General features: G+C 42.4%; 3 protein-coding genes across 6 annotated transcripts; 1 reads left to right on the top strand and 2 right to left on the bottom strand.

The window, feature by feature from the left end:
* Nucleotides 1-10,296: 10,296 nt before the first annotated feature.
* On the bottom strand, nucleotides 10,297-67,877 carry DCBLD1 (discoidin, CUB and LCCL domain containing 1). 2 transcript variants are annotated; one of them, XM_006262521.4, is made up of 15 exons: nucleotides 67,750-67,877; nucleotides 45,439-45,651; nucleotides 34,248-34,385; nucleotides 33,441-33,492; nucleotides 32,560-32,632; nucleotides 29,159-29,292; nucleotides 24,187-24,227; nucleotides 22,565-22,780; nucleotides 21,611-21,735; nucleotides 19,248-19,395; nucleotides 19,026-19,142; nucleotides 15,913-16,000; nucleotides 14,853-14,902; nucleotides 13,146-13,265; nucleotides 10,297-12,693 (listed from the first exon to the last, which is right to left on the bottom strand). In XM_006262521.4, the coding sequence occupies exons 1-15, from the start codon at nucleotides 67,856-67,858 to the stop codon at nucleotides 12,173-12,175; spliced, it is 2,145 nt and encodes a 714-aa protein (XP_006262583.2). In that variant the 5' UTR covers nucleotides 67,859-67,877; the 3' UTR covers nucleotides 10,297-12,172. The 2 variants fall into 2 exon arrangements, with proteins under 2 accessions (XP_006262583.2, XP_019335183.1); XM_019479638.2 differs by lacking the exons at nucleotides 45,439-45,651; nucleotides 67,750-67,877 and adding an exon at nucleotides 44,227-44,331.
* A 5,168-nt stretch (nucleotides 67,878-73,045) lies between these two features.
* On the top strand, nucleotides 73,046-213,036 carry ROS1 (ROS proto-oncogene 1, receptor tyrosine kinase). Of its 3 annotated transcripts, none has more exons than XM_059733183.1 (44): nucleotides 73,046-73,594; nucleotides 97,501-97,554; nucleotides 99,608-99,667; nucleotides 100,565-100,591; nucleotides 104,236-104,296; nucleotides 105,459-105,607; nucleotides 106,561-106,699; nucleotides 109,565-109,766; nucleotides 110,533-110,609; nucleotides 112,273-112,395; nucleotides 113,288-113,472; nucleotides 114,865-114,962; nucleotides 115,957-116,468; nucleotides 117,186-117,398; nucleotides 118,301-118,411; nucleotides 119,427-119,608; nucleotides 120,599-120,790; nucleotides 123,661-123,761; nucleotides 126,753-126,967; nucleotides 127,329-127,492; nucleotides 127,880-128,042; nucleotides 131,731-131,993; nucleotides 132,817-132,880; nucleotides 135,627-135,826; nucleotides 136,672-136,883; nucleotides 138,805-139,091; nucleotides 140,889-141,065; nucleotides 143,880-144,085; nucleotides 145,650-145,794; nucleotides 151,498-151,730; nucleotides 151,856-152,032; nucleotides 154,730-154,904; nucleotides 155,340-155,454; nucleotides 160,076-160,263; nucleotides 161,585-161,677; nucleotides 162,673-162,808; nucleotides 163,320-163,482; nucleotides 164,680-164,744; nucleotides 170,159-170,288; nucleotides 171,389-171,486; nucleotides 171,618-171,821; nucleotides 173,248-173,382; nucleotides 186,381-186,544; nucleotides 204,717-208,392. In XM_059733183.1, exons 1-44 carry the CDS (start codon nucleotides 73,556-73,558, stop codon nucleotides 204,791-204,793), a joined length of 6,774 nt encoding a protein of 2,257 aa, XP_059589166.1. In that variant the 5' UTR covers nucleotides 73,046-73,555; the 3' UTR covers nucleotides 204,794-208,392. The 3 variants fall into 3 exon arrangements, with proteins under 3 accessions (XP_059589166.1, XP_059589171.1, XP_019335205.1); XM_059733188.1 differs by lacking the exon at nucleotides 204,717-208,392 and adding an exon at nucleotides 208,415-213,036 and having other exon boundaries at nucleotides 73,047-73,594; XM_019479660.2 differs by lacking the exon at nucleotides 204,717-208,392 and adding an exon at nucleotides 198,587-200,622 and having other exon boundaries at nucleotides 73,048-73,594.
* Nucleotides 212,907-220,467, bottom strand: VGLL2 (vestigial like family member 2). Its single transcript, XM_059733190.1, has 4 exons — nucleotides 220,298-220,467; nucleotides 217,513-217,816; nucleotides 215,200-215,697; nucleotides 212,907-214,127 (listed from the first exon to the last, which is right to left on the bottom strand). Exons 1-4 carry the CDS (start codon nucleotides 220,376-220,378, stop codon nucleotides 214,087-214,089), a joined length of 924 nt encoding a protein of 307 aa, XP_059589173.1. The 5' UTR covers nucleotides 220,379-220,467; the 3' UTR covers nucleotides 212,907-214,086.
* Nucleotides 220,468-235,170: the final 14,703 nt, after the last annotated feature.

Genomic DNA, 235,170 nt, shown 5'->3' with positions numbered 1-235,170 from the left:
TATGTGCACGTCTGTAGAAGAAAAATAAAACGAGCTGTTCATATTGATTCACAGCTAAGTATGGCTTTCACATTTCCATAATACAGGACACATTATCCAGGTCACCTTATTCAAATTTTGTAAAACTGTCTGTCAGAACAGATGGTGTCACTTAAGGATAATAAGCTTAGCCATAGATGTGAAGAAAAGCTGCTTCTATAAGTAAGATCTGCGATTGTTTGTAGGCATCTTGTGCATCTTATCACCCACATCTCCATTCTCTGCAAGAAACAGTATGTCACCCAGGGTTTATTTTTTATAAGATTTTTTTTTTTTTTTGTGGTGAACTAGATTGCTTTAAGCAACCCTGGATAAGCGATGCTGTGCCTGTCTCACTTTATAAAATGGGACTTCTACTTGATACAAGGTTAATTACTGTTTGCAAATTCCTTTAGTTTCTTTAGTGAATAATGCTAAACTTAACATGCAAGCTTATGTTAAGTGACTCAGATTCACAGCTCAGGTTCCTGTGGCTGTCATCTAACATGATCAATCCTCCTAAAGCCTCTTCCTTTCTCTAGGGGCAACACTAACACCATCCTTTGCAATGTCATACCCTCCAGGATTAGTCTATCTAGAGCAGCTTCCTGTAACCCACCTACCCTTAGATGCAATAAAATCTAGTTCTACCACTCTATGGATATGTCTATTTTGTCTCGTACTGACTTGACTTTGGTGATTCCTTTAAACTTGGGGGGAGGGGGGGGCGTTGCACAGTTTCTCGACTTTGCCACAGCCTATGCATTTTTTAAAGTTCATCATTGCCAGTGGTGACCTAGTGTGAGTTGAGCTACCCCAGAATACTGGAATACTTCGTGACACTAGTCCACTTTCTCATTCCATTTATTAGTATGCAGTCAGGGTGAGGAATATTAGATATTCAACAATGCTGGTCCTCTTCAATGGACTGCTCACTAAGGCTCATAAGAGAACCTTTTTCAGTGAGGCCTGCTGAAATTTTGGTCATTACCCATAAAAACAGTGGGTACCTGAGTCCAGCCCACCTTGGTTTCAGGGAACAAAAGCATTCGAATTGATATTTGTGCACTGTAGGGGCAGGCATTATGGTGAAGAGTGAAATAATTTAACTATGACAAATTTGCCATCTGCAACAAGTAGTGATAACTTGGCTAGGACAAATCACTTGCATCCTTCATGGATTTTTCTTTTCAATAAACACAATTGTTTATAGCAAGAAAATCATTGGAAATCTCCAAGGCAATTAATTATCTGTGCCAGTAGTTGGTAAATATACAAATGTTTTAACATTGGTCAAGGAAAGCTACTGAAGACAGGATACTGGACAACCCTCTGTAGCACATTTGTTTATAAAAAAAATGTGGGTGAAAGTTTCAGCTGTGACAGCGACTTCCAGGTAAAGAAACACAAAGCATCGTGTTTAGACAAAACAGCGAGATAAACACAGAGCCAGATATTTGGCTTTCTTCCTTGTTGTGTGTAGTGTAATGTCCCCAAACTGCCCTCCCCCCCATTTCCTTATCTGGGTTAGAGGCAGCTTATCTGAACTCTTTCTGTGTAGCCTTCGCAGTCCTGAACTAGGGGCTTGAATAGGATAAAATCACCAGATTTTTTTGTTTGTTTTAAAATTGATTGCTTGGAAGCAGCACCTTCCCCCTAAATAGATGTGTCATTGTGCTTATTCAGAATCAACCGCTGAGTTCAGCAACTAAAATACATTGCTAAGTCTCCTTTTTAACCCTATTAGTTTTGCAGAGCCAACACAGCTATGGGAGAGGTAGGCTCTAGTTTAGTGTGTGCCAGCCACGCTAGCAACTGTTTCAATTAAAAGGGATACAAATCTACCATCATTTACATTTCCACAACCTGATTATAAGGGGTGTCAGAGGGCAGATTCATAGATCCTAGGGTCAGAAGGGACCTCAGTAGATCATCAAGTCCAACCCCCTGCCCTGGGCAGGAAAGAGCGCTGGGGTCAGATGTTCCCAGTTAGGTGCTTGTCCAAAAGAACAGCTACCAGGAGTAGGGTTCAAACCCATGTAAACATACATCCATTGGATCTTAAATCCAATGCCTTAACCACTTGGCCATCCTGGTGATTTGCTTTTGAGTGAAGGTACTAGAGATTCCCTTAGTCATTAAGATAGAAAAAATACTGACTGATGGAAATTTTATTATTAGCAGTGATAAACCACAATAACAAAAATCTAGCTCAGTTCTTAGACTCTAGGCTAAGTCTGCAGTGAGCAGTTAGAAGAGCCACTGCTAAACTAACCTGATCTGAACTGTCTATATGAGACATTTATTGTGCAGTTGACTAATTAACTGTGCAGTAAATATCTCAGTGCCTACACATGCACCCCTTTTAGGCTAGAATAAACTAATTTACTCTGCAGCAGGACAGCACTAGTAAAAAACTCTGCAGTAGCACATGTGTAGATGCTTCTCCAGCTGGCTGGAGCATGAGGGTGCTTTGGTGCAGGGGCTGCCTGCCTGCTAGCCCTGTACTGAAATACCCTCATGCCCTATACAGCGCCTCTGTAGTATGTTGAGCCAAAGGGAGCAGCTCCAGGCTAGCAGGCTGCCCTTCTGGATATCCTGCCAAACAGGGCTGCTCCACCCTGGTTCAACATGCTGTGATCCTAAGTGCATGTGCAGAAATACCTGGCAGCAATAAGCTCTAGAGCGACGAACTCCAAAGCTTATCTTTGTGTATTAATAGGCATAGATTCATAGATTCATAGATGTTAGGGTCGGAAGGGATCTCAGTAGATCGAGTCCGACCCCCTGCATAGGCAGGAAAGAGTGCTGGGTCTAGATGACCCCAGCTAGATGCATATCCAACCTCCTCTTGAAGACCCCAGGGTAGGGGAGAGCACCACCTCCCTTGGGAGCCCGTTCCAGACCTTGGCCATTCTAACTGTGAAGAAGTTCTTCCTAATGTCCAATCTAAATCTGCTCTCTGCTAGCTTGTGGCCATTACTTTTTGTAACCCCCGGGGGCGCCTTGGTAAATAAAACCTCACCAATTCCCTTCTGTGCCCCCGTGAGGAACTTATAGGCAGCCACAAGGTCGCCTCGCAACCTTCTCTTGCAGAGGCTGAAAAGGTCCAGGTGCCCTAGTCTCTCCTCATAGGGCTTGGCCTGCAAGCCCTTAACCATATGAGTGGCCCTTCTCTGGACCCTCTCCAGGTTATCCGCATCCCTCTTGAAGTGCGGCCCCCCAGAATTGCACGCAGTACTCCAACTGCGGTCTGACCAGCGCCCGATAGAGGGGAAGTATCATCTCTTTGGATCTATTCGTCATGCATCTGCTGATGCATGATAAAGTGCCATTAGCTTTTCTGATGGCTTCGTCACACTGCCGACTCATGTTCATCTTGGAGTCCACTAGGACTCCAAGATCCCTTTTCACTTCCGTGCCACCCAGCAGGTCATTCCCTAGGCTGTAGGTGTGCTGGACATTTTTCCTCCCTAGGTGCAGCACTTTGCATTTCTCCTTGTTGAAAATGTTCAGCACACCTACAGCCTAGGGAATGACCTGCTGGGTGGCACAGAGGTGGAAAGGGATCTTGGAGTCCTAGTGGACTCCAAGATGAACATGAGCTGGCAGTGTGATGAAGCCATCAGAAAAGCCAATGGCACTTTATCGTGCATCAGCAGATGCATGACGAATAGGTCCAGGGAGGTGATACTTCCCCTCTATCGAGCGCTGGTCAGACCGCAGTTGGAGTACTGCATGCAATTCTGGGCGCCACACTTCAAGAAGGATGCAGATAACCTGGAGAGGGTACAGCGAAGGGCAACTCGTATGGTCAAGGGCCTGCAGACCAAGCCCTACGAGGAGAGACTAGAGAAACTGGACCTTTTCAGCCTCCGCAAGAGAAGGTTGAGAGGCAACCTTGTGGCTGCCTTTAAGTTCATCACGGGGGCACAGAAGGGAATTGGTGAGTATTTATTCACCAAGGCGCCCCCAGGGGTTACAAGAAACAATGGCCACAAGCTAGCAGAGAGCAGATTTAGATTGGACATTAGGAAGAACTTCTTCACAGTTTGAGTGGCCAATGTCTGGAACGGGCTCCCAAGGGAGGTGGTGCTCTCCCTTACCCTGGGGGTCTTCAAGAGGAGGTTAGATGAGTATCTAGCTGGGGTCATCTAGACCCAGCACTCTTTCCTGCTTATGCAGGGGGTTGGACTCGATGATCTATTGAGGTCCCTTCCGACCCTAACATCTATGAATCTATGAATCTATGAACTGCATTCTGTTGTTTTCTGCCCACTTGTCCAACCTGTCCAGGTCTGCTAGCAGCTGTTCCCTGCCCTCTGGCATGTCCACTTCTCCCCATAGCTTTGTGTCATCCGCAAACTTGGACAGAGTACACTTCGCTCCCTCATCCAAGTCGCTGATGAAGACATTAAAGCGTATCGGTCCAAGGACCGAGCCCTGGGGGACCCCGCTGCCCACACCCTTCCAGGTCGAAACCGACCCATCCACCATGACTCTCTGGGTGCAACCCTCTAGCCAATTCGCCATCCACTGGACTGTGTAGTCATCCAAGTCACAGCCTCTTAACTTGTTCACCAGTATGGGGTGGGATACCGTATCGAAGGCTTTCCTGAAGTCTAAGTATACGACATCCACCCCTACTCCTGCGTCCAGGCGTTTTGTAACCTGGTCATAAAAAGAGACTAGATTAGTCAGGCACGATCTGCCTGCTACGAACCCGTGCTGGTTTCCCCTCAGCATAGTTTGTCCTGCCGGGCTCTTGCAAATGTGAGCCTTGATAATTTTTTCAAAGACTTTGCCTAGGATGGAGGTGAGACTGACTGGCCTATAGTTGCCCTGGTCCTCCTTCCTCCTCTTCTTGAAAATGGGGACCACGTTGGCCCTTTTCCAGTCCTCCGGGACTTGGCCTGTGTGCCACGAGTGTTCAAATATTCCTGCCAGTGGCTGTGCAATGATGTTGGCCAGTGCCTTCAGTGCCCTCGGTTGGAGCTCATCCAGGCCTGCCGACTTAAAGGCGTCCAGTTCCTCCAAGTGACTCTGCACCATCTCAGGGTCTACGCATGGTAGTCTGGTGCCTTGCTGCTGCCTCTCTACAACCCCAGTGAGATACTTGTCTTCTCCCTGTCTTTGGAACACTGAGGCAAAGAACTCGTTGAGGAGTTCAGCCTTGTCTCCCCTGTCCGTCACCAATTGCTTCTGCCCATTTAGTAGGGGTCCTATTCCTCCCTGGGCCTTCCTTTTACTCCCTATATATCTAAAAAACAGTTTCTTGTTATCCTTTACTTGGGTTGCCATCCTCAGCTCCATGGTAGCTTTGGCCCGTCTAACTGCCTCCCTACAAGCACGAGCAGAGGAGGTATACTGCTCTTTGGTGATCTCTCCCTGTTTCCACTTTTTATGTGCCTCCCTTTTGGCCCGTAGGCTGCCCTGGATTTCTCTGGTCAGCCAGGGAAGCCTCCTGGCCCCTTTCCCTCTTTTTCCTCGCATCGGGATTGTCTCCCTTTGTGCCCGAAGGATCATTTCCTTAAGGCACAGCCACCCTTCTTGGGCTCCCATCACTTCAAAACTCCTACTCTGCAGCGCGTCCTTGACTAATCGCCTGAGTTCATTGAAATCAGCTTTCCTAAAGTCTAGCACTTTCACCCTACTAGTTACCTTACCCACTTGACGTCTTATGAAGAATTCTATTATTAGGTGATCTCTGTCCCCCAGATGGCCACTGATCTGTAGGTCCCCTACCATATCATCCCCCGTTGCCAATACCAGATCCAGTAAGGCATTCCCCCCCAGATCCAGTAAGGCATGTGTAAATGTGCCCACAAACTGTGATTCTTATACCATTCATACACTTTTCTGACCTAGAACTGCATTATAATGATGCAGATGTCTATCTCCTCTGTAGACATGACCTGAGAACAAGTCATTTCATGTTCAGTACAAAACTGCTCCCTGTAGATAACTACTATTGGTCATTGTTACCTTCTACTAATTCCCCGTAGGTAAAAAGCTATGTATTATTTTACTTTTTTGATAGCCTATCCCTTCCCCCCACCTCAAAGTCATAATCCAAAATGCTCCATTTAAAAAAAAAATGTGACCACAATGATCTTTACTGTAATTTTGTCTGTTCCTTTTTGGAGGCATATCTAATTGAGCTGGAAGGACTTGACTAATTGAGCTGGAAAGACTTAGCAAAGAAAGGAAAGACAAGACAAGCGTATTGCTTTAGTGAGTAGCAAATAATTGAAGTTGTAACTGCTATCTCACCACCCTATTGTGGTTCTCAAACTCCAATTCCTTCTGGGCAATGAATGAAGCTTCAAAAACGCCTTCTAGTTTATAGATTGGAAACCAAAGCATAGGGAAGTTAAGCTTCGGCTCTTATTTGGCTGTTGGTTTTAATACTTTTCCCATCCACCCACAAAATCTTCTCACCTGAGTCTGGAGGTGCTTTCCAACCAGAATAATTGGTTAAGCTTCTTGATTTGCATTAAAGCTCAGATGCCTTTTTCACTGAGGCCAGTAATGCCTCCTAGGCAACAGGGGTACTAGCAAAATCACTCAAGTGCCAGAAGGTCTGAAGTGACTTCTTCATGTCCTCCCTGTGTGCCTGGGACAGGCCATGCAAGTGTTTCCACAATTTACTTGGAAAGGATTATGGAGTGGCTCAGCTTCCAGCAGCACAAAGACGTAGGATATCTCATAGAAGTTGTCATGACATACAGGTATGTGTGCAGCACCAGAGGACCCCTCATTCAAATAGGACTTTGTAGTGTGTCTCCTCATATCTGGGCTAGGCTAGTTTGGGTCTTAATCATTTAAACCAGGGGTGCTCAACCTCTGGCCCACAGGTCAAATCTGGCCTGTGAGGCTCTTTATAGGCTTGGAAATTTGGAAGCAGGAGAGCAGTGGCACTGTTTCCCCACTGTCAAATCTCTAGACACATGGGAAGCCCCAGGTCCTGTACGCTGAATCCTGTACCTAACCCTAGTACACAGGGCCAGGCAGGAATGGTGCTGGGCCTCAGGGCCCAATCTCAGTGGGGAGGGAGATGGGAGAGGGCAGTGCCAGGACCCTGGGACCCTAGCCCAGTGTGCAAAGCAGGGAGAGGGTGGTGCCCCAGGGCCCAATCTGGCCCAGATAGCCCGGTCCTGCCTGCAGACAGGCTCCATGCCACTCGTCTGGCCTAAAAAGCCAAAAGTTTGGGCACCACTGATTTAAGATATGCACTGGACCCACCCACCCATTGTAGCCAAATGAGGATGAAGGTCTTTACACCTTATGTATGTTATGAGAAATAGAGTTTCATGAAGCTCAGGCCAGAGAGCTATTTCTGAGCTGTCGTTTTGACTTCACAGCTGTAGGTAAGGTAGAAGTATCTTACTTTGGGGGCTTTTCTCTCTCAAGAGAATCTCAGTTGCTTACAAGCTCACAGGGGCAGTGGCAGTCTCTGCTCCTGTTCCCAGGCAAGTCAGAGTTTTCCTACTGACTTCTTCAAGGGCACAATTAGCCCCTTAGGGATGTGGTTCACTTATTATTTAACCTTGTGAACTCTGACTTGGGTTAACTGTTCCATGCTATTGGAAGTGACTGTTGTATACTAGCAGCTCAGGACTCAAATTCTATTGCAATGGCTCACACTCAAGTGTAGGAGCAGTCTCTTATCTTGGAGGCAAAGTTCTAAGGAATTGCAAATTCAATTAAATTCTACCTTAACTCTAGAAATAAGAAAAGGCAGAATCAGAGTAAAATTGGCCCTTGTTTAACTGACTCAACACAAAGCACGACAACTTGGCAAAGGCTAGTTTACAAGCCAGTGATGCTGAATCCTGGGAAGAATTTTTAAATGCACAGTGTTCAAAGTGGTGTTAACTATGCTGTGATTGTACCCAGATCCATTGATACAATGCAGGTCTATGCAGATAGGCTACAACTTGATTTACCACATTCTTCTTGCTTGAGGCAGATTGCTGTCATGAGTGACAGAAGAATGCCGGCTCAACTATGATCAAGGCACAGAGACCACACAGGATGTGTGCTCTGCTTTGCTTTCCCTGGAGCTTTTAAACACAGAAGTGTAGTGGTTGTTGTGAGACAACTAGTAGCCTAACCTTTGGGCTGTGCATGGGAAGTGGAGATGGAGCCACAGATGGTCCATTTGCAGTAAGAAACCTTAGAGTCCTATTATTTCATCTGGATGCTCCCTGCCATTCAGGTAATTTTTAAAACCCTTTTTCCTGTGACTTCTTAGGGAAACAAAAATTAACTGGGCTAAAAGAACATGTACATTGTAGTGTGTTTGAATGCCAGAAGGAATATAAGAGAACAAGCAAATCTGACCGTGAACTGTACCCCGGACTCCAATATAGAGCAGCATTTTGCAGATGTAGGAAGCATGACTGAGACATGCCAAAAGCCAGACCATTTATTGTCTAACAGCCTGGGTTTGATAACTACATTACCAAAAGCATCTTAGACTGGCAATAAACTAAGGGCAGATCAAAGAAGGATTTAGGTGACCTCAACAGGGCATTCAATCACCTCCTCCTAAGTCCAAAACAGTGATCCCCCAAGATCTCTGCCTAACAGCTGCCTAACTTTGGAGGTGCCTACAGTTGTTAGGTTCTCCCTTCTTGGTCTGAAACTTCCCTGAGCATATGTGTATACCTAGACCTGCTTGGCTCTCAGCTACCAGATGTCTAGCTCTTGGCTAAGCCCCATTTGGATCCTGAAATTCAGGAGGGATGCCTGCAGGCCCTGATCCATCAAACAATGCCTAAATATCCACAAACATTACTGAGTTGAGCAGAATACACAGCAGCTGCACCTCATTTATTCAAAAGCATTGCCAGAGAGAGAGAGAGAGAGAGAAGGTCCCGGATGTTACTATTATTTCTGTTTTTCATTCAATGACTCTTTAATGTATAATAAATTAAACAATCCTGAGAGTAGGCATTGGAGTCCAGGACTTCCATGTGTCCCAGTCACTAGGCTATAGTCATGCTCCCTTTTCTTACTACTCCTCTCTCCCCATGATTTTGATAGCTCAGCTTTAGCAGGATGCAAAGAGAATAATCACTCACCCAGGCCTGAACTATGGTGGTCAGGGTACTGTCCTGGGAAGTAGGAAGCAAGTTTAAATCTCCTCAAACTGAGGAGGGCCTGAAACCAGGCCTCACACTTCTTCAGTGAGTGTTCTCACCACCGGTCTATTATATATAAGATGGGCATCTCCTCCTCCTCCACTTCCTGCTCCTCCTCTTATGGCTGCTCAAGAATGAGCCCCCAGTTCTTTGAAAGGATACTTCTAGATGCTCACCTTTAGGGAAGGGCTTTGGATCTTATCTATATGGGTTGTCTTCCTTGCAGCCTAGGCTCAACGCTCCCTGTTTGAGCATGGCAGTGTTTCCTGTAGGTTAGCTCTAGGTAGCTGAATCAGTGAGGATGTCTTTGGTTCATCCCTCAGAGGTGCCCAGCTCTCCCCACATACCATATGGGAAGCCTGGGCACTTAACTATGGGTTTTGAAGTCAGCTCCAGGGGCTAGGAACCTAAAAGTTAGGTAGTGTGGCAGCCACCTTGAAGATGCCCATTATCCTTAATTGGAGCTGGCCTGATTAATGAATTGTGCTTGTTTATGGAGTATCAAGCCGGACTAATTATCCATCTAGGCAGAGTGCCAATACCACACACTGAGAGCATCTACACATGCGCTTTACTGCAGAGTTGATTAATTAGTTCCGCAGTAAAGCATCACCATCTATATGTACTAATTAACTCTGCCATAGGATAGTACTGCCTGACACAAGTACTATCCTACGATGCAGTTGTTTACTCTGCTGCAATACACACGTAGATTGTGACCGGGGCTGGATACAGCATGAGGGTGCTACAGTGTGGGGGCTGTCTGCTGGCTAGCTCTGCTCTGTAGCACCCTTGTGCCCCAGCCAGCTCCCTCCAGAGCCAAGGCAGAGCAGCTCTGGGCCTGCAGGCTGACCTCTGGGGCCCCTGCCAGCTGGGGATGCGCTGCCCTGCCTCAGCATGCTGGGGTCTTGGGCACATGTAAATGTCACACCTGGGAGCGATAAACTCTGATGCAAATTGCACTGGAGTTTATTCAGCCCCAATAACTGCACACACAGATGTGCCCACTGGTGGGGTGCATGTGTGTGGCAGGGACAGTCTTCTCTCTTATTCATTTACACAAGGCCAGCCTGGAAGTTAGCCTTTGTTTCTTCCTTTCAAATAAAAAAAACCCAGACTAAATGGAACATAGTGATAAGCTTTTTTTTTAGCATGGCCTTTTAAATCACATTTGAAAAGTAAATAACAGCAGCACAGCTGTCACTTTTGCACATCATAAGGAACACTGCTTTCTGGCTGATTGTCCAATTTCACATCCTGCAGGATATGTAATAGAGTGGGCATGCGGTGTCGATAAAGCCGAGCTAGTCCATGACTTAGTTACCGAATGCCAGTGTCCTTTATTTACACCTGCATGTAAACAGCCAGAAGTAAACAATACCACCCAGAGTAGTCTAGCACATAGGCTGCTGCAGCTTCACTTCAGTGCCTGAGGTGTTTCATACATTTCACAGAAACTATATTACAGTAACACAAGAGGTGACATAATCACATTGACTTTTTTCTTTTTGCACAGCACTGAGATCAGTTACAGAAAATAAATGTGCAGTCTTTACTGATAATAATTCCCTTGCTGTAGAGAGGGATTGCCAGCGTACTCTTGTCTTCAAATGTCTGTACATATGGAATTGCAATATTATGTGCACAGGAGTCACACACACAATTACCTCCACATTTCTAAATTCAGCACCAGGAGAAGATAAGTGCACTCATACAGTTTGCAAAACATGCACAGAGTGAAACAAGCACAAAATCCTTTTAAGTCTGTTTTAAGACCATATATAACCAGAATTAACAGTATACATCTACTCTGTACTTCTACAGCACCTTCCAGCAAACAACCTCAAGATGCTTTACAAGGCTCTTATAATTTATCCTCATTATGAGGCTTGGAAATATTCCCCTTTTACTCAGTTTCCCCTTCTGTAACTCTATAGGATAAATGACTTGCCCACAGAGCTGTTAAGAGAAATCAGATTTAGTGGCCTGGTTTTGCCTTAATAAGAGAGTATTTTTCCTTCCCCTGAAGCCTAGAACTTCTTGGCCTTTTACCATATAATTCTGATATAAAACAAAGCTGCATGGCCATAGGGAGAAACACTCAATTTACAAAAAATACTTGCAAGTGCAATGAAACATTCTGAATTTACATTACCTATTATGGAGAAATTTGTTCTCTAACAACAGTATAATAATATTGCCAGCTACAGACTGATCTGAAGGCAGTCTTCTGCCATAATTCACATTTTGGCTCCACTGAAAAAAAAAGATGAATAAACCATTCTGTATATTTCAACAGATTAGCAATCATGACAACAAGACACACAATGCTTGAACCAAGCCCAGTCTTTTCCACTGTTCTTTACCATAACCAGCTCAAATCACATCCTAGCATGAAACCAAATTCAAACGATTGCTGTAAAAAAGGTAGCTGATAAATTTGGTTGAACATCATATGTAATTGCTCAGCTATTCTCTTGTGAGTATTCTATGCTTCGAGTAGTTTTATTTCTTTCACCCTTCCCAGAAGTATAAAATGCCTTACTTGCAGCTACCACAATCAGGAAAATAAACCACCCAAACAAGAGAACAACATAGTTTTAAAAACTGTTAACACAACGGCAGATAAAAGAAAGTTCTGGTGAGCATTTTTTTTACAGAAATTTCTGTAACAGATATTTCTTCTATTTGAATTCCACACAAAAAGAACATATTAAAGAAAACTTAAGTTATTCTTCTTAAATAAAAACTATTTACAAATTGCACATATTGCACCTGGATCACATTCTGGGATCCATCACAGAAGATAAATGTGAGTCTTCACTGATATTAAACAGTGATTATCAGTGTACTTTTGTCTTCAAAATTATGTGCACGAGTTCAGTCTCTCTTCTAGTTTCCACTGGAGAATCCTTTAAAACAATGATGTACATCTTTTCATTCTGGAATCTGTACAGTAGTAGCACTCTCTTCACTAGTACAGCAAATAGCTCTTGCTCAGTAGATCACAAGAGAGCCGTCATGGCTGTCTGGTTTATTGGCTTTAGAGAGTCTCTGGGTGTTGAGTAACCCTCATTCACTGGTGAATTAGTTTGTGGCTTCTGATAGTCAGTGCTATAGCTCACAGAGGTCAAGATGCTGTTAGCTTTAGGCTTATCATAGTTTGTTAGATTCTGTGGGGTTTGATAATCCCCATTCCTGGTGTCAGACCTACATGGGTTAGAGAAGCTGCCAGCAGAAAGGGAACGTTTATGAGCTGAAGAGATGACAGGCACGTTGTAGCCATTCTCAGAGGGAAAAGCCTTTTCTCTTCCAGCATGCCGTTCTATAATAGGAGTGGCGTATTCAGGCTCCTGACTGGTCAGGGGCAGGGCATATTCATGGCGGCTAGCTCTGTGAGGGCAGCTATAGTGGTTTACAATCTCTGCGCTACCTCTCTTCTCCTCATCCTCTGTGTCCATTGGTCTAAAAGTGGATCCTTTTCGTGTTACCATCCCAGTTCCAATCATGAGAGGCTGCTGATAATCTGAGAGGGAAACATTAAAAATTCAATAATAATCTACATACAAGTAGTGGTTTGAGTCAACTGTGAATTCATTAAGAGGAGTCTGAGATTAAAAACCTCAAGTGACTGATTTCTATTTGGAGTATACCATCATGAGGAATGAAAGAAATGTCCAACCTCAGTTCCAGGCAACCACTTTTGCTCAGCCAACCCCTGTCCTAAACACTGACTTTTTTACAAGGAGAAATGTCCTTAAAGGAAATTGTTAACAAATACCTCAAAAAATTAAAAAATCTCCTGGGTGGTTTGCTGTCTCACTCATTCAATGGCATGGGGGTATTTAAATCAGCTCCTGTGTCCCACTGTGTGCGCTTTGCTAGAGCTTTGCTTTAACAGGTTTACCTGCCCCTCTTGCCATTACATGCTACACACCCAGAACAAAATAAATGCACCAAAAAGGACACAGTGGTTACCTGCCATATCACTTGTGACCAGATCCAGCTTTTGCGGTGTCTCTTTTTCATTGTTATAGCTGATAGTAAATTCAGTTGACTGATGTCTAGTAAAAGGCTGTTTGATCTGTTTCCAACAACCTTGAATAAAGAAATAAAAGTAGAAGACATTAAATTTAGAGTGATTCGACTTTAAAATATGTTGATTGGAACTTATCAGAAAGTCCAGTTCTTTTTGTGGATGCTGTTAGTATTTTGAGGTAGTAACAGTAAACTGCAAAAACCACACTGCTTGTAAATCATTGGGAAATATCAAATCAACAGCTGTTTTAAGGTAAAAAATAAATATTACTAAAAATGTTTTTCCTCTCTGCATTTCTTGACAAGAAGGACTCAAACTGTGTAGTTGCTGGCAACAGGGTGTTTGTGTTTGACAGTTAATTTGCAGAGAAATGACAGGTTTTGTTAAGCTAACTAACCAACCAACCATTATTTCTATGGTAAAAAAAAGATGCTTATAACCCTTCAGAACAGCCTTCTGTTTTGGTTTCCAAGTAGGGTCCCCCATTATCACAGAATCAGAATGCCTAAGACATATCAGTTAATTTGCCGTCACAACTCTCTGGTGAGGCAGGAAATCTGTAAGTGGGAAAACAATCACTGTTTAAATGACCTGTCTGAATGTCCCAGGGAGTTTGTAGCTGAACTGGAAACTGTACTCAGATCTCCTACATCTCAGCCATGTTCTTTCATTATGGAACTAAGCTTTCTCCTGGCATTTAGGAGGTGGATTTATGGAATGTGGAAGGGAGAGCAAACTGGCTTAAGCAAGCAGATCTCTGGTTTCATATGTCTTGTCTTCATTAGAAATGGAAGTTGTTTTAGGACTCAGGCTTGTTAATCTGACTTGACAAACATGCTGTCAAATGAAAATTTGTAAGGAAGACAAGCTCAGTGACTGTGCCTTCCCTCTATTAGCAAGTATAAACTTTAGGACCTGTTGAGAAAAACATATTCTGCATTGGTCCGTTTTCAAGATTCCTTCAGACAACTGAGTCTTTCCTTTCTTAAACAGAGTTATACTTCAGAGGGATGTTCCTCCATATAACTGACAGGAGTGTATGCCCCACTAGAAAAAAGGGCTAAACAGCAGCTGGATCCAGATTGCCAAGCCTAGCCCCACTCTAGAAAGCCTAATCAACTGAGCGAAAGGAGTGTGAAATGTTAAATGTTTCTGCAAACGACCTCCAGAGCAAAATCTCCCAGCCAGTGTTCAGTTCAGATTTGATGAACAAAGTACAGTTCAGTATTGAGCTTTGTAAATCACATTGAGGGGCAGGAGGAGGAAACACAAAGACACATCAAAACCTCCATCTCAGGGCTTCTTTGGAGAGTGACTGTTCCCCATACTACGGGGAAGAGGCTGGGAAGGAGCAATCTGTTTCAGTGTGGTTAATTTCTTTGATAAAAAACACTAAGGTAAAATAACTTAAGACATAATTTCTCACTTGTTAAGTACATTTCTAACATTTTAACTCTGCAGGTGCTGTCTTGAGGTAAGACTAGCAGTGGTCTCATTTGACCTATTCTTTGGTGAACAGGGCAAATTTAATATAAAAAAAAATTAAATGAGGAGGAATTAAAACACAATGCAGTTAGTATTTAATTGCTCAATCCTTTCTATTGCTTCCCCCAAAGGAGAGAATAGAAGTATGATTTTCCACTAACCTGGTTTCTGAGCATCAGATAAGCCATAAGCAACTCCTTTTATTTCTCTCCTGTAAGGAAAAGAATGTTTTTGTAAGTGTCTGTCACTCACAGCATTTCATCTTCATGCCTTAGCTTTGGTGGAGAGAACTATCATATTTGCCAGCTGAGAACTGTCATGCTCTTTTAATTTGTGGATGATGTGGTTTATTGAATGTAGGGCTTATAAACTGGAATGGTTAAACTAAGTTTCTTTCCATGTCCATTCAAGACATTAGGCACTGCAATTGAAACTCCTGTGATATATGTTGGCAAATTATGCTGGAGAATGGCATGCCAGTCCACACATTATCCTCTTGGCTGTATGCTCAGATTATTATTATACAATTTTGCATAGTTTTTAGAGTTTGTAGTAGATGCTCTGGGGAGACCTGAGCCCTTGTTAGGGTGAACTGATATCACTTCCCCCAAATTTCCATCTGGCGATGCGAACATTTCTATCCCCTGGTCTAAGTTGTTTGACAAGTTCAAATGAAAATTGTGGAAAGGGAGTCAAAGTTGATCAAATTCACCTCCTTTCAACTTTCTCAACAAAAGGTGGGATAGTGGCTCAGATTTACTCACTCACCAACATATGCTTTAAATTTGGCCCACCAATTCTCAGCTGCTGTAACTTCTTTGTAAAAGGATTAGTAGAAACAAGCAGAGGATGAGGAACAACAGGGGTATGGGATAACATGGCTAAAATTGTCCCCACCCCCTCTGACTCCGTGTGGATCTTATACCAGAGTTTAGATTCATTTATATCCCAGTAGGTGGAGGCAGAGAGGCTGAGGAATCTAAATTAGCATAAGAAATTCCATCCTACATCACTTCTGGATGCGACTGACTGAGAAACATGGTTTACATGACACCAAAGGACAGTTTCTGTTTAAAGGAAAAGTTTTCAAACAATGTTAAGCTCCAGCCTCAAGGAAGTACTGCTGGCATATGGGAGTGAATGAGGAGTGTGCAAACAGCAGTGTGATTTACACAACTACAACTATCCTGCTTTATATAAGAAAAAAGTAAAGTCTCTTACTTGCGTATGGTCATATAGATGCACATTCCAAATAGGAACAAACACAGCACTACCAGGACTGGGACAATGATAGCTGTAAGTTTTAAACCTGCAGGGAAAGAAAGTTACAAGGTGCAGTTATCCAAAGTTGGAAATGTTTTTACTATGGTCAGCACGCTAAAAATGAGCATAGGCCAAAAACTCTGTAAAAGTGCACAAGAAAGAAAAAAAATGCAATATTGCAACAGGGTTTGAGCTAAACACATGCAGCAGTGTTGATGCCAAAGGAGTTAAACCCATTTTCTCTAGGCTGTGCTTGACTCAAAATCTGTACACATCCTTCTTTAGAATTCTTTCTTATTGGAGATGAGGCTGGCAGTGCTGCCTATTGTTTAGGTTACCCGACACCTTCACAGTTAAAAACTGCAGGTCATGCATAATCAGAGATTAGATTTTAGCAGCTAAATCCCCAGATTTCACCCTCACTGAACATGCTTGAGCCTCTCACAGCTTTTAATGTTGACCAGACAGAGCATATGCCATCTCTACAGAGAGAGTAAGAATGATCCAGCCAAGAGCCATGAAGACTCACAAGGTTTGTTTTTGTAAGCGCTGGTCTATGCTGGTCCTGCATTATTATCAGTTATTGTTAGTTCAAATGGCTTGGCCAGACTTGAGTGGTATTTCCTAGGGATGGCAAAAGGTTCCAACCTTGTGTGTAAACCACATGTTGGTCAACTGTATGCCTTATCTGAAGCAGGCACAGACCTGCTCAAGAGATGAATCAGGATTGTGCACTGAAAGGTGATTATGTATATGGCTTTTAATTTGCTGCAGAAGGTGAAAAGTGTGAAGGAAATTAAAGGTCTGTTTCTACCACAGAGTTCCTATGCAACGCTGAGCCAGTCACTTAAACCAGGCTTCACAAATAGTTACTAATTTTTGGATGCCCAATTTGAGAATCTGGCATCCAAAATGCAGAAGTGTTGAATACACAACTACAACTGAAGTCAATAAGAGTTGTGCTTTGAACATATGAAGTGTTATAGAATGTTAAAGTACTCTAAAAACAAAAGCATCTCATATGGGTACTCCAAATTAATATATGTATTTGGCCTTAATCACTCTGCACCTCAGACTGTAAAACAGAGATGTTGCCTCTTCATCTTACAGAGTTTTGTGATGATAGATTCATGTTTGATGCACTTGGATACTATTGCAATGAGAATGATAGTAAAATCTGTGGAGGAATAAGGTCTGGGGAGAGCCACTGAACAGCAAGGATAAAAACAGAATTATGAATATCTGCTCATTCAGTGATTCATAGATGTTAGGGTCAGAAGGGACCTCAATAGATCATCGAGTCTGACCCCCTGCATAGGCAGGCAATAGTGCTGGGTTCAAATGATCCCAGCCAGATGCCCATCTAACCTCTTGAAGACCCCCAGGGTAGGGGAGAGCACCACCTCCCTTGGGAGCCCGTTCCAGACCTTGGCCACTCTAACTGTGAAGAAGTTCCTCCTAATGTCCAGTCTAAATCTGCTCTCTGCTAGCTTATGGCCATTATTTCTTGTGACCCCCAGGAGCGCCTTGGTGAGTAGAGCCTCACCAATTCCCTTCTGTGCCCCCATGATGAATTTATAGGCAGCCACAAGGTCACCTCTCAGCCTTCTCTTGCGGAGGCTGAAGAGGTCCAGGTGCCTTAGTCTCTCCTCATAGGGCTTGGCCTGCAAGCCCTTAACCATACAAGTGGCCCTTCTCTGGACCCTCTCCAGGTTATCCACATCCCTCTTGAAGTGTGGTGCCCAAAACTGCATGCAGTATTTCAACTGCAGTCTGACTAGTGCCCGATAGAGGGGAAGTATCACCTCCTTGGCTCTGTTTGTCATGCATCTGCTGATGCATGATAAAGTGCAGTTAGCTTTGCTGATGACTTTTCGTCACACTGCCGACTCATGTTCATCTTGGAGTCTGCTAGGACTCTGAGATCCCTTTCTGCTTCCGTGCTACCGAGCAGGTCATTCCCTAGGCTGTAGGTGTGCTGGACATTTTTCCTCCCTAGGTGCAGCACTTTGCATTTCTCCTTGTTAAATTGCATTCTATCATTTTCTGCCCTGAGTGAGTACCATCACTCCTTTTCACTGGATAAGGATGTGGGAGTTGATCTTCTGCAAAGATACCATTAGAACAGTGGTTATCAAACTTGTTAGACTCAAGGCACCCTTTGGAAGATGCTAGCACTTAGCTGTCACTTATGGCGCAGACAGAAGAGGCAACTCCCTGTTGCAACTCATAATGCTTTATAGGAAGTGCTATGAGTTGAAACAATCCCCTGGATCCAACAAAAGTTCGCTGTTGCGTCTGGGAGTTAGGCTTTCCAGCTGCTTGCTGGAGCCTGCAGCCTAGTCTCCATAGCAATGCCACCCTCCACTCCCAGCTGGGACACTTTTCAGAATGGGAGGGGGGAAAATGAAGCACAGGGAGCTTGCTCTTGGGGTTCCCCAGCCAGCACTGGAGAGTGGGGCGAGTGAATTGGAGCCTACCTAGGCCTTATTCCCATGGTGGAGGACTCCAATACACCTGCCCCACCCTCCAGAGCTGGCTGAAAAGACCCCAAACCTCTGCTCCCTTTCCCCTCTCCCATCTGGAAAACAGCAACATACTGGGAGCACCACAGACACTAGTTACAAAATGCACTCCATTATGAAGTGTGTTCATCTGAATCCCCATGCAATAATGATTCAGATTTTTGCAGGATTGGGCCCTTTTAAACTAGTTTAAGAGCCTAAGTCTCAATATAAATATTAAACTGGAAAACATTTGACATGAAACATGTCTGAAAATAAACTGCACCTCTTTAACAACAGGCTAAAATACATTTCCAATTTACTTTTGAGCATGCCAAGGATCACAAAACACAAAAATTATCAGATATGCCTCCCCTGAGGCAGTCAAATAAAATTAAAGCTTTTGAGCCACTATGCTTTATAAAGAAGTGAAGGGCACTTGTGCCCCACCTGACTTTGTGGAAAGTAATGAGAAGGTAACGGCTTGTTTTTGGGAAGTGTTGAACAAGGAGTGGACATGACAAGGTGATGGCATATTTTAGAGGGATTATACCATTATACTATTACCTAAGTTAGTTTCTTCTGACGGGACGGGTTCTGTGACGGTTCTATCTTCTTTTCCAATTGATGCATCTGTATTTTGACTTGGTCTTTGCCACATTGAATGAGTAAATGAGCTGTTCACTGTGAAAATAAAAGTGAAAACTGTTGAACTATGGCATCATCATGGAATTTGGGGGTCCACTGCCTCAGCAGGCTCAGATGCCAGAAGTACTGCTTACCCCATACCTTGCATTATTCGACAACCAATCAGCTCCACCTTCAGGGCTATTCTTTGGTGCCAGGTCTGTGGAACCACCCGTACATAACGGGCTACTATAGGAGGGATAAAATTATTACGTACAATGTCTCCAAAATTGGAGTTACCATGGAATACCTACAATACATAAAAAATAAATAAGTAAGCACAATAAGTCTTACTAGCTGTATTTTAAAAGTTTGATTTCCCCTTGTTTCCCCCAATCTTCCAAATTTAAAGAGTGAGACTTGTCAACTCAAAAGTCATTTACAAATATGTCTAAAACCCGTGTCATAATCTTAGGATTTTACAATAAGAATTTCAAAAGAAATACACGTTTTACTACTTATGTTCACATTTTTCACTTAAATTCAGCATAAGGAAAGAAATAAGACTTTTCAGCTTCACTTTTGTTTCAGTTTGGATTTAACTTTCTAGCTAGTTCCCAGAGTGCAGCAGTTACGTTACAAATATTCATACCCAAATGCTTCTCCAGTCAAAAAAAAAAAATAAAATTGGTTTTACTGACAGCAAATAATGAAAATATTTTATATTTTGCAAAATAATTTTTCTTTAAAAAGACTTGAAGGAGTTTGACTGTCCCTTTCTCTATACTTCCAATAAGTGATGATCTTTTGAGCCATTCTCAAAATGAAAATGAAAAACGCTTATTAGCTTAAATGAAAATCACATAAGGCAGCAATCCTCATAGTGTTAGTTCGTTTGGCTTATGATTCATGGGCTCAGATCAAGTATAGCTTCTTTTAAGGGGTTTTTTGTTTTTTTAATTACAAGCCATGTGGATCAGTTGTAAACTGAGACTTTGCTTCATGTGGAATAAAAAAAAGCAAATCCCAAATACATTCAATCAACTCTTTAAATTGTGAAGAGCTACCATGGTAGAAGAATGCAAAGCAGATCATTTTAAATATCTTAGTTTCATAATTCAGCCACTACTGTATTCATTTTTCAGTCTGCTGGCAAAAACCCTTTAGCTCTAAGATATTAAATCCACATTGTGCAGTGAAGTAGAGAAAGATTGGGATTGTAAGTAGTGTCTTCAAAATCAGCTCTGCTAGTCTTTAGAGAAAGTTTTTGGTTATATTGAAGATCAAAGACCACTTAGAACCTGATCCCTGAGACATGTTTCATAATTCCCTTTCAAAGTAATGGTCATAGTAACTATTAAGCCCTGGAGGATTGTCAAGGAAACTCAGTGTTGTTATACCAGTGCAATCTTCTAACTCAGGCCGTCTTCATGAGAAACTGTCACTAATTTGTCTATCAAAGCAATTTAAACCAAATATATTGAAAGCCACTGTAAAAACTCTTATTTTGCTTTACGAGTATTTATTTCATTTTAGTTAAATCAATTCCTGATACTTATGCTACAGACTCCCAACATGCTTATTGTGGAGTAAACTGACTTTACTCTGTAGCACAAATGAAGCAGACACATGGTGACATAGCCTTACACCAGCATCCATTGATCCTGTACATGTTAAAATTATACCTCAGGAAGTGGGGCATAACTTAACATAGGTGTAAATTATCCAGATGTCTTAATTAGTGGAATAGACACATGACCAATGTCATCCCTGGATAGCCCCTTTCCTCAGTACAAACCAGTTCCTCCAGTTTGTTCAGTCTCTGTGGTGCCTACTGTGGGAGGGCATTTTGGAAAAGCAGACCAAGTGTCTGCTCCCTACTACAGAGTACTTTTACTACCGAGTAAAGTGCAGGGTGATTGTTTTTCTTTAGTAACTGTGTTGTGTATATATACCCTTAGATTTGTGATGGCAGAATTATCATGGTCAGGTAGATGAAGGGGCATAATCCTTTTCTGACATGGCTGTGTCAACAGAAGGACATACTGTAGACAGGTCATGTTAGCAAACATGCACTTTTATCCTCATGACTTGGTTTGTGTATATTTCTAGTTTAGTACAAAGTGTATTTTATGAATATACTACACCAACATTGCTATACTAATGAAGTACTCCTTTTGTAGGCATGGCATTAAGTTAAACTTTAACAGAGTGTGTCTAAGTAGTTTTCTGCACCAATTCAGTTTAGCTAAATGAGCTCCAAAGAAAAAAAAAGAAAAGAAAAGAAAGAAATCACACCTTTAGTTTACCTGGTGTGACTGTTTAGACAAGCCAAGTAGATTAGTGGTAGAGGCTTGTATAGATTTGGTTAATCTTCAGCAGTGAAACTGCACTAATGTACTCTGCTGATGTAGTGGATTTTTTTTGACAGTGAAAATCTGTCCCTGAATGTCAAGTCATTTAAAGACATTTTTTCAAAAATTCCCTTTCTTTTGTGTTTTTGCTCCCCACACATCTCCTTTTACCTTTTCTTCATTGCTCAGTATTCCCTTGTAAATTCTCCATTTTGAGTTGCTATTTTTATAATTCATTGTAAATGTCTTTACATAAAAGTCAGAATTCAGCAGAGTGGTTCCTGTAGTCCTAATCCCTTGAAACAGAAAAACAAAGTGTTCATGTATGAGCTTTTTTTCTAAAGGAACATTTCAAATGCAAATTCACATGTAAATACATTAAAAACAAATGAATGTTTCCATCTACAACAGCTATTTATTTTTCAGAGCAAATCTGGAGTTCTACACAGGTTAAGACGTGGAAGGGAGAAGTCAGATTCATAAGTCAGTTTGAAATTCACAGTATAATTCTCTTTATATAAATAGATGCTACAGAATTTTAAAGGTAACCACATCAATGACTCCAAAATGACAATAGCTTTTAGAGATTATGGTCCATCATGGCAGTCTTTAAAACTTTCCAAGTAACAGTAATTTACATTTTAAGACTATATGAATTGGCAACTGAAGTCCCTTTCATCCATATCATCATTTCAATTGCTCTGCCTTAGGTAATTCTTTTATGGATAAAATGAAGTGCATCATAAATAGTACCCAAGATGACATTTACAGTTTAATGGACACAATAGCTCAACTAATTACTGATTTTGCAAAATATTTTGCACAAAGGCACAGCATACTGTTTGTAGCTCACTGATATGATGCAGCATGAGGCAGGATAGCCCAGCCCAATCCAGTACTCCATGTACATCAAATACCTCATCATTGGCAAGTTGGGGGTCTTAATATCTAAACCACCAAACTGTGATAAAAGTATAGGATGCTTGATTGATTTTAATAAGCAAAGGAATAGACATGCTACATTTTGACATCATGCCATTTCCACTAACTAACATACATGTCAGATGTACTTAATTTATAGCCGCAGCAGAAGAGCCACCCAGTGTTACTAAGTACACAACATACCTGTTATTCTCTTTTTTTCTCCCAGGTCTATTTCTAACCACTCCTGTTGGCTGCTGTGATTAGAAGCCCAAGACAACCCTCGCACTTGGAACCAAGCCTTGTCAGGAGACCAGTGAACAACTTCCCCAAATTCATTGATTTCTTCCCAGGAGGAGGACGCAGTAATATGGGTCTGGAAGAGGAATCCGTCTTCCAGACTCAGGGATTTATTGCAGCCTAAGAATTCCATTACAGAGAGAAACAGAAGCATCAACTGACATTTTCCCAGCATATTCTATTTTAGGTCAATAATCCACCCAATTCTGTGCCCCTGCTCCCTACAATAATCAGCGCACATTATTCTTCTATCTATTCTACTCTTTCTGTCTCTCCTGCTACCATTCACTAGTCACTGTTTGCCAGTAAATTCAGAGCAAGCAATCTAATATCAGATAATTATAGTCACCTTCCTGGCTTCTCACATAGACATGCACACACAATCACCTCTGACACTGGGCTTGTTTGCTATAATTTGTCTTTACCATTTTGCATTTGGCTTGTCGTTTCTCCAAAACTATAACACTTGTGTTCCAATGTATACTGATTTGTATCAGACCTACATTTTCAAGCTATTCCTTTGAAATCATGTTTTGACGTTTGCATTTGTCCGCTGTAAAGAATGATCTTTGGGAAACAGAAACATGCTCTCTGTGTGAGGGGGAGACGTTGTACTATAAATATCTCATTGTTCATACCAACAGTTAAAGTTTATTCAAATTAGCTGGGTTGAAGAGGGTTCTTGAGACTAGTTAAAAGAGGTGATACCACGGTGATAAATAGGTGCAAGTGAGCATTAATCTACTAGGGAACCAACAGAATTTCTACACATGCATATTCTCCATGAATACAAGCCAATGTATTGTAGTTTCAGTACTAGCAAACAGTGTAATATATGAAGTTAAAAGTAATTCCACAGCATTTCATGGGACTCATTATGTTTTACAGTTTTCATACACGTATAATGACTTCACCTAAAGAGATTAAAATATAATTCAGTAGTGGACCAAGATTTTTCCCTTGCTTTCATCATGTTCAAATGCAAATTTAAAACAAACAAAAAACAAAGAAAAACAAAAAAATCTTTAAAAGAAAGTTCTTCTATATAAATATAAAAGCAGAATTAAATATTATTTTATATTAGGGAAGGTAATAAAAAAGCTTGTTTTCTATAATAGTGTGATATGAACCATTTTTATTTACTTATACACATACTTTCTCTTGTTGAAGCAATGAAGACAAAATACATTTAAGCATGCCTTGAAAAAAAATGCTTTCATATTTTGTCATCTTAAGGACAATGATAACAAAAGCATTACTCCCCTGTCTTCCCCTAGCAGCACCAGAAATGTAGTATCACAATTTCATTGTTGTTGCTTCTCAACCACATGGATTTGTCCTATTCCTGGCTTTTTCTTTTCCACAATCACAAGCTTTAGATCCACTTTGACAACAGTCAGGCAGGAAGCTACTATCTTAAAAGTGTCTACATTATATGTAGTATGACATTTTTTAGGTTATTTTAGAATCTTTTACAAGAAAACAACTGTAAACTTGAATAGGTAAAATAAAGTAATTTTTCTTACCATTTGAGGTAAACAAAAATCGTTTGTCTGACAGTGAGCCACTGTAAGAAAAAAAAGAGGAAAAGATATAGTTGTTGAGCATTTCAGGAGCTCCTTATAACTAGCACAGGAAACATAGATTCATTGTGGGATTAAATATTTTTGTTATACAACAAATCTTAATTTAAATGATAGCTAATATCTTTTGTTTGACAGCCTCCTTCTGTCAAAGAAACTTTTGTTTCTGCCATCTGACAAAATTCAGGTCTGGCCACACTGCTTGTGTTTTAAAATTATGGCCCGTCCCCCCAGACTGTTATCCTCATCATATATTCCTTCCCTCATCTGTTACCCAAAATCTTTATAGCTGATGGGCAATTTCTTGCAAATCCCATTCTCCATCCACTCCTCACAACTACGAAAGAAGTGCACATTTCTAAAGGCCACCCATCATACAGCCCCAAAATGCTTTGCTGCAATAAACAAGAGTTCTGTATCTAACAACGTGGCACCGTTCTAAATGTGAGAATGTTTCTTCTTTCACTTTCACCAACATAAATCAAGAAAACTCAGTAAAGTCACAATAGTTATTGTAATGTAAATCAAATCCCACCCAGTGAGTTAAACAACTGCTGCGACTAAATCATGCTTTGTTCTCATTTCTAGAACTATGGCCAAACTGTATGCTCATAAAGTGAAAAAACTGTGCTCTATCAAGGCTAAAAGCAAGGTGTATATAATAAGATTATAACATAGTTCTGCTATAACCAACTCTGAGGAACATCAATAGAAGCACCTGTTTGACTTTGAAGTCAGAGACAAGTTTGCTATCTTTCAGTCCTACTTCCTCTAACCTGAGATATTATAATATAAAACACAGACCAAAAGTTAACTTTGCTCAACTCCACAAAGATATACATCATACACAGCAAGTGGAAAATAGCCAAGATGTTCAAAAGTGCCTACTAATTTTGATTGCTCAACCAAATCCTCTGAAAATTGGTTTCATTTAAAATGGAAGAGCAGTTTGTAGTTCCTGAAAATCTGTTCCCTTCACTATGTCTCAAGTTATATACCCCAAATCAATAGTCCTATCTGAAAAATCATGGTTAGTGTGTTATGCTTTTGAAATAACTTTTGCACTAATGGGACAACCCCTAGTGGTTGTTATAAAATTGCAGAACAATATTTCCTTATTTCTATTCTCTAGACTAGTAGCAACCTATAGATTAATTTGTTTGAGAACAAAGCTGTAGAAAATTAGGGAGAGAAAGGGAAACTGACCCCAGATAAGGACCAATAAAAGCACTAGTTCTTTTGTCCACCTTCTAGATATGAGAAAGACCTAGAATTTCCAGAAAGTATTAAGATGGTTTAGCCATGATCAACTGTTGTTTGGTTAAAATTTTTTGTAGGTCATTAAAAGGCTAATTCGTAATAACTCATCTTTTTCATGATGCAATTGGTAGTATTTCTGCCATAACTTTGACCAAAATGAAATTTGTGCTTTTATGTAGATGTCCATTTCCTTATCAGCCTTAAGAAAGCTTTCTAGCAGACAGCAACTGCGATAAAGGTGTACGGAGGAATCCACTTTACAGATACTTGTACAAACATATTCTGTTTCACTGAGGAATTTTACATTAAAAATTAATATTAGAGTCAGATTCAAGGGAAGTTTTGTAAACAATGCAGTTTAAACCAAAATCTCAAACTTTCCAATTAATGAACAATTGTAATTTCTGTTTTCAGAGAATACTATTTTTGCATGTAAAGAGGTTCAGAGAGCCTCACAACCCAGCTCTGGTAGCAAATTTAAGCCCACATGTTTATACTTGAATATCAGAACTGCCCAATAAATCTGAATCCTGGCCACTATATCTTCACTTTATAGTACTTATGTCTAAGTCCAAAGATAGATCGTGGAAACTGCAAATCACAGATAACAGAAGCATAACAAATATACTAAAAAATGAAGCCAGAGAGGCCAAGGTCAGGTCTGGAATGCTGGTAAGTGAGCAATTCATAACTTAAATGTCTGTATAATAATGTGATAGTTAGGGGCTCAACGCACATAAGCAGCAGCATTTGATGAGGTCAATTTCAGATCAAGTCACTAAATGAAATATATATTTAATACAGAAATCCAGTATAAATGAGTTTTTATTCAAAGTATCGTTAGCTTTTATTTAAAGGGGATTTTTAAGTTAATAAAAATACTATTGTCTGTATGCCAAAAAGATTTTTCACAGGACTGACAGTTTCAAGGAATTTTATTCCAGTGCCCGTGTATTCCAAGGACAGAAAAGCTATTCAGAGCTACTAATGTGCATTATAAAACCTCTTTTAAAGGTTGAAATAGGCTGGTTGCTCACTAAATTATGCCCATTATCTTTTTCTTGGAAAACACTCAGTTTACTCATGCTTTGAAATACCTGTCTTAGATGGGAAGGGGCTCCCATGGTTTCTGACCTCAGTTCCAGCTCTCTGTGGAAGCTATTCCACTGCTCCCTAGCCATGTTATCCAATGAATGTTAAATGCAAGGTGCATAAAAGTCACAAAATCAGGTACCAGAAATAGGGGCATAAGTAGGGAGGGTTGGGGGGCTATAGCCACCCCAAAATTCACTGTAACGCATTTGTAGCCACCCCTCCCAGCACCATCCATGTCCAAGCACCCTGCACCTCCACCCTGGGCCACTGCTGCCTACCCAGTGCAGCTGAGTTCACCCTGCTGCTGCCTGCAGAGGGGTGGCACTCCTCACCCAGCCCATGGGGCCTGTGTCCCACCTTTGTCTGGGTAAGGAAGAAAGGACATACTGTGTGGATAACATCCTTTTATGGATAACATGGATAAAACACATGTTTAAAGTGTGTATTGTTAAACAACAAATGTTTGGCCAGAAAATGTATATTGCAGCACCCCACTCAATTTTCTGTCTAGCCCACTTCAGCCCCCCGCACCAGGAAGAAGCTGGTGCCACCTCTGACCAGAAATCAGGGCTCACTTCCTTATAGGTAGGGATTTACTCAATTTGCAATTTTGCGGAAATAGCAAAAACTGGGCATTGTCTGTGAAATCTGGCAATGTCCATGAAATCAGTGAATCCTGGGACATCATTCTCCCATTGTACTCGGCCTTGGTGAGACCGCAGCCGGAGTACTGCATCCAGTTTTGGGCTCTGCAATTCAAAAAGGATGTGGAAAAGCTTGAGAGGGTGCAGAGGAGAGCCATGTGCATGATCAGAGGTCAGGATAACAGACCTTATGACGAGAGGCTGAGAGCCATGGGACTCTTCAGCCTGGAAAAGCGCAGGCTCAGGGGTGATCTGGTGGCCACCTATAAGTTTATCGGGGTGACCACCTGGATCTGGGGGAACGTCTGTTCACCAGAGCGCCCCAAGGGATGACAAGATCGAACAGTCACAAACTCCTCTGCGACCATTTCAGGCTGGACATAAGGAAGAACTTCTTTACTGTCCCAGCCTCCAAGGTTTGGAATAGACTGCTGCTGGAGGTGGTTCAAGCACCTACTTTGAACGCCTTCAAGACACTTTTGGATGTTTATCTTGTTGGGATCCTATGATCCCAGCTGACTGGGGCAGGGGGCTGGACTCGATGATCCTCCAGGGTCCCTTCCAGCCCTAATGTCTATGAAATCTATGAAAGAGAAAAAAAAACTTACTAAAAATAAAACGCTGGTTCCCCAGAGGGAGCCAGCAGTCCTCATGGCTGCTGCGGTCCAGCTGCGTAGCCCATTGGGGGAAAGATGGGGGTTGGTGGGGAAGAGGGCTGTCAGCATGACAGGGAATTGGCAAGATGGTTGCCACCTCCACCCCTAGCTGCTGATTGGCTGAGAGGGCTGCCTGTTGTGTGGCCCCACCCCTCTCCATCAGTCAGTGGGGTGGGGCTGCATGATGGACAGCCTTCTTGGCCAATCAGCAGCTCAGGACAGGGCCACTGGAGCCCCTTGGCTAGAGGCATGGGGGGGGGGGAGGTGAGCGCCACGATAAGCCTGCAAAAATGGCAGCTGGCTCCACAATCTTCCTGCAAAATTGGCTGCTTGCTTCCAAGGTTTGAATAGGTCCCTACTTAGAGGGACCCATCTCAATGAACCATGCTCTCTTGGCTTGCTCTTCTGGCCCCACATTTCTTCTCCTTTTTGTTACCTAACATGTCCACTTCAAGAGAAGGGCTGGAGGGTGCCCTGGACAATACTGAGCCATGTCCTGGTGGGTACAGCATTTGCTGAGAAGTGGGAGACATAAATTTAAACCATCTTAAGTGAGAGAAGCCTAGAACCTGTGTCCTTCCACTTACTTGGCTAGTACGCTAACCACTGTACTTCTGGGTTAAAAGACAGGAGAGTTCTCTTCCTTCTCCATCCTATTCCAGTACAGGTGAATATAGAAAATATCATTTGGGTAAATGCAATCACTCCTCACCCCTCCAAAAAAACCTCCAAATACCCACAATCAAACACAGCACAGCTTGATGTAAATTGAAATTTGTAGTAATTAAAGCATGTAAGACATGAAACATTCTGCTTCAGTGTTTGGCTCAGAACTAAGGTCAATTGAATAACAGTATCAAAAATCCCACAACACTGTGTAGGGGTTTAGGTTGTAGCCGTGTTGGTCTAAGGATATAGGCAAACAAGGTTCCTTGGGTGAATTTGATATCTTTTATTAGACCAACCCAAATAGTTGGAGAATAGTTATTAAGCAAGCTTTCGGGTTCAAAAACCCTTCGTCAGGCTAAGGAAGTTTCAGCAGTTGGTATGTGCTCTTCCTGGATGGAATACAATACTGTGTATGCATCTTTTACATGTTAGCTATCAATACTGTGCTGAACACCAACACATTCAGAAAGGAGAACATTGGAAAGAATTGCTGAAGTGTTGTCCCATTAGTTTTGGGGTTTTTTTTCCAGATACAGCTGGATGATTATGTCATCAGCTCAACTTTCAGAGGCAAACCTCCATGAGACTTACTCTTGTGAAAGAATGCCGTTGGCTAGAATTCCTTCATATCGACTTATTCCCTTCTGCTGAATGACACTGATCTGGCCACCTAGCTCATCTGTAATAATTCCTGCATGTATGGCCGATTTGCACAACAAGGAGGTCTGAAATGCAGAAATCTGGGGTCAAACAAACTGCAAAATCTAGCAAGTTACTTATACTTTTTAATCACAAATGCATGAAAGCTAAAGATCATAAAATCCTGGAAAGGCAAAAAACATTAAGGATGGCTTAGAACTAAACACTTCCCAACAGCCAAATTCTTCAGGAGAAACAGGTGAACACTTTGTTCCTACAGAAGTTACTTCAGGATTATCTAACAAAGAAATATCCCAGTGGGAAGGATGGGCCAGTGGTAAACGTGCAAGCCTTCAACCTAGGAGACCTAGCTTCAATTCTCTACTCCAGTGGTTCTCAATTTTTGGTACCTTACGTACCCCCTGCCGATTGATGTGGCAAAAGTGAAATTGGAAGTCCCACCGTAGCACTTTCAGTTTCACCACTGTGAGCTCAGTCCCACTTTTTCCACCACGGGCCGGGGCAAAGCAGCCTGCGTGGGGCCTCCTTCCCTATCCCCTGGCACACAGACGCTGGGGAGTGAAAGCCCCGGTGCACTGGACATGGCAGGAAGGGTGGCGGATGGAACTTGTGGCCCAAGCAGGCAACGACCAAAATGCAACACCTGTGTACCCCCTGCCTGTGTCTCGGGTACACCCAGGGGTATGCCTACCATGGGTTGAGAAACACTGCTCTACTCTGCTGCCAACTCCTTCAAAATTTTAAGAGAGTCCCTTGCATCGGCACAGCTAGGATTTTGAAAAGGGGGTGCAGATGGTAAGGCACTTCATCACAAATGACCCAGCACATTTTCTCCAGTTGAAGAGAAACCAGATGCTTTACTAATATGCTAGGGGGCTAGTACTATACAAATACAGCTATTGGAATGTGCACTGATTTGCCACATGATATATAACATTTAAAAAAAACATAACAAACAAGGCAAAAAATAGTATAAAAGATTTTATAGTTAACTGTACAGTTGTCATTTAGATATATAAAACAAAATTCAGCATCCCTGAGCATCTTGACAGTGACTCCAATACTTCTCTGTCAGTCATTTCTACTCTTGGGTTAGTATTACCACACCTGAGTAAAGGTTTTTAGTTAGAACTAAAAAGAATCTTTAGGGCTATGAAATACAAGAGAGACTACCAGGAACGGCTAACAGACAGAAAAATTGCAAAAGAAAGGGCAAGTTGAAGAGTAGAACATCAAGACCATAAAAAGGATAGAGGGTTATTAACACATGTGGAATGGAGAGAGATTAGCAAGAATCCGGGCGATGGCAATGAGCTATGAAGTCAATCAACTTTGTCAGCACTGCCTAAACAGAAATGTGGCTGCCCCTCCCAGGCCATTGGTTTTAAAGCTTGGGTGGAGCAGGAATCAAAGGGGAGTGCAACTGCATCATTGTACCCAATTGGGGTCTGCCCCATGTCCCTTGGGGTGCCTGTACACAAGTGTGGAGGCTGCTCTGAAGCACTGCAATTACAGTGCACTGAGGCAGACTCAATTGAGTGGTAATTGCTGCATTCCAGCCAGCTTTCCTGTCCTGTGTATCAGCATCCTCCTGCTCCAAAATGGCAGCAGGGGCTCTTGAACTAAAGCTTGTTGAATGAGTTTTAGTTCGTACCCCCGCCACCATTTTGAAGTGTGGGGACGTTGATACGTAAGACACTGCAGTGCTTTAATTAGGGTGGCTCTTGCAGCCACCCTAATTAAGGTGCCATCTCCCACCCCCGGAGCATGTGTAAAAGTGCCCTTGGTTTCTCCCTCCGTAGGACCAATGTAGGAAGTGTGCTCAGTGCAACAAGTAACAGCAGGTTACTTGTACTCTGCAATTTGCTTAACACCCTTGATACCAACATTCTGTTGCTATGACAGAAACAACATGAATGAACAGTAAGAATTAATGCTCTACTCCTCCCACAGAAGGAAAAAAGAAAAGTTAATTTAACTGCTATAATTGGGGGGAGGAACAATCAAAAGTACTGCGTGGATTTGTTTTCACTGAATTTAGACATTCATATTATTTGTGTCTCAGTTTCTTACTCTGGACAATGTCTACAACAGGGACATCCAGCAGTTCAAGTCCATCATTGTTAACAATACTGGGAGCCCTGTTATACACTGGCTGCCACTGACAATTCAAGTACCATGTCAGTTATACCAGAATTAATGGGTACTGTACTTCATGCCAGCAACCCACTTGCACAAGAACTCCCAATGTTATTAACATCTGAAGACCTCAACCATTACTAGCAGCATTAGGAACAAAACCCTAGCACAGGCAAGATATGAGTGAGATCATGCTGTTGGCTACTTTTAGTTTCTCATCGCCAGGTGTGGGACCTTTTTCATGGGCTTCACTGCAACTTTGTTGTTGTTGTTCATGTAATTTCATCAGTCAATGTCATTTCAATTTTACAGTATAGAGCAATGCTTGAACAATTGCTGAGTAGCTTACACATATACTGCCTTTTCAAAAACTCAATTATTGATACATTTGTGAAGAGAAGTGATACTATGTATTATGTTCAGGCTTATCTGGATATAAAATGGAGGGATTAGAAAGATTTCACATGGAGAAGGTTCCAGTAACATGCGGCAGCTGGAAGGCAGGACAGGGTATGGCACAATATATAGCTAAATCTAATCACTCTTTCCATCATACTGAACTGAACTGATCAAACTCCCCTAAAGTCAATATGATGATGTAAGTTAACTGATTCAAGAAAGTAGTCAAGAGTGGCACAGGGTTAGGAAATGTGCCATATATATATAATTGATCTTAAAAGAACCTCTGTGACATTACAGTCAATGTTTCTTCAGAAAAGCAAAATTTTACTTTTTCCCCTAGAAGGAATGAACAGGGGGAAAGGGAAAGAGCTTTGATACACAAATATGGGACTCTGCAGGCACCAGTCTAAATTGGGAAATAAGGTACACAACAATTCTAGAAGGGAAAAAGTTGAGCTTATAGGAACAGTTTAGTACATCATCCAGCAATACTTAGAAAGGAAAAATAAACCACAGTTGTTAGAAGCCAGAAGTTATTATTCAATACACAGATGTTTGAATGATTATATGCATCTTGCTCATAAACACCTGGCTGGCCTGGTTGGAAATATAAAGCAGTACAGGTGCCAATACCCACTCAGATTTTTAATGCAGCTGAGAAAAAAGCAACAAAACAAACCAGATAGCAAAATGTTAAAAGTTCTGTATTATATTTAAGTTGTTTTAAGAAACCGTGGAATTGCTTTTACACTCCATCTTTCCAAAGTTTCTCTTTTATCTTTCATACTTACATCTCTGTATCCTTCCACTACATTTCCCGAAATATCACCTGCTATGTCTTTGCAACCAGCGGGACAATATTTGCTGTAGGAAAAAATAACAGAAGTTTGTTTAAAATATGGTCTGCAATATGATTTGCACATAAAATATGCCCACAGACTAAAAAATATTTTTAGAAGCATGTTCTAGCTGAGCATAAATTAGCATGCTTATAAAAGGTTAATTTGTTCTCAAGTTCAGGTTCATTAGTGTACTTCATGTAACAGCACACACCAACAGCCCCAGTAGCAAACATTTATGTTCTTTTTGTTTAATGCTGCTTGTTCTAGAAATACTATTACACAAGCTTTGCAGATAAGCAACCTGAATACTATGTTGGCCATGCACACAGCAACAACTAGCTTACACACTATTACTTTCGCAACCTACTACAAGGGTTGCTAAGGAACTAACCTAAGAACTATTTTAACTGGTCATCACAGATTATATTTATAACTGTTGGGTATGGTTTTGCAAGATGGATCATATTGCCAACTCCCACTGGCACTGCAGAAGTTTAAGGGCACTCAGTAGCACAAAGGTCAGCGTCTTTTTAAAATGTACCATGCCACTGATCAATTATACCAAAAACCAAGAGTTCTGTTACTGTATCCCCTTGCTTGTTCCAGAATATCTATCTTGGGAAGGTAAGTTTGTTGCCGCTCCAATAATTATAGTATTACAACTAAAAAGGCAACTGCTTTACTGGAGAATACATTCCTGTCATCGATATCAGAATTTTAAGCATGTTATGAGCTGCAAACAAGTTACTTTATCCAGAGGCAACAAATAAGTCAGTTAAACAAAAGACAGCCTGGTAAGCCCAACTGGATAGCACTAGGCCTACATTTACCTGTACTCATTCTTTGGGTAATGGTTTGCTCTCTCCAAACAGGTGATGAGATCTGTGAAAAGTACAAAGAAGAGGCAATCCTGACTGAAGAGCACAAGAATGAAGGAAGCCTCTCAAGATACTGTTTACACATATGCATCTTGACTGTTTACCTTTTGATTAGAGACAGAAAGCAAGCACGATTTTCTCATACTTTTCTCCCCCCCCCAAAAAAACCAGTTTTGCATCTCTATTAAAAGGAACGTTCACAGCAAGACCACCACTATGTCAGACTGTTAATTTTCATCAACCAGTCACCCCCATCATGGAGGCTGGAGGCCCTCAAGGTCTCAGAGGTTTTTAAGTTTTCCATGACACTAACCTATCATACCACAGGTAAAGCCAGTTGAGAGTGTGGTGGTAAATATTTGACATAATGGTACATATTTGAGTTAAGACCTCATTTAGTGGGACAGCAAGGAAAACATTTTTTTTTCTGTAGATCATTTATGTCTGACTTCAGAAGCTACTAGGCATGTGCACAATGCCATTATAATTGTCCCCTCTATACGCTGCAATAGAAAATGTTACAGTTCATGAAGATAAACTCCTTGGTAATAGCAGAGACACAAATATTAGGGTTTTGACATTACAATCTATTTAGCAGCAATTAGACATTACAATCTATTTATTCACCTCTGTCCTTCTGTTTTCTTTTCTGTAATAATAAATAATAAAATTTAATACTGTAGGTCCTAGAGGCCCTTGGCTGCCTCCACTATCTTCATCTGTAACGTAAGAAAATTTGTTTTGTGAGCTCTACTATACCTGGATGATCGGTACTAGCGTAGGACAACAGAAAGCCCCGTCCTGATACATGGGACCCACTCCTGAAGTGAATAGTTGCTTCATTAATATCCAAGGTGATTTCTTTGGGTACAGGCATCATGTTACCACAGTATCGGCCTACATACAAAACAAATAAAAATGTCAAAAGCTTCAAATGACTTTAATAAAATAGGGCATAGACAGTTTTGTGATAAACCAAGGAGTTTCACAATATATTCATCCTCCCTTTAGTACAATTACAGATGATGACTGCAGTTTTTTGGATTCTGCCCTTTGTGAGTATGAAGTCTGCAGTTGCCATGGCAAATGATTGGATTCCTGCCATTCTCTAAGCAGAGTAAAAATTTTGGCATTAACATTTCTCATCATTTTAGCCTCAAGTGGATGATTGGTGCTCTTTGGCTTTTGAAGTATAACATTCCTAAACATCCATTAGAGCGGAGTGGAATATTCAAAGGCAATCCAAGGCAGTCTGCAAAATAACCCTTCAAGATATACACAGGTCACTTTAGCAGTAACTGTTACAGGATAAGATCACAAAACGCATGCAGGAATTTAAAGGAAAGTATAGCATGACTGATGCAAGGAAACATACCCAAGCAACTTTCACTATCAGATATTCAGAAAACATAAATTTTGCTACCATTCACTGAATTATTTTTCCTCTTAAGTCTTAAAATGTGGTTTCTAGATGTTAAGTACATCTTGATATTAAGGTTTTCTTTAAAACTTAAAATAAAAAGGTGGCACTGAAACAAGTTTTGTGGCTTCCTTCTGCCATATCCTGGGACATTAGCTGGGGCACTATTTTTAGGCATAATCTGGGATTTCTGACAACCACTGCTTTTTCAGGATCCTCCCCTTTCTCTGACGGGGGTACAACCCTTGCTCTTTCCCACTGAAACTCAAACCAGAAAATACAGCTTGTGCATGGCCTTCCCTAAACCATAGACTGCCCACTAATATAGGAGTTAGTTTAGGCTTCTATTACTTTTCATGTACTTTTTGTAATAAATAGTAACAAATAGTATTTTTTGCAATAAATAGTAGCAGGAAGATGAACATAGTTTGGCAGAGACTTCCTTTCAGAGGGGAAGGGAGAAAAAAAAACAGAAGAAAGAAAAACACTGGTCCTGCAGACAGTTCATATAGCCAAATACATTGAAACCAGGGGTCTCCACCTCTTTGGCCTGTAGGAAACTAAATTCTCTATACCCTTGCTGGGAGCCCTAAGAATTCTCTCAGCACCTTAGAGCCATAGAGGAGGCTTAGACTGAATTTTTGTGTTCACCAAATCAATTTGTGTAAGGAGCCAGAAGGGAGTCACTACTTAACTGAACAAGGACATTTCAGGATCGTCACTTTTGGTTATATGGGAGATTAATTAAATCAGGGAAAGAAAAACTGATGAAAAAAAAATAACTAGTATATAAGCCAGGACTTTGTTGCCTACACAGCTGTGCTCTGATTTGGAAATTAAGGAAAAGGAAAGATTCATCTCAGGGCTATACATATCTTTAATAAAATGAATTTCAAGTGTTGTTCCCTGTGTCATAAGCTTTGGACACATAAATAGTTGTTAGGGATATAAGTCTACCACTTGGATATATCCCAAAGATCTCACAGGTGGCCTCCACATTATAGCCACAAAGGATTGACTTTGGGATCCATAACGGCATAGCCACAATGCAAGTCTGGTGACCTATACTTTTCTTCAAGTACCCCAAAGATCCCTTCCATCTAGTTTTATGTGCAGTACTGAATGGGTTGATTCATGTAAAACCTCAAACAAACATGGGGGATTTCTTACTGACTCAACAACATTCTAGCACCAGCCCTGTGTAAACTGGCGTGATCAGGGCAGACAGGAGGTATTCAGGAATGGATAGGATTTGCTCTAAGTTTAAACATTAAAACCAGGTATAAACAACAGTAACAGGAAAGAAAGAAGCAATTATGACATTTCCCATGAGTATTCCTGTGTGGAAAAATGACTCACTGTGTGACTGCAAACAATTTCTAAGAAAGGGTTAAGCAAGTTACTTGGGAAAAGAAATTCAATCAGAAAAAGATAGCATCTTACATGTTCTCATACCAGAATATAAAGCTGATCCTTGAAATGGTCACTGATGTCAGCTTGTCGGGAAGAAAGAGAAAATGCTAGCCTAAATATTTGTTGAGAGACAGTGTGAAGAGGAAACAAAATGGTATTTTTCCCTATTCAACATGGGGGGGAAAGCCGAGTACAAGGTTGGAGGGGGGGAGGGCGGTGGGCTGGCGCATGGGACAGGGCTAGAGTCAGAGCAGCAGCAGCTGCCTGCCCTCTTCCCCCACCTACTTACCATCAGGCACAGCTCTAGCTCTGTTCCCTCCCAGGCACGGAGCAGATACAAGCTCTGGCCTGTGCCCAGCCACACAGCAGCACCAGGGCCAGAGCTGCCATTGCTGCATGGCCGGGCAGAGACTAAAACTTGTGCATCTTCCATGCCCGGAAGGGCATGGAGCCAGAGCCACACCTGACAGTATGCAACAGGGGCACGAGCAGGAAGGAGTCATAAGCTGTGGGGAGCTGAGAAGGGACAGGGGCTGCAAGGGCACAGGAGCTGTGGGGAGCAAGTCACAGGGCAAAGGTCCTGTGGTGTGGGGTGGGAGCAGGCTAATGGGGAGATAAGTAATGGAGGCCACCTTCCCCCAGCTCCCTGCTCCCTTGCTACTGTTTTCCTCACTGCAGAGGTGGTGGTGGGGGACAAATTTAAGATGACCCTCCAATAATTAGATTCTACACATGGGAAGTAATAACAAGTTTATAATTTTCTATATACAGAATCTAATTATTGGGGGGTTACTTTATATTTAAAGTCATCTTGGATATGGGTAAAGATGGTAATTACCTGAGAAGGTTTCAATTCTTTCTGTGCCCCAATACTTGTCTCCACACATTTTCCCACAAATACTCTTTCCCTAACACCGCCCACCTCCATACCCCTCCAAACAAAAAAGGATGGGGCATAATTTGCATCATTAAACTGATAAGAGACTTGGAGAGGAGGGAATCAGAAGAAGTCAGCACTCTGAAAATTATTACATACATCATTTTAATGTTTATTTCCAAACTGATACAAGAAATAGTTACAGAAATACTCTTGTCATTAAACTTACAGCTTAATAACAAATTGACTTGCTTATAAAACTGGTTCCAACCCATGAACTGTAAACTTAGGGCGGTGTCCAACTGCTACAAAAACTAGTTACATTTTCTTGGCTGTAGATATTGGTACTGCAGAACTTAAACATCTTTTGCAAGCTGCTGAATCTCTGCAAACAGTCTGAGCACAGCCCCCCTGAATAACTGAACTGATCTCATAATGCTAAATGGTCTTAAACTTTCACCAAGTTTTATAACATTTGAATTCTGTCTTAACTTCAGGTATTAGTGGTTACATCAAAAGCCTTGAATTTTGTAAATTCTCACACGTGTATTGTGGTTATGTAATATTTTGGCTGGGAGGTGTTCTTTATGTAGGGAATTATAGGGTGCCTTCTTTTTCCCTATTCAACATTTATTATGGAATTTGGAGTTATCCAATACTTGCCTGACAATATTGTTTATTAAAAGCAACAGCAGTTACCCTTTTTTGCCAAAGTCTTTGCTGGGTGGCTTCTTGCACCTCCAACAGAATTAATATATCTTGGATTAACAACCGCAAAAAATCTGGGATGGTAATTGCTAGGCACAAGATTCTGTACTTTTCTCAATTTTCTAAATTTATTCTAATGTTCTTAAATCAGAAGGCTGAAATCAAAATGCCTGTGGATACAGCGTAAACTTTTTTTAAGGTTAGGCTCCACACCAAAATTTCACATGCTGAAACTTTGATGATCAAAGAAGCTGGCTACCTGCATGCCTAACCTTTATGATCCCTGTACTCCTTCTTAATCAAAGGTAAACCAGTGCAAGAGCGATAGGTAAAATTCTTTATGTTTACTTACAACCAAGACAACCCTGAATTTAAGATCACCCTCCCAATCATTTGATTCTATATATGGAAAATGTGTAAGTTTGTTATCATTTTCCAGGTACAGAGTCTAATTATCCGAGGGTTGAATTCATCCCCCCTGCAGGGAAATTCATCCCCCTACCCCCTTGCCCTGTGCCTCCTACTTCTTTCCCCTGCAGCTTTCCTGCCTCCCCTGCCACCTACACCCCTATTCCCACAATCTCTGCCTCTTCCCTCCCACTCCCCAGAGTCACTGCCTCCTCGTTACTGTCAGACACTCTATGCCCTCCCTGGAACACAGCACATGGAAGCACAGCCCCTACTGGGCCATACTTATAATATTATTTTCCTAGGGTAAAACTATAGGGAAAGAATGTAACTGCACAGTTCAACTCAGATGTTCATGACTTTCTCTGTATCAACCGTATATAGAAACTGCTCAATTGTATCTTCAATGAGAACTTGTCTGGACAATTTATGAGATTACCTGAAATACCAGAACAATACTGCAATCACAGCAAGTTTCCTGTAAAAGGAGGGATTGGGGGGGGGAGCGAAAACCTCTGGTCACACCCTTCTTCTAAGCATAACATTTAATTCAGCATACAATAATAATTAAAAAAAACCTAGCTGGGTGAATCCCCTTGAAACATGAGAGGTATGAGAACCTTTTAAGAGAGATTTAAAAAAATCTAGTTCTACTAAAACAGTCGTTGCAGTTATCAGAGGTTCTCACATATCAGAAAATGCTCACTTGGTCTGACAAGGGCATGGGGAACAAAAAATATTTTCACTGATTTTTCCTGCAGTCAGCTTCATGATATCAAATATAGCATTAACTATCCAAACCACTAGCAGTCATACAAGAAATACAATATCTACCCACCAAAGGCTACTCCTATTGACCTCAAAGACAGGAGACTGAACTAGAAGACACTTGCTAGTCTTCAGTCTACCTCTCTGAAGCAGGACTTAGAAGGATTTCCCAAAATTAGAAAAAAAAAAATACTAGGAAACTGGCAATGGTGCAAGAGAGAGAAGTGGACAATCCTGTTGGGGGAAAAGGGGTAGAATATACATGGAATCCAAAAGACTAAGACAAGACTTAGCCACATAAAGTGTGCCCAAGTCCAAAACTCTGACCAATAAAACCTTAGCTCAGTAGCTGCCCAGGGGTGCCTAAACTGGCTATATACGTCCCTTTTTGGTCTGAAAGTTCCTTAGGCACCTGCAGTTCAGCCCCTTGAGCAGGTCTGAGCAGTTACGTGACTAGCTCCTGCTTAAGCTCAAGTGTCATGCAGAAATTAGGTCCCAATCCCCCAGAGAAGCCTGATTAGGATGCATGCTCAGAACATGACAAATACATACCAACAGCACTGAGTTCAGTGCAGTACACAGCAGCCATGACCACTTTCATTTTAAAAATGCAATTGAAGAAGCTGGTGGTGGCACTGCTCTACCCTGCCCTTTCCCATGTAGCCTAACAATTTAGGTGCTGGTCCAGGAGATGGGAATCCTGGGTCCTACATTATCCTTACTCTGGGGGGCCTCAATCCTACATCTCCCACTTCTTAAAGCATACTCTAGACACCAGGCTACCAGCTAGGCTGGCTGGGGGTACCTTTAAAAATGAAAGGTTCAGGGAGCCAGAACAACAAGGCAGAGCCTCTGCAGCCTGGTCATTAGGGCAGTCAGCTAGAAAGGGGCTATCCAGTGCTTTGGACTTTGCTCCCCAGACTGTTCATGCATTTTGATGTAAAATGCTCATTTGATTAAAAACAAAAGTAATCTTGACAGAGAAGACTAGAACCCAGGACTCTGTGCTGCTCCCCCACACTTTCTCCTCTTCCTCCACCCAGGGTGACTTTCCAAAAGTTTCTTACAAAGTATAATTTGTGCAAGCAAGTCAGTGTAGTGATCACTGCTATCTGCTTGAGAAACTATATTAAGGAACCCTGGGGTTGCTTTTGGTTTTTACATCAGCACCTAACTACTGCGTAAGTCAGCAGCTATTGTGAAAAGCCACACTGTTCTTCACCAGGGGCCAGGACCACCTGCAATATGGCTCACAAGGGCACATGCAGAGTCCAAGGGAAAATAACAGATCCCTGCAGGAGCAGACCTTAATCTTCTTATTTTTTATTCCCTTTGTTCTTAAATATTACTTCTGATTTCAACGCATCTTAAAAGAAATGTATATTACGGTCTTGTTTCTTCAGCAAACAGAGTTGCTACAGCTATGTTAATAGTTAAATGAACAGCTGACAAAGGTAAGTTAGTTTCACCAAAACTGAAAGCTTTTGTCCTCTGAGGATTAATACACATATTAAAACCTAACTCTGAGCCCCACCTATTACATTAAAGGCAAAGTTTGGTTGGGGCTTTAATTTAATGAACACCATGAGTATCTTTGCAGAGTAATGAGCCAGGGAGCTCTCTGTATTCCTTGTAAGGTAGGCCTATGAAAAGCAGCTAGTATTCGATTTGGATTTGGCCGATTTGGAGGACAGCGATTCGATTCGGTGATTCAAATCACTGTCCTGAATCAATTTGGCCAAATCTGATTCGGAAATTCGGCTGCTGCCGAGTCAACCGAATCTCCAAATCAAATGGAACCTATCCCCTGCCTGCTCTCCCAGCCCATCGTTGGCTGCCCCGCCTGGCTCCAGTGTCCCAGCTCTTAAAAAAAACAAAGGCCCTGCACTCACCAGCTCCTGCCAGGCCGGGGGTGCGGGGTGATCCCTGCTGCACCCCACGGCCGCTGCAGCATCTGGCGAGCGTGGGGCTTTTAAGTTCATGGATGCTGGGGCCAGGAGGGGCAGCCAGCCATTGATGGGGCTGGGAGAGCAGATGGGGGATCATGGCAGAGCCCCCCATGCAGCGTGGGGCAGTGGGGACTGCTTCTCCCCCCCGGCCTGGCAAGAGCCAGTGAGAGTGGGACTTTTATTTATTTTATTAAAGAGCTGGAATGCTGGGGCCAGGCAGAGTAGCCATTGACAAGGCTGGGAGAGCGGGTGGGGGTCAGAGGGCACTCAGGGGGGCTGGGGCCTGGCAGGGGTCCCCCCATGGTCCCTTCCCCCCTCCTCCAGACCCCTCCCTCTGCTCCCTACTTACTGGCATGGAGCCTAGGTCTAGTTCCATGCTGTGGCGAGTGGGGACTGCCTGAATCTCCAAATCTCTCCAAATCTTTTCTGAATCAATTTGGAGAGCTTTGAATCGATTTGGAGCTTTTTATTGGTCTCCCAATACAATTCGGATTCAGAGATTCAGCCACCAAATTGACCTGGATCTCCCCCGAATCAAATCAGCACCCAAAGCTTCACAGAGTCCTACTGTAAGGGTCCAGTATCAGCAGTTTGTTTTACTTTGTTTCTTTTACCATTCAGCTTATTTTAAAATAAGATTGTAAAAGTCTAACTGGAGTAATTTCTAGTGCAGCAAAATTAAAATTGTACAGAAGTAGTGAGAAGAAGTAGTGAGAATAAAAAGCATTAAAGTGTTAGTTTCTTAATGGGTCTGAAAGCAAAGTTTAACAGTCTATCATAGTAATTTGAAAATTCTATGCACTCTTATAGAAAAGACTCATTGAAACCAAAGTGCTTTAAGTTGGTGTACAAAAATCTGTGGAAAGGTATATGTTCAAATATTATTCTTATTTAACATTTATCATTTATATTGTAGAGCTGGTCTTACTAAAGGGTAGAACTCAATCTGGTAATGTAAATTCTCAGATCCACTCATTTGTATCGAATGGTAGCTTCCCATTAGGGGATGGAATATCAGTAGTTCAAAAATAAAGTGAGATGCTCGCTGTTTTATTTCATTAGTTGCAATAAAAGGTTAAATTATGGAGAGTGAGTTACAGTTTACTTATAAGGGTTATGTACCAGGGTGCATATCTAAAGCAACCATCTCCGCCAGATGAAAATTAGAGTTATGCTAATGGTATTTCCACCTAAAAACTCGACGTATGCTTTGTAACACATTCTGGTTCTTACTAATTCTCTACAGTATTTTTACAGATACACTCACTCACTCACTCTTCCAACATCTGCAGCATCCATGTGCTATACTTGTAGTGATAATAGTCATAGTAGTACCAGAGAACAATTCTGTGAGTCTTGTTTTCTTTTTTTTATGATGTACAGAATAATAAGAACTAGCTTTGCTATCCAGAATAGGGAACTAAGTTTCAAACTTTGTCCCGGATCCTATTCTACCTCTGAGGTGTCTAAGAGGTACTTACATGGCTTTCAGACATCTAATTATTTTATGCACTTGAGGCCGACGTGGGGGAGGCTGGTGGGGGAGGAGTGGGCCTGGACCCAAGGCGGGGGGAGAAGGCCTGCCCCTCCCCTCCCTTTCCTTCCCCTCCCCTCCCCCTGCCGCAGCCACATTGGGCCAGGCCTGCTGTTCCCCCACCCCCCACCACTGCAGTGGGCCAGCTTCGCCCCCCCCATTGGGCCTGGTCCTCCCCTCCCCCCCACCACTGCCGTGTCTGCCCCAGCCCACTCTTCCACCCCCCACCACTACAGCACGCCCATGTCAGCCCTGCAGGCGGAAATGATGGAAGTGGGGAGGGGTGGACCAAGGTCAGTGCTGGTGGCCTCACCACGCTCCCACGGTGTCCTGACCCCGCTCTCCCCTCATGCTGCTGCTGCCACCTCCAAGGAGCAAGGGGGGCAGGGGCAAGGCCAGCTCCCTCCACTCCATCACTCCTGCCTACAGGGAGCAGGGTAGGGGGGGCAAGGCCAGCTGATTGGTTGTTTCATTCAGCCAATAATCAGCCAGACCCCCGAAATTATAATCAGCTAATCAGAGTGCAAATAAAGCATTACAGACAGACAGACAGTCAGATAGATTAAGGCTTTTATAATATTATATATATATATATATATATATATATATACACACACACATACACACACACACACATATACATACACATGCACACACACACACACAAGTGTTCAGAGATAAGAGTTGCACTGACTTAACTAAATACACAGAGAAAATTACACCTTACACTGTTAAAAAGTTGGAACTAAATTTTTAAATAGACCTAACTGTCCTGATTTCTCTGGATCTTTAAAAGTGCAAATGGAAAAAAAAACATATTTATATAAAACCCAAGACTACCATGAACTGCATGCACCAAAACATGTTGTCTTCAAAAGTCACTAAAATAACAATGTATCCATCTGGGCTAGAATAGGTGCTTAATCAGATATAGGAGTGAAATCGGCTAACTGTGCAGCTGGTTACTGAAAAAGCAAAGTATGTCAGTAATTATAGCTGATATGCATCAAACATTACCAAGCAGGACTGAAAAGGGTGTGGAATATTTAGGAAAAACAATAATTACATGGTATTTACACAGTGTTCAACTTTTTTTATATATATCTGTGGGCTGTGAAACTCTGTAGAACTGAAGTCTTCTGAAGATGTCTTTAGACTGATGTTTAGGAAAACACCAACCAAAGAATAAATCTAACATATAAACTTAATTCTCTACCTGGAACACAAATATATGGATTATATTAGTCTGTTCCCCCACTCCCACCCCCCAATTTCTCATTAAAATTGTTACATTATAAAAGTCAGGATGATACCAAGAAAATTATTCAATAATAAAATAATAAAAAATGCTAGATGTATATTGTTTCTAGGCAATTTGCAGGCAATGGCTCAAAAATGTGCATTTGAAACAGAACAATTACATTTGAATATGCAGGGGGTTGTCCCTCATTACAACATGCACACACCTACACACATGCACAGTAAAAAAAATTTCATGAGATTACACATGAAGATATCATTGCTCACATTTAGTAAAGACTTTATATCATAGTCTAACTCACACATGAAGGGCAATAATACCTTTATCTCCATTTGTGAGAAGGACCCTAATAACTCACTTAATCCTACCGCACTATATGAATTATAGGTTTACCACACACATGAATGAAAGGCAATCATCATCCTTTACTATGAAGATATCTTGAGCTTCAAAGATTCATACACTTCACTGAGACAAGCACGACGGTGAGGGTCATCTTGAAAACCAGAAAATCCTCTATGGAGCTCTTCCTCCTCCCCCAATCTATCAATGATTTCCAATACTGCAGATTCAGTTTCAGCTTTCACAGTTGACTGGAGGGCTACAGAGTACTTTGCAACAAACAGCCCTTGTTAAACTTAAAGTTTTATTATAATTCATGACTTTATGCACATAATATTATCTGCTCATTTTGTTTACATACCCCATTACCTGAATATAAAGTAATGACTTTTGTAAGTGGTCATACTGTCATGAAAAGTAATTTACCGCCTACAATATCAGCAGGGGGAAAGTTTTAACATTAATGTGGTTTGGCCAAGTTGGGGAATGCCTAGGGTTTTCCCCACAGAGGCTTCTAGCCCTATTGAATGCATGGTCTTAATGTATCTATTGGATGCAGAACAACTTGACATTGCAAGTATCTCTTCAGCTTAACCCCCTGTCTAGGTCTGTTGTGTAAGTTGCAAGTTGGCTCAGCATTTATCATCTCTGCTTTAAGGTCTGTGTGCACACAGCAGCTTTTGAGTTAGCAAAATAAAAAGTAAGATTGTTTCCAGACCACGTTCTATCCTTATTCCAGCTCTTTCCTACTAGCAGGTCCTCTCAGCATGCACCCTTTACTTCTGGCTTGCTTTTGCAACACAAAAGTTTCACTGCAACCTGCCCAGCAATTTATAATGATGATCATTTTCAATCTGGTTTTTCAATTCTGTCTTGTGAAGGAAGGAAGTGTTTTACTCTACTGCTGCCACACCAAGCAAAGGAATGGCACAAACATAGGTGTAAGGGACTCATGAGCGATCCAGTCTCATGTGTAAAATTTTCTGCTTGACATTCATGGTTGTTAAATTCCACAGAATTGAGGTCAAACCTCTTAGAGAAAGCACTGGCACTTGTTGAAAGTTCACACTGATTACGCAGTTTACAGTATGCACAGAACAACCATATTTCTTACAGGATGTGAGGAGTAACTTGACATGCTGAGGCCAGAAAAATAGGGAAGAAATAATTTCTCTAATGAAAACAGGTATTTTCCATACCTTTCTCAGATCACAATCAGTTAAAACCTGTACCTTCTACCAAAACTGTCTTTCCAAGTTTTATTACATACCGTACAATTTTGAAGAGTTAAGGATGGCAAGGTAGTCAGATTCACAGTTCTGGGATTCAATGTCCAAGTCACCAATTTTTAAGATCAGTCGTTTTCCCTGAGGCACTTGAATTTTCTTTTCACAAACGGTGTAATTGGGGTAAGTCCCAGGATAGTTCTTGGATGCCAGAGTACCGCTGTCTTGATATACCACCATATGGCCACATCCATCCCCTTTTTGAAGCGCAGGGAGTGACAGAGGAAAAGAAAGAAGGGGAAAGAAAAACACATACTACATGGTTATCAACTGTCATGTATGTTCACACCATTTTCAACAATATACCATCTTATTTTATGTTATTTCTCTTCAGCTTCTGTAAATATAAAGTTGATAAAACATCCACAAGTTTCTTGTAAAATAATAGAAAGGTGAGAGAAATGCTGTTGCTGTATACCAAGGTATCTAACAAGCTACACTTTCAAATGTGAATGAGTCATGAACAGGTGAATTTAACCTAATTTTCTACTTTGGGACCAAATCCTGTAAGCACAAATAGGCATGAGTTATCCAAAACTACTTTTCTCTCCATTATCGTTGCATGTTTCAATGAAAAACAATATAATAGTCTGGGGGGAGGTATACTGAACCACACATGAAAACATAAAGATAATTTAACAATCTACTGTCATCGTAATCAGACTCATTCTACTGTTGTGCTGCTTCTCTTTAAAAAACTTCACACACACACACACACACACACACACACACACACACACACACACACACACACACACACGGAAGAGGAATGGAGCAGAGGGCAGTACAGGAAGGTGCAGACCAGGGACAGACAAAACAACTGTATCTTGATACAAGCTGTTACAATGCAACTGTTAATTGCATGAGTCCATAGCCATACTAGGAAAACTATTCCAACCTTAACTGTTTCATTCTGGGTCAAGGTTAAGGGATTTAGCTCACTTTTACCACTACACGACTGTGCACTCCTAACAGCATAACAGTTACTACATGCTTCTAAGCAGCAGCTTCCCCACTTTAAAGCAACTAAAGTGCATGTTTGTCCATACCCTTAAAGATCATACCCCACATGTGCAGCACAAGATATAGCAACAAGAGAAGGCAGAGGAGCTTGAAGAGAAAAATGGAAAACACAAAGCATTGGTGGAAAGAACAGAAGCCCAGGCAGCATAAGGAAATCTAGGTTACTTAAGGAAGTCATGGGAGAATACAATTAATATGAAGCATACCAATAACTTGAAGTTTGTATTTCAAAAAGCCTAAGACTATTCCCCTTCCTTTAAGTTTTTGAGAGAAAAATCAGTGGCACTATAGGAGTCAGTAAGTGTGCAGGGGCTTGCAGCATAAGGGTGTTTGTGGGGTCTAGGTTTTTAGGTATACTTTTAACTTTTACAGAATTTTTTGTCCATTATTAGTAATAACAAAAACTACAGCTATCAATGTGAAGACACCAATTCAGAGAAATTGGAAATTTACAAGTTCGTTTTAATAACCCAACATTTTACTTTAGGCCGCATCAATCAAGACATTGTGCTCCTATTATTTTAACTGCCAGCAAAATCTCCTTCTACAACCACTAGGAAAAAACATATTTCACACTTAAAGATGAAACAACAACTGAAAATGAAGTGCTGATAAAGCAGTGCTTCATGCTGGGAACAGATAAAGTGACATGCTATGCCAAGACAAGCTCCAGGCTGTCAAACCTTTTCGCATTACTATATAATTACAATACCATTCCATGCATCTCTCATGTACTTTTCACAGAGTAGATGCACTTATTTTAAAGCTTTATCATTGTTGTTGGTCTATGTTGCTTACTATTTAGTTCAGTCACAAGTTAAAGCAATAGAAGTAAACCAAAAATATAGACTTAAGGGTCCCACCACTATTAAAAACAAATATCAATGTTCAGTCCATTTTTTACACAACTGTGAAAGAAAAACAACATAAAAACCTCCTGATACAGTGGCTCTAGTTACTTCGGCAGGAACAGACAAGTGATAAATTTCTGTTGAATTTACCTTTCTGAGTGTGTTGTTGCCTTTTACTGGAACTATTTCTGCCTAGCAATATAAATATAGCAATCCCTTCATAGCAACAGCTACACTAAAGTGTGTGTCAACACTCAGAAGTTGCACTATCAGTTTAGGGCAAACAAAAAAACTATTTTGGAAATGTGTGTTCACACAATATCCTTTATAATGCTCTATGACACAATACTTATGTTAAAAGACTGATGTACTAGTGGGAAGGTATGCCAGTATTGTCCATTATAATTTCAAAGATAAAATTCAGAATTGATTTCAGTGACACTCCATTCCTTTGGCAGAATCAGGACTTTGATATGCTGCTAGTCCTCAGTGGAAGGTATGGTCTTCACTAGATTTGGAAGAATTTAGTTTTAATTAGATTTATGGATAAAGCTGTCACTTCATATATAATTATCACATAGACTTCATATCTGTGCATGTAGAACATGTGTTTAGCATTATCTTGGTCTGCAATGCACATTCCCAGTACATCTCTACCAGAGCATGTGTTCCAGAGCTATGAAGTCAAACTTCCATTGGCTTAGTCAGCAGAGTTTAAGCTGACTGCCTCCCTTTCAAAAACAAGAGTGGGGGGGGGGGTGTGAAAAGTGAAGGAAGTTAAATTTTAAAAAGTTATGCAAACAAACAACTTTGATGTTGTGGAGTTTAAATTGAAAAACTCAAGAAATGGATGAAGTCCCAACGGCGTTGTTAAATAGCTCTTGTGGCTGCCCAGGGTCACATGTTGCCCTGTGTTACAGCAGTATGGCCCCAAGGGGTAGAAAGCTTACCTGGGGACCTATATGGGGTAAAATAAATAACATTTAAAAAAAATCACTACAATCACGGAAAGGCAGTGGCTACTACTTTTACCTTTGGGCCTAAAACCAACAGAGCCTGGGGAGATTCTGGCTTGGCTGGTTGTAAAATTGCAAAGCAATGAAGAGAACTAGACCAGGAATACTTGAAACGCCTTGCTGGTCTACCTGTCCCAACATAACATACCAGCAAGGCACTCCTCTTCACTTCCCTCTGTACCCACATGAGCTGTATTGACAAAAGTGCTTTGTTTGACAAAGCATTGTTGGTATAACATTGTCTTAACTAATGGCTTCTGCCAGCACAACTATGCCAGAGAACAGGCCTCATCACACCCTGTCTGATTTAGCTAGTTCAGAAAAAAATTACATTATAGATCTGGCCCCAGGGTCCCCTTTCAGCCAGATCATATGAGGTCATGTCCCCAGGTAGAACTCCATGGTCTAAGGCTTTGGACACCTGCCCAATAACAAATTAGCAAAAAAAAAAGTCTCCTTTGAGCTGAAGGAGTAAATGCCGTTTTATGGCCCCTGCTAGTTGAGTCTGATTTAGACATTATGTAAATACTGAAGCTGATGAGAAGAGTGGTTGAGATGAGACGTCAGGCTGGCACTTCTGTCTCTCTTTGCTACCTCTGATCCATCAGATCAGGACAGCAAACACATGAAAAAAGTAACTTTACCACAAAAGGTTAAATTAATCATTAAAAAGTTGTGCCTAGTTGTGACAGGGTGAAATAACAACCTGCAGGCATGATTTCTTCTTCAAGTTTTACTCTTTCAGCATTTATTCAAATAGTTTGATTGGAGAAAACACTACAATGAACATTGCTGGAAAATGCATTTTGGAGTTGCAATATTAGGGAGAAAAGAAACCAAACCTAAGTCCAAATCTCAGGATCATCAAAGTGTCTAACCTTCAGTTATGGAAAAAACTTGAAAACATAACTGTAGCTAGTTCACACTCCCTTAGGCAGACTCAGAAGCCAATTTCTTCATTAAAGTCAGTCCTTTTACTACAAATGCGGATAGCTTCTCATCACAGGAAACAAAACCAGTACAGGTGCAAATAACATACAAAGCAACACAAGCTGTGGCATGTACGCTCTCACGTTCTCTGCCCCAGTGTTCTTAAGCAGGTAGGCTATCATTATCCCCTAAACCCCTAAATCTGGGCATCAGCCCCTGAGTCATGCACCTCATTACAATAGCCCCAAATAAAAAGGTTTAGGTTATTTCCCACCCACATGCAACCACTGGGTGACCAAGTCAGACAACATATACTCAAGTGCAGATGATACATAGCTCTATCCATCCTTCTGCACATTTACGCATGCCACTACCATTCAGCTGGCCTATGGCTTGGATGAGATCACTTCATGGATGGAGAACAGCTGCCTGAAACTAAACCTGAGAAAGAAGGTGATACTATGGGCATTTTGCAGAATTCACAACCATGGGGCAGGCTCCTTTGGATGAAGGTACCTAATCCACAACTGGTCAATGTCATCTATAGCATTTTTTGCTAACATCAAGCTTTCACATAGCAGCATCCTTGAAATAATGCTTTTTGTTATCTCCATTTGGCAGACAGACTGTTCTGTCCTTGCAGATGATGCCTTAATTCACCCCTTGTTGGACTGCAGCAATACCATATACCCGGGCACTTACTAGCATTTCAGAAGTTCCAGCTAGTAAGGTTTGCTGCACTGCCTCCCTTCCTCATTAAAGGTTACTAGGAGCCCATCAAACTTGTCCTTCAAACTGGCTTCCCCAAATACTTTTAAAAGAAATTCAAGGTCTTAGTCCTTATCTTCAAGATGCTCCTTGGCTGGGGCTCATGCTACATAAGAGATCACCTAACCCTCAGGTATGATGATTGTAGTCATAAATTACAGTCTTCTGGCATGATGGAACTCTTTAAAGTCAGGGCTACATAGGTTCCTGTGGAAGGATCTCTCTGAGGAGCCAAAGGCCATCATTATGAGCTTCTGGTTTAAATGCAGTGTATATTTGCATAACTGCGTATATATTTAAAAATAAATCTAAAACAAAAGATGACACTGTACTATATATATTCCTCCCTCTTAGAGAGAGGATAAGAAAAGAAGAGACATATGACAGGCACATATAGGCACCTTGAGTAAGGCACTGATGGAAGTACTTAGATAACTGAATGAGAAGTGAGCATGCTAGAAAAAAAATCTACCTTAGCAAAAATTTCCAAGACAACTGGGTGTGGGTAAAATCTGAGTATTGGTTCTAGCTCTGATGCCATATGACACATTCCTAGGACCAGACCTCTTCTCTGAGGCTCCAACTTTCAGCGTCACTAAATCCTGAAACCAGTGTCTAAGACAGTGCTTCCCAACTAGGCTGAAGGTTGCTGCACAATGTTAACATTGCTAGATGTGCAAACATGGTTCACAAGATAAACCCAGAGATTTCAAATGGGAGTCCAGAGTGTTAAAAACATTTTGACCTGTTGTGGTCTTTCTGAGGCCTTTCCAACAGAAGAATTGCTCTATTATTTTTCTGTAGTCAAAAACAAGTGATAACCAAGAGCTGGCATTTTCCAAAGGGTGCCTTGAGTCTAAGGAGGGGTATCTTCAATCTAAAAAAGTTGAAAACTAGTGGTCTAAGACCCTGAGTTGTGTAGTCACTAGCACACTGCTCCCAAAGAGCTCTATTTAAGCAGTAGACATGATGGGCTTCTAGTTTAAGCCCTTTGAGAGTAACACAGCATAGAAGCAAGGAATATCACTTTAGTAAAGGCATTCCTTTAACCACAGTGATTTTACTCCTAAAGCATTCAAGTGACACAGATTACTGAAGCCCCAAACAGAAGCCACAAAAGTACATCTTCCCACGATCTAAGCTCACCTCTCCTTGTTTCTTTAATTCTTTTCATTCACACTCAAAAATCAGCTAGAAATGTATTTGGATTCAGTCCAGCACTAAATATAATTTGTCATAACTTGTATAGCAATATGAACATATACCTAGTTGGGATTGCATTCATCAGAGCTTCTGTCAGCGGAACCCTTCATAGATTATTAGGCCAGAAGGGACCTCACAAGATCATCGAGTCCAGCCCCCTGCACCAAGCAGGAAAGACAACTCGGGTCAGGTGACCCCAGCAAGGGGACTGTCTAGTCTCCTCTTGAAGATTTCCAGGGTAGGCGATTGCACCACATCTGGAGGGAGCTTATCCCACAGTCTGGACACACTAAATGTGAAGTTTTTCCTAGTGTTAAGCCTGAAATGGTCTTCCAGGAGTTTGTAGCCATTACCCCTGGTTTTCCACAAAGGTGCCCTGGTGAACAGCTGGTCACGGAGCCCTTGATGCATTTTCCAATGTAGTGGTAGGCTGCTACCAAGCTTAACAGTCAGGGTAAGCTTGAAGAAAGGGCTCAGCCTTCTCCTTTTTAGGCTGAATATGCTTACGTATGGCTTACCTTGATGGCTTGCCTTGCCCATCAAGGCTTCCCTTGATGCTCATCCATTCCCTTCCCCCAACTATTATTATTTGTCCTTGAGGGGAGTCAATCATGCTGTCAAAGGGCACATCTATACTTATCCTGAAACTACAATGCCCAACTATGAGAAAACATCCATATCTATATGCATCTGATAGCTTCATACAGTAGCTCTGTCACCATAGCATGAAGTATATCCCAGGAAAGCAACAGAACCTGAACAGACCATGGCAGCCCTTTGAACATGCGTCTTCTCCTGCCTTCAGCCAGCAGTAAAGCCTTACTTTATTTGGCAGAGAAAGTTTAACTCTCCTGTAGATAGCTGAAGAGATGTAATTTTGGTTTTCTTCACCATCAGTAGAGGCTTCAGACACTGCTGTAAAGCCTCTGAAATTCTGGAAATGACTGGATACAGCTTATTGAAGTTTATCACATCACAAAGAGTCATAAACAAATGCAGTCAAGCTATTTGTACCCCACAGGGTGCATTTACACAAGAAGTTTATTGTAGTTGCCTAATTAGCTCTGCAGTAAATGTCTCAGCATCTACACATGTACTAGTATTAGGATGGAGTAAACTTATTAACTCCGCTGTAGGTTATTACTTGTAAAGACAAGTACTATACTACAGTGGAGCTGTGCAACAATGCATGCGTAGGTGCTGATAGGGCTGGCTGGGGCGAGAGGGTGCTTCAGTGTGGGGGCTGCTTGCCGGCCCACCCCACACTGAAGCACTCTCGTGCCCCAGCCAGACCCTCCGCAGCACGCTGAAGCAGGTCAGAGCAGCCCCTGGCTGGCAGGCTAATCCCCCAGGCCTCCCTCAAACACAGCACCAGGGAGCAATAACCTCAGGCACAGTAAGCACTAGAGTTTATTGCTCTGCATTAATTATGTGTAGATGTGCCCACTGGCTCTGCCAGTAACTCCTCATGTTATATATAAAAATGAATTTTGGCCTCTTCATTGTTTCCCTTTGATTATGTAGACTTATTTAAATGTAAAGTCATTCTCGTCAGTGGTTGGGACCTACATACAAAATTTTTAAAGAAATATATTAATTAATGAGTAGTACATAAAACATTTAATTTTCCCATTGCCAAACTTGGACCCTTCCATGACCATATGTTGTGGGAGGAAAGGTCAGAGAGGAAAAGACAAATTTTCCAGCACAGTTTCAAAATCAAAAGTCAATTAGTTTGGTCTGTGCTTCAAAATTTTCAGCATAGTTATTACAGCCTCTATCACTGTGGTACCCGAGCACCTCGCCAAACCTGAATAAATGCATCTCACAAGGTAAGATGGCAAAGGAAATTCTGAAGTTGACCACTCCATTTCTGCCCTCTCCCAATTAAACTGGGAAAGAAGAGGAGCCGCTTGAACTCATCTCCATTGTCATATGGGGAAAAGAGGAACTGGGGACTGAAACGGTCTCAAGTTTTACAGAAATGTACCACATCCCAAATCACTTTAAACTGTTCCTGCTAAAAGTCTCAAATGAAAGGTAACAACGCAACACCGTGACACTGTTGGATTTTCTCACAATGACTGCCTCACGCCATGTGACACTAGACAACTGGAATCCCACAGAGAGCTTCCTCTGCAGGGAATTATGGGGAGGTCACACCTTGCAAAAAGGTACAATTTGGAAGAATCAGTCAAATGGTATCAGATCTTCAGTTCACGTGAATTTGCAAACTTTCACCAGCTTCAACACAGCGATGCCATTTCCACAAGCTGACGATAAGGCTTAGAACATCTAATAGTTTAAAAATCTATATAGATTCCATAAGTGCTCAGGTATCTGGCTCAACAGTACTGATGTGTTTGTGGCAGCGGCCTCCTTCACAACATCTTAGGGAGATCACAAAGACAAAAGAAAACAGTTTCACAGCTGACGGGATTTTTTTTTTTTTTTAATAAAAAATGTAATGAAATTAAATATGATGTTATTAGAAGGAAGAGAAGAGAAGTGACTCATAATCTCAAAATCTGTATTAACCTCATGGATTCCCGTAACGTGGGATTCAGCTGCTTTGTAAAATGCTTGCCCATGAGAGGACAAATAAATAGCCTCTGAAGTTTTTTCTTCGAGTTATATCCATACATAGTTGGCTGTATTAGGTTCTCAGGGAATATTTTAACCCACGCCACTACAACTGCTCTTCATAACATTCATTTAGCTGCTCAAGTTAAACAGGCAGCAGCGTGGTAGGGTTGTGGAAGGGAGAAGAGGAGGAGGAGAAACAAAGGAACATTGTAGTGTCTAGTTTTCCTAGGTTGAATTGTTTACTTACAACATCAAAGGGAAGTAATAGGAACAGGAGGTCAAACAAACTAGGAGGTATTTTTCCGTCCTCTTAGACATTGTTTATTGTAGCCTCCCTTTGGAGTACCAACGAGAAAGCAGCAAATGATCCTAAAAGATCTCTGCAGCAGCCCCATAAATCATGGATTCTTACTATGAGCCCTAGCACAGGGTTCTTCCCCAGCCACCCATGAGCTTGTTCAAACGGACCCCATATTGTACCACAACTTTCACATTATAGGCATCTCTTATCGGCCCATTTTTCCCTTCCATCCCATCCCTCAACCAGATCTCAAGAGATGCCATAATTACAGATTGTTGGAAGTCACTTATTTTTGGTGAGAGAATTTGATAAATTAAACTGGACCAATAGTAATGGTCTAAGACAGTGTTTCTCAATCTTTTAAGTAGCAAGTATCACCTAACTTCTGAAAATGTTAAATAAGTACCCCAACACTCAACTTTCCAGGGGATTTTACATTTACAGACTAATATGTGTCATATGTTGGAAGAAGGGCTGTGCATATAAGGCTGTGATATGATCTGGTGTGGGTAGGGTTGCCACCTTTTACACCAGGGGTGCACAACTCAAGTATGTACCTGGGCTAGAGGTGATGTTGGCCAAAGCTAGGAGGGCTGAACCCAGTGCTGCACAAAGTGCGGCACACCAAATTATCACTGGGGAATTTAAAGCACCACACAGTGCGTGGCACACCACATTTTTTGCCATAGTTTTGAGAGGAGGAAGGGGTGAGAGAGAGAGAGGAAAAGAGGATGAGAGAAAGAGTGCCTGTGTTTCACGTACCCCCAGGGGTATACGTACCACAGGTTGAGAAACTACAGTCTAAGAAAGGTACAGCTACTCATTTAAGGATTTTCATTAATCCAGTAGCATTTGACTGTCTCAAGGGTTCCTTGTTGCTCTCTCTAGATTATGTTAGACAGTATTTAAAAAAAAATTAAGCATGCATGCCAATATAAGTTTCTGAGTTCCTTAGGCCCCAGGTGACCTAAACAATGTTGTTGTTTGCTCGCCATGAACATCTGTGGAGCTTCCATCACGCCAAAAACCCTCTCTCGTGTGTAGAAGTTTGCAGAGGTAAAAACTAGTGAGATCAAAGCTTTTATTTATTTTGATTTTCCCTCATTAAAAACTTAAAAGGAAGGAGCATATTTTCTTCAGGACTAAGTTTTCTTACTAATAGCAAATCAAAATCACTCACGAGGAGAAGGAACAGAAAAAAGGGATTAATTTTACAGTTGGGTTCAGATTTTTTTAAGTCCTGTTTATATAAACTTGGATTTGAATCTGAAGTCTTTGAATTGAAACCCATGGGGATTGTACTCACAAAAGATTTGGAAGGCATGACCTTACTCACCTCTTTGGGCAGGGAGCTTTTTCTCCACATGCACAGCCCATCAACTTTCCACTCAGAGGCACAAGGAAGAGAAACAGGGAAGGAGAATATGTCCATCTGACTAGTCAGAAAGCTAGGAGCCACCCGAGATAACTTCTGTTCCTATGACTCCCCTGGGACCTACGATTGAGAGATCTCACACCAGCCCTCTGCATTCATTAAGGGATAACATATAAATGAAACTTGTAGGGACACCACAGACTTTCCTCACTCTTTCTTGAAGCCTCAGTTAGGAACAATCTTGGTCTGCCTTTGATTTGGACCACAATCTCCATTCAAAGAAACCACCAACAGAAAAAATGTACGTTTATTCATTGTAGCCAGATTTAAATACTGGGACTTCTATCAGTACAGCAGTAGAAGTTTGTGGGTGTGAGAAAAATTGCTGCATCTAAGACCAAGTGACCTTTTTTGATTGCTATAGCAGAAGAGATTTCATTTTCACATCTGTTCTTTATGTTGAGAAAGCTTATTTTTAACAGGACATTGCCTTTATGAATATAACATGCAACTGTGACAGATCTTTTTTGGATGCATTTGGAAATGCACATGACAACATATCCACATATACAAGAATATATGGAACGTCTAATAAAACTATGCCAATACTGGGTTTTCATTTTGCAAGACTGAAGCATTGTTTTAAGGGTCTTGTCTTTAGTGAATACAGGCTGCGTTGTATCAGAATTGGACATAGCAATAGATAGCAGAAGTCCACGGCAGTACCTACACATGCAGAATGAAGTGCACTGAATATACAGTAACTCAATATGAAGACAGTTCTGAGAGCAGAACCCAAGACTCCCCTCACCCAACTGCCCATCTTATTAGACCAGGGGTTGTCAACCGGGGGGTGGGGGGGTACGTGCACCCCTGGGGGCACTTGGGAAGGCCCTAGGGGGTATGTGGCAGTGGTGCAGAGAAGTGGGGCCGTGTCTACCAGCACTTTGTGCTGCTGCACACTATGTGCCACTGGCACATTTGTTTTCGCTGGTGCCATGAGTTGCTGGTGCTTCCGTTGCCACGTGCTGCTGGTGCTTCTGGTTTTGCCGCTGCCATGCGAGGGATCCTCCATCCTCCCCGCTTGTCAACCGGGACTCCCTGCTTCTTGACCGGCTGCCGGGGGGACACCAACCAAAAAAGGTTGAAAACCCCTGTACTAGACTACAGAGTCAGGCTCTCCTGCTTATTCTACTTCTGGTCCCAGAAATCTTGCAGAGGCCTGGTTCCAACAAAGGGACAGTGTCCCCATCCCACTTCACAATACTCCAATGTTTGTGACACTCCTCTGGGAGTTTGTAAATGGTTAGAGGGAAGGGGTTCAAATCTGGGTCCTCCCCTGCCTGGGTGGCTGCTCTACTAGCCTATCATGTAAAACAGGGCTGTCCAACTGGCAGCCCACAAGCAGCTAATATGCAGTCACCTTTCCTACTGCCGCATGGCAAGGGAGGGTCCAGTACACGTCAGACACTCCCTGAACACCCCTACCTGAGCACAGCCATCGGATGACCTGGGCATGAGGATGCTCTGTTTATGAACCTCAAACATCTGAAATGCTCAGCTGGGCCATCTAAGTTCCCTTTAAGGCTAAGTACAGACAGTCAAAAAGCCTAAAGCAGAATCAATTCAATCTTCACATATCAGTCTAAACTGACATGATTGAACCAATAAGCAAATGAACAGACATTCACTTTTGATTCCAAAAATGTAGTCACATGCCTGCAGTGCACCAAGCCAGAAACCGGGGAGCCCTAGAGCCCTTGTATCTGGAGGGGATCTGGGATAGAAGTTCAATAAACCGATTTAACCTAAATCAGTTAAGTCCATCCAGGTTTATCTTAAACCAGTTTTGGCCATTTTGAAAGAAGTTTATGTTCATTGAATTTTTGTTGTGTTACAGATTTGATCCAGTTTCTGATCACTTCTATCAGCTTATGTGTAATTTCTGTCCATAGCTTAGGTGTACAAGTCCTCCTTGGGGATTTAGCTCTTAGTAGTTATAGAATGAAGAGAAAGAGGAGCTCCTAGTGGAATAAATATTCTATTAATGTTTCTTTCCTATCTCCTCCTGTCTACTCTGATCACCTCCTAAAGGGAAGAAATTTTCAAAAAGTCCTGTCTGCACTGCAAGTTACCTGCACCAGCTATTTTCCTGTTCATTAACATTCATAATAAAACTCATAAAGGCCTTCTGCTCAGGAGAACAGGGACAATTATACACAATTATGCACTGCAGGTGCAAGAGTAATAGCAACAGCTTGGAAAAGATTGGGCAGTAGGAATGTGCGAAGCGGCCCCTATTCGATTCATATTTGGCCCAAATAAGGGACAGTGATTCAATTCGTTGATTTGGATCACTGTCCCTGATTCGATTAGGTCGAATCTGAATCTGAAGATTCAATGCTGATTTGGACACAGACACAGATTTAAAAGTTTTTTTCTACGTACCTTGAGGTAGCAGGCATGGCTTGTGATTGCTGTGATCCTGGGGTGCATGAAGCATCCCAGTGCGGGGGGCCCTCCATGTGCTTGGTGGCAAACCCGGAAGTGGACCAGAAGTACTTCCGGTCCACTTCTGGGTCTGCCAGGAAGCATGCTGGCAGCCCTCCCCAGCTCAGCGATTGCCTGCAGGTAATCGCCTGCAGGGATCGCTCAGGGACCCTGGGTGCCCCACCCCAGACCCAGCAGGCACCAGTCACTGAGCCGAGGGGATGCAGGGGGGCCCTCTTGCGCACTCCCCAGCGGACCCAGAAGTGGACTGAAAGTGCTTCTGGTCCACTTCTGGTTCTGCTGTGGAGCACACTGGGGACCCCCCCATGCTTCTGTGGGACGCTCCATGAGCCCCAGCATCACAGTGATCACAAGCTCCTGCTACCTACAGGTATGTGGAAAAAACATTTAATACTGTCTCTATGTCTGAATCTCCGAATCTTTCCGAATTGATTTGGAGGGTTCCGATTCGATTTGGAGAGATTAAAGGGTCTTCTGATATGATTCTTATTCAGAGATTTGGCCTCCAAATGGGGCTGAATCTCCATCGAATTGAATCAGGGACTGAAGCTTTGCACAGCCCTATTGGGCAGGTAGGAATATTAGAAGTGTACCAAAAGATATTTCATATACAGGTGAAAGGAAGAGCTAGATTGCTGTCCATCTGGCATGTTCTCAGACTGACTCCTTTTCTTTCTACTTGCCTCTGTGAGAACAGTGTGCAAGATGCTACTTTGAACTAGGTCATGTTTAGAGAACCTATGGTGCAGCTACAGGATTAGATCCAATACTGGGCTGCAAAAAACTGACTAAACATATGTTATGGATTAGTATTTCCACTGGTCAGGATATTCAGAGCGAACTAGAATGGTAGGCAGCAGTTTAGAACTGTGGTTCCCAAACTTTTTTATACTGCAGACCAGCACAGGAGCAGGATGTAGTGCACGGAGCCAGCTACCTCCCTCCCAGGGCTGCCTCACTGCGCAGCATGTGACTGCCAGTGGCAGAAGCCACTTGCCATGACCCGACAGCCAACCCTCCGCGCCCCGGTACCGGACCACGGCCTGGTGGTTGGGAACCTCTGGTTTAGAACAGCAAGTTATCTTATGTAAGCTGAGATACCCGAAAACAATGGGATGAAGCTTCAGAATTATTTTAAATTCCCTAGTATAATTTAAATCAGTGGTGCTCAATTTATGGCCCACAGAGCTGTGTCATCCAGCCTGCAGGACTCCTCTTCTCCCCACACCCTCCCCGTCCTGAAATCTGGTGATGGGGAAGCAGTGGAAGTGTTAATTGCTGCGTATTTGGGCTGGCATGTGGTATTGCTCTGTAGCCAGATCTGGTGAACACAGTTGCTTCGGATTTGGCCCACGGACCAACCCAGCGTCCAGGATCTGGTCCAAGAACCTGTCCCTCACCACTCATCCAGCCTGCAGAGTCAGATAGGTTGAGCATCACTGAGTTAAATCATCTAAAAATGACAGTAATGATTAAGACAGGGATTTTATTTGATAATTTAAGTCATGTAGATGACAACCTTACGACAAAAGGTAAATATGTGATGTCAATAAGCCGTGACAGTGAGCATGTTACTTTTATTAAAGCAAGTTATGCAATAGCCCTAAGATGCATATTACTAGCTCACTCACAAGATAAAGCAAATGGCATCATGACAAGAGAATACCCTTCTTTTACTACCCAGGACACAAATTCTTGTTTCTTCTTTCCCTTGGTCAGCATATCCTGAAGTAGTCAGTCCTTTTCACAGCAGTTACTGTCATCCAGCAGTAATAAATGGTTCCTTAAAAGGGCCAGTTTATATGGGAGTTAAAGCTTAATAGGTTCACATGCCAATATGGTCAAAGCTGTAAGACAGATTGAAGCACTGCTGTACTAATTAGAGCTAGTACAGGAACTGACATGGCACCCATCATCATATTGTTTTACAAAACATATAGGATGTTCAAAATTTCATTTGAAAAGCTGAGTATAATGCTCCTCTGTTGCTTGTAATGGACACGTCTGGCAGGTATTTAAGATGCTACAGACACTTTTCATTAAATAAAAAAAAAAGAAAATCAAAAGAGAGAATCGATAGTATTATTTTACAGCATAAAAATCATTATGTGTATATGTATATAAATATATATATGATTGTTTCTTTTACTTTTAAGCATTTCTCTGCTCTGAGGTAAGATAAGACCTATTTAAAGTCAAGAAGAATTAGTAAATACTGAAAAGGAGTGAAAAATAGAGCCTGGGACAGATTGTTTTATGTGCCCTGTCATTCTATGATTTCCTTTCATTTTTTAAATTTCTGACCATCAGTTTTATCCACTGCCCTCTTGCTCTGACATCAGAAAAAAGTCTGACCAGTTTCTCTTCGCTCTTCTTGCATTTATATGCCTCAGTTAAATCACTTAACTTCTCTTTTTCCCAAAATGGAATTCTTTTTGTCAACCAAAGAGACTTGGTATTTTTTGACAATTAAAGGCCTGGCTTCCATAACAGAGGTGTTTAGTACTTTCTGAAAATGAAAGTGTCTCATCTTTAATAATCATAATGTGACATTCTTTCCCCACTTCTCACAAAAACACTGGATTCTGAAATCTTGACTTAAATAGTCCAAGTCAAAATAGACCAGTATGATCACCTAGTCCAGGGGTTGGCAATGTTTTTGAGCAGAGTGCCAAAAACACCTGCAACTTTGACTTGTAAGATGTTGGCAGGCCGGAGGCAGATGGCAGGGAAGTTGTGAGGGGCCTAATCCTTGTTGTAGCAGTGCAGCCTTGGCCCCTTCCCCAAGGTGCGTGGGCACCTACCACCAGCAACAAGCCGGGGCCAGTGCTCCATGGACCCTGGTGCAGCTGTTTGCAGCCTCCTCACTGTCTGCCACAGCTGGTCTAGGATCTTGGCAGGCCCTTGCCACCCACCATGGAGCCCGGGCTGCTTGCAGCAGGCGACACGAAGGTTCAAGCAGCTGCACCAGCGTTCACGGAGCCACAGCCCAGCTCTTTACTGGCAGTGGGTGCACACGTGCCTCAGTGCAGACAGCAGGGAAGGGGCCAGGGCTTCACTGCCATAACAAAGATCAGGTCCCTTGCAGCTGTCCACCCCAAGGTGCAAGTGCCAAGCAAAAAGCCTTCGCATGCTACACACTGGTACATGTGCCAACGATTGCCTACCCCTGACCTAGTCTGACATCCTACATAACACAGGCCACAGAATCTTACCTGGCAATTTCCGAGTTAAGCAACAAACTCCTGACTAAATTACTGTTCATCTTTTTCTTAGAAAGGTATTCAGACTGATTCGGGCTTCACATTCTTATTTAAATATTGTTTCTGTTTTTATCAGTTACCTTGTCTTTTATTATAATCTGTGCTGAGCCTTTTTGGCAAAGGTGGCATATAAATCAAATGAATAATAAATAAAGAAATGATGCAGAACCCACGATGTCCCTTCATATATTCTTCCAAAGTTTAGATATCCTAGCGGTTGAAAAACGTGTGACTTATTTCTTGTCTGAATCTGTGATCCTACTGAAATTTAAAGTCCAATAGTCCTGATGGAAAACAAATTAACCCATCTTTACCCTCTGTAGCTGAGGACTAAAGACTGATCAGAAGCCTGAGCAGCAGAAAGGTCTTTGTAGGATAAATAGGTGCAATGGAATCACAATGAGAGAAAGAGAAAGGAGAATGACCAGTGAAGAGAGACATGGAAAATCAAAAAGCCTGGGAGCAAAATGCACCTTGTGGTTTGGCTTACTCTAAAGATTCTCATGTTTGGCATGACTTTTGCATTAAAGCGTTTCATTATTTTCAAATCCATTTGCATTCCAAGATACATAATACATAAAAATTAGATTAAGTTTTCCTAAGGAAGTAAAAAAAAAAAAAGAATAGTAGTTTATCTTAAATTGTCTCACTAGTATAGTACTTATATTAACCCTATTTCTTAAGCAGAAGCAGTACTTTTATTAGATGCAAACCAAGAAAAGAAAGGATAAAGTGATAGTAGGGGTGCACCAATAAAGATTTTCTTGGCTGATACTGACAGCCAATTATTAACCAGCCAAATCAGCTGATACTGATTCAAGGGAGGGCGTGGGGCAGGGGCTGGGGCTGCTACCCACCCAGGGTGGTGAATGGGACTCTGGCATGGAAAGCGGGACAGAGGCATGGGCAGCTCGTCCAAGGGACGAATGTCCTGGGGCTTAAAAATGTAGCAGTAGCAGGAGGCACAACTGCCCACAGCAGCTGGATGGGCAGGGGATGCACGGCTGGTGTGGGACTCCCAAGGTAAAGGCAGCAGAGCATAGAGCCCCAAGTCCACAGCAAGCAGCCTGCATCTGCTTCACATACAAATCCGGGGGGGCACATGCCTCCCATACTTCCCTTGGGGGGTTCATGCAGCGGCAGGGAACTGTTACCCCCTGGATGAGCTCAGGGCTTCAGTCATCGTTCCTAAGCACATCACCTTTCATCCAGCATGCTCAACATAATTGAATCCATTTTTACAACATCAAATAATATAGAAAGATTACATAATTTTCCTCATTTTTGGGCCCCAACAGCACTCTTCCCGAAAGGGGCCAGGGCCTTTGCCCCCCCACAATGTACTTGGTACCAATGCCACTAAGAATAATCTGATTTTATTTCTCCATCACACATGGACCCTTGTATAATGAGGGAAAATATCCAGAACTCTCCATATGTTTTCATAATTTGAAATAAGACAAATAAAATAAACTATTTTCACTCATGTGAACATCTGGAAGATGACATCAACTTGACTTCAACTTTAAATGTCAAAGTATTAATGCAGATTGGATTGCAACACAACTTAAATAGTTTGTAGCAATAGTGGTGATGATCATCAATAAAGATGAAACAAGTTCTACGACTTGTTTCAGGCAATAATATTATAAAATAACATTATGGAGAGGTAACAGGCTCTCCATATTTGCAAGGCACAAGTGTTTTTTGTTGGGGTTTTTGGGGGTGATACCTTCTACTGAACCAGGTATGTAATTGAGAGAAATCCCAGGCAAGCTTTCTAACACAAAGTGCCCTTTCTCATGTGACATGACCTGAGGAAGGGCACTTGTCACTGGAAAGCTTGTCTAACAGTTCTACCAATTGGTCCAATAAAATATATCACCCTGCCTCTCCCCAAAAAAGAAAAAGAAAAAGGAAACAATCTTATGCTTCGTCCATATTTCCTGAACTATTATGGCTACAGGAACTCTCTATAGTTGAACATTGAACCATTTCCCAATATAAAGCCTTATTTTTCAATTTGCAGGGGCCTCACTGCAGGGCCCTTATTTTTAAACCCTGTATTTTTAAAACTTGGTTTGGTCTGATATTTTGTTAATTAATTAATTAACCTTGAAGGGAAAGAAGAAAACTTCTGCATTCTCTTATGACAGGTCAAACCATTTTTGAGTTATAGGTCATTAAAAAAAACCCATTAATTTGAAACTTCCTTATCTCATAATAAAATCTTGAAAAACTCAGTCCTGGCAATATTTCAAGAGCTTTTAAAAGAATTCTGGCATTTGTATTTTACAGAGACTTTAAAGTTCAATCTTGTTCAGGAGACTTTTTTTTTCCCCCAGATGAAATTAAGAAGCTATACGTCACAGAAGAGCACTGAATAGCAGTATAGCTATGACCATAGCTAGTCTCCAGCAAATCTGAATATCAGAAGTTGTCTACCCATGGCAGCAAGTAACTCAACAGGGAGATGTGCTTCTTGCCAGGATAAATTAACCTGCAAGGAGCTCTGTGATGCCCATGGGTAGCCTGTTGCCAGTACCCAAACTAGCTCAGGCATCTCTATACTATCATGTGGCATAGTCATATCCTGTACCTTTAAGTCATACACCAAACCGGCTACCTCCACTAACAAAGGATGCTGTCATTTCCTTTTACTATTTTTATGTTTTATCACTGATCAAAGAAGCTGCCTGTGTACAAAGCAGCACGTACAGTTTATTCTTCAATAAATATTATACAATATGTGAAAAGCCTGCTGTACAGTTTAAGACCTTTATATGGCACTGAAGTGGCTATCTGCAAATTAATTTGTACATATTACAGTTCATGTGATATGAGGTATTGGATGGGTTGGTGTTGTGACCTAAAAGGGGAAGGGAAGGTCAAACATGTTGAGAAAGCTTTGTTGTAAGGTAGAACAATACTATGGATTACAACAATGTGAGTAACCAAATTGTTTAGCTTCTCTGATTCTTCTATATTTTGTTTCACAACATTATCTTGTCAGGTGTAGGAGTGACGAGAAATTTTTCAGTGGAGATTTGATGCAGAATACTAACTTGAAATGGGTAATAAGCAAGGCTGCCAGGTGTATGAATATAGGGAGATTGTTACAGTGATGCAAAACAGCATGACTGTGTAGGACTTCAGGAGAGAGAAACAAAGGAAGCATGAGGGTAAACAGATAGCAGACTGAAGGGTGTGGGGCTGGATACAACAGAAGCTGGAGGGTGGATAATGAAAGATAAAGTTCTATAAGAATTCACTAAATCTGACAGGGCACATCTATACATGCACTTCAATGCACTGAAGCCTATTCTACTATGCATCAAAGCAGTAAGTAAAAAAAAGTGCTAATATACTAATTAATGTGCAGTAGAATAGGCTACTGTGCATTACATGTCACCCAAAAAGCATGTGCTTAGGCTGGGCTAACAGGCAGTAGTCTAACAAGCATGTATTTAGTATTTCATAGTAGAGGTACTACATTTAATGCACATTAATGCATGTGTAGATGTACCTACAGTGACTGTTTTTTTAAAGTCCTAACAGGGCTTAGAAAGGTATGAGAGAGAGAAGGAGACAGCTCAAATCCCTGTGATGATCAAAAGTGGCACTGGAGATCACCTAAAGGGAAAGATTAAGAATTTCTATTCACTGTCCCTATATCTTGAATTTGAATGGCTGCAAGGATGTCTAGGATAAAGTGGCAGATGCAATGCTGACCGGTTGGGGAGTGAAGCAGATTTTGGTGTTGTCAGCAGACAGCTGGTAACTGAAACCATAAGACTGGATAAGATTGCTAACAAAAAGAATGGAAAGAAAGGAAGGTGCCTTTTTTAAATAGGTCCCAAAGTTATTTATTACTCATATAGAAGTCACAGAAGTATTTTTTTTTTTACTGTGCAGTGTCTAAGCTTAAAAATATGTTTTCCTCAATTGAAACCAGTTTCCAAACCACTCCACCTCTCCCACACTCATTGTATGACTAATGATCCAATTTTCAGAATGTCCACAAGTAATGCATTTTCTAAAATGCATTAGAGAGCAGAGAAAGGGTTCCCACTTATTCCCTGCACACAGATGGATACACTTTTTCACATAAGCTTTGCTACTAAGTAAGTCAGCTAGGGCTAGGTTTTTGACAATGAATGATATACGAGTCTGGCATTAATTTAAATATAAATGATACTGTGAACTCAGAGCACAGCAGTAACTCTGTTATTCTGTAGTGGCTGCTGTCCCTCCTGATAGGCTAACACGAGGAAAATAACTCATTGGCAAGTTACTTGGGTTAGCTGGGCAGTGAAGAGCACCCTGAGTGGCTAAATCATGAAACAGTGGTTTAGCAAACAACATGCTTTTAAATCAACTTCGCATCTAGTGCTCACTATTGCACCTAAATAACTAGTGTTTGCCACTGCTGGAGACTGGATGCTGAACAAGCTGAAATGCAAGACTGATTCACTCCAGCAATTCTTGCTTTCCAGTGTAACTCTTAAATCTTTTTATATCTGATTTTCTTAGTTTGCTCACAAAGGAATTTGTACCAAGTTAAATCAGGTTCAAAAGACAAAACAAAAGAAAACCAAACAGTGTTAAATAACCTGGTGCAACTTTACAACTTTCAGGGCTTGTCTGTATTAATATAAAATATCAATACAATATGTATTGTAAGACACCTTGTCTACTTCTTCTGAGAAGGGAAAGTATGTTGGTCAACATGGGAAAGTACAGGTCAAAAACTGTACTGCTTACCAGTATGGGCCTCTAGGAACTAGGAATGGGTTTAGGAGAACCAAAGGGAAATAAAGACACATTTGGTTTGAGCACACCATGAATATCAGTTTACTAGTATATAAAAAATCCATAGCTGGATTAAGTGCTTAAGTGCACATATTGAAATGCAAAAAACTGTAGAACTCTTGGTTGAGAGATGATACCTTTTATTAGATCAACCAAGACATTACAAAAAAATTATCTTTTCCTATAAGTTTTCCAGCACACCTGAGCCTGACAAAAGGCACATGTACCCAAAAGCTTGCAGAAAAAGATTTTTTGTTGAGATTTTGTAGTTGGTCTAATAAAAGGTATCATCTCTCAACCAAGATTTCTACAGTTTTGCATTCCTTTTTGTCTCGGACCAACACGGCTATCAGATGCATCCCAGTGCACATACTGAGAGTCTGGAAATCCAGTAAAACTTCTGTCTGATTTTCTCTCATGGGTGTGTATGCACGTGAAATGCACGCACATATGCATATCTGACACTATACTACAAGTGTGAGTAGCAAAATGAGGTAATATACCAAGAGGCTAGGATGTGCGAGTTCCATAGAGGAAAAAACACATTATACATCAAAATGAAAGTTGTGCAAAGCTGGAGAATCAAAAGCCACTGAACAGATGAAAGTCTTCCCCTTCAAGAGATTAATAAGTGCACATCAGAAATTCCAGCTCAGAAAACTCCATGAACAGGCTAAGTGCAAAGAAGTTCTTAGCACTCTTCCCTTGACAATATTAATGAACATGCTATTGTCTTTTTGAATCTGCAGTGAGGCTGAAACAATAGCACTGGGGAAGCATATCTTTTATTCATCTTAATGAGGTGTTATGTTTGAATCTTAATAGTAGAGTTTGAAGGGATTAACTAGCTCACTGCTGGTTCCTAGTGAGGTTTCCAAGGACCGAGAAACAGCTAGCTAGGCTCTGGGTGTCCAGTGCAGCCAAGCAGTTAGGCTGCAAGCTCCGAATCTGAGAAGAGTCAGCTGGTGCTTTGATTGTACAGGGAATTAAACTATTTGATTGTACAGGAAATTAAATTATTAGCCACCCAAGAAGGAAAAAAAAAGGGTTAGGAGAACCAAGCGAGCATGCCACCTGTAACCCACTGGACCGAGCTGCAGTCCCACAGCTCTGCTGGCAGCATCTCATGGGACCCCCTACGAAACTAGCTCCAGCACAAGGGTCTGCACAGTGCCCCAAACACCCGCACCCTCAGTCTATGAGATGTGGGTGGCCAGGGGCGAAGCCAAGAGGGACCCGATCCTTGGTGGGCAGCACAGCCCCGGCCCCTTCCCTGTGCATCTGTGCGTGCCACGCTCCAGGGGTTGCCTGCCCCACTTGTGGGGCCAGGAGTCACTATTACCTTCTGCTTAATAAGGGGTGAAACGGGCGGACCCATGGGACGCCCCAGAGGGATGCCAGCCTGGCCAACAGCCTTCAGGCTCAGGGGCTGCCGCAGAAGCACCACCTGCGGGTCCGCCCCGGGCCAGGGCCGAGCACACCCAGAGGAGGGGGCGAAGCATTACAGAGAGGCACGAGGGGCCCCGGGGAACCCAGCCCTGCCCGGCCCGGGCTCGGAGTACAGCCTTGCGCCCCGCCACCCGCGGGGAAAGCCACCTCCGCCGCCCGCGCACGTGGGCGGGAGCAGCCCGAGCCCGCGCCCTCGCGGGGACTCACCCGGCGCCGCCGCCCGCAGCGCCAGCGGGGCCCCCGCGCCTCCGAGCAGCAGCAGGAGCAGGGAGGCTGCCATGGCCGCGCGGGGCGAGGGGCAGCCGCCCCGCCGCATCCCGCCTCCCCCGGCCGGCAGTGGGGGTGGGGACAGGCCCGCCCCGCCCAGCGCCGAGCCCGCGCACCTCTCCGCCTCCTCCCGGGAAAGGGCGGGCAGGCGGCTTTCTTCCCCTCCCCGCCTGGGCGCACCGCTGAGAGCCTGCGGCGGGGTCCCGCTCTTCGCCGCGCGTCCCGTCGGCCCCAGCCGGCCACCTGCTGCCCCGCCAGGGAACACCCGGAGCTTCGCCTCGGAGAGGCTCCGGGCACGGAGACGAAATCAGAGCAGAGCGGCGCTGCTGCCCGTGCCCTAGCCCTGCTCTGCGCGGCGTCCTGAAAACTTTTCTCCCCCCCCCCCACAACAAGTTTGGAGCAGGCTGGGTTTTGTTCTCCTTCTCCAGCGGGGCTGGCAACCCCGGAGGGGACGGCGGGCTGAAAACCTGCTGGGGCCTGGCTTGGCGGAGAGAGCTACGGGGGACCCGAGCTGCAAGGCCGCCCAGCCCACCCCGGTCAAAAGGGAACAGAAATCACGGCCCCCTCCTACATCATGAGGCGGATTTAAAAACCAGGAGAGGTGTTTTAACAAAAAAGTGGGCAGGCAGGGCTCTTGGGGGCCAATAGGTTCTCTTTTAGTAGCCCAACCGAGTAGTTGGAAAAATGGTGCTTTGCGGGCACAAACGTCCTTCTTCAGGCTTAAAAAAAACGTGCATATATGAAGAAGCCAGGACATATGGGCTGCTTGTACATGCCATGGGGGCCGAATTTGGTTTAGTTCCCCCTAAATTGAAATGGTGGGTTTTTTAAAAACACCGCTTCAATTTAGGGATAATTAAACCGAACTAACCCCCTGTGGCATGAACGGCGCATGCCCCTGGAGGCTGGAGGGGCGTGACAGCCCTGGCAGTGGCAGAAGCACGGCCGCAGCAGCAACCGGTGAGCTCTCGCAGACACTGTTGGCGTTGTCGGGGGAGGGGGGAGTGGTGAGCAAGGGCTGCCCACAGGCATCACCAACAGTGTTGGCAGCACCTTTTCGTTGGGGGTGCACCAGCACACTCGGGGTGCACATGCACCCCCTGTGCATCGCCAATGCCCCTTGGCACATGGGGGCCTGATCCTCACCTGCCTCTTCGGCATGTATTCTTGTCTAGATGGTTTTAACCTTCAAGATGCACCACTCACCTGTTCCAGCTTTCTACTATCATAACCATAGGTTTGCTTGAGGGTTTTTTTTTCCTCCTAAAATAAGTGTAATCAAGAAATACAGCACAACTGTCATTTTCTAGGTTTCTGCAGGTACACAATAGCGGCAGCATTGCCAGGACTTCACAACTTGATCGCATATTATTTTGCTTAAGGCCCGGTTCAAGCAATGATCCAAGGAAAATAATCCTGCCCTAGCAACATGGGGGGGGGGGGGGAAGAGGAGGAGAGAAGCAACTGAAAATGGGTATCCATACTGAGGGGTGGGGAAGGGAGAAGCAACTTAAAGCTTCCTTAGAGCCTTTGAGAAGGACAGGGGCTGGTGGGGCTGCATCTTCTCTGCATTTTCAAGTCTTCTAACAGTGGATGGGCAGTGCCTATTCATTTTGGTGAGCTGCTACTCACATGAGTAGTTACATCTGCTTCAGTGGGGCCGCTTATGATCATAAGCACTCCCTCCAATGAGTAGACAAGGTTCTTTGGGTAAATCCAATATCTTTTATTAGACCAACCAATAAAAGATATGGGATTTACCCAAAGAACCTTGTCTGCCTATGTCTCTAGATCAACACAGCTACAGCTTACATCCCTACAATGAGTAAAGTTTGCACAGCTCTAACCCCTATGCACCCCTATGAGTAAATGATCTCAGCTCTAGGTTATAAGAGATCATCCTAGAAAATATACAGAAAGACTAACCTGAGCCTTAGCATAACTGGCTTGAATTCTTGTTTCTTAGATCTACAATCTCATGCACACTGGAAAGGGGAGGAGGCTAAATGTAGTTTTAACATGTTAGCTAACGTGTTAAAATCCTACAATGAAATTTTCAGCCTTGTTCTAGCTACTTTAACTATAGTTAAGGCCATCCCTGTTTAAAAAGGCCCAAATACCAGGACTTTCAGTGTGGGAGATGTCTGTGCAGTCTCTCCCATATGCAGTCTCTGCAAAAGACACTGCAAGACTCCCTGCTGTACAGGACCCCCAGGTACAGGAGGCATGCCAGGAGTATGCTTAACCATAGCACTAAGCCCTGCCCTAACTTGAAACATATACTTATGCAGACTTAATGTAAAAAATGCTATGTAAAGCAGTCCCCAGACTGGCTAGCTACCCTCATTCCCCAGGTTTCTAATAGTCACTGCCCACCTGCTATTAGAAGCTTTGATAAGCACAGCTATGAAACCAGCCAGCTCCTGTGGTTCTCACTTCCCCCTCACAGTGTTATGGTGGCAGTTAAAAATGTACAATTAGTTACAGAGTGGGCAGTTACTGTCAGTATGGTCAACAAAGTTACAAAGTAGACAGGAGGATGGCTAAAAGATACTATGCACCTGAAGTGTTTGCACGAAGTGGGTGGTTTTCAGCCTTTTCAGACTCAGGGTTCTCTGCCCTCCTTAGACTCAAGGCACTCCTCAGAAAATCCCAGCTCTTTAACTTTCACTCACTTCTTGACTGCAGAAAAATAATTAGGGCAATTCTTCTGTTGCAAAGAAAGACCACAGCAGGTCAAACATGCCTATTCATATCTCAGGGTTTCTCTTGTGAATCATGTGCAGGTGTTTCCACACCTGACAGTGCTAATTTTGTGCTGCACCCTGTAACACCCTTAAAAGGATCACCTAGTATCCCAGGGTGCTAAAACAGGGTTGAGAAACATTGCACTAAATTAATAGGCAGAGAGCTGCTGTTTTGGGGGGTACACATTGGGATTGGCACTGTGTTATGCAGTTAAGCAGATGATGCATATCCAGTATGCATATAAACGGAGTGCACAGTATAATAAAACCTTCTGTTACAGGCCTGCTATTTTGCTGGCAATTCTGAAGGTGACATTTTGGAAATGTGATATGACTGCAATAGTAGATTTTACTTAACTAACTTGCATGCCCTAAGAGAATCAATAACCTATAGTATTTATAATTTACATAGGTCATGGACCTACAGGCAAAAGCACTCTGGATTTTCTGACTCCCTGAAAGGAGGGGGAGGCAGAGAGGCAGTGGCAGGGAGGGTGTGTCAAGAGGGAGGGTCCTTTTGAGGAACGGATTGGAGGTCCCTGATTGAGGGAGCTAGCTGTGACTGAGCAGTTGACCCCTGGAGATTTTCACAGAAACTTTTATGAGGGCTAGGTGGTAGTTTGAACATAGGTTTAGGATTTTGTCAGTTCTGTTTTACCTTACTCTGTTGTCAAAACATTTGGTCGTTTTTCATGTAATTTGTTCTTCCTTGTTACTTTGTCCTTTGTGCCTGTGGTAGATTTGTTATTCTGTCCTTTTGTGCCTACCAAAGTGCCTGCGGTAAGCCATGATTTCTGGATAAATTAATAACCTGGACATACCCATTCAGCAGAGGGAGGGACCAGTAAGCTTACACAAACACAGGGTATATCTCTGGCAGCATCCCAACACCTTATGGCTTTGTCACACAACAAAGACTTAGCTCTGATAAGCATTTAAAAGTCCATTCTTCCATTAATATTATTGTTTCTTTTTTAACTTTGCAAAATATTGTGTGAATATGATTAAGCATATTTTTCACAGTATGCTTGATAAATTAGATTATCCTTCATAGGATACAGATTGTTATTCTTTATCACTTCTCTGAAAAATGAGTGCTTGAGATGTGAGTGTAACTATCAGAGGCTCACTGTCATGAAACAGGAAATAATATAGGGTTGAACATTTATGACATTCATTACTAAACATTTATTACTAAAGTGATTTAATAATCAACTTCATTCTCACTAGATTTCATCAGTAGACTGCCAGAGGCTCTTCTGACTAAACAATGTAAGAGACTAACTTGTGTATCTTGCAGAGACAACTTGCTAAACTTGGGCAAAAATTGGCTTAGTGGCATGTTTCTGTTCTCAGTTGCTCATTGTACAGCCACCTTTCTAGCTGTGTAGACATCAGTGGTGTAAAACTAATATAAGGGAAAAAAGTCAAATCCCAGGGTCACACCAAAACTGGATTTAAAGAGTGATATGGTTTTGATAAGCATATATAACTGTAGAAACTGGCACTTCTCTAATACTGATATTATTCCAATACTTGAAAATTAGACTGCAAGTAATGACAAAAGCAAGGGAGAAAAAACAGCAAAAACGCAAATGCATGGAGCATGTTAGCTCTTCTTTGAAGACGTTATAATAGCAGCGTGGCATGATAAGCAGGGCCAGCCCACTATTTCTGGGGCCCCCCTGCAAAATATAGATTTGGGGGCCCCTGATGTGAAGAATCTGGCTTTGGCAATGGGGGGCAGGGGGGTGGCAAGTGCCCAAAGAAGCCAGTGGCAGTGATGTCAACAGCAAGAGGCGTGGTGAGCAGCCGGATGTCAAGCCAGTGGCAGCAGGGAAGGGAGAGGGTGGTGAGTGGCCAGACGCAGGGTGTTCCTTGGCTGTGGGGCTCCCTGCAGCCTCAGGTTTTGCAGGATAGGACGGGCCAGCCCTGATAATAAGGTTAATTATATATATTTTCATTAGTGCTCTGGAATAGTTCAGTGCACCATGAAAACCAAATACTTATTACAAATTATGCTAATTTGTCAGTTCTAAAAAATGTCTCTTAAAATAAGGTAGAATAGTTTTAATAGTTACTTATCTTTGTCTAGAATAATTTCACTTGGAGACAGAAAAAAAGTCTAAATCATTTAATTTAGCCGTTGCCATACCTTACATAGTGTCAAAAAAACCCAACAAACCTGAATCGTGTAGTCCCCTTGCTTTTTAGTAGGCAATGGTAAAGCAAAAATCTCTGATACAAGGTTACAACATTGTTACAATTGCCCTTTTAGCAGAATCTGTGCCCTAAATGTAGTTTGGACTCTGAATAAGCAATCCAAAAAGGCTTAAAGAGTTTCTGTCCATCATATGTCTTCTTGGGATATATAAGGAAGAGGACTCTGGAGTGTGGTGATGCATGAAGGATGTGTCCTATGTTTTCCTGGGCGGTGGAGACAAGGGCATAGTTTCTGGGAAGGGGAGTCAGTAGTTGAGTTGCTTTATTTTGTGTTATCTCTGTCTTTTGTTTTTAAACAGTTAATCATTTCCTGAGTTACAGGTTTTAAAAGGGCTTGGTTATGGTGGTTGCTTCTTTTTCTGGGGTAATGAAAGAGTTCTGTCAGGAAGGTCTGTTAGCTCTGCCCTTTGGTGTGTGAGTAACCAGCCTTTTCCCTCTTCTTGCTCTATGGCACTGATTCTCAACTTTCTTAGACTTGAGGCACTCCTTGCTAGACTCGAGGCACCCTTTGGAAAGTGCCAGCTCTTAGTTTTCACTCATTTTTTTGACAATGGAAAAATAATAGACTGTAGCAGTTATCAGTTTTTCTCTTGCAAAGAATTCAGAAAGACCACAACGAGTCAGAATGGATTCCTATTTGAAATCTCTGGGTTTATCTTGTGAAGCATGCTTATGTACTTAACGGTGCTAACATTGTATGGCACCCTGCAGCACCCTTGAAAGCACTTGAGGGTGCTGCAGGACCCTGGTTAAGAATCACTGCTCAGTGGACATCCATGGGAGCTGCTTCTATCCAAAGACATATGTTCTTGGTGGTAAGTTGCACCTAAATTTTACATCTGATTCCTTAGATCCTGCAGCCCTCCCTCAGGTGGAAATTCCACAACTGCTTCATCTAACTGTTATAGTGTGAATTGAATATGAAAATGAACGATGCAGTTGGTGAAATAGCTTCTGTGTGATTTACTTTGCTGTTATGCCTTTTACCATGTTAGTTTCATTTGTTGTATAGGACAGCAGTCAGCAATGTTTGCAGGAGGCAGGTAACTAAGGCAGGCTGGCACAGGGACCTGTCTACTGCAGCTGCTTCTCCCTGCTGCCTGGCTGGAGCATGAACAAATTTCCCCACTGCTGAATGCTTCTGAGGTTTTTTGCTAAGTGAGCATGCCAGAGCTCCCTGGCTCCACAGGATGGACCTACAGACTATGGGCCATAGGTTGCCTACCACTACTACAGGATGTTGTTTAGACATGTGGGACTGGAAGGGCTTGAATTCAGGCTTCTGTGTTTGCAGACAGCCATTTATCCAAAATGTGTTAAGACCATCTGCCCCAGGCCCTCATATACTGAAATTACAAAGTATATTATGAAAATAAAACCAAAGACACCAAAAACACCCTGCAGTGGGCCAAGGACAGAAAGCATAGCAAGGGTACAATCCATGCCTTGACATTGTAATGGCTGAGACTTAATTTAGCTAAGACAATGATTTTCAACCAGGGTGCAGGTGGCAGGTGTGAGGAGTTAAGCAGTAAGTGCATACTCAGGTTTCTCCCTGCCTGGCTGCTCCCATGCCACCACTGCAAGACCTCTCTGTAAGAAGAGAAGCACTGCAATAAATAAATTAGTTTTTGAAATGGGGTGCTGCTCAATGTGCAAAAGTTATGAGTGGTGCCTTGAATCTAATACGGGATGCCTTGAGTCTAAAAAGGTTGAGAATAACTGGGAAAGATGATTAAGGTGAAGCCCAAATCTCTTCCGGATGTCTGTAAACACAGTCATATGTTGCTACATTGGTTTATATTTGGTTTACATTTTCAGGATGACCTTTGTAAGTGAGGGGTTTGAAATCAATTTTTAAACAAAAGAAGCTGAGATTCTGGGGGACTATTTTGGAGCAAAAGATAGTTCAATAAAAGATCACCCCTTTCCCCCCCCAAAAAAAACTAACCTTGCTTCTCACATATTTCCTGGACTGTCACAGTAAAATGATGCTCCAACCACACCACAGCATGGAAGATATTGAAATTGTCACCGGCAATGGAAAATCTATAACATGAAGAAAAAATAAGGCAGCAAGGGTGATGGGGTGGCGAATGGTAACCACCGACAGGCACCACTGGCAGTGTCAGCAGCACTTTTTGCAGGGGGTGCACTGTCAAGCTCAGGGGGGTGCACATGCAGCTGCGTGCACCCCCTACGCATCGCCAATGGTTGTGGGGGCCTTCTGGGGATGCAGCCATGGTAGAAAGCCTGACCGGCAGCTGCTGCCCCACTTTTTTTGGCAAGATAGCTGCGTGGGGAATGCCTGCATGTGCAGTGTGTGGCATCGCAGATGGGTCTGCGACACTACATACCACATGTCCATGCTCGTCTGGATGTGGCCCAAGGGTTTAAGTCTGCTGAGTTTGATTCCCTGGATTTTAGAGTTAATTCAGAAGAGTAAGGTTACATTCAGGTATTTGGATTTAATTAACAATGCAAACATGTCCTTTTGAATCACACCTCCAGTCCTATTTGTAGGTTTCTCTTAACTCTGAATGTGTGAACCTCTTTTATTGTTATTTTTTGAAACATTGTCTCAAGGATATTTTTGTGGACATGACAGAAATATTAATCACTTTTCAGATCTTACAATGAAACTAAGAGTTGCTCATTAAATAATTTACACAATTAATTATGACACAAAGTTAGCTTCCTAGTCATCAACACTTGGCCTAAGAAGACGAAGAGAAGTCTTCTTAGAATAATGTCATTTCAAAGCATTTAAGATGAAGCTTGTTCTTGTGTTTCAGTAGAAGCAGAGTATTAATGATTAATTAATTAATTAATTAATTCTATATAACAGTTCAAATTGAAAGAGTTTTTAACACAGATATAAAATAGTTGATTAATCTCTGTGCAATGATCAGTTTTAAAATCTATATTATAGTAGTCTGGTGGAAGGAGAAAACAGGATTGTGTTGAAGAATACACCTAAGCTTGTCTCACAAACCTGTCAGTTTATATGCTCTTACTTTCAGAAGCATCTCATTTCATACATTTGTTCTGAGGAAAAAGAGCCTAAAGCCAAATTTACACAGATAGGCTTGAATTTCAGCTTGTTTGAGAGCAGGCTTGCTTTTGTATTGCTAACAGGAGAGTTCTTGTTGTTCAGAGGTTTTTAGTGATTTCTTTAGTGACTTGGAGGGGAAAAACATAATGCACAGTGAAGTGGAAAAGACCCCAGGTCACAAAATACAGAGTGCAAGAACAATTCTAAACCATGAGAGGTATGTTAATCCCTTTCACTTAACAGAAGGACAGTTTACTGATTGAGAGTCCTCTTACATATGGAGCAAATTTTGCACTCAGTCCCACTAGTACAAGTCAGCTGCTACCACCAAGGAGTTCTGGCTTAACAAGGTAAAATGGAGAACAGTATTTTTGCTGTCTGTGTTTTCTATTTCATCGTTGCAACAGGAGTGTGCACTGAGAGAAGCATAAACATTTAGACAAGGCCCAACACTAGAGAATGGTATGCAAGGAGACCATCTATAAAAATTGACATAGGATCTTGCTATGATGCTGAATGGTGGGCTAGAATGCCACAAAAGATTTTTTTTTCACACCTAAGTGATTCCATTTAACTAGACTGCCTAGGACAAACAACTGGGTAAAAAATGACAGCTTGAACCATGGGGAAACTGAAGTCATACTGGTGGGAGGCTAAAGCATTTTAAAGAATTCTCCACCTCTATAACACCACTCTTTATTAAAGTCTACAGACTAAATCAGCTAGAGATAGAGGCCGTGTCTAGACTAGCAGGGGTGCATGCTTGCAGTGGCACAAATTGCCTCAGTGCATGCCCCTGAATGTGCACTAATTTGTCTTGCAACTGGCAAACTGCCCTTACCTAGCTTCTCGCAGCCTTTCAGACAGGGACAGCTGGAGTCTAGGGCTAGCATCTGTACTGGCCCCAGCAGTCTTACCCGGTGGGCTAGTGGCATACTGGAGCACCAGGCGCAGCACAGAGGCCTGGCCAGCAGCCAGAGCATTGCTCTGAACATCCCAGCTTCCATTTGTGCTGGCACATGCTTATTTTGTGAGCACTGTACTACTTTTTGTTCCGGCGCTCTTTTTTTCCTGCCAGGAAATCCCTGTAGCAAAGTATGCTACTGTGCTGCAAATTTGCAGCATGGCACATATTTTAACATTCACTATGTGCAGTTTGTGGTGCTACAAAGAAGTCTGTGGTGCCACGAACCGCTTGCCCCTGATTGTCTGGATGTGGCCAGAGTGTCCACATAGACACCTCATTCCTTCTCACATAAACACAGTAGGCAAAAGTCTGTAAAAAGGCTTTTCCCATCTATAACTGACAAGACTATGCTTTCCTTCTCTGATTCAGACTTAACTACAGGATACAAATGTGTGGCTCAATAGGGCTAAGATTACTGTAAATCCCTTATCTAAGTAGTAACCCACATCTTTAATAAGCCTAGAACCAGTTGAAAAGTAAATCGTAGAATTTTCCTACAAAATGGGACAGTTTTCACAAAAGACTTAGCAAAAACTTTCTCTTTTTTTACTAGTTTTAAGCAGTTTCAACTTGCTCCAAACACATCATCACAGCTGTTTGTGTTATGAACACAAGTGGACATGAGTATGTCATCTTGCTCTTGTGGCTTCACTGCCTCCTTGGGGAATAGTAGGAAATATCATATTGAATGTTCACTGAGGGTCTAGTGCATTTCAGCCATCACTGAAGGTCAGGTTGTCTGAAACCAGTTTGAATGGCACCTGTGTTTCATATTTATATCTTTGCCTATGGGTTTAAGTCTCCTTGCATGCACAGATGACTAAAATCCCCTGTATAAAAGTGCCTTTAAGTATGCCTGATTAAAGTCTTTATGTTACATGAATCACCATATTTTCTTGCATATAACCCATCTCTGAGTGTAGCACACATCCTGTTTTTTAAAAGGTACTATGCAAAATAAAAGACCTAACTTTGGGTAAATATCGGAATAGCAGCAGCTAGGGAGACAAGCCTGCTCCTAAGCCTGTTGCCAGCCCTGCAAACTGGATAGGGTGCAAAGGCTGATCCAGCACTTGGAGTCTGGGGCTGCACACCAGGTCTGACCCTGTGAGGTGGTTCTGACCAGGTATATGGCTCCAGAGCCAGCACGCATGGTTGGAACCAGTGTGTCCAGTCTGAGGCCATGTGCTGGCTTGAACTCAACGTGCTGGGTCTGTGGACCAACCCAATGTACCAGCTCAATTTGCTGCACCTATGGGGAGGGGGCTCCCGGCAGGTTGGAAAATTTGGCAGCAGTGGCTGAGGGCTGGGAAGCAGTGGAAGCGCTAATTTTCCATGGCTCCCAGACCTATGGCAGTTAATACTTGCACTGCTAAATTTCCGGACCCATGGGGATCCTTTTTCCTTTCATATAATCCATGTCAGAACTGATTAGTTGAGTGCCTCGGTACAGTGGAACTTTCTAGCACAAGGCACGGTGAGACAGGGGAATTCTCGGCATGGTGGAGAGCCCTGGTGTGGAAAAGTTCCTGCCGCTCATATGCAAATGCGCATACTCTAATTGGCCGGTTTCAAATTATTCCTACGTGGCGGCTGGCAATTGGCTCGCTAGCCGTATAAAGGGTTGAAGTCGTTTCTGCCCAGGTTGGAGAACTCCGTGCTCGTCTCAGAGTGGAACCTGGCGGTCTGATCACCGACGACTCCCTGTCGACGACCCCCCCGACGTACCCCCATGCCCTGCATGCTCGAGGTTAAAGATATCTCGACTTATAAGAGCTCCTCGGTTTGATTGTAACAGAAGTTGGAGTTTGAAGTTAACCTTCTTCCTACGCTGTACATCGTGGCAGTGTAAGTAAAGCCATCTTTGTTTGAACCAGTACGCGTTTGTGCCTAATTCTACTCCAGCGGTCGCAAGTACCCATCTACGTGCCGGGTTTGTGGCTACAACCCAGCCGGACCCCTTCCCCGGATCCCAAGCTCGGTCACCCACATGGCGTCACGAACAGGATCAGGATTAACAGGATCAGGATTGGAATCGGAATTTGTGGAAGACTCGATGGAGTTAGAGTTAGTTAGAAGCTGTCCCTGGCGTAGTGAGAGATGCCACGTGTCGAACGCTGTGGAGCTAGGCACCCACATCGCCTATCACCAGGCGGGCGGAATAGGTGAAAGGTTTGTCAGCAGCTATCTTTCGCTGAAAGGGGAAGAAGAAGACTCGGAAGAATGGGAAGCACATCTGCACCCCGAAGCGTTCGGGTGTGTGATGGGCAGCGAGCGGGTCTTGTTCAGGCCCCGGGAGGAAGGGAACGCCGTACCCTTCGCCAGATTCGAGTCGAGCGAAGTGAGCCCAACCCTCAGCCAGGAGTTTGCCCGCTGCATGCGACTCACGCGGGAGGGTGGAGAACCGATGACGACCGACCAGTTCAGTCCCCCACTGGTGTTTGGGTTGTGGGGCCACGCTGAGACAGGCTCGAGAGACAAGGGGAAAATGTTGAATGTGCTGTTCCGCGCCGTAACAACTCTGCTGCGGGAGAATGCAGATTTGGAAGCCCGACTGCTCATGGCCGTACAGGAGGGTAAAGAAGCAGCAGTGGAGAAAAGCCCTGAGCTGACACCACTCCAAGATGGCGCCAAGGAAGGAGCGAGCTGCCCGGAGAAACCGGAAGAGAAGGGCGGAGCTTCGGGAGAATCGTCGGGAATCCACCCAGCAACCCCGCTCACCGAAATGACGTTGCTCCTGGCAGCCCCGCCTCCTTACTATGGGGAGGGGGCATTGAGTGAAGGGTTACATCCGCCCCTCCCATTAGATGCAGCAGCAGCCTCAACAGCAGCGTGTCCTGCAGTGACAGTCAGCCGAGTGATTAATGTGCAGGATGCAGTCCACACCACCTATCGTACCCGTACTTGGACTGAACTACAGGAATTGTGTAGAGGGTTGAAGATAAAGCCTGATGAGACCTTGGCTATGTGGCTAGGACGTCTGGTCTTGGAATTCGGATCTGACCTACTAGACTTGGAAGAGGCTAGTTTCCTAACCCGACAAGCCTCGTGGAGTGGAGGACACGCCACCGATGTGGACCTAGTGACATGCAATGTTCGCTGGCCCATTCCTCTTCCAGCACTTGTCGCGGGTCAGGTCGATTACAAATCCCACGTATGGCACGATGGTCGCCCGTCGAGGGTGAACGCGGAACAGATTCTACTGGAGATAATAGGAAGCTCATACGGTTCCTGGAACTCCCGAGCGCACGCACTGGGACTAACACCGCCCCAGCAGCGAGGACCGTGGCCTCACCGCCACCTGCGAAACCCCGGGACTGTTCCAGTGACTTTCAATGGCGTAGAAGCCTGTGTTGAGGTTTATGGAGGGAGGAACGCCACCATCCTTCGAATCCTCCTCAACCCGCTAGCTGGTCAGCCTGCATGTAATCTTCTACGACAGCTTCCGTGGTTACAGGCGCTCATGAAGTCGGACACAGGGACTTCAAGCGACTCGGAGCGAGTATGGCAACCGCCGCAAAGAACACCAGAGGAAAGGATCATGTTTGGATTCCTTCTGCAACATTCTAGGCTCTCGAAATGACAGCTACGGATCCTGGGAGACGAGGGCCAATGGCAACTGGCCTATGAACTGGGTTTCCAGTGTCCGAGGGAACCAGACGACGAGTCTGGGACGTCCTCGTCTCACTGAGCACGGACAAGATCACGCAGCATCCGTGTGTGGATCGTCATTCATGACGGTGCATCTGTGGGTGTGCGAGAATCGTCCAGAGCTGAATCGTGTCCGAGCACTTGTATCGTGTGCTTGGGGGAGAGTGGGAAGCCACAAAGGGGATTTGATTAGCTGTCCTGTTACACGCGCAACTCCATATAAATAGTGTAATGTAAGTTAATTAATTGTTCAAAGAATTCTTTCTTTGCAGTTTTTTTTTGTTTGAGGTTCGAGATACGTGTCAGAGGTGGACCCAGAGAGAGGAAGAGAAGATGCAGAGGTCTGACGTGTGACTTCACCATGACACCTATTGAACTCCTCGTGATTGAACTTTTTGTAACCAATGTACTTATGTGTGTTTGTGTTTGTATTGGTTACTATTTGATTCGATCTGTTGAGGACGAACGTTTTTTGTTGTATGTTTTTGTATATAGCCGGTTACCCCTCGAGAGGAGTGACGAGTTAGATGACGTGCATGTGCTTCAAATTCCAGCTGTACCATCGGCAAGGGGGCATGTCAGAACTGATTAGTTGAGTGCCTCGGTACAGTGGAACTTTCTAGCACAAGGCACGGTGAGACGGGAATTTTGGCACGGTGGAGAGCCCCGGGGTGGAAAAGTTCCCGCCACTCATATGCAAATGCGCATACTCTAATTGGCCGGTTTCAAATTATTCCTACGTGGCAGCTGGCAATTGGCTCGCTAGCCGTATAAAGGGTTGGAGTCGTTTCCGCCCAGGTTGGAGAACTCCGTGTTCGTCTCGGAGTGGAACCTGGCGGTCTGATCACCCGCCGCCGACTCCCCGTCAATGACCCCCCCGACGTACCCCCGTGTCCTGCATGCTCGAGTTAAAGATATCTCGTCTTATAAGAGCTCCTCGGTTTGATTGTAACAGAAGTTGGAGTTTGAAGTTAACCTTCTTCCTACGCTGTACAGCGTGACAGTGTAAGTAAAGCCATCTTTGTTTGAATCAGTATGCGTTTGTGCCTAATTCTACTCCAGCGGTCGCAAGTACCCATCTACGTGCTGGGTTTGTGGCTACAACCCAGCTGGACCCCTTCCCCGGATCCCAAGCTCGGTCACCCACAATCCACATCCCAATTTTCCCCAGATAGTTTTGATGGGAAAGGTGCAGGTTATATGCTAGAAAATATAGTGTTCAGGCACTAATGAAGAGGTCTTTAACAAGCCTGAACTTTGTCTTCAACTCAACTGTATAGGAAACAATGGATCTGATCTGGGTGGGGAGAAAACTTTACCAAAGTTAACATAGAAGGAATAACAATGATGTGGTTATTGAAAGCTAATATAGGTATGGCAGTCTAATTTGGTGTGGTAGTCAAATCTGGGTGTAACTCTTAATGTGAGACATATTGTGGATGGATGTCTGTGCCTTTTATCACTTTAATTACTGTTGCATATCCTGTAATGTCAGTTTTTATGATGTAATTATGAGATCATGATTAACACTGATCATTTGTCACACTGTCATTGACTCTACGAGTTTTTACAGCTGCTGAATAATCCTCTGTAGTGCCTTCACTTAAAAAAAAATGTTTCAAGTCTTTGTGGTTCTGAAGCTAGTATGTGAAATATGAACAAAAGCACCTGATGCCATACTATACTTTTAAATCTTGTGAATAAATAGTGCAGAATGTTCCTTTTCTTCATTGAAAGATGTTTTAGGGTCAACTATAATAAAATCATGTAAGCTAAAATTTATTACTATTCTATGTCAAAGAAAAATCTAATATTATTTAATAGGTTTTCAATGGATGAGCTCTTTGCACTATGACATTAGTGACACAGGTCCTATTTCCTTACATGAAGATAGGATTTTATGTCATTCATAAATTTTGCATATTTTCCCTCTTGTAATTAACGTATCATGCTTTGCATATACTTTTAAAATAAACAGCCATATCCTGACCCACCTAATATATGTTTTTAAACACGAAGCATTGATTTTGGCTATTTTTTCCACAGAGCATGAGGGTTTTACATTTTTGGGACAGGGTAAATAAATGGCTTTAATCATGATTTTTGGTTTTGACTGACTGTTCAGGTGTTATTTTAAAGCATATTTACTCATGTTTTATAGAACTAACAAATAAAAGCTTCAAAACTACTCTTGTAAGATATGCAGTTACATTATGGAGTCTTAAACAATATTTGGAGGAACAGCCACATAAAATAACATATAGGATATTTCCTAAATAAGGTAGTCTATTTAGTTATAACTTGCTAAATAGAGACTTAGAAGTTTGAAGACAAATTCAAAACTCATCTGATTGAGTGCAATTACACTGAAAACCGTTGCTTTACACCAAGACTGAATTTAACCCCTCAATCCTTCCAGCTTTCAAATTGTATTAAAAATGGCAACATCTTCTGAGTCTGAGATTCTTTGAGGGCAAAAAACAGGCTCAGAGATATTCTTTCCATGCTTTCAATTTGTTTCTTTGGGGGAGGAAGGATGGGAATCATTAATCTGGGAATTCAGGTCAGATAAGACCATTCTTTTTCTGATCACTTTGGGCTCTTTCAAAAATCTACATTCCTTGCGAGTGGCACAGAGAATGAACCAGATATGCATGGGTCATAAATCTCTAATAATCACTGTGTATGTGGAAAAAGCTTGTTGTGCAACTTTTCCACATAGCATTAGGACATTACACCCATGAATTACAAGGTCAAATTCCTGCAATTCAGAAGTGTCACAGCTGTGAATTATAACTTTATATATAAAGAGACACTGTCAATTAGTTTTAGGCCCAGACTTTATGTATTCAGTTTGTTTTAAAAATGGCAAAAACTGAAGATGAATAGAAGGATCTGTGTTTTTCCATTATGTCAAGTCAAAGAGGGTTGTGGGCATATATCAAATATTTCTATACATGTCAATGATGATAACCCAAAGAACAGTAATTGTTCATGAAATAAAAATGAAATGGATTGGTGTTTCCTAGATTCCTTGTATAAAACAGAAAGTAAACTCAGTACTATAAAAAGAAAACTCAAATACATGTAGATCTTAATCTTTTGCTTTTAATAATTTAAGTTGATTACATAAGTATTTTTATGTTGGGAAATTAGTTTTATATGTACAATGATATGTTGTAGAAGTTCTCTCTCAAATGAAAATTTCTGCCTCTTGCAGGTCTCTAGTTCTCACCTGACACTTGTATTTGCTCACAGTTGGTGCTAGGAACTTGTGCCCTAGGGCAGTGTGGACTTATGCCTGTTTGGCATGTGCGCCATAAATTAGCCCTATACCCTCCATGTACCACTCTGAACCCCTTTCCCTGTCCAATATGCTTCTCTGCTTTCTTCTTCCTGTCCTATTTTCTACTGTGCTCCTTGTCCCCTCCCTGATCTACCCTGTGCCACACACACAAGCTGCGGATGCCACTTGTAGCACATGTGCTACATGTTGGCCATCCCTGCCCTAAGGTGCTATTGTTACTCCAGTGGTTTGAAAGAAATCCTCCAAAGCCTTGTCTAATTTAAAAGTGTGATGTTAGCATATGCTACCTTGTCAAGACCCTATCCTAGGCTTTAACTTGATGTTTGTTAATTAGGGTGCCATAGCACTTGGGTGCCTCAAGATTTTTTTAAGGGTGCCATACAGTATTAGTATTGTTAGATGTGCCAGCACCTGCACATGATTTATAAGATAAGCTCAGAGATTTCAAATAGTCACCCATAGTGTAAAAAAATGCTGATCTTTCTGAGTTTTTTGCAACCGAATTGCTCTATTATTTTTTATTGTTAAAGCATATTAAAGCAAAGAGCTGGCATTTTTTTGAGGGGAGCCTTGAGTTTAACAAAGGGTCCATGAGTCTAAAAAGGTTGAGAACCACTGCATTAACTCAATCAGTTTAGTATGTGTTAATTGTCTATGCTTGCTTTTTATAGCTATTGTGCTAAACTGGAGTCAAGACAAGGTCACTATATTCCTCAGTCATAAATTATGTTCCGCTTGGTGGAGGAAAATGAGATGGAGATCTTGATTTTATCTACCTTGGTAGACTCTTTCCTAGAAGTCCTATCTGGTGAAGGGTCAGCTGGATAGGAGTTGCCCATTTCACCTCTGGGCATGTTACAGTTTAGGAGTGCTGTTTTTCTCCTGAGACATGCTAGGTACCCTCAACTTCTGATGTGCTTGGCACTGATTTCAGTGAGAGTTGAAAGCACTTAATGGGTGCATCGATAGGTTGCCCTATGTGTGGTGCATGGTTATTTTTAGCAGCTTTCTTGCCATAGCGGTGCACTGTAATAGGGGAGTAGCTGCTGGTCACATGTAGACACCGGTGAAGGCTGTCACCATAGTGTGTTGCTACAGTGATGTAGCGTCATGTGTAGATGCATCCACTAACTCCCAAGTCATGCTTAATATCTTTTAAGATCAGGCCCCTAAAATGCAAATTTTAATATAGTTATAATTCTGCACTGTATAAGAGTTGACCTGATCTACATGCAAAAATTTACTGCTTAACCAAAGGTGTATTTCTTAAATTGATTTTAGCTAATTTGGTGCAAAGATGCATGAGCATGGTGTTAAACTGATTTACAACTGACTTCTGCCACCTTTGCTTGTACATGGCAAGGTGCGAAATTAAACAAGCTATATATTTATTTGAGAGGCATTAACTAGTCTCTCTAGCATTCCGTTCAGCCTCATTGGCCTTTTGTGATAATGTTTTTTGGGGTCAAAAGTGGCAGTGCCAGACACAGGCTCTACAGGTGCTAGTAGTGATGGACTGAAAAGCAATTACTGATGGAATTACAGCTTTTTCTGTGTCTGCATGGCTAGTGTGATTGCTGATGCATATAACAAATACAGGGAGCTACTTTTTCTTTTCTCTCTCTCTCTCTCCTCTGTACTTCAGAATCACCCCTTTTGGTCACAGAAAATCCCACATCGTCTTCCTTTCGTTGCAGGAGTTGGTTTTAACATATGGCTCTTAACATCCTTTTGGGAGATTTTTTTAAGCTATACTTTTCTCAATCTTTTTTGCTCTTTGTTTTCATGTCACATTACTGTGGTTAGATAGATGCCTCTATGTTAATAAAACAAAAGAGCAATCTGAAGCACGAGAAACAAAAACAGCACAGCAAAGATACGGAAGACACAAAATAGTGATTAAAAACTGAAGAGAGTTTGCTTCATTTAGTTAAAGAAAGAACCTAATCTAAGGGTGAAGTTATATGTTACACTTAGACTATACTAAGGGCACTTAAAACATGACCGTCTGCATGTTAAAGCTTGTTAACTCATGCTAGGTGCGGTTAACTCTGGACTGTGCTACCTAGCTTATAGTAGGTTAACTTCAGTCTGCTCCACAGAGATAAAATGAGCAATTTGCAGTCCTCCAGCACCCCAGGATGTAGCACTCCCACTCCCCACCAGCACCCCAGAACGAGGATAGAGCCAAGGTATCCTGCTTCCTCTGTACCCCTGCTCACCAGCTCTCTAATGGCAAGTCAGGGCTGTGCAGGCAAGACACTCTATTAACCCTTGACATGCTACTGCTTATAGCACGTCCTAACTTTAACACTGCTTAGCATTCCACAGATTTAGCATAGTCTAAGTCTAACATGTAAAAACCTTGGGACTCTAGCCTTTCTAACCCTCTGTGGTTTCAGGATATTTTAAAAAATGTAAATACAAGATTCTAATATAAAGTGTTTATTGCTAATGTGAACCTCAAATCGCCTTTCAATTGCTTTAATGGTTAGAATATTTTTTTATAACCTTAAGTATCTCTTTATTAGCTTTTGGGCTGGAACTTTATTAAAATGTTGGTATTTCCATCAAAGGCATTACTAAATTTAAATTACTACCATTAAAGCTTTACTAAATGTTGCACCAATTTAAAGAGACCAGGGGTGGTGTTTTTAAATTTGTGGGTTTTCTTAAGAAATAGATTGAACAGATGCTATATGTTAACTAACCTTTATATGTGCATCATAACACTGCCAGTGGTGCCTGTCCACACTGGTGGTTCTGTTGGCTTGGCTGCTTTGGATACAGAGTGTGAATATTTCATGCTCCTAGCTGAAATGGCTCTGCTGGCAGAAGTGTGGACAAGGGTTACAACATGGTAAAATCTCAGGGAAAACACAGTATTTTGTATTTTTTATGCTTTGGTTTGTCAAAGTGAACCCTAGGTTCTCCAATGGAATTCATCTTGATCTGTTAACTCACATAAAAATTATATACTGCGTTATCTTCATGAGGAGTTTATCACATATTAGTTGACTCTAGCAAACGCTTGCTTTCCCTGTTAAAGACATACCTAAGAGTTTGTACTCTTACTGGACCAGAGCCTTGCCTGTATACAGGGTAAGTACAGAATAGAACCTAAATCTCTTGAGCTCCACTGAAAAGCTATGTTCACTGACCCAAAGCCATGTTCTACTTTTCAAATGAGAAATGATCTGAAATGTCTTTCAATATTTGAAATAAACCTGATTTTTAAAAAAATTGGAAGCCCACAAGCATTTCATGTTGTTCTGTATTAATTTTCTTGCTCTTCTAACCTTGACTTGTTTCCATTCTATGGGCTTGACCCAGTCATGTTGCAGAAGGTGAACACTTGCTATGTTTTGCACTTCTCATGGCACCACTGTCCCCATCTGAGTGTACTTTCTGCTTCTGGGGCTCTGGTATGCTGCCAGGAAGCTGAATGTGGAACTACTCTTGATAAAAAACTGTTTACAGGGTATTCCAACCTGCCTATAAACAGAAAGTACTGTTGGCAGAAAACAGGAAGGCTCCTCTCATAACATTTCCTTAGTAAAGAAGTTTGGATATTTATGCAAACTGAATATTCGGGCTTTTTGAGGTTCACTCTTCACTTATGAAGATACACAGAGTAACCCTTATTTGTGCTTCCACCCCCTTACTTGCGCCAATAATTTACTCCCTTTGCAGCACACATCCCTCTGTTCCTTCTGTTCCCTCCAGGAAACCTTTGCAAATCCTTCCTACACAGTTCTTCCTCAGAAACCCTGTGCCAGGCTTCATTGTACTTGAACGGCTGTGCCATGTTATATTTATTTATGGTGAAATCCAGCATTCTGAGAACAGAGACCTTTTATTTTCCAAGTGCAGTACATTTAGTCAATAAATAACAGCAACACAAAAATAGCTAATGGATAATATAATTAATTGAGCAGCTAAAGACTACAGCATCTATCTTGCCAACCTCTACCCTTTATAACAATCCCTAAAATATATTTTTTTCATATTGTTAATTGGTATTGAATTTTTTTTACTCCCTTAAGCCACACCTGCCTTTCATGATCACAGTTTGTACCATCTCCTGTGATTCTAAGATAAAAAGACAATCAGTTGAATAAGCCACCCTGAATTTTTCAGATTTTAATTTTGCAGCAAGCTAAGGTATATACTATTCCACCTTGATCTGATAACTAATGATAATATTCTGCTGCCTGACTTACAAACTCATGTTGTTTCTTAACCATTCATTAATTTGCTGATTTTAGACTTGCTTTCAGCTTTCATATAATTGTTAATCTCCCCATCCTAATTTTCCCCAGTCTGAAATTCATCATTGTACATCATTTAATGAGACATTTCTCCAGTCATCATTATTCTAGATCAATGGAAACAAATCCCTGTCTCCTGACTGGTTTAACTAAGTATCTTATGCATGACTGTCTTTCCAATTTGATCCAGTTTAACTGTCTGTTTTTCCCTAACCACCTCCCTAATCTGCACAGAGAGATATATATTTTAAGTCAAATTCTGTGAGGTTTCTCTTGTCCACTCTTGTTTGTGCAAAGTGTTTTTGAACTAGTCAGTTGTCATGGCCAAACAAACAGCTTTCGAGGTTACACTGGCAGATAAAAAAGGGGCCCAGAGATGGAAGCTTCACTGCCCTCAGGGTCCTTGTTCACTTTCTTTTCTTGAGAAATTCAAAAGCCAATGAGACAGAGCACTGCTAGAGGCTAAATAAGAATAATCTGATCTTTAGGAAACAGTGACAAGCTTTCAACTCCAGTGATGGCTTTGCATCAGTTTGTGTTTTTAAGGCTATCTGTACAGAAAGAAGGCTAGTAAGTAAGTTTTGGTAAAAGCTGACATCTTTTTTTTTTGTTTTTAACTCCAACAGATTGGAGTATGGTTGTGCAGTTGGCAGTCCCCCATAAGGCAGGATCTGAGGATGCAAACTTTGCTTCAAAGAGTTCACATCATGACCCAGTGTAATGCAGGTTCAGAGTTTGGGTTCTTTATCACTGTGATGAAGCTTTCTAAGGAGACTTTAAAATTAGAATATGAATGAAATGAGGTCGTTTGCCATGTGAGGTGGGAGAGCTTCAAAGGGTGGGTGCTCTCATCCTTTAAAGCACTGGATTTGAACTCCATAGTAGTGGGTTTTGCCAGCAGTTCTTTTGTGACCTTTTCCTGATTCAGCGAAATGCCTGTTAACTTGAAGCATGTAAGCAGTTGCATTGGATTCAGTGAAATTATTCATGTGCTTAAATTTAAGCACATGTGTAAGCGCTTTCCCAAATCAGATATTAATTTCTCTCTGCCTCAAATTCTTCAAATGTAAAATGTGGACAGTGTTCTCAAAGGATTCTCACTGTTTGAGAGGTGCTCTGACACTACGGCAAAAAATAAATCAGGGTCAGCATGTTTACATAGAGCGTAACAATCTGTTTTCTCAGGAAGGGGAGAAAAATGTTATTTTTCTGTCTATTAGTGCTTAAAGTGATCCTCTTATCTCCCATTCTCTCAGACAGTAGAGTGATCTCTCCTTCTGATGCTCTTTGGAAAGGATGTTTCATATATTTTAAGGAGGATTTAGTGTATTATAAGGAGGTATATACTCTAAAGGTCAAGTTTTATTCATGGTCTACAACAGGTTTTGGGATTCCCACTTATGTGCCAATAGATAGCCTATTAGTTATAAAACAGATCCTAATAAAAGGAGTTGCTTCCTGTATGTCACAATTTCTAGATTCCCAGCAAGAAACAATTCCTTCTCTTGAACTGCCATCTTTAAAGCCATAAATAATTTCCTCTCTGCAAGAAGTTTAGATGACAAATGAAAAAGCTCATGCACTTGGGTGAATGTTAATAACTGTTTGTCACCTGCATTGCATTGCATTGGACAGAACAAAAGGAAATAATACTCTAACTTGTTTTCCTTCAAGAGTCTCATTTGTGATGTGTTACAGTGCTGCCTGGTGGACAACAAAAGATGATTTTTAATGAGGATTTTTTCTTGTCAGTAAAAAGGTTTTAAATGTTATTTTATTTTTTGTCTCTTTTTTGTATTGAAGTTACTTATTAATTTTATTACAGTGAAGCCTAGATGCTCCTGTCAGGGGGAAAAATCCCATTGTGTTAGTGTCTACACCCCTGCCATCCTGCCATGTGCTCATCTATGTACACAATACATACATTTTATTTTATTGATATGCACACAATGAAGTAATTCCTGTTAATAAGGATGTTTCATATCTCTGTCACTGTCTGAAATCATATAAGCAGTTTTATCTCCTCAAAATATAGGGAGTTAGATTCCGACTTGGAGTTGTACCTTGGTTGAATATTGCTCCATACACAAAACTCAATGCACTATAAAATACTTAACCTTTTTTTCTCTAACCCTTTAGACACTTTTTAGCTATGTATTTAATTGTACCTTCTTAGACCCCTAATTAGGTGACTGTAGGTGCAGCTACATGAGGTGCTTTACTGTGCAGTAGACTAATCTACTATACAGTAAAGGTGACACAGTCTACACATGCAGGCCATTTACTGCACAGTAAATGAGGCTATTGTGAAGTTACCTAGTACCAGATACTAGATTAACTGTGCAATAGCACTCATGTAGATACTGACTGGGAACAAATTTGCTCCCGGACAGTCTAGACAGCAGTGGCATGTCCATACAAGCACTCATGTGTGGTATGTAGCACCGCAGACCCATCTGTGGTGGTGGACACGCTGCACATAAAGGCATTCCTTGTGCTGCTAATTTGCAGCATGCTAGAAAAAAGCATGTGGTAATAGCATGTGCTGCCTGAAACTGGAACATGGCTGTCCAGAGCCATGCTCTGGTTGCTGGCCAGGCTCTCCACTGCTGGATCACCACTGCTGGAGTCCTGCGAGGCCCTCAGAACTGCAGGTAAGGTTTCTGGGGCCAGCCCAGGTGCTGGCTCCAGCTTCTCCTACCCCACCCAGGGCAACTTGCTATATGCCAGAGTGTACATGCATGGGCATTCTCCAGAGACAAGTGAACATGCTCCAGGAGGTCACAGGGACAGGACTGGGTCCTGGAGGTCTGAGGCCTCAGTCCCTGGTCTTGGAGCTGCTCAGTAGCTGGAAGCAAATCAGTGCCAGGACTGGGGAGCTCTCTGCCCCCATCCAAACTCCCAGCTCCCAGCATGCAATTGGGATCTCTGGAGAGTGAGTGGGGGCTGGGAATCCAGCCTCTGCTGGCTCCTTGGAAAAGTTCTGCATGACATGGAGCTGGAAACTCTGGAGGGGCTGGGAACCCAAACAGGCAGCTGCTGGTGAGCTGTGTGCCTCTTGCTAGGCAGGGAATTGGCTGGGAACTGTCCAGCAAGTGAGCCCCCTGCTGAGTGGGCCACAGGGCTTGCCAGCAGCTGTCCTGCTTGTGGGACAGCTCCTGGCTAGCTCCCTGCTGAATGGGGGGCCTTACACCCAGAAGAGCTCCCTGGGAACTCCTTGCCAGGCAAGGAAGCCCCACTTGGTAGCTGTGTGTCCTGATGTACACAGAGCCAGGAGAGCTGTGCCAGCTTCAGTGGTAGTTATCTCCTGACTCCATGCACTTCAGGTCCTATCCTGATGTGCACAGGGGCCAGGAGACGGCTACCACTGCAGCTGGCAGAGCTCTCCTGGTGCTGTGGGCATCAGGACTGGCTCTGTTCCCTTTGCCAGCCTCCATTCTAGTACCCAGGGCAGCCTGGAGCTCTCCCTGGCTGTTGCAGGGGGGCAGAGAAGGTTGGGAACACATTTGTTCCTAACAGGGTGCACTGCACATGTAGATGTGCCCAGTGGGCCCCTATGGCACCATTGTTACTGAGCTGTCATTTAGTACTTCTTTTAGGAAGTAGTAATTGATGGCTCAGTAATGGCTCTTATTGCAACGCTGTTACTTCACTGTGCTGGTGGCTGGCACATGGTTATTTTTAGCCTCTGGGTTGCTGTAACAGTGCCCTATACTGAGGAAGTGCATCACTACAGTGATGTAGCTGCAGCATCACAGTTTGTGCCTGCTGACACTATGTTGCCGCAGTGCATTGCTACGGTGACGTAGAGTCTCGTGTAGATGTGGCCAATAGCATTAATAGCACATGTAGATGTTCCCAGTAAATGCATGTTGGGTGACTTCTTAGATGTCTAAACTGCTGACATAGAAGGCACAGTTAATTGTACCTGAAGTTTTATGCTACTAGTCACTGGTTTACTTAGTTTATTAGCTTTTAAAATTTAACTCTCACTGACCTTTACTTAAATTCTTTGCTAGATTATCTGTTTAAAGAAGCTGATTTAGCTCAAACAGAGCATACTCATATGTAAGTGCTCTTATTCTGGTCCAATGAGCTTATTCCAGTTTAATTTAAACCACTTCCTAGAGACTGAACCAAAATAACCCAACTTGGGTTCATAGAATCATAGTCAGTTAGGATTGGAAGGGACCTCGGGAGGTCATCTAGTCCAGTGCTTCTCAACCTTTTTTGTACCAGGTCCCATTTGTAAATGTGGATAGACAGTCCTGACAGAGTGCCCCTTACTCCTGACCTGCTCCCCCCTGCCTCCAGGCCCCAGCCCCCCTGTGTGTGGGGCAGAGGGTGGGTGTGTAGGGCATGTGGGGACCCAAGCAGCCCCTAGTAGGCTGGAACTCTGCCAGCCTCCAAGGGAAAAGCCACGGTTTCCCACATTTTTCTCCTTTAAAGGAGAATCCATTTTTAAAGTTTGTTTGTGAATCTTTCATATATTCTTGTGACCCACTTTTGGGTCTCTACCCACAGATTGAGAAACACTGATCTAGTCCAACCCCTTGCCCAAAGGAGAACCAGCCCCAGTTAGATCATCCCAGCCAAAGCTTTGTCCAGCTGGGTCTTGAAAACCTCTAAGAAAGGAGATTCCATCACCTCTCTGGGTAACCTGTTCCAGTGTTTTACTTCCCTCCTAGTGAGAAAATTCTTCGTAATATCAAACTTAAATTTCCCTTGCTGCAACTTGAGATCACTGCTTCTTGTTCTTTCATCTGCCACCACCAAGAACAATCTAGCTCCATTATTTTTGAACCCCCCTTCAGGTAGTTGAAGGATGCTATTAAGTCCCCGCTCAGTCTCCTCTGCTGTAGGCTAAATAAGCCCAGTTCCCTTAGTCTTTCCTAAATCATGTTCCCCAGCCCCCTCACCATTTTTGTTGGCCTCCGCTGGATTCTCCAATATCTCCACATTCTTTTTGTAGTGGGGTGCCCAAAACTAACACAGTACTCCATATGTGTCCTCACCAGTGCTGAACAGAGGGGAATAATCACTTCCCTTGGCCTGTAGGCAACACACCTACCAATGCAGCCCAGTATGCCACCAGCCTTCTTGGCAACAAGGGCACACTGCTGACTCATATTCAGCTTATTGTCCATTGCAACCCCCAGGTCCTTTTCTGCAGAGCTGCTGCCCAGGCAGTCAGCCCCAGCCTGTATTGGTACATGGGATTGTTCCATCCTAAGTGCAGGACTTTGCACTTGTCTTTGTTGAACATCATGAAATCCCTTTTGGCCCAGTCCTCCAATTTGTCTACACCTTTGTCTGAATCCTAGCCCTACCCTCCAGTGTATCTACTGCTTCCCACAGCTTGCTGCCATCTGCAAACTTGTTGAGGGTGCACTCTATGCCACCTTCCAGGTCGTTTACAAAGACACTGAACAAAACCAGGCCCAGGACTGAACCCTTGGGCACTCCATTTGATACTGGCTCCCAGCTAGACATCGAACCATTGATTACTGAGCCCGATGCTCCAGCCAGTTTTCTATCCACTTTCAAGTCCATTCATCCAGCCAGTACTTCCTTAACTTGCCTGTGAGAATGTTGTGGAAGACTGTATAAAAAACCTTGCTAAAATCAAGGTACAAGACATCCACCAGTCACCCTGCATCCACAGAGCCAGTCACCTCATCATAGAAGGAAATCAGGCTGGCCAGGCATGACTTGCCCCTAGTGAATCCATGCTGACTGTTCTTAATTACCTTTTTCTCCTCCAAGTGCTTAAAAATGGATTCCTTGAGGATCTGCTCTATGATTTTTCCAAAGACTGGGCTGAGGCTGATTGGTCTGTAGTTCCCTGGATCCTCCTTTTCCCCTTTCTTAAATATGGGCAATATTTGCCCTTTTCCAATCATCCAGGACCTCTCCCAATCACCATGAGTTTTCAAAGATGATGGCCAGTGCCTCTGCAAACACATCAGCCAATTCCCTCTGCACCCTTGGGTGTATCTCGTCTGCCCCCCTGGACTTGTATATGTCTAACTTTTCTAAATAGTCCTTAACCTGTTCTTTTTCCACTGTTGGTTGCTCATCACCTCCCCAAACTGTGCTGCCTGGTGCAGTAGTCTGGGAGCTGACCTTGCCTAAAATAGTTGAAAGTGTCCACACAAAATTTTACAATTTAAAATCATAAATTAAACTGGTGAAAAACAGCTTGTAAGAACCCCTTTGAAAAGCACATAATGAAGTGGAGCAGATTTTTTTGTTTGTTTTTGTTTTGCCAGGGTAGTGGGTATACCTGGTGCTACCAGACTATAAATATTTTAAAAATAGAAATAACATCCATGATTCAAAAAGTGTATAGGAGCAGTATTCCACTTGCTGTGATTTTGTGTACAAAACCCAACAAAGCATTCTGACTTCAAGGGTATTTTGTGTCTCTGTGTGTCCCCATTTACCATGTTTGGAAGCTGCTGTTAAAAATAGCGTCCATTGGCAAGATTGTGCTGGTTTTTGTGGGCTATTATTAAAAGTGTTTTAACAAAGTCATTCTCTAGCACACTACCCAGCCTGGCCATCTTACCTGTTGTCACTTTAAAAAAAAGTGCTTTAAAACTGTTTCATCCTAGTAGAAAATGCAACGTGGAAAAGGATTTAACTTATTCCCTCCTTCCCCTACTTCCTTATTCATCATGATACCTCATTCTGGGCGTTCATCTTAGCTTCCATTTCATGTGAATGCTATTTAGATAAGGAATCTGGTGCCTTTCATCTGTCCACACTTTTGTTTCATTAGTTGAATACAAAGCTATGAAAGAGATGTTGCACAATTTCAAGGCAAGTGATCCAGGAATCCCTAAAGTCACAAAATGGATGTATTTTAAGTAAGGATTTTAATTCACTTGAACATTGAAATGAAGAAGTTTTGTTTCTGGTGTCTAGAATCAAGGGAATTTGTATGACTGAATTAAGAAAAGCAGCATTCTGACAGATGAATCTGTTGTTCAAGTTATGAAGAACATCTACCTGTGGAATTACAAGCTAACCAGTTTTGTTTCTTTTTGCTACGCATTGATTTCCACAGCACATTGCACTTTCTCAGACAATTGTCAGAACTTATGTGCAAGTAGTGTGGTAAGTTCCGGAAAAAAAAACCTGTGCTTAACTCTTTGAAGCATGCTTCAGTTGCTACACCCTTAGAATTTTTAATTGCAAGACACTTTATTCAAAATTGCATCTAAAGAATATGTGGGTAAAAGTGGGGAGTGAGGTCTGATGTGTTTATATTTGAATTTGGAGTGAAACATTAATGTCATGCTTATTAAAATTTAACCTAGTAAATTACAGTGTATATGAATGCTCTTTATCTTCTGTTATAACGACTCCTCAGGTCACTGTAAAAAGAAGAGAGCACAGAAAAGAAATATATGTTTTCGCAGTTTATTTATTTATTTATTAGATCTATAATCTACCCTATCCAAAAGTCTCAGAGCACCTATATAAACCCTTGGTCAGTTCCTTTCCATTAATTAAGCAACTAAGTGCAATCCTGCTCCAGTGTGAAAAAACGTTAATACTAAGTCACAGAAAGTACTGAGCAGGAGGAGAACCCATTCACCTTTTGTGTTAACTTTTTTTTTCAGGGTCTTGAAAAGGACAGATGGAATACCATCACACTTGGGCACCTAAATCCATTTAAGTGCCTAATGGCTGGAATAGGATCTAGCTCTCTGGCTGCTCGTGTACAATCCATCAGTCAGTTTGGACTGCTAGTCATATCAGTTTTTAATGGTGCAGTAGGGGAGAGTAAAATATTTAAAAAATAGAAAAAATTAATTGTGAAGTTAATTGTAAAATTATAAAAAATGTTAGTAGAATTAAGGCCAGGAGCAGTATCAAAACTGGTTTAACTTTTTAATTTTCTAGGTTTTTTAATTGTTAATTTCTCTTTAAGAAAAAAAGCAGGTTGCTAGATATTTGATCTAATGCTTTCTTGGTGTTCCTTTCAGTAGTGAAGGGAACTTTATTAGTTTTTCTTCTACTGATGCATAAAGAAGATAAGCCAAAACCTTTTTGAAACTGATTAAATAAATATGTTTCAAACTTTTAGTAATTACGTGCCTATTATTATATGATTCAGATGAGGCTGTTGTCTAGAAGACCATGTACCTTGTCTTTGTAGAAATGACATTGTGTACCCTGTATTAGTAATGCAGAATATAGTAGAAATGGACATGAAATGTACAAAACGGACTACTTGGTGCACTATATTATACCATTAGGAATGATCACTCTTTGTTTCTGTCACACAAACCAGCTCCAACAAGAAAGAAAGGGTTAATCAGTTTTTCTGCTATGACCCTAGGATGTAATGATGATTTTTAACAAAGATTATTGGTTTATTTTTAAACGAATGAGAAATGTCTGGTCAGTCATTATATCGTCTACTATGTAGTAGACGACCGTTGATCCTTTGGGATCATGGGGTATGCAGGAGAGGTCTCCCAGACGGTTCACACATTCACCTAGGCAGGCGTATGGGGGAGTGGAAGCTACCCAGATCTTCATCCCCCCTTGGACTATTGAGACAGAATCTAAAGGCCAGGCCGAGTCTGCATGTGTGGTGCCTTGATGTCCGTAGTTATGTATGCAACTAGGAATCAAACCCAGGTCACCCATGTAGCAGACAAGTAGCCTACCACTTAATCACAACAGCAGGGTATAGTAACTCTGAAAGACAGGTACTCAAATGAGAAGAAAAAAATCTGGTCTCAGGACCAGTACAGATTAAATCCTCCATTCCCCAAAGTATACGTGCATATTCACATTGTGTTTTAGCTGTTTTGGACTGGAAAGAGGTTCATAACCACTGCTGAATTATATGGCCCTTATTTGCATACCTTTGTACTTACAATCAATTTTAGTCATGAGCACAGGCCAATGCTTACAGTTAAATACCTGCATACACGTGTGTAAGATCAGGCCTATGTCAATGGGTCCCAGACTCTCTCACACCTGTTAGGAAGTGCCTGGACTTAAGTTTCACACAAGGCTCTTTGGGAAAAAATATTTTAGTTTTGAGGCATTTTGGGCATCAGAAGAGGATACATTGGGAAGCAAAGTCTAAGTCAGTAAAAAGGAGGTAGGAACAAAGGCATTTAATTCAAAGAAACAAAATCTGTAACATGCTTCCTAAGAAGGTTGGATCCACTAGGTTTTATGCCATTTGTGCTCCAGGTGTCTTTATTAAGCTCAACAAGTCAAAATCAGGAGACAAAGGGTTGAGATAACTATTGACTCCAGCTGATTCCACCTACTTCAGGAACCTTAATTCGCTTCAAGTATCAAGCAAGTGAAAATCAGAAGGTGTGTCAGCAATAATTTAAAAACTGGAAAACAATTTAATAAAGGAAGGACATGCTGATATTTGTTGCATTTAATCAAGGAAATTCTTTGTAAATGGCTGTGTTTTTCATTTATAGGAAGGAGAGCTTGCCATTAATAACCTTTGCAATGTTAGTGACATCACCAGAGCTGTGAGTAATAGTTTGCTTTGATAATGATATATTATTGATGTTTAGATAACCAGGGTGCAATGGTCACAATTTCTGCTTATATGTTTGTACTGTGAGGGATATCAAGACTTGGTATAAATGGATGCAACTAAATTGCTAGCAGAGGGGAGAAAACTATTTACAACAGACCTGAATATGGCCCATGTAGACCCTTACTGTTTCCAGAGAACTTGCTGAAGGGGAGTATAGACTTTGTTTCCTGGTCTATTGACATTCAGATCTGCAAACTTTGGACTGAAGATGTTTTTGAGGTTATTTAGGCTCTCATCAGAATCAGTGCTTCCATAAGATGCTCATAATCAATACCACTGTAGTCAGGGTAGTCTAGCACAGGGTTGTCAAACTCATCCATCCCTCTGGGCCAAATTAGGGATGCTGTGCCGGTCTGCAGGCCGGATCGGGACCAACCTCCTATGCAGAGTGCAGCACCCACAGCCCTGGGTCCAGCCCACATGCTGCATGCTGCACATGCTGGGCCTGCTCCAGGCTTACCTTGCATGTATTGTGCAGGCTGCACCACCAGACTGGTGCTGCTGCACATGGTATGTGGGCCAGACTGGCCCCAGAGCACAGAGCTGGTCTGCCACAGGCGCTGAATGCAACATGTGGGGCCAGGGCCAGGAACCGTGCTTGCCCCATGTGGTGTGTGGGGTCAGTCCAGAAACCCATGGGCAGGATTATACAGCTCTATTGGCTGGATCCAGCCTGCAGGCTCTGCATTTAAAATTCCTGGTGTAATGTGTTTAAAATAAGGCCCATTTTACTTTCTCATTAATTTGATAGGAAGAAACTGGAAACACATTTTTAAAAGCTCTGTGTTAGACTTTTGCAGAGTTCAAAACACTCAGGTTTGTACTGAAGATCTTTGTAGGTCAACATACATTTTTGATGGGGAGGGAGTGATTCTTCTGAAAGGCTAACAGCCTTTAGCCAATATGCCCTAGAAGATATCTAGCACAATTCCTCCTCATGATCCCATGTGCTCTGAAGAAGGCCTGTTATCACACAGGTTCTGGGTGAATGTAGAATTTAATCACCAAAGGTATAACTATTATGTAGAGCATCCTTTCAGGACAGGACTCAGGTAGGATTGCTTGCTTTATGGTCCTTTATTGTCATACTGCTTACTGGACATATAAACCCACCTCCAACCCAACTCTGCTGAGATTCCAAGCAGGCAGGTAGCACTTACAGTTTTCTTCGAGCCCTGCCATATTGGTGTTTTTGTTAAGGCCCTGGCCTCTGGAGTCAGATCAGACATCCTCATTTTTTAAAGTAGATTGTAGTCTTCACAGTGACAAAGAAAACAATGATATATAATGAATCTGAAAGGCTTAGAACTAGAAGGCAAACAAAAAGAATCCAATTAAAAAAAATAAAATTTATGATTTATAATGCCAATTTCATTTCTTTGAATGCCTGGGGCTGGCAATACTTATTTTTCAAATCTGGTCCTTACCTCTGCAAGCCAGGCATGGTGCAGAATGAGAAATGGATAGAGCATTGACTCCATCCTCTGGCAGCTAAGTGCTTCATGTTGGGAATTAATTTTTCCCTTCCTACAGCAAGAATGAACTGGGGTTTTCTTAGCCAGAAATCAGCCTATGGTCTGTTTCTGGAGGAACAGATCTCTGTATGGAGGTGTGCAGCTTGGTACTGCCTTTACAATTTCTACATACAAAATTATGCAATAGATTTGTTTAGTCAGTCATATATTTTAAACTACATTTTAAACATTTGGACGGACATTTAGGTACTTCCCTTGTCTTACTGTTGTATCTAAAGTGACTATTTAGCCTCACAAAAGCCTCCCTTTTTATAAACAGGGAGCTAAAACTATGGGAAACTAAGTGTTTTGCCCCAGATTACACAGAAGTCTTGCCAGAGTGTAGAACTGAACCCAGGTTTCCCACTTCTGTCCTAACACCAACTGCACTGGTACTAGATCATTGTCTTTTTTCTTTGCCTATTGAACTACCATTTAAATATTTAGTATTCACTGTCTTTTTTACAGTGCACACAGGGCTGTCAATTTTGGAATGCAACAGTACAAGAAAATTGCCCGCTGAAATGTGTAAGTATGTTATTCATCATTGTTCCACTTCATACATTCAGATTTCCTCTAGGAAATTATCCAAATGTATTTTACCAAACCAGACTATTTTTATAATAAAAAATTGTAACAGCCACCATTTGTTTTCCATATAAGTTTGTACATTTCCTGTTGGAATATGTAACATAATTTTACTAGTCTGAAGTTCCTAAATAGAGTGCACTGAACTTGGAAAACAGCTGTTTTTGGCATAGGTCAGTGACTCTCAATCAGGGTGCTGCAGCGCCTAAGGGTGCTAGGAGATCCCATTCAGGGTGCCATGCTGCCCAGTACCTAAGTACATATGAGTAGGTAAATACTTTCCTTATTTAACCAGCTCTGGCTAGACAGTGGCACCTGTGTGCTGCCTCTAGGGATTGCTGCTGCTGCTGCCCTTCCTTCCCCTCCCTCTGCCCCTGTAAGTCCCAAAAGGGGCTTTCAGTTTATGAGAATTACTAGTATTCAGCATTTTTCAGTATCAGACCCTGTTAAGTCTGTCCCACATTTGCATGCACCTATAACTACAGCACAAGTCATTGCTATATTTCCTACCTTTAAACAACAGCAGATACATACAAATCACCAAAAGATTTTGGAAAATTGTTCATGAAACATTTAATGTCATTTTCCTCCACTGAAGTAGTGCTTCTCTTTCTGCACAACTGGAACTCATTTGGACTAAGCATCGTTCAAATCCTGGCCTTACGTATTTATTTATTTTTTTCTTTTTTCAACCATTTGCAACTGATAGGCTTTTACAGGTTATATTGTCCTGCAGGAACTGCCTCATTAATTTATGTTATATTATTTGGACTGTTGGGATATTGCGAGATTGTATATTTATGCTAATAGTATTTCTTTGTGTTTGCTCCTCTACAGAACCAGACCTACATTAGAGCCTGTGAGGTAAGATAAATGCCAGGAAGAACAAAGCAAAGGCTCTAAAAATCATTTCAATGTTTAAAATCTTTGCAAAACAGAATTAAATACAATTAACATGTAAAACATCCAGGATTTTGATTATGTAGTCCAAGCCCTAAAACTGCGGAATAATTCCTTCTTGAAAGAGTTGTATCTAAGGCTATATCTACAGATTGCAGTGTGTGATGGAGTGTTTAACTTCTTGTTATTAATCATTGCATATATTTTTTTAGTTGTGCCTACAGGTATTCCCCAAGATCAGGGTCCCAATACAAAATGGACTGTATATCCATGCAGCTAGATGACAGTTCAGGCTAGATTCCATTCCATGTTTAGACATCTAAGTGGATTTAGGATTCCTAAGTGCAATTTCACCCTGTTCAAGTTCCTGAAAATCCCCTAATGCATCTGAAACACATCTGATTGAATCATAAAAGAGCAGTGAGAACAAGGAGGAAGACCCCCACCCATCTTTTGCATTAAATGTTTTTTCAGGGACTCAAGCAGGGTGGAATAGAATCACACTTAGGCATCCAGATCCACTTACAAGCTTAATAGGTTGAATAAAATTGGGCTCTGTGTGTCCTAAAGAGTCCTCAATTGAAGCAGACAAACATACAAAGGAAGTATTGTAATCTTTATTTTACAGACTGGGAACTGTCACCAAGGGGAAACTTTTCAAAAGAGCCTAACTGACCCATGTCCTATTTTTAAGTGATTAGGTACATCCATACTCCCTCTCTACCCAGACCATGAACACTTTTGAGAAACATGCCCAGCTCACTCTCATCAAAATCCAGCAATTCAGCAAGGTAGACAGGTTAGAGGGTCCTGAGCACATGCCCCAGGCCCACACTTAGGATACCTGTAAGCCATCTATTCTGCCTAATTGTTTAGATACACACAGATTAGGAATGGGTGGGAGTTGCTTGTTTCTCACTGGTGGTCCTGGTCTTAGTAGAGAGATGGTGCAGGCAGGCATGGCTTGAGTATCACTGGGCATGTCTACACATGTACTTTAATGCGCAGTAGCTTATTTTACTGTGCATTAAAGCATCACGTAAAAAACTATGCAGTTACATTAACATGCAGTAAAATAGGCTACTACGCATTAAGTATCACTGAAAAACCATGCACATTCATTACTGTGCACATGAATGATGCGTGCCCTCAGAGGCTGGGGGGCACAGCGATCACCTGCAGGCTGTGGCGGGGGCATGGAGGTGGGGAGCGGGGAGTTCCCGCCAGCGTCCACAGTGGTGTTGGCAGGGCTGGTGGGGGGATGGCAGGTGCCAACCAGCGGTCGACAACTACCTGCAGATGCTGGCAACAGCTTCTTTTATGGCACTGCCAATCTTAGGGGGTGGACATGCACCAGTGTGCACCCCTTACACATTGCCAATGGCTCCAGGTTTTGCTTTATTTTGTTTTGTCTAGGCTTATCTCTATTGCAAAATCCTGTGATATTCAAAAGCTGAAGATAATAAATATTCCTGCTTTACTAGTTCTTTTCATACAGCAAACATTTATCAAGTAATAATTAACTTTTGCATCAGTAAAATGTGACGCATTAGGCATATTATAGTGGGTGGACTTATTTCTTTTTTTTGGTAATCGTCTATGGCTTCATGGTATATACTTCCTGAAGTTCATGGAAACTGATAAGAGAGAACTGCCTTAGCAATTAATTTCCAATACTGTAGAGACAGACATATAACTATGTCTTATTATGTTTCAAACTACATGAACAGGCAGTAGGCCAATCCCAAGTACAAAGCAGAGACTTATTGCTTAATTAAAGGCATTAAGGAAGTGACTTTTTTGTTTTGCTGTTAGTAGCAATGGAAACATTTCCAAGTAAACTACCTTTGTCGTAGAAAGACAAACTGTACAAACATTGGCAATTATGCTTCTGTTCTTGGCACCATGAGGAGGCTAAGCCTTTACAAACTCTCAGCGGCAGCCTTACTGGATGTCTTGGGCTTTGACAGTCAAGAATGGGTAGCTTTTTTTTTTTTTAAATGTACATGTACCTGCTGGTTTACACCACTTTGAATAACTTGTTATGAAACTAATTCAGTACACACATTTCCTCCAGTTCCTCTTGATTTTATGTCCTTTTTCCTCTTCCTTACAGACTGATCCTTAACTGCCATAGGCCTAGACTTAATTTTTGCTCTTGCTGAGGAGATTAATAAAGGGATGAGCTTTTTAAGCGAAAACTTGCCATCTATTTACCATGAAATTGAGAAATCGTGGTTTATTAACTATTCATGGTGAATGCTGCTTAATGGAACAGATTCTGCTTATGGAACCTTTTGCCATGTTGGGTAGCGCCTTATACCCTGAATGTTCCGACTGAGTTTATTAGGACTATTACTGGGAAAAGGCACTGTTCAACAGGAGCAGGACTATTTGAATCCAGTTTAAGTTGGAACTACTTTATATAGTGTATGTTGAATCCACTGAGTAGTAATGCTATAATGTTTCTATAGAATTCTTCATTGCAATATCTGAGCACATCACATAGAGGTGGCCTCAAAAGGTCCCTGTGATAGGCACCCAATTTTACACAATGGAAATTCAGACATTGGAAATTCAGGCACTCTATTAATATAATTTAATAGTAAACATAGAAATTTAGGGCTTCAAAGGACTTTTGGGAGACATCTAGTCCATTAGTCCTGCATTGAGACAGGATTAAGTATATTCAGACCAGGTATTTACCTAACTTCTTCTTAGAAACATGCAATGAGAGGAATCTAAAATCTCCCTTCATCATCTGTTTCAGTAGCTTTGTAGTTAGAAAGATTTTCCTAGTTTCTATCTAAACCATTTTTGCTGTGATAAAACTATAGGTAATTTATTCTCCTATTCCAGAGAACATGAAGAACAATGGATCCCAATCCCCTTTACAGCAAGCTCTTGCATGCTAAAATATGGTTATCTTGTCTCCTGCTTTAGCCTTCTTTTTTTCTAAAGTAAGAAAAAAGTAAGAAAATGCACAATTGTTCCACCATATGTCATATTTTCAAACCTTTTATTTTTGTGCCTTCCCCTGGAATTGCCAATTTGTCTCCATAATTCTCCATCATTTGTGCCCAAAACCACACACAGCACTCCAGCTGAAAAGTGTAAAATAGACACTTCCTTTTTACTTAAAAATGACGCTCTACTCTTACTTTTTTGAAAGTGTTACATTGTTGACCCATATTTAGTCTGTGATCTACTCTATCCTCAAGATCCTTTTATATCAGGATTAGGAAGCATTACGGGCATAAGGAACAGTGAAAAGGGAAAGGCTCAGTGACTAGAACTTATCACAGATGATAATAAAAATGGGCAATATCCTGTTTTGCTTACTTAGATATTTTTAATGGAGTCCAATGAAAAGTGATCAGGATTTGGTCCCACATATTGCAGAAAATGGGCAATAAAGGGAAAACAAAGCCTGATTAAGTGCCAATTAGAAAAACTCACTCCCGCCAGCAGACTTTTGCATTAAGCCTATGGTACCATTATTTTGAGATTGAACACAATTGATTTTATGGTATTAGTATGGCTGGATGCTTCTATCAAGAAAACCTACAGTATTTATACTAAACTAAAGATCTGTATGTTTTATACAGAGAATTTCCTGCAAGTTTGGCTGCAGCTGTGCAGAGAATGCTTATGGCATTAAAATACAGGGTAAGCATGAACATGTCGTTGAGGAGTAATTCATAGCTTGTGGAACTCTTTTCTAAGAGTACCAGGGCAGGTGTACATGTGTGCATTTACTGTGCAGTAACCAAAATTATTGCATAGTATGGGTGCGTGTCTACACGTGTATGCCCGTACTGCGCAGTAAATATGGTGGCTTACACTGACTTGACTATAAATTTGATACCTACGTTACCTGCCCAGTAACATAGATGTAGATGCCTTACTGAACAGTAACACTGTGTGTGTGGATTGATTTGGGATTAACTTTAGTCCCAAAACAGACCACACACAGTGTTAATGTGCTTTAACACCTGCATGTGTAGACACCTGGCCTATTCCTGCTTACTACACAGTAATTTACTGTGCAGTAAATTTAAGATGTCATAAATGTATGTGTAGACACACCCCATTTTTACTTTAGTTTTGTGTGAGCAAAGTCAGGAGTATATTGCAATTTTCTGATTCCTATATAGATATTGTACTAAAAAGATGAACAGTCCTATTATTGTCTTTATCTTAAAAATAGAGAAAGAGATATTGTGTTACAATAAATATATTTTTAGCACCATGAACTTCAAAATCTTTGAATCCAAGCACAGAGGATTAGAGAAGGATTTTCAAACACACTCAGCTTTGCCACATCTGCATCAGTGATAAAAAATCTCTTTGACTTCAGTGGAACAGTTAGATCAATACTGAGCACTTTTGCAAATCTTACTCTTAGAAATCTACTGTTTCTTTCCTGTTTGGATGAAACAATGTAAGAATAGCCTCAAAGATTTCATTATAGTCTTTTGTTGGCCTACTGATCATGAAAAGAATATTTAATTTATGTTTCAGTATGATGCCTATCGTTTGTTCCCAAAGCAACCAGTTTCATACTTTTTTGGGTATGCATCTTTTCTATGTGTTTAATGGTTGTATAGCCACCTGTTATATTAAGGTACCTGGGGTAGAGACGTATCTACCTCACCTTTACCAAGTGTACCAGGAGCCTCCCCACCAAAGTGCTGCTATTTCAGTGTAGTATCAGAGAGTGTTGCTTCATTCTGATACTTCACAAAAACTACCAGAATACAAAAATAAAGGGATTATTGATTTAAGATTTTTATTTTATGTTTAATTGTACCTCCCCCCATCCCCAAAGATTACTTGAACACACCTACAGCACCATTTGCATCTATCATTGGAAGCCACAATGTGACTTTACGATGGAAGTCAGCTAATATTTCTTGGGTGAAATACATCATCCAGTGGAAGTACAATCAGCTCCCTGGAGACTGGAGGTACACTGAGGTAAGGAAGGACAAAATAGTTCCATTTACTTTTTAAATAAATATTTTATTATTATTGTTTGCAGTCTGTCTTATTTTAGTTGGAAACACTGTTCATTTCTTTCTCTTACCTATTTTGTGGTACTAGAATCATAGCATCATAGAGTTGGAAGTGATCTCAAAGTTTATCTGGTCGAACCCCATGCAGAAGACAGGAATGCTATTTTTAAACTATCTTCATCCAATTCTTATGCAGCTTTCTTTTGAAAACCTTTAGTGAAGGTGATACTGCAAATTTCCTTGGGCAATATATTCCACTGCCTTAGTTATCTAATTGCAAGGAAGTTTCTCCTGAGATTTAATCTAAATCTGTTTTGTTGCATGTTAGTAAAAAGGTTTCATCTTAGATTTCACAATAAAAACTGCGTTTTGCTGGCATATAAAAAGATTCCTCTGTGCATGTTATATTTCAGTTGGTTAAAAGTATAAAACATCTGGAAATTATTTGTGTAATTACAGTATTTCATTGGTGTTTGTTGGTTTGCATTTCAATTTTTGATATCTTTTAGACTATTATATTCAGGCATAATTATATTTATTAAAGCTTCCATGAGGCTTTTGGTATAGGTGCTGAAATTTGAAATGTTTTATTGTTAGAGTGTTTAATATTGTAGTATTTCTTTAAAACTGAGATATTATGTTCCATCCATCCATCCATCTGCCCAACCATGCACCCATCCAATTTCTGTTTGGCTAAATTTGTGGTGAATTTTTATTAAACTAAAGAAGAAATAATAAGATGTTGTCTAAAGAAAACCAGTTAATTTGACTTTTTTCTACTTTAAATCGAAATTCAGAACTGTAATTTCCTAATACACATTTTTTAATATAGCAATACCAGGCTAGACTAAGATCATAAATGGCAACTTTGCATGGTTCAATAATGAAAATATTTATGTGTGCATATTGATCTAGGTGACATCTGAGCATTCATATACAGTGAATAATCTTCAAGCCTTTACAGAGTATGTGTTTCGCATAGTTTGGATCCTCACATCTCAGCTGCAGCTGTATTCTCCATCTAGCCCCAGTTACCGGACTTACCCATCTGGAGGTAATTAATGTCCCCGATGATAGTTTCAGGGGCAATATTACAAAGTTTTAGATTTTCTGTTCTTATTTGTATTTGTTTTAAAGAGAATTCTTGATTTTTGAAATTTCAAAATTTCTGGCATTAGATGTTGTGGGCCTATAAATTAGCTTGGGACTTCAAGCCAGTCTTGAGTCAGGATGGCATACAAATGGATGTAAGGAAATAGAGTGGGAGGGAATTTTTGACCAAGAGCATCAATAAAAACCTAAGAATCATAGAATCATAGAAAATTAGGGTTGGAAGGGACCACAGGAGGTCATCTAGTCCAACCTCCTGCTCAAAACAGGGCCATCCACCTGCTCAAAACAAGGTCATCATGCCAGCCAAGACTTTGTCTAGCCAGGTCTTAACCTCCAAGGATAAAGATTTCTCAGTCTCTTTGGGTAACCTGTTCTGAAGGATTTTCCTAATATCTAACATAAACTGTCCTTGCTGCAACTTGAGACCATTGCCTTTTATTCCGTTATTTGCCATGACTGAGAACAGTCTAGCTCCATCCTCTTTGGAACTATTTTAGCTGGAAATGCTGTTCATTTCTTTCTCTTACCTATTCTGTGGTATTAGAATCATAGCATCATAGAACTAGAAGTAACCTCAAAGTTTATGTGACCTCAAAGGCTCTCAATCTTCTCTTCTCCAGACTCCAGTTCCCTCAGCTTCTCCTCATAAATCATGTGCCCCAGCCCCTTTTCCATTTTCATTGCCATCTGCTGGACTCTCTTCAATTTGTCTACATTTCTTTCTGCAGTGGGGATCCCAAAACTGGACACAGTACTAGGGAGGCATAATCACTTCTCTGGATCTGCTGGCAGATCTACTAATGTACCCCAATATGCAGTTCGCCTTCTTCACAACATGGGCAGTTGTTAGCTCATATTTAGCTTTCTGTCCACTGTAACCTCCAGGTCCTTTTCTGCAGAGCTGCTACTTATCCAGTCAGTTCCCAGCTTGTACTGGTGCATGGGATTGTTCCATCCTCAGTGCAGGACTATGCACTTCTTTTTATTGAATCTCATGAGATTTCTTTTGGTCCAATATTCCAATTTGTTGAGGTCTTTCTGAATCCTGGCCATACCCTCCAGCATTTCTGCTACTCCCCCACAAGCTTGGTGTTATCTGTAAACTTACTTAGGGTGTACTCCATCCCATCTTCCAGTCGCTGATGAAGTCACTGAACAAAATTGGCCACAGAACCAACCCATGGGGTACTCCACTTGATACTAGCTGCCAACTAGATATGGAGTCATTGACTACTGCCTTTTGAGTCTGATCCAGCCACTTTTCTGTCCATTTTACAATCCATTCATCTCATCTGTACTTCCTTAGCTCTTATATGTCTTAGTCTCTCCTAAAAAGTCACACAGGACCTTTGGCATCTGTTTTTAAGGTTCCTTCCAAAAGGTGGTGTTTATCACAGAATGATGGAAAGTTGGGCAGACTGCTGAGGTATGAACTAATGGTTTCAGCTAATCTTGGTACTGATGCGGTGTGACATCAATTTTCCTCTGGAGGTCTTTTAATTTTAATGAAGGTTTCCCACAGAATTCTTCTGCCTTAGCTTGTGATAAAACCTGCGTCTCAATAGTGCAAGGTGCTGCTGAGAGGAATTTGGGATTGTTTTTGCAGTTAAATGAAGATGATTTTTTATAAGCTACAAACAACAAGGGGAAGTGATGGGAATTGTCAAACACAATTATGCTAATCACACTTAACTGAAGACTCGCTCTTCAGTTATATTTCTGTCATCTCTGGGGATGAGTCATCTCTGTCAGACAGTTCAGCAGTATCTGTTAGACCCTAAAAACAAATGATTCATTGCAGGCAGGGAAGAATCTCCAGACCTTTACTTTGGTGGCTGAGTTTTAGATAGGGATTCTCCAGGACAGGCAATATAGGTATCCAAGTTGATATTTAGCCATTTCTGTGCTTAAGCTGGGTGCTTAGCAGATGTGTAAGACTCCTTCTGCTCTAGCAATCTCATGAGAAATATCAGTAGTGTCTATATGTTCATCTGACCCCCCTTTTTAATGCCTTCTTTGTACTACTTATGTGCTTTCACTTTGAGACAAAACTAGGAAGTCAAGGCATATTGAAGTGTACAAGTAGGCAGGTGCAGGGAACACCTATAGATGTGTGGCCACATGTGCATACACATATGCCTTTTATGTGTAATGTCACAAAAGATTTGGAATAGGTTCCTGTCCCTAATTGAAATCATTATGTTTTAATTTCCTAGTTTGCACCCTCCTGAGTGCAAACTGATGGCAAAAGGTTGAAGGAAGAAGTAAAACTCTGAAATATTCTTCAAAGAGTTCTCTTTTATCCTGTCCAGCCTCTTAGGATGGGTGTTTTGGGTGCTATGTTTGTTAGTGACAAAACCTCATAGGACTACCTGGATTTTCTAGATCTGTGTGAAACTGGTAGCTTTTGTGTAGGGATGTGTTAGTGCTCCCCTCCCCCTTTCTCTTTGTGTAGCTGGTTATCCATTTTATGCTCACAGATATCTCAGGAGGGGACTTAAGGACTTCATATGTTAAAATGGGAATGGCAGAGCTGGACCTTTCTTTCTCGCACCCCCACTCTTCCAACTTGGATCACTCTATATATGAAAGATCAGGAAAGGGCAAGGATGTCACACAATACTGGCATCCTTCCCCTTCTGCAGTGTTGCCTGGAGAGTGTCTTCTCTGTGTGAAACTGTGTGGTGCTAACACTTAGCTTCTCAGCAGTGACATGAATTGGCTGTTACATTATCTGTCTCCTTACTTAAAAAAGAATCACATTTCATAAACCTTGTCTCCAGTTAGTTATTTCTGTTTTTCACAGTTCCTGTTACAGCTCCTATTATTAAAGATATTGAAAGCTCAGGCCCTTACACCATTGAAGTTAGCTGGTCTCCGCCACTTTTCCCCAGTGGGTTGATTGTTGGCTATAATTTACTGCTGACCAGTGAAAGACAGGAACTACGTGGAGCAACAAGCAGTCAAAGTTTCCAGTTCTTCTCCACCTTGCCGAATACCACTTACAGGTACAAAAGAGAAGGTGATCAATGGGACTAAATGTGACAGCAGTGAGACAAGATACATTAGGAAAAGGGCACTGGTGTTCTCAGAACCTAGAAATACCTGTGCATGGGTCTTAACTGAACAGGAAAGATGCACCTGAAGACTGCATTTGTAGGATCAGTGGACAAAATTCCCCTTTCAGGTACACAGTCAAAAAAATTCAAGGTCTCACCACTGAAATCAATTATGTTACTCTAGATTTACTCATGAATAATGGAATTAGAATTTTAGCAAAAAAACCAAAATCCCCAAAAAACAATTCAGTTGGAGATGACAAGTTGATGCAAGGCCAAAATGTGGGATTTCTAATACTTCAGCCTTTGTATTTTTCGTTTGTATAGCATTTCTCCCATACATGGAGGAAATACAGACTCTTTCTACTGTCTAATTGAGCACCTGCAAATTTTCCTTTAATTAAGCTCAAGAAAGCTATGTTTTTCTTTTAGAGATGTGTATAGACATTTCTTTGAAATCAAATTGAGTTGTCACATGAATCTGAGGACATAATTTTGCTACTTAATATACTTGATTGCATTGCCTTATCTAGCAAAGCCATTACATCCACTTCCTAGATTATATTTTGATTAGAATTTGTCCCTGGTTGATTTTTTTAAGCAAATGTTTTCACTGAAAGCGAGATGTGATAAGCAATTGCAATAAAATTGTTTTGCTTGGGAAGGTCTACATTTCAGGTGATGCTTTGGAAAATTTCTCTTTGATTTTCTGTAGGTTTATGATTGAAGCAGTAAATATGGTTGGTGCTGGGCCATTTGCAGAAGCCACCATTACTACACCAGAATCTGAAGGTACACACCAGGCATATTCCTTACAGCTTCTTGTTCATTGGGAACAAATTTAAATTCACATTAATTATGGTCTTTACAGCAGAAAAAATGATTGTAGGCCATTTGTGGCAAGACTTGTCTATTACTCTGTTCCTTTACAATGGCCAGGATGGTAAAGTTCTGTTCTTGCTGTCTAGGCACATCTGTAGTAAACTTAATAATAATAATAATAATAATATAGAAAACAAAGGCCTCTGTCAGGTGAGCAGATGATTCACTTTAGTACAGGGGAAAATATTAATGGTCTGACTGAGCGTTTCACAAGAGAGGACTTCAGGACCGGAAGGTATGAGCACGCAGAATCATACAAAATTGTCAATGGTAACAGGGGAATGTCATGTGCATAAGTCCTTAATCTTATTCAAGTTATGCCATATCATATCCTTCTTTAATTTTGTTTTGTTCTTTGTTTCTAAATAGGGACATCTGTTACTAAGAAAAATAGCAATACACTTATAGCCACCTGTTTTTATGAGGTTCTCCAAACATTTCAGAAACATTAATTAGTTGCCAGAAGAATATGGTAAGAGAGAGTTAAGGATGACAATAGAAGCAATGTTCCCAAATATTATTGTTTTAAGAGATCTGTCCAGATGGGATAAAATCCCCTTAATGGCCATAAATTCTGGATATACTCAGTTATTTATACAACATGGATTTCACTGCATCCCCACTCACTTTCCACCATCTGTGGATTGCAAAAATCCAGGTTGTCTACAAGAGAGATTTACAATATAAGTTAATTGATTGCTAACACAATGGTAAAAGCTAGTCTAGACACTTCACAGATATTTGTTCCAGGGTGGGGAGAACCCTAGCCACAAATATTTGTGTCCTAAGACAAAATTTTTTGGAATGTCTAATTTAGGACATAAAATTGTAGTTAATTTGCAACTACATAACTTGTGTTAAAAAAAATCCCTAGTGAAACCAAACCTCCAATAGTCACCACATGAAACTTTAATTTTCCTGAGAACCTGAATTCTAACAATATATGCTTTATGTGGGTGATGATGTAATTTGAATCTATCTTTTTAGCTGGATCAAATATAAACTCATTTCTTGTTACATAAAGTTAGAACCTAGAGTGCAAAGGAGGATTCTTTGGAATATAACCCTTTTACTTTAAAAGAACATCTTTTATAAAGTGAGGGTATCTATTAAAACAACTTACTTACAAATATAGTGTATATCCCATAACCCGAAGTCCCAAAATCAAGACTGGGACTAGAGACTAGCAATCAGACATTATTTAAAGTGCGCAAGTTAGCAAATGAACAGACACAAAACCAAGTAGAATCATAGGGATAATACAGCACCATAAAGTGTACTTTTATTTTATTTAATTAATAGGTTTTGTTAAATTAGTCACAAAAACCTTCATAACCTAACAAGGGAATATATATTACAGAATGTTTTGTGAAAGACCTCAGGTTTTAGGAATGCAGTAAAACCCCACGTGTGTGTTATGTTTTTTCACAAAGTGGTGGTAGAAAGATAGTTTTATGTTTGTATATACGCAAAGGGTGTTTAACTTGAAGATGTATAAGTTAGCAACATTATCCTTTGTATTTGTGTTTCTTTTAAAACATAACTTATGTAAAATTGTCCTTTTAATTCTTAGTAAAAGAGAAAGCAAAATGGCTTTTTCTAACCAGATACCAATCTCTAAGAAAGAGATCCATGGAATCATTTTTGGAAGCAGCAGAATGCCTTCAGAGTGATGCTGTATGCAACAATATTACAGGTTAGTCCTGTCACTACATCTGTCTGTTTCTCCATCTCTATGTCTCTTTTGCATAGATACTGATATATCGCCACTGCAGTAGCATTCAGGTGCCCCATAAGCATTAAGTGGTCAATAGACCAATGTTTTTTTTAGACGCAAGGCACTCCTTGTTAAACTCAAGGCAACCTTTGAAAAAATGACAGCTGTTAGTGTTCACTTTGTTTCTTGACCATGGAAAAATAATTGATCAATTCTTCTATTTTAAAGAACTCAGAAAGACCACAATAGTTCAGAATGACTTGAAAACTGTGATTTCTTATTTGAAATCTCTAAGTTTATCTTGTGAATCATGTGTGGATGTTTGTACACCTAACAATGCTAAACTTGTGTTGTACCCTGCGACACCTTTAAAAAGATTGCATTGGCATGGTACATGAGAGAAAACTCAGATAGCTGGACTCAAATCCCTTGGTTCACAATGTCACAAGGATGCAGAAACCACATATGCCCCAGACTATGATAACCACTATAATACGGTATTGATGCAGACACTGGTTGCTTTTTCTAACTTGGAGTAAAATGAATTGTGCTTGAGAAGTGAGATGCAAATTGTATCTCTCCTTACCAGGTAGGGTGACTGGTTGGCTGTCTAATATGGTCTAATATGTCTATTCATTATTTTTATTTTGGTTGCGTATATTAGTATTACTTTCATGGGTTACCAGAAATATTGTATTTTATGGGAATATGAACTTGAAGCATCGGGCTTAATTAACATTTTTTCTGGTCAGATCTCATATTAAGAACTATCATCTCATTCTAAGATAATTTTTATAATGCAATGAAAAATCAAAATGGATTTCCTATATTAACTAGCTCTGTGTGTACATGTTTGCCTTGCTGTTTCTAGGGATTGCCGTGAATGTTTATCAGCAAGCTGTCTATTTCTCAGTGGGGAATTCTATCTGGGTAAAAGGAGCTGCTAGCATGTCTGATGTGTCTGACCTAAAGCTCTTTTACACTGGCTTGGGAACAATTACTTCAATCTCTGTGGACTGGATTTACCAGATGATGTACTTTGTCATGAATGCAAAGGTAGGAGTTTGGGGCTTAAAAAACTTCATAATACTTAAAGAGTCACTTCATGATCTATTTTGCATGAGAAGACAAAGAATTTATGAAGTATAGTATCGCTGTACAGCATACTTCTTTTCTCCTTAATAGGATTTGTATTGTTCATATAAAATAGAACCGCTCTGGCAAATTAAGAGTAAACAGACTACAGATTTCCCTGGCTTTATGCAGGTTATGTATGTACGAATTTGCTCCTATGCGATGACCCTTTTTACACCAAAAATTAATTATATCAGAGATAAATTCACTCTTATGTGATCGGTGTGGTGGCAGCAGGCAGTCAGTGCTTTGTGCAGTGTACTGTGGGAGTGACGTGCACCAAAATATAGTCTCCTGTGTGGATCTGTGCTCCTCACTCGTTGTCTGTGACATGTTTTTCTGTAGTTGATAGTGTCCTGTGATTGTGTGTACTGTCTGCTGTTGGTGAATATCAAAATTGTCTTGTAAAAGTGGTAGAAATTGGTCCGGGGGTCAGTACAGTCGAGGTCTTGGAATGTATCCCTATTTGTTACATTGTAAAGTGGGTTCCCTTTATGCGAATTCGAGTTATGCACCGTTTTCCAGGAACACATGTACAGCATAAAGCGAGGGAAACCTGTATCTAGAATTCCATCAGTTTTTCCTCAAAAGCCTTGCTATAAGCTATGCCCTGACACTGATTGACTTATGGCTCATTCACTGGAAAAGTCACTCATTGTCTGTATCCCAGTTTCCCACCTGCAAAAGACTGTTGTATTGCACATTTGATTCTCTACTCATGAAACTAATAATTAGAGTGGTCAGTTCTTGGGATGGCCTCTTAGTCCTCTTGTAAACATGGGAGGAGAAGCCAGAGACAGCTGCCAGAAATAGGCAGCTGAAGATGCCTCCTGCAAGTTTCTGCCTCCTTAGTCTTCACTTACTGTCCATGGGGATATACAGACAGGACCTACTGTGCCCAGACAACTTCATGCTCTTCCAGTCCTACACTCACAAAGTGACTGCAAGGGTTCACTGAAGACAGCATAGGTTAGAAAAGACCTGAAGTCAGATTTGTCCTAGGTTGCTTCCAGGATCCAGAAACAACTTCTCCCCTTCATAAGCTGGTTCCAATTCAACGCCTGTTTTGGTCAGCCTTCAAAGCTAGCCTGTTTCCTCCAACTTGAAATCAGATGGTTAAGTGGAGAGTAAATGAATAATTTCTTAATATATGCACTCATGCTTGCCATAATCAGTAAGTCTTATAATTGAATGATGAAAGCTTGCAGGGGCTAAAGTTGTTAGAGGAGTCTATCCCTATGCTTACTAGAAGGAATATCAGGTCAGGCTGCTGGCCACCAGTAAACATTGGGTACTTTATATTCTTTTCTTTAGGTATATATCTGTAGTTTAGAGAACTGCACAGTAGCTGAAGACATTACTCCACCTTCAGTGACTTCCCCTAGGAAAGTTATAGCTGACCCGTATAATGGGTAAGTAGTCTGCTTTGATGACTTAATAACAGATCTACTGTTGAGCTCTTCTTCAATCTTCTTCAATTTGCTAGTCAGTCACTTACTGATTCCAGCTCTTCTCAATTAAAAAAAACTCAAATAAAACAAAAACCAGACAACAATTATAAATACTGTAGAGATTGTTCCTACTTCTCCTCAGCCCACTCATACTCATGGTTGGATCTTTTCCAGTAAGTTCATGACTGTATTTCCAATACACAAAGTATCTGAAAATATTTAATTAAAAAAAAAGACATTGTATGCTTTCATGGAAATGCTTGTTTGCATTTTAAAGGTCTCTGACTGGCAGTTTAGATTATGTATAAAAATACTTTAATACAGGGGTACTCACTCCCTCAACCTATGGGCCAGATCTGACCCCTGGTGCCTTGTCATCTGGCTTGTGGGTCTCTCTGCGGGCCCATAGGGCACCCTGTGGGCTGTGGCCTTGCACACTAGATCCAGTGCAAAGGAGAGCACAGAGCTTGGGTGGAGGTGATGTAAAGCCTCAGAGTGTGATCCCTGGATATAGGACTAGGCAGTGTCGGGCCCTGATCCCAGTGCGCAGAGCCTGGTGGAAGTGGTGCAGGGTCCCAAGGCTCTGATCACAGCATAAGGGACTGATCCAGGCATACAGGCCCAATCCTGGAGTGCAGGGTCTGCTTTGGCTCATAGACTGGCCCTTTTTGGCCCATGGAGCCAAAAAGTTGAGCACCACTGCTTTAATAAGCTATGGGCCAGGTCTCAGTTGATGTAAACCTGCATATTCTCATTTTATGCCAGTTGAGCAATAGAACCCATATATTTCTTATAAAATATGAATTATGAGACAACATAATTTTCTCATCATTCTTCAAAAGGACAGGTGCCTTTCAGAGCCAGTAGGCCACTAAAATGTCATGTGTACAGCATTGGTGCTTTTTTCCTTCCTTTGGTGGTATTACTGTTTTGGGCTGTTCTATTTCATTGTCAGGTATATTTTCTATCTTCTGGAGGATGGTATTTACAGGGCAAGCCTCCCTACCTCTTCAGATCTAATCACTGCGGCTTTACTAGTTGTGAGAATCCGTGCTCCAAAAGACTTTGTGATTAACTACCAGTCCAAAAGACTTATTTTCTTCTACAAAGAAAGACAGTCCTTTGTATCTTGTTTTCTGGATGGCTCAGGATTTAACGAACTGCGACCTAAAGTTTCATTTGCAGACATAGAAAGTTTTGTTTATGAGAATAACACGTTGGTGGTCACAAACGGTAGGGCAGTTTTCCATGAAGAGATGTCTGCAAACGGGATCTCCAGCTTTAATGAGTATGTTGCAGATTGCAGCCTTACTGATCCAGACTATTTTGGGTATGGAAACTTGCTCTTTTATGGTTCGTCAGCTCAGCCTTTTCCTTTGCCATCACCGCCTCAGTTTGTCACAGCTCTGTTTGGATCAGACCAAGCTGTAGTCACCTGGAAACCACCTGAACCCACTATTGGAACCAGTAAGTTCAACCAAGTCCATGTTGCATTATACTTCCCAGAAAAGATATTCCTGATTTTTGTTGTACTGACAGCTTCCCACTAATTCAACTTGAATAGCTTTAATGCACAGGTCATTGCCCCATTTTTAAATCAAGAGTAATTCTGTTTAAATCGATGGAATTGTATTAATATGCAACAGGTATAAATAAGAGGAAAATAAGGCCCAATGTTGCCTACTGTTAAGTAGCCAAGATTTCAAGATTTGCTGATAAAATAAAAATTCATCTTAATTCAATTAGTGGTGACTGACTTGAGTGAGTTACTGTTATGGGGGTTAACAGGCTACGTCTTAAATAAGTAAAGAAAGTAATGCTGACTGCTGGTATCATGGTGTCATCAATGGTACACAGAGTGTACCTACTAGTGCCATGGTGACTCCATGGCTGGCAGGCGTGCTATCAGCTGTACTTTGTGTATATGTACATTTGACCTGTGATACCAGAAGTGCAGCTGTAGCTAGAGCCACTGACTGGCAACCCCTTCAGGCTAGATCATCTAGAAGCTGAGGGTTATGATGTACTACCATGGCATCAGTGGTGAGAGCAGCTAGTGCTGTTTAATTTTCATTCCTCTTGACATGTCTGGAAATCTCTATGCTCTGATATTGATTGCTTTGAAATTAATCTGTTAAAGCTGTTCCTTATCCAATCATGTGATTGTTTATCTATGCTGTTCAGATCCTTCTGCTTGGAAGAACTGGACTTATATTCTGAAAGTATCATCTCAGGGTTCTGCTGACGAGGATCTAGCTGTCTCAAATATCAGTCATACTAACTTTACAGTGAGAGACCTGTCCAACTTCACAGCATATGAGGTGTCAGTGAGAGCTTTGTCTCCTGCTGGGGAAGGGCCATGGTCAGAGTCTTTTAAGGGTACTACTTTAAAAGAAGGTAAGAATGACTCCCTCACTGAGGAGAAATAGGTGAGTTGACCTGTGCATAAATCTCTACCTGCTGAGGCCTAGACCTTGGGCAAAGACCCAAAATTAAGAGGAAAAAAAGCATGGCACAGGACGCTGTATATGACATAGGATTAATAATGCCTTCATCATCAATTATATTCTCAAAACACAGTTTGCTAATTTTGATAATTTCTAATGTAAATAATACACAGTAATAAAAATGGGAACACACTGGGTTTACACTTGTGCCTAGTTTCCCCATAGTGTATCCTTTGAGGTGACAAGAGTAGCTGGCATCACTTTTGAAGTGTGGGGAGGACCAGTACAAAGATTAGCATCTGAAGACTACTGGTGGTAGGTAAAGCTGATTTCGTAGATTTCATAGATATTAGGGCTGGAAGGGACCTCGAAGATCATCAGGTCCCGACCCCTGTCCCAGGGGCAGGAAGTCAGCTGGGGTCCAAGAATCCTAGCAAGATAAGCAACCAAACACTGAAAGTAGGCTCCTGTTATGTGAGTGGGTGGTTACTGCAGAAATACATAGGCGAGGCCTCAGAGATATTTTGGTGCATAATTCCTACAGCAATTGTAGGAGTGAGGTGTCTAAATATAAGCTGTGTGCCTGAATACCTTTGTGGACTTTTGCCCTAATTTTTCTGTTTCTCACCAAAAAAAGGGATAATGCTTTTCTTGCAACTTCTGTCAGTTTTTTTTTATCTCTTTGGATTGAATGCTTTCAGATCAAGGATTGTTTCTTACTACATACTTTTCATAATCAAATGCAATAGGATTCTGATATTGGTATCTGGCATATAAAGAATGGCCAAATAATTTACCAGTATTTACATTTTCTCAGTACCTCACAGTTAGAGTTTATTAATTTTTAATCAGTTGAAGAAGAACCTTATATTTTGGCGGTTGGAAATGAAGGTCTTTGGAAGCAGCGCTTGGATCATTTTGGGCCAGGAGAATTCCTCTGTCCTGATTTAAGAAATGTTACAGGTAAATACTATCCTAGCCAAGTGTCCCTGCTAAGGATCTGTCTGCATTTATCCAGTTATTAAAGGAATTGGTGAGGGTGTTTAAACATAGGCTCTGGGAGTGGGAGTTCAGGGGGTGAGAGCTACTCTAATTAAAGTGCCTAGAGTATCATGTGTCAGAGCAGTCTCACTGCTCATATATAGGTGCCCTGGAAGACTGGCACTTCTGTCAAAGCTGACTAGACTTGAACGAATGGAGTTAAATAAAAATTGTTTTTACTGGTAAAGCTTAGATTTAAGCTTGTCACTCTTAAGCCAACAGGGTCTGGTGCACCCTAACTAGGTTCAGCAGGGCTTGCTGAACAGTGCTGGGAATCCTCAACCCCTTCCTCACAGGCCAGGCAACTTACAACAACCCACAAACAGAAAAAAACAACACCCACTCTTCCCTATGTGCCTTCAACAGTCTCCCCTTGCTCCTTCTAGCCACTCCATGTCTCACAGCTTCATCTTCCCAAAACCAGAAACAAATATAGCCAAAGCTTTACTCTCTCCTGAGTGCTCTTTTCCCAAATGCTCTCTTCAGTCATCAGATTTGCAGTCTTTCCGAGAGCTTTTCACTTCTGTCCTACCTGGGCCAAAGTGCTTGGTTCTTCTCTGGAACCCTACTGATGTCCTGCTTGGCTTTGCCCCTTCCAGCCGCAGTATTTTTGGCATATAAACCCCCTTCTTATAATAGGGCAGAGGGTTCCCCAATCCCCATCACATAATTAGGAGTCCTGTGGCTTTCAGCTTGTGGTACATGGCATTATAATGTGTAGCCCTACAGCTTGTGACCTTGCAACTTGCACTTGTCCTCTTTTCAGTAATGGGGTTATGGGCCTCAATTATACTATCTCCTCTTCTGGTTAGTTTAAGAGTTGAACTGCACTATTTTTTAATAAATTGCTTATTGGTTGGGTTTTAATTGCTCTTTAAAAATTATTTTATTAGTATATTTGGGATAAACCTGTTAAAATCCTTTTCTTTGTTTTAAGACCTGGACTGGTATGATGACACTCTCTACTGGAGCAACTCCATAGGAGAAGTTCATATGTGGTCATTGAGTAGAAGAGCTCCTGCCATTGTGAATTCTCCCCTATTTGACATCAAAAAAGCAAGGATACTGGCCTTTGATTGGCTGGGTCAGTGTTTGTACTGGGCTGGAAAGGCAAATACGGTATGTAAGAGAGTTATACCAATGATAAACTGCAGTAATTAATAACAACAACCGGAAATATTCAGAAAAGTATTTGTTACTGTCCTATACCTTGAGTTATACACCACCTACCTACAGCTTGAGCTGCTGTTGAAACTCCACTGCATAGAGGATCAACTTCCATCAGTATCATTGTACTATTGATTTTTGTTAACACGGTTATGTAGGGGCTGTAGATGACATGATTATTCATTAAATTCAGAATACAGAACTACAGATACAGAATATATAAACAAAATATAGCACCAAGAGGTTTGTAGGATGCAACTACCTTAATGGTAAGTGAAGATAGTAAATGTAAAGAATGCTCAAGGAATCGCAGCTGATGAAGAGATTATTTTTTCTTAGTTATCCTTGTATCATTATCTTGTATAGCAAATTTTGTAAATTTTGTTCTATAAGAGGGAGGATTTTCAGAAGTGGTTTATGCCTTACTAGTGTCATTTTAACCTCCAAAATAAATTAAAGGGCTCAATAATTATCAGTGCACTTCATGGACTCACAAATTAAGTACTTAGACAATTACATTATATAAAAGGTGTCTACATTAAGAAATGCAATGCTAAGTTATGCGGTGCTGTCAGGTAGTGCCTGTAATTTCTCGTGAGTGAAAAGTCAGAGGCCCTTTGTAAAATAGAATCATCAAGGTAGATTTCATACCGATCTGCACTTTGTGTTCTTGTTTGCGGTGAGTACGGAGTAGGTGTGAAACTCTGTTAGAGCAGAAAGCTGGCAAAACAGAGAAAGAAAAAAAAAAGAGGGGAAGTTTTAGTTTTTGCTGTCGTCACTTTATAGCAGACCCTAATAATAATTTTCCTAATCTGTTATGTGCTGCTTTAAATACGTGAGCCTGAAATAAATGGCTGTGAAATTATCATACATATATATATGCATATGCTTGTGGCTGATAACTGGACTGTGAGGTCCTGTGCTATTTTTTTTTATTCCCAGATCTATAGAAAATCACTGCTGGCAGGACACACTGATGTTGTGGTTTATGTCACATTCCTGGTGAAGGATCTTGTGATTGATTCAGTAAATGGCTATCTGTACTGGGCTACAGCTTACTCTGTGGAGAGTACCAGACTGAATGGAGAATATTATTTAATGTTACAAGAGCAGCCCCAGTTTTCTAATAAGCAGGTGACTAATTTCTAAAACTCTCCATTTAATTGCATACAATGCAGTCAGTACTAGTACTTGTCAAAATCATTTTGTTACATCAACACAAAGCACATTTAATAGCACATATCACTTTGATAATATCGTAATAGTAGATTCCTACAAGTGTTACTTTAAATATACCGAATAAAAAAATTTAGAGAGGTATGAGTTTGATAAGTTGTGTGTCGTAATGTTTTTTATTGATTTTTGCATTTCAGTTATAGTGTCTGATGTTAAACCATCATCATTTTTATATGGCTACTGCATAGCATATATGCTATTTTAAGTTTTGATAAAGCTGTGGTATCTCAACATTGTGTGGCTCTTGACCTATTAATGAGGGCCACTCTACATTGCAGGTCTTGAGCAAGTATAAAGGAGCTAAGATTAATTTATATCCTGCTCTTGGATTTTTAAATCAAATGCTTGGAACAAAATGTGTCATTACTGGTTTCCACAAGTCATTTTGCCCTCTGTACCCTACTATGTTCATCAAACCTACTCAGGAGTGGAAAAACACAGTTTATCTTTTGAGTCATAACCAGCAACTAGACTGTCATTCACATTGATTTTTCCAGGCTGTATGCAAAAAGGTGGATGTGTTTTCCAAAGCAGCAGTTTCCTCTCTCAAAATAAAATAACTGCAGTGGTTAGTTTTGGATCTTGCAATCAAATTAGACTTATCATTGTAAGACCATCAGCAATCCATAGTAATTCACCTTTTTGGCTTTCAATCCAAGTCTTCTAAGTAAAACTCTGATTTTGTAGGACTCAGAACAAATACAAGTACCTTTAAAATATTTTATTCTGCACAGGCCAGATCATTTGAGTCTTGGCTAATTATTTTATATTAAACAATAGTAATTGTATTGCAGAGTCTCCACAGGTAGTGTATCTTGGTAGAGTTCTGTTGGTTTCACTGAGGCTATGATGACTTAGAGCAACTGAGGATCTGGCACAGCATGTTTAAATCAACACATAAATTAATTTATTTAGGCTTACAATATACTTATGAGGTAAGTACTTTATGAAGAAGCAGTGAAACACACAGCAGGCAATATGTGCCAGGCATTGGTTAACTGCTGCCTTATGAAATGTTGTAAGCCACAGGGTATTTCAAGTAGCTAAATTTATGTTGCATCTTATGATCCAAAGTTATATTCCATGATCGTAACTATACATCATGTTCAGAGATTACTACCTATCACACGATGGAAAAAATCTTTCTATTTTTGTAGAACATAGAAGGGAAGGTGTTAAATTACTGCCTGACCCTGGAATATGAATACTATAAATATTTGTTTTCCTTAATGTAAACATTGATGGGAGAAGATAGATAATCCTTCTACAGATGGGGGAGGAGCATAGCAGTGACCAAGAGAAGGACAGGGAAAAATAAGAGCCACAAATGTCTTAAAAGCATACATTGTGTATGCTTTTATGAGGTATTTCATGAGGAAAAGGAGACAAAATTTGGTGCAAGACATTGCAATGAAAGCAGGTAAAAGGGTATAATGTAAGAGAAGATGCACAGCTAAATATATACTTGCATGCACTCATGCCAAGAGATATTTTTTACCAAGGAAATCTACAACAGCAATAATTAAAACTTCGATTTTCTGGCGTAAAATATGGACAGTAATATAATAAGAATGTAGTTACATAAGGATCAACAAGCAGCTAAATAAATGACATGGCATTTTTTTCTTTCTTTTGTCAATATCTTTTGTATCTTATTAGTGAGGGGTAAGATTATGGATGCTCTATTAACATCTATAATTTAACCCTAATAAAATCAGATAAATCTACTACTGGACAGGGTTTGGAAATGGATAGACAGATTCTTAGAGGCAGAGTGTCAGTATTGCATGTAATTTTGCACTTGCAATTTTGTGCATGCAACAAATTGCAAACTCAGTTTTTGTAACGAGTTGAAGATTCATAGGATTGAATTTAGCTTCCTAAACTGTGGGGGGCAGAGCGTGTTATCACTCACAAATCAGATAGGTGAAAGCTTGATATCTATCATTTCCGCATGCAGCATTGCATCCATTATGGCCCGCAGATGTGAAATTATATCTGGTCTTTTAATTAAAGAAAATAAAAAAACAGTTACTTTGTTTCTATGAAATTGTCAATGAAAGTAGGGGCAAGGGCTGGGAAGGTTCTTTATTTAGATCACTGCAGAATAAAATGTATAGATTACTGTTCTACCTGAAGCATAAGCATTATGAATGAAAAGTTTAATTGAACATTTTCTAAATAATTAAAACAATTTCCATAAATGAAATCAAGCTGTGCTTAAAATATCTACCCCCCCCCCCCAAACTTGACAACATAGTGAGAGGTTATGAAATATTACTCTAAAAAATGGCACTGTCTTTGAGATTGGATGTCAACCATCTGTTTTGGATAGAGAACATTAGAATGCCAGAGGAGTTCACGCAGCTTTTAATATGGGGGTTTTACTAACTACTTGATATACTACTACCATACTATCTGAGGCACTCAGATGCTGCAAGGATGAGTGCCAGGGTAGATGCCGATAAATATAATTAAACATTTTCTGTAACATCCTCAGCTGCTATAAAATAGGTGCCATTCAATGACATCAACAGAGTGCTGATTTACACCATGTGAGGGTCAGAACATTTGTCTATTGTTTCCCCTTTTTATGCTATGTCTACTTTGGACTGAAAACTCATTGTGTCAGGGGCCTATCATTTTTATGACCACTAAAGAGCAGTTCATGCCTAAACAACAGTAATGCAATATGCCCCTAAGAAGTGACGCTTTCCATGTTGCATTTATATTGCTTACTTTCCTGTTTGGCTTTTTCTATTTTTGAGGTGGTTTCTTTAGCTTTGGATCTCAGTGGTGGCTTCCTCTACTGGTTTGTGCAGGACAATCTACACCTAAATCTATACAGAGTCTCCCTCTGTGAAGAGAGGTAAGGATATAGATAGAGATATAGATGTAGCACAGTGAACAATAAGACTCATGGGACCTTCTACCTCCTGTGCTTTTGTTTTTAAGATTGTGTATTGGACATTGCTGACTTATTATTCGTAATAATCAGATAATAAACAAGAAGCAAAACTTCCAGCTCTTGTCTAGCTCTGTGTTGTGTTATCACATGACTGTTAATGTTTTTTTATAGTGAGACAGACACAGTGAATATGGACCCTTGATTCATTTGATATTCTATTCATTTGTATAATGGACTCACCAGTAAACTACCAATGGTTATGATTTTCAATTTTGTCTTAAATCTGGACCATTTTTAAAACTCGACATTTCTTCAATACCAAGAGCTGCAGCTATCTTTTGCACTTACATTAGGGATGGAATCTGCAGCCCTTTTTCACATGAGCAATCAGCACTCGCAAGGATTTTCCCCTTGATTACCAGGAGTATGAAGTAGCTGTATTGATCACAAATGGCAAAGCCTGAATTATGTGGGTCATCTCAAATGAATACCAATTAGATCTTCAAACCCCATAATCATGTATATCAGAGGTGACAAACTCATCCAGCTCTGCCAGCTGGATGAGTGGTGTGGAGCTTGTCTGCAGGCTGGATCAGACCCAGAGACTGGTCTCTTATGCCTGATCCAGCACACAGGGTGGGTATAGTGCAGATGCCACATATAGCAGGTGCCTTTGATAGGTGTGCCTGATGCTTGCAGTGTGCACATGCTGGCTTCAGCCCTGCACATTGCATGCAGCATATGCAGGTCCTCGCCCCATGAGTAGCAAACAGTGTGTGAGGCCAGTCTGGGACACGTGCTGTACTGGTCCTGTGGGCTGGATCTAGCATGTGGTGCTGGTCTATGGGACCAGCCTGGACCAGCCATGGATCCAGTGTGCAGGGCCTCTCCAGTATGGGTGCCACATGTAGTCTGACCCTGGACTGACCCCATGCACATCGTGTCTCCAGCCCCGTGTGGCATGTGATGCGCAGAGGTGGTCTGGGGTGTGTGCTGCATAAGGTACCCACACTAGATAGGCCCGTGTGCTGGATCTGGCACATGAGACCAGTTTGTGGTCTTGATCTTGACTGGCCCTCAGTCTTGCATTTATGGCTAGTCCAGTGTGGGAGCTGCATGCAGTGCACATCCCAGACTGGGCCTTTGCACTATGTGCCTTGTGTCTACTGGCTGAAGCCCTGCTGCCAGGTGCAGCCCATGCCAGGTAGGCTTTCTGCACCACATGCAGCACATGGGGCCAGGGCCAGCACATATTGTGTGTAGTGTGCTACTCCATGCCCTACAGGCAGCACTGCAGGCTGGAGGATAGGACTCCATGGGTCAGAACTTTTACACCTCTGACATATACCATGTGTGGTACATGATAGTATTTAACAAAGTCTGCACATATTTATGTTTTATCATACTTTCATGTGTACAACATAGGCAGTTGTTGGCAAGTCCAATTGTACTAGATTCAAAGTGAACCTGTAAAATGACTTCATCTTGTGTGTGTGTGTGTGTGTGTGTGTGTGTTCATTTCTTATGGAGTCCATTTCATTTGAAGCCTGATCCCAGACTCAATGAAGAATAAACACTGTAAAACCAAAGTGTGTTGATTAGATTTAGTATTAGAGGCCATACATACAACTCAGTTGTGAGCCAATTGCTAGCCATAAATCATCTTCTCTGGCATACTACAGCAGAGGGGTAGAAGTAATCAATCTGAATGAGCCTGACAGCATACGTAAGCCTTTCCAAATTTGTTTTGGATAGCATGTGTCTAAGCTGGAAGACATTTCTAAGATGGTAAAGTGATGCCTTGGTTATATATTTAATCTGTTACCTAGAGGATAAATTGGGATCAAAGAAAGCCTATAGGGTATGACACAGAAGTGGTATGACAGATCAAGTCACCAGTTAAGGCTGAAAGAAAGAACGGTTACTTGAGCTGAAAAAGTGAGGGCAGGTTATCAAGAAGATTACTAGGGCCAAATTTGTCATTGCCATTAATTTCAGTAGGAGAACTAGACTCTGACTCCATGGCTTCACTGGAATTCTTGGGTGAGCAGCTGTAATTTTCCAAATGCATAGTTCTGCACTTAGCTGCTAATATGAGTATACATGAACCAAACTGTGTGCTTTAAAACAGGATTTTAAACCAGCTTGGTCCCACAGGCCAATCCAGACCATGGGATGTTCCATGGTCTGGACAACCTGTGAGTGGTGGCAGTGGCATTAATCCCCTTGGGTGCTAGACCTGCTGTTTTATCATGGCTCCAAAACCCAGAGACTTAGCACCGCTGCACCTGGCCTTTCCTTTTCCCTAGCCTCCAGTTTTACTCACGCTGGAGTGCCTAAGGATAGCGGAGCTGCACTAAAACAATAGCTCAAGCAGCTGTGGGAATTAACACCATCACTACAGGAACTTTGGAAGCCATGGCAAGCCCAGTGGGCCAAATCCAGCCCATGGATGTGGGTGGTCTAGCTGAAAAGAAGCCCCATGGACCAGATGACTCACCTCCCTGGGCCAGGTCAGGCCTGCAGGGTCAAAAGAGTTTGACATCTGTATTTTAAAAGACTGATTTGGGTACAGTCATGTGAAATGAGGCTCCAAGTTTGAGGGACAGTGCATTAGAGACAGGTCACTCAAGAATGTGTGTGCCTGCAGATATCCTTAGTAAATTGTAATATACACTGTCTCTTTTTACTCATCTTATGTAATATTTTAGTATAAATGTTACTTCTTTTTAAAGGCATCGTCTTACAAAAGGTGAATAAATTGGTTTTACTGCATCAGAGTTAGGAGTGTCCAACTCTGAAAGACTCAAAAAACCCTTTTTATTTGTTCTTATTACTGACGTGGAAGGTGAAAGATGAAGGAAAACAGCTTAAGGTGTCACACATTGTGTAGGTCTTTTTCTTCTAAAGAGTAGGCTGTCTTTTAGATAACACCAGGTGTTTTTTTCACAGTTGTGGTAATGCTGTAGTCACTGAATTTGCAGCGTGGAGTTCTTCAGGAATATCCCAAAATGCACTGGTATATTACAGTGAGCGGCTGTTCTGGATTAATGCCCAGCAGTTCATTACAACACAGGAAGTTGGTCAGAGTGTTGGTATCCCCTTTTCAGAGCCAGCAGCGTTTTCAGCTTTTACCCTTGTTCAGAGATCTCTCAAACCTCTGCCAGGTATTTTATTTTTTTTATATAAAGTACTTTAAAATGTATTCCTTATGAGCTTGTAATTCTTGGTTATTAAAATCTAAGAGGGACAAGATGTGGACAAAAGTAGCTTGGTAATGAATTTAACAGAATAAATAGATAACTAGCAATGACATAAACCAATAGATGCAGGTGTCAAATGACATTTATGTGGACTAAGTACTGCATAATAGATCAATTTATTATTAATGGCAACTTCTTTTTCTTTAAGAACAATGGGTTGAGTTTCCAAAAGCATCTGAGTCCCACTAAAAGTCATCCAGGAAATTTTGAAAATCCTACCCAATGTTCTCAATTCTTAAGTTTTTAATTTTTTTTTGGACAACAGGAAACTTTTCCTTTGTGCCCAAAGTGATCCCAGATTCAGTTGTGGAGTCTTCTTTTAAGATTGAACAAAATTCTTCGAGGTTTCATATCCTTTGGAATGCCGTTACAAATGTGGACTGGGGCGTTGTCTTCTACTGTGTGGAATCCAAGGTTCTACAAGCCAAGGTATGCACAAGGCTCCTTCCCATTAATGCACCTGGACATTTTTAACAACAGAAACACAGTCTCTCCCTGTCATGTCATTGTGTACAAATCAGTCTGAAATATAAAATGTCACTGACCACCTAAATAATAGCTGTAGGTTTCAACTTTGTTTAACTTTAACCCATTTATTAACATGTATTGTTCTCTGAGCAACAAACAGGCAGGTTGTCAGCTGGTGTCAAGAGAACTGTGGCAGTGTATAACAACTGAGGGTCTGCTTAAAAATGAATTTAATTTCCTAGTGTTGGGAAGGGAAGCTTTGAAAATCATAGTAAGCCTGGGAATGTTTAAAAAGCTTTTTTCTGAGAGAAGAAAAAATATTTCTGTGGGTTTTTTCTTATTTGACAGTTTGCAGATAATGAACGGTGCCTGCGACCACATAATCTGACAGTACCTGTCTATACAGTTGAAGGGCTGGAGCCTTATACACTGTTTGATTTTACTGTTACTCCTTACACCTACTGGGGCAAGGGACCTATGACATCCACCTTCCTGCGATCTCCAGAAGAAGGTACTGGAATTTCAAATGCCATTCCTAAGTCTTCAATGAGTACAATATGACCTAGTTTACTTCAGTCTGTTGGACCCTGTCTTGAGAGCTGTTGAATTGCTTTCAGGGTTGGCCAATTTAATTAAAAAGATAGTTGTCCTGCATGCCTGCATGCACACGATTGCAAGAACAATGATCAGAATAGTACAGGATGCTATCCATCAAATGCTTGTACTGATAAACTACCTTTATAAACTGAAGTTTATGATAGGTGACAGTAAGATCACATTGTACTTTAAACAGCTATTTGGGTTTTTATAAATATTGCTTATTTTTTACTTCATAAGTATCTGACTTAAAGTGAGGTCAAAGGTTAAGGGGGCCCCTGACAGTATACTTCCTGCAGAATTAATGCATATGAACAGGACATACAGAAAATACACCCATCTGGCTGATTTTTGAAACAGTGGGCATAGCTACATGAAAAGCTTTACTGTACAGTAGACTAATTTACTGTGCAGTAAAGTATCACCATCTACATGTGAAGGCATTTAGTGTGAAGTAAATTAGTATACTGCCTGGCTAGTATGCCACCTGCAAGGTAGCAAAAATTGTCTGTAGTGAGCGTTGTGATGGGGGTGAGCTGAGGTCTGTGGCTGGCCATCCAGATGCAGGGGTGCAGGATGGGGTGGTCTGCCAGCACCTCTCACACCCAGTGCTCTGGCCCCCACTCCCAGATGTGCAGTGTGCCCAGGGCCTTGGGGCAGGGGGGTGGGTGGGAAGGCCTGTCGCTGTTGCTGCTACAGCAGCTGGTGCTCCCACTACCAGGTATCCTTTGCCTGCTGCACCTTCTCCACCCATGCTTCATGGAAGATCTCTCCCCAGGCCTTGCAGATGTTATGCAGCACACAGGCTGCGGTGATGACCCAGGGGATGTTGGCCTCTGTAACCTTGAGGCAGGTGGTGAGGGTGCACCAGTGTCCCTTCAGGTGGCTGAAGGCGCACTCTACCAGGGTGCAGGTCCAGCCCAGGCACCTATTGAAATGTGCCTGGCAGGGATCTAGCTGGGCCTCATGAGCCAAGGGAGGAGTGGATAGGCAGGGTCACTGGTGAGGAGGGGTGGGACTGTCACCTCACCCAGCTGGAGGTCTGGCACCCCTGGCACATAGCACCCACTCTCCACCAGGGCAGGCAGGGTGGAGTTGAAGAAGACAGGGCCATTATGGTTGCTGCCAGCCCAGTTGGTGCTGACATTGGTGAAAGTGCCTCGGTTTTCAATGACTGCTTGCAGCACAACAGAATGAAAGCCCTGCTCATTTCCACTTGCCCCATGTGGTGGGCAGGTGACAGGGATAGGGGTCCTATCTAGGGCCTGGATGCTCTGGGGAAAAACCAGGGTGCAGAACCCTGTTGCCACCTCCCAGGCAGTCATGCAGCCAGAGCACACTGTGCCCAAGCACATACTGGAGAGCACCACAGACCTCCAAGATGGTTTTCATGGCGGTTACCTTGCCCACACCAAAGAAGTGGCTGATGTAGTGCAGGTGTGATCAGCTTGAGCAGGTTGATGATCAGCTGGGTCTCCATGGGAAGGGGCAGTCAAATGGTGGTGGTCTGTCACTCCAGATAAGGCAGAGCTGGTTGAGGAGCTCCTGGAAAGTGGTCTGGGTCATCTGGAATGAGTCCATCTACTGCTCATTGTCCCAGGTGCACTGGATGATGTACAGTCTCCAGTCCTGGCTGGACAGGTAGGCCCAGGAGCTCATGGTGGTGTCCACGTGTGTATCATTGGTGTCCCTGCCAGGGTCTGGGCAACGGGCCAGGGCCTGGTCAGCATCAGTGCAGGGGCAAGGGACCTCAGATGGAATGGTGAGCCTGATCATGTTGCCATGCAGCATGGGGGGAGGGGTAGACAGGGTCGAGACTGACTGGGGCCAGGCAGTGGTCACTGCAGCAGCAAAGCTTGGTGAGCAGGGCAGCAAGCAGGAGCACAGGATATGGGTCATCTCTGCCAGGGCCTTGGGGGTGGACCGGCCATAGCATGGTGGATGCAGGCTCTGCCAACAGAGGTGTAGAAGGCTGTGCCAGCACACTACAGACTACCCTGGGCCAGAAATGCAGGTGGCCAGGGGGTACTGTGTGAGGCTGCCATTTAAAGAGTGCCCCTGGTCCCCAGGCAGCTGTGGCCAGAGCCTCCAACTTCCCCTGGATGGTGCGATGGGGTGGGGGGCGGTGTAGAACAGGGCTGAAGGAGGCCTGGAGCAGACTATGACCATAAGCAGCAAATCTGCTCCCAAATGGCTGCACATGTAGATTCCTGCCCAGGGCTGGTTTACTGCACAGTAAGCTGCTGTACAGTAAACTAATTTAGCATTAATTGCATGTGTAGACATACAATTAATTGCATGTAGAAATCTCATGAGGTTCAAGAAGGACAAGTGCAAAGTCCTGTACCAGTACAGGCTAGGGGCTGACTCTGCAGAAGCTCTGCAGAAAAGGACCTGGAGGGGTACAGTGGACAATAAGCTGAATATGAGCCAGCTGTGCTCCCTTGTTGCAAAGAAGGCTAACAGTGTACTGGGCTGCATTGGTAGGAGTGCTGCCATCAGGTCAAGGGAAGTGATTATGCCCCTCTATTCAACACTGGTGAAGCTATATCTGGAGTACTGTGTTCAGTTTTGGGCCCCCCACTACAGAAAGGATGTGAGCAAATTGGAGAGGGCCCAGTGGAGGGCAACAAAAATGGTGAGGGGGCTGGGACACCTGACTTGTGAGGAAAGACTGATGGAACTGGGCTTATTTAGTCTAGAGAAGACAAGACTGAAAGGGGATTTAATAGCAGCCTTCAACTAACTACCTGAACAGGGGGTTTAAAAGAGGATGGAGCTGTTGGAAGTGGTGGCAGATGACAGAACAAGGAGCAAGTTGGTTTCAAGTTGCAGGAAGGGAAGTTTAAGTTTGATATTAGGAAGAATTTTCTTACTAGGAGGATAGTAAAATACTGGAACAGGTTACCCAGAGAGGTTGTGGAATCTCCATCTGGAGGTTTTAAAGACCTATCTAGTTGGGGATGGTCCTGCTTTGAGCAGGAGGTTGGACTAGATGACCTCCTGAGGTCCCTTCCAACCTTAATTTTCTCTCATTCTCTGAGAGAAATTATATCCAGTGTGGGATAAATTTTCTGCTCCTTGGAAATGGGTGTAACTTCATTGATATTAGTGGAGCTCCACTGAATGGAGTTGCACCAGTTTGGCCCTGCAAGCTTTTCAGATCCATGAATTTGTGTCCCCCAGTGAATACACATTTTTCTTGAACAAAATCAGATATCCGTATGACAGTAAACATAAAGTAGATATGTGTAAATCTATTAAATCTGGAAGCAGCTAATTGAAGCACATCTTAACCTTAAAATATACTTCCACCCTCTTGCCCACACTTAACAATTTAATAAAACATTCACTTCAAATTTCAAATTCAAAAGCAAAATATTTTACAGTACAATTTAATACCAAAATGTGAACTTCACAATAACTGCAACTTGTTGTATTCAGGTTTGGAAGTATTTTTTCTTTGTTACTTTCCTGTTTGCTTTCCTTATCATCCTGTTAGCTATAGAGCTGTAGCTCAAGACTAAACAGTGTAAAGCAGGGATTTTCACTTTGCCTTTAACACAAGTGCTCTACTCTTTGCTTGGCTGTTTTGAATGCAGTTCCTTCAGCACCTACAAGCCCCAGAATCTACGTGCTCCATTATGGCCCATATGAAGGAAAAGAGAAGGCCATTGTGGAATTCAGATGGGATAAACCCAGGAGGGAAAATGGAGCACTAACAGAGTTCAGAATTTACTACCAAATAGGAAACCAAAGTGATGCTAATGAGAATTTTACAGAATGGAGTATAAGCAAAACTGCACCCTCTGTAATGTCCTTTTCCCTCAAGGCTGTGCTTCCTAGGCTCACAATACGGTTCCAGGTATGAAAAATTTATGATGTGATTTCCTTAATTTAAAACAATAAACATGATACATTGTGTTAGTTTGTGATTAACACAAGACTTAGGGCCAAGCCTTCTGGTTTCTGTTCCTGGCTGTCTCACTGATTCAGTTTTGGATCTTAGGTATAATACTTAACCATTTTGTGGCAGGGAAAATAATACTATTTCCCCTAGCAGGACTATTATGCAGGTTTGGAGTATCCTGAAGGAAAATGTCCTTGCAGTCTTCCAGCTGCCTGTTAATAGCAGCAGATTAAGGACAGTTCCCACTTAGGTCTGAATCCTGGGCTGCCTGAGAGTAGAGGATCCAACAGAATTTAGAGTCACAGATGAAGGATAATCCTGTTGATGGAGAACAGTAAAGATTTTGGTGAAACCTAGCAGCCTCTGCTGGCCTTTATCGATCCTTGTGTTTAAATTTAACATGCTCTTAGATTTTGCATGATGAGGGGAGCTGTGAGGGACCCCAGGATGAATAACTCGGTACCATCTTAAATTAAAAATACAAGAGGCCAGGAGAGTAGAGCATGTGGTAGGCCAAGCATGGAAACAGCAGCAGAAGCCTCTTACATGAGAAACGGAAAAGACTCTCCCCATTCCTTTAAAGCCTAGTAAAGCCTGACAGACATAGAATTGCACGTGCACTCAAGTCTTGATCTAGTGAAGTACATAAGCATGTGAGTAGTCAGAAAGTTGGTTTATGTTCTTATAATTAAGCATGAGTTTAAATGCTTTTTTTTAATTGTGCTCCTATTGGAGCTGGGTGATTTTATTTAACATTTTTTGTTTAATTTATCTTCAGGTACAAGCCTTGACGTTTGTGGGTCCAGGACCTCTTTCTGATATAGCAGAGATTAAATCCACAGGTACCAACATTCACCTAGAGCTTCAAACAATGTAAAAACTCATGCATGATACATACTGCCCCAAGTAGCAAATGCATTTGGTAATAAGGTATACAGCCTTCTACTAGTAAGTGGCTGATGCAAATATACCTCAGATTGGTAGTGGCTGTGGATGTTTTGTGCAAACAAGCACAAATTCAGATCCTCTATCTGAAGGCAATTGTCACATACTTTGCTGTAGCTACTGTCTGATGTAAAATACTAAAACAAAATTTAAACTATTTATTGGACTACTGTAAAAAATTCATAACTGCAAAAAACAAATAGTTTGATCTCCAGAAAAGTAGCACACATGATATGGGGAATAGAGCCCAGGATCTGTTCCAAAAATTACAAGCCCCTCTCCTTTTATGCTGAAGAAGTTTCTCTGCTGACTGTCACTTACTTGTATTAAGACATACTTCCTCTCTGCTCTACTCTATCTGCTGGGGGTTGACATTATTGCAAACTATGGGTGGCTGTGGCATTCCATCCACTGCAGGACATTATAAAGCAATGGCATCCAACTCATTTGGCCCTGTGAGCCCATCCATGGGCTGGATCCAGAGCTCAGGGCTATGTCATCTGGCACACACGGCCAGAATTTGGCAGCAGCTGCATCTCCTCCTGACAACAAATTTCTATCCCTGCGGGCAGTGCCATGAACCAGATGATGTGGTTTTACACTCTGGATCCTGGGTGCAGAGCTCCCCATAGGTCCATAGGTCTGGAAATGTTATGGTAGCATGAGCAGTGGCGGTATAAATTGCTGGGAGCCATGACAACTAATGCTACCACTGCTTACTGCACTGCAAAATTTCCAGACTCATGAGAGCCCTGCAGGCTAAGTGATATGCCTCCACAGGTTGATTCCAGTCTGTGGGCCATATTTTGGTCACCTCTGGTATAAAGAATAGCCTAACCAGAACTGTGGTGAAACTATCGTTGTCCTGCTAGATTTCCCCCTTCTGGATATTTGCCATGCCATTGTGTTTAAGCCTTGGACATAGGGTCCCTATAGTCCTCATTTTCTGAGTCTGAGTAGGCTTTAGTACTGTGTTTCCTTGGCCTTCCTAGCATGATTCTTGCACATAGACTTTCTTTGTGTTATCTTTTTAAGAATATGACTAGTTACATAAGCACTGCTTTTCCTAGTGTCTCAATTTGTGGGCACCCTAGCTCACAGTTTACTTCCTCAGCAGCATAGGATAGTGGAAGAAACAATGCACAGGCTTTGCAAAGGTTCAAACCCACCACTCTTTACATAAGGTAATACACAACAATTTTCCTATCTCAGTTTCCTCACTGCTCTTGAGCATACTTTGGTATTAGGCCACAGACCACTAAAGAATGTCTAGGATCCTTTCCCATTTCCAAACCATGGCTTACTCCCAAGCCTCCTATAGTCTCTGTTTCTGTTTGTCTCTCCCTCCCCATTCTTCCTTATTCCACAGCTTTGCCCAAAGTGAAAAAACATGTCCCATTATCAAAGTCCTGCTACAGCCACAATTAAAAAGGAGCCGTCTGCCATGAAAACAAGTCCCATTATTCCCCTCTGCTACCTAATTTTTTTTTGTCTCTGTGAATCTCTTTTGAGTTTTTAATTATGGCATCCTGGAGAGAGTTTGGAGAAAACTTAGGATATAGTTACTCCTTGTGCTCTGCCAAGGTATAAGACCAATTCAGTTGCTGATGGTTATTAATAATCCGCCATTCATGGATAGGCAACTCGGCAATACTTCCCTGTCTCCTCAGCTCAAGTCTGAAGCACCAAAGATTCATGAAATCAAACTAGAATTTATAAGTTGTACATGGGCCATTTTCTTGACTCATTACATTTAGGGCAGATTTTTTTTTCATTTGTGTGTCTAAATGGCAACTTTGTGGTTGTGTACCTAGGCATGTTGCCTGCATATCCCAAGACTGTGCTGGGAAGTTGGCGTGCTACAGGTTCAAACCTCTCTGAGAGAGGGAGGACCTTGAACCCAGGTTTCTTGCTTCCTAGGCAGCTAATGCTCTCCTGTATCCTTACCAAACTAAAACAGGAGGGCCTTCCTCTTTCTAACATTCATTAGTCATAGATTTCTGGCTGAGTACTTTTTTGTGACTTAAAAGCACTTATGCATCTAGAATGGATATGCATACTGTCATGGGTTTGCCCCACCAGGGTATAGTCTACTGCTGGCGCTTCATCTACACATGCATACATAGGTGTCTGCAGCACAGGAGTAACCAAATTGTGCATTGAACATAAATGTCAAAAATGCCACTTGCATAGCTAAAGATCTGGCATTTGGGTGCAGAAAGGGTCATAGAATTGTGCTCTTTTTTTCTGGAATGATAATTTTGTGTATTAAAGTTCTCAGATATAAAACATCCTTTCCAGGTACTATTATTCTCCTTGTTTCAGTTTACTCTATGGTTGAAATCATGCAGACAACCATTATATTAAAAACCTACTTTTAAACATCAAATAACAGTTTCCTAAAGCACTGGAATTATGATTGTTTTCTGAGAACTATACTAGCTTAATTATATTCCAGGCTACATTGCTAATTAGTCTAGAATATTAGTTCTAAGGGTAGGAAGAAAATTATGGTGGAAAACCATCCTAAAACTGTTCTTAAAACAAATGTATATTTATACAGTAACACATTTTAAACACAGGTTATACAGAACCTTACCTACATTTGTTTAGGTGCCTGATTTCATACTCTTTCTTCCCCAGATCTTTTTCCAGTTCCAACTCTTATAACTGTTTCTTCCAATGAGATGGCCCTCATTGACATAGATAGAAATCAGACCATCAAGAGTCTTCCCATAAAAGATGTAAACCAAATCAGTTATACTGCTAATGATGAAACTATGTATTACATAGAGGAAGATTGTCTTTTTCATCTGAACATACCAAATAATTCCGTGCTTCAGGTATTCTACTATTTATTCTCTTGCTTGAAAAGAGCCTGTAAAATATATGATTATTGCTGTTATTTTGTGAACAGCTACATACAGGTTATAGTTACAGCATTAATTTTGCAAGGAAGAGCATGATAAAAAATACTTTTAACATCAAAATATATTGTGGAAAACAGTGTTGAATGCAGATAATATACTTATTTAATTATTGCCATTTCTGGTGAGATGGTTAATGAAATGACTGGGCTGTTTTGAATTTTTTTACAATATAACAAAAATCTTCAGTTTGGAAAACTAATTTTACTTATACTTTTATTATCCATAGATTTTTAGACCTGGTCAACATTTTTAGGTGGACAGTTGGATATGAAAACTATAGTTTCATTGGAATGGAATTATTTTTCTAGAAAATGGCAATTGGGCTTAAAATAGATTTTCTATTTTTATTGAATTAGCATTTTGAAATAAAACACACAATTTCAATATGTGATGACATTTAATTTAATTTTTGAGAGAACAGAAAAAACATGCAGTATTGAAATGCTGATTCAGAACATAGCTGGGTTTTTGGTTGTAGCTGTGTTGGTCTAAGGACATAGGCAGGCAAGGTTCTTTGAGTAGATGTGATAACTTTTATTAGATAAACTGAGTAGATTCAGAACATTGTTGTTTTCACTTGTTTCACAAAGTTTGAAATTTTTAATTGAATTTTTTTTTTTTGTGTACGTTATTTTGACTTTTTGCTCCACTTCAGAGTAATTTGGAATGGAAACTAATTTTATGGGCAAATTCCACACAGGATGAAACATTTTGTTTTCTTAGCAGCACTATTAATTTTTAAATTAATTTTCCTTAAGCTTTTCAAAGATGGATATCTCCGCAATGCCACAGCTATTGCAATTGACTGGATTGCAAGACGTGTCTTTGTTGCCCACAAAACATTGTGGAGTGGAGCTGAAATATTAGTTATTGACCTTGAACTCAAGGCAAGATCACTTAAAACTTTGAACATACAGACAACTAATCGAAATTTGACCATATCATCTCTGCTGGCATTTCCTTTCTTAAGGTATGATATAAAATGATTGATAACTTTTGTTTTTACTGTAATTGTAACATGACCATTTGAATTAATTCATGGATTTTTAAGGCCTAAGAGTTTTGCAGTTGTTTGGATCAGTCTTTTGCATTACACAAACCATAGGAATTGCAGAGTAAAATTTTGCTTTCATAATTTCTGGGTGATTAAGAGCAGTGGTTCCTAAATTGTTCCCTGTTCTAATAAAAGTTTGATGGTTATGGTGTACAGTACAGTAGCCTGTGAGAAATTTTGAGCATTGACAGTGGTCCTCTGGTCCAAAAAAGTTTGGAAACCACATAGCTAGAGTAGGTCCAATAACTCCTTGCTTCATATATTTTCTGGACTGTCATGGCTACAGCAACAATTTTTCAGAAAAACAGCCATTCTTGGTTTAGAGCAGTAATTCTCAATCAGGGTGCCATGGCACACTGGAGTGCTGTGAGAGTCTTTCAAGAGTGCTGTCGAGTGCTGCACAATTAGTACTCTTAGGTGTGCAAACACCTGTACATTTCACAGATAAACCCAGAGAATTTAAATAGGAATCCATAGTGTCAAACATTCTGACTCGTTGTGGTCTTTCTGAGTTCTTTGCAACAAAAAAATAGTTCCTTTATTTTTCTAAAGTAAAAAAAAAAAAAAGAGTGAAAGCTAAGAGCTGGTATTTTATGAAGAGTGTATTGAGTATAAAAAGATTGAGAACCATTGGTTTAAAGACTTCAAGTGTTAACTATATTGACATGCAATTGTATGTATAGGGAAGTAAAATCAAGTCAGTACGCAAATTACAGCTTTTTACAATGTGCAAATTGTTCTATTTATGACAAACCTTGTTTTAAAGATGTGCAAAGACAAAAAAGCCACATAGCAGTAACAGAGAGTTCTATATTTACAGTAGCTATTAACATTAACTACAATATTCATTCATAAGATTGTATTTAGGATGGATTGTCTTGAAATTCAGTGTAGATAAGTGTAATGTGATACACCTGGACAAAAAATAACTCAAATTATACCTACACTATAATGGGCTCTATATTATCTGTTACCACACAGGAAAGAGATCTAGGAATCATTGTGCAGAGTTCACTAAGTGCATCAGCTCAGTGCCCAGCAGCCATCAGAAAGACAAGCAAAATGTTAGGGATTATTAAGAGGGGAACTGTAAACAAAACTGGGTGCATCTACATGTTCAATTAACATGTAGCAATAGACATCGGTGCAGTTTGTGCTAGCGTTTATTCCTGGGCACCATGTTTATATGTGTGCCTGGGACCACAACACGTTGAGTTGGGGTGGAGCAGCCAGTCACGTCACGATTTACTCATGTGTTTCAGTGCACTAAACTCTGCCATAGGATAGTACTTGTTCTGAACAGCAGGGCCGGACACAGGCATGGGTGAACTGGATGGCTGCCTGGTGCCTGGACAGAAAGGGGGCCCCAGAATGGTAATTTGTTGATTATTATTGTCATTATCTCTGGTGAAGGGGGGTATGATACTAAAAGTTTGCCCAGGTCCACCAGGAGTCTAGGAATGGTGCTGCTGGACAGTACTATTCTAAAGCAGAGTTAATTAATTTTCTGAGCCTATTAGAGGCACATATGTAGTCAGTGATGCTTTACTGGTGAGCTATTTAGTCAACTGCAGTAAAGTGCACATGTAGATGCACAGACAGAAAGTATCATTATGTTCCTTTATAAATCCATGTTGCATCCACATCGTGAATATTGTGCCCAGTTCTGTTCCCCACACCTCAAAAGGATAGAGAAAACCTAGAAAAGGTACAGAGAAGGGCAACAAGGATGGATAATGGTATGGACAAGGTGGACCTATGGTCTGACCCAGTAAATGGCAATTCTTATGTTCTTAACAAGGTTATTCTATTGTAAATTATCCACTTTGTTTGACAGTCGTCTGTACTGGGTGGAAACCCTTGATTATGGTGCTTGGATCTTTTATTATGATACTTTGAATAACACTGCATACCATGTTTTGGGGGACACATCTTTAAAACATCAGACAAGAAATAACTGCAGTTGCAACCTAACTGAAACGGACCTAGGTAGAGCAATGACTATAGATATGACTGACTCAAAGAAGCCACACATACTCTTTGTCAAAGGAAGGGATGAAATATGGGCCTCAGATATGGATGGATGCTACTGCTGGAGAGTTATCCATGTTCCTAGTCATCAAGGTAAGTTGCTCCTATGTATTCATAGATGTTTTGAATTCTCATTTAATAATTGTTTTCAACACTGTTCAATTGGAGGATTTACTTTTCTGCAAAAATAATGCAGTGCATACAAAATTAACTACTTTGAGGACAAGGAAAAGAAATATTTGCATCTGAATATTCAATTTCACTCTCATTGGAGAGCACAGGAAAGAATAGTATGAAAGTATTTGAAACATATTGTTAGACCCCGACTCCATGCAATGCCCAACTATTAGGGAGACAACGGATCAATGCCATCATGCATCACTTGCACACATTGCTCATCAAACAGCTTTATTCAAAATGGAGACAGGTTTGGGCCAGCTCCAGCAAACTGGGGAACTGCAGTGAACGTTAGTTCTTTCCACATTTATACACCTTGGCTCATGCTCATTAACATTTACTCCATCTTTGTCCCTCCTTTGTTCCACCCATATTCCCTCCTAACTCGAGCTCCACCTCAGTTTACTGTTTACTTGATTAGCATGGAATTGCCTATGCATTTTACTTATTTGCATGTCTTTTGCTATGAGCACATGCTTAAAACTCTGACCCCAGCTTCTCTCGGTCACTTGCGACTTCTTGCTGATTTCTTCACCATCCCCAAAGTCTTGCTTCTGCTTATCTCCTAACGATAGCTGGTGGCTGCATCCTGTTCTATTTATACAATGAGTATATCTTGCGACACTGCTACAGTGTTAGAAAAATGCTTGCCTAGGTGTCTTGCAATGTTTCTTTTAATATATCATTCTGCCTTGTGGTTAGCAGCTTTGCTAGGCCACAGGTTATAGCCTTGTATTCGGCTGCAAATCCAGTGCTCCCTAAGATCCAAATATAGTCATCCTAACACATATGTTGCCCATTAAGTCATCAGTCATATAGACATGTATGACTGCATCAATGCTATTGCCAATGGATGCCAGTATATTTACTTTATTACCATAGAAATAGAAAGGTTAGTATTAGGAAGATGTTCTGAAGATGTGAAGATTTTTTTTATATATAAAATGGCTTTACTCTGCTGACTACTTTATAATGCTAAAACAGGATCTTAGTTGCTTCATTTCAGCCTAGTCCTGGAAACTTTATTCAGACACATGAGTAAATTTGTATTTTTACAAAATATCCTTCAGTGTTCCTGCACAGCAGGCAGGACATTGCTTTTAAGATCTCATCTTAGGATTTGAACACCTGCTGCAATTACTATGGAATAATTTACCCCTGAATTTACTCCGTAGTAAGGACCAGCTCTCCTGAGCTAGGTGTAGGCATTAGGCACTATTATGGCACTTGTCCCTGAGGTGGTGGGAGAGCCAGTTTGCACTGAGCAAATGATAACTCCAGGAGGAAAATGGCTGCAGGAATGGACACAGAATGTAGTAAAGTTACTACACATTTTTCAAAGAGTAACCTAACTCCAAATTTCAGTGATTCACTATACAGAAGAGCTGAGCATCATTTGTGTAGTGTATAGTAAGTATCTCATGGATCTGTACCCATGGAAAGAGACTAAAGGATTTCAGTAATGATAAAGAATTATCTACATTTTGTCTTATAGGATTAAAGGTTTTGGTAACTGAACTCCAACAGAACTTATAACAAAATTTATATAAGAGAAGGAAAATGTTGGAAGTCTGTTTCAAGGAGAGATTTTAAAGGGCATAGATGAGAGCTAGGTGTCTAGCTTGCTTTCATAGCTATTGAACAACTATCCACCTATTCTTTTGAAAATTTCCTCCTTAATTTTCATCCCAAAACTTAATGTTTTTTCTGCAGATATGACTTTTGGCAGTTTGACGGTTGACAGACAGTTTATATATTGGAGTATCGTAACAAAGGACTATACCACAATTTATCAAGCAAATAAAGAAAGCAAAGCACTCTTCATCCAGAAAAGAGCACATGGAAAGTTGCAAATCTTAGCCTACAGCTTAGTCATGCAACCCTATCCAGGTAACAGGTTTCTAGAAATATTAACACCCTTTTTTAACCTTAGATTGTAAATTAGCCTATTTGTGTATATTTAAATTTTACCAGCTGATTGCAAATACATTTCAGAAGAAAATAGATAATAAGATACACATTTGGGAGGAAGAAGGAAAGCTGGTTACATGTATATCATATATAAGATCATAATGACAGTGGAGGATACATGTACACCATGAGCATGGCATGTGAGTGGTTAGACAATAAGTAAGAAAAGAATGTGTAGATCTGTAAAGGTTTAGACTTCCTGGTGATCTATAGGGTTTATATTTCTAATGGCAGAAAATCAGAAAGGCCACTAGGACATTTAGTATATTATAAATAATTAGTTAAACTAATACATGAGATCTCAAACTTTGTGATACCATGACCTCGAGTGCTGGATGGAGGCGGCAGGGGATGGGGAACTCTCTGTCTGCCATCCACCACTCTGCACTGCCGCCATGTGCCACTTCCCTGCACCGTTGCATGTACCCCCTGGGAAGTTTGTGCCCCCTTTTAAGTTGCTCATGGTCTCCCGGGAGGTCGTGACCCACAGTTTGAGAACCTCTGAACTAATAGACTAAAAAGCTCCTATTTTAATAGAACAACCCCCTTCACAGTTAAAGCCTAACAATCTTCACTTGCTCCCAGCAGCTCTGAACCAGCCTTGTTTTGCTTCATACAGATACTTTGGCTCAGTTTATTCCATTCAAATCTGTGTACAGAGAAAGCTTGGTGATCTGGCACTGGTACAGGGAGTACACATTTCTAAGTAGGGATCTTGCTTCCTGAAGATATCCCTTGATATATTTTAATGTGTTTGCAAAGAAGGGCTAGAACTGTAGCTCACTAAGGCAAATGTAGTATATTAAAGTTTGATATTTTTAAAGAATAGTTTTTGTGGCTGATACAATTATTTACTTCATTAGCCATATGTGCATATATTTTGTTGTAGCTTTTCTCCATTCTAACCCATTTTATTGCCATACAGTGAGGCAACAGTAGTGAGTAGCTTTCCCTGGAAGTGGTTAACATATCACAAATTCTACCAATCACTGTGGTTTGAGATAACTTTGTGTCAGGTTAAACATGTTTTTATTATAACTGTAGAACTAGATTGGTACCATCAACAACCAGGTTTTTTCTTCTCTAAACAGAGATAAAAATACAGGGCAGAATCCTTCATTTATTTCTGCCAAACTGAGATCTGCCAAATTGAGATCCCTACATTTCTGCCAAATTGAGATCCCTACATGCTCAGATCTCTCAGTAGGGAAATTAAAGATCTACATAGTACCAACCCCCTTCTGTCTCCATATATATTTTTTCCATTCTCTATTGTGACTGTGAATCATGGGTGACTGGAGTGTCCCGAGTCTGGGGTGGGGACCAGATTCCCAACAGGGAGCGGGGGGTCTCCTAACAGCTGATTGCTGATGGTGGGGGGGTGGTCCTACAGTGGCCGAACCAGCAAGCCCGGAACCATCAACAACGAAACCAGTGAAACCAGAAGTGTACTTCCACCGGCATTTCTGGCTTCATGGCTGGTGCTTCCAGGGGGTGCACGGCCAATCTTAGGGGGTGCACGTGCACCCGCATGCACCCCCTACACATTGCCAATGATATGAATGCTGCTAATACAAAGATGATCACAAAACCTAGAGTACATACATACGTTTGGAGACATTAGGGGAAGGTGAGGTCATATTAAAAATGGCCAGCCAATCTAACTTAGTTTGCCCAGGTGCAGACATTACGCTTAGATCCCTAGTTAAGTGGATCCAAGTGAAAAGTTCAGGAAGTTTAGATTGGTCTAAAAATGGCCAACATGATCTAAGTTAACTGTACCTCTGAGAGAGTCTAACTTAGATTGGATCTGGCAAGACGGATCTAAGTGAACTTCTATACATTTTCCAGCACAGCCCAAGGGCTGGGAAAGCCCAGCTGCTGGCCCCAGTTCTGGGGCTGTGGTTTTCCTACCCAACCCCCAGGACTGGGCTATTTTTAGCCCCCCAGCCCCTTGCCCAGCACCTAGACAGACAACCCACCCTTGCAGACCAGCCAGCCTACCTGAACCTGCCAAATATCCCATCCTGCAAGCCACTCCCAGTGCCAGTTTGACCAGCATTTGCTGGGGGGGTTGTTAGTCTGGGGGAGAGTTAGGGGGCTAAAAATAGCCCCTGGTCCTAGGGGGAACCCCCTAGCCTCCCAAGGTCCCTGTGGACCCTGCTAGCCTACCAATCTTCCCAAGCACCCCAATGAAATGCATTAGCCCCACTGATCCCCCTTACCTCCCTGAAGATTCCAGTTGTCCCCCATTCCAGTTGTGGACCCCACTTGCCCTACTGATCCCCCCACAGACCCTACTTGTCCCCCCCAGTCTGTGGTGGGGGAGGAGAGAGAGACCAGATTTCTCAGACATTTAAATGCCTCAGAATGTGCCTAAACCCCATGGAAAATCTGGGTTTGATTCCTTTAATGAAAATAAGTAAAATCCACACTTTGAGAAATGTTACTTTTGCTGGCTGCAAAGATAATGTGTTACATGTAGATTTGAAACCAGTAATTTGGTTACTCTTTCAGTGACAAATGGTAGTAGGAGCACACCCAGACATAAGAGTGCCCTTGCTACAGTTAGACAAGGTTCCTGGGTTGAATTTGATATCTTTTATTAGACCAACCCAAATAGTTGGAGAATAGTTATTAAGCAAGCTTTCGAGTTCAAAAACCCTTCATCAGGCTAAGGAGGTTTCAGCAGTTGGTGTGTATGCTTTCAAATGTTTTTTCCCTCCCTTTTAGATAAAGAATGCTTGATTCTTGCCTCCAATGCTGAGAAACCTATAGTTTATCCTACAAATACCAGTATTACAGTGAGGTTGCCACCTGTCAAAACACAGCTTTTGTGCCCAGGCATAACTCTCCCTACTCCAACATATCTTGTGTACTATGGAAAAATTGCCAGCAGGGGTATGAGCTGTTCATCCGGACTACAGTGTAGAATAATGGTAAGACTGACTACTTTTTAGTGAATAGTTGCCTGATATAATTTATGAGCAGGTGACTCCAGGTCACCTCTAGGCATTTAATATTCTGTTATGAAACCTTGTACAAGCAATTTTTCTACAAGAAAACACTATCACATATTAACTTCCCACTCAATTAAAAACGTATCCTGGTGATGATCTCCTGTTCTGCTTCTTAGCAGTGTCTTGATTCTTTGATAGGAGCAGCTCCTCATTTGTTCCCAAGGTTCTGCAATGATATTGTTTGAGGGTTCTTTGGAACTTGATGTGAAATGGCTCGTTGATCTCAGACCATTTCCTCAAGGACACTTGTCTATGTGGCAAAAAACACCATTGCACATAGCTCTAATAGACATGCTTGTTGGCAGCCATGGATTACAAAGGCACAGAAACTGAAAGAACCCAGTTCATCCCTGGGAGTAATTCACCAGTGTCCAAGTTTAAGTATGTTGGTAGAGTGCAATATCATGGGCTGTGTTGTATCTGGTCTGTGGATAAACAGGGCCCTTAATTTTCTAATATTTCAGTCTTGCTGATGAAGCCTAGCTGAATTTTGTTTCCTAGGCAGGCACCATTCTGTTGTAATGGGAGCCCAGGGCTAGATAGCACGTTACTAAACTTCTGGGTTTGGATAGTAACTGAGCAGATCTGTTTAGTCTCCCTAGTGGGTTTGCAGATGCATACACTTATATTTGACACCTTTCTTGGTCAGATGACCCCAGAATTAGGCCCTAGTCCTACTATGCTCTTGGTTACTTTATATATTCCTAAAGAGTTCACTTGGCTGCAGGAGCCCTGGTTTCTGCTTTACAGCTTTCAGTGACAATATGGCAGCAAAGCAAGGGATGCAAGCTTAGGAGAGGAAATTTTACACATACATGTAGCTTACTTTTAAAACACACACAAGATTCTTGTATCTATGAAAAGAAGTAAATTCCTGAATACTTTTCTGTCATGTCCTCATCATCCTTGTGAGCCCTGATTTAGTCTAAGTCTTCAGGTTGGGTAAACCTTCTGGCCGTCTTGGTCTGGCCATCTTGCTTTTGGCAGCTGAATGGCCTTCCTATTTAGAAAAATAGTTTTCTTACAAAGCAGGATCTGCCACCTGTCGTGCCATGTGCTTTCACTGGAGAATTTCCAGGTTCTGATCTTCCCTGGTTGGTTTCCAAGCAGAAGGTTGTTTATGCTCTTCTTCTAGCATATCCCTTTGTTTCCCTAGAGTAGATCCATTCAGTGCTAATAACTCACTACAGCTTCTCAGTCATAATTTTTTCATTAGGTGCCAAGTTCCTGTGACAAAACATATGTCCAAAGCCACACTAAATGCTACATTCAAAATGGAGGTTGAAATGTTATATATTTAAAATATTCACTGAACAAATTTTTCAGCTGATAGAGATTCATTTCCCAAACTGTCATATTGGCATCTTTCCTGATTATTTTATACATTTATAAACTTATTTCATTGCTAGATGATTGTTTGAACTTGTAGTTCTTTGTTTACCAAAACATACTTACTGTCTGAGATTCTGCCTCTTCATTACAGGAAAGTCAAAAAAATATAACCGTTATTGAAGGCCTAGATCCGTTTTCAAGGTATGTCATACAAGTGGCAGTGAAAAACTATTATTCAGAAACTTCTGAACAGCCATCCTTGGGGAAAGAAACCATTGGCACAACTTTCTATGGAGGTAAGTTTTAGATTTCTTCTGTTTGGGGGCCTAATTTTGTTCTTGGTTATACTAATGTACTTTGTTCACATAATTTAGGGTTATGCCTGTGTGAATAAGGCCCTTTTCATTTTTAGTAATGATGAGGAGTGAGAAAAATAGGAAACTTCCTAACAAAACGTAATCTATTGATACTTTACAATATCCTGGAGGTCAAAGTATATGTCTGTGAGATTTGAATCTCTGAGCAAATGTACACACTGTCTAATGCTCTTGTTTGCTGGTTCCCTGAGAAGACATAAAACAAGGGCAAGATAATGGCTAGGCAATGACTTCTTTTGACTCTGGTATTGTCTTAAATTTAATGTGTGTGAGCATTTCTAGCTTGTATACTGCTCTCAGCATTAGCACTTCTTTAGAAATGCCCAGATGGGCTAGATAGAATCCGCACATTGAGTGACAATATGAGATAGCTCATAGATTTTGAAGCTGATATCTGACACCATATAACAGAGAGAGCATTAGCACTATCTGGAAAATAGAAATGTCTATTTTATCCTAAAAATGTGATAATTTAAAATTTTCCTTCATCTTAAATTAAGAAGAAAATAGCCTATTCCTCATCATTGAATTCCTCATCTATGAATCTATGAATTTCTCTCGTTCTTTCCTTTGTTGTGCTACTAAAGGCTATCTAAGCGAGCTTCCTTGACTTAGAAAACTGTTTCTGAAAACAACAAATAGGAAATGTTATTCCTAACTTCTGCTGTTGATTTGTGGCTCATGTTATAGTACAGGTGATATCAAATCTCCTCAGTTGCCATCTTGGGATCCACCCAAACACCCTATACATACACTCTAACTGCCTACACTTAGACTTGTCCACTGAAACCAGTGCACACAGCAATGGAAGTGGAGAGACATCACTCTTATTGCACTCTTGTTGTCTGCTAGCTCCATTGATGGATGTCTCCGATTGGATCTCCGGGAGTGGCAGTGGCACCAGCACAAATATACAAGCAGAGGTTTAATTAGCAGGGTTTGTGGGAAAACCCTGCTGGAGAGGCTGCAGCAGGTCTTCCTGTAACTTCATGTGGGTCAACTGAACCAAACTGAAGCAAGATGCAGAGAGCCAGTGAAAGAATGTGGAAAAAGAGAGAATGAGGCACAAAAGTGAAAAATGGAATTTTACAGCATCAAGCTAAAATGAAATGGGAATCTCAGAACAAAACTCTAAAATCAAAACAAGACAGCAGAGCCAAAACAAAGCTCCCTCTCTTAAAAAAAAAAAAAAAAAAAAAAAAAAGGTTTAGGAGAAGAAAAATGTCAAATTTTAAATGTTTTCCTTTTGATGAAATTGCCTTTTCCAATGGAAAACTGTTTTCCCAGGAATTCTCTCCCCAGCTGTTGTTAGACTGTGCATGTGTCCTGGCTTTTGTCCTTGTAGTATTCTGAGTATACTTATTAGTTTTAATTTTAATCAGATGCTATCAGTGTTTCTTTCTTGTCTTAGCTTATTTAACAGCTCAGACATCTGTGGATTCTATCTCAGTCTTTTCTTTGTTTTCACAGTGTTTTCTTTGTTTCATATTAGTGAAGCTTGATTTGGTCTTTGGTTCTCTTCAAATATTAAGGATAGGAGGAGACTAGAAAGAAATAGGACTAGAGAAAATAAATGCATTAGGCCTGCCACAGAGTGTCACTCTTACTTCACATATTGCTTAGCTATCAGAGCAATAAATCTTTTGTTCTCCTTACCAATACAACTCATGCAAAATTAACTTAAAGAGTTTATGATCTTGTAGCCAAATCATAAGTGTATTCTATGGAAAAAATACATCTAAAAATAAAATAAGTGGTTCAAGTAGATAATTTACAAAGAGCTCCTTTTGATGTATTTGACACTCTACCTAGTTGAAAACTTAACTTACATCTTGTCTTAGTGGTTAGTAAGAAAAAATATAAGGTACAGTCTGGGCATGCTATAAACTAATTTATGGTCTTGTGAATTTCAGAAGTCTTTGCTTTGGCAAAATGGCTAAGTAACAACTAGCTGACATGGATATCAGATAGGCAAAGCAGTATATTTAATATGTTTGACTTACCTAATCATATTTCCTTGGCAAATTTTCAAATCATAGCAGCACTTAGCAGGTAGAATTTTCTATGAGTTTCCTCATTTCATTTTGGTGCAAAGAGGAAGAACAAACTTTGAGTTAGTTTTGAAGAGATACAAAGAGTATGGCCAGGAAATCCCCACTCAGCATGGGACTGGCTGAGTACTGGCTCCATGCTCCCTGCCAGTCCTTGGGCTAGCACCCTGGGGGATCCTGGAGCAGGGCAGGAGCAGCCCTGTACCAGGTTGCTCTCAACAAGGAGTACATGTAGATGTGCTCCCAGGGAAAGCTTACTGTGCAGAATTTTGCTATGTAGTAAACCTTTATAGCATTAATAGCATGTGTAGACACACCCACAGTCTGTAACTGTCCAGATGATATTTCCTTATTACCTTTGATATGTTCTTGTTACCAAAGAAAGGGGGTCTTATATTTAAGGAACTTAATTTTTACAGCACTGGGCTCATTTCTTCTGCACATGGTCTCTCATTTTGGGCATCCAAAAATATAACTCATTTTAAAAATGCAGGTCATAGAGGATTAATTTGAGGTTAAGGATACAGTGGAGCTCCTAATATACAACTGCCTGGCTTAGTGGTTCTCAACCTTTTATACTTGAGGCACACTGTGTTGGACTAGAGGAAAATACCAGGTCTTAGTTTTCACTCATTTTTTGACTATGGAAAAAAAATATAGCATCTTTTTTCCTGTTGCAAAAAGCTCAGAAAGACCACAGCAGGTCATAGTGGTTTTGACCACCAAGAATTCCTATTTGAAATCTTTGTGAATCATGTTTATACACCTAACAAATCTAACATTGTGTGTGTCTACACATGTGCTTTAATGTGCGTTAGCCTATTTTAATGTGTATTAAAACATCCCAAAATCCACGTGCTTTCACTAATGCACATTACAATGGATTAATGTGGCTTTTTATACCTCACAGTGGAAGTACTAAATTTAATGTGCATTACCAAAAGTGAACATGAACATGCAGATGCGCCCAACTGTGTATCACGCTGTGGTGCCCTTAAAAGGATCTTAAGGCACCTCAGGTTGCAATGGAACTCTGGTTGAGAATCACTGGTCTAACTATTAATTCTTCAGATCCATTAACTCAGGGTAGCTACTACCCTCAGAACATGTTTTCTATATGCCCACACCAAATACTCTACCCCATCCCTAGGGCTGCTCTATACACAAAGGTAAAGGCGCAATGGGACCTAATGCATGATCCACACAATCACGCCTCCTGCCATGCCACATGTGCATGGCAGAAGGCATAACTGTGGGATCCAACATCAGATCCTGTCATGCATTATGGCCAGTATAGGGCGAGCCCAGGATCACCATCTGCAAATATCAAGCTCCTACAACTGTGAGTCCCACAGCTGGCAGGACTCTCAGCCCTTGGTGCACCCCACATGGAACCATGGTATGGGGAACAGATGGGGCTGAGAGTCCTGCCAACTTTCAGTCTTTGCAGCCATAGGACACTCTCATGGCTGGGAGATTGCAGCACCTGTGTTTCTAAGCCACTGGGCCACAGACTATATGGGTAAATTAAAGCTGGTTAGAAACCAGCTATAAAGTTATTAAACACTTTCAAATGATAGCTTTATAGCTGGTTGGATGTTTTTAAGGCACCATAATTTATTTGCACATGTAACCAGTCTGATTTAATTGCGCAGTTAACCAGGTAATTGTGCAATAAATGTAATGTGTAGAGGGGGCCTTATGCTGACATTTCCTCATTCCCTTATCCCACACACAGATTTTCACAGAAGGAAACCACAGAAGATGTATACAAATATGGTTGAAGGTTTAGAAATTTGAATGAATATACACAGAAAAATACCTTTAGTATTCACACTACTTTATTTAATAATCTGTGTATATTCATTCAAATCCTTGCTAATATAAAAAAAAAACTAAGTCCTTTATCTGAATTAGTTTAGAATATATTCCACAGTATGAAGGTTTAATAGGGAACAATGCAATAAAATAAAAAAAGCAAAGTATTATTTGGTTGCAACATAGCTCTTGTAGTTTATAGTTGTCCCTCAAGAAAAGTGATTAAAGTCTCATTGTTTAATACATTTAAAATGGGACAGAACAAAACACTGAAGAATACATTAATTTATGGAAATATAAGATTGATGATAACTTAGTTAACCTAATTGTTCTCTCTATTTTGAATTGTTAGGCTTCTGTGACATATATTTAATATTTTGTTTTTCTTTTATAAACTTCTGCCTGAGTCAGTTGGCTAAGAAAGTGAAGAAAACAATGGTATTCATTATATAAAATATCAGTGTAGTGCACCTATGAAGTTTAGAAATCTCATTGGATTATAAAATGAGTTCTATGTACTTGACCTGCAGAAACTCTGACTTCTTTCATATGGAACTTAAACATAAATATCCTAGAAGATATTGTAATCCTTTTTCTGAGGTAAAGTAACAATTTAAGAAACTCCGGCTCTAAAAATCAAGCAAAACAAAATGAAATCAACATCAGACTACGCATGTGCAACTGCCCAATTTATAGCCTTAAAACTACTATACGGTTTTTCTTGAAACTTTCCTTGTATTTCAAGAAGATCTACAAATGAAGCCAAGTTTCATGTTTCCATCTCTAGATATTGCTAGCTACCACTATACATAATTTTTGGTTGAAATATGTATGTATTTTTTCTTTTGTATATGCATTGCTAAGTTCTAAACATGCTATACATTTGAGTTGCTGACTTGGGCTAAGTACAGACAGTCAAAAAAATCCCATATCTGAATAGATTCAGTCTTTGCAGGTCAGCCTAACCTGCGTAGATTGAATTGATAAGTAAATGAACAGACATTTATTTTGATTCTGGAAACGTAGCCACATGCCTGCAGTGACTCAGGCCAGAAGCCAGGGAATGCTAGAGCATGCCACCCTGCTTTGCTGGAGCAGACATCTTGGACCAAGGCTAGCCCACCCACCCTGTGAGGGGGGAGGGTTTGTGAGGAAGGTGCAAAACATCCTGGGATGCTGGGGGACTGTGAATTAACTTGAATCTGGAGGGCATCTGGGACAGAAGTTCAATAAACTGATTTAGCCTAAATCAGTTAAGTCTGTATCCATCCAGGCTCATCTTAAACTGTTTTTGGTCATTTTGAAAGTGATTTATGTGCACTGAACTTTTGTTATGTTACAGATCTGAACTGGTTTCCAGTCACTTATACTGGTTTATGTGTAACTTCCATCCCTAGCCTAGGCGTCTAGCAGAAAGCATGAGTTTTATGGCTCTGCTGCCAGGGTAACAAAAAACAATTTATATAATTTTGCTTTCTGGAATGGTGGGGCAGCCAAGGAGATGGTAGAATAGCACCTAAACATACTTTCCAAGTCTAAAATATCTAAATTGGAAAATATTATGTATCTAAAATAGTACCTCAAAATGTTTTTATACCAGCGTACAGTTTGATTATACAAGAATGTGAATTTTGAGTGTATTGTTTTGAGGGTAGACTGTAACCACCGAAAATAAATAATTTGTCAAGCATATTTGATAACAAACAAAAACCCAGCTCTACAAGGTTTGTTTTTATTTTCCTTTTTGTTTCAGTACCAGAGGCAGTTGGCCAAATTGAGGTGCTAGTTCTGTGTGACAACACCATCAATATATCTTGGAGTGAGCCCTCACAGCCAAATGGACCTAGAGAATCAATTCGCTATCAAATCCTTATCAATTTCTTGCCTGCTATTCCTGCAACTCCTTTGAAAAAAAGTGAATTTCCAAATGGGAAGCTTGCCTGGTCTATTAACAACCTCCAAAGTGGAACAAAGTACAAAATTAAGGTATAGTTAGAAGTGACTTTTTATATGGGTTAAGCCTGAAAATATCCTTATACATCTTCAGCAGCAAATGACTAAGTCACTGTTTTATAAAGTAAGTTATATGTTCTAGTTTTTTCTCCTGTTAGGTTCTTGCTTTCCATCCAGGGAAGAACTGGTTTTCTGAAAGTGCCCCTGTATTTGCAACAACTTTTGAGACTCCACCTGTACCAGTCAATATTATTGCCAGAAACACCAGTGTACAGATAGAATGGACACTTCCTTTACATGTTAACAAAACCAGCTTTTGGTTTGAATTGCAGAAGGTAAAAACTTCCATTTTTCTTTTAAGGTGAAAAGTAGAATCTGTTCAACTCCTTAGGGATGCTCAGAATGGGGAAGTCAAGAGAAGAGTTAAGGATACTCACTAATGAATTTGGAGAATATGTCATTGCCTCTTCTAACCCTCCAGAAAGAGGCAAGGTAAAAGCAATGGTGCTAGGAACAACGGGGAGGTATCTTGCCAGCATGTAGTTTCTAGGGGTGCATCCACATACACAGGCACGTGCGCTTGCAGCACTTAAATAGAAGTGTTGCAAATTTGAGCTGGGGCATTTTGCCTCAGTGCACGTACCTGGACATGCACTTTGGTGTGGGGCAAGTTGTGCCACTTGGGGCAAAATAACCCTGCCCAGCTCCTCCTGGATCTACGGCCAGGGGGAGCTAGAGTCTAGGGCCAGCACCTCTACTGTCCCCCACAGTGTAAAAAGCTGCCCTGGCAAGTAGCTCAGGGCTACTCACTCTCAGGAGCTTCTGGGGTCCAGCCAATTGGTACCTGAGGAAACTACCCCTTGTGCCACCTGAACTGCTGAAGCAGCCCTGAGAGTTCCCTGCACCCTCTACCCACTGCAGCAGTCTGGCAGTGGGGGCTGCTGCCTGGCTGTGACCTGCTGTGCACCTGCCAGACCCGGATGAGGCATCTGGGCTAGCTGCCAGTGGGCTGTGGCTTCAGAGTTGGCTTTTGTGCAACACTGCTGCCATGTGTGCCCCCTGCCCGGCCATCTGGGCAGCTATCACCTGAAAGATGTTCCAGGCATGGTGGCCTGCTTTGAACTGTCAAAGCATGTCCTCCTGGCCCCAATTGGCCAGGAGGTCAGCCACCTTCAGCTGGGCCCAAGGTGCCAGCTCTGAGCAGGCAGGGTCCTGCCACTGGCCTCCCTGGCAGGAATTCTGGTGTTCCCTATTGGAAAACTGAAAAATCCCTGATTAAAAAAAAAAAACCCAAATCACTCTGTAAAATACCTCAAAATTCCTGTTCCTCCACAATTAAAACAAAAGACCACTAGAGAGAGAGAGAGTAGGAGACAGTGATCAGTTGGGCAATGTTTTATTGATATATCTACAGTGTTAAAGCAATTTGGAAGCCTACCAGTTCCCTGACAGGGTTTACAGCCCCCACACAGGGGTTACGGCCCCCTCCCCCCACAGGAGCCACAGCCCCCCCACAGGGGTTACAGATCCCCCAACAGTGGCCAAATGGCCCTCGCAGGGGCTACCATCCCCCCTGCAGGGCCCACATGCCCCACCTCCACTTGCTCCCTCAGCCCCTGGGTTGCTGCCCTGCCTGACCCCATCCCCTGCTGGCTCCTGCAGACCACAGATGGCTGCCCCACCCTCTGCCCACTCCCCCAGACCCTGCAATGTCTGCCCCACCCGGCCCCATCCCTTGCTTGCACCCCAGCTCCCCAGCCTCTGGCACTTAAAAAAAAAAAAGCCTCTACTCATCATGGTAGCAGGGGTTGTTGGGGCTCTGGGGCCTTCTGGCAGAGCCCCCCCATGCAGCAGGAGGCAGCAGGGTCTGGGCTGGGGCCACTGTGGTTGTCACCTGGTCCCACACTGTGTGTGGGGGGGCACAGTGACCCCAAAGGCAGCTGCTAGTGCTGGTAAGTGCTGGGTTTTTTTTGGTTTTTGTTTTAAATTGTCGGGATGCTGGGGTGGGGGGGGGCAGCAATTGGGAGCAGTTGTGGGAGTTGAGGGGCATGGGCCCTGGCAGGGCAGTGATTGGGGGCACTCAGGGGGGCAGGCGGCGGCTGGGGCTGGGTGGGGCAGGGATCAGGGGGGCTCGGGGGCAGGTAGGACAGGGATCGGGGGCTTAGGGGGCAGGCAGGGGTAGGGCAGTGATCAGGGGGCTGGGGGAGTGGGCAGGCCCAGCAGGGTTTTCCCCCATGGTCCCCTTCCCCTCTCCTCCAGCCCCCGCCACTCCCCGCTTATTGGCACTAGAATCTGGGTCCAGCTTCAGCATGTTTCAGCACCAGGGCAAGGGCCAGCCATAGAGACTCTCTGGCTGCTACCTGAGCATCTCTGTGGAGGACCCAGCCTCCTGTTGCCTCAGGACATGGTCCAGGACTGTGCCCATCCCCACTTTTTTCCGCTGCAGTTTTTTTTTACTCTTGGGGTCTAATTTTGCCCTCACGCTGTGAATTTGCAATGCGGGGAACATTTTTTTGTTCCCGCACGTGCCTCTTGCAGCGTCTCAAAGGGCTTTGAGACGCTGCAAGACACGCATGCACACTCATCTGGACGTGCCCTAGGAGTTCAGAAGGGAATTTTAGAAGACTGTGCCAGAATTCCTCCTAGTCTTCTCACAGTGCTTCCTGTAGCATGGACGGTGTATTCAAAGCCACAAATGGGTGCCATCTTTTAAAAAAGGGTATTTTAAATAATAAAAAACCCTGTCCTAAATTTTCTTATCTCCTAAATACAACAGACCAAGGGCAGAATTTTTCATACTTGTACCATGATGCATGGGTATGTGATTTCCAGGTCTTGCACTTCTCATAAAAAACAAATGTAAAATGCCTAGTATTAGTTTTGGTCTGGAAGAAGATATATGTAATACAGTTTTTTTTAGAGGATCTGAACCCAAGCCCAATGTAGTCAATTGAAAGACTGTTGATTTCAGTGGGCTATATATTCATCCCTAATAAAGTAGGAATGTTGACTAAGATGTATTTTTTTTGTAGTGGCAGACCAAGAACTATTGGTTTTCTCCTGCAACTACTTCATGTGCTGAAGGACCCAGGTTTACATGTAATCTCACAGGCATTCTTCCTCACACCGCCTACTTTGTGCGGGCAGGTGTAATTTATGTAACAGGAACACACAGCATCTCACCTCCAGCAAGCTTTAAAACTATGGGTAAGCCCTTAAATTATGTTATTCTAGACTAATATCTTAAATCTGCCAGTTTATCAAACATTTTGAATATATTTGGGCAGGTAATTTAACAAAGCTCTCAGCCTCAGTTCCTGCAATCAAGTCACATGGTATGGTAGCTACATAAGGATGGAAAGCAGGCAGGCCTGTGTTTCAAAATTGGGAGAAATGGAAAGAGAAAGTGAAATTGAAATAATATACCTTAATATATAGGAACTTATGAAGTCTGTATTGACTGAAGTGTTGCTAATAATGCCCAAAGATTAATTTTCCATGAGTCCCAGTGCTGCAAGCATTTGCTTTCTTTATGTCTCTTAACATACATGTGTTTATCTAAGTTTTGCTCTTGATCTTCTAGTCCATCATCATATCATGTTCATGTTTTAAGGATTCTACTTTTTTCATTTTGCCCAAAAGCTGGAGTTCCAAGTAAGCCAGGAATTCCAAAAAGAGAAGAGAATAAAAATGTTGTACAATGGCAAAAAGCTGAAGACAATGGAAGTAATCTTACATACCACATCTTGGAAAGCAGGTAAATGAATTGTACGGCACTTTCATATCAGCCAGTGACTAATGACAAATTGATGTAAGTACATCTGGTAGATTGTTTTACAGGAACAAGGCAGGAAAGAGGTTCAGATGAAATAATAATAGACCTAAATGTTGAACCCAATTATAGACTAAACACAAGCTATTCTAGAGATTTGTAAAAGTTTCATATTCCTTCTTTCAAAAATATTTTTGTGCGGCCCTTTATTTGTTTTCAGACAAAATATGAAAGAACATTGGCCACCTGACTTATTGTACATGAGAGTGCTGCAAGGGGATTTCTGGTCTTGAGTTGCATCTTCCTCTGTACTTGCTAACAGAAGGGATAGACATGGTTATGAATTAATGAGACTGGGAAGGGACCTCAAAAGCAGAGGACTGAATTCTCCAAACAGATATGCAATTTTATCTCCCTCAGTTCTAGATACCCATTTTGAGACAATTTAAAGAGGCTTCATTTTCAGGAGACTTCTACTGAGTGTGTTCTGAAAATCAGTCTTTTTGAGGTGCATCAGATTGGGTACCCAAACATCAAAGTACCCAAAACCATTAATCATTTAAAAAAAAATCTAGACCCAAGATAGGTCTTCCTTGTGCTTGAAGATGTGTCTGATAGAAATACTGAAATATCTTGTGAAAGATCATCTTCACAATGTTTCTGACATAGACAAACTCCTAAAAATAGAAAATCCTGGATTTCTATGTCATCTCCCACACACCAGAACATATTTGGAAAAAACTTTGGTTAATCAGTTAATGTTTTAGATAGTTTTCCAGTTCAAAATTTGGAATGATTTAATAAGAGCTGTCCCTTGTGGGGGTTGGGGTGTGTGTATGTGTGTGAATTGAGGCAACCACCCCAGGCCCTGCGCTTTGTGGCACAGACAGTGCCACAAACGTGGCACAGTACGGCACAGACAGTGCCGTACAGGCCCTGCCAAGGGCACCACCACTGCATGTGGCCACTGTGCGCCACCGGCTCTACACTGTGGCCACTTGCCACCCCCACCCTTACTCCGGTCACTGGCCAAACCCTCCCCTCCTGCTCCTTGCTCCGGCTGCTCGCCACCCCCCATCCTGTCCCCCCTCTGTGCTCCAGCCACTCGCTACCCCACCCCGCACAGGCCCTACACAGGCTGATATGCCCTGGGCCCCACACACCCCTAGAGTTGGCTCTGAATTTAATACACATACATAATTTGTTATCCAGAGGAATTAAGAGAAATTAGGAGAAAAAGTTAAATTGTTGTCAGAAAAAGGCATGAAATATTCCAGGTTCTTGGAAATGTGTTTACTTAATCCTCAGGCAAGCAATAATTAATTTATGCTAAATACCCATATCCATTTGCCTCTAGAAAATTCTAACTACAATTTAAAAATCCTGTCCCAGTAGTGTCCAGACTAAAAGTATGACTTCCATTCATCTTTTTTCTGAGTTTATGTTTTTGTAAGCCATGTCTTCTTTGGTTCTTTGGTTCCATTTCCTAATCTGGAATCTGGATGGGATTCTTTTTTAATGTTATAGAACAAACATACAACGTAAAGACTAATTCATTTAAAGATTGGTTAATGCATTTCATAATATTTTAAATATATATTTTTGTGGAGCTATTTCTATAATGTCATGTTTCATCGTTTCATAGTAGTTAGGGGTCAGAAGGGACCTGAATAGATCATCTAGTCTAATTCCCCGCCACTGGTTGGAGCACACGCTAGGATCATGTGACCCCAGACAGGTGTTCATCCAACCTCTTTTTGAATTTACCCAAGGTAGGAGGGAGGACCACTTCCTTAGGAAGTTGGTTCCAGATCCTAGCTACCCTGACAGTGAAATAGTGCCTCCTAATCTCCAACCTGAACCTATTCTCTAGCAGCTTCTGGCCATTGTTCCTCATCACCCCAGGTGCTGCTGGGGAGACTAGGGCTCATCCTATTTGCTGCTGATCTCCCCTAACGAGTTTGTAGGCAGCCACCAAATCCCCCCTCAGCCTCCGCTTGCTGAGGCTGAACAGGTTCAGGTCCCTCAGCATCTCCTCATAGGGCCTGCCCTGTTGCCCTCCAACCAAGCGGGTGGCCCTCCTCTGAACCCTCTCAAGGCAGGCCACATCCTTCTTAAAGTGCAGTGTCCAAAACTGGACACAGTACTCCAGTTGAGGCCAGTCCAATGTTGTGTAGAGAGGGAATATCACCTCTCTGGGCCAGCTTGAGATGCATCTTTGGATGCACGACAAGGTGTGGTTGGCTTTGCTGGCTGCTGTCTGGCATTGGTGGCTCATGTTCATCTTGGAGTCAATAATGACTCCAAGATCCCTTTCTGCCTCTGTGCTCACAAGGGGGGAGCTGCCCATATTGTATGTATACTGTGGATTCCTTCTCCCCAGGTGCAGCACCCTGCATTTATCTACATTGAAGCCCATCCTATTACCGTCCACCCACTTCTGTAGTCTGTCTAAGTCTAATTGCAGCCTCTCTCTCCCTTTGAGTGTGCCTACCTCTCCCCACATCTTGGTGTCATTGGCAAACTTGGACAACATGTTTTCCATCCCCTTGTCCAAGCCGCTGATGAAGATTTTGAACAGTGTGGGCCCCAGGACTGAGCCTGGGGGACCCCACTATTCACATCCCGCCAGGTCGAGTATGACCTGTCCACCACCACTCTCTGGGTGCTCCCCATCAGCCAATTTTTGACCCATCCAACTGTGTAGGCATCAATGCCACAGTCGCTCAGTTTATTAATGAGAATGGGGTGAGAGACAGTGTCAAAGGCCTTCTTAAAGTCCAGAAAGACTACATCCACGGCAACACCATCATCCAGGGATTTAGTTACCTGGTCATAAAAGGCCATCAGGTTGGTCTGGCAGGGCCTGCCTTTGATGAACCCGTGTTGATTACCTCTGGGCATGATCTCCCCTGCTGGCCCCTCACAGATGTGCTCCTTAATGATTTTTTCAAGGACTTTCCCCAAGACCGATGTGAGGCTTATGGGCCTATAGTTTCTCGGGTCTTCCTTCCTCCCTTTCTTATAGATGGGGACCACATTAGCTAGTTTCCAATCTCTGGGCACTTGGCCTGTGGACCACGATCGCTCATACAGCCGGGCCAGGGGCACAGCAATGACCCCCGCCAGGTCCCTCAACACCCATGGGTGGAGGGCATCAGGGCCCACAGATTTGAAAACATCCAGCCCTTCCAGAAGATCCCTAACTACTTCTGTGCAGACCCAAGGCCTGGCAGTGATATCCTCAAGATTGCCCCTACCTGTGGTGGGAGAGCTGTCCTGTTCCCTGTCCAAGAAAATTAGGAGGTGATGGAAGGAACTGAAAGATTAAACTTTTCCTGCCCCCCAAGTTAATTTAATGTTTACTTAGGTGAAGAGTTGACAGCACTGCCACAACTGGGTATAATTTCACTCAGGCATAATTCCCTGGTGTTGTAAGTGTTCTCTATGCCCTTCTGTAAGCACACAATAGTAGTGAACTGTATATGGTAAGACCACAATGATTTTGATTTGATAAAGGACAGATTGCCCCTTCCTTTCTGTGCATCTGCCAGATGAGAAGAGGGGTAAGAGTCTTGTCCTTATGCAGGGATCATGCATGTTCACAACCCTGTATTCTTCCAACTGTTAATCCCCTGGTTTGTTCATTGAGTCTGTGGTGCATCTTTGATTTTTCCTCAGTTTTGTAAAATTTACTTTTCCACAGGAAAATGAAGAGGTCAGTGGCTTCTGCTGATTTTTGTTGTGAGTCGGTGGTTCATTTGACTCTAAATAGATCATTTTGAACTCAAGCAATTAATATTTTAGAAAATATTTACATAAACCCCTTTGAAGTGTAACCAAGTAGTTCAGTGAGTTCTGACTCCATAACATGAATAACTTGATAACACGTACATATAACTTCTGTATGGCTTTTTGGTTGCAAAGTCTGACAAGGTTATATGGCATAATATACCAAGCCATTTAATCTGAAGTCATCATATAGTCATAACATGAAATGACTTTTTTGGACATATATTTTCATGTCTAATCAGTATTAGAAATATGCTATTCCTTTAGATGGTGAACAGTTGACTCCAAATTTATTATAGGTGAGCAAATTAAGACCACTGTGAAAAGGAAGCAATATACCCACCAGCCAGCGGTTATGATAACTTGCTAAAGAATTGTGCCTTGTGCCAATGACCTGCTTCCTGTATTAGCTTGTGAAACCCGATGCATAAAAGACAGTAAATAGCTCTAGGCCCAAGAAAACGAAACCCTCTAATCATAAAAAGAAACAAAACATTTTGCTGGCGATCAGATAACAGTAGTTTGAAATCCTGATTTTGACATGCATGCTGAAACAAGAGAAAGAGTGCCCTGGCCTTTTACATCCAAAATGTTCTGGCATTTCCTTCTCTGTGCCAGACTAGAGCTGTGTGATCTCTTGCATTGCTGGAATGACGTGCTACGGTCACTCTGTAGCCAAACCCCCAATGGAATGATATTGAATGTGGAGCATGTGCAATAAAGAGAGTCCTTGTGTAGGCCATTGAATGGAAATGGTATATGAGAAGCAGTAGATAATACTCTCATCATTGTTGTTCCACCGTGCTCTTTCTAGGAGGTGTTCCCATAATACAAGCAAAATGAAACCATCCTGGGAGGTGGTTTACAATGACTCTTGCACCGATGTATGTATATGGAGGGCCAAGAACACAGAAGGAACTTTCCAGTTCAGAGCAGCCGCTGCAAATTTGCTTGGACTTGGTGAATACAGTGGCATAAGTGAGAATATTGTGTTAGTTAAAGGTACATGCTGTTTTATTTTCTTAATAAGATACAGTTTAATTACAGGACACAGGGCTACCTTACTGATTTATCAACAGACCACACTTTTCCTGAAGATATTGTTAGACATATAAAATAATATGCCTAAGGGATGATTAATAATAGCATTTCTATGATGATTCCCAGCTGATCCTACCTAATGCACTTTCTTTTCATAGAAGACGTGGGGCCAAATGATTTGCAGTAGTTAATATTGGTACAGATCTATTTACCAGTACTGTGTAGTGTGGGTATATTTCCTGAAGGGGGAGCAGGGTGCAGAGATGCTCAGCATTAGCTTATCTCTGCTTCCCTAGACTTCATGATGAGTTTTACTGTTGACTTCAGGAGGAGCTAAGTTAGCCCCATTCTTAGTGCTTTTAAAAATCATGCCTCCACTGTTTAAATGGTTCTGCTGTCTTCTTTCACGTACAGCAGGGCTTTCCAACTGGTGGCTCATGAATTAAACTGTGCCCCCTCAGCTCCTAGTTTGAATGCTGCTCCCCCCTTTACACTCTGGCTGCTGCCACTGGAGTCTCTGGATTCCCCTGCCTTCTCCAACTTCCTCTGCCTGTTCCTACCCCTGAAGTCTGTGAAGCTGAGGGAGCTGATGGCCAAAGGGCTTGGGAGGACCTGGAGATCACACTGTGGGTGTGGGGGGGAGGTAGCACGTGTAGCAGGACCTCATTGCACATCATGCTAGCATATGCAGGGGACTTGTATGGTGTAGCATATCCATGTATTGGGGCCACAGGGCATGTCAGAGCCCATGTGCTTCACTAGGATGGGGGAATTATATGATACACCAGCATGGTGTGGTAGTGGGGTAGGGGCCTCATATGGCATGTCAGGGACTGTGTAGTGCATTGGGAGGGAGGGGGTGTTGAGTAGCATGGCATGCATCCCTTACAACATTTAACCTGGGAATCTGTGGCCCACACAATATGTGGCTAAGGTAGAGTGGTCATCATAGAAGACATTCCAGTTTTCTGCTACTCTGTCCTCTATTGATATGAAACCCGACACCTTTATATCCCCTAGCTTTCTCTTCAAGAGAAAAATAGAGGACATAAAGGCATCCATTTTCATATCAGTAGAAGACAGAGGATGACCAGACTCTCCTTTATGATGGCCACCTTAGGCTAAGGGGCCTGTGGCTCCCAGCCACTTCAGGTTGGATAGCCCTGACCTACAACAATGGAGCACTAAAGAAATGACAGAAAGATAAAGCTAAAGCACTTAACTCACTCATGCATATGTAGTTTTTCTTGATAATGATTCCCTTTTACCCCCCATCTAACAGATACTGCACCCTTCCCAGAGGCGATCATTGTCATAGCTGTGGTAATCGGAATAACTGGACTAATCTTGATTGTGTTTGCACTAGTTGCTTTTGGTATGTGACTGAACATTTAATTCATCATGTAAATTTGGCAGAACAGCTGGAGTCAGCAGTAGTAGCAGTGATGAGCAGGAAGTTTCCCCTCACTCTGCCAGCTCCCAGGGGGACCAAGTAGGAAGGGGGAAGTCATGGCCCTTCTGCTGCTATTGAGCTCAGCTGAGCCTGGCCCCCATGCAGCCCAGATGGAGCAGGCAGGAATGGCTTTGGAGCTTCTGGTGCCCCTGGGACAACAATGAAAGCAGCAGCAACAGGCAGGAAGGGGGAGGGAGGGTGTGGGGGAATGTGTCTCTGAGTACAGGGGAGAAGGGGAGATTCTTACCTGCTTTGGGGACTTGCCAGCTGCTCCTCCCTCAGTGCAGTTTAGTCTGAAAAGGTTGTGTGGTCATGCTACTGCAGCCCCTCTGAATCTGCTCCTGGGTGCATCCCATTCCTGTTCCTAGGCTTCTTCCACTGAGTCCCTGTAGGGAGAGCAGAGGGTATTCTTTGAGTGGGCCTATTTCTCTTCTGTCATGCTCTTGAGTGTGCTATTAAGTCACAGTGGCCCTGCACACCTGCTTTTACTTCACACATGCCAAACCTGAAAATAAGATGGTCAAGCTAGCCTGAAGGCACCTTCCCACTGAGACTCACAAGCTTGCTTGAGACTAGTGGCCTGAATGCCTCCAGGTGACTTCACTGGCTTCTTTCTGGGTTTGGCATGTGCAGCTTGGGAGTGGGTGGGCAATACTATGCTGCTTAGCAGTGCAGTCAGAGGCACTGCAGAAGTAGTAAAGCTAGGTGCTTTACACTTTTTTATTAGTGCTAAAACATGTACAGTTACTAACGGTTGTGTCAGGTGTTTTATTGATGTTCATATATAGAGACACAAACACAGAGAAGAGATGGAAAACTGTCTACAACAGAGAGTAAAAGTAAATTTAACTGTTCAGCCCTCTGATGTAAAAGTGATATCTTGGAAGTTAAATCTCTAATTTTCTTTTTTTTTTCAGTTTGGCACCAGAGGTGGAAATCCAGAAAGTTGACACAGCCTGGGCAGATTGTTTTTGTCAAGGAAGACAAAGAGTTAGCTCAACTTAGGGGACTTCATGATGCTGTGGGACTGGCCAATGCTTGCTATGCTGTGCAGTACGTAACTGATGCGTGTCAAAGTGACTTCCAGAGCAAAAATTTAGTGGGGCTTTTTGGGACTGGTTTAAGGAAACTCTGAGCACTGACAACTCTAAGTGAAGCCTAGGGAACTAAGGGTGCTCAGCGTTCAAAAATTAGCCCCTGTTGTTCAGAGAAAGTGATCCATGACTCAAGGCCAGCTTTTTAAAAGAGCTCCCTACCCCTCTAGGTCTCTAAAAAAATGCCACATTTTCAACAGGCCATAACCACTCCTATTGTGGCACAAACTGATAAATAGTCAAAAGAGTTTGCTGCCAGTTTTAAAACACAGCTTTTGTTTCATTCTGAGCCAAATGGTGAAATACTTTCTTCTGCAGAAAGATTTCAAAAGGCTCGTGCATCATTTACAACCCAGATCAACCAGGTGGGGTGAGATGAATTCCCCAGACTGGTTTAAGGCAAAATATATGAAGTGTTCATATCTAAGAAACTAATTTAATTAATTAATTAGAATACTTTTGTTTTGTAGCAATCTCCCTACTCCAGGTGAGACTGAATCCTTGCCAGCCTTTCCTCGGGAAAAACTGAATTTGCATAAGTTATTGGGAACAGGAGCTTTTGGAGAGGTGTATGAAGGGACTGCTGTAGATATCATTGCAGCTGGAAGCAGAGAATCCAAAGTAGCAGTGAAGGTAATTTTAGCTGCGTAGAGACAGTACGATATATAGAACTATAAATAGAAGTTTTGTGCCCGAGGCAGTGGCAGTCCGGTTGGCACCAGCAGTGATTGCCATTTGTGTACCTTTCTTAAGATGTTGTCCAGGACAGTGCCCCACTTGCCCACTCCTCGTTATACTGCTGGCACCATAGGCAGGCAGTCCTGACTCAGTGTTTAGACCACAGGAATAAGAGTCAAGAGGCATGGTTTGTATATCTGTCTCTGCTACTAAATTACTGTATGAGCTTGCACAGTCACTTAGGACTTGAGGTTTCACTACAGCACCTGCTAACTTCAAATCTTGGAGACAGTCAATCATGGTACAAATTTCACTTAAATTGTATATTTAAACACTTTTAGAAACACATCTCATAGGAACTCCAGTTAGATCAAACATGCATTCAGTTAAAAAAACTCTTGAGTGTGAGAATAAGTCATTAGGCCACCTAATACCTCACAACCTTGATCATTGTAATGGAGTCACTGATGCAGCTGATCATTGAGATTTTGTTGCACAGTTCTATATTTCTGGCAACACGCTATATTTCTTTATTGCAGTCATTTAAAAAAAAATCCACACCCTCATTTCAAAAGTCTTATTAGACAAACCCCAAATGACTGGCTTCTGAATGGTCAAACTTAAAGAACCAGTCTCTCTCCTCACTAATCATCATGCTAATCAAGCACTGGGGAATAGGGCTGTGCGGCAGTGTGTACAGCAACACTGCACCTGTAATTTTACTTTTGTCAAGGGCTTCCTGATGAAAATAGAAGCTAATAACAAACAAGAGGACCCTCTTAAAAATAATTCTGTCATTAATACCATCGTAGTATACAACTAGAGCCAGTTCTTCTAACATACTCTCAAGTATCCTTTTTCTCCAAGTTACTCCTTTTTCCCATACTTTTTTGTCTGTTTACTAGTCTATCCTTGAACTGGGATCTTTTGGTAAGGAAAAGGCATAGATGACTTATTTTGTTTAGAAGGTATCTATTATTTTGTGGCTATTGCTGGAAATACGTAATAGTAAAGCATGTGTTGAGGGTTGGGAGTGGGGGGAGTGTTAGCAGAAAAGGCCAGCCTGTTGCATCTCTTCTTATATAAATGTTGTACAAGTTTCAGTGGCAGTGATGCAATTGTCTTGACTTTTTTTTCCCCCTTGTCAAATAGACTTTAAAGAAAGGTGCTACAGATTATGAAAAGAGTGAATTCCTGAAGGAGGCACACTTAATGAGGTAAGGCAAACTTTACCTTAAGATTTCTTTTTAAACTGATATAACCGAGGGCTTTAGACTTCAGGAGGGAACAGAGAAACACTTAATAGCTTGGGTCCATTCCATTTTGGCTAAATAATTAAATCTTCACATGGAGAATCATACCAAATTAATCTGCAGTATTGGTTGGCAAAATAAAACTGAAAATTTAGTGTACTAATTTCATGGATTTACTGGATCTTTGACTGAAGTGATTCATCATAATTGCTTCTCCCTATGGGCCAGTTAGTGATGATAATTGGACAGCATTTGATTTTTCTGTTTTTCAGGATAAGAAGATGCTATACAGCTTGAATTTACAGTTAAATGTTTATTTTAATATGTGCACGCTCACCACTAGGGGCTGCCATATACTTCTTTTGCTAAGCAGGACACAAACATATGGTATGTTTATGTGCCAGCTGTGAATGAATTTACTTAGAAAGGTCAGTGTTTGAGCTGGAAATTGAAGTTCTCCAGAGTCCCCAGTGTGTTCACTGAGAGTTGAGATAGAGTCTTTCACTTCATAGTGTAAGAGCATGAATAAGACTTAATTTCCAGCTATGTTGAGCACCTGCTATTCTCTGACTTCAGTTTTGGGCACTCAAAATTGGGACACTTCTGAAAAAAATGGGTTGTCTTCTAAGGAAAGCGTAACATTAAATTTTGGTGCAATGATAACAGTTGTAGTATGTACAGTCTTCCTATTTGTTTCTGTTCCATACATTTTTAAAATGATTTTCACGTTCCTTTTGTGTTTCCCCTGTGCAAACTGTGCAGTGTCCTCTGAAAATACTAATTTGGGATATTATAATGAAAGACTGTCAAAATGCACATTCATGAAGTAAAAGTGTTAAGGGTATGTGTTCTGGCTTTTGAATGCTTCTCTATGTGACCTTAAGGTCTTCTTATGTTAGATATATATGGTACAAATGAAATATATGATGCATCTATTGCTTACAAGTAAAACAATCCCAATACAAAAAGCTGAGAATATATACTACTGAAATCTTGTAGTTACATTTATACACACATACATACACTGGTATATGACCATGTCATACATATGGACAACAATCAACTGTCTAGAAGAGCTCTGTACAGTGAATTTTAAAAAGGCAGTAGAAAGGTTGGCTGTTCCAAACTGCTACAAGGACTGCATTAAGCGGCACATACAGTCTTCTGGGCTAGACTTAATGTCCTGGGAGAATACAGCCCGTGATAAGCGAGCTTGGCACTCCACTGCGAAGGAAGCAGAATGAGCAACAGAACATCATCACACCACCTTGGCTGACGATAGGGGGAATGTAGGCACCAATTTGCCCTGGCACATTTCCTGAATCCTACATGTGGAAACTAATTTCCAATATCAGTAGTAGTCATACTTGAATATGAGTGACAGTCATTAAAATTAAAATTTAAACATACACTGGACTAGCAGAATATGAGAAATGCATAAATGTGTCATGTTCTTTCACTAAACCAGGAACTTTTTAGTGTTTCGCTTGTTATTAAGATTTCATCTGAGACACTTAACAAAAGGGAAGTATTTTTTCATTCTCTCAGGTAGTTGATATTGATATCAAGTAGCCTCTTGATATTGATCTAGTAAGTGACCCACAAATGGTTAAAGCTAAGGACTGAATGGACAACATAATTGGAGCAGACTATTCTGTATCTAAATGTAATCTGTCTCTGGCCTGCCTCTCTAAATATATACTGCAAAAGAAGACAGTAATGTTTTGCACACCACTGTGTTCAAATAGGGAGCATATATTGCTTCTGTTACTATTATATGCCAGCGATAAAACCAGTAGTATGACTGAAGAGGGGGTGGGGTGGGAGGTGAGGAGAGTGGGGGAAGTCGGGCAGCAGCCTCAGGTGCTTTCCTTGTTAGGATAAAATAGGAGCCACCACAGCGGTGTCGGATGTACCACTGCTAATGACACCATGGCAGCTGGAACTACACCTGTGCACTGGGGCTGCTCAGGGTGCATGGCTGCTTTGCTATGCCTCTAGTAGTGGTAAGGCACTCAAAGCAGCTTCATTGCCTCATTTCCAGGTTTGGCATGTATGGAAAGGAAGCAGTTGAGTCACCTTCTGACTGTGTCCATACAATAAGCTTACTGTCCTGCAGTTCTCCAGGTAGGCTGTTTCTTAAACTGGACACAGTGTAGCCAAATCCACAGGGCTGTACAGGTTGGTTAGTTAGCTCAGGGACAACCTATTTAGCACTGTAATTCAGCAGTCCTCCAACTGGCCCAAAGCCCCATAGAGAGGTGGGTACCTGGTTTTAGCATAAGAGGCAGTCTGCTTGGAGCAGTGCAGTGAACTTAAGAGCATTGTTGCTAGAGACATTGAGTTCACCACAATGTTTTCAATTAACCTTTTGACATCAAGTATTAATAAATGAGTCACTTGTACTAAAGAATATATTGCAAAATCTTTGGTATACTTAATCACTATAAAGCTAAGGATTGACAGCTTAATGAGAAATTTTTGGGAGGCTTGGAAAAAAGTATCAAGTGCTCTTTTTCCTGTTTTTGTTCTTGATAGCACTAGAGTTTGTGTGTGACCAAGAGGTATATGTTAGGAAGGGAAAGGGAACTGTCAACTTAAAAATCACACTTCCTGCAGTGATCCCTGGGTTCAGTAAACCCAGGTGTATGTGAATGAGGAAAATACACTTAATTAGTGGAGCAGTACACAACATCTGCAGACCCTTGGTCTGTCTTTTACTAACTGATTGGTTGGCTACTTCACTGAGGAACAATCTTCCAATTACCAACTCAATCTCCTTAGTTAGAGATTTTCTTTAAATTATAACTTCTACACTTCCTACTAAAAAGATTTTACTGACTATTGCCACAAGCAATGCCTATGATTACCATAACTGAAGGAAATACTGTTACTTTCCCAGATTATTGGTGTATTCTTACATTCAGCAGTGGGGAGAGAAAGCCATTTTAAAATGCAAGAAAATATGGTTGCAAAAATACAAAGGTTGACAGAGTCTGAAACTAGGGGTGCACCAGTAGAGATTTTTGGGGCTGATACTGGAAGCCAATTTTTAAGGAGGCATATTGGCCAATACTGATCCGAGTTCCAATACCAGCCCGGCAGCTTGGAGAGCTGCATGAAGCTGGTAAGTCTGGTGTGCTGGAAGAGGAGAGGGGAGGGAAAGGGTGTGGCGGGGCAGATCAATGGCCCCACAGTGAGGAAGGACTGGGACTGGGGCAAGTGCTGCCCAGCTGGGGTGGGGCGGGGTGAGCATGGGATGGAGCTGCAGTTCATCTGGGGGTGTGGGGAGTGGGAGGACGGCTCCTGCCATTGAGTGCTTCTCGTCTAGGAGCCACTGGTCCAGCACTCACCTGCTTGTCTGGCACCTCCCACTGCTGCTCCTGCTGCTTGTCTGAGAGGGCCTGGGGAAGAGGAGCATGTACCCTGTGCCACCCCGCACAAATCAGGGGGCACACACCCCCCCTCCATGCCCCCAGATGAGCCATGGCTCTGTCCTGCACTTGCCCTGCCCCGGCTAAGCAGCACGTGCTCCAGCCCCAGCCCCAGCCCCACTCCTCCCTCATCGTGTGGCCCTTGATCTGCCCCCCCCCCACACCTTTTCCTTCCCTCCTCCTCTTTCACCCCACCAGACTTACCAGCTGCATGCAACTCTCTAAGCTGCTGGGCTGTGCTCCTTGTTGCCTATGTGCTGCGATGTGGCTGCGCACATACAAGGGCATTTATCGGCCACATCAGGCTGATTTTTAATAAGATCAATTTTCTTTATATTACTGCTGATCCAATATTGGACCAATGTATTGGTGCACCTCCATCTGTAACTACTCTTAATTCAATTCATTTTTTAAATATGCTAGACTGACAGTAGCCCTGTAATATCCCATAAATGTCTGTTTACAAAAGTATGCAATTGCAAACAGATTCCATTTGACATAGTACTTGTACTGATTTATCTCTGTCTTGAAAATGTGATAAAAGAAACAACTTTCCACAGACACCTGGAGAAACTAAAAAAAAAAAAGTCTTTTATATCTCTAAATTATATTTTTCTGTGAATATTTGCCCCTATTATAGATTGGAATGGTCTGGATGTGTCGTTCTACTCTGATTAGAGCAACCAATATAAAATGGAACAATTTCTCTCATTTAATTTCACGTTGAAGAAAGCTCTAAAACCTTTCTAGGCTACAGGTCAGATGAGTAGTGTGGGGTCCATCCACAGGCTAGACCCAGTGCGTGGGATTGACCTGTGGACTCAATCTAGTGGATCAGCATGTGGGTCTGATCATACACACTGGGTTGGACCCTGGTTCCACATGCTAGATTGGGCCTGTTGCTCCAGGCCTGGCCCCATGTACCTTGCCCTTGGCCCTGGCCCACTGGCCCCAGTCTCAGCTGCATATGCATAAGATTGTGCCTTCCACCTGGGCCCTGACTCTGGTCCCATATGTGCCAGATCAGGCCCCCAACCCTGGTCCTATGTGCTGGCTCAGTCCAGTGTATGGGGCCATGCCATCTGGCCACAGGGCTTGGAAATTTGGTGGTGGGGTAGCAGAGGTACATTAATTACCATTGCTTCCCCACCACCAAATCCAGCCTATGGGGAGTCCTGTGGCTCCATAGGCTAGAGACTGGATGTCTGCAAGCTGGAGGTTGAGAACCTCATGTATTTTCTCACTTATCACATGCCTCAAAATAGGACATGCAGCTTGTTTTTTTGGAAGCAGAATTTGTTTTGTTTTGGGTTTTTTTAGAAAGGAAATTTCCAGATTTGTGTCCAAGAGCTAACTATATGCAACAGTTCACTGGCTACTTTGGGCAAAAGCTACAGTGTTTAACCCTTTTGCAGCTGTTGCTTGCTAGCACAGAGAGAAGTGGCAGCCATTACAGTACAATGTCTCCTTTGTTCTGGCAAAGGAAAAAAAAATCAAGCTCTCCACATAAGACAGCCCAATTTTGCAGGGCTGATTTCGGGGGAAAGGGTATGTGCTATGTGAGTAAATATGGTATATCTCCAATCTGTCAAGGACAGAGTGAAATTCATATTAAGTCCCACCAAAAGGACACTATCATCTTCATTTTTACTTCAGTTCACTTCCCTTCTTCTAAAAATACTATGCAGGGTGCTGGCTGTGCATGCATGTGCATAAGAACGACTCCCTAAGATGTTTAACATAGAACTAAAATTCAGGTGCATAAACCCAAGCTCCCCTTAAGCTGAAGGAGATCCAGAATCACCTTGCTTTCCTAAGCCAGCTATTCGTATGGCAGGATTTTAAAGATACAGCTGCTAGTACAACACAACGGAATATGTTTAACTCTGCTATTAAAGGGCAGGATTTCTCATGGATAACTATGAGGCATTTTTTTTTCCTCAGCAAATTTGATCACCCACACATCCTGAAGTTACTTGGAGTTTGTTTGCTGAATGAACCCCAGTACATTATCTTGGAACTGATGGAAGGAGGGGATCTACTTAGCTATCTACGAGGAGCAAGAATGCAAAAGGTGGGAACAGGGTGCATTTTAGCTACTGATGATACTCCTCAAATATCCCACCCTCTTCCTCTTTTCCCCACCATCAAAGCCCTGTCTGTCCAATGATTTCTTCCATCTGAGGGTCCCTGGACTGGCTGGTCTGTTCGCTACCCAGGAGCTCATAATCTGAGTGAGTAGTGAACCAAGTAAATTCATAATCTGAACTCAGATCTCTTGTGTAGCAGGATTCTGAGCTGCTAACAGATCAAAGACTGAGTTTTCAAAAATGGGTTTTACTCATAAAATGCTCACTGGGTCTTCCTACGGTGCTTTGAAATAATCATAAACAAACTTTTAGCATAGTATTTTCACTGTTTTCTTGTTATTTGTATCATGGAAATATATATAATGTGTTAGGAAGAGCCCAAGCTCACAGGCAAATTTTATGCCTGCCCCCCAAAGAGTTTAGTTGATAAAAGAAGCTTAGAAGCTAAGAAATCAGGGAGGAGAGAGAAACTTTTAAATTGTCCATATTTAGTACACAGAATAACAATATGGATTATAAGGTCCTTGAAGAAGGCAATGTAGAGCCAAGATATTACGAGTTTATTTACTGCCTAATTTGGTGAGGACCAACTTTTTGTGAGCTGTACCAAAAATTAAATCCTGTACTTGCTCTAAGTACCACTTCTATGCCCTTCCCCTGCCCAATCTGCTGCTCTGCTTTCTGCTCCCTCCCATACCACAGTGCTACCTACCCTCCCTGTTTTGCCACATGCTATACACAGAGGCTACCTATGCAACTTGTTGCAAGCACGCCACAGATTGGTCATCTAGTTGCCCCACTACAATGTACAAATAATCCCCTGGGCTTCTGGAGACATTATCCTTCTCCTGAGGTAAAAGTAGGTGGTTTATTTTGCTATCTCTCACCTGCATTAGTAGAGCACTTGTTCTTAAATTATGAATAACTAACATTATCTGCTTTATTAACGTACAAAGATTTTTCACCTTAGAAAATCTTTAATATAAAAAAGAGAAAAATAACCCATCTTGGCATAGCAGGAGATCCTTTTTGTTTTGCACGTATATAAATCGAAGATAATAACTGGTGCCTCTGTCTCTTGTAGTTCCAAAGTCCCTTGCTAACACTAGTTGATCTTCTGGATATTTGTCTGGATATCTGCAAAGGTTGTGTCTATTTAGAGAAAATGCACTTCATCCACAGGTACAGGTTTAATTTCTTTGTAGTTTTTGTGATTCTTTCACATAGCTGAAGGAGCAAATATTTCAAACTGAAAAACGATAGCCTAGCAAAAGTTCTCACAATTCTGTCATTGTTTATGCTTTGTAAATTAGGGACCTAGCAGCCCGAAATTGCCTTGTGTCTGTGAAGGAATACAGCAGCGCTTCCCGAATAGTGAAGATTGGGGATTTTGGACTTGCCAGAGATATCTATAAAAATGATTACTACAGAAAAAGAGGAGAAGGCCTGCTCCCTGTGAGATGGATGGCCCCTGAAAGCCTGATTGATGGTGTATTTACTAGTCGATCTGATGTATGGTAAGTTCCTGGCATGGCAAAGCTGTGGGAATAATAATAATAAACACTAAAGCAAGAAAAAAAATCAGTTTACAGTAGCAATAGTGCGTTGTTCTAGTGCCACCTCTGGTCAATTAGGTACTGAGACATATTCTGTCTGTTTCATGCGCTAATTGAAGGTGTAACTTTGTGACATACAGCTGTTCATATTTCTGCATGTTCATATTTATTTACAGCCTTAGAGTCTAACTTTGCCCTCCTGTAAGAAGTTCCTGGGGTCATATGACCACAATAATCTTGTACAGATTCCCACAAAGGATCATTTATGTGTTTTTTGGTTTATGAATGGATCATCAACATCACATTCTCCCTATTCATTGTCCTTTAGATCAAATGGCATATCCTCCCTATAGGAGGCAAATATTTTCTCCTTAGCTTTTTCACCCTCCCCTAATGATCTTATTTGTTTTAAAGTTAGTATACATTATTAGGTCCCCTGCCATTTCTGAATCTCTCTCCCAAGCACCAACATAGTTTTCAATAGTGCTTCACTCCCATGGCATAGCTTGGAATGGACACTTTGGTCCTCAACTTCATAAACCCCACCTTTTAATACATTTGCTTAAACTTGGGATTCACATAAGTTCATATCTAGGCATTGGTGGGCTCTGGCCCACCCAGGCACAGACATGACTGCACCCTGTCCTTCATTGCAGCCTGTTCATTGTATTTCTACTTTTATGCATATAAGTGAAATATTAAGTGCCCTGGACTCACTCCTTTGTGCAGCCTAGCTCCTTCTGTGTGACACTGAGCACTAGTAACTCCTTCAGCTTCCAAGGACATCCCTGGAGACTTCTGAACCCTTGTGTATCTAAACAGGATACGACCAAAAGATACATGGAGCTAATGAAAGTTGAGGATGGTCAGCCCCTTTGAGCAGGGGTTGGCAACCTAGGGCCTGTGGGTCAGATCTGTCCCATGGAACTACTAGATCTGGCTTGCAGATGTGAGGCTTTGGCAGCATTTGGTAGTTGCAGGACTTTGGCTGTGGACACTCTTCTGGTTTTGCTGCAGAGACAAGCAGTGGCAGTGACTGGATCTTACTGTTCTCTTGGCTGCCTTCCTCTGACCCAGGGGGGCCATTCCAGTCTGCAACTGGAATGTAGGTAGTTACCTACCACTGTCTTATAGAATTAGTCTCAGTAGTGTGACTGGCATCATAGCTAAGCATCTGTAGAATTTTTAGCGGATCTGCAGATGCAATTGAGAATATATGAACTGGTTCATATCAAATTAGTAGTCCAATAGCCCTCATTTTTCCAACTGAACTTTATTTTGAAGTTAGAGAAATTTAGCTAAATGAGAACAGACATAGTGATCTTTTTTCTAAAAGTTCACCATCATTTAAAATCACTGACATTCTACCTTTATTTACTTTTCTTAGGTCTTTTGGAGTCTTAGTATGGGAAACTTTAACCCTGGGTCATCAGCCATATCCAGGTTTCTCCACTCTTGAGGTTTTGCATCATGTACGATCAGGAGGGAGGCTGGAGATGCCAAATAATTGTCCTGATAACCTGTAAGTTAATTTTGGTTCATAACATTATTAAACAATGAAACATTGTGGATGACACCACCAGCTAGCCACTATTTTGTTCTGCAGTATTTTCCTGAGCAACATCTTGTGCCCGTAGCTTGTGCTCCCTTTTCTATAACTCATACTTGTATGTGCCAGCTGGGTAACAAACCAGTGACTCAGTTTGTTAATGCAGGATTTTGGTTGTGGCTGAGAAGTAAGCTTCAAGATTGAATTGACCATATGTGCTGATGATTTAAATCAGAGCTCAGATATCAAACGAGCATTTGAGATTGGGTATGAATCTTGAAGCATGATTATAATAACAGTTGCTAATAGCTTGTGGATGGCTTTCTGAACCTAAACATAAACCACTGAGAGGAGAATGTGAGATTTTCAGTCTGTGCAGTCAGTTATAAATCAAGGAGTTCTATGTAAACTGTAAATAAGATGGCTGGTTGAGGGGCTTGGTTTTAGATTCATAGATTCATAGATGTTAGGGTCGGAAGGGACCTCAATAGATCATCGAGTCCGACCCCCTGCATAAGCAGGAAAGAGTGCTGGGTCTAGATGACCCCAGCTAGATACTCATCTAACCTCCTCTGGAAGACCCCCAGGGTAGGGGAGAGCACCACCTCCCTTGGGAGCCCGTTCCAGACCTTGGCCACTCGAACTGTGAAGAAGTTCTTCCTAATGTCCAGTCTAAATCTGCTCTCTGCTAGCTTGTGGCCATTGTTTCTTGTAACCCCCGGGGGTGCCTTGGTGAATAAATACTCACCAATTCCCTTCTGTGCCCCCGTGATGAACTTATAGGCAGCCACAAGGTCACCTCTCAACCTTCTCTTGTGGAGGCTGAAAAGGTCCAGTTTCTCTAGTCTCTCCTCGTAGGGCTTGGTCTGCAGGCCCTTAACCATACGAGTGGCCCTTCTCTGGACCTTCTCCAGGTTATCCGCATCCTTCTTGAAGTGTGGCGCCCAGAATTGCACGCAGTACTCCAACTGCGGTCTGACCAGCGCCTGATAGAGGGGAAGTATCACCTCCTTGGACCTATTCGTCATGCATCTGCTGATGCACGATAAAGTGCCATTGGCTTTTTTGATAGCTTCGTCACACTGCCGACTCATGTTCATCTTGGAGTCCACTAGGTTATACAGCCTTTCATGACTAAGTCACAGGTTTAAATTTAGGTATTTTTATTAAATTCATTCACTCTGTTAATGATAGGAAATCATGATGGTTTTGAGAAATGAGTTGTTGGTCTTAGTCTAGTTCCCAGTATACTTGATGCCCATACACCTGTCATAACTAGATTTGTTGCTTGCAACCTCAGGTGAAATGTTAGATAGAATTTATACAAAGACTAAGCTAACCTCTCACGGTAGATCAGTAATTCTCAACCAGGGTGCCGCAGCACCCTTAGGGTGTCTTGAGATCCTTTCAAAGCTGTCTTAGGGTGCTACACAATGTTAGCACTGTTAGGTATGCAAACATGATTCACAAGGCAAACCCAGAGATTTCAAATAGGAATCCACAGTGTTAAAAACATTCTGACCTGTTGCGTGATTTCTGAGTTTTTTGCAACAGAAAAACGGCACTATTATCTTTCTGTAGTCAAAAAAACAATGAAAACTAAGAGCTAACATTTTCCACAGTGTACCTTCAGTCTAATGAGAGGTGCCTCAAGTATTAAAATGTTGAGAACCACTGCTATAGATATAATGCAAAGTTTGAGGCAATGATGAAGGTGAAGTCTGCAGTTAATTGGTCTTTAACAATTCTGCAGCTTAATAGAGGCTTCCAATTTTAATGTCTCTTTCAAGCATTAACTTCAATTATATTAAAGAGATTCTTTAAAGGGAGGAATCATTCTGTGACTGGTTTTTACAGGTGGGTCTATTTGTCCCACTGTGAGTTTCAGAGGCAATTGCTACAAAGTATTTGCCATTACATAGAACTATTCAGAGAACAAGCAGTCCGATTCAACCAAAAATTTGGTTTAATTTTGTATTGAGGCAAAACTGTGGCCTTTTACAAAAGTTTCATTACAAACTAAGGAAATGGATAGGCAAAAAAATTGAAGAGAGGGTAGGGTGGCAGTGGTAAGAGAGAGAGAGAGGAAGAAAGAAAAAGACACACACAGATTAAATAATGTCCTGTGTTTATGGTATTGGGATGTAGGAGCCCCAAGTTCAAGTTGCCCTGCCTGTATTAGTCTCACAGTTGAAGCTGTTCCACTTCATGTAAAAAATTAAATATTCGTTCATTCAGGAAGAGGTGCCACTCTTCCTAGGTGACTTTCCAAATCACTGGGTTATTGGCTCTTCTATCACTGGGTTCTTTCTCTTTCTCCATCATTTTAATAAGAAATCAGACTATTTGGTCAAAATTGATACGGTTGAACAACAACAATAACAGAAAAATTGTGTCAATTAACTGATATTTTTTATAAAAAAAGTCATCAAAAGATCCCTGACCTATGGCATGAAATGTCTCTCTCTTAGTAAGATGCTATTCAAACTGATTCATGTTACCATGATAAAAATTAAGTGGAAATGTAAAAAGACTGAACAAAACAATAAATAACCCTATAAGGGTCCACTCCCAAAAGATAGACTATGCAGGCCGACCCTCATGGAGTTCCTTATTTCCGTGAGGCACTAGGGGGGAGTAAAGGTTTGTCCAGGTGTCATAACTTGTAGATCGGGGCCTAAGATCAATGACCTTGTCTTTAAAAAGGAAAGAGTCTGAATTAGTTCTTTTGAATCTTGTGCCATCTTTTATCTCTTTGGGTGAACATTCAGCACCTGCACATAGGTTCTGTCAGTCGAGTAAATAGTTTGTTGCTACTTTGCACGGTCATTACTGGAATGCCTAGATTCTTGGGATTCCTGCTCCTCTCTACATGGTTTTGAACCTGCATTGGACAGCCGCAGTCATTAATCGTCTCCTTTGCACTTTAGCTCACTCATTGTCATTTTACAAAACAAACCATCACTGATAGGAAGAGGGTTCAAAGGGCAAACTACTTCAATTGAGAAGTGTTTGGGAATTCACTATAGGCTTATGCCGTAGGGCAAGTAGAATTGACATGAAACCTTAGGATATAGAAAGCATTAAGGGGATAGGAATTATACATATAGTCTTGCGGGGTTGGGAAGGCTGTGGTGCTTTTTTTCCCTTCACTTGTTTCTCAAAACATTACTCCAGGAAGATAATCCACTTTCTGAATGAGCGCAGGAGGGCTGGAGTTGAAAATAAGGCTCAACATCTATAAACTCTTACCTTTATTAAAATAAATATGGTATTTACACCATTTAAATACATTTATATACACTGGTAGCATCTGATTCAATACAGGTGGTACAACCACAGTGCTGAGCCCCTGGTTATGGAGCAAGGCAATGTTTGAGCTAAATCAGTGCAAAGTTCTGCGTGCCCAAAGCCTGTACATAGGGGTGTGTACAGGCACAGCTATATTGATTGTTGAAAGCAAGGCTAATTACATTACATAGGTAAAACCAAAGTTTCCATATTGAATCCCTCCAATACTACCTTTGAACTCCTGCTGCTTTCATTACCAGGTTCATCACCAGGTGATAAAACACTTCTAGACTGTATGCAACCAAGCACATAGGCAGGCAGACATTGGAGAAATTCTCCTTAAGAAAAAGTGTGATTAAAAAAACAGCATGGTGGGGTAGCCATACTTTCACTGGACTCTTCTTAATCCTAAACATTTTACTTGTTTTCTAGTAACAAAACCACCCAGAGTACTTTTCATTGCACATTGCACTATGTCAAAGAGCAATACACATCCTCAACCAGCAGGATGGGGTCTGAGGAGGGGCAGGCTGAAGTGCTGTGGGTCAGAATACAGGGGGGTCATGGGGTAAGGGACTTAATGGTGGGGGTCTACTACAGACCTCCCAATCAAGGGGAAGAGCTGGACCGGGAATTCTCGGGTCAGCTTGTGGAGGCACTTAAGGCAAGGGATGTAGTTGTCATAAGCAATCTAAATTACCCAGACATCTGCTGGGAGGAGCAGTCAGCCAGGTCTGACCGGTCACAAAGGTTCCTTGCCGAAATACAGGACCCCCACCTAACCCAGGAGGTGCACAGTCCCACCAGGGGGAATGCCCTGCTGGACCTGGTCCTGGCGGCAACCTGGAAAGGGGACTCCAGGTCCTCGACCACCTGGGCAATAGCGATCATCGCTTACTGGAATTCACCATCCAGTGCAGGGTGTCAAGGGCCTGCAGCAAGGCAGTAGTCCTTGTCTTCAAGAGGGCCAGCATCAATGAGTTGAGGAGATTGGTAGGAGGGACACTGGGGTCCTGGACTGTAGGGGAACTGGGTGCCCAAGATGAGTGGTCTTTCCTTAAGGAGACGATAATCAGAGCCCAAGGGGTGACAATCCCAATGAGAAGCAAAGGGAGCAAGAGTGCCCAAAAGCCCCCCTGGCTCACCAAGGGTATTCAGGAATGCCTGATTGCCAAAAAGGAGGTGTACACCAAGTGGAAGGGAGGGGCTATCACCAAAGAGGAGTATACCTTCACCGCTTGGGTCTGTAGTGGGGCTGTTAGGAAAGCTAAGGCAGATACAGAACTAGGGCTAGCATCAAGGATAACAAAAAGTCCTTTTTTAAATACATAGGGAGTATGAAGAAGGCACTAGGTAATGTGGGGCCCCTGCAGGATATGCTTGGCAATCTGGTGGTTGCATCAGAGGAGAAAGCGGACCTCTTCAACAATTTCTTTGCCTCCATTTTCTTGTGCAGAGACCAGGACTCCACAGAGATTCAGGATGGACTCAGGAGAGACTCTGACAGGCCTAGGGTCAGAGAAGACCAAGTTAGGGAACTTCTGGAGGGGCTGGATGTGTTCAAATCAGCAGGTCCAGATGCTGTCCACCCCAGGGTGTTGAGGGAATTGGCAGGGGTTATTGCAGGACCCCTGGCACGGCCTTACGAGCACTCGTGGTGCTCTGGCCAGGTGCCGGATGACTGGAAGAAGGCCAATGTGGTCCCCATCTTTAAAAGAGGGAAGAGGGAGGACCTGGGCAACTATAGGCCCGTTAGTCTTACTTCAATCCTGTGGAAGCTCTTTGAGAAGATTATCAAGGAGCACATCTGTGATGGGCCAGCAGCAGGGATGATGGTTTCATTAGGGGTAGGTCCTGTCAGACCAACCTGTCAGACCAACCTGATTGCCTTCTATGATCGGGTCACAAAATCATTGGACGTAGGCGTCATGGTGGATGTAGTCTTTCTGGACTTCAGGAAGGCTTTTGACACTGTCTCCCACCCCATTCTCATTAAAAAGCTAGGTGACTGTGGCATTGATGCATACACAGTCAGATGGATTGCAAATTGGCTGAGGGGTCATACTCAGAGTGGTGGTGGATGGGTCATATTTGACCTGGAAAGAAGTGGGCAGTGGAGTCCCCCAGGGCTTGGTCCTTGGGCCCACACTGTTCAATTTCTTTATTAGCGACTTGGATGATGGGGTGAAAAGCACCCTGTTTAAATTCGCAGACGACACCAAGATTTGGGGTGAGGTGGGCACACAAGAAGGGAAGGACAGATTACATTGGGACCTGGACAGGTTACAGGGGTGGGCAAATGAAAATAGGATGGGATTCAATACTGACAAGTGCAGGGTACTGCACTTGGGCAGTAGGAACCAGCAGCATCCCTATAGGCTGGGGAACTCCCTTCTCGAAAGCAAGGTGGCAGAAAGAGATCTTGGAGTCATTATTGACTCCAAGATGAACATGGGCCAACAATGCGAGGACACGTTCAATAGGGCTAACTGTACCTTGTCATGCATCCACAGATGCATCAGAAGCAGGGCCAAGGAGGTGATCCTCCTCCTCTATGCGACATTGGTCAGGCCGCAGCTGGAGTACTGCATCCAGTTCTGGGCACCGCACTTCAGGAGGGATGTGGACAGCATTGAGAAGGTCTAAAGGAGGGCCACTTGTATGATCTGGGGACAGCAGGACAGACCCTACAAGGAGAGGCTACAGGACCTTAACTTGTTCAGTCTTCACAAGAGAAGGCTGAGGGGGGACCTGGTGGCTGTCTGTAAACTTACTAGGGGGGACCAGCAGGGTTTGGGAGAGACCTTTTCCCTTGAGCACCTCCCAGAGTAACAAGGAATAACGGCCATAAGTTGTTAGAGGGTAGGTTTAGACTAGACATCAGGAGGCACTACTTCACAGTCAGGGCGGCTAGGATCTGGAACCAACTTCCAAGGGAAGTGGTGCTGGCTCCTACCTTGGGGGTCTTTAAGAGGAGGCTTGACGTTTACCTACCTGGGGTCATTTGAGCCCAGTTTTCTCTCCTGCCCAGGGCAGGGGGTCGGACTAGAAGATCTGTAAGGTCCCTTCCAACCCTACATCTACGAATCTATGAATTGTTAGCCTCCTATAGAACCCGGTGTATACTATTAAACTTCATAGCTGTAGTTTACCTAGAGCAGCAGTTCGCAACCTTGTTAGACTCAAGGCACCTCTCGTTAGCTCTAAGGCACTCCTCTGAAAATGCTAGCTTTTAGTTTTCTTTTGTTTTTTGACTATAGAAAAAAAATAATAGAGCGATTCTTCTGTTGCAAAGAACTGACAAGAGGTCAGAATGTTTTTGATAGTATGGATTCCTTTTTGAAATCTTTGGGTTTATCTTGTAAATCATGTTTGCATATCAAAGAGTGCTAACATTGTGTGACAGCCCAAGGCACCTTTCAAAGGAAATCCAGACACCCCAGAGGTGTTGTGTTGAGAATAACTAGAGTTTTGAGAATTCTCTAGAGAATGATCTAGAGTCTCTTAAAACCAGATTCTCCCATCCCTGTCTACACTACATATACAGTCAGAGTCTTGCCTGTAACTTGTTTTTTCCCTAATCTAGTTAAAACATAATTTCAGTGTGTAGATCTTAACTGAACCTTAACTGGATCTTAACTGAATTTTTTAAATAGGATAAAGCTTTAAGTATTGCTTAAACCTATAATTAAATCAGTTTTTGAAGTTTGGCTGAAGGATAGAGTTTTGATCTACTTTTTCTCATGTCTGTTGAAAGACATTTCCCATGAAATAATATAATCCTGTGTCACAATTTTAAACATGTATGCATATAGTGTGAATGAGTGGAAAACAGAAGTAATATCAAGTTTCACCAGTTATCCTTGTGGTCTTTCTCATAAATTCCTGTTGAGCGTATTAAGCTGACACACTATTTGTTACTCTGCATTCATCCCTGGCAGCAAAAGGTGTTTGTTCTCATATTTTCATTCAGACATAGAAACGAATGGCTGGTATGCTCAGATGGCTTTCACCTTCCCAAGCTTCTCACATTGTGAAGTACATTGAATCATAGGGAAGTAGGGCTGGAAGGGACCTCCAAAGGTCATCTAGTCCACTATCCTCTCTACGGCAGAACTACTTTATGGTGGATAGATCCCTATCCAAACCATCTTATACAATCCACAACTTAAACTCTACCTAAGACTACTGTAAACCCTGACAAAACATAGACCTAACACCCTAACCTGCCAGAGGTAAAGTAGGGGAACATGCAGCCAATGCCCTATAAAATGTTGTCAATATATGCTTAAGAGATCCCAGATAGGGGGCCATGACCTCTGCTACAGAGGAAAGCAAAAACCTCCACAGTCCGTACCAATCTTACCATGAGGTAAAATTCCTTCCCGACCCCAAATATGGTGATTGGTCAGACACTGAGCAGAAAGGCAAGACCTTTGAGCCACGAACCTCTGGCTTTGGTTCCAGCAGGAACATTGGCATGCCCCAGCCAAAATCTTCAGCTTTGGCTGTAGCCAATATCTAATGCTTTTGAGGGAGGCTTAAACATCCTGTTCCTGCTGTGGCCACCCATTTTATATTTGTTTTCTTGGTTATTCCTCCCAAGGTGTAGGACTTTGCATTTGTCCACATTGAACTTCATCCTGTTAGCTCTAGTCCAAATTTCCAATCTGTCAAGATCCTCCTGAAATGAGCTTGCATCCTTCAACATATTCACAATACTTCCCAGTTTCATGTCAGCTATGAACTTGCTCAAGAAGCTTTCTATGCCAGCATCCACATTATTAATAAACACTTTGAACAGCACCAGGCCCCTGAGAGACTCCTGTGGGACTCCACTAAAATTCTCCTGCCGTTCTGACATGGACTCATTAATAATTACCTTTGGCTTGTGGCTATTGAGCCAGTTGGCAGTTACCAGTATCCACCTTATAGTAGTTTTGTCTAGCCCACATTTCTCCAATTTTTTTATGAAAGGTCATGCGGCACCTTGTCAAAAGATTGCTGAAGTCCAGATACACTGTATCCACAGCATTCCCTTCATCCACCCAAGCAGTTACTTTGTCAAAGAAGGAGATCATATTTGTTTGACATGATTTGTTTTTCATAAATCCATGCTGGCTGCTTATGATCAGCCTTTCCTCTTCCAGAGGTTTGCAAATGACCTTCCTCAGCTTATGCTCCAGTAACTTTCCAGGTATTGAAGTGAAGCTAACTGGCTGGTAGTTCCTTGAGTCCTCCATTTGGCCTTTTTTTAAAGAGGGGCACTGTGTTGGCCCTTTTCCAGTCCTTTGGTACCTACCTCATCTTCTATGACTTCATGAATATCATTGCCAAGGGCTCCAAGATCTCCTCTGCCATTTTCTTCAGTACCCTGGAATGATGTTCATTTGGCCCTGTTGACTTAAATACATTCAGACCAAACAAAAGCTTTCTGACTACTTCTATTGTTATCTCCTCCCACAGCTTGTCCCCTTCCTTATCCAGATAATCCCTATTAGGTGTCTGGCTGCAGCTTAATTTTTTTGCAAAGAATGGGGCAAAATAGCTGTTGAGTAGATCCACCTTTTTACATCTTCAGATAGGAATTTCTCCTGGCTTGTTAACAGAGGATCCACAGCTTCCTTGGTCCTTCTTTTCTGGTCGACATATAGAACCTCTTCTTGTTGTCCTTAACCTTCTTTGCCAGGTGCATCTCATTCTCTATCTTTGCCTTCCTGATTTTGTCGCTGTAGATACATGCCATTTCTTGGTATGCTTCCTTGTTGACCTGCCCCTTCTTCCACTGCCTGTATGCTTCCCTTTTGCATTTGAGGTGTTTTAGAAGCTTTTTCTGCAACCACATTGGCCTCTGTGTGGTCTCTTGCTGGAAGGTTTTGATCACCATCCCCTGTGGAACCTAGTTTAAAGTCTTCCTTTTTAGGTTGGCCAAATGATGTCCAAATGTACTCTTCACCATTCTTGTCAGATGGATTCCATCTCTTGATAGTAATCCTTCTCCCAAGAATGTACACCCATTGTTAACAAAGACAAGGCCTTCACGTTGACACCACCATCTCAGCCATGTATGGACTTCCAGGATACAATAGTTTCTGCCTGGAATTGTTAAGAACACCAATTGTGCTTCAAGCTCCTTAATCCTCCTGCCAAGAGCCTCATAGTCACCTCTGATCTGCTCAGGTAGTATCATTGGTTTCTACATGGAGAAGCAGGAAGGAGTAGTGGTCCAAAGGATGGATGAACTTTTGTAGTCTTTCTGAGACTCCTCTTGGGCCCCCAAATGTGGACAAAAAATTGGTGCCTCTGTCCCCTGCAGAAGAGAGTCACCAACCACCACTACTCTTCTCTTCCTTCTTGGTGCAGTGGTCCTGGAGCCCCTTTCCTTGGGTCTTGCACTACCTGTGCTCTAGGCTACTGACTCCTCTGCCTGATGCCTGCAGATGTCCATCCTGCTTCCTTTTCCTCAAAAGTTTCACCACGGAGTACTTGAAAGTGGTTGCTGACTCAATCTGCTGCTCTTGAATTCTGAGGACCCTTCTCCTTCAAGAAGTTACATGCTGCCACTTCTCCATTACCAGCTTCTCGTAACTCTTGTCCAAGTAATCTTCCTGGTTCCTGATGCAATGCAGCACGAATATCTGAACACCAAATATCACACCAGGACCCTTGCACATACTCAAACACACCCATGCACAGAGTCTCCTGCTCCCTGGCTCCCTCCTGGGGCAAACTCCCTAGGCAAACTCCCTCTCTGTGGGTGTGTTCACACATGCCTATAAATGCACAGCAATAAATTCTGGAGCTTATCGTTCTGGAGCTTATTGCTGCCAGGCACACGTCTGCATCTGCTCTCAGACCACAGCACATTGAGCCAGGATAGGGGAGCACATGTAGACACTAAGACATTTACTGCACTAACTAGGCAGCTGTGCAGTAAACATGCAGTTACTGCGTAGTTACAACATCTTGTGTAGATGCACCCTGTTTGCTGCTGTTATGGTTCACTGGGGGCTGCCTTTTCATAAGGCTGCCTATCCTAGCTCCACTTCACAGCTCCACTTCACAGTTGCCTAAACCAGCCCCACCCAGAGCAAGCCCTGTTACTGAGGGCACTGACAGACATGCAGCTCTCTGCTGTAACTCATGGTACTTCACATAAACACTGTGAGTTAAAGTGATTCCCCAGACCCGACAGACATTTGCTGTTGGGTCCCATGGGTTGGGGGATCAAGCTACAGTTTGGAGCAGCTGTGAGTATGCAGTTGCTCTTCCCTAGCCCTGCCCCTCCCCACTCTTAGCCCCAGTGCTCCCTCAGAAAGGGAGGTCAGGCAAGGAGTAGAGGTCTGGTCAGGCTTGGTTTGGGGTTTGTCCAACCTGTGCTGGAAGGTGGAGCAGGTGGACTGAACTCCCCCTGCTCAGCCCAGCCCTGCTCCCAGCATGTGGTAACATAAGTTAACGAAGGTGCTGTACCTTGGAGCACCTTCTTCTGAACCTTCATATAATGAGGGTTCAGATTGTCATGAGATGTAGCCCTTTCAAAGTGCTCTGCAGCTGTCTGAAAGGGCACAGCTGTACAGTGCTTCAGGGGGCTGATTGCACAACAAAATGTCACTTGTGTCAGTGCCCTTAGTCACATGGGGGAGGGAAGAAAAGAAAAATATGAGAGCAAGGGGGAGAGAGAGACAGACAAACAGCCAGCCAGACAGAGAAAAGCAAACACACAACACAGGGGGAAAAGGAAAAAAGAACACCCTCAGACACACACATTAGGCCCTAGGCAAACACGGTAGCACCAGTCAGCCACCCTAGGCCACTAGCACAGAGAAAAACCTATTCAAGGCCGCCTTGCACTTGCACTGCTTACCCCAGAGCAACTGCTCTCTGTTTGCTGATCAACTTACTGAGTTTTCTAGTAAGTTGTCTTGCTGAGTTTTTTTGCTGAGTTTTCTATCTAATGCAAATTTTCACCATGTAACATGAAAGAAAAGCTGGATATCACAGGTTGCTTTGTATGTCATTGATAAAATCTGGCACATCACAAATAGCTATCCATGCAAAATACCATACACATTAAGAGGCTGAGTGAATATTTTTGATTCTGAGAATCAGATAAATATTTTAATGATATTATTGTTCCATGTTACCCATCATATCTGGCATTAATAAATTGAGCTATCTAAGCAAATTTGTTTAGGAAATAAGAATATGCAAGATACTAAAATGGCCCATCATGATTCTGAGTGATTTTAGCTTTAAGTTTGTTGAACTATAAGAAATCATAGTATCTGCATCCACTGAATGTCAGGAGAGAAGAGGTTTCAAAACTGGATAATAAAGCATTTTATCAATGAATGAACAGATGATTCAGTTCATCTAATGGAATATGGAGTGCTCACTATTCAAATCCTGCCTGAGGAAACAGTGATTAGTGACTAAGCATTATAGCTTAGTCACCTTAGTGATTGATGTTATTGGTTTTTTTATTCTGTTTGCAAATATCTACATCTCAGGGCCCCTCTACACATGCAGGTAATTGTGATCCGAGGCTTGCCTTGCAGCAGTGATAACATGTGATGGGATCTAATGCATGATCTACACAATCGTGCCTCCTGCCATGCCAACCGTGCATGGCAGGAGGTGTGATTGTGGGATCACACATTAGATCCCATTGCACCTTATCACCGATGCAAGGCGAGCCTGGGATCATGATATGGGGTTCTGTCCGCACCAGCTTCTGTACCTATGAGCCTTACAGCTGACAGGGCTTGGTGGGACTCATAGTGGGGGCAGCATTCCCCCGCACTGTCCCACTGAAAACCCTGTAGCCAACATGGGTTGCAGCGCTCGCAGCCAGGGCAGAGCTGGGAATGCTGCCCTCACTGTGAGCATCGTTAGCTGTGGGGCTCACAGTGGTGGCAATGTTCTCCCTGCTGCCACTGCTATAAGCCCCATAGCACATGAAGCTCACAGCAGGGGCAGTGTGCTCCCTGCCACACCCACTAAGAGCCCCACAGCTAAAGATGCTGCCCTCGCTGCAAGCCCTACAGCCAAAGAGGCTGCCCCTGCTAAGAGCCTTGTCAGCTGCAAGGCTGACAGTGGGCAGTGCACCCCTGTGACTGGGAGCCCTTCAGCTGATGGGCTTCCAGCTACTGGGGAGCACTTGGCCACACGTTCAATTATTGGTACGATTAGAACAAGCTACAAATTCCACTTTTATGTGGAATAACTTTGTATTGCTTGTTTTATCAAGCCGCTAATTGCAGGAACATGTAGCTGGGTCACAAGTTAGGGTATGATTAGCTGGTTGATGTGTAACAGATAGAGAGCCTTATGTGTAGCAGATAGAGAGGGGCTTAGTGGCATCTAGAAAGCATTCAGGCAACCTTGATAAGTATGTAATTTTTGTAATATTACAGTGGATTCTAGGTTTCAGAAACATCTGTTTTGGTAAAATAAAATAGTTTTCATGGTGAACATATGCAACAATCATTGATTTCTTGGATTCTATTCCTCTCACTTGCCATTACTGAAATCTCCTGGACCAGATGCTCTACTAGTGAAAGTCATCATAGGTCTAACTGAAGTCAGTGGAGATATGCCCATTTATGCCAGGTGAGGATCCTTGGTGAGGATTAAGTGTTGGCATTATATTTAATAATATGTCATTTATTTTTTTTCAGATGGGACTTGGTGATAAGATGCTGGGTCCAAGAACCATGTAACAGACCCACTTTCTGTTATATTCAGGATCAAATGCAAGAGGTGAGAAACTCTCCTCTGTGCTATACCTCTCACCTTTATAGCAAGACATTGTCCACTGGAGTCATCAATCAGGCCTTTGAAGGTGAGTTTGAGTTGTGGCCTGTAGCCCTTCTTTTTCCCCTTGTTAACAATATTAATGAAAAGTAAAAAAACCCAACATTGTACAGTAGTTAAACTTTTCCTGTTTCTTCATGATCACATTTCATTCCCTTATTACTCCATGTGAAATAGGCAGTTCTTTTAAAATTGTGTTAAGCAGAATTCACAAATGATTAAATAACTGGAAAAAAATAGGTTGTTTACAAAAGCACTGGAGATTTTTTAGGTGTGAATTTTTTTCATTAAGTGGGCATCTAAATCTGGGGTAAGTCTACTGGCATGAAGGGTGTTCTCAGATTTTTTCCAGTGCCAATGAGATTAGGGAACATCATGACAACATGCTTGTCATGATTTTCCCAGAAATGCTGTAAAATATGAAGAAATATAAAAGCAAGGGGAGAAGAGTCTTTTGGACTAGGGACAGACATTACACATAAATTGGTTTAAGTGATCAGAAACTGGTTTAAACCTATAACAGAACAGACATTCAGTGCACATAAAACAGTTTGAAAATGGCTGAAACCTGTTTGAGGTAAACATGTTTAAACGTAGTATAAGACTTAACTGATTTGGGTCAAACCAGTTTACGCAATTTCTGTCCCAGACCCTTTCCTGGTTTAGCTTAAACCAGAGTCCCCCAGCATCCCAGATGCTTTTCAGCCCTGGGCGGAGCTCTCTGCTCCACAGCAGGGCTGGCCCCATCCCTCTGCTCCCTGTGGGAGCTCCAGCAGAGACTGCAGGCACATCAGCATCTGCCTGGCTTCCTCCTGCTCCTGCCTCCCCTTTCCCCCAAGTAGGGATTCTCCCTGTCCCTTCTCTCAGAGAACGGACCACAGCTAGCACATGGTATGCTAGCTAATGCTGAGGGGTATCTGTGTAAGGCAGACAAGACAAAGGCAGATAGGAAAATGTCTACTTAGGGATTTTTGGAGCTAATCAACAGGTAGCTGGTAATGTCCCTCAGTTCTTTCCTTGGAAAAAGGTGTTTAAGAAGAGCTTGAACTAATGAGAGAGGCTTTTGTTTTTTTGATGGAGTGCTAAATGCTATGTTATCAACTCCCCGCTGGGCTGGTCAGAAGCAGCAAGGGGGGGCCAGGGACTCTAATCAGAGTGTCCTGCTGGGGCCTGCTACTGTCCAAAGGGAATGTTTGTACAGTTACAAACCGGTTCAGCCTAGCCAGGTTAGACTAATCTGCAAAGATTGAATCAATTTAGGCTCAGTCTTTTTGAATGTCTGTCCCTAGCCTTGGTGTGCAAGGATGACCATGATTCAAGAATTGATGTTAATACGAGTTCAGCTACTGATTTCCTTTGTAATCTCTCTACCTCATCTTACGTAATTATAAAATGGGAATAATAATACTTTACTCCCTCTGGGTGGTTTGTGAAGAGTAATTAGCTAATTCTTGTCAAATACAAAGGAGATCACCATAAGGGCTTGTTACATGGTAATTCTGGGTGGCTCCTATGAACTCTTAACACATGGACTGTCCACACATTAACACCTGAAACTAGTTTTAAGCGGTCGTTACATGGTTCAAAGTTATGCTACTCCAGGGTAGGATTATCTCTGATCCATGTTACTCAGCTTGTGTTACACCTTAGTGTAAACACCCCACCTGCCCTGCTTCCCCTCCTGGCCCAGATCAGGCCTACTGCCTCCGCCTTCCCCAGAACCACAGATCCCTGCTCCCTCCCCAGCTTACCTGTGGCTGTCTGCATTGTCTGTCCAGGGCAGGCAGGAAGGGTTTACCTTCCTGCTCAGCCTCCACCACTGCTGCTTTTTGGATGAACTCAGCCTAGAGAAGAGCAACAGCACAGCAGCAGCTGCTGCCCAGGAGGCAGGTTAACTCTTCCCTGCCTGCTTTCCTGGAACAGACAATACAGGCAGCTATAAGTAAGCAGGGGTGGGATGGGGGCACCCCAGGTGCAGGGGAGAACATCAGAGCCCCAGAGGGCAGGGGTAAGAGGGGAAGCCCAGAATGGAAGGCGAGGGAGGTCTTACTTTGCAGTCCTCCAGGCTCCTTATGGCCTGAATGTGTGACCACACCAAACTTGAGCTAGCACTAATATCAATCAACATTTGTGCATCTCACAGTGTTAGGTGTAACAAGACCCTAAGAAACTGAGTTATTAGTATTATTGTCTTTGTTACTGTAGCCCCGGCCAGGGTTCTGTAAAATAAGGATATGGTTAAGATGGCACAGGAAACCTTAATTCTGACATCCTATTTTCTGAGTGCTTGAATTTGCAACCTTAATAATGTTCTTTCAATGTAGGCTCTCTGTGTATGCGTACTTTTATACATGTGTGTAGTGTCCTCAGTTTTTTAAAAGCAAGCTGAAAAAGAAATTTATTCCAGCATTAAACTGACACCTTCAAAAGTCATCTCTTGGGATCTTTAGAGCTACTGCCTAGGCCTCTGCCACTGGATCAAAGGGAGTAATTGATAGCAGTGGTAGGTTCTCATTCTGTATGTGGACCAGCACTTGAAGGGAATTAGACACACTGTTTGCCAGTGAACTTCAAAGATATTTGCTGACCGTGGAGGAATGCTGAAAGTCAGGCCTCATGGGTTCCATTCCAGGTTCTGGAGAAGAATGTGCTCTACTGGGCACAGACTCTTCTACACATTCCCCCCATGCTCTCACCCTGCTGCCCCATCCCCTCCAGCTATCCAGTTTGAATGTTCTCTGTTCTCTATCCTGGCAACTTGTCCCAGTCCCATTTATTTCACATAGCTATTCACAGTCTCCACTTCTCCACTCCTTAGGTTTCTCATCTAACTCCCAATCTTCTTGCTCAGTCATTCCCATTTCCCCCATCCTTTTGGATTTTTTAATGCACCCTCTTTGCCCAGCTCTTCCAAGTCCTTTATTACTTGGTTTCTCTCTCCACAGACTTCAGTTGCACAATGTTTATGTTCCATGTCCTCATTGGCCCCTTGTCCCAAGCAGCGAGTAGGATACTAGGTCATTAGGTATCTGGACACCATTGTTATGGGCACAGTTGAAGATATAAAGAGAAGACCAAATTAGAGTTTATTTTTGTGGGGATGACAGAGGGCATATCTCTGACCTAAAGGCTACCCTCTGCTTCCCCAGTTGAAGAGAGATACAGATGTCATACTTATAATCTATAACTATTAGGAGAAATGAGATTTTGTGTAGTGGAGAAGTGTGAATGATATGAAGACTCCAGCAAATATCCTGAAATGTAACTGGATGAAAGGATGATATCTAGAGAGATCAGTTCAGTGTTTAATGCTCTATGCCATCCATGGTGCAGCAAACTAATTTGGGGCTAATGTAGAAAGGAGAACTCTGAAAAGATGGTGCATCTTCCAGCCCCAAGATATAAAAAGTCCTCTCAGTTGCCAAAAAGAAGTTAGTAGTTTCTTGAAAACTATCCATTTTATTTTCCTTGCTTCCAATGTAGTGATCAGGACATGTTCCTCTGTTGGAACATCAAGCAACAGCCTATCAGTTTCAGCATAAAATGATGCAAGCATGGCAGTGTTCCTCCAAGAAACATATAATCTTTACTAAATAAATACCACAGGTCACTGCTCGGAGGGGGAACAAAATTCTGATCCTTTAGAACAACAAACTTCAGAATAACCACTGATCCAAGACACAAGTCTTTTCAGACACAACTCTACTTTTGGACATACAAACTGGGCCTGTAGCGTTTTTTTGCTTCCTACATTTGACCATTTATTTGGGTAAGCATGAATTTTACTTGGAGACATGTTTGCCAGCATCTATCTTCTGGCTCCTTAGTAAAACTAAGCATGCTGATCAGTTTCCTGCCCGAAAGACTAATTCTCATGCTGAGCACCCAGATTTAATTTTAGCTTTCCCACTCTTGGTAGGGGTGTGCAAAATGGTGGATTGAGCCAGTGGCCGGACTTCTGGACAGTCTCCATGGGCTGTGACAGAGTGGACCTGCAGAACTGGGGCTCTGCCCTGATCTGGCCTGGCCCAGCACTGTCAAAGGCCCATGCTGTTATGGCCCCATGCTCCATGGGTCTAGCAGTGGCAGCTAGAAGGAACTGCTGGTTGCAGGGGCTGCTGGTTGCAGGGGCTGCTGGTTCACTGTGGGCCCACCCCTGTACTAGGCAGACCTTTAATTGTTTAGTGATGCAATCAAACTCTATGCTACAATCACAACTGTAGAAATAGTTCTTACAGTCAGGTTAGGTATGAGAAATATGGTAGGGCAAATCTGAGGAAGTCTGTACTACCATAGTCCCTGGTGTAGTTCTTTTATGGATAGAGTATTACTTCTGCAGAGGTTTCAGTCCATCATCTTTGCATTTTCAAAACTAATACTAAACTAATCTTCAGAATTATATCTCTTCAGTAGAACTGTGTAAATAATTTTTTTCTTGGTTTGGCCAATAATATAAAAAGAGAGAGAGAGAGAATTGTTTTGGGTGGATTGGGAAAAAATCTGAATTCTCAAAGAAATAAAAAAAATTGTTCAGATCAACCAACACACTTTAATTACAAAGACTTTTTAATACTTTAAAACAATAAAATTAAGAAAATGTGGTCTTCAAATATCATTTTGAAAGAAAAGAATTGAAATGTTTTCTGTAAAAATGTAAAAATAAAATATATGACTTCTTCTCTTCCTCCCTTTTCCTTTTCTCCCCTCCCATTTCTACCTTCTTCCCCCCTGCCTCATCCCCAGGTCCAGTCAACTCAAAACTCCTTGTTTTGGGAATTGCATTATTTCTTTGAAATATTTCACCTGAGTCTTGAATCTACTTTTCCCTTGAGTTAGTTCCCTTGGACAGAAAATTAGTGAAATGGCTAAATTATTTTTTAGAAATTTCTCAGGTGTACTCAGGGTATGCAGGGTTAAGATCTAGGATCAGGGAGTGTGTCACTGCCAGAGATGTACCAATGGCTTTCCACTTACTATTTAAACATTGTCAATTTACCTTGTTAAAAACAATCCTCCTCAACTGCTTTTCTGTGTATCTCCCTGTGTTTAAGGTAATCACTTAGACAAACAAGTTTCTCTAACACAAGTGTATTGATAAACGGCATTGCTTAAGCCTGGTATCAGGCCACTTTTGTACATTTCTGAACTTCTGTAATCCCTTTTTCAATTTAACTCAGTTATCATCTGCCCCCAAGCCTATGGAGGTCAGTGGAAATGCTCCCCATTGGCTTCAATTAGCTTTTAGTTATGCCATAGAAATAGGTTTTTATAACACACTGCCTGCAAAGCTGATGCAGCACACAACCATCATGCCATATCTCTTCCCTTGATAAATTCTCTCTCATTTAAAAAAAAAAAAAGAAGCAAATTGTGAGTATAACCAGGTTGGAAGAAGAACAGCCACACCAATCCTCAAGTTTTGGAGAAAAGAACCCAGAAACTACAGGTTTCCCTCGATTTATGCAGGTTCTTTATATGTGAATTTGCTCTTATGCTATGAGCATATATAGACCCGTAATTTGTTATATGCAAGGTAAATTCACTCTTATGTGATCAGCATAAATGCACCCCCCCCCCCCAAGCAGGTAAGTCTTTGTGGGGAGGGGAAAGGGCCCCACTCACCCCAGCCCCAGCTGCAGCGGCCCCGGGAGTGGCCGGTGTCAGCAGCCTGCAGCTGCTGGGCTGCACCGTGCTCCACCTGTCCCCTGCACCTGGGCTCACTCCAACTCTTGGGCTACACCATGCCATGGTGCAGGCAGTTGGTGTCGGCTACTCCTGCGACTGCTCCAGCATGGATTGGGGTGAGTGCAGACAAGCAGAACCCGGGGAGCGGCGAGGCACAGCACTCACCCCAGCGCCGGCTGCAACAGCCTTGGGAGCAGCCGACATCAGCTGCTTACACTAGGGCACGGCGCAGCCCAGAAACAGAGGTGAATGGGGACAGGCAGAACACGGTGCAGCCCAGAGGTTGCAGGCAGCTGGTGCTGGCCACTCCTGGGACTGCTACAGCCAAGACTGGGGTGAGTGCCACTCTGTTCCCTCTGCTTTGCTGCCTTGTGTATCCCTGGGAATGGCACCCCTCCCCCTGCCCCTTCCCTAGTCCCAGCCTCAATCCCTCCCTCACCGCCATGGGAACCTATCCCTATTTGTTACATTGTAAAGTGGGCTTGCTTTATGCGAATTCGATTTATGTGCTGTTCTCTGGGAACACATGTACAGCATAAATTGAGGGAAACCTGTATTAATTGTAAAAACTAATAAACATAAACTATAAATCTAGGGAAGGAACCATTGTCTTTGTGATGTGTCTGTACAGTGCCTGACATCATGAAGTCCTGGCCCTTGCTTGGAGCCCTTAGATTATGCCCTTACACAAATAATAAACCAGAATAAATGATACCAGCTGTCTCTATCTCTGCTGTGAGTGTGGGACACTGGATGTATTTACCAAGAGTGCTTGAGGCATTTAGAGGTCCTTGTCAGTACATGTCTTAGGAAAAATATACTTTAAGAAAAAATAAAAAACTTAAAATCCATGTAAATGGATGCACAGCACACTTGTCTGGAGCTAGGCAAAAATGTTATGTTTAGCATCCTTTGGCTGAAAGAACAGCAAACCTGTGCAAGTCATCCTAAAGCCATGTGACACAGGAGACACAAATGCATCTCCACTGATATGTAATATTGTGTGAAGTATTAAAACATTGTGTTCTATTTATACTCCATATTGGAGATGAGGGGACACTGAAATAAAAGTACTTGCAACTCCAGGTACCCCACAGGTAGCAGCATAATAATTTATGTCCATACTGTCCAACTTGTTTTAGAGTAAGATATCGAGGCTTAAGGAACCACATTTTTAGCTTTATTCTTTTTCAGATAGAAATATGTAATTGAGCTCTTGTCTAGAATATACTTATCATGGTGCACAACTTTCTGCTGTCTCCACAAGTCAACCAGCATCCCTTGTTCACCAGTGTGTAAATAGTTTGGTATTTGAAAGGAAGAGGAGACATTATATATAATATTTATTTCAAGAAAAGCAGGACAATATTTTTAAGAGGAACAAGAGAGGATTTAAATCTACTTCTGATCAAAGTGATTCTCACCATATAAAGTGGTAGGATATTAGATATTGAATCACAGAATCATAGAAAATTAGGGTTGAAAGGGACTTCAGGAGGTCATCTAGTGACCAGCCTCCTGCTAAAAGCAGAACCCTCCCTACCTAGATCATCCCAGCGAAGGCTTTGTCTAGTTGGTTCATAAAAACCTCCAAGGATGGAGATTCGTCAACCTCTCTGGGTAACCTGGTCCAGTGTTTTACTACCTTCCTAGTGAGAAAATTCTTCCTAATATTGAACCTAAATGTCCCTTGCTGCAATTTGATCCCATTGCTCCTTGTTCTGTCATCTGGCACCACTGAGAACAATATATATCAATATATTTGCATGGCATAGCTTTATTACCAACAGGGCTCAGTACCTTGTTGTAAACCAGCAGCATAGCTTCACTAACTGACAGTTATGCCCATTTGCATCATCTGAAGAGATGGCTCCTAAAACATTTGTAGGCCATGTTCTGTTTGTTCAGTGTTCATCAATCATGTCTTCCACTAGTTGTTTTTTGTCTTATATATTGTCAGCTTCTGAAAAATAAAGTACAGAAACACTAAATGTAAAATATACTGAAAGTCTTTGTATAAGCATAATAACAATTTGCACCTTTTAATGTAAGACAGCAGAGTATTTGCTAACATCAGCTAATTATACAACTGCCTACAAGGTAGTTAAGGAATATGGTTGCAGATTCTTAAACAAGGGCCATGATGGAATGCAATAGCTGTTTGACAGCACTGAACAGCATGGTGTGTTAATTTGGAACAGGAAATAACAAAAGACTGCAGAAATTTGGCAATGGAAAGTGCAAGATGAATTAGTGTAGGTCCAATGGAATCCATTCAACTGTAGTTTGGCCAGGACATTCTGACAGACACCTTGCAGGCATTGCAGTTAACTTCTCTTGCAAAAAATGCCATGTTATTGAGCCCAAATGATCAGTACCTGATCCAAGGGTACGTCTACACTGCTGCCTGCAGCATACCATAGAGATACCAGAACTTACTTTAAGTGAGTTAGCTGAATCTCTGGAAGCCGCCTAACTGCAGCATAGAGATCCACAAAGAGCTTCTCAACTGCAGAAGCCTGTCTTTAGTTAAAGTTAGCTTAGCCATCTTTCTACATTACACTGCAGTCCACTACTATGTAGACATACCCTAAGGGAATAACTGCCTATGATTGAATCACCCGCACCATTTCAGACATCATTTAGACGTTCCTAGGAAGTCTGCTCCTTGAGTATTTAGTTGACTTAGGCTTTGCTTGTGGAATCTGAGGGGATCATTGCACAAGTTTTATGGCTACATTTAATATGTATAACTCTGCTTAGTGTAAATCAATCACCTAAGTTTAGCAATGGTGAAACTAACAACACACACATGCGCACACTGTGTATAAAATTCCCCTCTTCTCTACTTTCCCTTTAGTTCCTGCTAGTTATTGTCTCTCAAGGCTCATTCAAGTCCTGTTCTCTTGCTGGTTTATGACTTCTTGGGTCATTAGTGCTATTTTAGATGCTCACATTTTTCTGGTTTCTTAGACTTTCCCAGCCAAGACTTTTCCTCACTTTCTATGCTGTGTATCTTCCATTTTTCTGTTGCAGCTGTAACTAACTGGGCTAGCTTTATTTATCCTGATAGGCTGACCTATAACAAAGGTAATCACCTTACTCAATATCTTGATAAGTTAACATTTATTTCTTGTCTTATTTGTATAGTGTATCTAGTACTAAATTTTCTTAGAGGGTCTGAGCCTGGACCATTGTGCTAACAGGAGAATAAATAAAGGCAAAAGGAAGAACATGCATATTTGGTTGCATGTAAAATCTCAACATAAATGTGACAAGGCACCAGTTCTGTAGTAACTTTGTCACTCGTCATGTCACACCAAAAGTTAAAAGGAAGTTTATCCACATTGTATTGTACAGTATGCAGAACTTCTACAAATAGGCTTTCTCCTTAATATATGTCTAGAGCTCAAAGATAAAAGAAAGGCAAGAAGTTTACTTGCAAAATGATTTTTTTATTTGGTTTAATGGTAAACACAATGACACTAGATTAAAAGTGAACACAATATTTGGTACATTCTGTGATCCTGCAGATCTGTTGGGGAAAGAATTAGTAATGTATCCATATATCTGGTAAAAATATCACAGTGACTTCATACTCACATTTGTGTAAACATCATCTCATCAGCTCTAGATACTTATACAGGAAACAAATCTGAAAGCTCCTCTAGTGTTCTATACTTAGGCAGGTCAGCCGGCATATGTCTGGTCTGAAAATACCCGGTTTTACTTGGAAGACCTTATTTTAAGGTTTCTGTCTTCAGAGTTTGTTGCAAACATGCCCTCTACATTTTGCCACATGCCAATTCCAAGGCAGCTTGCCCCTCAGGGTTTCCATTAAGTGCTTTATTAAGAAAAACAAAAAAGAGATTGGTGAAAACCAAGCACAGATTGAATGACTAAATATTGCCATAATATTCCTGAACCGACAAAGTGAGTATCAAATGATTTTTCTTTGCTGCTAATCATTGCAGTATGTGAACACAGTTTGTTCTGTCTCCCAAACCCCATCCTCCCTCAACAGAGTTCTTAAATTTAAGTTTCTCATTCCTATTTTTCTTTTTTAATCTGTCTTAATTTATTATATTGATTGCAGAAGGCTTTGAGTTTTCTGCAGTATAAAGAAGGGGGAAAAGCACCCCAGTGAAGTGACATAATAAACTGAATGTCCCCTACTAGAAGAGCACAATGCTTGTGATTCTCAAGTGTAGATCCCTGCATATCACATGTTTTACTTTCCAGTTGTGAAGTAAAGTAAGTAGGGGTGTAATAAAAAAGGTATGTGTTACTAAGAATAAATCCGCAGAAGAGCAACACTAATAACTCGAACCTTTTAGCTATTTAATTATTTTTCCATTTTTAAAAGTCATTTCCATCACTATTGGTTCTGTACATATGTGCAAATGTAAACAAGACAAAATTAATATAATAATGCCAAATAAGACATCCGAAATAGCTAAAAGCTGTTTCTTAATCTGTTCCTCGAAGAGCAGAACATTTATTATCTGGTAAAGGTGCACCAGTCCATTGGTCCGATATCAGATCAGCACCAATATAAAGAAAATTGACTGTATTGGAAATCGGACTGATGTGGCTAATAATTTGGCTGATAAATGCCTGTGTGTGCGTGCAGCCGCAGCACAGCATGCAGGCAGTGAGGAGCACAGACCGGCAGTTTGGAGAGCTGCGTGCAGCTGGTAAATCTGTTGTGGTGGAAGGGGAGGGGTGTGGAGGGGCAGATCAATGCCCCCTGCAATGAGGGGTGAGTGGGTCTGGGGCAGGCACTGCCCAGCCAGGGTGAGGTGGGGTGGGGCAGGGTGTGGGATGGAGCTGTGGCTTCTCCAGGGGTGTGGGGAGGGGGGAGCTCCTGCTGCTGTGTGCACCTCGGGACTGCATGGGGGGGTCGTGTGCCCCCTGGATCTGCATGGGGTCGAGCAAACAAGGGCAGGATGCAGCTGTGGGCTGGGGCTGGGGCTGCAGCAGGCTGTGCTCGGGGCAGGAGGAAGTGGTGCTACGGGGGGGTTGCAGCAACCCCAAATTTTACCATAGTCCCCCCTCCCAGCACTGCCACTGCCCACCCTGAGTGCTGCCTGGCTCAGCCCCTGCTGGGAAGTATCTGGCGCCATCCCGGCCCCAGCCTGCATTTGCAGTCTACCCTGCCCTGCCCCACCCTGCCCTGCACAGATCCGGGGGGGCACATGCCCACTCCATGCCCTCCTGGGGTGCATGCAGCAGCAGTAGTTGCCACCCTCCGTGTTACCCGGACAAGCTGCGGCACCATCCCATGCCCCACCCTGCCCCATCTGGGCAGCCCCAGCCCCACTCCTTCCTTCACCATGGGAGGCATTTATCTGCCCCTCCATGCCCCTTCCCTCCCCCCTCCCCTTTCACCACAACAGACTTACCAGCTGGATGCAGCTGTATCAGAAATTGGATCGGCATTAAAAATCAGCTATTGGTATTGGCCCCCAAAATCTCTATTGGTGCACACCTATTATCTGCTGGAAGATGCATCAATTTACACTTGATCTTTAAGCAATAGGCATCTAGACCAGTGGCTCTACATTTTTAGATTCAGGACACCTATCCATAACTTTCCTTAATTTGGTGCCACCCCACCACTGTTGTGCTGCCTCACCTTACCTCAGTGGTTCTCAGCTGGGGTGTTGCTGCTAAACTCTGTTCCATCTGCTCTATGCACCTCTGTTTCTGGGAGGAACATGGCAGGGAGTGGTGTTAGACCTAGCTGCTGCTTCCCAGCCCTATGTGCCAACCAGCAGATCAGGGTATAGGGCTGGGAGAATGTCTCCTCCCCTGGCTACTTCTTCCCAGCCCTATGCCCCAGTTGCTAGATTGGGGCATGGGGTGGGAAAATGTCTTCTTCCCCTGCTGCTGCTTTCCAGTCCCATGCCCCGATCCCCAGTGATCTTGATTTATAGGTAGAAGGCAGCTGTGCAGTAGATTAATTTACTGCTCAGTAAATGGTGCACACATGTAGACGGTGACGCTTTACTGCTCAGTAGATTTGTCTACTGCACAGTAAAGCATCTTGTGTAGACACACCCCATCTTTCCATAAAAAAGCCAGTTCTAGGCTATGACTCTGGAAACATCTCTTTTTCTGTATTCTGCCTTCCAAAAAAAAAAAGGTACATTTCTTATCTGAGGGAGGTGGTGCACATGAAAATTATTATAATGGTGAGGATCTCTAAATGCTTTGGTTCAGGATGTAATCTAGACATGCTGTAGCAGCACAGAATAAATTCAAGCTATTGGTTACTCCTTTTATGGTCGCTAGACAAACTTTCTCTGCAAGTTGTTTGAATTCATTTGTCTTCCAATATTGTATTTGAATTAATAATAACTGGTCTTTCTTTCAAATGCAGATAGCGATGCTCTGTGTACAGATTCAGATAGTATTATTTCAACTGCTTTAGAGGAAACCAAGAATGAAGAAGGCTTAAATTATCTGGTACTTGTCAGAGAAAGCAATCCAGATGAAGAAAACAGCGATTCAAATGGATGTAATAAAATCTAATTGTCATTTGGAGAAAAGAAGAGTAGGCACAATATGTAGATGAAGAAATAAGCCAAGGAAAATGCCCTTCACTTGGCCCTTCTTTCAGCAATCCTGAAGGCATGAACTATGCCTGTGGTCTGGTTTATTTTCAGTTTAAGGAACTAGCAAGTTTGTTTCTTATGGTAATTAGAGATGTAAAATATGGGAAAATATCACAAGGAAATGGATTTTGTTTAATAGAATAGAAATAATAACACAACTGCACATGACTATTTTGTTCAAGAATTTCTGAATTTTATGACCTCTAGTTTTGTAGGAGATAAAGTGAGGGAATAAAACATGTAATCAGCTGAGACGTGTTTCTTCTGTAACACTGAATTATCCATTCTTTATCTAGTATGCTCATCTTTTTTGGCAGATAACAAACATATTGGCACACACCCATTCATGCTTAAAAGGAAGCATTGATAAACTATTGTATATATTATAAAGATGTTTTCCTCTGGTTTAGAGAAACAAAATCAACTGAAAGTTTCTCCCAAATTTAGACCTTTTTTTTCAAAACACACTTTTACAAGCTGAAAAGGCAATTTAAATGTTTTAACGACCGTTTATCTTTTTTTAAAAGAAATTCCATTTAAAATTAGAATTCAGCCAACAAATGATGATTATTCATCAGTGGGGGTAGTTTATTTTATTACTTAATTTAAAAGAGAAAAAGAAAAGATTCTAGAACCATTTAGACCTCTTAAATTGTGTTGTTGCTTATTTGTGGATCCATATGAACTTACCATACTACCTTTGTCCTCCTTGCTCCTTCTGTTTGTCTTATTTCATATTGGGTTATAAGATCACCATGTCAGGAGCTTTCTCTTATAGTGATTAGATTAATGGGGATGCACTGGCAAATGGAATTCCAGGAAGATACAGGAGACCATGGTAATCAGTCATGATGGAAGATTAAAAGATGCTATTATCCTTTCATGTATTTGGAAGTCAGAGCAAATTATTTGACAAGTTTCCCAGGTGGCATATACCACAGTGAGGAATAAAAACACATTGATAGTCAACTGGGACCATGTCATAGTGAGTTGTAATTCAGCAAGTTAGATAGCATCTCCTACATCATTTTCCTACCCTGTCAAATGTAACCATATCACACTTTTCTTTGCATCTCTCTGATGCTCCCTCTTCCTTTATAACATCAAATATAAGTTACAACCTTGTCTTCGCCTTCTGATTAGAATTTCACCCAGCAGCATAGTTTGGTATTTTGGGTCTAGCTAAGGGCTGCTTGATGGCTGCTCAGTGACCTACATGAAATATGTTGACAGTGCAATCCAATTCTGCCTGTACAGTTGCTCGTATCACAAAAACCACTAGAGAGAACTTTGAGAGGTAGTTAGCCTTGTTAGTATGAAGTCATGCAGAAGGCAGGGCATAGCATATCATCTGACAGAAGGCTGTCACCTATGAAAGTTTAGCTTTCTGAACTAGTTAGTTTCTAAGGTGTCATCCTACCCTGCCTTCTACCTAGAGAGAGTTTTGGTGACAATTGTAGCAGAGTGGCCAAACATTTAAGAAGCAAGGAGAACCTTTTTAGCTTTCCAACCTCACTCTGGATTCATTATCTATGTGATAAGAAACTGTCATTGCCCAGCCTTCGTTTATCTCTGAACTGGCCAATCTCCAGCTCTGGTGGAACAAGATAAAGATGTTATAGAGGTGTTATGACATAAATCCTTTATAAGTCTATGGGTAAAACATTTAATGTAAGGAACTTTGATATTTTTGAAGAAGAAAAAATCTCGTATGTATGTGTATGCATGTGGTTCTATATGGCATATATGAGATGTTTATAATCTGAGCTTTCAGAATGAGTAAAATAGTCATTGTGCTTTACTACTTGTACAAGAGGCTCTCAGTTTCCCAACATAAGAGGCATCAATATTTATTCTGGCTCTCATTCTTTAAAACATTACCTCAAAGTTCAACATGGGGGCACATCTACTAATGCATATCTATTAATGTGTGTGAATAAACTCCGGAGCTTATCTGGATTCTTTACATGTGCCTGGGACTGTAGCACGCTGAGCCTGGGTGGAGCAGCCCTGGCTGGCAGGGGGTCTAAGAGGCCAGCCTGGGGCTGCTCCTCCTGGCCCAATGTACTGTGCTGGGGCTGGCTGAGGCATGAGGGTGCTTCAGCATGGAGCTAGACAGCAGGCAGCCCCTGCACTGAAGCACCATTGTGCCCCAGCCAGCCCCTCCAGCATCTACACATGTGCTACTGTGGTTTTTTTCTCTGCAGCAGGATATAAGTAAATACAAGTACTATCCTGTTGCAGAGTAAATTAGTATACTCTAGCGTAATAGGGTTGCATGTGTAGACACGGAGATGTTTACTGCACAGCTAATTAGTCTACTACACAGTAGATGCACCCATTAAGGTCAAAGGTCCTCTCCAGTCCATCACTCCATTGAGGTAGCTTGGAAAAGGCATTTCATTTTCTGTAGCTAATGTCACACAAGGGAGTGGTGTGGTTAAAAATCAAATCCAGACACCCTTAACCAGGGGTCCTGTTTACATCTGGAGGCAGTTTTTGTCAGTAGTTTGGAGTGGGATTTGAACTCATGCCTTGAGCACTGTAGTGAAACACTAACTCAGTAGCATAACTAGGGCAAGACAGCTGGCCACCCTGGATGCCGACTTAGGAAGGGAGGGGAAGAAAAATATCAGCCGCTGCCTCAGTTATACAATTACACCTGGGGCACAATGGCAGCTGGAAATCACCACTGGCCCTACACATCCCACTGCCCTGGGTACAGGGCTGCTGTTATACTTCTGTTGTAACTACTTTGCCTGGACATTTTTAAGTGCTTCACCTGTAGCAGAAGCTATTTAATAAGGATGTGTTTGCTGTAGAGAGATGTAGTTGTAATGACCTTTGAATTTCCAGATCTTAACTATTTCAGAAAATAGAACACTTTGCTGATTAAATACTTGCATTGTTTTTTCAAGTCAAAATGCTCTTGAAATTAAAAGACTACAAAAGAGGATGTGAAACACCCATATTTTGTGGCTCAGTCCTTCAAGCAGTCAGTACTTTGGCTCTTAACTAGCTGTTGCTGGAACTGCTCATGTGCATAGAAATGGGCAAGTGCTTAAGCATTCTGTTGAATCAGGGCCCAAGTGTGTTGTGCTTTCACAATCTTCTCCTCATAGATAGTGAAACCCATACACAGTAAATAGTTTAACTGACAAAAGAAATCCCAACTGGTATGATGCTTCTATAGAAACTAGCATCAAAAAGTGAAGTTTGAAACTTTAATCATAAATACACTGAAAGTAAGGCTCTTTATTACAAAGGATAAAATCCCTTTAACAAAAGCATCATTCAGGGACACTGTATTAAAGTAGAAGGGCCAATTCCTCAGGGGGTGTAAATCAACACCCCTAGTACTGATTTACTGCAATGGAGGTCTTCATACTTTGAAAACTTGGCATAAAATTGCAACTGCAGTCTGCATTAAGGCATTACAGGTCTAATTTTGCTCAGGTAAATCCAGTATAATTCCATGGATTTAATGCAGATTTAAAAAACCATGTAAATGGCTATTGGCCATAATGTCCACAGCAGCATCACATTTATAAAGCTTATGCCTGGCAAAATCTTGAAAGATCTTTCCCTGGATAACACGTGGTTGGACTGGAATGTGTGTAATGTTAATACTTTAGCCATAAAGAAGCTTGGTGTGATACTACAGTCAAGCAGTACAAATATCCCACATGGCTGTTATATGTCATTGACATTTTTCACATAAGTCAAATCTGAAACATTATAGTATGTTCTGGGAGGTGAGGATTCAGGTAAGGTAGCTGGAGCAGGGTTTTACATAGTAATTACTGTAGATCCAGAGAACAGCAGGCACATAGCAGTCAAAGGTACTATATATCTCCCATTATTGCAAATATAATACAGTACTATGTGCCAACCAATAAGTTATGGGTGTTTTTTTTGTTATTTCATATGGGCAATTCTCAATCATGCTTTCAGTTTCTTCTGCCATGTGAATAGCCTCTGAGCTACTCAATATTATTATCAAGCACAAAAGTCCATGTGAATTGCTAGAAAGGGGAAAACTTTCCTTATTGTTGCTGACTTAAGAAGCAGCTGAGGATTCTCTTGTGGGCAGAATCCTGGGCTGGCATAAAGCCAATGTTCCACGTTTATGTAGCCCTTCTTCATCCTCATCAGTATCACCTACCTTCTGATACTATGGGGCCATTTGGATCTGGAAGGAATAATGCATTGCACTCCACTAATCCCCAGTGAATCAAAAAGATGACCAGTGCCATTCTTGTGTAACACAAGCCACAGAAGAATAGCATCCAGTTATTCCTGCATTGAACCCAGTAACTTGTTTTGGTTGGAGTATCTTCCAGAAGAGTTATCCAATCTTGTTTCAAAGAAGTGAAGAAATGGAGAATCTACCACTTCCCATGACAGCCTGTTCCAATTGTTATTCATGGTGACTGCTAAAATTTTAACTTGACCTCTTGACCTATGTGAACCATGTATCATCATTTTTATGTGATACCTGCCACTGATGAAGGTACAGTTTTAATCCCAGCTTGGATGGTTATCTTGCTGGGGTGATCTGACCTCAGCTGACTTCCTGCCCCTAGGGTAGGGGGCTGGATCTGATGATCTTTATCAATGATTTGGATGTGGGGGTGAAAAGCTCACTGATCAAGTTTGTGGAGGACACCAAGTTACGGGGGAGTGTGGTCATGCCAGAAGATAGGTTGCTGATACAGGCAGACCTGGGCAGGCTGGAGAGTTGGGCAAACCGGAACCAGATGAAGTTCAACACTCAGAAGTGTAAGGTGCTCCATCTGAGGGCAAGCAATCCCCAACATACCTACAGGCTTGGTGGCGACAATTTGACATGCACCATGGCCAAAAGGGACCTAGAGGTAGTGATTGACCATCACATGAACATGAGATGGCAGTGCGATGCTGTGGCCAACAGGGAAAACAACACGCTGGCATGCATTAACCATTGCATCTCATGCAAAACTAAGGAAGTGATACTTCCACTGTACTCTGCACTGGTGAGACTGCAGTTGGAGTACTGCGTCCAGTTCTAGGCACCTCACTTTGACAAGCACATGGAAAAACTTGAGAGGGTCCAGAGAAAAGTCACCTGTATCATCAGGCATTTGCAAGACAAGCCATGCGAGGAGAGGCTGAGGGACTTGGGCCTCTTCAGCCTACAGAAGAGAAGGCTGAGAGGGGATTTGGTAGTGGCTTACTGCTACATCAGGGGAGTACATCAAGAACTTGATGAACAGCTGTTCACCAGGACACCCCTGGGGAAGACCAGGAGCAAACTCCTGGAAGTCCGCTTCAGGCTTAATTCCAGGAAAAACTCCTTCACAGGCAGGGTGTCCAGACTGTGGGGTAAACTCCCCCCAGTGTTGATGCAGTCACCTACCCTGGAAATCTTCAAAAGGAGACTGGACAGTCACCTTGCTGGGGTCACTTGACTCCAGTTGTCTTTTCTTGCCTAGTACAGGGGGACTGGACCCAATGATTTACAAGGTACCTCCCAGCCCCTAACAATCTATGAATCTCTCAAGGTCCCTTCCAGCCCTAATGTCTATGAAATCTATGACATGTGTCCATTCTCTGGCTTTGGATGATTTAGCTAATCCCTCAGCCTCAATGTTGTCATCTGTAAAGCACAGCTAATATTTACCATTAGCTACCTTGAAACTATGCTGTAGTGATTAAACTCCTGCTGGTAAATTGCTTTGTAAACATGCTGTAGCAACTGTGGATATTATTTATTTATTAGACGGTAAAGTTAAAATGACTGAAATCCTAAACGGCAGGGTAAGGATAGACTCCCAGCATTCAGTCCTGATTAATGGTTCATTCTATGTCAGTTGGCAACATGTTTTCAACAGTGTTTTCTTTTACTTCCTGCAGAGATTGTGGGGAAATATATCAACCATCACCATCACCATGGGACCAGACAGCCTTTTAGGTCTCTGAAGAACTCTTAGGGCTCTTTGGGACTCAGTAATTTGTTAGGTGTTTCAATCTGTAACTCCTATAAAAGATAAAAGATGCGGCAGTTCTATTTCCTCTGACCTCTTGCAGCTTGGAAGAGTCTACAAGGGGCAGGAAGTTGGAGATCTGTTGCTCCTTGATGCATCATCTCAGCCCTTATGGTGTCTTAAGTAGTTATGAACAAATATTCTGAGGATTAAAGGTGCTTCAAAATCTGAGCATCATCACCATTTCTACTGATTGGGACAAGGTGAAGTAATTTACTAAAGGTCATGTTGCAAGTCCACTGGATCCATTGGACTGACATTCTAGACCTACTGTATTGCACTCAAGGGGAGTGCATTGATTTGAAAAGACCAGGATTTTTCCCTCAACTCCCATTTTCCTTTGACCACTTGCCTGGCTGATGCCTTCCTTATACGGGCACAGATGCTCAAATGTAGTTTTACTGAAGGCAGTGGGATGGAACTAATATACTCTGAGGATCTGGCTCATTAACATAAAATAATTGTGAGTGATGGGCTTCCTTTCAGATGTAATTTTGCCTCTGTTCCTAACAAAACTACTCTTTTCTCAGTTGCATCAAATCACAAACAGTAGTTCCATAATAATGTGTGTGTGTGTGTGTGTGTGTATACAACATATATATGTAACTGTGATTTGATGTAACTGTGTGTGTATATACTCAGTCATATATACATACATACATACATACGTGTGCATGTGTGTGATATATAGTATCACTCCCATTGACTACTACATCTGACTTCACTTTCTTCATTGATTACAAATGGGTTTGCAATTTGGGGGAGTTTTTCCCACACGCTTACACAACAGAGTGAGTTACAGCAGCTTGATTGCCAGGTGGATATTTCAAACAATCAGGGCTCTATTTATAATGACACTTGGCACTTCCAACTGACATTATGTTTTAACTCAATTAAATAGCCAGAAACCCTGAGCTTCAGAGCCAAGTGATGATGCCACAGTATTGTCATTATCCCCAGGGACATGATTGATATTACAGTAAAAATAAAGACTATTTTTTAGATTGAGCTAACTATTAAACGGGGGAACTGTAATAGCTGGACGATGTCAGATTGTTGTTATGCCCATTGTTTTCACTTGTCCTCATGGTTGTCCTCATGCCAAGTTCACTTGTCCATTTGGCAAATGGTTTGGGCTAAATTTCAAAGACCAAGTGATAAGATAACTATTGTGCCTGTTATCTCATGTATACTAGATAAGTACATGTGTACTCATCTTCTGTACACAATATGATTACACAGACCCTGCCCCTCATCCATTTGTGTTGAATGGAATTTTCTCATTGACTAAATGGCACTGAGGCTCAAGCCCACAGTGCTTAATTGGCCACGTGTCCCTGAAAATTCCTGTTCTGAGCATGTACACAGCAGCTATTTTAATACATAAATTAGGGACAACCAATCATACACATAGAATCATGCATACATAAATCTGGAATTACTTTGCATGTGTATACTATTAGAGCCTAAAAATGCTGAAGGATGAGTGAAAGAAACTTGTGTTCTGGCTTCTTCACACTGCCATTCTTGAAGGTCTTCTGTTTCAACAGTATAAAAGATGAATTGATGCATCAGCCAGTACAGGCAGAGGTGGGGAATGGATGGCCTTTGTGAGCCACAGGTTGCCAAACAGTTCATTTTGACTATATGCCCACAGACCTCTGTTAATAATAGACAAGGATCCATCTTTTCAGACAGACATTTTGGACAGAATTCTATTATCATTTTGTACCTAAATGACAGTTTCCAGACGTGGTCTTTTTGGCACTTACGCACATTTTGTGACTCTATTACATCTCCCATGCATCTCCCATGAGCATGCATGCGTATAATAAGCATATGCTATGCACTGACTGGGCAGGTATTAGACTATGTACCATTATATAGACTATGACCCATTATAGTTGCGTAAGTTGTGAAAATACAGCATGACAAAAACCCATGATTAACAGGCGCTAGATACCAGAGAAGGGTGGTAGCCCTTCCATACCTTAGGGCCATTAGCTAGGTGACTAGGGCACTAGCTCAGTAAGGAAGAGAACAGATACAAGACCCTTCTTACCCAGAAGGGGTTTGAATCTGCATTTCCCTAACTTCCTATCATGGTGCTCTAACACTGCAGCGCAGCCAGGCAATATCTTAGTCTCTAGCCTCCTGGCTTTTGAAGCTTCAGCAACCAAGAAAGGGAGATATGTAGGGCCAGAAGGAAGAAAACAAGCTAGAGGATATGGCACTCAGTGAGATGGCTGATGCTCTGGAAGGGAGCAAGCTATCGGTTCTTCCCTGGATACTTGCTTCTATTGCACTGCTCTCCACCTATTTTTATCCAATAAATGTCAGATGCAAAGTGCAGTGGCTTAGCTTCAAAAGCATTGGTTGGCATCTAAACTGGTGGGGTGGTGGTTAGAGCACTGTAGTGGGAAGTTGAGTGACACAGATTCAAACCCATGTGGTAAGTGGGGCTAGAACCTGCATCCTGGCTGAATGCCCTAGCCAGGCAGCTACTGGGGGTGAAACACTAGAGTGTCACCCTCCTCTCATTCTTTTTTATTTATTCTTTCTTTCCCCAGGACTTATGCTCAGGTATGCACAAACAAAGCTGCATACCAGCCCAGGTAGTATGTAGCTTCAGTATTAATGTGCATGCTTGTACATCCATGCTGCAGGGACAATAGAATTGCAAACAAGATCATTTATGTGACCAGAAAACTGCCATTTTATAGCCCTAAGTGAAATAGAATCTGCCCTTCATCTAATTGTTCCCTTTGCTCCTGGTCAGTGTTTCACTTTTTATGTTAAAAGATTAGTTGCAGACTGAAAATGGTGGGGTGATGCCATATTTAAAATAAATATGTGTTGTTTGTGAGGTTATTAGCCAAATCTTGCTGTCACTGCTTTGCATTTAGTTGCTCCACTGACGTTCACTTATGCCAGATTTACACACAGGGGCCTAAGGCAGTTAAAAGCCCTCATGAGAGGAGAGAGAGAGAGAGAGAGAGAGAGTGTGTGTGTGTGTGTTTTACCAGCCATATGGCAGTTAAAATCCAGGTTGCCCACTCCCATGTTTTAGGACTCCTATTTACTTCTCCCACCCTAAAATTTTCCTTCTGAACCAAAATTTCTCTTGCTTGTATTTCCTGTGAAGTGCAGTAACTTGCAAAAAAAGTCACCCTAATCCATAACTGGGGCTTAAACACTGCATTAATACTAACAGTAAATCATAATAACTAATAAATAGTAGAATGAGGGCAGAATACATCTTTTTGGTTATATATTGATGAAGGAAGCTGTATTTCTTAGGTGTAAGGAAAAATATAATCAAGAAAATGGCTTTTAAAAACAGGATTCCATTTCATTGGATCAAGTTGAGATCAGAATCAGTGAACATGACTGTAAGGGCTGTGGAAACTTGTGAATTCCATATGACCTGCATATTTTTGAAAAAACTTTAAAATTGCATGTCTGCAAATGCCAACTGCAAAGCAAAATAATTAAGTGATCTAGATAGTAAATATGCAAAGAAGGTAAATTGAGACACTGAATACACTATTTGTGTTTTCTCAACAGAATTAATCTCTGGACACCCTCTGCCTTGACTCTGTACGCTCTCACTGAAGTGGAGGTCATGGCTAGTGACAACTGGGAGCTGCTCTTGGAGTCTCTGTTGCCTTTTTAGGTTATGAGGGTCTCTGTGTGTTTGGGATAATATGATTGACAGCTCCACTCCAGCCCCAATTAGCACCCTATAATTTATTAGCTTCTGCTTTCAGTTTATGCGCTAACTTCACAAATATTTCAACCACGGAAACAGCAGGTATCGAGTGTCTCTTTCCTGATCCAGCTCACTGGGGCTGCAGTTAAATACAGGGAGAGAGCTGTGCAGGTCTGTCAAGAGAGAATAATCATTTGTGTCTATGTTGACTGGGGCTGTCACAGATCTTTAAAGCTTCATTGGTGGATGGAAAAAAAAAGATGTATTCCTTTGCGGATAGTTCATGCTGTAGGGTGGGGTGCAGGGCTGAAAGCGAATTTGTCAGATCTCCTAAAGAAACTTGTGTTTGTTTATCTCTGCTCCTTATATAAGTACCCATTATTTGATGGTATATAAGTAGCATCTGTATGTATGACTACATCACTCTTCAAGCTTCTGGTCCTCCTGACTGAAACATGAGGCAAATATGAAATTGCAAGGGGGGAGAGGAGGATACACCTCAGGACATGGAGACCAGTCATGTGAGGTGGCAAAAAGACCACTTTTAAGTGCATCCCTCTGTTCCTTCTCCTCTCATGACTGTTGTATCTGACTCACTGACACATTCTAAAAGAAACACCCACATTTTGGGTGCATCTACAAGCTACATGTTCATTAATGCACCATAGTTACTGCACATTAAGTTTAGTATTTGTATAACCAAGTACTAAATCAATGTGCAGTAACTGGCTTTACTGTGCAATAGTGCCAGTGCACAGCTTTTTAGCGATGCTAACTGTGGAGTAGCCTAATACTACTGGGCATTAGCATATTAGCATGGTTTTTGTCCTGCATGTTAATACACAATAGAATTAGGCTACTGCGCAGTTAGCATCTCGTGTAGATGCACCCCCTGAGTTGGTCTTGTTGTAAATGTGTATGGAAGGTGTTGTGTATGGTATGTGCTAAGGTAAAGATACAGATACAGGCACCTATCAGAGAGGGCAAAAACAGTCCCTACCACCTGAGACAAGTGGGCATAGAGTTTAGGCCACTTTGATTAATGCTGGGTGCAGATTCAGTTAAATCTAGCATGTTTGTAATGATGAATATGCCTAAGCCTCCTTCAGTTTCCCATGTCAGAATCTAGGGTGGATGTGATGTATAACATGCAGTCATATGGGTATGCAAGGCTACCATAGGTTTACAGGCCAACTTCTAGATTTTTGGAAGATAAAATGTGGCTATTTTGCTGTCTGTGGAGAGTGGGACCTGGCTACTTTTCCACGTAGCTAAAGCAAGTCCATATACAGTAATATGATGGATGGGCACACAAAATAGAACCCAGGGTGTGTTCAGATAGAGCAAGTTAAGTTTAAGTTTAGACAGAACATATTATTCTGGCCAGAAACAAGTGTGCTATTTGGATCCTAAGTCCCCTCACCTCAAAGTGTAAGGGTGGTTGGAGGTGGGGTTTCAGCTCGTGGGTATCCATACCTTATCATTTGTCCATTTTTATTCCTTTTCTCCTTGCCAGAAAAATTAATAAACTGTGTAACCTAAACAAGGAAGAGACCCCCCCCTTCTCAAGCCATTGCATGCACAACCATTCAGCTTCTCTTCCTCTCTTCCTGCAACCGCTCCTCTGGGTGGTAGGCCAGGGACACAGGCCAGGAAATCACAGTCCTCGAAAGGAATTGGTCTGCATCCCTGCAGTGTAAAAGGACATGTGAATTACAATGCTCAGCCAGAAAAAGATGCACGAGGGCAGCCAGAAAGTGAACTTTGATGTGCCAAAAACATTCGCTGCGTTTCCCTCCCTTCCAGACAGGGCCCAATTTTTAAGCCTTTGCTAGAACTTGTCATGGACCTAAATAGAACTTCAAAGGGAAAGCGAGAGGAGAGAGCAGCAGCTTCTGACCTCAGGAGGAGACAGGACAGATAAAGTTCCCCAGCGAAAGGCAATACACAATCATTGGAGGGGCAGAGGAATTGTTCAGAATCTGCTTTACCTGTCCCTCAACCCATATTGGGGCTTATGTGAATAACTCACTGGCAAAGAGAGGGAAAACCAGGATCTTTCTACTAATGTAAGCCCCAATTAGGATAAATCATTTGCATGCTAAGAGCAGAGGTATCTATGTGTAGCTATATCCCCTCTGCAATAGTCTTTCAGTCAGTCCTCTATCGACAAAAGTGCCTGGGAGCCCCCTGTTAAAATTCCACCACCAAAAATAAAAATGGAGGTTAGTACAACTTCCTTACCTCATATGGATCTCTCCCCTTCTTTAGATGCAGCTCAGTTATCGCTGCTGGAGACTAGTGATAGCCCTGGATCTCATTAAGGTATTTCTATAGAGCAACTTTTTCCTTGTGGTATGAACCAGTTTATACCTTGTGCCAGATACCAGGGGTTTTCAGAATGAAAAGATAAGGGATATACTCAGAGGCTTAGCCCTAACCCTTAAAAATATACACCTTAAATTGTATATTAAACCCTCACTGTACCAATATACCAGCTGGGTAAACAATTTGAAGCAATTTATCCAATAAATATAATCCATTTTTCCCTCCTGTAAATTCTCCGTGGGCAGGTGGTGACATTAATTTGTTACTTAGTCTCAACTGTGGAACAAGCCAGGGCAAACCCATGTTAAACCTATAGGATGTTTACAAAATAGACAGTGTGTGAATTTACGTTCTTCTGGCCACCAGACTGGGCACTTAACAGTTCAAAGCAGAAAGAATCCTTTTTTCTCCTTAAAGATGATCTACAAATATTCATGGTTATTCAATACATCTGTTGTACAAAAAGCAATAAAATAGCTTTATAGGATAGCCACTAGATAAATTATTTGTATTATTTGTAGCATCAAACCCTGGTGTATCAGGTACTGTATAAACACATAACAAAGAAAGAGTTCTTTCCTTCCTAAAATTTTATAATCTAAGACTCCAATCCTGCAAAGACTCATGCATTCACTGATCTTTAGGCACTGTGACTAGTATTAATGAAGTCAATGGAATAACACAAAGCAGGTAAAACACTTATTTAAGTCTGCATATTTACTATCTACTACATAGAGAGTAATCCTTTAGAACAGGAGCTGCTCTTTTTTTACTTGTTTGTACAATGAGGCCCTAACTAGGCCCTGTAATAATAAAGAAATCCCCTGAGATAAAGAAGAGCACATTGAGCCCACATACTCATTCTAGTACCCACACATGCAGTCTTTGTGGAAATCTCACTTTTTGCAAACATCACTGCAAATAAGCTCTTACTTGACCACATGTTCACAGATAAAAGGGGCTGTGACTGGCAGTGGAATTGATGAGTGGGAGAGACTGGCAAAACTATCAACAGATTTTCTGTTCAGTATAATTTACAGACAAAACCCAACAAACAAAACAATATTCTCAATGAAGTGAACTTCATTCTGGATTTGGTGCAAATGTTCTCATTCTTTAAAAGTTCCACACAAAAAAGCAAGTAAAAAATCCTCATCCCCTCCCAAAAGAAACATATACAACAATAGAGCCAAAACCAAATACTGCCTTTTTTACAAGTGCTGCTACCTTGTTTCTTGGTAGGTTTCTGACACATTTTGTTTTAAGTGACAGAATACATTCCAGTCTCAGGGTACCTTACTACAACCTGCCTGGGACCTGGTTTATTGTAAACTAAGGAAGAAATTATTTTAGGAGTCTTTTGTTGAAAGAATCTTGGCCCATCTTCCCCTGACGCTTGCAAATCTCTAACTGAAAATAGTTGTCATAAATTATAGCCCAAACAAATTCTCTGCCAGCTTCTTGCAGTGTTTATACCCAGTGCTTTTTAAAATTCTCATAATTATGATTCCAGTCTCCCCTATAAATCTAGCTACGTTCTCGCCACTACTTGATTGAAATCCAAGAGGCAAGATCTGTCTCTGCTTCCCCTTCCTTTGCACACCAGATAAGTGCCATTCTTCCATCACCAGAATACACGGCTATGTGCCCTGCCAGCTATGTTTACACTTACTGCCAAATTTAAGCTTAAGAAAATAGCCTGTCCTCTTGCATTCATCTTTTTCTTTTGCAACATTCAAGGGCTGTTCAGTTAAAGAAAACCCCCCAAAACCCAGAAGAGGACAAAACAATGCAGGTTTGGACTGTAGATAAAATATTGTTTTTAAGGGGAAGTAAAGGAAAATATTCACTTCTTCACTGCTGTCCTTGATTGAATCAGTGTTTTGAATTACAGGAGTAATAGGAATGCCATTATAATCCCTGTCTTTTGTCATCTTTTTGAAGAGATGTTGTACTGTAACGTAGCACCCTTGTTTGTTTGTTAATTCATTAGACAGGGGAACTGAAACCCAGAACATCTCAAAAAGACTGTATTTTATTCTTCTGTATTCGTCACCATTTCTTTTACTCATGTAAGAAAACATTTTGCACCATACAGATTTATTTTTAGTTTTAATGCAAAGTAATAAAATAGTTTGTTTTGTCCACATTACAGGTATTTTTCCCTATCCACACCCTGAAACTCCTCCCAAACTATTTAACTTTAATTTTTCACAAAAGCACACAAAGGGTGAAAGAAGGAGACATCTTTAATGCAGCTTTCCTACAATTAAATACATCTCTTACTCCCCCCTCCAAAAAAACAAAAAAAGAAATACCACTAAAGTGACCAAACGACAGCAACACACAGACAAAGAGAAATATTAGAGGCAACTGAGATCAGTCGTCCATAACATGCCTTTCCTTCTGGTGTTCTCCAGTTGTTCCCCATAATGGCTGTCAGCTTTTTTTGTTTTGTTTTTGGTTTTGTTTCCCTCCTTTTTTTGAAGGGTTTCTTCTTTCACCATAAAATGTTTCTTGTAAAAAAAATTATATATATCCAATGCAAATGCTGTGCCAAACTCTGAGAAGTGCCACCTTGGGTTGTCATGTTTCTGGAGTTTGAACAGTTGTCCCTGGAACAGCTGCATTTCTATAAGCCCAGGGCAGGTGGGCCAAGCTAGTCACTTGCCACTCATAACCACAGGCTGACAGATTTGACCAGTTTTGTTGACAGTCCCAAAATGTTCATGAATTAAAATGTCCTTTCCTTTTACAGTTCTATGATGTAAAGTAAAAATCCAGTTCAAAATTGCTGGATATCTCCCCACGCTGCTTTCAAGAAATAATTCTCATTGGCATAAAAAAAAAATATTCACAACACCACCAAAAAAAATGTCATCCCTGCCTTAAGAAGACCTGTGATTTCACGTCACCATCCATGACATTTGACTGTTTTAAAACACAGTTCAGGGTGCAGAGTTAGTTTAAATAAAAGTCAGCGTCTTTGGCTCTCCTCTTCTAACAGAAGGAACCCCGGCTTCCACAAAAAGTCTGTGCTGTCCTTGCAATGCCAAGTAGTTTGAAGTTCCTTTGCTTTTCTCTCCCATGATCTTGGCTTTGAACATGTCTTTGCTTGGCATAGATGCTGAGTCGTGGTGGGCTGGTCTGCAGGGAAGGGGGAAGTGGGGCTCTCTCTGGGGATCTTTGAATCAGCAGATCAGCTCAGGAGGGATCCACCACAGAAGGCGTAACGGCAAGCTGCAAACCAAGATCAGAAGCTGTTACAAACCGACTTGATTTCATCTGTGAATGTCACCAACTCTACTAGGCAGAGATATACAGGGAAGAGCCCCGGGGGAGAGGAGGTGAAGACAGCTCTAAAACCAGTACAGATCCTTGCTTTTATCCTGGGTCTGCAAACCTGAGAATGGAAAGAAAAAAAAAAGGAAGAAAAAAAGGTACAAGATATTTAAGGACAGAGAAAGACAAACACTGCTAGTTTCCTGTGAGAGCAGAGGGACTGAGTTCAAAAGCAAGGATTCCCAGAATGAAAAGAAATGGTGAAATAAGGAGAAAAACTCAAACAAAGCCAGGGAGAGGCACATGTTTTATCTAAAGCCAGGCCACAACAGGACCCATTCCGGACGGTTGGTAAAACCATTACCCTGGTACTGAGACTTGCTTCCCAGAGAGGACTTTCCTAGTTTTATGTGCTCGCTGAACTAGAAACTATGCCACTCAACTGTATCTGCTTAACCTTTCCCATGAAAACAGAGCAGCTTAACCTTTCCTGTAGGCACCTGACCAGACAGAAAATAAAAGTCATCAGCTTCCTTGGAGGAGGAGAAAATGGGTGGCACTTTTATGGGAGCAAAAGCTTTGCCTTCAAACAGCTGCAAGAAGATTATTTGGTGGGGGGGAGGTTACCCTTGACACCTTTTCACTTAAACCTGACATAGTCTCAGAACATGCCCAGTCTCCACGATCCTGGGGCAGGGAAACTAATTTGGCCCAGTGCAGTCAACGTTTCACCTTGGGTACCACCCCCATCACATCCTCCTCCTTAATCAGGGAAGGCAAGATCAGGGGCAGGTCCAATACATTTACCACAGCCCCTGGACTGCCTGTTGTGCAAGGGGGCGGTGGGGGGTTCTCTCCCCTTTTCACCCCACCCAGTCACCTGCATTGGGCAAATCCAGAGAAGCAAACCCCGTTCTTTTCCTGGAAGGCAGCTGAGGGGTCCCTGATCACCATGCAGGAGGGGGCAGGAAGGTGGTGTGTGAGGGTGTGGGGATGGGAGTGGTGCTCTCACACTCTTGCCAGCCCTTACCTGTGTCCACATTGAGGCTGATGCTCTGGGCCATATCCCCCGTGGGGCTGGGGAAGGGTGCAGGCGTGGTCCAGGCCGTCGGGGCAGCAGGCTCACCCTTGCCCAGCTCGCACTGGGGGCTTCCAGGGGCTGGCGTGAGCCGGGGAGGGCGTACAGAGGCAGTGGGCACCAGCAAGGAGCTGTAGCGGGGGTCAAAGTGGGGGCCATAGACGTCATGGACTGCGGCAGGGCGTGGGTAAGCAGAGCCCTGTGTGCCCAGGTAAGGGTGGTGGTGGTGGTGGTGGTGGTGGTGCGCTGGGTGCCATGGCTCAGTGCTGCCCTGGTGCAGGTGGCCGTGCAGGGCAGTGGGTGCGTAGGGGTCGGCTGAAGTGAAGGGCAGCTCACTGTGTGCAGTGGCCAGGGGACTGCCCAGGCTGCTGCTCAGTGAGGCGGATGCCTGGTAGGCGCTGTTCCAGAAGGAGGGTGGGAAGCTGCGCTGGCTCATCGGGAAGGAGCCATCTGTGGGTGGGAGATGACAGTCAGCAGCAGCCCCCCAAGGTGCATCCCCATAGAGACAATCCCCCAGTTCCCTCTCTAGCCTGCCCCATTGAACCCAAGGGATTAAGGCTGCTGGGCTTTTCTGTGTGCTTCTAGGGGAACCCCCCTACCCTTCCTCCTCTAGGTCTAGGGAGCCGGATTTCTCCAGATGGACATGGCCCAGACCCCTGCCTGCATTTGACATTGATCTCTGCCCCTTGCAACAGCAACACGCGAATCTGTCTTCTCCTTGTCCTGCCCAGAATCATATGCTCCCCACGAAGACATGGCTCTAAGTCATCAGGGCCCCTTCTTGTGGGTCGGGCCATGGGCTCTGGTCCCTAGAAGAGAGAGGGACATCCTGCTCATCTTTGCAAAGTGATAGACACCTCATTGTGGCCCGGACAGCTCTTCAGGTCAGGAGCTCTGTGCTTTAGGAGCCTGGGAAGCAGCAGGCAGGGTGGGATAAGGATTTTAAAGAGACCTGACTTCCACAGACCATAAGAGCTATCTATCATTTACTGAGTCAGACACTGGGTCTCTTTTGGCATCTCCCTTTTTCCCTTTCAGCATGTACTCTCTGCTGCTATATGACACAGGACACTGGGCAAGATGGATCTATGGTCTGAACCAGAAATTCTTAGGTTTTTATTTATGTCCATCTGTCATCCTGTCACACAGTGCATGTAGAGAGTGGGTGCTGGAAGGGAGAGTAACTGGGTATCACCAGGGGTTTTCCCTTGTTCTGCATTCCCAAGTACATCCTGTGTTAGGCAATGGCACATGTTTGCCCTCCCCCCTTTATACACTGGGTGAGGATTAGAGCCTCAGGATGGTCAGTGATGGGGGAGGAGGGGGGGTGCGTTATTATGAAGATTGAATAACTTTGTCAGAGTTAGTTATTTCTCCCCAGCTCAGGAAAAACTACAACAGTTACATACCTACAGCTAGACAAAGTGCTATATAATCTATTTGGGGGGATAGGGAAGGTTGTAAATACCCCCCCCCCCACCACACACACACACACACACACACACACACACACACACACACACACACACACACCTTTTTTATATCCCTTATTAAAAATCCTATTACAAGCCAGAAGGTATCAATGATGAGACCTTCTGTTTTAAGTCCTAGAAATAAAATCAGAATCCTCCCCTCCCTTCCCTTAAATTTGCTCAGGCAGATAAGCCACAAAGCAGTTTCAGGACCATTGGTTCCCTTAGAATCATAGCAAATGAGGGTTGGAAGGGACCTCAAAGCAGGACCATCCCCAACTACATCATCCCAGCCAAAGGCTGATCCTTAAAAGCCTCTAAGGATGGAGATTCCCCAGCCTTCCCTACAGCTATTTCAACAAGGCAGGTTAGTTAGTTTAATCTCTTTGGGGGCAGGAGAGAATTTAGTGGTATCATAGCAGAAAACAGGGCAGCCCATTGCTTTGTTGTAAATACTCTCAGATGACCCAGAGCAGACGCATCCAGGCAGATCTTTAGGGATGCAGCTATGCCCATCTAGAATCACCAGCTTCTTTTTTAAAATACTCCTACTTGTAAGAGCCCAGGGCCTTTAGGGAACAACCATGTCTCAGCCAAGGCCTGGAGATGCACAAGAGCAGCTGCTGGCTCCCTTACCATCCCAAGCCTGGGGAGGAACAAATGCCATTTACAAGGTGGCTTTGCAGGGAGCTCTGGGTCTTGGCAAAATAATTCCTCCCTCCCAGCCTGATCTTTCCCTCCCCTTTGGTTTTTTATACCAAGGGCCTGGCTGGAAGGAGCTCTAGGTGCTCACCCCGCCATGAACTGGAGCTCCTGGAGGCCTTGGTGCTGCTGGGTGAGTAGCTGCTGGGCTGGCTCAGGGCTCGGCTGAAGTGCTCGTCCACCACAGCACTGATGTCCCCTTGGAAGTAGGTGAAGAGCACGCAGCGGGAGTTGATGTACTCAGCCTCTGGCGGCTGCTCCTTCTCAGGGCTGGCATCTTCCTCCTTGATGCTGGCTGGGGGGGCATGGCTGGAGAAGGAGCTGCTGGCACTGCTGGTGCTGGCACTGCTGGTGCTCTCTGGGGCTTCCTGCATCTTGGAGTAAAAGGCGAGTTTCTGCCAGGCAAGGAGAGAGAAGAGAGATCCAGTCAAGTCAGGCTGGCTTCCCGCTCCCTCCCCCGTCACCCCCCCCCACCCGTGCCCGCCCAACCCCCTCCAGCCTTGCCAAATGAAGGTTTCAGCCGCCACCCCCCATCTCGAGATCTCCAGCAGCCAGGAGCGAGAGGAGGAATCCCTGGCCCCCACCGGTGCTGCCATCCCCAGCAGAGTACTAAGGCGGGGCTGCACAGCCCTGATATGTGGGGGCAGCTGGGCAATGAGCCCATGCAAAGACATGAAGGCTGGATCTGGGGGTGCATGTCCCAGCCCCACCGCTGGGCGCCTGCAGGCAGTAGAGCTGGGGTGCCTGGGACCGGCCTGCCCGGGTACCACTCTCTGGGGGCTGCAGACATCAAGGCTCGGGGGGGCAAAGGGAACCCTCCTGGCTCCATGTCTACTGTCAGCCTCTGCCACTGTGTCTAGACAGGGAAGCAAAGGAGCCTTTCAGTCCTCGCCCTGCAGCCCAGAAGGACATCTTAGTAGCTATAGTTGGGACTGTAACTAAAACTATAGCTTTCCCTCCTGCCCAGGGCTTTAACAACTACACAACTATAGCTATAACTGTAACTATAGCTAGAGTCTTGGGTCAGGAGGGGAAGCTATAGCTATAGGTAGGGATCTTGTACCATCTACTTTTCCCAGAGCCTGACGAAGGGACGTTGATCCTGAAAGCTTGCAGAAAAGGACAATGTTCTTGCGATTTCCCAGTTGGTTTAAGAAAAGCGATCATTTTTGGAACCAAGAGTTCTAGTTTTTTGTACAGCTACAGTTCTCTACTTATAGACCTATAGCTATAGTCAAAGCCTGGGGCAGGAGAGAAAGGACGCTATAGCCACGCTTCCAGTTATATAGCGATAGTTCTAGCTATAGCTGCTGCTGCAGTTGTAGTTCCAGGTCTAGCTATAGTTGTAGTTGTAATTCTAGCTGTAGTTCTAGCTATAGCTATAGCTAGCCCTGTAACTACAGCCACAGCTAGAACAGGAACCAGATCTAGCACTGCTGGAGAAAGCGAGCGAGCGCGAGCGGGGGGGGGCGGCCAGGCAGGCCGGCGGCGGCAGCCGCGGCTACGGGGGCGAGGCAGGGGCGGGAGGGCGAGCGGGCGAGGGATGCCTCCAGCGCGCGCTGCTGGCGGGGGCTGCCCCGGGACAGCGCGGCCGGGCCGGGCCGGGCCGGGCCGGGCCGTTCCCTGCACACGGAGCCGCGGGACGCCCGCCGGCAGCTCGGCTCCCGGAGCCGCACGCGGGCGCGGGGCTGGCGCGGGCCCGCCGCGCACCTCTGCCGTCCCTTTGGCTGCCGGGCACGGGCACCACCTCGGAGCGCCGCGATCGGACACAGGGAGAGCCCGGCCGGCCCCCGCGGGCCGCAGCGTCCTCCCTGCCAGGCTGCAGGCATCTGACACATGAATCAAGGCATGAGCATCCCCGGCCCCCGGGAGCGCGGCCGCGAACGGGACCGGCCCGCGGGGAGCGGGCACCGCCACCCGCGCAGCACAGCGCAGCGCAGCACTGCCATGCAAGACAACTCGATAATGATAGTGATCACGACGATGATAACGCTTTGAGCAGGGGGCTGGACTAGGTGACCTCCTGAGGTCCCTTCCGACCTTCCTTTTCTATGATTGTATGATCCTGCTACTACTACTACTACTACTACTAATACGACTTATACCAATACTAATGGTGATACTACCCCTACTATGACTAGTGACGGCGATAATATAATATAATATAATATAATATAATATAATATAATATAATATCAGCGATATGATATGATATACAACGCGGTGCAATATATTACAACTATCATAGTGATAATGATGATGATACTAATCCTAATCCTAATGATAATACTCCTACTAATGATGACGAATATAATATAATATAATATAATATAATATAATATAAGATATGATATGCAATGCGATGCAACACAATACAATTATATTGATAATAATGATGATACTACTACTACCAATACGATTTATACCAATCGTAATACTAATAATAATACTCCTACAACTGATGACGAATGTCATATCAAATATAATATAATATAATATATACTAATGATATGATATGATATGCGATGCAATACAACATAATAGTGGTGATGGGGGTTAGACTAGATGCTTCCTGAGGTCCCTTCCAACCCCAATTTTCCATGATTTTATGATGATACTAATGAGATGACTACTACTCCTCCCGATGCTGGAGAAGAGCGGAGCGGCCCAGCCCTACCCCAAGTGTCGGGGGTGGGGGCGGGCGAGCTTCAGCCGCCGGGATGCTCGCAGCCGCTGCCCAGCCCTTGCCCGCGGGCCAGGTCCGCTCCGCGCTTCCAGCGAAGTTGGCCGAGACTCTGCCCCGCGCCGCGAGCCCGCGCGTCTGCCCGGCTGGCCCGGGCCGGCACCCGGGGCCATGCCGCCCCGCACGCACGTACCTGGTGGTAGGGGCTGTAGGCGGCTGCAAAGTAGGGCTGGGGAGGACCATAGACTTGGTACATCACATCCAGACAGCTCATGGCTGAAGGCAGCGGGCGCTGAGCGGGCTGGTTATCAACTCCGGGGCTGCCCAGTGCACGGCTGCCTCATAGGCGGGAGGGGGGGTGTGTGTGTGTGGGGGGGGGGGGGAGTTACGAGTCCCTGGGCATGGTGGGGGGGCAGTAGTTGGGGAAGGGGGGTGGGGTGCAGCGGCAGACGCCCCCCCTCCCTGCAGCGCAGCTCCCGCCTTGCCCCCAGCCCCGCGCCCGGCACAGGCTGCCCGCCCGCCAGGCTGCATTTAAACCCCCGGCGCCCGGGGGAGGGGCGGGCGCCCGGGGACCAATGGCAGCTCCCGGCCCGCCTGCCCGCCTGCCCGGCCCTACCCTGCCCTGCCCGCGCTGCGCTGCCTCCCACGTGCTGCCCGAGCCGGGCTAAGGGGCAGCAGCAGCAGCAGCAGCCTGGGACTTGCTTGCAGCCCGCGAGGCACAGGGGTCCCCGCTGGGGATGTGCTGTCCCTGGGAAAGCCCGGCAGGCAGGGAGGGAGGCTTCAGGAATGATCCTGCCTCAGGCAGGGCGTGGGTCCCCGCTAGCCTTGGGGGGTCTGCCCCTTTCTTCCCGCCCTTGGCACTCTGCAGTCAAAGAAACCCCCTTGCCAGCGCCGCGCCTCTCATCTGACACGTGTCTCAAGGCGTGAGAGGAGGATCCCTGCCTGGGGATCCTCCTGGCACATCCCTTCCTCGGACTCCTTCTGCTTCCTTCTGTTCTGGCAGCTTCATCCCAGCACCTTATCTCAGGGGCGGCATCTGTTTAGTAACTCAGTTCCGACTCCTTCTCTTCTCCGCAAGCTTGGATTCACTTCTTTTTTTAAAGTCCCATATTTAATCCCTCCCCTCGAGTTGCTTGCTGCTTCATTTTGTCAGCCTCGCATCTCGAGCCCGCTAGTTTTATGCTTCTCCAAGAAGGGCTGGAAGGGACCTTCAGAGGTCACCTAACCCTTGTTTCTAACCCTTTCTGCTCTCCAGCGTTTAGGATTGAAATGTTCAGTTTCACATATTTTAACTAAAGAAAAAGAAAACACAACTAGTCTAACAGTCTACAAAGGAGTGTAAGGAGACTCATGAGGACAAGCAGACTGAAAGAATTTGGATCATTTCAAACACCAAATCGAAAAAATGAATTAATCGAGAGGCTGAACCAACCAGGGACCAAACCAAAGGATATGATAAGCAGAGGGAAAAGACTGAAGCCAATAAAAAAGGTGAAATGTCATAGCAATGCAAAAAACCCAAACCAAAACAAAGCCCCCCAAATAAACAAACAGCTAAATTCTGGAAAATATGCCACTTCCCAATTAGAGATGATGTCTAACATTGTTTAGAATGGAAGGACATAAAAAGAAGACCAGATTCCTCACCTTTAAGTATATGTATATACTATGTAAATACACACTATTTATATATCTTAACTATTACATTAAAAAAAAAATGGAACATAGCAACTTTTGATTAATGCTTACCTGGTAGGGAGATGAACACATTCTATCTTACTACCAAGCCTTTGAAAGCTCCAGTCTCTTACCAATCCTCACAATTACGGTTTGTGAAAAGAGAGCCACTTTTTGTTATTTCTCAAGCATATGTAATAAAGTCAAAATAATTTATTTGAGAAAATGAGGAACATATGCAGACTTCAAATGCTGAGCATTTACAACATAATTGCAGCTTTTCAAGGAAATTTTGTATTGAAAAAGTCTAGGGTTCCCAAAGGGAATTTCATTCCCACATACTGATAATTTAAAAATGATGTTTTCCAGTTCTAAGTGTCAGCAGCTTGTCCCAATTGCCCAACTTCAGCTAAAATATATATTAAATACATTGATGTCTAACTTTTTTTTTAACTATGCCCCTTTATAATGCATATTCAAACATGCAAATTCATCTAATTCCCTTGGTTACTTAGAGAAAAATATTCTCTAGGTTTGGAAATACATTTAGAGCTAAAGGGGCATAGCTCACTGGCCAGAACTGAGAGTGGGAACCAGATAATCTTGGCGGGGGGGGAGGTGTTATTTCAGCTTTAGCCATGGAGTTCGTATATGACTTTGGCTAAGTTATTTTACCTGTTTACCCTATTATCCCATTAAAGAGAGGGCTGTATCTGTGTGCATGTTAGGGGCAAAATGGGATCAGTTGAGATGGAATGATAGCATAAGGCCTTAAGAGAGAAATGTGCGTAGTCTATTCTTTCACTAACATTTTATTTCTTGAGAGCAAAATGGTTGGGGTGGTTTCAGTTCTGTGAAATCCATATTGTTGGTGGGAGGTTATCCTTGGGATGCACAGACCTTCTGTTTCTTCTTGCATTAGGATGCTGAGGGGCCCACTGACACTGACTATAATACGGTTGTCCTGTCTTTTGAAATCAGTGCCTCCTTCTGCTGTTGAATGGTAACAAATGTCCTGGAAGTTGGATGTTGCCTTCCCAGTAGAGGAGAAATCAGTGATGCCAAATCTGGATGCATTTGAAGTGTAACTTGTTTTACACATGTGCAGCAGTCCTGAAACACAGAGGATCAAACAGTATGCAGGGCAATCCTCTTTTCCAGGAATGTCCATCTCCCAGAGAGCAAATCTGTTTTAATAATTTAGTCTAATGAGACAGTAAAGTCTCCTGCTGCTCTCATAGCCTCCTCTTCAGGGTCTAATGCCTCTACACAGCCCAACAAGGCAAAAGTTAGCATAATGTGTTTTCCCAAACGACATAAATGACATTTCTTCACAAATGAAAAAAAAGAACTCGGAAGATTGTGTAGCAGCACCACTTGTTGACATGAACAATAACATGACAAATGAGACTGGGCAGTGTCCATTGATTCCAGGTTTTAGGTCAGAAGGCACTAGAGAAATGCAAGGTATTATTCTTTACAGGAGTATATTTTTTAAAGGCAAGCATTAAGAAATCATAATGCTTCATTTTTCTTATATGTTCTTTGTGCAGAGGTCAGCATCTTCACACTGAAAGACTGTTGCAATTTTAAATACTTTAAATAACTTTTTTTTCCCAATTTAGTATGAGTAACATTTTTAAGGTAGTGGTCCTGCTTCTGCTGTCATTAATGCTGGTTTTAAATTGGCATGACTCCACTGACTTACATGGGTTTATTTCAGATTTATACTAGTATAGGTATAAGTAAGAAGAAAAATCTGGCCCAATATCACTTGACATGGATTCCATTTCTACATAAAAATGCTGAGCAAAATATCTGGCCAACCTGAGACAGAAGCACACTCCAGGAGAGAAATAAAATGGAGAGAAATAAAAAAGCTTTAAAGGAAGAAGAAAAAAAAGTGAATTGCTTGCAGTTTCAGAATACTCTGTAAAATCAGTCAAAACAGAGGATACTTTTTTCTGGAAGGTAAGGGCAGAAACTAGGGATGTTTACTAATGACGTGTGCTTTTTCTTATCAATTACATACAAATAGCTGTTCTTAATTCTAATTCTAACGAAAGGACTTTAGGTGATTTGAAAAATTGAAGGAGTTGAAATACCGTGGAAAAATACCCACCTCCTAAACAGTATCTCTGGGAAAAATATGATAGCGCTACATGAATGAATGTTTTTAGTAAGAATAATGGGGTAAAGAATTGCCAGTGTATTTTTTTTTCTTTCAGACTGGTTAAGTAGATATGGGTATCCATCCATCTGTCATATACTGAAAAGGATAATAGTTCATGGTAGTGATAAAACAGGAATTCCATTGTGTGGCTATATTGTCAGGACAGTGTTTCTAATTAGTAAGACTGTAGACAATTTTAACATCATTTGGAAGACATTCTTAGATTGATGCTCAAGGATAGATTCTAAATTAGCTATAACTGTTCAGGGAAAAAAGACTTGGAGGTCTCTATGGAGCCTGATAACTTGTAGTTGCTAAAGCATATGCTAGGAAGACATACTGTTTTGATCTTAAGACATCAAGTGATGGAGAACCTACCAACCGGTAGATTTTTCCAGTTTAATTTCTCTTCCTGTTAAAAGCTTGTGCCTTATTTCCAGTTTGCATTTCTCTAGTTTCAGCTTCTAGGCATTGGTTATTGTAAAACATTTCTTTGTTAGAACACAGAGCCTTTTAGTATGCCACAGTTTCTCCCCACAAAGTAATTTATACACCATAGTCAACTTTTCTTTAGACCTTCTTTCTGATAAACTAGTTAGATGAAGCTGTTTAAGTTGTTTATTGTCAGACATTTTCACCAGGCCTTGAATAATTATTGTAGTATTTTTCTGCACTCTCATCAATTTTTAAATTTCCAGTTGAAAACATGGACTTCAGAACTTGGTGCAATATTTTAATGTTGGTCTTACTAGTGCCATGCTTTCTACTTCCTGCTTTTCACATCCATGTTTTGTATTAGGGCTTTTGGCTACACCAGCGGGAACTCAGGTGGAGTTACCTTTCCATTCTTTTCAGAGCACCTGTTCTCCAGGATATGATTCCCTGTGGTGTAGCAATGGTCTGCATGCTTTGTTCCTCAACATACAACTAGACACTTGGCTGTATCGAAATGCATTTGGTTTGAAATACCAAGCTTGCCAACTATTATTATCCAGACTATTCTGTATGACTGCCCTGTCTTCCTTATTCATCCCCTTGGCTTTCATTGTTTCACAAAATTTACCCAATGCAATTTTATATTTACTTTCAAATCATTGATGAAGATTTTGAATAACATATTGCTTAGCATCAGTCCCTTTGGAATCCCAGTAGAAGAGTTCTCATTTTATAATGGTTGCTATTAATCACTACTTCTGGACATCTGCTCATTCAGTTTTTAATTTAAGGTGTGCTTTGTTGTTATAATACAGTGGGTGCATCTATATGTGTCCTTAACTGTGCAGTACAGTAATTTGCTATGGTATAAAGCATCATAGTCTACATGTGCAATGCTATTAGACTGCAGCAAGCTAATTTTCACTGCTGTAAGATATCACTTTCTGGGACAGTACTATCATACAGTGGCAAAAATAACTGCGCCTAAATGCATATGTAAATGATGACCAGGGCATACATTGCACCTGGTAAGCCCAGGCAACAGAGGACCAGATCCCTGCCTGCCACCTAGCCACAGGGCTCCGCTCTTCGTGCCCCAGCCAGGCCATCTTCCAAGTGATGCTGTTCCCTGGAGGTCGGGGCTGACCCCCACAAGTCTGCTGCCAGCGTAGGTCTGCTCCACCCTGGCTCAAACTACTGCTGCACATTAACTCTGCATATTAACTCTGCTGTCCCAGGTACATGTTAACAACACTGAGTCCAGGAGCAGTTAACTCTGGTGCAAATTGTGCTGGAGTTATCATGTTGCCTTAATGGTATGTGTAGATACACCTAGTGTTGTCAGCACAATTGCTTCGGATAATAACTCTTCTGGTTTCACTGAACTTTCCATTTTTGCACACACTTGTTTCTCTAAAGTTCCAGTCCAGTTAAATATTCAAGCATGTGCTTAGTTTTAAGTGTGTGAATAGGGTTATTGAAGTCAAAATGGACTACTCATATGTTTAAATTTGAAATTGTGGTAATTTGCTTTGATGGGTTGGGGTTTAATGTGGGAAGTTTAATCCTGCTGACAAAGATCAATCTTATTACTCTTCTCACTCATCTAGTTAGACTTTGCAATCAGTTTTCCTGATGGCATTTTTAGGGCAAGTGATATCATAGAGCCTTTTGTTTTTAGAGCAAGTGATATCATAGAGTTTTTCAGGGAGCTTTTCAAGTTCATGCTCTGAAACTATACTTCCTTCTCAAGGGGTACGTCTATATGAGACACTGCTGAACAGTAGCAAAGAGTTACTGTGCAGTTCATTGCTACTGCTAAGTAGTGTTGCCAGGCACTAACTGTGATGTGCCACTGCTGCGCAGTAGTAATGGGCTACTGCGTAATAGGTTGTTGGTACTGCGCAGTAGCATCAGAAAAAAACTGTGCGGGGATGGTGCTACACAGTAATATGGTTATTGCACAGTCATTTAGTACCTGCTTATGCAAATACTATATAACTGTGCAGTAACAACTGCACGGAGCAACATTTGTATGGATATGACCAAGAGCTGCTAGTTTGGCACTTTGCATGAGTACTAAATTAACTGGAATTATAGATAAAATGCAGCATGGTGAAAGAGGGTGCTGAGGTCACTTACCGCTGCCTTTTTTCCTCTGCTGGTCTAAGGAACCTGACTTCTTTTGTTTTTTAACTTCAGGAACAGCGAACGGCTAGCTCTGATTTTTCCGTTAAGTAACGTGTTCTTAGCAATAGGGACAGCAAATCCAATCATTAAGTATTTGCTGCTTACTAATCATGCTCATAGATATTGTTTGGTGCATGCTTATATGCGTGATAACATGTCTACTCTAGTGCTACGCTATTAAGCAGCTGGAATGTACGTGGTGATTTTTACTCAATGATGTATTTAAACTGAAAGATACAGCCTGGAACTGAACTCAGCATCTGGTGCCTGTCAATCATTGTCCCTATCCAATCCTAACAGAGCATGCCTGTTAGTGGGCTGGATGGATCACCTGTCTCTCCTCTACTGACTGTGGCAGATGAAGAAATCATTATGCAGTCTTGGAAGGAAAATCTAGGGCTGTCATGAGAGAATATATTAACATGCGTGAGAACATATTGAATTGAGGGCCTGCACTATTAAAGCTCTCAGAAGTTTTTCCATTAATTCAAGCAGGAGCAAGATCAAGCCCTGTTTCCCTATGCATATAGCAGGCCACTTTTCCAGATATCTAGGCCACACTGGGCATGTCTACACATGTCCCTACAATGCCTTTATTACTGTGCCATCATTTAGTACTTCTAAAAGTACTTCCCAAAGAAAGTACTAAATGATGGCTCAGTAACAGCCCAGACTGCACCGTGTGTGCTGCACACGATTATTTTTAGTTGCTACATCGCCATAGCAATGTGCTATAACAAGGGAGCACATTGCTATGGTGATATGGTGATGTAGAAGTGGTGTCACATTTTGTAACCACCCATGCTATGTTGCCGTAGCACATTGCTATGGCAATGTAGCATCATGTGTAGATGTGCCCACTGATATATAATTTAAATCAAGGTGCATCTCCAGTGATTTTAGCAAAATTACACAAGGATGAATTTATCTTTCTTTCTTTCTGACCTTGGACCATCTCGAGACCCCGGAGGGATGGCTGCTCATGGACCCGGGCAAAGTGCGAGGGCACACCATCGCCTTCTACCAGGACTTGTTTGCAGCTGACCCCACCTGCCCAGAGGCTGCTTGGTGGCTGCATGAGGACCTGCCATGCCTCTGTGCTTTGCAGGCTAAAGCCCTGGAACATGAGCTCTCTCTGGCAGAGCTCGAGACTGCTGTGGCGGGGCTCACCACGGGCAGAACTCTGGGCCTTGATGGACTGCCTGTGGAGTTTTACAAAGCCTTCTGGCCCCCCCTTGGGCCCAGCCTCCTCCGTGTCTTCCTCAAGAGCCTTCCCGACAGGACCCTGCTGACCAGCTGCCACCGGGCGGTGCTCACCTTGCTGCCCAAGAAGGGGGACCTCGGCTGCCTTAAGAACTGATGGCCAGTCTCCCTTCTGTGTGCCGACTATAAGATCTTGGTGAAGGTGCTGGCGAACCGGCTCAATACCATCATGGCCTCTGTCATCAGGCCTGAGCAGAGCTACTGTGCGCCGGGCAGAACCATCCAGGACAACCTGTTCCTGCTGCGCGACCTGCTCGCAGCTGCAGAGCTCTTCGGCCTGGATGTCAGCCTGGTCTCTCTGGACCAGGAGAAGGCCTTTGATTGGGTCGACCACCAGTACCTGATCAGCACCCCTGAGACTTTTGGCTTTGGGCGCAGCGCTCTGGGTCCTGTACCACAACACCTTCAGCCTGCTGAAGGTGAACGGCGTGCTGTGTATCCCATTCCCGGTGCATCGGAGAATCCACCATGGCTGCCCCCTGTCATGCAAGTTGTACGCCCTGGCCATCGAAGCGCTGCTGCATGTTCTGCGACATCGCCTGACCAGCTTTGCCCTGCCACTGGCACTGGGCCTGACCACTGGCCCCCCGATCCTTTGTGCGCCACCTCGACCCCGTGGCCTCAGTGGCCTACCCCTTCTGCCTGGGGACAATGGAAGAGAATGTTTTTCATGCCCTCCTTGACTGCCTCCGGCTGCAGCCACTCTTTGCCACCCTTGGGGCTCTGCTTCGGGTGTTGGGCTGGGACTTTTCAAAGCACACATACATCTGCTCTTTCCCATTCTGGGTGGCCGAATGGGGCGCAGTCAGCTTGGCCAACTTCCTGGTGGGCCAGGCCAAGATGGCCACCCTGAAGAGCTGCCAAAACTGGCTCGCCAGGACTGGGATCGACGAAGCCCTGCAGCTTTTCCGCCTGCTGGTGTGGGCATGCCTCTCACTTGAATTCAAGCATGCGTCTCCCCGGCGGATGGTGCCCACCTTTGAGGAGCACAGGGCCATCAAGGGGGCACTATGCCGGGTCAAGGGGGGACGCCTGCTTTTTGTGCTGTGAAGCCACCACCTGCTCAGGATGCTGGGGTGGGTCCAGTGAGCCGAGAGCTCGGGCTTTGTCTGTGTTGGCCGACCCCTGATGTCCTGAGGCCCCCCTGGGCATCCCCTCTGTAGAACTGTATATATGTATATATTTCTTTGTCTCTTGTGGGGTTGTTTTTGTTTTGTTTTTGTCTAGAGTGTGCGGGCAGGCCTTGCAGGCCATGAGCCTAGTCTTTGTCCTGGAAGCCCAGACCTTTGGGCCAACCTGTAGGGTCTTTACTGCACCCCATTTGTCACCGTCCCCAGAATAAAAGTTTCTAAAAGTCAAAAGTCTTTCTTTCTTCCTTTCACATATATATATGTGACGGGTTAGCTGGCAGTGACTTAGCCCAGGGATTTTGAAAGGGCAAAAGATGATTGGAGGACTTGGGATTCCCTTTCCTCACCAATCAGGCCCCAGAGACTCACCCTCCGTGTCGCCTGATTGGCCCCTTGGGTCACCTGGAGGGGGATAAAAGGGGCAGCACAGCTGACTCAAGGGAGAGACCAGTGAGGGACCACAAGGAAGGAGCTTCAAAGAGCTGGCAAGAGCTGAGCCAATGGGGCGGAAGCAGTTGCCCCAGAAAAGCCTGAAGGAGCAGGACCTGCAGGCAGCAGTTGGACCCTCAGCAGCATGGCGTGCGGCCAGCAGGAGAGGCTTCCTGCTGGGCTCCAGGATCCCCTACGAGAGGCTGTGGCCAGCAGGTGAGGCTTCCCGCTCCAGCAAGGATCTGAGCAGTGACCTGAGAGGTTCCCAGCTCTGCTTCCAGCTCCTCCGATAAGAGGCCAGGCAGTGTGACATGAGGCTGGGGCTCTGGGAAGGTCAAGACCCCTAACAGTCTAATATAGTGCCAGCACTGGTGGCTGTGTAGCAGTGTTTCTACCTCCCATGTGGGAGATCCAAGTTCAAGTGTCAGTGGGGTGGCTTGGGTTGAGTGAGCTAACAAGGACAAAATCTTCTTACAGTGGAAAGGGGCTGTTGTATTTTCCCCCTCCAGGTACCTAGGCCCTATATTTCCTTGTCATTTGACATTTTGTATTTTATGCCTTTTTATATTTCACCAACCAGTATTGTTTGTTCTGCTGTTTGTGTTTTATATTTTGTTAACCCTGTCTTTTGTCAATGATTGTAAGTGTCTAACCTTTGTTGAATCCTGCCCCCTTGGGGCATTGTAGTGTCACCTATACCCCCTGGTTTATGCCTGTTACGTTCCCAGTACTGTTCTTTCATTAAAAGGTATATGGTTAAGTCCCCTGTGGTGGTCTGGCTCTGCTCTATAGGGGGAGGAGAGTCCCTACACCTCCCACAGCGCTTGTGCACCTGCTTTGATCCCTTCAATTGGAGAGGGGGTACCTCTTGCAGTACTGCCCGGGTTACATATAGAAACTTAATGGACTATCAGAAGTTTTCATAGTCAAACACAGAGCAGACATGTCATCAAAACTACCATAGTATACTGAAGCTAGCCACTTTCAAATGGGTTTTTTTGTTTGTTTTCATGACTTTTTTTGCTAGAATGAAAAAAGTAAAACAAAAACCTGCATTGCACCCCACATAGTGACAATGTGCCACATGCACTAGATTCCAAGCATTAGTCATGTAATATAATTGCCAGAATCCATGCAATGACAATATAGTGTGCATAGCAGATCCCACACAGTAATTATGCTATGTATTCACCCGATCCTGCACAGAAACCATGTAATGTGTGCAAGAAAAGAACACATATATATATGTAATATATACATGTAATGACAATATATATCTATATATATGCACCTGATTCCATGAAGTTACCATATAACATATACATATATCTGAATGAATGTCCTGGAAAAAATAGGTATAAGCATTTTGAATTGCTTTCACTTTTGACCATATTCCCAACACTTTTTAAGTGCTTTTACATAAGCTTTCAGAAAAGGGGCTTATTTGTGTGAAGGTTAGGGAAGATTTTGTTCATACAAATGCACATTACATGGCAGTGTTTCCATGCCAAAAATACTTGCTGTGCCACCCTAATTATATTTTTTGTGGAGCTGAGGGGAGGCTGGAGGCAAGGAGAGAATGCTGTGAGAAAATGAGTGATTTACTAAAAGAAAATTATAAAATAATCAGTTCTTTGAGAAAATAAAAAGAGATAAGTTACATGCATGGTTTTTTTTCTCTAGAATTTCAAGATAATATTGACAATTAGGTTGGGAAGTGGTAATGAATGAATGGATTGAAAGTATTGAAAGGATTGTCATTTGTGACTAATACAAATTTCCCTTCATGGAAAACTTGATCTAAAGCCCACTGAAGTTAATGGGAGTCTTTCTCTTGGTTAAATGCGCTTTTGCTTGGTCCCAGAAAAATGACAGTAAAAATTATTGTTAAAATTGTTTTACACAAGAGACTGGCAACATAAAATAATCAGAAATTTTACAGCAAAATACTGGAGAGGGTAACATGGTACAGGGAATAATCGTCATATGTTTTGGGATTGCCTCAAACTGTATAGCTTCTCTCCTGGCTATGTAATTGAGAAAATATTCATTTCGCTGAAATTAAATAGAGAATTATACCATACTTGAATTTTGTGGCTCCTGCCAATGAAATAACTTAATCACTATAGCTGCAAAACTAAATTTTGTCTCTAGAAACATAGTTGAACAACTAAATGAACAGAATGGAGGGATTTTTCAACTGCAGATGAGCACCAGAACTATTTGGGTTAAAATGAGCTTAATGGGACAAAATGAAGAAGAAAATATATGGATGGAACTTCTTAGAACTACTAAATATGTACTTAAAGCAAATTGAATTACATGGCTATATATACTCTCTTGCTTTTATGCCACTGTCTCATTTAGTGTTGATGTAAGAAAACAATGTGCACCATTTACTATTCCGATTATATTTATATAAAATATTAGTGGTTAACATTTAGAAAAGACCCTGATTCCCTTCCCACTTACAGGGTGCATTTATGCGTTGCCCTACAGTGACGTAGCGCCATACTACGTTGTCGTATGGTGCAGTACGATAACATAGCAATCATATGTGTCTACACGTGATCACCAGCTACATCACTGTAGCAGCATGCTCCCCAGGTATAGTGTGCAGCTACGGTGATGTAGTGGCGAAATCTAACCATGCGCCGTGCTAACTGCCCATACTGCGCTGTGCTTTAGTACTTCCAAAAAGTGACATCCACATAGAAGTTACTTCACTGACTTTATTAGAAGCACTCCTGATTTATATCAGGGTAAGTGAGAGTAGAGATAGGCCAGTAGCGCATGAATGGATCAGCCTGCACACCAGTGGCTCCTACATACTTATGATATTAGATTATAGTATTGTTTACCAAGTTTTGTGCTCTGCTGCTAGTTGCTGTTGCTTGCCCAAGAAAAGCAATGAAGATAGAGAGCATTGTAGGTGAACACCAGCTCCCTGCAGCCCTATATGCTGCTTGTGTGCATTCCTCCCTCTTCTCCCAGCTCTTCATTCAGGGGGCAGAAGCAGTATCATGAGCTGTCACACATGTGGAATATTAAGAGTGAATATTAATTACTTGTTGCAAATAGTTTATACGTAATTCATCAGCTGATAAATGCTGCAAATTTCCAAGAACATGTTTGTAAAAAAATATATATGATCTTGTGGACAATTCATAACTAAGAAGAGAGTAAGATAAGGTAAAAGTAAATGAGATAGATCATAACAGCAGGCACAATAATTTTGTTCCATATCTTATCCAGTAGAAATGTAATATATGCACCAAATACTATAAAATAGAAACTAAAATAAGTATCAAACCACGTACAGTTCAAAGTAATATGTGTATCTATATATGGATTCATATAGTAGGATCTAATATATGTACCGTAGCCTCCAAAGTGGATATAAATGTATGCACCAGAGCTCATATGGTAGAAAAAAGTCTAAATGGACTTGGGTTCCTAAATGTGAATCTATTCCACCATACCTGAATCCATGTTAATGAAAAGGTAGATGGGTGCTTCTTCCCCTTGCTTTTTTGTAACTCAGTTTTAAGAGTCTGATGATGGTATGTTATAAAAGTAGATACATTAGTGGATTTTCAGGAATTTGAACCTAGCAAAATAGAACAACACTTACATAGCCTCAAGAGGAGGTTGGATGAATTTCTGCCTGGGGTATTACCAGCACTTGTTCCTGCCCAGGGCAGGGCGCTGGACTTGATGATCTATTCAGGTCCCTTCTGACCCTAGAAACTATGAAACATGCCTAAATGTCTAATGGGTGATATAGAATCTGGGCCTATATGTCACATAGGATGGTTAGGCCCTTTCAGGAATGGAACTTTTCTCACTCAGGTAGGTACACTTTATAGATTGAAGGGACCTTTCTCCATGTACTTACACATTAGTAAGCAAGCAGTCAGAGGAAACCATACTCATGACTTTAAAGAATGTTAGTCTTTCTATACCCTTTATTCAGGTTGTGTTTTCTTGATTAGGAAAGACACCTCAACCCATATGCTAAGGAACATTGAGGTCTGTTAAATAACCTTTTGATGGAAGCTGCAGCAAAGTGGTTTTAGTGTGCATAGCAAGTGGTACATACAAACATTTGGGGAGGTTAGGGGGAGGTTAGATTGCATTAAAAATGGCCACTCTATCTAACTTAGTTTGCTCAGGTGCAGACCTTACACTTATATCCCTAGTTAGGCTGATCTAAGGGTTTTATTACACGATACATTTAGGCAGCTTCTGGAGCTGTTAACCCATGGACTGGCTGCATGTTAAAACCTTTTAAGTGGCTTAAAGACCTCATAATTCTGTTTAAAGTTATGCCACTAGGCCAGGTTATCTCCAGTCTGCCTAATTTTGTTTCTGTTCCACGACCATGTGGCCACTTCCCACAGCTGTTCCACCCAAGTTGAAGTCTTCCAGTATCCTAGAATGCAGTGGCCCCTCCTGACTCAGGGTCATCAGGGATGCCAGGATGCAGTGGGGCTGGGCATGGTGCCTCACTCCCTGGGGATGTTGGGCAGAGTAAGCACTGCAGCTTCAGAGCCCCTGGAAGCCGTGGTGCCTTGCACCATTGCCTGGACTGGCTCTGCTCTTCCTGGCAGTGGCATGGGGGTGGGTGCCGTTTGAGCTCCAGAGAAAAAAGGATAAGGCCCCTGGGAGCCCAGGTGGTACCCAGCCGACTGGCTGGCCAGGAGCCCAGCTGGTGGTGTACAGGGCGGTGGGTGCCTCCTGAGCTCTGGAGAAAAAAAGATCAGGCCCTTCAGATGTCAGAGGGAGCTTTCTGCTGTCACTGAAACGAACACAGTGGCTCTGCACTGAGATCAGGGCCACCAGGCTTAAGCCCTGACAGCCCTCCTCTCAGCACAGAGCTGCTGCAGCTTGACCAGACCAGAGAGCCCTGGGGAAGCAGCTTTGTATTGTAGAGCTGTGGCAGCTCTGTGCTGAGAGCAAGGCTGCTAGGGCTTAAGCCTGACAGCCCATTCTCAGTGTAGAACCATTGTGTCCTTTTCAGCAAGACCAGAGAGACCCAGGGAAGTTTCTTTCTTGGGGCTTTCTGGTCTCGCTGCAACTGATATGATCGTGGGCCTGGACTCCATTAACCCCTCCATGGTCCCCGCCAGTCCCCTGATCCCTCTGATTCGCCCCCTGTGGATGCTGCTTGTCCCCCTGATCTCCCTGATCCCTCCCATGGACTCTGCTTGCCCTCCAATCTTTCCCTGTGGACCTCACCAGCCCTCTCAATTGCCCCTGCAGACCCCACCTGCCCTCCTAATCTCCCTAATCCCCCCATGGACCCCACTAGCACTCCCAGGGTTAGATAGGGATCCCCGCACAGACCTCACCTGTCCTCCCCAAACCCTCCAATCCCCCTGATTCTCCCCCAGAGCCTGCTTGCCCTCTGATTCCTCTTAATCCCTCCCATGGACTCCATCTGCCCCTCTGATCGCCCCCAAGCTGCCTCCTCCACAAGCACCCCCCATCCCTACTCAGGTGTCCATTTTTAACTCAGTCTAACCTCCCCCTAACCTCCCTGAATGTCTGTACGTATCTAAAGTGTTTTAGCTCTGCAGATGGCTAACCTGTGATATAGATGCCACAAGTAGCACAGGCAGCCTCTTTGTGTGGCACATGACAGGGAGCTCAGCTGCAGATAGGTGAGGGAGGGAGCAGAAAGCAGAGCAGCAGATTAGGCTGGAGAATGCACCAGAAAGACACTTAGAGAGGGTATAGTTTAAAGTACCTCTGAAAAAAAAGTTG

Source organism: Alligator mississippiensis, chromosome 1, assembly GCF_030867095.1.
Source record: "Alligator mississippiensis isolate rAllMis1 chromosome 1, rAllMis1, whole genome shotgun sequence".
Lineage (NCBI taxonomy): Eukaryota > Metazoa > Chordata > Crocodylia > Alligatoridae > Alligator > Alligator mississippiensis.
Note: the sequence above shows the minus strand (reverse complement) of the source record. Positions and strands in the feature narration are given on the sequence as shown.

What these genes read in the sequence shown, in the direction of transcription:
- DCBLD1 (XM_006262521.4), bottom strand. Translation starts at nt 67,858, where the DNA reads ATGCGGCGGGGCGGCTGCCCCTCGCCCCGCGCGGCCATGGCAGCCTCC. An exon ending in TACCCAAAGAATGAGTACAG is followed by an intron (nt 32,633 to 33,440) that starts GTAAATGTAGGC and finishes TTTTTCCTACAG; the next exon opens with CAAATATTGTCCCGCTGGTT. An exon ending in TGGTTGTCGAATAATGCAAG is followed by an intron (nt 19,143 to 19,247) that starts GTATGGGGTAAG and finishes TTATTTTCACAG; the next exon opens with TGAACAGCTCATTTACTCAT.
- ROS1 (XM_019479660.2), top strand. Translation starts at nt 73,556, where the DNA reads ATGGGAGCTGCTTCTATCCAAAGACATATGTTCTTGGTG. An exon ending in GGCTCACAATACGGTTCCAG is followed by an intron (nt 131,994 to 132,816) that starts GTATGAAAAATT and finishes ATTTATCTTCAG; the next exon opens with GTACAAGCCTTGACGTTTGT. An exon ending in CATCAATCAGGCCTTTGAAG is followed by an intron (nt 186,545 to 198,586) that starts GTGAGTTTGAGT and finishes TTTCAAATGCAG; the next exon opens with ATAGCGATGCTCTGTGTACA.
- VGLL2 (XM_059733190.1), bottom strand. Translation starts at nt 220,378, where the DNA reads ATGAGCTGTCTGGATGTGATGTACCAAGTCTATGGTCCTCCCCAGCCC. An exon ending in CCTACAGCCCCTACCACCAG is followed by an intron (nt 217,817 to 220,297) that starts GTACGTGCGTGC and finishes CTTGCCTGGCAG; the next exon opens with AAACTCGCCTTTTACTCCAA. An exon ending in GAGCTCCAGTTCATGGCGGG is followed by an intron (nt 215,698 to 217,512) that starts GTGAGCACCTAG and finishes TCCCACCCACAG; the next exon opens with ATGGCTCCTTCCCGATGAGC.